The sequence below is a fragment of the Mesoplodon bidens genome (genome assembly GCF_964165515.1).
Source record: "Mesoplodon bidens genome assembly, chromosome: 5".
Taxonomy (NCBI): Eukaryota; Metazoa; Chordata; class Mammalia; order Artiodactyla; family Ziphiidae; genus Mesoplodon; species Mesoplodon bidens.
In genome coordinates this window covers 56,098,350-56,358,766 of record NC_138161.1, presented here as the reverse complement: position 1 = coordinate 56,358,766, position 260,417 = coordinate 56,098,350, and the positions used below count along the sequence as shown (strand labels likewise).

The 260,417-nt window shown below is 37.0% G+C and overlaps 3 protein-coding genes across 10 annotated transcripts; 1 reads left to right on the top strand and 2 right to left on the bottom strand.

Annotated features, from left to right (window-relative positions):
- Positions 1–89,561: 89,561 nt before the first annotated feature.
- On the bottom strand, positions 89,562–210,983 carry DZIP3 (DAZ interacting zinc finger protein 3). Of its 7 annotated transcripts, none has more exons than XR_014015942.1 (34): positions 210,755–210,957; positions 197,759–197,860; positions 194,046–194,115; positions 190,489–190,644; positions 183,687–183,803; positions 180,120–180,200; positions 178,765–178,889; positions 176,008–176,122; positions 166,792–166,911; positions 163,752–163,853; positions 162,117–162,209; positions 161,272–161,324; positions 153,132–153,208; positions 150,863–151,480; positions 148,977–149,009; positions 147,510–147,679; positions 146,684–146,728; positions 130,858–130,883; positions 122,885–123,050; positions 121,291–121,386; positions 121,014–121,141; positions 114,328–114,396; positions 111,787–111,883; positions 109,782–109,885; positions 108,235–108,322; positions 106,780–106,881; positions 100,058–100,183; positions 97,895–98,034; positions 94,749–94,869; positions 94,114–94,260; positions 93,928–94,029; positions 92,013–92,379; positions 90,168–90,412; positions 89,562–89,805 (listed from the first exon to the last, which is right to left on the bottom strand). XR_014015942.1 is itself a non-coding variant. In XM_081235241.1 (32 exons), exons 2-32 carry the CDS (start codon positions 197,788–197,790, stop codon positions 92,269–92,271), a joined length of 3,627 nt encoding a protein of 1,208 aa, XP_081091367.1. In that variant the 5' UTR covers positions 197,791–197,860; positions 210,755–210,981; the 3' UTR covers positions 90,678–92,268. The 7 variants fall into 7 exon arrangements, 4 of the variants coding, with proteins under 4 accessions (XP_081091367.1, XP_081091365.1, XP_081091368.1 ...); XR_014015943.1 differs by having other exon boundaries at positions 90,340–90,412; XM_081235241.1 differs by lacking the exons at positions 89,562–89,805; positions 90,168–90,412 and having other exon boundaries at positions 90,678–92,379; positions 146,684–146,731; positions 147,516–147,679; positions 210,755–210,981.
- Positions 172,987–174,667, bottom strand: LOC308617601 (SWI/SNF-related matrix-associated actin-dependent regulator of chromatin subfamily D member 1-like; the record flags this gene model as incomplete). Its single annotated transcript, XM_081234821.1, has 1 exon — positions 172,987–174,667. One exon carries the CDS (start codon positions 174,665–174,667, stop codon positions 173,135–173,137), a length of 1,533 nt encoding a protein of 510 aa, XP_081090947.1. The 3' UTR covers positions 172,987–173,134.
- Positions 210,984–211,174: 191 nt separating the features above from the next.
- On the top strand, positions 211,175–250,389 carry CIP2A (cellular inhibitor of PP2A). Of its 2 annotated transcripts, none has more exons than XM_081235244.1 (21): positions 211,175–211,375; positions 215,927–216,074; positions 216,882–216,994; positions 217,849–217,943; positions 218,470–218,566; positions 219,773–219,895; positions 220,047–220,192; positions 220,570–220,645; positions 222,937–223,155; positions 224,464–224,623; positions 225,919–226,060; positions 227,314–227,413; positions 228,915–229,033; positions 231,167–231,362; positions 231,827–231,901; positions 231,996–232,106; positions 233,427–233,623; positions 235,655–235,768; positions 236,016–236,098; positions 236,840–236,979; positions 250,224–250,389. In XM_081235244.1, exons 1-21 carry the CDS (start codon positions 211,274–211,276, stop codon positions 250,263–250,265), a joined length of 2,598 nt encoding a protein of 865 aa, XP_081091370.1. In that variant the 5' UTR covers positions 211,175–211,273; the 3' UTR covers positions 250,266–250,389. The 2 variants fall into 2 exon arrangements, with proteins under 2 accessions (XP_081091370.1, XP_081091369.1); XM_081235243.1 differs by lacking the exon at positions 250,224–250,389 and adding an exon at positions 238,034–238,421.
- The last annotated feature ends 10,028 nt before the right edge of the window (positions 250,390–260,417 follow it).

The window sequence follows — 260,417 nt, the reverse complement described above, 5'->3', positions numbered from 1 at the left end:
CCATCATTAACAGTCCAGTGTCTAGAATAATGCCTGGCACATTGTGAGTCTCAATAAATATTCTCACAATGATTGAATAAATAAAAGAATGTTAGTTTTATTCTTTCTCCCTGCTCCATCATAGAAAACAACTCCCTAGGAAATAAAATACAGTGCTGCTCTATTCCTTGGACAGAGTTAAACTAAACACTAACAGATTTTTCCACTTTGATCACTTTCCCCCAAAATAGTTCTTGTGAGTCATTGAATCAGAATCTATAAAACTGAAAGAGACCATGGGATTCCCTAGTCTAATCTTCTAAAAAAGCAATTTCAAAATATGGTTCCTAGAACACATTTTGTTCTAGGTCTTTAAGAAACTCTTGGAAAAAAATACTCCTTCAGCAAATATATTTGGAAAAGTTGTATATTATTTTCACCTCTATGGATGCATATTAGTATATTAAAGGCTTAGATAAAGTCCTACAAAAGAGGAAACCCGAGAAGCTTTCTTACCAGAGCTTTTTCTAAACCTGTTTGTTCAGAGAACTTTTTGTTCAGCTTCCATCCGTTAGCAGGGTCGCAGGTTGTATGAAGCAGGCCTGGATGCCCACAGACCAAGAGCTCAAGGGAACAGAAATCTCAGGTTCATTTAGAGACCAGAACACAACAGAGAATCAAAAGGATCCATCCAAGAATTAGATAGAACTCAAGAATGGAGACTGACAAAGAGCTGACTCCCAAACTTCCAGGGAGGTTTGGACACTTGACACATCAGTTCAAGAGGAGAGGGACCAGCTGTGTGGTAGCCATGAGGGGTTACCCTTTGGCCCTAAAACAGGATGATTGGCAAGAAGGGTAGAAGTCCCAAGCTCAAAACGGAACTGCATAGATTACCCAAGCAGGACCTTAGCACAGGGGCAAAGTAGATTCCCATGTTTATCAACTGGGGCATGCGGAGGACATGGGAGAGAGAAAGAGTCTCAAGACCGGAAACTGAGGTGCAGGCATCCCCTTGTTAGAATAACAGTGCAGAGGATGGGAAAGAAAGGTATGAGGATGCCCTCATCTTGGCTGATTCATAAAGCACAATTCTAGAAACAATAAGGGTGTTCAGTAGTTGGCTTTGGATGCAGAGAAGGTCAGACTCAGCAATAATGACTCAGGTAAAAATGTAGGAATTCTGTGTTTTAGCTCAAGAAGTGTAACTCTCAGGACAGCCCAACAGGGAGAGAGACAAACAAAACCCACTAGTGGGACAATGCCTGAGGATGGCTAAGGTTTGCCTGTCTCAAGTCTGCAGCCTCACACACACAAGTCTGCAGAGATCTGGGGAACACAAGAGCAGAGGAGACAGGCAGGGACCGAGGAAGGGTATAACCCCCCACTTTGGGTCAATAAGGCAGTCCGTGGTACATGTTGAGTAATTACCTAATGGCTTAGAAGGGTTAATGTACATGATTACACATAATGTGCATGATTGGTATTTCTAAAACAGTCAAACTTAGGTTGATAAATCTGAACCTCTTCACAATTTCTAATTATTATAATGTTCTTGAAAAGTGATCTGCATCACAATGTTCCCCATGCCATAGATCTATACCCTCAGGAGATAGAACAAGATTGTCCAAGGTCACAGAGAAAGTTCATGTCTGTGCATTAGATAGCTCCACAGATGTTTGAAATTTGCCAGGGGGGGAAAGTGATAGCTTTTCATTAAATATAGATGGCTGAACACATGAAGATGTTATCAGAATATAAAAACACCTACGGATATATGTTCGTTATGGAATATATTAGTGAGTGCATTCAGAGATTTGAATGATGCCTTCATGAGTCATGTTCAAATAATAAGTAAACATGAGGCTTCTATAGTGCTTTTTCATGAGAGGGGTCATAGTAATGAAGTTTAGAAGATAGTTAGACTAAACAGAAACGTCCTGAGAAGACTGAAGAAATTAGAAATGTTGTAGGAAATTTGAGGGAAAGTTATGTGGTTTTGATGGGCACCTGTCAAGAAATGAGGATATTAAGGCCAACAAAATTGACGTTTTGTTGCCAAAAGAAACAAGAAAGCATATCAAAATGGCAGCTACCATTCAGAGCTTCCACACTCAGAAAAATGGGTCACAGAGTATAAAAAGAGGCCTGGTTTCCAACCTCTTTTTTATGGTTATCTATTAGCTTTATAATTAATCTTTATCACCATAGTGTATTTATTTATATCTGTATATACACACAGATATATTATACAGACACACACACATATTTTTTAAGTCCAAGGAATTCCAAAGTAGTAAGAGTAGGTATTAGCAGGGGATTATCTGGGACTTTGACATTACATTTTATATATTTATCTATTGTTTAAACTTATTTATGGTAACTTGTACTACTTTTATAGTTGGAATAAAAAATGCTTCCTTATTTTAAAGACTCTTGAAAATACCTTTATTTTATAGAAACAGAATTTATCGCTCTGGGTGACTTTTTTCTTTATTCTGGTAAATCATTCTTTGTTAAGACTGAAGCTAGTACAAAGTAAGCAAACAACTTTATGAAAGACAAGAGGGAAGGGGCCCCTGTGCTTCTAATTATGCTGTTTTAAAATGTGAAATTATTCAGAATTAATTATAGTGTTACAGTTGCATCTAATCAGACTATATTGATGATTTGTATTTTCATCGAGTTTACACTATAAGATCCTCCAGAAAACGTAATTATTCAGACAGAAAAGAAAAAAGTTAAAAGCAATAGAACACTGCATGGATTTGGCATGAGATTCTCAGATCTTTTTATTACTTTTATTATAGCCATATAGAACCAGAATTATTAGAAAATCAAACACTGAAATAAAAGAGTGGATAACAAAAATTCAGAAATAAGAGAGAAATAGCTAATAGCAGATATAGTCTATTTTCGTATGTGTAAAATGCTTAAGCATCCAAATTTTATGGAAGAAAACAATTTGCTCTATTACACAGATTTCTATGTGATGCCCTAGAGGCAGTGTTATTAGCAAAGTTAAAGCATTCTGAGAAATTTTGTTCTTATTTGAAACACAACTGGCTCAAACAAAGTAAAACCAGTTTATTTATCATAAGACTTCTCATAGTTTTAGTGAGCTAATATGCAATTTCTCTTCTCAAGAGGAAGATTTATTATGCAGCATTTCCAAAAATTATCACATAAAAGAATAATTCCCTTATTTTTTTCAAAGCATTTTGTAGAACTACTGTTCTGAGGTATGTATTTTAGCAACTTTTTCTTCTTGTTGAACAGGCTCTTACCTTCTGGCCTCCTTCCACACTTGGGGCCTGGCTTACTTGAGGGGCACCACAGAGAATATCAACTTTACCACCTTTATAAGAATTTCCATCTTGAGATGTTTTGCTTGAGATTATAAAGGAATTAGCCCTTAAAATTCAAATGCCCCAGGACAGGTAACAAAATTAGCATCCTTAGAATATCTTATACAGTGATACTCGTTCTAGTGGATCCTCCTTCAGGTGAGACATGCGTTAGATTAAATTTTGAACAAAATAAGATATTTGGGGCTAGAACCTTTCTAGGAGAAGGTAAGCTCTAGTTGGAGACCCTAGGATGAGGGACATAGAGTAGAAGTAGAAACAGGAACACCAAGAAGTGATGCACAGTCAGGATCCTGGCTAGAAACAGGTGCACCTGTCAAAAGGAGGAGTTGAATGAGGTGCAGGCAGGGCTAATGGAAAGAACAGGAGATGGTGAAGCACTTGCCACGTAACAACAGAGGGAGCCCATGACAACTCCTAGGCTTAAAGGTATTAGAGAAGTATCAGTTACTGGAACCCAGTGAACTATATATAGCTGTAAGAAAGGACTGCCTGGCAGGAACTATGGCTTTCAGTTAAAACCCCCCTCACCCCCCCAAAAACCCAGCCATTTCCAGTTATGACCAGGCAAAGAGAGATCAGTGGGAAAACATCCCAATTTTGTTCTCTGCCCTCCAATCTCAATCTCCCACTCATTTTCCTCATTGGTCAAACCCAGTCAAGTCAAAGGGAAAGGCAGCCCTCAGGATATGGTCTGTAGAAGTCAGCCTCACATGATCTAAGCAAGATGAAGAACAGAGAATGGGCCTGGAGAGAGAAATATGTGAGTAAGGGGTGCTGAGAATGAACTTAATTTTAAGTAGATACTATCTGTCCTGCCAGACATGGACTTTATAATTTTGTAAGTAGACATTCTCCAGAGCACAGAAGAGTAAATAAGAGCAATCAATTTTGAAATTTTTAACTAGATTCATCAAGACAATTTCATTGACCCTATAATAATATCTGAGATGTCCTAAGTGATAAGTTGGTTCTGCCACAGGAAAACTAAGGATAAACTTTATCCAGAGATTGTATTAAAATGATGGAAGGAGTATATAATAAAGGAAACTATGTGTGAAAAGTTCTCAGAGTTTAAGAAAAATAAAAAATTTTAAAGTGAAAAGACTCAAAGGTGGCCAGAGGGGAGAAAGAACAGTAAAGCCAATGTGGCAAGGGGTTCACATTTGAGAAGTTTAAAGGAAAAGTATATGAGACTAGCCTGTATTATTCTTGCAGTTGTTTTGTGAAGTCTGAAATAATGCCAAATGTAAAAAGGAATAAATATATGTAAATTACTTAGAACAGTGTCTGCTATATGTGAAATAGTAAGTATAGATGTTGATGCTGTCAGTATAACCTGATAACAAAATAAGGTAAAGACACTACACGAAAAGAAAATGACAGAAAAGTCATTCCTCATAAACATACACGGGAAAACTCTTAACAAAATTTTAGCAAGACTAATCCAGCAACATATTAAAAGGATAATATATCATGACTGAGTGGGATTTACACCAGGAACAAAAGGTGGTTTAACCTTAGAAAATCAATCAATATAAATCATCAGGTTAATGACTAAAAAACCTCAAAAAACAAAAACAACCATGTGATCATTTCAGTAGAGGCAGAAAAGCTATTTGACAAAATCTCAACATGCATTCCTGTCTAAAAATATAAAACTCTCAGGAAACTAAAAATAGAAGGGAACTTCCTCAACATAATTAAGAGTACTTGAAAAAAGCCTACAACTTACATCATCCTTAATCATTAAGGATGTTATCCTTGTCAATTACTGAAGGTTTTCCCTCTAATATAGACATAAGGCAAGGACATATACTCTCACCACTTTAATTCAACATTGTACTAGAAGTTCTAGCCCAAGCAATAAGCAAAAGAAATCAAATGCATCTGGACTGGAAAGCAAGAAGTAAAGGAAGAGGTCTCACAGATGACATGATTCTATGGAAGCTACAAAAAACAATCCGCTAGGATTAATTAGCAAGTGTAGCAGGGTTTCATAATATAAGATTAATATATAAAATTTTATATTAGCAACAAAAAATCAGAAATTAATATTAAAATAGGAACAGAAATGAGATCAGTAGGTTTGGGGGGCTAGAGGTTGGAAGAGAGATTGGCTGAAAAAGGACAAAAGGGAACTCTCTTGGGAAAAATTAAAAACAGTCTATTTTTACTCTGTGTAAAATTATACTTTGGTAAGACTAACTTTAAAAATTTGGAGGGCTTCCCTGGTGGCACAGTGGTTGGGAGTCCGCCTGCCGATGCGGGGGACATGGGTTCGTGCCCCGGTCCGGGAGGATCCCACGTGCCGCGGAGCGGCTGGGCCCGTGAGCCATGGCCGCTGAGCCTGCGCGTCCGGAGCCTGTGCTCTGCAGCAGGAGAGGCCACAACAGTGAGAGGCCCGCATACCGCAAAAAAAAAAAAAAAAAAAAACCCAAACCAAAAATTTGGAGATAGGAAAGAGAAAAAAAAGAATCTGTGTGTCCATGTTGATAAGTAAATAAAGAAATGGATGAATAAATAAAAAGGGAAAATTGTTTCTTGGAATAGAGTGGAAGGAATAATGGAGTTAGAACATCCACCATCTATCAACTTAATAACTGATTCAGAAAAAATAGTCAGTAGGTGCTAAGCTAGTAAGTAAATGGTCAATGAGCAAAGTGATATTTACCTATTTTAAAATTACAAACTTTGACCAAAAAGTCTACAAATTATTTATTAATTTAAAAGGAAAATATTAATCTCTTGGTAGAGAAACTTAGCAGATATAATCTTAACTAAGTATCAGTGTTAATGTTATCAGTAATGAAACAACTAAAGTCATGTATCTCCTGATATGGTATACCAAGATAGACTTGAGAACTGGCTGCAACTTTGAAGGTGTTCTCCACACACATACCTCAATTGGCAACATCTGAGGAAGCCTTAGATAATTAAGGTGTCTGCCCAAATCACTGGCTGACCACTAAACCATGCAGACAGAGGGGTCCCCAAAAAAGAAATACTTAAAAAAAAGACCAGATACATTGTCAGCTTCAGAAGAAGATATCCTGTGGTTTAAGTCCAGGCAAGTTACTAAAACAAAGAAACAAACAATAGAAAACCACAAAACACTGAGACTTAGAAAAATAAAACAGAATGCACAGGTGCTACAATTTTATCTAAAATTCACACAATCATTACAAGACATGCTAAGAAACAGAAGAGTGTGACCCATATTCAGGGAAAACAAAGTAGTCAGTAAAAATTGACTCTTGAAAACCCAGATGAAATAACCAAATGGAAATTCTAAATTGGAAAAGTATAGTAAATGAAATAAAAAATTCACTAGGGAGACTCAACAGCAGATTTGAAATAGCAAAAGTCAGTGAATTAGAAGATAGATCAATAGTAATTGTCTAATCCAAAGAACAAAAATAAAAGAGATTAAAAGAAATAGTCTCAAAGATCTGTAGAACAATTTCAAGAATATATCTATTGGGAGTCATGAAAGGAGGGGCGATATGGAAGTAGAAAATTATTTTAAAATATAACGGCTATAAACGTCCCATTTTAGTGAAAAACATTTATTTCCAGACCCAATGAACACCAAGAAGCTCAATGAACACCAGGCTGATACACAAACAAAAGAAAACACAACTAGACACATTATATTCAAATTCTTGAAATCCAAAGAAAAGAGAAAATCTTGAATGCAGCAAGAGAAACACAACTCGTATAAAAGGGGGACTACAATGTGATTAATAGTTAACTTCTCCTAAGAAACAATAGAGCCCACAAGAAGGAAAAATGACAAAGTGCTGAAAGAAAGAAAAAAAAAGCAGAATAAAGATATTTCTAGATAAACAAAAATTGATAGAATTCACTGCTAGGAGACCTGACAAAAAAAGGGAAGTCGTTCAGGCTGAAGGAAATGACACCAGACAATAATTCAGATCCACAGGAAAAAATGGAGGTCGCCAGAAATATGTGAGTAAATAAGAACTATATGCATGTATGTATAATTTTTTTCTTTTCCTTCCTTAATTTCTTTAAAATTAGAAGATTGTTTAAAGTCATAATTCTAACAGTATTATTAGATTTACAATATATATGAAGGTTTTATACATATGTCAATAACACAGAAGAATAAGGAGAAATGACATAGGGCTTTACTAGTATGCTATATTTTAATGAAATTATGTCAGTGCTAACTTGAATTGTGAAAGTTAAAAATGAACATTTTAAACCCTAGAGCAACTAAAAACAACACAAAATCTCAAAGAATACAGCTAAAATGATCAATGAGGGAATTAAAATGGTATCAGAAAAGTTTTTGTTTAACACAAAAGACAGTAATGGAGCAATAGAAGAACAAAAAAATGAGATATGAAGAAAACAAGCAAAATAGTGGATATAAATCCAACTATATCAATAATTACATTAAATATGAGTGAGCTGAACACTCCACTCAAAGGCAGAGGTAAAGGGATTTAAAAAACACCCCAAAACACCAAGATCTTACTCTGTGTTTACAAAAGAAATATGTAAAATTCAAAGATACAAATAGGTGAGGGTAAAATGATGGGGAAAAATGCATGTATACAGTAATGATAACAGAGTTAGAGTGGCTACATTAATATGAGGTGAAATAGACCTCAAGACAAAGAATATTACTAGAGATGATTTTGTTGGTAACATTTCATAATGATAAAAGGGTCAGTACATCAGAAAGATATAATTTCAAATGTATATGCTCGTAACAACAGAGCCCTAAAAATAAATGAAGCAAAAACTGACAGAATTTAAGAAGAAATAGAAAATACAATAGCCAGAGTTGGGGACTTAGCAACTCCTGTCTCCGTAATTGATAGAAATGGAAAGAAAATTAGTGAGGACATAGAAGCCTTGAACATTGTAAAAAGGATCCAACTGACATTTTATTTTATATCTTTAAGTTTTATTTATTTACTTAAATTTTTATTGGAGTATAGTTGCTTTACAATGTCATGTTAGCTTCTACTACACAGCAAAATGAATCAGCCATACATATACGTATAGCCCCTCCCTTTTGGATTTCCCTCCATTTAGGATACCACAGTGCATTAAGTAAAGTTCCCTGTGCTATACAGTATGTTCCCCTCAGTTGTCTATTTTATACATAGTATCAATGATTGACATTTAAGGAGTATTTGCCACATAGCAATGGCAAAATACACATTATTTATAAGCACAGATGGAACAATCTTCAGGATAAACTCTATGCTAGTCCATAAAGCAAGTCTCAAAAAAATTAAAAGGATTGAAATAATACAAAATACTTTTCATTATTACATAATTAAATCAGAAATCAATAATAGAAGGATATTTGGGAAATCCCCAAATTTTTGAAAAATAATGATGGACTTCTAAATAACTGATGGTCAAAGAAGAACTCATAAGAGAAATTGCAAAATACTTTAAACTAAATGAAAATAAAGGCCCAACATATCAAAATTTATAGGCTGTAGCTAAAGCAAAGCTTAGGAGGAAATATTGATCATAAAATGCTTACATAATTAAAGAAGAAATGTCTAAATCAATAATCTTGTCTTCTACTTTGACAAGCAAGAGGGAAGAAATCAAACTTAAAGTAGAAAGAAGAAAATAAAGATCAGAGCAGAAATCAATGGGCTAGCAACAGAAAAATAATAAAGAATATCAATGGAATCAAAAGCTTGTTCTTTGTAAAGATTAATAAAATTGATAAGCATAACTATAGATCCTATAGGAACTAAAAGAATTATAAGGAAACATGAAGGACTTTAAGCCTATAAATTTAACACTTAGATGAAATGGATAAATTTCTAGAAAGACACAAAGTACCAAAAACTGACTTGAGAAATAATAGAAAATCTGGATAGACCTATGCAAAATAAGTAAATTAAATTAATAATTAAAAATGATGGAAGAGGGAGAATGCAGGGAAGGAGAGTTTACTTTATGAAATTCTATAGTATTTGAATCTTCTACAATGAGAATGGAGTTCTGAATTATCTGTGTGATAATAGAAATGTCTGTTTCAGGACTTCCCTGGAAGTCCAGTGGTTGAGACTTCATCTTCCAATGCAGGGGGTGCAGGTTCAATCCCTGGTCAGGGAGCTAAAAGCCCACATGCCTCGGGGCCAAAACACCAAAACATAAAAACAGAAGCAATATTGTAACAAATTCAATAAAGACTTTAAAAATGGTCCACATCAAAAAACAAAAAATTTTTTAAAAATGTCTGTTTCTGCCAGTTGTAGTTATTTAGAGTTCAGCTTAACAATTAAACTCATAGGACACATTAGAATTCACCCAGCACCAGTTGTTACTTAGTTTTAAGAACGCAAACAGGAAATAGCACACACAACAATAAAGCTGTGGTCTTGGACCTCACAGGCATAGCTTGCAATGTGCCTGCCATGCTGTTTATAGAACACACATGGTCACAGAAATGAAAACATGCAGCTCTCATAGCTCAGGGAATCATCAGCTCTGGGGACCCTTAAGCTTTTAGTCCTTGTCACGTTGTTCTCTCAGGTGTATATGATTAGCCCCAAGTCTCTGCAGCTGCATCTCATACATAGCAGTTAATCATCACTCAGTCTCAATGATGAGGTATGTTTTGGTCCTTTAGTCCTTGTCCAGATCCTCTTTTAGTATAGAACTGCTCTACTTCTGTTCCTAAAAATTCTTTCAGTTAATATTACAAGGAAGAATGAACATGGATCAAATCCTCAGACTTTCCTAAGACTAAAAAAAAGGTCAGAGAAACAGCTGTTAACTCCCTTTAAAAGTCTGGACAGACATCACTCAAAGATTAATAACAGATATGTGTTAAGATTACAGGTAATTTTGTCTTTCTTAGTTAAACTTTCACCTGTTTCTGTAATTTTACAATGAGTACTAATTAATTAATTCAGAAAAATAAAGGTGTTTTCCAAAATTTATAAACAAAATCAAGTGTTTGCTCAATTGGGAAAATGAATAGTTGGTACAGATGGCAAAAATTCTCACACTTGCCAGTGTTGGAGCGACAAAGAATTTCAGTGCCATGTGGCAGCCTTAAAAATTACATTTTAACTTTAATAGCTCTAATTAAAAAAGAAATTACTTCGAGCTTCCAAACAAACTTCAAGACTGAAATAGAGAAAGGAACATGTTTTGAGTATATCTGATTTCTATTTTTGTAGCAGGTTGGGTTCTCGGGAAGGAGACTCCGAGATAGACATTAGCTTGTAGGTTTACTAGGAGTGCAATTGGAATCAGGTGAACCTGTGGAAGACAAGCGTGTAAAGCAGGACTGGGCAGAGGGAAGAGTCAAGCTGCAATGCAGTCTCAACAGAAGCTTCAGCAAAGCCCCCAGCTCTGAAAATAGGATGACCTTTCAGAGCTGTTCCGAGTGTGGCACGGCCGGGAGAGGTAAATGAAGGAAAAGAGGAGGGGTGGGGCCCTTGCAGGCCCATGTTGATAAAGACCGCCTGGGGGCTGGGCTTCCCTGGTGGCGCAGTGGTTTGAGAGTCCGCCTGCCGATGCAGGGCACACGGGTTCGTGACCCAGTCCGGGAAGATCCCACATGCCGCGGAGTGGCTGGGCCCGTGAGCCATGGCCGCTGGGCCTGCGCGTCCGGAGCCTGTGCTCTGCAAGGGGAGAGGCCGCAACAGTGAGAAGCCCGCGTACCGCAGAAAAAAAAAAAAAAGACCGCCTTAAAGGGGGTAAGTCCTTGGTAAGGTGACTCTTCACTTGCAGGGATACCTAAAGGGAGCTGATAGCTTGAGGCCTGTTTTCCTTCTGACAACCCTACCAGCAGGTAATCAGTCCTTTATTCCTGAAGGGGAATCTGGGCAGTACATTACAATGTTCACCACAATTAACGAATGACAAATGAATTATGCTAAATTTGTCTGGTAATACAGTCTGTGTAGCAGACACTATTAGTTGCCTAGGCAAGATCCAGCTTCTCCTTGTGTCTAATTTGTTTGAAGCATGACGTGCCCAAGCCAGGTGAAATAACATGAATGTCTAAACCAATTATGAGAATCCTGTTCTGGGCTTCCCAGAGCCTCCACCTACCCTCCCACCCTCTGCAGCAGTTATATGTGGTCAAGGAGCCTGATGGTAATAAGATAATGAGACTCAAGGAAATATCTGCTATAGGAATTCTGAAAAATATTTTGTTTTCTTTGTTAAAGAGGAACAGATGAAGCTGATCCTACCTCTTCCTAATTCCCTCTTCCTTTTCTTGTACACAGCTGTGGTACTTGCAGCTGCAGAAGTTATTTTGCAACTGAGAGGAAAAGAAAGGTCGAGAGAATTTTTAAGAGTTTGTTTTGACTTCGTGAGCCACTGAACAGAGCCACAAACCTACCTCTTGGTTTCTTGCTCTTTAAGGAAAATAACCCCTAATTATTTAAGCAGCTAAAATTGGATATTCGGCCACTGACAGAAAGCGTATTGCAAACTGACCCTAGTTATAAGATAGGATGATGATTCCATTGAAAATATATACTCGATAGATGTAATGTGTGTATGCGTGTGTGTTTATCAAGTTGTGATATGTTTTCAATAAGATATGTTTTCAATAAGTTTGAAAAGACCAAATACTGTATCACCCTTCCGGGATTTCACACTGCATATTAGCATGAATGATATTATTTACATTAAGATGTTCTACCAAAGATAAACCTACCTCAGCAAAGTTATGCTTCTTAAACATATTTGACCAAAAAGTACCTTTTGAAACTTCACCTACTAACATGGAATGGATTGGGAAACATTATTTTTGTGTGTTCTGATCTATGGTTCATTAACTTGTTCCCTATTTCTGTGATTATTTTCTGCAGCAGTATTACTAGGAGCATCCAGTTGAAGTTGAATTAAGTAAAAGCAATAAAATGTGGTTACATTTTTTCTTATGCTTATGACTTGATTACTCAAGCAAGCAAACTTAGCTCTGAAAAATTGACATGATGAACTGTGTTTTAGGATGTGGTTAAAGTCCCAAAGAGAAACATGTGTAGCAGCACATTTACAGGTCACAACTAATCTGCAAACTTTGTTTGCTGGTCACAATTAGCATCCTGTGTCTCTACAATTATTTTTATCTGCCTGCAATCAGCCCCCTTTCACTGCTGTGCCGGCTTACTCATTGATGGTGCAGAAACAGAGACACGAAGTGGAGGCATGCAGCTTCCTATGCTGGAGAGGGAGTTCGCCCTGTATTTTGAGACAGGAAGTAATGATTGTCGCCACTTTAACAAAAGTCCTGAGTTGAGTGTATATATATACATATATATATATATACACACACACATATATATATGTATATATATGTATATTACACACATACATATGTGTATGTATATCTCATGATTTACAGAAGAAGGGCTTTGGTACACTCCCTCCAAAGCCATTCTAGTGTGAATGACTGGATACTGGCCTTGGTTCTCTCTTTGACCTGATTCAGAAATGGTCCATTTTCCCTTGTAGTTTTTCAGGCATTCTGAAGAATGACTCAGTGTCTCACAGACAGGTCAAACTAAAACTTTCTGAAACTGAACTTTTGATTCCTTCTCCATCTTCCACGTTTTGATAACAGCACTATCATCACCCAGAAATGTAATTCAACTCAGAAACCTAGAACTCATCCTTGCTGCCTTGATATGTCTCTCACTCTCACATCCAATCCATTTTCATGTCCTGATTTGACTATTAATTCATGCACACCATCTCTTTGCTGCCCCCTGGAGGCCAGGCATCTCCATCTCTTGCCCAGACTACCGCAAAGCGCCTCCCTACTTCTACACTGATGGCTTTTATGATATATTTCCTACACAGCATCTAGAATAATATTTTAAAAACTAAATTAGACCAAGTCACTCCCTTGCTTAGTGGGAGCTTTCAATGGCTTTACATTGCACTACGAATAAAATTCCAACTTCTTACTATGCCCTCAGCCCAATGGTTTGGATCCTGCAGTTTTCCAATTTCAACATGTAACACTATTTTGCTCTATAGTCTAGAGCACGGCAAACTATAGCCCATGGGCCAAATCCACCCATAACCTGTTTTTGCAAATAACGTTTTACTGGAACACAGCTATTCTCACATCCACAGCTACTTTTGAGCTGTAAAGCAGAGTTGACTTTTAACAGAGAGCATATGGCCCGAAAAGCCTAAAATATTTACTGTCAGACCCTTTAGAGAAAAAGTGTGCCAGCTCTTCCTCTAGAGCCTCACTAGCTTCCTTTCCCCCCTTGATCAAGATAAACTTTTCATTACCTCCAGTCTTTGTACTCATCCCCCCTTCTGCTTGGAGAGGGTAAAATGTTTCTTTACAAAGCTTCCGTCTTCTCCTCAGTGACTTACCTCAAACTTAAATATTCAGTACAGCCTTCCTTTATAACTCTCACTAAAGTAGGGCACCTATCTCCCCAGGTGCACTCTACACTATCATATCCTGTTTCCTGCATTACACATTAAAAGAGAAATTATTTTGCTTGTTTTTGTTTATGGTCTACTTTGCTCCCCAAGGCTCTAAGCTCCAGGAAGTCAGGTCCTGTGTCTGTCTTCCTCAGCATTGCTTCCCCACTACCTAGAAAGTGACTGCATGAGATAAGTGCTCAGCAAATATTTGTTGATTTTTAAAAAGTAACTACTGTAGCTAACTTTCCTAAATGGCATTCAGTCATTTAATTTCACATCTAATATGAATTTCCCACAAAGAATACAGTGCTTTTCCTCTCCCTTCAAATGCATGAGAGGATAACAACAAACCCTGTGACCGCAGCTCCTAGAGGTCATCTAGTTGCTCTTTGTATTTATTCATGCATTTATTCATTCAACAAATATAGATTGATACCATCTCTGGGACGTGTGGGGCAAGACACGATTCGATAGACTTGTCCATTGAGCAGAAGCATGACTTTCGTTATCTTAATATGACTAAGAAATTTTGAAAATCAAAGGGACACCTTCTGAGATTTCCCCAATGCACTACCTTACTCATCCAGAACCAGTGCTTCAGAGACTCAGCAAGAATTTTTCTGTTAACCCCAGGACAAGAACAGTCAGCACTGATCTTAAAAGCTCCAGTAGAAACTGCTCTGTAGAACTCAGCATGGTTAGATGTGGCTAAAGCATTCTATAAGTGGGTGTAAAGTTACTGGTGTTTCTTCCAGTGGTTGTGAGTCTGGTGAGCTAGGGAGAGGGGGGAGCAGGTTGGGATGGAGGACTCTTTTGGAGCTCAGTGATATTGGGCTCAGATCTGGCTCTGTATAGGAGGGCTTTGGACAGTGCCGTCACTGGGTATTTGTGGACTTATCCTAGCTGACAGCTAAGAGTAGGGTGGAGAAAAGTATAATTTTCCTACCTTGCACCTATGACAGTTGTTCCATCTACTACTGCAAATCATTTAATCGCTTCTCTTCGGCCATGGCCACATCTTGCAGGGTCTTACCTTATTTATCTTTGCAACTCTCAAAGTGTCCAACTCAGAGACTTTCACATAGAATTCTCTTAAATATTTGCTAAATTAAATAGCAAGCACACTTTGAGAGAAGGGATTTTCCCTATGATTTCATCTGCAATGAATGCACCAAAAGCACTTGCAAGGTTTTTTTTTTTTTTTTTTTTTACTACAGTAAGGTTGGTGTTCTATGCTACTAAACCCACAGCTGGCTACTATAATCAGTTTCTGAACCTTTCTGTCAACTGTACATACAGATAAATGTGCAATGGCAGTGTTAAAAGATACTAAGGCTTTCTGGTGTTACAAGATAAAGCTGCCTGGCAATTGTCATCTTGTTTGGAAATGGCAAAGGATGCCTTTCAGAATGATTAGCAAGCTGTGATCTCATTAACCTTCCCTTGAAGTCAGTTTTACTATGAGCTGCAAGATGGATTGATTTCCTGTGGGAAACCACCACTCTGCTCCTAACCCTCCCCTTCCCACCACTAAGTCTTAACTGGCATCATTTTATCATTTTCAAGGAATCTCTGCAGAGTTACTAAATAATAATAATAAAGTGATTATTATTATTTTTTTTTTTTTTTTTTTTGCGGTATGCGGGCCTCTCACTGTTGCGGCCTCTCCCATTGCGGAGCACAGGCTCCGGACACGCAGGCCCAGCGGCCATGGCCCATGGGCCCAGCTGCCCCGCGGCACATGGGATCCCCCCAGACCAGGGCACGAACCCGTATCCCCTGCATCGGCAGGCGGACTCTCAACCACTGCGCCACCAGGGAGGCCCTAAAGTGATTATTTTTAAGCATCTACATTTCTAGACAAAAAGGGGAGAAAGAGCATATAAGTGTTATATATACAGTTGCTATTTGTTTAGTCTTATTGAAGTATTTTGCATACATTGGTACAAACCCTTTCAATTTTAGCCTCTTCTCACTATGGAGAGAATTAAGTTTTTAAAAAAGGCTCTTTTGCCTATTTTCATTTTCATACCTGAGAGCCTCCCCTTGCTCAGTTATTCCAGTAAATATTCATATATATTTTTCCTATGTGCCACGATCCTTCTTATATCAGTGAGACTTTGTATTAGAAATATCAAAACAAATTACTAGCAATCCATGTTTATACAAAAAGCTCAATATTGCCCTGTTGTTAATAAAAGCAAAACTGTTTGGGTGGAAGAGATCACAGCACAGGGATATCACTTTGCTCAGGAATCCAGGTCCTCATGTGATACCAAAAAGCTGCCAGATTAAAGTCCTTAAAACCATCCAGACAAAACAAAAGGCTAATCAATCATTTTGAGAATTGTGGCCAAGGATAAATATTGGAATTTCACAGCTCTTTCAGGAACTTCCATGTATTTAAACAACACTGAATTAATTATGACCGAAAGAAAAATGAAAAAATAATTTTAGTCAGGTAAGGAAATACATTTAATGTTTTATAATAAAAGAATAATACTATTAGCTCAATGTAAAACGAACTATCCTGTGGTTGAGAAGAAATCAACAGTTTCCCCCTACAGGTGAAACACACAAACTCATTGTCCAGCAAAACCTGATGAGGCAAAGATCCAATTTATTTACTGAGTCTACTGGTATTTTAAAAATCTGGATTTGTAGGAAAGGGTAAATATAGAAGTTGTTTTTAAAGGACTACAAGCTATATTATGCAACTTCTTAAGGCAGAGACTATTTCTTATGCGTTTTTGTGATTCTCCATGATGCCTAAACCAGTTACACAAACGTAGGAGGTGCTCAGTGTTCATTTACCAACAGAATGGAATTAGTGCTAAATCAAACTGGTAAACCTAAACAGTCCTAAACTATAGAATGACTTATCCACACTGTACTTAAATATTGTGAAAAACTTCATTTTGTCATGTATTTAAATATTTTTTCTCTCTTCTGAAATTCAAATGCATATAAATGGATAAATTAGTAGCAGTTCTTAATGAACAATAAGCAGATTTTATAGAAGACTAGTTTTTATTTTTATAAATTCATTCATTTATTTATTTATTTTTGGCTGTGTTGCATCTTCATTGCTGTGTGCGGGCTTTCTCTAGTTGCGGCGAGCTGGGGCTACTCTTTATTATGGTGCACGGGCTTCTCATTGCTGTGGCTTCTCTTTGTCGCGGAGCACAGGCTCTAGGTGCTTGGGCTTCAGTAGTTGTGGCACGTGGGCTCTGGAGCACAGGCTCAGTAGTTGTGGCACACGGGCTTAGTTGCTCCGTGGCATGTGGGATCTTCCTGGACCAGGGCTCGAACCTGTGTCCCCTGCATTGGCAGGCGGATTCTTAACCACTGCACCACCAGGGAAGTCCTGAAGACTAGTTTTTGAATTATTTATTCTATTAGCCTAACGCATGGTTACCGTTTATCATTTAGAGTAAGCTAAAGAGATGCTGTGATCTTTAAGATGCACTTTTCAGAGCAGCTTCTTTTTTTAATTCAAAGATATTTTATATTTAACTGTTCTGCTTTGTTTTTCATTCAAATAATTTATTATCCACCTTTTTAATAAATTTTTAATTTTTTTTTTTTTTGCGGAACGCGGGCCTCTCACCGCTGTGGCCTCTCCCGTTGCGGAGCACAGGCTCCGGACATGCAGGCTCAGCGGCCATAGCTCACGGGCCCAGCCGCTCCGCGGCATGTGGGTTCCTCACGGACTGGGGCACGAACCCGTGTCCCCTGCATCGGCAGGCGGACTCTCAACCACTGCGCCACCAGGGAAGCCCCAAATTTTTAATTTTAGAACACTTCTAGATTTGCAGATTTAGAATGAAGATAGCACAGAGAGTTCCCATATGCCCCATACTCAGTTTCCCCTATTAACAGCATACATTACACTGGGTACATTTATCACAATTAATGATGGTGTATCTTTCTCTATCCTTTGACTTTTAACCTATCAGTGTCTTTATATTTAAAATGATTTCTTGTAAACCACAAATAGTTGGGTATTTTTAATCTACCCTGACAGTCTCTGTCTTTTAATTAATGAATTTAAACCATTCAAATTTAGAACGATTATTGATATATTTGGATTAATAACCAGTTTTGGAACTGTTTTCTATTAATTGCCAGAGGCTTCTATTTCTGTCTTTTCTGCTTTGATCTTTTATAAGATTCTAGTTTCTCTCCTCTCCTGGCATGACAATTATACTTTATAAAAACAAATTTACTGTTTGTCCTAGAGTTTGCAATATTTATTTTTAACTAAGTCTACCTTCAATAAGACTATTCCACTTCATGTGTAGTGCAGGAAATTTCTAACAGAATATTCCTTCTCATCCCTTGTGACATTGCTGTCATTCATTCATTTATCTATAATGTTATAATCACCCAATACATCATTACTATTATTGCTCTAAATAGTTATTTTTTAGATCAATTAAAATTTTTTTAAATTTTATTTTACTTACATTTATTCCTTCTCTAAAATATGTTCTTTCTTTATGTAGATCCAAGTTTCTGACCTATATTATTTTCCTTTCGACTGAAAAAAGTCTTAGCATTCCTTGCACAGTAGGTCTGCTGGTGATGGATTCGCCCCATTTTAATTTGTCTGAGAAAGTCTTCATTCCTCCTTCACTTTTGAAGGATAATTTCACTACATATAGAATTCCAGGTTGATGATTTTTTTGCTTTCAACACTTTAAATATTTCATTACACTTTCTTCTGGCTTTCCTCTTTTCCGACAACAAGTCTGCTGTAATTCTCAGCCTTGTTCTTCTATAGGTAGGGTTTTTTTGTTTGTTTTTTTCCTCTTGGATTCTTTCAAGATTTTCCCATTGTCTATGGTTCTATGCAGTTTGACAATGATCTATCTAGGTGTACTTTTTTGATATATATTATGCTTTGTATTCTCTGGGTTTCTTGGATTTGTGGCTTGTATTGTCATACTTTTTGAAAGTTCTCAGTGACATTTTTTCAAATATTTCTATTATTCTTTTCTCTCCTTCTTCTCCTTCAGGTATTTCAATTACATATATGTTACACTTTAAAAAAAATTGTCTTAGAGTTCTTCAACATTCTGTTCCATTTTCTTTATTCTCTATTCTCTTTGCATTTCAGTTTGGGGATTTTCTATTGCACTATATTCAGGCACACTGATTTTTCAGCTATGTCTAATCTTTTTAGCATTTCTTGATTCTTTCTTAGAATTTCTGTCTCTCTGCTTATATTGTCCATCTGTTCTTGCATGTTGTCTACTCTTTCCATTAGAAACTTTAATGCATGCATCATAGTTATTTTATAATTTTCTGCCTGATAATTCCAATGTCTGTGTCCTGTCTGAGTCAGGTTCTGATGATTTGTCTCTTCAGACTCTTTTTCCTTGCCTTTGCCATGCCTTGTTGAAAGCCGTATATGTTGTATTTGGAAATAGGAACTCAGCTGAATAGGTGTCTGGTGTGAGGATTTACATTAACAGGGCTAGGAGTTGGGCTTTGTTTCATGTTTGTTGTAGCTATAGGGACAGAGGCTGCAAATTTCTCTAGTGTCCTCATTTTTTGCCTCCCATCTTGACTTTGGTCTTCCCTAAGTATTCCTCTTCAGAGAGAATCAGTGTCTTGTAGTCTTTAAGCTGTAATCTATTGTGATTATACTAGAACCCTGTTGCTGTGATGGTAAGGGGTGTATGTGTGTTTGGGGAGGGCGGGTTGAGGCAATCTATAATCTTCCCATTAAATCTCAGCCTTTTAGTGGACCTGTGTCTCTGGCTGATGACTTCCACAAGTGTTTCTTCTTTCATAGCTCTCCCCACCTCCTTTAGGTGAAGCAGGATGGCTAGATGGGGCCAGAGTGAGAGGAATGCCTTTCTGCTATAACTCTGGAGCAAGACTCTGATAAAGTCTTTCCCCGTGAGAGGTAGGCCTTTCTTCATTCTCAATTTTCATCCTTTCTCAAGGATTCCAAAGATGTTTTGCCTTTCAAGTCACCTCCTGGGCGCTCCTTGGTTCTAAAGAAATGAGTAATGCGGAGGGAACAGTGAGAAAGACAGGGAATTCACCATTGGTGTGTCTAATATGGAACTAAAATGACACTAGGGTTGTGTGCATTTGCTCCAAGAGTTGGGGGCGGGTGAGAAGTTTGGGAGAGTTGAGCATGGGAAAAATAGAATTGAAGGGAACAGACACTTTTTGGGTGGAGGATACAGAGTGGAGGATGATGGTAAAAGAAGATTTTTGAAGATGTTTGCCTTTGCTTTAAAATAGACTTTCCCCTTACATGGACCATTGAGAGACTGATTAGACTATCAAATCTTTTAAATTACCTTTTGGCTGTCAAAGCTGGACAATGTGGGCTCCAGGATTGGATTGAGTTATACTGGACGTCACTTCAGGGCTTTTTAACACAAGAATCACAACAAAGAAGAATGACAAAGAACAAACTCCTCCCAAGGATATGATTTGGCTATGGCCTGATACTTCACCAGCAGGCTCACCTGTAAATGTACCAAACCACCAAACACATTTCTGTTCCAATAAGCAGTTCCACTGGGCTTTTTCTGAAAAGCCTCCCCAGAGAAACTTAGGAAGAGTTCATCTCAAGTAGGCCCTCCATAATTACCTCTGAAACGAATCAATTAATTTCAATTTGTAGTCTGGTTTTGCTATTATGCTCTCCTGTTTATTTTTCTCTTGTTTTGGATCAGTTTCTTCATGAAAATTCCCATCAGTCACTACCATGATTGAGTAGGGAGCTCAGCAGGCAAGTGGGGTGCTCACACCTGGGAGCTGAATAAGACCTGGCACAGCACAAGCAGAGGAGTGTCTTCCCTTCTGCTCAGAGTGACAAGTTGCTTCTCAGAAGCTTTTCCAAACCCAGGGTGCTAGTTGTGACGAGTAAGAGTTCAGGAGACATCTCCCCAACGCCACTCCAGTGCCCCAGTGCTCTGATGGAGAGCAGGATCTAAGCCCAGCAAATGCACAGACAGGCCAGTCTCTGCCCCATTTCCTCGGGGAGGAGGAGTGCTGTTGGACTAATTCATTCTCAGCTGCACAGAATGCCTCCTGGGATGGGGTGTGGATGGCACACCTCAAACCACACTGGCACACGAAGCAGCACTGTCTGTGCCTACAGTCTGGAGTGGCTTTTCTAGATGCTGTGCTTTAGTCAGGAGGGGGATGACAGTTTGCTTTGTGGTTGGGCCTATATATATCCTCTCCTTGTCAACCCCAATCTTGAAATATCTTCAACCTACTACATTCTCCACTCCGTTGCTTTTAACTTTGCTCTCTGATGCCATTTACCTCACAGGTGGGAAATGATAGAGCACTTCAGGTAAGTGTACTCTTCTGAGAAGGAATTAAACCATCTCAGTGTAATGAGCTGCTGTGGCCTCAAAGGGATAACCACTGAGCTGACCGTGGTTCCCCCCAGCTCTGCTTCACCTCCATTAATGGGCTTTCACAGATGGGAAAGAATGTTCTCATTGCTGCCCCCACTTTATACTGATAAAGTGGGCTGTACCTGCATTGCATTACTACCTTTTCTTTCAACACAGCCACCAGGTATTGTGCTAAGTACTGGGGATACAGAGATGAGATTACTGCTGCCTTTGTAATCTGGCAGAACCCAGACTTGAAAATAACCAGTTATACTAGAAAGCACAGTGAAATAACTGTAGGACAAAGGAATTTATAAGATGCTATGCTTAATCCTGGTGACAAGAAGACATCACTGAGAAACTGGCATTTCAGAAAGGACTTAAAATGAATAGATGGGGCTTCCCTGGTGGCGCAGTGGTTGAGAGTCCGCCTGCCAATGCAGGGGACGTGGGTTTGTGCCCCGGTCCGGGAGGATCCCACATACCACGGAGCACCTGGGCTCGTGAGCCATGGCCGCTGAGCCTGAGCGTCCGGAGCCTGTGTTCCGCAACGGGAGAGGCCACAACAGTGAGAAGCCCGCGCACCGCAAAAGAAAAATAAATAAATAAATAAAGAATAGGTGGAGAAGGCAGGAAGAGGCTTTGCAAACAAATGGAACAGTATGACTTAAAGCCAAGAGGCATCAGAGAGCATGGCATCTAAATTCTATACACATGGCTGTTAAATCACTTGGGTTAACTATTTTTCAAATCCTTTATATCCTTGTTATTATTATTATTATTATTTATCATTTGAAATGTCAACCTCTGATAGAGAAGTGTCTTCTATTCTCTTTTTCCCAATTTTACTTTTATTTCTAATTTTTAAATTTCATGTATTTTATGCTCTGTTAATCAGTATCTAAATTTTTGTCACTATTTTATCTTCCTTCTTGATTACATTTTTATAGATAGAAATTAAATTGTCATCTGTGTCTAGTTTAGTGTTTGGGGCTTAAAATTCTACTTTTTTCTAATTTATTAAATTAGTTTCATTAAATAAAGTAGTTAAGTCTGTAATGATGGGACCCCAGTCTTCTGTGTGGACCTTGAGAAGGAATAAAGCAATGAGAGATGATCCTAATCTTTGATATTGCAGCCTTGAGGGCAGTGATCAGGAAGACATGATTTTGGAGTGTAAGAACTTGGAAAATAGCAGAAGAAGGAAAATTTGTAAAAGTTCTGAGTCCTGGTCACACGCCAGAGCCAATACAGTTAATGTGACATTTATTTCTTTTTGGAAACCCAAACTTACTCCTCCAACTCTTCAAAAGTTAGGAGATATGAGGCCCTGTAGAGTTGAGCTGTTGTCTGGGATAAATCATTAACCCTTCCTGGATGCCCAGTAAGCTACATGTTCTCTCAAGGGAAAGAATGTTCCTTCAGTGAAACCATTCTACCATGGGACTAGAGTCGGACAAATGGGAGGGAAGATAATTGGTTACACTTTATCTTCGTTCATAAATAAATAAGCCAATTTATCATTTTGGTTGAATTATCTGAGCTGAGGAGAAGTGATTTTCAATTCAACTAGGCCAGAAGGTACTCCTCATTTTAACTTCTGCTCAAGGGACCTGGCTAGGAGGCCAATGAGGTACCAGCAATTTGAGTCTGTGAGGAGTGGACAGCCCAGACACAAGAGCTGAAGTTCGAGGAGCCCAGTACGGGAGACTGAAGGCCCCCACCAAGTACACACAGAGAAGGAGGCAGCATTAAACATCTGCCAGTGGGCTTCCCTGGTGGTGCAGTGGTTAAGAATCCACCTGCCAATGTAGGGGACACGGGTTCAAGCCCTGGTCCGGGAAGATCCCACATGCCGTGGAGCAACTAAGCCCGTGTGCCACAACTACTGAGCCCACGTGCCACAACTACTGAAGTCCATGTGCCTAGAGCCCATGCTCCACAACAAGAGAAGCCATTGCAATGAGAAGCCCATTCACTGCAACTAAGAGTAGCCCCTGCTTGCCACAACTAGAGAAAGCCTGTGCAGCAATGAGGACCCAATGCAGCCAAAAATAAATTAATCAAACAAACAAACAAACAAACAAAAAACATCCGCCAGGCCCGGAGAAGACAAAATGTTCTTAGGACAGTAGTAGATGTAAACAGTCTTCCCTCCTTTGCCTTTCTTCCCTACCTACACTGCCACTCCAAAGGGCTTAGGTAAGCTGTGGGTGGAGGGTAGAGTTGGGTGGAGGATAAGATACAGAAATTAGAAAAGAAGAACTGTTCCCAAGGAGTTGTACTTAAAGAACGGGGCTCAGAGCTAAGGAGACATCCTCCCCTGCACTTGATATCAATGGCAAGATCTGGATTTGGGACTGATGAGACTTTGGGAGTAATTATATGTTGCATGTAAGAGGATGTGAATTGTCATGTCTGGATAGAAGACTGCGACAAATTGTCTTTTCCTAAAATGGATGTAATAAGATCTGCCTTCTTACTAGGCACCTCTTGTTTGCTCTGTCCAGTTGCATGCTCTTCTGTAATGTGACCTTGTCACTCCCCATCAGTTTCCCTCTGCTCGAATCTGGTTTGACCTTAGTGACTTATTTGACTAATAGAACATGATAGAAGTGATGTTATATGTTTTCAAGGCCATGTCATAAGAAGCCTTGCAGTTTCCTCCTGGGTCTCTTAGAATACTTGCTCTTATGAAACCCTTTTTGTAAATCCAGCCACCACACTGAAGGAAGCGCAAGCTCATGAAGAAGAGCATGTAGTGCTGCAATTAACAGCCCTATTTAAACTCCCAGCAAATGGCCAGCAATGTGAGCAAGCCCTCCTGACCAGCCAGCCCAGCTGAGCCTTTGGATGCCAACATCTGGCCACAACTGCTTGAGCAACCCCAAGTGAGAACCATCCAGCTGAATATGAAAGATAATAAGTGTAGCTAGTATTCTTAGATTGTCATAATACTGAGTTTGTGACCCCACAGATGATGAAACAGACAATCTGCCTTTCCTCTTCCTTTTCTGAATATTACAGGTGCTCAAAATAGAAATGTTTATTCTTGTTCCATCTCTTTTCCTCCCACCTTCCTTTCTTAGAAACTTGAGTTCTGCCATTCAAAGATTGTTTTCAGTATCTGTGGTTTCTATTTACCTTTAGATTCTTGCTTAATTTCCCTCTGTTTCTAGGAACTCATTGAAGAAAGATATCTGTTTTTTTGTGGTACGTGGGCCTCTCACTGTTGTGGCCTCTCTGGTTGTGGAGCACAGGCTCCGGACGCGCAGGCTGAGTGGCCATAGCTCACGGGCCCAGCCGCTCCGCGGCATGTGGGATCTTCCCAGAGCGGGGCATGAACCCGTGTCCCCTGCATCAGCAGGCAGACTCTCAACCACTGCGCTACCAGGGAAGCCCAAGATATCTGTTTTAATAATTTTTTTCATCATAAAGCTTTGCAAAGCTCAAGAATCGAGCCCTGCAAACTCACTTACTTGTCAGTAGTACAATTAGGAAGGAACAGAAGATAGGTGGAATTACTTAACTTGAAGTACTGTTTGCTAACCAAGTTTATAATGTCCACTAATTTTTGATAGGATAACAACAAACAAAATTTAACCAACTATAAATAATATGTCTAAGCATATACCATTAACTAACTGATCATTCATGTGTTTAACTTAACAGAATACTGCAGTAGTTGCCTCACTCTTCTTACCTTATTTGAAAATCCCTTTTTTAAATTTTTATAGCAACAGGCAGAAGTTGGGTGATTTGGAAAATCTTCTTTGAAGAAATGTTGATTGACATTTTTAGAAAGCATATGAATTTTGCATCGAAATCTATTTGGCTGAGTAGATTTCACATGGGCTTGGGTAAATGACAGAGCCCTTTGAGACTGTTTCCTCATTCTAAAAATGGGGATGAGGTCATGTCTACCGTGAATAATTCATCGAAATACAAAGCGTGCTCCAAGTTGTGAATCCCAACCCCCTCACCTAGCTGGGTTAGGTGTCTCTCTGTGTCCTTCCTCAGCCCCCTCCATAACCAACTATAGTCTGTTATTCCAATTGTCTTATGAGTTATTAGCTCACATGTCCCTTAGAGGTAGGAGCTGTATCTTGTTCATCATTGTACACCCAGTGCCCAGCCACATTACCCAGGCCAAACTAGACTCTCAGCCAATGTTTGATAAATGAATGAATGAATGAGACATTCAGGGCTTGCTCACTTCTCTGAATTTGTGTATTAGACAGTAAGGATACTATAGGACATTTCCATCATCACAGAAAGGTCTGTTGGGCAGTGCTGCAACAGATGCAATATTAAACAGTAACCAGACATAGTTTTGGATGAAGAAGAGATTTTTACAGAAACAGTGCAAGAATTACATGTTCTATTTATTTAAATATTTGACAATTATCTTCTGGGAATGCTGCAAACCCATCTTAATGTGACTTACTTAAATTCAATTGCATAATATGCAAATCATACCTATTTAACATAAGTAACAGTAGACCACCTTTATCATGAGTGTTAAAGAGGCTTTTTAGGTTTATACAGGGCAATGTGATCAGACCAGGATATTCCAGAACAAGTTGAATTGTAGTACAAACACAATGGTAAATGTGACTAGGTGCTGAGAGAGTTCCATCTGATCTTTTAAAAACTCTACTTGTGAATAATTTAAATCCAGGAGAGGATTGGCCTAAATCTTCAATATCCTTCCTTTTTTAAAAAAGATTCTGTGATTTTATGAATTAAATGTTTTAATAACAATCCTCAAGAGGACTGTATGATACTCGGTCAAATGAGAGATGCAAAGTTGATGATATCCCAGTCAGGGAAAGAGATACCAAAATGTTTTTCTAGGCAAGGAGGCAAACATTGAACTTAACATTCTGAGGTCTTGCTAATGTTTATTCCTTTTAGGCAGTCAGAAAAGTCTTTCCCACAGATGAAAGGATGTGAGATCATTTGAAACTGATTTGGAATCTTTTTCAGTTTTTGAGGATACCACTTGCAGCAGAGGGCTCCCTAACACCCTATCTCTTTGTCAGTATCCCTGTATCCCTTTCAAGTGCTACCTGGGTTGAAATTTAAAGGACACTACTTATTCAGCATAAATAGTTCATTATTTTATCCTCTAAGACTTGAAATGGCAGTGAAAGAATGTTTATGTCAGCAAATAAAAGTTTTCTAATTCTTCCATCCCAAGCAACGTTGTACCCCCTTTGGAAAGCCAGCTTTTCTGCTATTTTTGCTGTCCTCCTTCTGCATTCAAAACGAACCTTTATATATTTTTATTAAAGCATCTCATTAAACTTTTATCACAGTGCAGTATGAAAAAAAGATGCTTCATTCATCTGTCGATGGAGTATGTTACATACTCCATCGACAGATGAATGGATAAAGACGATGTGGCACATATATACCATGGAATATTACTCAGCCATAAAAAGAAATGAAATTGAACTATTTGTAGTGAGGTGGATGGACCTAGAGTCGTTCATACAGAGTGAAATAAGTCAGAAAGAGGAAAACAAATACCGGATGCTAACACATATATATGGAATCTTAAAAAAAAAAAAAAAAGGTTCTGATGAACCTAGGGTCAGGACAGGAATAAAGATGCAGACGTAGAGAACAGACTTGAGGACATGGGCAGGGGGAAGGGTAAGCTGGGACAAAGTGAGAGAGTAGCATTGACATATATACACTACCCAATGTCAAATAGATAGCTGGTGGGAAGCAGCTGCATAGCACAGGGAGATCAGCCTGGTGCTTTGTGACCACCTAGAGGGGTGGGATAGGGAGGGTGGGAGGGAGACGCAAGAGGGAGGAGATATGGGGATATATGTATGCATATAGCTGATTCACTTTGTTATACAGCAGAAACTAACACACCATTGTAGAGCAATTATACTCCAATAAGGATGTTAAAAAAATAGCAACTATGAATTTTTAATAAAAACACATTTCCTCCTGCTTTCCTCCAATAGGTATCATGGGCTGAATTCATATGTTGAAGTCCTAACCCCCAGGACCTCAGAATGTGACTATTTTGGAGATAGCGCCTTGAAAGAGGAAATTAAGGTAAAATTAGTTTATATGGATGGGCCCTAAGCCAGTATGGCTGGTGTCCTTATAAGAAGAGGAGATCAGGACACAGACATATCCAGAGGGAAGAGCATGTGAAGACAGAAGGAGAAGACGGCCATCTACAAGTCAAGGAGAGAAACCTCAGAAGAAACAACCTTTCCGACTCCTTCATCGCAGACATCTGGCCTTCAAAACTGTGAGAAATCATTTTTGTTGTTTAAGTACTTTGTTATAGCAGCCTGAGCAAACTAATAAAGGCATCAATCAACAAAAACACGTTATTGCTGAAGGCAGAGCTGAGACCTAGAATGGAACTAAACAGGTGAGCTCGAATTTAAAACTCAAATTCAAACCCAGGAATTAGACTGAGAAGGGGAGTGAATGACCTTATCAATATTTTCCCTTTCCCTGTATGTGTTTGCTGCTCTTTCCTCATGACAATGTGAAAGCTATAAATAGAAGAAAAATGTGTCTCAGAGAAGCATGGAAGAATAAGACCAAATGAGAAGAGTTTGGTTTTAATTAGGGAGTCTCATCCATAAGACAAAAAGCTAATTTTTAAGGTGACTAGAGCAACAGCTGAAAAACTGAAGTAGGAATCAGCTTAATGGTTGTCATTTCCAACACTGAATAATGAAGTTTGTTTTTTAAAAACCCAAAGTAAACAATATGTGAGCATAGAGGAAAGCTGAAAGTTAAATATGCGACTAGACTCTCCTCCTGTTTACACCACATGAATGTAAAGACCAGAAACATTTCACTTTAGCCATAATTTCTGGAAAGAGAGACTGTCTTTGGGTATGAGGTTATTATTTCGGTATGCGTTTGGGTGTGATTTATTAATGATATCAGTCTTAGAGACATACTAGAATGAGAAAACATTGTGAAGCTTCACCTTCCAAACCAAACTAAGCACGGTGACAATGCAAAGAGTTTGTTTCTCCATCTTCAAAATAAATCCACTCAGGCCCAACAGCCTATTAACCAGTACTTGGCTTACTGCAATGTGATTCAGAAGAGGAACATAATGCAATCATATAATTTATTAATAGATGTAATAATAACTAACAAACTGCCATAATTTTGCACAAATAGCCCACTTGATCCTCATCACAGCCCTTGAACCATTATTTCCCCATTATGGTGATGAGGAAACTAAGATGCTGAGAAGTTAAGTACCCCTTGTCTCACAGCAAGGAGAGTAGGAAGTGATGTCAGCTCCTGAGGTAGAATCGAAGGTTATGTGGGGATTTGAGGAGACTTCAGGGAATTTAGGGCAGTCTTGAGGGACATGCCATAACGTATCAAGAAGAAACGACTAAAGAGCTCCAGGAAGGTCAATAGAAGTCATTCACCTTCACTATTTAGTAGATGGAGGTTTTTTTGTTTGTCTGTTTAATGTTATCCAACAATTTCAGCAGCCAGGGAGAGAGACTGAGAGATACGAGACTACACACTGGCAAGGCAGAGAGGAAGGGTCGGGGTGGGAGGAGAGTGATGAGAAAGTATGCTGGAGAATGGAAAACTAGGAAAAACTTTTTCGTACAAAGAGGAAGTTTTTGTGAATTTGATATACTAGAAGTGAGAGGGATTTATAGGACAAGAGGAGAATGTGTAGAGATGTTAAGTGAAGAGAAACCTGGGAAAGACAAATGTGAGAAACCATGAGATGTACCTACTCTGCTTCCGTATCTCCCACCTGTGAGTCTCTGAGTTACTGCATTAGGAGAGACGTCAGAGCTACTGTAGAGATAGATCCTGGTTTCCTAAGAACCTCAGGGTCTATCTGTAGCCTGAATGAGTAAAATGCACCTATTTAAGGGTGTGGCAGCCGCAAGAATGCCCTCATAGACCTACTCCACCAAGGAGTGGAATGGAGGGAGAACCCCATTCGCTAATGGAAATTCATCAGTGCCTGGGGTTCAGGCTGAGCCTCCCACGGGCTCCTCCCAGCAGACTGAGCGCAGTGGGGAGATGAAGGCAGACCCAGTCCTGGGAGACCCGGCTCCTTGCTGGGCCAGCTTCGGTTCAAAGACCCCTTGATACCTACCCTGCCTGTGAGGATGCTGCCTGTCTCTCTCTCTCTCTGTCTCTGTCTCTCTCTCTGTCTCTGTCTCTCTGTCTCTGTCTCTCTGTCTCTGTCTCTCTCTCTCTCTCTGTCTCTCTCTCTCTCCCTCCTTCACCCCGGGTCAGAGATACACTGCAAGTCACAGCCCCCGCCCCCCAACCCCGTTCCTGGCTGCCTCCCTACTTTCTTTCCCGGGGCCTTTCCCCTACTAAAATCCTGGTGAGTTTAATCCCATATTGGCAGCTGCAGCTCAGAGGACTCAAAATACCACAAAGTGTTTTACTGTTTTTCAAATATGTAAGGATAACGATAGAATAAACACAAACTCTTAAAGGTATCACTAAATTCCTAAGCAGTTTTTGTTACTATGTATTACTGTTTACATCTCACATGTCTGCACTTCTTTCAACCCTCCTGCTGTCACCCTCCTCCAGACTTCAACAACTTTCCCCAAGGTTACTCATCCTCCTAAGGGTCTCCCTGAAAGTACCCTTGTTCCCCTGTAAGCCGTTCTTCACGTGGTACCCAGGGAATGCTTCCTAAATGCAGATATTTAACAAACAGAATCTTGCCTAATTCTTTTAGTGAATGAGCAGGACCTGACAGGCTAAAATCATCATGCAATTCTATTCTTTCTCCCATGGACTTTCAGACCTGCATTTCTGTGCCTACTTTCTCCATGTCAGGATGAAATCTCAAGCAGATCCTGTACCTTTTCTGAGTACTCTAGAAAGAACCAAATAGGCCCTTTGCTGTGGCATGTAAAATCCAGTTCCATCAAATGGTTTTCTAACCAGTTGAGTTACATCTGAGTGAGTTTTCCCTCCTACCCCAGTTTGGCCTGTACCAGTTTGGAAACCTCTCTGTGGCAGGGGCTGCTGCTTTGCATTTAGCTTTCCACCCCAGGCTAAGTTCTGCTCATCTTCAAGTCACATAAATGTCATTTCCACAGGGGAGATTCCTCTCTTCTTTTTCATCCTAACCCTTAACAAGTGGTGAAAATACAGTTATTTCTGTGAATCACTGTTTAATAGTTAATGTTTTTTTGGGTTTTTGTTGTTGTTGTTGTTGTTTTGCAGTACGTGGGCCTCTCACTGTTGTGGCCTCTCCCGTTGCGGAGCACAGGCTCCGGACGCACAGGCTCAGCGGCCATGGCTCACGGGCCCAGCCGCTCCGCGGCATGTGGGATCCTCCCGGACTGGGGCATGAACCTGTGTCCCCTGCATCGGCAGGTGGACTCTCAACCACTGCGCCACCAGGGAAGCCCCAAAATAAAAATCTTTGTACCTATCTCTGATTTTTTTTTAAGTTAAGCCCATAGAGTGAAATTTCTTGGTCAAAAAAAGGTACATACTTTGAAATATTTTGCCAAATGAACTCCCATAAAAATGTATAAATAATTTTATGTTCTCAGCAGAAGAATACTATGAGGAATTCCTGTTTTCCCCTTTTTCTTAACCCTGGAGAATCTGAGAGGTACATATTGATGTTTACAGCAATTTCATTTGCATATCATTGTGAATTAATAATGTTAAACATTTTCTTCATTTTCATTAGCCATTTGCATTCCCTCACCAACTCAGTCTACTGCTTGTCCCTCCCTCTAGAAATATCAAGGAGAGAAAATGGAGAAGAAATCTTAATGGAAAGCCCTGTCCTTAATGGAAAGCCCTGTCTTTTTCCTATAGACAAGTAGTTAGCTATAAATATGACTGTTTAAAAGTGATAACAAGAACTATGGCTCATTAATCAAAGATACCAGGTCTTGTCAGGCAGAGAAGAAGGAAGAAGGAAAGAAAAAAAAAGGAAGGAAGAAATGAAGGATAGAAGGAAAGAAAGAAAATGAAAGTGGAGGGAGGGAGGGAAAGAGAAAGAAAAAGTTATTTGCTCAAGAGAAAAGGCAGAGAGACGCAGGAAAAAAAGCTAGAATTTATGAACAGAGATGTATCAGGGAGCTTTAAAAAGTTACTGTTGGCTGGATGTCTCTGTAGCGCTAGATGAGAAGAACATGCTGTATGAGAACCAAGGAGACTGGACCACCCATTTCTGCATCTGGGGAATGGCAGGTTTGACACTTTTCAACCCAAACTTAGTGATTGTCCTTAAAAATATGACAAAAGGTATGTTGTCATACATCTTGGCAGGGAAGAGGCACCTGCTGGTGTCTAATTATTTAGACTATGGACCTACTATGTGTCTACAGTGAGATCCTTATACTTTAACTGGTTTGTGACATTAAGCTTGTCTCACTACTAAGAATAAACAAGTCAAAAACATGACTTTGTTTCGAAGCATATCTTAAACTTCAGCACCCCCAATCAAGAATCTCCCAAGTTGTTGGTTATCATATCACAACCAGTGAATACCAAAGAGGATTCCAGGATCAGCCACAGGCTTTTCCAGAACCAGTTTCTAATGTGAGCCTCTAATCTCTGGTTTGGAGCCCAGGTCACCTGGTCCAGACTCCTTCCTCTTTCCTAGTGGGCTCTCATTTGGGATCTTGGTGTCTTTTTGTGTTAGCAGAATTCAATCACATCCATCTCAATCCTTAAACTTTGAGTCAAAAGAATCATCTTAGTCCTAAAAGGATGATTCTAGACATAACATTCTAGAGGTTGAACTTCAAAGTGAATTGTAGGAGACCCTATACCTTTCCTCCCAGTAACCTTTTTGGCCCCTTTATAAATTTGATTCCCCTCTACCAGTGAGCCAGCTCAGCATTCCAGGAATCTCAAGAGTAGAGTGAGTCAGAAACTCTTCAGATGTTTCTCCATCCCATGTTCTATTCCTGGGTACATGAAGATGATTTACCAGTTAGATTTAATCCAATGATTATGGTAGGAATCAGACAGAACCTGGTATTAGAAAATGCAGTCAACATGGTTGTTTATTATAGGTGGCCAAATATGTAGAAAGCAAAACCAGAAACCTGATTAGGCTCTGGAAAGCCATATTTATTAATCAACTATGTCAGCTGCTTATCATATATGACCAGTTACCATGCAGCACAATAATAATTATGTCATTAAAATGCATATGAATCAATTTTGTGGTAGATTTTGTCTATCTCTATGTACATATCACTAGAAATAGAGAGATAGAGATACATGGACATGCTCAGGCCTCTCAGTTTGTCCCTGATCAGTACTGATCTCCTTTTACAACTTTAAAGAATTAAAGGGCACATGGCTCCTAAACTGCCTGAGTTATGGTGAATCTCCCCTCACCCTAACCCCCATTTTACTGGCAGACAATCAGAGGCTCTATCAGAAAAGCATCAGTTGGAGAGTCAAATGGGTAGGCATCCAATCCTAGGAAGATGGCAGCAGTGATTCTACGAAATACCTTTTGACAGCCCACTACCTTCTACTGGCTCCTCTCTGGCAGGTAGCAGTTTCCACAGGTCTCTCATCTTTTATGAGAGCTCTTGTCCATCTCCCCCGGGACACATCCCCTTCCTGAATCAGAGCCCTGGAGTCCTCCATTGCTTCTCCTTTGGCAGCACACATAGACAGAAAGACAGAAAAACAAGTAAGGAAGAGAGCACTGAGCTAGGATGGATGCCACAGCACATGGTCCCAGAGTGAATCTGACCATGCAGACTTGACCTACATCACCTTTAAATGACTCCAAGAAATGCTGTCTACTTCCAGGAAATCCACGTGCCTGTACCTCCTCTAGCCTCCACCATGCTCACCATCCTTCTTTTGATATCCTCTTCTCTAGACCCTCTTCTTTCATTATTCCCACCCCAGTGACCCTCTCTGTAATTCTCCACTCAGTATCTCTATCTCTGGCCACAGCTGAATCTGTTAGCCAAGCATTACTGCAACAAACTTGACAATAGATAATGCCAAGAACATACTGTTGTCTTTATTAGACGTTTCCGGAATCCAAAGGGACAACAGCTTTGGACAAATCAGTTCATCCAACCATTTTAGGATACTGTTTTTGGCCACCAGAATGCAAATTCCCTTCTTAGAGCCAACTTGCCCCTGATTGAAACCTTGATGAGTAGAGAGGCTTTATGGTTTCACAGCTAATTGAAAGCATCAACTCATCAAGTTTCACAGAACCAATTTTTCTCCCTGTTTAATGATACAGAATTCTGCAGTCTTAATCAGGTACTTCTGCAATCATTGAGCAGATTCCAGGACCATTTTTGAGGGACATTTTGCCCTATCTCCAAGCAATTCCATGACTAATCTCTATTCACTGTGGGTCAGCCTCTCAGTTTTTATCTGCATCTAAGTTTTTACCTCTAATATAGACTTGACTGATTTCTCATGTAGTATCTAAAGTATATGAATTCACAAGATAAAATAGCACTTAAAGCCTCATCAGAGAGCTCTCCAACTGTAGCCAAAAACAGAGCTGAAACTTGGGCTTGAGAGACCTGCAAACTTCCTGTGGCTCTTGGTTTTCTTGGTCTCCTATTATTTTTTCAGATACATGAGTTTTTTAAAATTAAGCACACATTTAAATGCAATTTAAAAACTATAAACATGTAGCAAGATATTATGTTTACTCTGAAACATACAAAACAGAAAATGTTAAAGAATGAGAATAAATAAATAAATATAGAAGCTCTGTTATTTACTTCTTATAACACAATGAATTATTTTGTGTCCCTTTAGGGTTCTACATTCCACACTTCCCTGCTCCCTTGTGCAAGGGAATTCATAGGAAATCAGTGCTGTGCCTTAGCTTAACCTGTAACAAATGACCCTGTCCCAGCCCCATCTTTCCTACCTTTCTTTACTTTTCCCAATTGCCCAGTTACTTTTACCCAGATTTATGCCCCCACTCTTTGCAACCTCTGTCCTATGCTACAACTATTCAAACTTTACTTTGCATTTCATTTTATTTTATTTTATGTAAATAATCAGTGGAAATTAAATGGGGAGAGGAGATAAGACATATTAAAAATATACCTCCACCTTTGGGTCATTGGGAAAGGAGTGCACTCTTAGGAAGAGGGTAGCTCTAAGGAGAGAAAAATATTAAAAGACTCCACTTAGTTTGTCTATGGATTTTGAAGGAACAAAAACTTTCTTCTACCTTCTCTGTGTAGGACCTTGTGAATATTTTCCAGAAATGCTGAGGTGGAATCTCTACTTGCAGTGACTGATTGCAGGCAATGTCTTTATACTACATGCAGTGACTACCAAAGGTAGAGGTGCAGGCAAGAAGCAGGATGTATTGTCCATAGAGAATTTAAAAGCAATAATAAATCTGAGTAAAAGTCAATTCAATTTCTATTATCACCATATACAGGCAATTCTAAATAATGTCAATGATAAAACACTCCTCCTCCAAAACATTATTTGTTAGTCTTGTTGAGTTTTAATAAGCTCAAAAAAGTTTTATGTAAGTTTCAAATTAGTACATTTTTATTACTTATCTTTTAACAAGCATTGTATTCTACATGGAAGTTAATTCAGACTACTTCTAGTTATACAGTTGGGCCCCCTGTACTTGGCCTCAGCTATATGCCTTCGTTTTTAAAGTCAGTTTGTAACAATTAAAAAAAACATTCAAGTTTGCATGTGTGTCTACAATTCCTATCCTGCTATGCATTCCTGCAGTTAAACAGTAGGATCAAAATAAGTAATGATAGCCTGGTGATTGTTAAGACAAATTAACAGAACTTGAATTATATCAATTTGGTCATTCTATATGATTATGTTGAGTTTAATTGAATTTAAAATAAATTCAGAGAGTACAAACTGAGAGGTATAATATTTTTGTGTGGTAAGTGCAAATTTTAGTTCACACAAAAATATACTGAATTTAAACAGTACCTTTAAAACTGACATTTGGTCTTTTTAATAGGGTTTTTTGTTGTTGTTGTTTTAAACTATAGAATGGATCAAGAAATAATGATTATTACTGATGCTTACATAATTATTACCGGAAATAATTTTGTCATATAAAGGATGGGAGTGTTAAAGAATGATCCCCTCTGGGGAAGGATGATGGGGGGAGGGGAAATGGGTGAAGGGGTCAACTATACATTGACGAATGAAAACTAGACTTTCGGTAGTGATCATGCTGTAGTGTGTTCAGAAGTCGAATTATAATGTTGTATACATGAAACTTACATAATGTTATAGACCAATATTACTTCAAGAAAAAAAAAATCTAGACTAGGTAATAAATTTCATCCAATTACTGTTAAGCCTTAAAAAAAAAGTTCTGTAGAGGAAGGGAATGGAAATATAAATTCAGGAAACTAGTAATAATGTAAAAATTTTGACTATTAAATACAAGCTTCACTTATTAAAATCTATTTTTAATTTTAAAAAATTTGTGGTAAAATACATGTAACATAAAATTTACCACCTTAACCATTTTCAAGTGTACAGTTCAGTAGTGTTAAGTACATTCACACCGCCATGCAACCAATCTCCAGGACTCTTTATTTTACAAAACTGAAACTCTATACCCATTAAACAATTCCTAATCTCCCCCTACTGCCAGCCCCTGTCCACTACCCTTCTACTTTCTGTCTCTGTGAATTTGACCACTCTACTTAGCCTGCATAAGTGGAATCATACTGTATTAATACAAGCTTCACTTTTGCATTTTTAAAAATGGGTGGTAGATATCAAGTTGCTATGATATACAGATTTCATTGCATAAATTTAATAAGTGTTTTATTTTAAACTGGTAATATGTCAGAAATCAAACATTTTGCTACTACCTAAACTTATGAATTAGAGTTCTGAATGTCAATTCAAAAGGTATAAGGTGATACATAATTTTCCAAATTTCATTTAGAGTATGTGAATAGAAAAGAAGCCCAGTGATCCTAATTCAGTCTTTTCTTTATACATAAGCGATTAAATGATTTGCATACAAAGACCTAGTTGACTGTAGCGCATCAGAAGGAATTTAAGACACCTGACACCTAAGAGCTCTTTCCAAGCTCAGATTCTGTTGTCCATAAATTTTATACATTTGTTTCCATTTTAAGGGCACTATTCATGTATAGTCTTACATGTGAATACCTTGAATAGCCAAGAATCTTTTGTAATGAAAAGTACCCTATATCTCTAATATCTTTGATTTTTATATAAAAAACATAAATAGATGACCCTGTATTTGGTAATATGGTTAGTATTTTGTTTTAAGTAATATTAAGTATATTACCCTATCTATGATTAGTATACAAATATGGACTTATAGATGTTGGCAAGGACCCAGAGGTCAGAAAAATACAGAAGAATAAACTAAGGCACAGTGAAGTAAAATTGCCCCAAATAGTCTTCAGGAAATTCTGACCCATATTTGAATGTTAAAGACATGAATTCTGTGACTATCCATAAATATTTCTTAACCTTTTAAAAGAGATTCTTTAAGAAACTTCAAAATAAATGAATAGAATAAAAAATTACTAATTCCCTCTGGGTGTCAAATGCACTAGGCATGCCAATGACCGCAAGCGTTGCCCAGAGGGGGTGGGCAACAACTCTCCCTGTTGTTAAGGCTCATCTTAACAACATCTTAACCCAAGGGCACTCTCGTGATCCTAGGTTCTCTTTTCTTTTCCTGTCATTCCCAACAAACTCACTAGTCAATGCAATTCAATTCATACCTTTAAACCAATGTTCTGGGCATCTGCTTCTCAGTCTATCGCTTTCTTTACCAATTCTCTCAAAAAAATTCTGATTTCTCTTCTTTTATTAGATTATCTATGCTATTATGTCACCTGTGGACTGATTACTGTCAAATTTGCCACTTGCTTACCTGTAAGTCCATCCCATCTGTCCTCTGGCTCCTCATCGCCCCCTTCTTACAATGATACTTTCTGAACTCCCAAAGGTAGAGAAAGGATAATCATAGGGTGATGAAGCGTGAGCAAGAGTGAAGTAGGGTAGGCCGAGGTAAGAATTCCTCCCTTCACAAATTTAAGGGCTCTGTCATCTCTGTCCCATGTGCCTTGCAGGGTACCGCATCACTGGTTACATTTGTGGCTATAGCTGTGGTTCCTGAATGTCCTATGGAAAACCATCTGTCACTACCAGTGTGCTACCATAGACTGGACCACTGCCTGCTGCTGCCATCTGCTCTAAAAGAAGAGACCTAAATGTTGCACTTATCATTCCTAAGGAAGCCTCAACCCCAATCAGGAAACATCACTGAGTAACCTGGGGTATGTCTTCTCTAGCCCAATCCCCTCTGCTTGTGACATCTGTCCCAAGGTAATAATGGTCTCTGCATTTCTCTGCCTCTGTGTCTAGCATTCCCCTAGGGAATAGTGGTTAAAATATGAGATAGGTACTTCTATTTATTTTCCCCTCTCCCTTCATTTCAAGCTGGTGGCCAGATTTTACCAATCCTTGCTTCAAGGTCTCTGGGTGGACAAAAGTAGTGTCAAGCACATGGCTCATCCTGAATGAACCCATTGGAGTGGCAATGTGTCATCGATGGGCAGGAGACAAAGACATTTTCTGAGAGGAAGGATAGGGAGGAGACAGTCCCCTGGGCTGGCAATTGGAGAGAAGCCTAAGGACTCTTCTAGTAGCAGGGTTGTTCACACCTCTCCTTCATTACTCCATCTGAATGAGGTGAAAACACCTTAGAAGATAAAAGATAAAAACTCCATTTCTTACCAGGGAGACAATATTCCAGCATCCAGACAGCTCTGCACCCTGAACCTAGTGAGAAAGCAGTGGAATTGGTGTCCCCAAAGGGGCCATGGAGTTGGGAGAACATGAGTCTCTGGTAAATGACTGATGATCAAAGAGGACTTCCCCATTCCTTGGCTTTGTACAAGACGTTCACTCTACTCGAAGGTGGGTAGCCTGCCAAAAGGATATGAAGTTGAATTTCCTAAAAGCCTGGAAGAATGAGGACTATGAGTCAAAATTAAGTTGACTTAGAACATAAAAACATGGAACTTCTTGCACAACCCAGTTGGTGATCATGTAGGATGCCCTCAGCCATACCTACTGAATTCCAAGTGTTCTCATCTCATCTCAAGGGGAGTTGTGCTCTAGGAACCAGTATAAATACCCCATAATCCCCATCCCCTCATCTTCCCAAAAGCCTTTACTGAACTTCATTCTGAGCACTATCTAGGCTTCAGAGGCATGAACAGGCACATGAACCAGCTGTGCCCATGAGGTTCCTGAGGCTCCTGAGGCTCAGGGCACCAGGGCTGGTTTTATCCCAGCTCACAGCCTCACGGTTTTGTTTGTTGTGGTCACATCTGCTGCCTTACCATCACCTGTTTCTCTTTTTCAGATGGACTCCTGGCCATAGCCTGGCTCATATTCTTCAAGGGAAGTCATTAGCCGGTCACCAGCTCAGGGAGCCCTTAGGAAGGCCCATATTTCTAATACTGGGAGGATCTGAAAATGCAGACAACACACAACAGCGACTCAGCTAGCTCAGCCTCAGGGATCGGAGCCCATCCCATAGGTAGGAGGGACAAAAACAATGAGGGGACAATCCAGAAGAGGATTGGTAGTATTTCTATATTCTAGACAAAGGAAAGATTGACCCAAAACAGAGATTATTTTCTAAACTTTACTTTTTCCTTTGTGGGGAATAATTGAAAGTTCAACCCAGAAAGCCATCATGAATTTTTAAAGTATTTTTTGATTAAAATATTCTTTAACAAAAGTTTATTTAGCAACTATGGTGTATTAGTCAATTTGGCAAGTTCTAGGCATACAATGATGACGAAGAAATTGCTTCTGCTCTTGGTATTCATCAAAGAGTCAGGGAAGGGCTTCCCTGGTGGCGCAGTGGTTGGGAGTCCGCCTGTCGATGCAGGGGACGCGGGTTCGTGCCCCGGTCCGGTAGGATCCCACATGCCGCAGAGTGGCTGGGCCCGTGAGCCATGACTGCTGGGCCTGCGCGTCCAGAGCCTGTGCTCCGCAACGGGAGAGGCCACAACAGTGAGAGGCCCGCATACCGCAAAAAAAAAAAAAAAAAAAAAAGTCAGGGAGACATCAATACAGTTTCAAAATAATGCAGTAAATGCTGGGTGGAAGGGGTGCCCCAGGTACAATGGCGGCCCCATTAGCAACATCTAACTCAGCATGATTTAACCACCTGAAAGGTGTTGTGAAGATGAGAAACAATTTAAGTAAAGTGACTGGTATAAAGACTCTCACCTAGTAGGTAGGCTCTCAATTAGCAGGAGCACTATTTTTTCTCATCAGTTGTGTGGACTTGGGGCGGGGACATGGGCCCAGGTCTCAGATGATGATTGAAGATGGAACTTATGCTTCCACTTTCAGTGCCTCTATTACTCTTTTAAAATGGTTTTCAAAATATTTGTAAAAGATTTTCCATTTATTGATGAAAACTTAGATTCTGTGACTCTTGTTTCAAAAAAATGAGAGCCTTTGCCTCTTCTTGGACATTTTTGTTTTTGTTCTTTTTTTTTTTTTTTTTTTTTTTTTTTGCGGTACGCAGGCCTCTCGCTGCTGTGGCCTCTCCCATTGCAGAGCACAGGCTCCGGATGTGCAGGCTCAGCGGCCATGGCTCACGGGCCCAGCCGCTCTGCAGCATGTGGGATCTTCCCGGACCGGGGCACGAACCCGTTTTCCCTGCATCGGCAGGCGGACTCTCAACCACTGCGCCACCAGGGAAGCCCTGTTTTTGTTTTCTTGCCATGAGATTATAGACAGGCAAATGAGAAGAAACCACCATTTGCCTTAGTGACCTAGAACTAACCATTTTTCTTTATTTTTTCTTATGTTTCTCTGCTCAGAATCACTACCCAAAACTGCTCTACAGCCAATGTGAGGATTAAAAAGTGAACACCTAAATGGTAAGAAAAAGCATGAACATGAGATAGTTGCATAATCTATGTCTGTCTCCTCATCTGTAAAATGGGCATAATAATAATACACACCTCATAAGGATATTGAAAGAGTTAAATAGATACTATATATAAAACTTTACATAACTATTAGCTTTCACTGTCTATGTAATCAAATACATTTAAAATGTAATTTTCCAAAATACTGATTTAGGACCTCGTATATATTAAATGCTCTAGAGTATTATTTATCTTGCCAAAGGTATCATTTCTCCTCTGCTATTGACATTAATCTTTTCTTTCTTGTCTGCACCAAATCATCCCTTTTTCTACTACAAACAGTAGTGAATCTGGCAGAATAAGGCCTTCATCAAAAGCAAGGAGACTAAACAAGGAGATGAGGAATTGTACCAGGGATCTGTCCATTTATCATTCTGGAAAAGATAAAGAAGACATTTCTGAAGCATTAACTTATGAGCCTAGAATTCTGAATTACATCATCTATAAATCTAAGCTCCCCTTAAGTGATACTTATACCTGAGTTTGAGAGCTGAAGAATAATGGTGTTTATCTGCTAGGGCTCTGTAGATGGCAGAGATCCCAGAATTAACATTGATAATCAAGACTGCTGAAGCACTGACCGCTCTAAATCAATTCCAGGTGTTTTATCTGGTGACAATCTCTGTCTTATAATTCAAACAGACAGTGAGAGTGCCATCGATGGGTAATTCTCTGGTCATAGTTTGTTTTGCTGGCTTTGGGTGGTTTTAAGGGGGTGGGGGGCGGTATTTCTTTTTCTCCCCTCAGGAAAAGCAATTGTGATTAGCAGGAGTGACTACAGAATGGAAAAATACCTGCCTTGACGATAGGCTTCTGGCCTCTAGTAATTAAAAGCAAATTAAAAATAACATTTTCATTTATCAGATTGACCAAGATGAAAAGAATAAGGTTATCTGGTGTTAATGTGGATGTGTAAGGAAATAGGAGCTCTCACATACTGCTATTAGGAGTGGAACTGATTTTGCTGTTTCCAGAATAACAATTTGGCAATTTTAAAACGTTCTTTAAAAGGGAAATATTCTTTAAACCATCAGTCTCATTTCTAGAAATCTCTCCTGAGGAAACAATTGGACAAGAGCCCCCCAAAATATGACATCCTTCTGTAACACTATCTAAAATAGTGGAAAATATAAACCTAAATAGCCATTAATAGATTAAATGAATTAAAACCATACAAAAATGGAATACCACACAGAAACTAAAAATAAAGATCAATATTAAATTATTTAAAAACCAATCTGGGTGTCTCTGAATGATGAAATTTGGGGTGATTATAGATTCGTTTTCTTTATCCATTTTTGAAATTTTCTAGCAATCAACTGTGATCAATCATTGATCTAACCCCTGAAAGAGCCATTGTGAGGATGAGAAGCAATTTAAGTCAGGTGACTGGTATAAAGCCTCCCTCATGGTAGGCTCTCAATTAGCAGGAGCTATCATTATCTTCTCATCAATTAGGTAGACTTGTGGGCACACAGGCCCAGGTCTCAAGAGATGACTGAAGATGGAAATTATGCTTCCACTTTCAGTGCCTCTATTTCTCTTTTAAAACATTTTTCAAAATATTTGTAGAAGATATTCCATTTATTGATGAAAACTTAAATGGCCTTAAATATGACTCTTGTTTCAAAGGAAATGAGAGCGTTTGCCTCTTCTTGAACTTTTTTTTTTCTACAGTGGGGTTATAGACAGGCAAATAAGAGGAAACGACCAAATGGTAGTTTAGTGACCTAGAACTAATCATTTCCCTTTGTGTTTTTTCTTATGTTTCTCTGCTCAGAATCACTATCAAAAAGTCCTGTATAGTCAATGTGAGGATTACAAAACAAACATCTAAATGTTAGGAAGAAGCATGGTATTTGAAACGTATTTCCCTTCATCTTAGAATGTTTATTAAGAAAGTTAAGAAACCACACGTTTCTATGTGATGTGTGAATCACATTCTAGAACCGTGTAATCTTTCGATAAAAATGGATTCTAGTGATATTTAACAAGGCCGATAGGTCACAGGACACCAATTTCCTGAGCTGAGCTTATTCAATAATGTAAAGGCAAATTAAACAGGAGTATTATCTTGGTAGTCATTAAGAATCATTATGAAGGGTTGACTCTGTCTCTTGATCACTTAAGTTTTCAAAGAATTGGATTCCTCCCTACATTGCTGACTCTTTCCTTCTTTGATTCTGTTACCTCCCTTGCTTTCTCCCAGCTCCTTCTAGCCTCCTGCTAACCTGCCCTGCACTTGAGCCTGCTTCTTTCTCTGTGATTCACATGCGCCGGCTTCAGGTAAGGACTGCAGTGGGAGTTAACCATCAGTCATTCTTCTCACCTGCAGCAGGCTCAGGCCTTCTCTCTGGAGTCTAAAAATAGTCTACTATTGATATTTTCTTTCTACATAAGTAAAACGTTGATCATTACAAAAAAGAACTACAGTCAAGCAAAAAAACTGAAAATGAAAAGCATCTGTAATCTACCACCCAGAAAACCACTGTTATAGTTCAGAACATATCTTTCCAGTGTTTTGCTATGCATCCAAAAGAAATGTTTTACAAAAATTGGATCATAGTCTTATACAGTTTTCTAACCCGATTGCCTTTTCACTTAATCATTATACAAATCTCTCCATGTCATCCAAAATTCTAGGTCACCTTTTCCATTTCAATTTAACAAACATTTCTTTAAAACCATATACAACCCTGTTACCTGATAGGGATCAGAGGCGAATCAGACAAAGACAGCTTTGCTTGCAAACACAAAATAAGCACAAACCAGGTGAGTGTAGGGAGGGGGTGGACAGGGTGTTATAGAAATAAATACCAGGAGATTAAAGTTTGACCAGAGGCTGGGGAAGGGCTCCTGAAAAAGTGCCCTTACCTCATAATCTGAATGCAGGTGTTCCAGTTTATAGATGGACCTATAGACATTATCTGCTCATATTTGAGGCCTCTTCTTCTGGCTAGGTCTACCAGGTATCCATATCTATTTTAAAATAATGCTTCATAAATCCTGTTAGCCATCTGTGTGTAGATAGACTTGCTTCTTTGCCTCTATCAATCAAGACGGTATATGCTTATCTAACAGGTGTCTTCTAGGCCACCAGCCTATGATTAAAAAAGGAATAACAGAAAGAAAAGTAACTGAGGATTTCTTCAGTCTGGCCTTAACTTCGGAACTGCCTGCTGAATGCACTGCAGGCACACTGCCTAGGTTCAAACTCCAGCTCTACAAGAGGCACTGGGGAAAGTTTCTTTCCCTCTCTAGGCTTCTTTCCTCACCAGTAAAATGGGGGTAATTATTGTACTTCATAAATATGTCATGGGGATCAAGTTAGAAAATTCATGTGATATCTGGCTTAAATTTAGCATTATTATTATTATTATTAATTCATTCATTTAGCTGAAATGGCAGGAAGAGAGAGGAATGGAAGCCTGGTAACTCATAAATTCTACAAATTCCTAAGTGACTGGTGGTTTCCAGTCACCAAAGTGGTCTCCAGATTGCTCCTAGCATTGCTAGATCGTGATACCACCGACACCACCACCTGAGAGACATGGGGCCACTCTCCTGCCAGAATTCAGACCATTTCACCAGACCATCTGACAAGGAACACTCAGGATAAAAGCACCAAATATTCTTGACATTAAGGAAGCCCCACAGTCCCTTCCCAAACCAATTCTTTCACTATGTATCCTGTTTGTCCCCTCCCTCTTCTTCCAAAAGAATTCAGACCCACTATCTCTTTTTCCCATTTCTGCTGTGTTGGCGGTGGGGTGGGGGGCATCCTGTTTACATTATATATTTTCTCTGACAAACTTTAGAAGTCTAATGCCCCTGCTTTTTTCTGTCTACTAAATATCCACCTTTGATTTTATATTTAGAGAAAGGATGGAATGAGGGAAAGAGTGATTTGAAATATCTAATTCAGGATAACATTCTGGATATGAAATTACGTAGGAAGTCCCCAATCAAATATTTGAGCTGACAAATCTCTTACCTCTTTAAAAGGGAAAGAATATATTTGTAACTGTAATCATTGGAGTAAATGTTTTTCTGCTTTGATATGGAGACTTGGGAAAGCAGAAGAGTAGTTTTTAAAGAAAATATTTTCTTGAGCAGTGGACAGCATATGGAACTTAGAGCGTGGAGAACGGTCTCCTGATTACTGGCTGTGTGACCATTTTTGAGGCTAGGATCCCGATTTCTGGGTCTTGGAGACTTGGTCATCAAAAATGATCTCAAAATGCATCAAATAATACCTGCCAATATCATAGAAACGTCATGAGGCTCACATAATATTTGTAAAAGTCACTTACAAATGTTGAAAGTTTTGCAAAAGTTAATTATTATTATTATTCTTTAGATGAGCTGCCTCTTTCTTAGGTATAACATCTTAAGAAGTCCATGGAGGAAATGTTATAAGTGTTGGGGAGGGAAAACGTTTTCCTCTACCCTTTCTGGGTTCTTCTGGCTGGTCTAAGAATTAAATCGACATGAGACAGATTAACAGGAAGATATCAAATTTAGTTATGTATGTACAGGGGCCTTATAAGAAAAATGAGACCCTGAGACAAGTTAGGCAATTGAGGCTTAATATGCCATCTGAGAGAAGAAGGGGGTAGAGTATTGGGACTTCAAAGGGGAGGAAGGAAATTCACATGGGGATGGACAAACAAATGTTTGGTAACAAATGTTTGCTGGGCCATGCAGAGACAATGGGACACAGGGAGGACTTTGGGTTCCAGGCTCTGCTGAGCTCCGCATACCACATGTAGCCCGTATTCTTTGTAGGTATCTCTGGGGATAGTGCTCCTCCTGGACCAGGCTCTTTGTCTAAATTCTTTTAGGTAGTTAAACGGGGGGCGGGGGGGGCATAAAAGAAAGAAGTTCTCGAGTCTTCTGTTTCTTAAAAAATAATCAGCCTAAATTAATCTTCATGCCAAAGGGACATATTTTGAGATGGCAAATTTTGCTCCCCTATGTAAGCCTCCCTCCAACAAATTTCACAAATATTTAGGAAATAAAATGTATTCCTTTCAAATTCATTTCGGATATTTCTGTTGCCAATTATTTCTAGGAAGTTTATTTAGTTACAAGTTTATTTCACACAAGTAGCTAAGAAGATATTTGACTTCACCCATCAGTTAAAGAGATATTGCAGATATTTGACTTCACCCATCAGTTAAAGAGAGTTTTTGTGGGTTTTTTTTTTTGACCTTTCACATTTTAGCATTAGCACTTCTGATGTCATTTCCCTACAGATTCAAGGCTGGGCACAGGAAGCAGATGGCAGGTACAACTGCAGAGAGCTGAAGTCTGGTCTCATCAAAGCTGGTATCACGGTGACGATTCACTTCCACTGACCTGCAGGTGCTGCTCCTGCTTTGTGAAAACATTGTAGTGGAGCTGGAGGAATATGGGCTTTTGAGTTAGAGTGACCTGACTTCATGGTTCCTGTGAGTCTTTTAAATTTGGTTTCCTTATCTTTAAGATGTAGATAATAATTCCTACCTTGCAGCATGTTTGAGGACTAAATAAGGTGAAGAATATTAAGTTCTATAAGAATTCTAGAACTTAGCGATAAAAAAAAAATAAAAGAATGCTTCCTTTCTTCTTCCTCCTCCACCTCTGGCTGATGCTCTGGGGTCTCCAGCTGAGTCCCCGGCCACCTTGCTGCAGCACAGTGAGGGTCAAATTGGCACCAAGCTCAGTTTGCTGCATGTCCCCTCCTAGGAAGGACCCTGAATTACAAGACGATTTCCCAGTATGGTGCTAATTGCTTTGTCGTATGGTATATAGAAAAATGAATTCAAATCTGTGTCTTGATGAATGCCTGCTCATTGAACATGCACCTATTTATCACATGATGGCAGTGACAATTTTCCCCAGAAAGAAATGTTTCTGATTTACATATGTGTGGCTGATACATGAAGTGGGTTTTATAAATCACTATGTCATCACCGCCAAAAAATGCCCTCTAGCTATATTCAAAAGAGTCCATGACAAGGAGCCTACTATCAGCTTGAATGGAAAGGCCATAAAACCCTCAGTTCATTTGACATAAAGCTGATATATTACGTGATAATGCTTCAAGTAGAACCCAGGACCCCATTCATCATCCAGTCTACTCCTTGGCTAGGTTCTGAGCTGTGTGTTAATGAAATGGTCACACTCGACTCATGCTACAGATTGCAGTTCCCAATCAGCACTGGAAACCTACACACCAGGAAATGTTCCCATTGAAAATACATTTCATTCAGTAATGAACTTTCCTGGCAGAAATTTACATCAGGATAGAGGTCACACTGCCTCTTGGGGATACAGTGTCCTCAGGTGTAAAAGGTTGACTAGATCCATGGTTTTCAGTAAGAGAAGCACAGCTTTAAAAGATCTCTAGGTGATTCTGATGCTCAGCCAGAGTTAAGCCTTTTTTCTCAGTGTCGTTCGAGGACTAACAGCCTCAGCATCTGCTGACAGCTTATTAGAAATGCAGAATCTCAAACCTACAGTATAAGAATCTGAATTTGAACAAGATCTCCAGCGATTCAGCGGACATTAGAATTCGAGTAGCATTAGAATAGTGCTTCACAAACATAGCCCCATATTAACATTGCTTGGGAAGCTTTTAAATATCCCAATGCCCAGCTGCATGACAGGCTCAAATCAGAACCCCTAGGTAGAACCCAGGCATCATTTATTTTGCTGTTTTTTTTTTTAACCTCCCCAGGAGTTTCTAATATATAGCACACTTGAGACTCACTAGTGTTGAACCTCATTTACAGTTTACACGGGAGGCTTCAGCTGGAGTCACGAAAGCATGTGATAACGGGAATGCGCAGAATCACCGGCTTAGGAGGCGGTTTCAAACAACAGCAGAAAGGGGAGGTGTTCCTTATACGTTCGTCCTTTGGCCAGGAATCGTCTCATCCTTTCATCTATGACTTCAAGACAACCCTGTCAGGTAGGAATTGTTAAATATTTTTGAAATGAGAAAATTGCGGTTCAGAGAGGTAAAGTGATTTGCCCAAGGTTATGTAGTTAGAGAATAGTGTTCATTGCACTCTGAAGCTCATGTTGTTATATTACCTTCCCCATCCCAGGTACCACTGCCCCTCTCCTGCTGTGCCTCCCAGAGTAGATTAGATTTTTTAAGTGGGAGCATTTTCAGGAGTGATAGGTAGAAATAGGGTGATTGCCAATTCCAGAGTCATCAGAATGGAATGTGAGGAAAGATCCAAACTTAAAGCTTCCTGGGGATAAAATCAGCAGGAAACTAGAGGAGCTCAGATCTGCCCAGCTGGATGGTCTGGATTGAGACTTTGTCTTATTGTCTTTTCTCCAGTTGACTAAGGCAACCTCCTCAGGAAGTAATGACCATATTACTATGTGAAATTCAGTACTCATTTAAAAAAAAAAAAACAGCTTAATTGAGATATAATTGACATACAATAAACTGCACATATTTAAAGCATACAGTTTGATAAGTATTGGTATATACATGCACCCATGAAACTATCACCACTATAATGATCATATCTGCCATCCCCTAAATTTTTTGTGTGCTTCTTTGTAATACCTCCTTCTTGTTCCTCCATGCTCCCAGATAGCTAATGATCTGCTCTTTGTCAATATATATAAGTTTTATGGGGAGTTCCCTGGCGGTCCAGTGGTTAAGACCCCACACTTCCATTGCAGGGGGCACGGGTTTGATCCCTGGTTGGGGAACTAATATCCCTCATGCCACCTAGCGAGGCCAAAAACAATAGATGTTTTCGTTTTCTTTTTTTTAAATTTAATTTTATTTAATTTTTTATACAGCAGGTTATTATTAGTTATCCATTTTATACATATTAGTGTATATATGTCAATCCCAATCTTTCTAGAATTTTACACAAATGGAATCATATATATTACATTTTTGTCTGGCTTCTTTCAATAAGCAGAATTATTTTGAGATTATCCAAATGGTTGTATGCATCAAAGATTTGTTCTTTTTATTGTTGATCCATTTAGGTGGTAAGGGGTTGTGATATAATAAGAAATATGTATTTGGTCTTTGTCTCTAGGTCCTGACACAGAGCTCCTAAAACCCTTGGAATTGTCTGAGTGATAAGTTGCTCAGCATGCTAATGAGATGACTCTTGGCCGAGGGCTCCCTTGATAGCTTTAGGATGGGGGCTGGTCACCAGAAAGACTGAGACATGTTGGAACTTTCAGTGCCCCAACCCCATTCCTTCAGGGATGGGAGAGGGACTGGAGGTTGAAGTACTCACCAATAACCAGTGATTTAATCAATTATACCTACATTAAACCCCTTAAGTGACAGGTTCCTAGAGCTGCCCAGTTAGTGAACACACCAAGGTGCTAGGAGGGTACCACACATAGAGAGGGGCATAGGAGCTTCGTGCTCCTCCCCCATACCTTGTGGTATTCATCTCTTCCATCTAGCTGTTCCTGAGTTGTATTTCTTTTTTTTTCTTTTAAATTTATTTATTTTTATTTATTTTATTTTTGGCTGTGTTGGGTCTTCGTTTCTGTGTGAGGGCTTTCTCTAGTTGCGGCGAGCGGGGCCCACTCTTCATCGTGGTGCGCGGGCCTCTCACTGTCGCGGCCTCTCTTGTTGCGGAGCACAGGCTCCAGACACGCAGGTTCAGTAGTTGTGGCTCATGGGCCCAGTTGCTCCGCGGCATGTGAGATCTTCCTGGACCAGGGCTCGAACCCATGTCCCCTGCATTGGCAGGTGGATTCTTAACCACTGCGCCACCAGGGAAGCCCCCCTGAGTTGTATTTCTTATTATAAACGGGTAATAATTGTAAGGAAAGAGCTTTCCAGAGTCGTGTGAGCCATTCTAGCAAATTATTGACCCTGAAGAAGGGGTCATGGAAACCCTCAATTTACAGCCAGTCAGTCAGAAATATGGGAGTCCAGGGACTTGTGATTGGCATCTGAAGTTGGTGCAGTCTTGTGGGTCTGAGCCCTTAATCTGTGAGGTCTGTGCTGACTCTACGTAGTTAGTGTCAGAACCAAACTGAATTGGTAAGTCACCCAGTTGGTGTCCAGAGCACTGGAACACTGATTGTTGGTGTGGAAAAACCCCACGCATTTGGTGTCAGAAGTATTGTGAGTAAAACTAGCTCAGAGGGACATTTGGGTTATTTTCAGTTTAAGCTCTATTCACAAATAGAGCTTCTGTGAACATTAATGTACAAGCCTTTGTATGGACATATGCTTTCATTTCTCTTGGACAAATACCTAGGAGTGAAATGTCTGGGTCATGTAGAAGGTGTTTGTTAAACTTTGTATGAAAATTTCAAACTGTTTTCCAAAGTGACATTTTGAAAGCATCATATGAGAATTCCATATGTTCCACATACTTACCAACACTTGGTATATTCAATCTTTTTAATTTTAGATATTCTCATAAATGTATAGTGGCATGTCATTGTGGTTTTAATTTGCGTTTTCCTAATGACGAGTGATATTGAGCATCTTTTTGTATATTCATTTGAAGTGTGTGTGTATGTGTTCTATTTTCTTGCCCATTTTTATGGAATTGTTTGTTTTTCTATTATTGCACTTTGAAAGTTCTCTATATGTACTGGATAAATGTAACTTACGAGATTTGAAAATATTTTTCCCAGTCTATGGCTTGCCTTTCTATTCTCTTAACAGCATCTTTTGAAGAGTAGTTCTTACTTTCAGATGAAGTCTAATTTATCAGTTTCTCCTTTTGTGGATTGCCATTTTGGTGTTTATTTAAGAACTCTTTGCCTAAACCAAGGACACAAAAAATCTTTTCTATATTTTCTTCTATAATTTTTACAGTCTAAAATATTACACAGAGATCTATGATCCAATGCGGGGTGCAAGGTATGGTTCAATGCTTTTTTTTTTATTTGGGTATTTAATTATTCCAGTACCATTTGTCAAAAGCACTAGTGTTTTCCACTGAATTGCCTTTAACTTTTGGTAAAAACCAGTTGCCCATATATGTAAGGCTAGACTCTATTCTGTTCCCATTGATATATTTTTCTACTTTGACATACTACCTCACTGTCTTGATTACTATAGCTTTAAAATTAGTGTAGAATTCAGGTAGTGAAAGTTCTTCACCTTTGTTCTTCTTCAGTGTTGATTTGCCTATGCTAGGTCCTTTGAATTTCCAAATCAAATTTACAATCAGCTTGTAAATTTCTACCAAAAAAAAGTCAGTTGGGATTTTAATTGAGATTCTATTGAATTTATAGATCAACTTGGGGAGAATTGAGACCTTAACAATATTGAGTGTTCCAATCCATGAAGATGGTAGTTCTCTTCATATACTTAGGTCATCTGTGTACAAAAAGGGTTTTACTTCTACTTTCCAAGCTGAATGCCTTTCACATTTTTTTTTTTGCTTTATTTCACTGGCTAGAACATTCAATCCAATTTTGAATAGAAGTTGTGACAGCAGACATCCTTGCCTTTTCCAGAACATAATGGAAAAGCATTTAGTCTTTCACTACTCAGTGTTAACTGTAGGGTTTTATAATTGATGGTCTTCATCCGATTCAGTAAATTTTCTTCTACTCCTAATTGTTGAATATTTTTATCAAGAATGAATGTTGGCTTATGTCAAATGCTTTTTCTGCATTAAGATGATCATATGGCTTTTCTTCTTATCTATTAATATGATGAATTACACTGATTTAAAAATGATAACTCATCATTGCATTCCTGGGGGAAACCCCATTTGGTCATGATGCATTATTCTTTTTATATACTGTTACATTACATTTTTTAAATGCTGTTAATTTTCTATCCATGTTCATGAGGGACATTGGTCTATAATTTTCTTTTCTTGAAGTGTATTTATTGGGTTTGGTATCAGAATAATTCTGGCCTCATAGGATAGATTCAGAAGGATTCATTCTTTAATTTTCTGAAAGAGTTTGTGTATAGGTGATATTATTCTTCCTTAAATATTTGATAGAATTCCCAGGTGAAATCACATGGGCCTGAAGTTCTCTTGGTGGAAAAAAGTATAACTATAAATTTGATTTTTAAAAATAAATATAGGGCTATTTAGGTTATTTTTTTCCTTAAGTTTTGGTTGTTTGTGTCATTCAAACAATGTGTCCATTTCATCTAAGTTGTTGAATTTATTAGCATAAACTTGTTCCTAGTATTCTCTTATTATTGGTTAATATCTGTAGAAACTATAGTGATATTAGCTCTTTCATTCCTGATATTGTCAATCTATGTCTTCTTGCTTTATTTTTCTGATCACTCTTTTAGAGGTTTATCAATTTTATTGGTCTCTCAAAGAAATAAATTCTAGTTTTATTGATTTACTCTATTGTTTGTGTTTTCCTTATCATTAATTTCCATTGTAATCTTTTTAAATTTGAAGTATAGTTGATTTACAATATTGTGTTAGTTTAAGGTATACAGCATATTGATTCAGTATTTTTGCAGATTATACTCCATTATAGATTATTAAAAGATAATGGGTATAATTCCCTGTGCTATACAGTACACCTTGTTGCCTACTTTTTTTTTTTTAACATCTTTATTGGAGTATAATTGCTTTACAATGGTGGTGTTAGTTTCTGCTTTATAACAAAATGAATCAGTTATACATATACATATGTTCCTATATCTCTTCCCTCTTGTGTCTCCCCCGCCCACATCCCACCCCTCTAGATGGTCACAAAGCACCGAGCTGATCTCCCTGTGCTATGCAGCTGCTTCCCACTAGCTATCTATTTTACATTTGGTAGTGTATATATGTCCATGCCACTCTCTCACTTTGTCACAGCTTACACTTCCCCCTCCCCATATGCTCAAATCCATTCTATAGTAGGTCTGTGTCTTTATTCCTATCTTGCCCCTAGGTTCTTCATGACATTTTTTTCCTTAGATTCCATATATATGTGTTAGCATACAGTATTTGTTTTTCTCTTTCTGACTTACTTCACTCTGTATGACAGACTATAGGTCCATCCACCTCACTACAAATAACTCACTTTTGTTTCTTTTTATGGCTGAGTAATATTCCATTGTATATATGTGCCACATGTTCTTTATCCATTCATCTGTCGATGGACACTTAGGTTCCTTCCATGTCCTGCCTACTGTAAATAGAGCTGCAGTGAACATTGTGGTACATGACTCTTTTTGAATTATGGTTTTCTCAGGGTATATGCCCAGTAGTGGGATTGCTGGGTCATATGGTAGTTCTATTTTTAGTTTTTTAAGTAACCTCCATACTGTTCTCCACAGTGGCTGTATCACTTTACATTCCCACCAACAGTGCAAGAGTGATCCCTTTTCTCCACACCCTCTCCAGCATTTATTGTTTCTAGATTTTATGATGATGGCCATTCTGACTGGTGTGAGATGATATCTCATTGTAGTTTTGATTTGCATTTCTCTAATGATTAATGATGTTGAGCATTCTTTCATGTGTTTGTTGGCAATCTGTATATCTTCTTTGGAGAAATGTTTATTTAGGTCTTCTGCCCATTTTTGGATTAGGTTGTTTGTTTTTTTGATATTGAGCTGCATGAGCAGCTTGTAAATTTTGGAGATTAATCCTTTGTCAGTTGCTTCATTTACAAATATTTTGTCCCATTCTGAGGGGTGTCTTTTGGTCTTATTTATGGATTCCTTTGTTGTACAAAAGCTTTTAAGTTTCATTCAGTCCCATTTGTTTATTTTTGTTTTTATTTCCATTTCTTAAGGAGGTGGGTCAAAAAGGATCTTGCTGTGATTTATGTCATAGAGTGTTCTGCCTATGTTTTCCTCTAGGAGTTTGAAAGTATCTGGTCTTACATTTAGGTCTTTAATCCATTTTGAATTTATTTCTGTGTATGGTGTTAGGGAGTGTTCTAATTTCATACTTTTACATGTACCTGTCCAGTTTTCCCAGCACTACTTATTGAAGAGGCGGTCTTTTCTCCACTGTATAGTCTTGCCTCCTTTATCAAAGATAAGGTGACCATATGTGTGTGGGTTTATCTCTGGGCTTTCTATCCTCTTCCATTGATCTCTATTTCTGTTTTTATGCCAGTACCATACTGTCTTGATTACTGTAGCTTTGTAGTATAGTCTGAAGTCAGGGAGCCTGATTCCTCCAGCTCCATTTTTCATTCTCAAGATTGCTTTGGCTATTCGGGGTCTTTTGTGTTTCCATACAAATTGTGAAATTTTTTGTTCTATTTTTCTGAAAAATGCCAGTGGTAGTTTGACAGGGATTGCATTGAATCTGTAGATTGCTTTGGGTAGTAGAGTCATTTTCACAATGTTGATTCTTCCAACCCAAGAACATGGTATATCTCTCCATCTATTTGTATCATCTTTAATTTCTTTCATCAGTGTCTTATAATTTTCTGCATACAGGTCTTTTGTCTCCTTAGGTAGGTTTATTCCTAGATATTTTATTCTTTTTGTTGCAATGGTAAATGGGAGTGTTTTCTTGATTTCACTTTCAGTTATTTCATCATTCGTATATAGGAATGCCAGAGATTTCTGTGCATTGATTTTGTATCCTGCTACTTTACCAAATTCATTGATTAGCTCTAGTAGTTTTCTGGTAGCATCTTTAGGATTCTCTGTGTATAGTATCATGTCATCTGCAAACAGTGACAGCTTTACTTCTTCTTTTCCGACTTGGATTCCTTTTATTTCCTTTTCTTCTCTGATTGCTGTGGCTAAAACTTCCAAAACTATGTTGAATAAGAGTGGTGAGAGTGGGCAACCTTGTCTTGTTCCTGATCTTAGTGGAAATGCTTTCAGTTTTTCACCATTGAGGACGATGTTGGCTGTGGGTTTGTCATATATGGCCTTTATTATGTTGAGGAGAGTTCCCTCTACGCCTACTTTCTGCAGGGTTTTTATCATAAATGGGTGTTGAATTTTGTCAGAAGCTTTCTCTGCATCTATTGAGATGCTCATATGGTTTTTCTCCTTCAATTTGTTAATATGGTGTATCACGTTGATTGATTTGTGTATATTGAAGAATCCTTGCATTCCTGGAATAAACCCCACTTGATCATGGTGTATGATCCTTTTAATGTGCTGTTGGATTCTGTTTGCTAGTATTTTGTTGAGGATTTTTGCATCTATGTTCATCAGTGATATTGGCCTGTAGTTTTCTTTCTTTGTGACATCCTTGTCTGGTTTTGGTATCAAGGTGATGGTGGCCTCGTAGAATGAGTTTGGGAGTGTTCCTCCCTCTGCTGTATTTTGGAAGAGTTTGAGAAGGATAGGTGTTAGCTCTTCTCTAAATGTTTGATAGAATTCGCCTGTGAAGCCATCTGGTTGTGAGCTTTTGTTTGTTGGAAGATTTTTAATCATGGTTTCAATTTCAGTACTTGTGATTGGTCTGTTCATATTTTCTATTTCTTCCTCATTCAGTCTTGGCAGGTTGTGCATTTCTAAGAATTTTTCCATTTCTTCCAGGTTGTCCATTTTATTGGCATAGAGTTGCTTGTAGTAATCTCTCATGATCCTTTGTATTTCTGCAGTGTCAGTTGTTACTTCTCCTTTTTCATTTCTAATTCTATTGATTTGGGTCTTCTCCCTTTTTTTTTTGATGAGTCTGGCTAATGGCTTATCAATTTTGTTTATCTTCTCAAAGAACCAGCTTTTAGTTTTATTGATCTTTGCTATCGTTTCCTTCATTTCTTTTTCATTTATTTCCGATCTAATCTTTATGATTTCTTTCCTTCTGCTAACTTTGGAGTTTTTTTGTTCTTCTTCCTCTAATTGCTTTAGGTGCAAGGTTAGGTTGTTTATTCGAGATGTTTCCTGTTTCTTAAGGTAGGATTGTATTGCTATAAACTTCCCTCTTAGAACTGCTTTTGCTGCATCCTGTAGGTTTTGGGTCATCGTGTCTCCATTGTCATTTGTTTCTAGGTATTTTTTAATTTCCTCTTTGATTTCTTCAGTGATCACTTCGTTATTAAGTAGTGTATTGTTTAGCCTCCATGTGTTTGTAATTTTTTACAGCTCTTTTCCTGTAATTGATATCTAGTCTCATAGCATTGTGGTCAGAAAAGATACTTGATACCATTTCAATTTTCTTAAATTTACCAAGGCTTGATTTGTGACCCAAGATATGATCTATCCTGGAGAATGTTCCATGAGCACTTGAGAAGAACGTGTGTTCTGTTGTTTTTGGGTGGAATGTCCTATAAATATCAATTAAGTTCATCTTGTTTAATGTATCATTTAAAGCTTGTGTTTCCTATTTATTTTCTTTTTGGATGGTCTGTCCATTGGTGAAAGTGGGGTGTTAAAGTCCCCTACTATGAATGTGTTACTGTTGATTTCCCCTTTTATGGCTGTTAGTATTTGCCTTATGTATTGAGGGGCTCCTATGTTGGGTGCATAAATATTTACAATTGTTGTATCTTCTTGGTTTGATCCCTTGATCATTATGTAGTGTCCTTGTTTGTCTCTTCTAATAGTCTTTATTTTAAACTCTGTTTTGTCTGATATGAGAATTGCTACTCCAGCTTTATTTTGATTTCCATTTGCATGGAATATCTTTTTGCATCCCCTCACTTTCACTGTGTATGTGTCCCTAGGTCTGGGCGTCTTGTAGACAGCCTGTATACGGCTCTTGTTTTTGTATACATTCAGCCAGTCTATGTCTTTTGGTTGGAGCATCTAATCATTTACATTTAAGGTAATTATCAATATGTATGTTCCTATTACCATTTTCTTAATTGTTTTGGGTTTGTTTTTGGAGTTCTTTTCCTTCTCTTGTGCTTCCTGCCTAGAGAAGTTCCTTTAGGATTTGTTGTAAATCTGGTTTGGTGGTGCTGAATTCTCTTAACATTTTTTTTTTGAATTCTCTTAACTTTTGCTTGTCTGTAAAGGTTTTAATTTCTCCGTCAAATCTGAATGAGATGCTTGCTGGGTAGAGTAATCTTGGTTGTAGGTTTTTCTCGTTCATCACTTTAAATATGTTCTGCCACTCCCTTCTGGCTTGCAGATTTTCTGCTGAAAGATCAGCTGTTAACCTTATGGGGATTCCCTTGTGTGTTATTTGTTGTTTTTCCCTTGCTGCTTTTAATATGTTTTCTTTGTATTTAATTTTTGACAGCTTGGTTATGAAGTGTCTTGGCATGTTTCTCCTTGGATTTATCCTCTATGAGACTCTCTGTGCTTCCTGGACTTAATTAACTATTTCCTTTCCCATATTAGGGAAGTTTTCAACTATAATCTCTTCAAATATTTTCTCAGTCCCTTTCTTTTTCTCTTCTTCTTCTGGGACCCCTGTAATTTGAATGTTGGTGTGTTTAATGTTGTCCCAGATTTCTCTTGAGACTGTCCTCAGTTGTTTTCATTCTTTTTTCTTTATTCTGCTTTGCAGTAGTTATTTCCACTATTTTATCTTCCAGCTCACTTATCCATTCTTCTGCCTCAGTTATTCTGCTATTGATCCCTTCTAGAGAATTTTTCATTTCACTTATTGTGTTGTTCATCATTGTTTAATTGCTCTTTAGTTCTTCCAGGTCCTTGTTAAACATTTCTTGTATTTTCTCTATTCTATTTCCAAGATTTTGGGTCATCTTTACTATCATTATTTTCGGGTAGACTGCCTGTTTCCTCTTCATTTATTAGGTCTAGTGGGTTTTTACCTTGCTCCTTCATCTGCTATGTGTTTTTCTGTCTTCTCATTTTGCTTAACTTACTGTGTTTGGGGTCTCCTTTTCTCAGGCTGCAGGTTCGTAGTTCCCGTTGTTTTTGGTGTCTGTCCCCAGTGGCTAAGGTTGCTTCAGTGGGTTGTGTAGGCTTCCTGGTGGTGGGGAATAGTGCCTGTGTTCTGGTGGATGAAGCTGGATCTTGTCTTTCTGGTGGGCAGGTCCACGTCTGGTGGTGTGTTTTGGGGTGTCTGTGGCCTTATGATTTTAGGCAACCTCTCTGCTAATGGATGGGGCTGTGCTCCTGTCTTGCTAGTTGTTTGACATAGAGTGTCCAGCACTGTAGCTTGCTGGTCATTGAGTGAAGCTGGGTCTTGGCGTTGAGATGGAGATCTCTAGGAGACTTTTGCCATTTTATATTACGTGGAGCTGGGAGGTCTCTTGTGGACCAGTGTCCTGAAGTTTGCTCTCCCACCTCAGAGGCACAGCGCTGACTCCTGGCTGGAGCACCAAGAGCCTGTCATCCGCACGGCTCAGAATAAAAGGGAGAAAAGAGAAAGAAAGGAAGAGAAAGAAAAGGAAAGAGAGAGAGAGAAAGAAAGAAAGAAAGAGAAAAAATAAAATAAAGTAAAATAAAATAAAGTTATTAAAATAAAAAATAATTATTAAGAAAAAATTTTAAAAAGTAAAACAAAAATCAAAAAAAATGGATGGACAGAACCCTAGCACAAATGGTGAAAGCAAAGCTATACAGACAAAATCACACACAGAAGCATACACATACACACTCACAAAAAGAGGAAAATGGGAAATAATATATCTTTGCTCCCCAAGTCCACCTCCTCAGTTTGGGATGATTCATTGTCTATTCAGGTATTCCACAGTTGCAGGGTACATCAATTTGATTGTGGAGCTTTAATCCGCTGCTCCTGAGGCTGCTGGGAGAGACTTCCCTTTCTCTTCTTTCTTCGCACAGCTCCCGGGGTTCAGCTTTGGATTTGGCCCCGCCTCTGCATGTAGGTTGCCTGAAGGCTTCTGTTCTTTGCTCAGACAGGACGGGGTTAAAGGAGCAGCTGATTCAGGGGCTCTGGCTCACTCAGACCGGGGGGAGGGAGGGGTACGGATGCGGGGCGAGCCTGCGGTGGCAGAGGTCAGCGTGACGTTGCACCAGCCTGAGGCACGCCATGCGTTCTCCCTGGGAAGTTGTCCCTGGATCATGGGACCCTGACAGTGGCGGGCTACACAGGCTCGTGGGAGGGGCAGTGTGGATAGTGACCTGTGCTTGAACACAGGCTTCTTGGTGGTGGCTGCAGCAGCCTTAGTGTCTCATGCCCATCTCTGGGGTCTGTGCTGATAGCCGTAGCTCATGCCCATCTCTGGAGCTCCTTTAAGCGGCGCTCTTATTCCCCTCTCCGCCCGCAGCAGGAAATAAAGAGGCACGAAAAAGTCTGTTGCCTCTTCCGCAGCTCCAGACTTTTTCCTGGACTCCCTCCCGGCTAGCTGTGGCGCACTAACCCCCTTCAGGCTGTGTTCACGCAACCAACCCCAGTCCTCTCCCTGGGATCTGAACTCCAAAGCCCGAGCCTCAGCTCCCAGCCCCCGCCCGCCCTGGCAGGTGAGCAGACAAGCCTCTCGGGCTGGTGAGTGCTGGTCAGCACCAATCCTCTGTGCGGGAATCTCTCCGCTTTGCCCTCCACACCCCTGTTGCTGCGCTCTCCTCCGTGGCTCCGAAGCTTCCCCCCTCCGCCACTATCAGTCTCTGCCCGCAAAGGGGCTTCCAAGTGTGTGGAAACCCTTCCTCCTTCACAGCTCCCTCCACTGGTGCAGGTCCCGTCCCTATTCTTTTGTCTCTGTTTTTCCTTTTTTCTTTTGCACTACCCAGGAACGTGGGGAGTTTCTTGCCTTTTGGGAAGTCTGAGGTCTTCTGCCCGCGTTCAGTAAGTGTTCTATAGGAGCAGTTCCACATGTAGATGTATTTCTCATGTATTTGTGGGGAGGAAGGTGATCTCTGCGTCTTATTCCTCCACCATCTTGAAGCTCCACCACCTACTTATTTTATACATAGTAATTTGTATCTGTTAATCCCATACTCTTAATTTGTCCCTTCCACATTTTCTCTCACCTTTGGTAACCACAAGTTTATTTTTTGTATCTGTGAGTCTGTTTCTGTTTTGCAGATAATTCATTTGTATTATTTTTTAGATTCCAAATGTAAGTTACATAGTATTTGCCTTTCTCTGACTTCTTTCACTAAGCATAATATTCTCTAGGTCCATCAACATTGCTGCAAATGGCAGTATTTTATTGTTTTATGGCTGAATAATATTCCATTGTTTGTGTGTGTGTGGGCGTGTATGCATGTATACACACGTATACCACATCATATTAATTCAGTCATCTATTGATGGGCACTTGGCTTGCTTCCATGTCTTGCCCACTGTAAACAGTGCTGCTATGAACACTGGGGTGCATGTATCTTTTCAAATTAGTGTTTTCATTTTTTCCAAATATATACATAGCAGTGGAATTGCTAGATTATATGGTAGTTCTATTTTTAGTTTTTAAGGAATCTCCATACTGTTTTCTATAGTGGCTACACCAATTTACATTCCCATCAACAGTGTATGAGGGTTCCCATTTCTCCACATCCTCCACAACATTTGTTATTTGTAGACTTTTTGATGGTAGCCATTCTGGCAAGGGTGAGGTGAGATACCTCATTGTGGTTTTGATTTGCATTTCTCCAGTTATTAGTGATGCTGAGCATCTTTTCATGTGCCTGTTAGCCATCTGTATGTCTTCTTTGTAAAAGTGTCTATTCATATCTTCTGCCCACTTTTTTTTTTTTTTTTTTTTTTTTGTGGTACGCGGGCCTCTCACTGTTGTGGCCTCTCCCGTTGCAGAGCACAGACTCCGGACGCGCAGGCTCAGCGGCCATGGCTCATGGGCCCAGCTGCTCCGCAGCATGTGGGATCCTCCTGGACTGGGGCACGAACCCGTGTCCCCTGCACTGGCAGGCGGACTCTCAACCACTGCGCCACCAGGGAAGCCCTTCTGCCCACTTTTTAAGTGGACTTTTTTTTTCTTTTTGATATTGAGTTGCACAAGCTATTTATATTTTGGATATTAACCCGTTGTCTGTTGTATCATTTGCAAATATTTTCTCCCATTCTCTAGGTTGTCTTTTTGTTTTGTTGATGGTTTCCTTTGCTGTACAAAAGCTCTTAAGTTTAATTAGGTCCCTTGTGTTTATTTTTGCTTTTGGTTCTTTTGCCTTGGTGATCCAAGAAAATATTGGTGCAATTATGTCAGAGAGTGTTCTGCCTATGTTCTCTTCTAGGAGTTTTATGTTTTCAGGTCTTACATTTAGGACTTTAAACTATTTTGACTTTATTTTTCTATATGGTGTTAGGGATTGTTCTAATCTCATTGTTTTACATGTGGCTGTCCAGTTTTCCCAGCACCACTTGTTAAAGGAGTGTTTTTTCTCCATTGTATATTTTTGCCTCCTTTGTCATAGTTGAATTGACTGTAGGTGCATGGGTTTATTTCTGGGCTCTCTATTCTGTTCCATTGATCTATGTGTCTGTTTTGTGCCAGTACCATACTGTTTTGACTACTGAAGCTTTGTAGTATAATCTGAAGTCTGGGAGGGTTATGCCTCCAGCTTTGTTCTTTTTTTCCTCACGATTGCCTTGGAAATTCAGACACTTCTGTGGTTCCATATAAATTTTAGAATTATTTTTTCTAGTTCTGTGAAAAATGTCCTGGTTATTTTGATAGGGATTGCATTAAATCTGTAGTTGCTTTGGGTAATATGGCCATTTTAATAATATTCTTCCAATCCAACAGCACAGGATATCTTTCCATTGCTTTGACTCATCTTCAATTTCCTTCATCAGTGTTTCAGAGTTTTCAGAGTGTAGGTCTTTCATCTCCTTGGTTAAGTTTATTCCTAGGTATTTTTTGATATGATTTTAAACCAGATTTTTTTTACTTTATTTTTCTGATATTTCAGTATTAGTGTATAGAAATGCAACAGATTTCTGTATATTAATCTTGTATCCTGCAATATTGCTGAATTCATTTATTAGTTCCAATAATTTTGGGGTGGAAACTTTAGGTTATTTAATAGAGTATCGTGTCATCTGAAAATAGTTACAGTTTTACCTCTTCCCTTCCAATCTGGATGGCTTTATTTCTTTTTATTTTCTGATTGTTGTGGCTAGCACTTCCAATACTGTGTTAAATAGAATCAGTGAGAGTAGGCATCCTTGTCTTGTTCCTGAGTTTGGTGAAAAGGCTTTTCAGCTTTTCACCATTGAGTATTATGTTGGCTGTGGGCTTGTCATAAATGACCTTTATTATGTTGAGATATGTTTCCTCTATATCCACTTTGATGAGAGTTTTTATCATGAGTGAATGATGAATTTTGTCAGGTTTTCTCGGCATCTACTGAGATAATCATGTGATTTTTGTCTTTCTTTTTGTTAATGTGGTGTATTACATTGATTAATTTGTGTGTGTTGAACCATCCTTGTGATCTCGGAATAAATCTAACTTGATCATGGTGTATGATTCTTTTTACATATTGTTGGATTTGGCTTGCTAATATTTTGTTGCTTGTTTTTGCATCTGTATTCATCAAAGATATTGGCCTGTAATTTTTTTTTTGTAGTATCTTTGTCTGATTTTGGAATCAGGGTAATGGTGGTCTCGTAGAATGAATCTGAGAGTGTTCCGTCCTCTTCAGTTTTTTGGAATAGTTTAGAAGGATAGGTATAAGTTCTCCTTTATATGTTTGGTAGAATTCCCCTGTGAAACTATCCAGTCCTGGACTTTTGTTTGCAGGAAGTTTTTTAAATTACAGATTCAGTTTCTCTTCTAGTGATCAGTATGTTCAAGTTGTATCTTCTTGACTCAGTCCTGGTAGGCTGTGTTTCTAGAAATTTGTCTCTTTCTTCTAGGTTGTCCAGTTTGTTGGCATATAAATGTTTATAGTACTCTCTTATGGTTTTTTTTGTGTCTCTGTGGGTATTGGTTGTTATTTCTCCTCTTTCATTTCTTATTTTGTTTACTTAGGTTCACTCTCTTTTCTTCTGGTGAGCCTGGCTAAAGGTCTATCAATTTTGTTTACCTTTTCAAAAAACCAGCTCTTGGTTTCATTGATCTTTTCTATTGTTTTATTGATCTGTATTTTATTTATTTCCTCTGATCTTTATTATTTCTTTCCTCCTGCTGACTTTGGGCTTTGTTCTTTTTCTAATCCTTTTAGGTGGTAGATTAGTTTATTTGCGATTTTTCTTTGTTCTTGAAGAAGGCCTGTATCCCTATGAACTTTGCTCTAAGAACTGCTTTTGCTGCATCCCATAGATTTTAGAGTGTTGTGCTTCCATTTTCATTTGTCTTGAGGTATTTTCTGACTTCCTTTCTGATTTCATTGTTGACTACTGGTTATTTTAGTAGCATGTTGTTTAGTCTCCATTTGTTTGTACTTTTCTCATTTTTCTATATGTAGGTGATTTCTAGTTTCATATTGTTGTGGTCAGAAAATATGCTTGAAATAATTTCTATCCTAGAGAATGTTCTATGCACACTTGAAAAGAATGTGTATTCTGCTTCTTTTGGATGTAGTGTCCTGTAGATATCAGTTAAGTCCAACTGGTCCACTGTGTCATTTAGGACCTCTGTTGCCTTATTGATTTTCTGTCTGGATGATCTCTCCATTGATATAAGTGGGGTGTTTAAGGCCCCTACCCTTATTGTATTATTGTCAAGTTCTCCCTTCATGTCTGTTAGTAGTTGCTTTACATTTTAGGTGCTCCTGTATTGGGTGTGATATGCTAACAAGTATAAAATCCTCCTCTTGTATTGATCCCTTTATCATTACATAATGCCCTTCTTTGTCTTTCATTATAGACCTTGTTTTAAAGATTACTGTTGCTACTCCAGGTTTGTCAATACCATTTACATGATATCATTTTTCATCCCCTCACTTTCAGTCTGTGCACTTTTCACCCTGAAGTGAGTCTATCATAGACAGTATATTGAAGGTTGTTTTTTTAATCCAATTAGTCACCCTATGTCTTTTGATTGGAGCATTTAGTCCATTGATATTTAGAGCAACTATCAACAGATATATACTTACTGCCATTTTATTCCTTGTTTTCCAGTTGTTTTTGTAGTTCTTCTTTGCTCATTTCTTCTTCTTTTTTTCTTTTCCCATTGTGGCTTGATGATTTTCTTTTGTAGTATTCTGAGTTCCTATCTTTTTACTTCTGTGTATCTTTCATAGGCTTTTGATTTGTGGTTTCCATGGGATTCACATATGTTGACCCATAATTATATCTACTTGTTTTAAACTGATAATCATTAAGTTCAAAACCATTCTAAAAGATCTACATTTTTACTCCCCTCTCCCACGTTTTGTGTTTTCAATGTCATATATTACATTTTCATGCTTATCGCTTTACTGTTTACTGTAGTTATAGTTGCTTTTACATTTTTTTGTTTGTTTTTAATCTACATACTGGCTTATATAAGTCATCTTTAATTCTTACTATATATTTGCCTTTCCTATTGGGATTTTTTTTTTCCTATTAGGATTTTCCTTTTCCTATAGATTCTTACTTCTTTTCCATTTAGAGTAGAGCCTTCAACATTTCTTTTAGGGTAGTTTTAGTGTTGTTGAATTCTTTTAGTTTTTGTTGAGAAATTCTTTATCTCACCTATTCTAAATGATAACCTTGCTGGGTAGATCATCCTAGGTTGCAGGTTTTTCCCTTTCAGTACTTTGAATATATCATGCCACTCCCATCTGGCCTGCAAAGGTTCTGCAGAGAAATCAGCTGATAGCATTATGGGGGTTCCATTTTATATGACTATTTTTCTTTTGCTGCCTTTATAATTCTCTCTTTATTGTTAACTTTTACCATCTTAATTTTGATATTTCTTGGTGTTGGTCTGTTTGGATTCATCTTGTTTGGGAACTTTTGTGCTTCCTGTGCCTGAATATCTATTTCCTTCTTTAGGTTTGGGAAGTTTCCAGCCACAATTTCTTCAAATATACTTTGATCCCCTTGTCTCTCTCTTCTCCTTCTAGAACCCCTATAAAGATGATGTTGCCATGTTTTATATTATCACATAGATCTTGTATGTTGCTTTCATTTTTTTTCATGTCATTCTGTCTGCTGTTTTGATTGGATCATTTCCATTATTCTGTCTTCCAGATCACTTATGTGTTCTTCTGTGTCATTTAGTCTGCTTTCATTGCTTCTAGAGTGCTTTTTATCTCAGAAATTGGATTATCTATTTTGATTGGGTCCTCTTTATAGTTTCTAGTTCTGTGTTAAAATGACCTGTGCTTAGACTGATTTTCTTTCTTAATTAGGTTAGTGTTTTTATTACCAACCTATTGAAATCATTGTCTGATAGACAGATTATCTCTGTTTCATTATTTATTTTTTTATGGCTTTTCTTTTGCTCTTTCAACTGGGAGTAGTTCCTCTGCCTTTTCATTTTACTTAACTTCTTCTGTCTCTATGAATTTAGGTAAAACAGTTATCTATTGTGATCTTGAAAGAATGTTTTCCTGTGAGAGCATCCCTATGTAGACAGTGTATGCCCAGTGTATTTGGTGCTGGATTTGATGTGAATGCCAGCCCCATATGTTCTCACAGTGTGCTGGCCACTATCACCTCAATCAATAGTAGGTGTGGTTGGTGTTGGAGGATGTAGAGAATTCAAGGAGTGTGAGGTGAGACTTCTCCTCTACTCAGTGGCAGTTGCCGCCCTTTTATGGGTGGGGTCTTCTCCTAAGTTGTTGGAACAGATGCCCTAAGGGTTGGGCTTGAGCTGGCTATGTTCCCTTTAAGTGTGTGTTTTTACTTCTCTCCACACTGGGGCCTTTGCCTCAAAGGAGAAGAGTACTTAGTAAGTGTGGCTCATGTGCCTACAGAGGTCTGATGTGCTGCCTGTGTAGGCATCTGTGGCTCTGCTCAGACGAAGCCCAGGGTTGCATCTCTTTCCCTATTGTGGTTATCCTAGATCTAGTGCAAGGTCATGGTGTGGAGTGAGCAGGGCTGGAGTGTTTTCTTGCCTGACACTGGGGATCTTGGCATTGTGCTTGCAGGAATTGAAGCAGCTGGGCTGCCATCAAAAGTCTGGGCTATTTCTGGGGTGTTGTTTGAGTAAGCACCAAAAATGGCTGCCTCTGCCCCAGTTGAACCATAGTCCAGGCCCCTGGGTCACCTCTGTTTCCCTAGATTGAGTCTTTTCCCAGGAACTGTCTGCCCTAGATCCAGTGCCAAGCTATGACATGGAATGAGTGGGGCCAGGGTGTTCACTCAGCTCAGATTGGGGAACATGGCAAGGCAGTGACCTCTTGGGCAGACCTCTCTCTGCCCTGTCTGGTGTCAAGCCAGCACCTGTGTACCCCTCATGAGTGGAATCTAGGCTTCTCCAGCCTTTCTATCTGTCCCAGCAGTTCTCCAAGCAGCAAAGGGGGCTTATCTCCTCCTCACAGGAACCCAGGACTGGGATGTCCAGTCTGTGACTCAACTCATTCAATGCCCAGTGTGAATGTCCTCCCGTGTGATCTCCCTTTTCCTCTTAATCTCCTCCCAGGGGTGCAGGTCCTCACCTGATGCTTTTCTTTCCATCCTACTCAATTATGTGGAAATCTTCCTTGCAACCTTGGTTGTATAGTTCTTCTGCCAGTTTCCAGTTAGTTTTCCATGAAAATTTTTCCACATGTAGATGTATTTTTTCTGTGTTTGTGAGAGGGAGGTGACCTTCACCTCCTCTTACTGCCATCTTGATCCCCCTCTCCATTGTAATTATTATTTCCTTTTTCCTTATTATTTTAGATTTGTTTGCTCTTCTCTTTCTAATTTTTTAAGGTAGAGGCTGAGATCATTGACTGGATACCATTCTTCTATTATAAGCCTTTAGTGCTCTAAATTTCCCTCTGAGCACTGAATTAGTACTTAGCATCAGTATTTCAACATTTCACTAATTTTTATATGCTGTATTTTTATTTTTATTCAGTACAAACTACTATCTATTTTTTGTCTCCCTTTTTTGGTTGACCTATGGGTGACTAAACCCATTTAGTTTCTAAATATTTGAGGTTTTCCTGATATCTTTCTGTTATGGATTTCCAATTTAATTTCATTGTGATCATAAAGCATACTTTGTATAACTTGAATTCTCTTTGAGAACTTGTTTTATGGCCAAGAATATGGTCTGGTTTTGTAATTTAACACACTCCTGAGGTGAAACCATTCTGAGTAGTTTTACCCATGCCCTCTGAATTGTGTATTCCTCTACTCAAGATGGTGTGAAAAGGCACTATTCCAAGCCCTGTATTGGCCTTGCTGATTATTCCACTTAATTTTTTCAGTTTTTTTCCCTCTAGTTTTGGATTATTTCCTCAGATGCATAAATTGTTATTCAACTGAATTCTCAATAAGAACCCTCTGTAGACCTCTGGAATCCTCTCCCAGTGTATCTCTTACCTCTCCAGCATTCTAATCTGCAGGATCCAGCTGCCTATGCTGCAATGGACTCCCAGCTCTATGCCCTCAATCAGGGAGTTTGCCAGGCTGTATCTAGGCTTCCCTTCCCCAGAGCATAGAATTGAAACTCTTTCTAGGCAGTAAGATAGGGAAATTATAGAATTTACATTGTTTGTTGGCCATATTTCAGCAATCACTGTCTTTCATTGTTTGATGTCTTAAGTACTGTTGTTAAATATATATTTAGTTTTATTGGACAAGAGGATAAATCCAGTCTTCCATCTTGGCTGGAAGCAGATGTTCACTTTGCACAGTTTTTGAGAAAGTTTTCTCTTTCCTACTGTATTAGTCAGTGTTCTCCAGAGAAATAGACCCAATAGGGTGAGTGAGTGAGTGTCTGTATGTGCACACACGTGTGTGTGGGTTTGAGAGAGAGAGAGATTTTAAGAAATTGGCTCATGCCTCTCATGACTGTAAAGGCTGGGAGGTCCAAAATCTGCACAGTAGGCTGACAGGCTGGAGACCCAGGGAAAAGTTGATGTTTCAGTTCAAGTCCAAAGGAAGACTGCAAGCAGAATTTCCTCTTCCTCAAGAGAGTCAGTCTTTTTTCTAAGGGCTTCACTTGATTAGATTATGCTCACTCACTTGGGTTAATCTGCTTTAGTCAAAGTTTATTGACTTAAATATTAATCTCATCAAGGTACCTTCACACCAACATCTAGGCTAGTGTTTGACCAAATATCTGGGTACTGCATCCTAGCCAAGTTGACACATAAAATTAACCATTACACCTACTAATGAGACTACTTATTCTATATAAATTTCTTGTGTAAACTTCTATTTTCTCATGCTTAAATCTTAGCATTACTGGATAAAGAGTTAAAGGTCCTGTAAGCCTGGTTCCAGCTTCATAGTAAGGTCAAAATCTCCAGTTCTAGTCCTGCCCAATCCTATCTCTCTTCATCTTCTTAATTTGTCCATTTGTCACAAACTCAGAAAGCTTTGAGAATTAGCCCATCTCAATTATTGCATGCTATGTCCAAATATATAGAGTATTTTATATGTGATACAGTGGTCTTGGAGATTATCTATTCTTCTCTTATGACCCCAGCAGTTTAATATACCTCTTTTGGTGTGAGTAGAAAATTGATGGAGCAAGATCCTGGAGGCAATGACTGAATTAAAACACATTTAAAACATGCCCTAGGAATTGGAGTATCAGGATTAAATAACCTCAGAAATCCAAAATAATAAGTGTTCTAAAGAACTTAATGGAAGAAGTTATTGGTGTGGTGACTAAGAGTGGATGTCTCCAATTTGGTTATGAATGGGAGTAGGAAGCAAGTGATGAAGTATCACATTTTATTGGTACCAACAGGAGAACCAGGATTGTTAGGAGCCTTGAAATCATGTCATATATGGATGAGTAATAGAACTGAAGATCCTTATTATGTAGAAGAGAGGATGTAGAAAAGGGTTCATAATAGCTATCTTATCACAGTTGATAACAAAAAACTGTCCTGTGGAAGGAGTTGAAGTTCTCTTTTATATACTCTCATAAATAAGAAATAGGATAGTACCAACAATCTGTGAAAGTTACATGGCTGTCTTGGGCTTGAGATAAAGAAAGACTTTTCAACGATTAGAATTATACAACCATGGAGAATGCTGTCCTTTGAGGTAGAAAGTCCCCTTTTACTAGAAGTGCCTGAGTAGAGGCTAGATAACCTGTGTCAGAAGTATCAGAGTCTTTAATGAAAGAATTCTGTTGTATATTGATATCTGGAAATTGGAAGGTAAACTGTGTGGGCTTGTGAGCAGTATGTGCATGAGCTGGGATAGAAAACACCCTGGAAGAGGCATATCTCATTCAAAGAGATATGAATGAGATATGCCAGATAAATCATATTCCTTAGTTTAAAATAATTTTTAAGCACAAACTACTATAAATAAAAATGTTAACAGTCATGACTGGGTGAATTACGAATGTTTTTTTCCTTCTGTTTTTCTGTGTTGTAGCTTTATGCCATTCTCATTTTTTGCCTTAGTTTTTATTGAAATATGACATAAGTATTGCAAAGTACATGACATACAGTTCAAGATACATAGATCACTACATAAATTTCAGACTCTTTCTTAATGCCCATCCCCAGACATGCCCTTTCTATCAGATATAGTTTATCTTCTCTTTTGGATTTTGTTTAAAGGTAGTCATTCAGTATGTATTCATTTTTATCTGTATTTAATTTATTCAAAATTATGTCTACATGGTTTATCCCTATTGTTGTGGGAGGAAGTAGTTCTTTTTAATTGATTTATAGTACTCCACTGTAAGAATCTATGATTTATCCATCCTGTTGTTGATGGGTTATGTCCAGTTTATAGCTATTGTGAATAATATTGTTATGGACATACCTACACATGTATTTTGATGTACATTTGTACATATTTATATTGTGTCTATCTATTATAGAGTAGGTCATTTCTTAGCTTTGATAGATCTTGCAAATCAGTTTTACAAAGTGGTTATGTCGGGATATCAAGATGGCAGAGTAGGAGGATGCTGAGCTCACCTCCCTACACAAACACATCAAAAATACATCTACATGTGGAGCAACTCTCACTGAAAACAGACAGGAGACTGGCAGAGTCTTATACAACCAAGTCTGTAAAGAAAGATCCACATGGAGTAAGGGAAGAGAAGTGATCAGGTTGAGATCTGTGCCCCTGGGAGGGGACATATAAGAGGAGGGGGATTACACAAACCACATATTGGGCACGCCAGCCCTGAAGTGTGACACTGGAAGATGAGTCCCCTCAGCTGGTTTAAAAACCAGTGGGACTAACCAGAGGGCTGAGAGAAACCTAGACTCTGCTTGTGCTGAGCAGGCACACACTTGCCTACTACTCCTGGGAACAAGGCAGAGAAAGAAGATTGAAATTGCCCAGGACTCTGGCCAGTTTCCAATGACCACTCCAGTGAATGCCTGAGCCCATGCCAAGCACCTACTGTGGCACTTCTAGCTCCAGTGCAGCTCCACACTAAGGCAAAGACTATAGTTGCTGAAGAGGGTGCGTGATTGAGAGGGGGAGCCAACTAGGACCCAGCACTGCATCTGAAGAGGGAGAGGGCAGCCATTACTGGTTTCCATAGAGGCAGCAGATGGGGATCAGGCTGGAGCTCTCACTGGTATGCCAGGACTGTCCCAGTGTGTACCCTGACATGAGCCAAGTGCCCACTCTGGCCCCTCTGGCTCCAGCACAACTCCCTCCTAGGGTGAAGACTGTCATTGCCAAGGAGAGTGTGCAACTGTGGGGGACAGAGCTGGTTAGGACCTGACACTTCAACTGAATGGAGCAAGGGCAGGCATTACCAGTGCTGGCAGAGGCGTGGATTGGGAACTGTTTTGAGCTCTGAATTGTTTTCTGGGACCACACCAGTGCACATCCCAGCCCTCACTGGGAACCCGCTCTGGCCCCTCTTGCTCCAGTACTGCTCCCCTCTGGGGTGAAGGTATCATTGCTAGGAGTGAAGAGACCACACACTTAGAGGGAATGGAAAGAGCTTGGAGCCAATCATCAGGGTTTCTGCTCTAGCACCTTGGCACCTACTCCTGGCCCCAGTAGGGTGGTGACAGCCACTGAGCATGGAAGAAGCCCTGGCTCATACCTGGCTCTGGCTCTGGCCCCTCCATCTCCAGCCTCACTTCCCACCAAGGTAATAGCAGCTACCTGGGAGAAGAAATGACCCCTGCACACTTCAGATCAAGCTTTTCCACCAAAGTCACGGACACACACAGACTCCACAGGGATGCTCCCGCACAAGGTCACGCCTTTATGATTGGGATAGGTAACTATTTCACCCAATTTCATAGAGACAGAAAAAGTTAAGCAAAATGAGAAGACAGAGGAATTTGTTCCAAATGAAAGAACAAGAAAAGACCCCTTGAAACAGAGATAAACAATTTAATAGATAAAGAGGTCAAAGCATTAGTAATAATAATGCTAACTGAACTAGAGAAAAGAATAGATGAACACAGTGATAATTTTAACAAGGAACTAGAAAATATTAAAAAGAATGGAAGTCAGAGCTGAAGAATACAATAACAGAAATTTAAAAAAAAAACACTAGAAGGAATTAACAGCAGATGAAGCGATACAGAAGAAAGCATAAGTGATCTGGAAGAAGAATGCATAAGTGATCTGGAAGATAGAATAGTATCACTCATGCAGAACAGCAAAAAGAAAAACAACAAAAAAAGAGACAGTTTAAGGGAAATCTGGGAAAACATCAAGCATACTAACATTCTCATTATAGGGGTCCCAGAAGGAGAAAAGGGAGAGGGGTCAAAAACGTATATGATGAAATTATGGCTGAAAATTTCCCAAACCTGAAGAAGGAAACAGATATCCAGGTACAGGAATCACAGAGAGTCCCAAACAAGATGAACCCATAGAGACCAACACCAAGATGTATCATAATTAAAATGGTAAAAGTTAAAGAGAGAATTCTAAAGCAAGAGAAAAACAAAGAGTTACATACAAGAGAACCCCCATAAGGCTATCAGCTGATTTTTCTGTAGAAACTTTGCAGGCCAGAGGGAGTGGCATGATATATTTAAAATATTGAAAGGGAAAACCTACAACCTCAGATACTCAGTAAGATTATCATTCAGAATTGAAGGAGAGATAAAAAACTTCTCAGACAAGCAAAATCTAAGAGTTCATCAATACCAAACCAACCCTAAAAGGAAATGTTAAAATGTCTTCTCTAGGTGGAAGAGAAAAGACTACAAGCAGAAGAATTTATAGGAAAGGAAAAATCCCACTACTAAAGGTAAATACATAGTAAAGGCTAGTATGAAGATTTAAAAGACAAAAATTTTTAAATCAAGTATAACTAAAATAAACAGTAAAGAAATATATACGAAGATGTAAAATATAACACCAAAAACACAAAATGTGGGGGAGGGGAGTAAAATAAAAGTAGATATTTTAGAATGTGTTTCAACTTAAATAGCTTTCAGTTTAAAACAGGTAGATATAGTCAGGGGTCAACATATATGTACCTCATGGTAATCACAAATCAAAAACCTACAATAGATACACAAAAACTAGAAAGAAAGGAACCTAAGGATAGCACTAAAGAAAATCATCAAACCATAAGGGAAGAAACTAAAAGAAGAAAAACTAGAAGGATTACCAAAAGGTAACAAAATGATAATAACTACATTCCTATCAACAATCATTTTAAATGTCAGTGGACCAAATGCTCCAAAAAGAAGACACAAGGATGATTTGGATAAGAAACAAGACCCACTTATAAGCTGTTTAGAAGAGACTCATGTCAGTGCTAAAGGCATACAGACTCAAAGTAAAGGGGATGAAAAAAGATATTTCATGCAAATGGAATCAACAAGAAAGCTGTGGTAGCAATACTCCTATCAGAGAAAATAATCTTTAAAACAAAGTCTATAACAAAAAACAAGAATGGAATTATATAATGATGAAGGGATCAATACAAGAAGAAGATATAACATTCATTAATATATGTACCTAATATAGGAGCACCTAAATATATAAAGCAAATATTAACAGATAAAGAGATAAATTGACCATAATACAATTACAGTAGGAGACTTTAACACCCCACTTACATCAATGGACAGAGCATCCAGACAGAAAATCAATAAGGAAACAGTAGTCTTAAATGAAACCTTAGAACAGTTGGACTTAATAAATAGCTACAGGACATTCCATCCAAAAACAGCAGAATATACATTCTTTTCAAATGTGCATGGAACATTCTCCAGGATAGATCATATGCTAGGCCACAAAACAAGTCTCAACAAATTTAAGAGGATAGAAATTACATCAAGCATTTTTTCTGACCACAATGGTATGAAACTACAAATCAATTACAGGAAGAAAAATGAGAAAAACACAAACATGTGGAGACTAAACAACAAGCTATTTTAAAAAAGCAATGGGTCATAGGTCAATGAAGAAATAAAGAGGAAATCAGAAAATACCTCGAGACAAATGAAATGAAAAACAGAACTTTCTGTTCTATGGGATGCAGCAAAAGCAGTTCTAAGAGGGAATTTAATGGCAATACAGGCTTACTTCAAGAAACAAGAAAAATCTCAAATAAGCAACCTAACCTAACATCTAATGTTATTGGAAAATGAAAAACAAGCAAAGCCCAAAGTCAGCAGAAGGAAGGACATAATAAAAATCAGAGAGGAAATAATTAGAAACCAAAAAAAGAGAGAAAAATATAGAAAAGATGACTGAAAGCAAAAGCTAATTTTTTGAAAAGATAAGCAAAATTCATAAGCATTTAGTTAGGCTCATCAAGAAAAAAGGGACACAAATAAACAAAATAAGAAATGAAAGAGGAGAAATTATAACCAATTTGACAGATATAAAAAAAATCATAAGAGAATACTACAAACAGTTATATGCCAACAAATTGGACAACCTAGAAGAAATGGATAAATTTCTGGAAACATATAATCTCCCAAGACTGAATCAGGAAGAAATAGACAGTCTGAACAGACTGATCACTAGTAGTGAAACTGAATTAGGAATGCCAGTAAACAAAAGCCCAGCACTGGACAGCTTCACAGGGAAATTCTACCAAGTATATAAAGATGAGCTAATACCCATTCTTCTCAAGCTATTCTAAAAAATTGAAGAAGGAACACTTCCCAATTCATTCTGTGAGGCCCCCACTACCCTGATACTGAGCTAGAAAAAGACACTACAAAAAAGGAGAAAATTATAGACTAATATCTCTGATGAATATAGCTGCAAAAATCCTCAACAAAATATTAGCAAACCAAATTCAACAACACATCAAAAGGATCATACAGCACAGTCAAGTGGGATTTATTCCAGGGATGTAAGGGTGGTTCAGTATCCACAAATCAACTACAGTGATGCACCACATAACAAAAGTAAATATAAAAATCATATGATCATCTCAATACATGCAGAAAAAGCATTTGACAAAATTCAACATCCATTCATGATAAAAACTCTCATCAAAGTGGATATAGAGGGAACATATCTCAACATAATAGAGTCTATATATCACAAACCCAGAGCTAACATCATACTCAATGGTGAAAAGTTGAAAACTTTTCCTCTAAAATCAGGAACAAGACAAGATGCGCACTCTTGCCATTTTTATTTAGCATGGTATTGGAAATCCTAGCCACAGTAATCAGACAAGAAAAAGAAACTTTTATCCATCCAAATTGGAAAGGAAGAGGTAAAACTGTCACTCTTTGCAGATGACATGATACTCTATATAGAAAACCCTAAAGTCCTCACCAAAAATACTATTAGAACTAATAAATGAACTCAACAAAGTTGCAGGACACAAGATTAATATACAGAAATCTGTTGCTTTTCTATGCACTAATAATGAACTATTGGAAGGAGAAAGCAAGAAAACAATCCCATTTAAAATAGCATCAAAGAATAAAACACCTAGGAATAAATTTAACCAAGGAGGTGAAAGACCTATACTCTGAAAACTATAAAACACTGACGAAGGAAACTGAAGATTATTCATTTAAATGGAAAGATATCCCATGTTCATAGACTGGAAGAATTAATATTGTTAAAATGTCCATACTACCAAAAGCACTCTACAGATTTAATGCAATCCCTATGAAAATACTCATGACATTTTTCACAGAACTACAACAAACAATCCTAAACCACAAAAGACCCCTAATAGCCAAAGCAAACTTGAGAAAAAAGAACACAGCTGGAGGTATCACGCTCCCTGACTTCAGACGTGTGCTAGTAAGCAAAACAGCACAAAAATAGACACATAGCTCAGTGGAACAGAATAGAGAGCTATGTGAAATAAACCTATGCCTTTATGGTCAATTAATATGTAGCAAAGGAGGCAAGAATATACAATGGAGAAAATATATTCTCTCCAATAAGTGGTGCTGGGAAAACTGGACAGCTACATATAAAAGAATGCAATTATAATATTTTCTCACGTCATATACAAAAATAAACTCAAAATGGATTAAAGACATAAATGTAAGACTGGAAACCATAAACTCCTAGAAGAAAACATAGGCAGAACACTCTTTGACATAAATCATAGCAATATTTTTTTGGATCTATCTCCTAAGGCAAAGGAAACAAAAGCAAAAATAAACACATGGGACCTAATTAAATTTAAAAGCTTTTGCACAGCAAAGGAAACCATCAACAAAATGAAGACAATCTACTGAATGGGAGAAAATATTTGCAAATGATATGACCGATACAGGGTTAATATCCAAAATAAACAGCTCATACAACTCAATATCAAACAACAATAAAAACAACAACAAACAGCCCAATTAAAAAATGTACAGAAAAAAAATGTACAGAAGACCTGAATAGACATTTTACAAAGAAGACATACAGATGACCAACAGGCACATGAAAAGATGCTCAACATCGCTAGTCATCAGAGACATGCAAATCAACACCACAATAATCACTTTACACCTGTCAGAATGGCTATCATCAAAAAGACCACAAATGTTGGAGAAGATATGATGAAAAGGGAACCCTAGTACACTGCTGGTGGGAATGTAAATTTTTGCAACTGCCATGGAAAACAGTATGGAGGTTCCTCATGGAACTTAAAAATACAGCTACCATATGATTCAGCAATCCCACTCCTGGGCATATATCCAGAGAAAACCATAATTCTAAAATATACATGCACCCCAATGTTTATTGTAGCACTATTTACAATAGGCAAGATGTGGATGCAACCTAAATGTCCATCAACAGAGGAATGGATAAAGAAGATGTGGTATATATGCATACAATGAAATACTACTCAACAATAAAAAAAGAATGAAATTTTGCCTTTTGCAACAACATGGATGGACCTGGAGGGTATTATGTTTAGTGAAATAAGTCAGAGAAAGACAAATACTATATGTTACCACTTATGTGGAATCTAAAAAATAAAACGAATATAACAAAACAGAAACAGACTCACATATAAAGAAAACAAATTCGTGGTTACCAGTGGGGAGAGGGAAGAGGAGAGGGGCAAGATAGAGGTAGAGGTAAAATCTTAGTTGTAATGAAATATAGATTATTAATCCACTCTTTCATGGTTAGACCTTTTTGTGTCTTAAGAGGCACATGGGGATTTTTCTCTTATCTTCACACTGACAACCTGGTGGGGCTCTTGGAGGTAAAACTCACAAGACTGGGGTGAGGCCTTCCTTTAGGCTGAGTGCAGGGAGCTTATTCTCAAGCTAGTCCACACTCAGTCTCCAACAATTAGTCAATCGCCTTTTAAGTGTTTTTACTAGTTACTGGCTCCAGCAGAGTCTTCTATTCCCAGTAAGCTGTGATTCTCTGTATTCTCCTCCCCCCATTTTCAGAGCAGCTGTTTGCCCTTTGACTTCAATTCTTTGACAGATTCAAGAAGAGTTGTTGATTTTCAGTTTGTTCAGCTTTTTTCTTATTATCCAGTTGGGAGTGATGAATTCCAAGCTCTTCCCATGTTGGACTAGAAACTGGAAGTCCTTATGTTTACTTTTGATATTGATTTCTAGTTTAATTCTATGGTCAGAGAATATACCATGTGTTATTCCTACCCTTTGAAGGTTGTTGACAATTGCTTTGTGGCACAGCATATGGTCTGCTTTGGTCAGCCTTCCGAATGTAGCTGAAAAGAACATGTAATCTGCAGTTGCTGAAAGCAGTATTCTATTAATGTCAAGGTCTGCTTTTTCCATCACTTATTGAGACAGGTATATGAAATATCCCACAATGATTATGGATTCATCTCTTTCTCCTTTTACTTATTTCAGTTTTACAAAGGCTTTGTTACAAAATATCCCCAAATTGAGGATTTTTGTAAATATCTCCCTTGAAATGAGCCCTTTATCATTATCTCTCTCAGTAACCCTAGTAATAATTTTTGCCTTCATGTCTCTTTGATCTGATATTAATATAGCTATACCAAGTTTATTTGGCTTAGTGTTTGCATATTACTTTTTACATACTTTTAATTTCAACACTTCTGTGTTCTTACCTTTAAGGTGTTTCCCTTCAATATAAAAAATCATTGTTGTTTTTATTTATTCCTTTCATTTATTTTTTGTATCTGAGCTTGCAATTCTTGTCTTTCATGTAGAAAATTTCAGTCAGTTATGTAATGTAACTACTAATATATTTGCCATTTAAACCTACTGTATTTCTATGTTTTCATATTTGTCTTTTGTGCTGTTTCTCTTTTGTTTCTTTCTTGCCTTCTGGCTTAATCAACTATTTTTTTTTACTATTCCATTTTCCCTTCAATTGGCTTGATAGTAATATGTTTTCTTTTTATAATTTCAGGCAGTTACCCCAGAAAGGCTTTTTCTTACTATGACAAATGACAAAAATATTAAGAAACTGTACTGATGCTACAATTGTACCTCAGTAGCCATTTGCGTGTGTATCAGAAATAGAAAGAATTAAAGTTCAATAACAGTAGATTTATTAGAGCAAGGAATTGAGAGTGATATTTCCAATTTTTAAATTACTGTTAAAATGTTTATATAATGTTTATAACTGTTTATAATGTCCAAATGGAGATGAAATCTTCCCTACATACCTTCAAAACTTTCAGTCTTTTAGATCATTGTCAGTTACCAATCTTGCTAGGCAGTATTAGGGATTATTAAAGTTTATGTAGTTCAAGTGGATCAATCAAATGTTAGGGAGATGTGGTATTTTATGCAATAGATTTACTACTCAACATTATGGGGCCATGTAAAACTGGAAGTGGGACTAATGGTTCTATTCTTTCCTCCCTTCATTTTAATAAGGATAGTTGAAGATAAAAAAAAACTTTTAAGAATTTTTCATCAAGGAGTAAATTCAAACAGGTTGAGTGACTAATAGAAGGCTTGTTACTGTGAGAACAAAGACTAATACAGATATTTACCAACAATAACTCTGTCAGACAAGTAGTCTTTCCCCCATTTTACAGAGGATTTGGTTGAAAAAAATTTAAATAATTTGTTTATGATGACACAACATGCCAGATGGAATTCAAAAGTTCAAATCTAGATCTGCCTGAAAAAGCCACTTTTTTCTACACCAATGGTTTTCAATATTTTGTGTGCTTCAGAACAACTAGGTACTCATTCCAAACAGATTCCCAGGTGGCCTCTTGGAATATTCATTTTTATGAACACACCGGGTAAATGTGACATGGCCAAGATTCATATTTAAGATCAATAGTCCATTAGCTCTAAAAACTGCCTACTCAAGAAAATCAGAAACCATATAGTTTTATAATAAATTAGTATTCCTTTGTTATTTTTATCTGGCTATAAACCAGATATTCCTCAGCTACTGCAGTCCTAGAATTCTTACATGAGAGGCTATGTGATGAGGTATTCCAGAAGCATTTTATAAATGCAGAGGAGATTTGTTAAATTTTGTTGTTTTATTATTTTGTTAGTTCCTGATCACTTTTTTTAAATTTAATTTTTATTTTATATTATAGTTGACTTAAAATGTTGTATTAGTTTCAGGTATACAGCAAAGTGATTCAGTTATACACATACGTATATCCATTCTTTTTCAGATTCTTTTCCCATATACGTAATTACAGGTTACTGAGTAGAGTTCCCTGTGCTATACAGTAAATCCTTGTGGATTATTTATTTTATATATAGTAGTGTGTATATGTTAATCCCAAACTCCTAGTTTATCCCTCCCCACCCCCTTCCTCTTTGGTAACCATAAGTTTGTTTTTGAAGTCTTTCAGTCTGTTTCTGTTTTATAAATAAGTTCATTTGTATCACTTTTTTAGATTCTACATCTAAGTGATATCATATGATATTTATCTTTCTCTGTTTGACTTACTTTACCTAGTATGATAATCTCTAGGTCCAATCATGTTGCTGCAAATGGCATTATTTCATTCTTTTTTTATGGCTAAGTAAATGAATATTGGAGTGCATGTCTCTTCTTGAATTATGGTTTTCTCTGGATATATGCCCAAGAGTGGGATTGCTGGATCATATGGTAGTTCTATTTTTAGTTTTTTAAGAAAGCTCCACACTGTTCTCCATAAATGGTTGTACCAATTTACATTCCCAGCAACAGTGTAGGAAGGTTCCCTTTTCTCCACACCCCCTCCAGCATTTATTGTTTGTAGACATTTGATGATGGCTATTCTGACTGGTGTGAGGTGATACCTCATTGCAGTTTTGATTTCTCTATTAGCGATGTAGAGGATTTCTTCATGTGCTTTTTGGCCGTCTGTGTCTTCTTCAGAGAAATGTCTATTTAGATCTTCTGCCCATTATTTGATTGGGTTGTTTGTTTTTCGATATTGAGCTGCATGAGCTTTTTGTATATTTTGGAGATTAATCCCTTGTCAGTCACTTCATTTGTAAATATTTTCTCCCATTCTGTGGGTTGTCTTTTCATTTTGTTTATGGTTTCCTCTGCTGTGCAAAAGCTTTTGAGTTTAATTAGGTCCCATTTGTTTATTTTTGTCTTTATTTTCATTACTCTAGGTGGTAGATCCAAAAAGATCCTGCTGCAATTTATGTCAGAGTGTTTTGCCTATGTTTTCCTCTAAGAGTTTTATAATATCTGGTCTTACATGTAGGTCTTTAATCCATTTTGAGTTTATTTTTGTGTATGGTGTTAGAGAATGTTGTAGTTTCATTCTTTTACATGTAGCTGTCCAGTTTTCCCAGCACCACTTATTGAAGAGACTGTCTTTTCTTCATTGTATATTCTTGCCATCTTTTGTCCTAAGTTAATTCACCATAGGTGTGTGGGATTATTTCTGGGATTTCCATCCTGTTCCATTGATCTATATTTCTGTTTTTGTGCATTGATCTATATTTCTGTTTTTGTGCCAGTACCATATTGTTTTGATTACTGTAGCTTTCTGGTATAGTCTGAAGTCAGGGAGCCTGATTCCTCCAGCTCCATTTTTCTTTCGCAGGATTGCTTTGGCTATTAGAGGGCTTTTGTGTTTCCATAGAAATTAAAAATTTTTTAGTTCTAGTTCTTTGAAAAATGCCACTGGTAACTTAATAGGGATTGCATTGAATCTGTAGATTGCCTTGGGTAGTATAATCATTTTGACAATATCAATTTTCCAATTCAAGAACATGGTATATCTTTCCATCTGTTTGTGTCATCTTCAATTTCTTTCATAATCATCTCATAGTTTTCAGAGTACACAGCTTTTGCCTCCTTAGGTAGGTTTATTCCTTGGTATTTTATTCTTTTTGACGTGATGGTAAATGGGATTGTTTCCTTAATTACTTTCTGATTTTTCATTGTTAGTGTATAGAAATGCAAGAGGTTTCTGTATATTAATTTTGTATCCTGCAACTTAACCAGATTCATTGATGAGCTCTAGTAGTTTTCTGATAGCATCTTCAGGATTTTCTGTGTATAGTATCATGCCATCTGCAAACAGTGATAGTTTTACTTCTTTTCCAGTCTGGATTCCTTTCATTTCTTTTTCTTCTCTGATTGCTGTGGCTAGGACTCCTAAAACTATGCTGAATAAAAACAAACGAACAAAAAACAGGTGAGAGTGGACATCCTTGTCTTATTTCCAATCTTAGAGGAAATATTTTCAGCTTTTCACCATTGAGAATGATGTTAGCTGTGGGTTTGTCATATATGGGCTTTATTATGTTGAGGTAAGTTCCCTCTATGCCCACTTTCTGGAGAGTTTTTATCATAAATGGGTGTTGAACTTTGTCAAAAGTTCTTCTGCATCTATTGAAATGATCGTATGGCTTTTATTCTTCAGTTTGTTAATGTGGTGTATCACACCGTTTGATTTGCATATACTGAAGAATCCTTGCATTCCTGGGATAAATCCCACTTGATATGGTGTATGATCATTTTAATGTGCTGTTGTATTCTGTTTGCTAGTATTTTGTTGAGGATTTTTGCATCTATGTTCATCACTGATATTGGCCTGTAATTTTCTTTTTTGTGCTTTGTCTGGCTTTGGTATCAGTGTGATGGTGGCCTCATAGAATTAATTCAGGAGTGTTCCTTCCTCTGCAATTTTTTGGAATAGTTTAGAAGGCTAGGTGTTAACTCTTCTCTAAATGTTTGACAGAATTCGCCTGTGAAGCCATCTGGTCCTGGACTTTTGTTTGTTGTAAGTTTTTAAATCACAGTTGCAATTTCAGTACTTGTGTTTGGTCTGTTTATATTTTCTATTTCTTCCTGGTTCAGTCTTGGGAGGTTGTACCTTTCTAAGAATTTGTCCATTTCTTCTAGTTTGTCCCTTTTATTGGCATATAGTGGCTTGTAGTAGTCTCTTATGATCCTTTGTTAATTCTGTGGTGTCAGTTGTAAATTCTCCTTTTTTGTTTCTAATGTTATTGATTTGAGCCCTCTCCCTTTTTTTCTTGATGAGTTCGGCTAAAGGTTTATCAATTTTGTTTATCTTTTCAAAGAACCAGCTTTTAGTTTTATTGATCTTTGCTATTGTTTTCTTTGTTTCTATTTCATTTATTTCTGCTCAGATCATTATGATTTATTTCCTTTTACTAACTTTGGGTTTTGTTTGTTCTTCTTTCCCTAGTTGCTTTAGGTGTAATGTTGGGTTGAGATTTTTCTTGTTTCCTGAGGTAAGATGGTATTTCTATGAACTTATCTCTTAGAACTGCTTTTGCTGCATTCCATAGCTTTTGTTTTGTTTTGTTTTGTTTCTGTTTTTCATTTTTTCAGTACGCGGGCCTCTCCCACTGCAGAGCACAGGCTCCGGATGCGCAGGCTCAGCGGCCATGGCTCATGGGCCCAGCCCCTCTGCAGCATGTGGGATCCTCCTGGACCGGGGCATGAACCCGTGTCCCCTGCATTGGCAGGCGGACTCTCAACCACTGTGCCACCAGGGAAGCCCCTAGCTGCATTCCATAGGTTTTGGATCACTGTGTTTTTGTTGTCCTTTATCTCTAGGTATTTTTCGACTTCCTCTTTGATTTCTTCAGTGATCCATTGGTTGTTTAATAACATATTGTTTAGCCCCCACGTTTGCATTTTTTACAGTTTTTTCTTGTAGTTGATTTCTAATCTCAGTGTTGTGGTCAGAAAAGATGCTTGATATGATTACAATTTTCTTAAATTTACTGAGGCTCACTTTGTGATCAGTCCTAGAGAATGTTCTATGTGCACATGAGAAGAATTTGTATTCTGCTGCTTTTGGATGGAATGCTCTATAAATATCAGTTAACTCCATCTGGTCTAATATGTCATTTAAGGCTTGTGTTTCCATATTGATTTTATGCCTGGGTGATCTGTTCATTGATGAAAGTAGGGTGTTAAAAGTCCCTCACTATTATTTTGTGTTGATTTCTCTTTTATGGCTGTTAGCATTTGCCTTATATATTGAGGTGTTCCTATGTTGGGTGCATATATATTTACAATTGTTATGTCTTCCACTTGGATTGATCCCTTGATCATTATGTAGTGTCCTTCTTTGTCTCTTGTAACAGGCTTTATTTTAAAATCTATTTTGTCTGATATGAGTATTGCTACTCCAGCTTTCTTTGGATTTCCATTTGCATGGAATAGCTTTTACTATCCCCTCACTTTCAGTCTGTATGTGTCCCTAGATCTGAAGTGGGTCTCTTGTAGTAAGCATATATATGGGTCTTGTTTTTGTATCTATTCAGCCAGTCTGTGTCTTTTGGTTGGAACATTTAATCCATTTACATTTAAGGTAATGACAAATATGTATGTTCTTATTGCCATCTTGTTGTTTTGGATTTGTTTTTGTAGGATTTTTTTATTTCCTTCCTCTTTTGTTCTCTTATGATTTGATGACTATCTTTAGTGTTGTGCTTGGATTGCTTTTTCTTTTTTGTGTGTGTATCTATTGTAGATTTTTAGTTTGCAGTTACCATGAGGTTTTGATACAGCAGTGTGTGTATATATGTATGTGTATATATATATATATATATATATATATATAATGTGTGTGTATATATATATATATAATTGTTCTAAGTTGCTGTTCTCTTAATCTCTTTTTTTTTTCATCTTTATTGGAGTATAATTGCTTAACAATGGTGGTGTTAGTTTCTGCTTTATAACAAAATGAATCAGTTATACATATACATATGTTCCCATATCCCCTCCCTCTTGTGTCTCCCTCCCACCCTCCGTATCCCACCCCTCCAGGCGGTCATAAAGCACCGAGCTGATCTCCCTGTGTTATGCGGCTACTTCCCACTAGCTATCTACCTTACATTTGGTAGTGAATATATGTCCACGCCTCTCTTTCACTTTGTCACAGCTTACCCTTCCCTCTCCCCATATCCTCAAGTCCATTCTCTACTAGGTCTGTGCCTTTATTCCTGTCTTACCCCTAGGTTCTTCATATTTTTTTCTTCTTGAATTCCATATATATGTGTTAGCATATGGTATTTGTCTTTCTCTTTCTGACTAACTTCACTCTGTATGACAGACTCTAGGTCTATCCACCTCATTACAAATAGCTCTATTTTGTTTCTTTTTATGGCTGAGTAATATTCCATTGTATATATGTGCCACATCTTCTTTATCCATTCATCCGATGATGGACACTTAGGTTGTTTCCATCTCAGGGCTATTGTAAATAGGGCTGCTATGAACATTTTGGTACATGACTCTTTTTGAATTATGGATTTCTCAGGGTATATGCCCAGTAGTGGGATTGCTGGGTCATACGGTAGTTCTATTTTTAGTTTTTTAAGGAACCTCCATACTGTTCTCCATAGTGCTGTATCAATTTACATTCCCACCAACAGTGTAAGAGTGTTCCCTTTTCTCCACACCCTCTCCAGCATTTATTGTTCCTAGATTTTTTGATGATGGCCATTCTGACTGGTGTGAGATGATATCTCATTGTAGTTTTGATTTGCATTTCTCCAATGATTAAGGATGTTGAGCATTCTTTCATGTGTTTGTTGGCAGTCTGTATATCTTCTGTGGAGAGATGCCTATTTAGGTCTTCTGCCCATTTTTGGATTGGGTTGTTTTTTTTGTTCTTGAGCTGCATGAGCTGCTTATAAATTTTGGAGATAAATCCTTTGTCAGTTGCTTCATTTGCAAATATTTTCTCCCATTCTGAGGGTTGTCTTTTGGTCTTGTTTATGGTTTCCTTTGCTGTGCAAAAGCTTTTAAATTTCATTAGGTCCCATGTGTTTATTTTTGTCTTTATTTCCATTTCTCTAGGAGGTGGGTCAAAAAGGATCTTGCTGTGATTTATGTCATAGTGTTCTATGTTTTCCTCTAAGAGTTTGATAGTGTCTGGCCTTACATTTAGGTCCTTAATCCATTTTGAGCTTATTTTTGTGTATGGTGTTAGGGAGTGTTCTCATACTTTTACATGTCCCTGTCCAGTTTTCCCTGCACCACTTATTGAAGAGGCTGTCCTTTCTCCACTGTACATTCCTGCCTCCTTTATCAAAGATAAGGTGACCATATGTGTGTGGGTTTCTCTCTGGGCTTTCTATCAGTTCCATTGATCTTTCTGTTTTTGTGCCAGTACCATACTGTCTTGATTACTGTAGCTTTGTAGTATAGTCTGAAGTCAGGGAGCCTGGTTCCTCCAGCTCCATTTTTCGTTCTCAAGATTGCTTTGGCTATTCGGGGTCTTTTGTGTTTCCATACAAATTGTGAAATTTTTTGTTCTAGTTCTGTGAAAAATGCCAGTGGTAGTTTGATAGGGATTGCATTGAATCTGTAGATTGCTTTGGGTAGTAGAGTCATTTTCACAATGTTGATTCTTCCAATCCAAGAACATGGTATATCTCTCCATCTATTTGTATCATCTTTAATTTCTTTCATCAGTGTCTTATAACTTTCTGCATACAGGTCTTTTGTCTCCTTAGGTAGATTTTTTCCTACATAGTTTATTCCATTTGTTGCAATGGTAAATGGGAGCGTTTTCTTGATTTCACTTTCAGATTTTTCATCATTCGTATATAGGAATGCCAGAGATTTCTGTGTATTAATTTTGTATCCTGCTACTTTACCAAATTCATTGATTAGCTCTAGTAGTTTTCTGGTAGCATCTTTAGGATTCTCTATGTATAGTATCATGTCATCTGCAAACAGTGACAGCTTTACTTCTTCTTTTCCGACTTGGATTCCTTTTATTTCCTTTTCTTCTCTGATTGCTGTGGCTAAAACTTCCAAAACTATGTTGAATAAGAGTGGTGAGAGTGGGCAACCTTGTCTTGTTCCTGATCTTAGTGGAAATGGTTTCAGTTTTTCACCATTGAGGACGATGCTGGCTGTGGGTTTGTCATATATGGCCTTTATTATGTTGAGGAGAAATCCCTCTACGCCTACTTTCTGCAGGGTTTTTATCATAAATGGGTGTTGAATTTTGTCGAAAGCTTTCTCTGCATCTATTGAGATGATCATATGGTTTTTTTCCTTCAGTTTGTTAATATGGTGTATCACGTTGATTGATTTGTGTATATTGAAGAATCCTTGCATTCCTGGAATAAACCCCACTTGATCATGGTGTATGATCCTTTTAATGTGCTGTTGGATTCTGTTTGCTAGTATTTTGTTGAGGATTTTTGCATCTATATTCATCAGTGATATTGGCCTGTAGTTTTCTTTCTTTGTGACATCCTTGCCTGATTTTGGTATCAAGGTGATGGTGGCCTCGTAGAATGAGTTTGGGAGTGTTCCTCCCTCTGCTATGTTTTGGAAGAGTTTGAGAAGGATAGGTGTTAGGTCTTCTCTAAATGTTTGATAGAATTTGCCTGTGAAGACATCTGGTCCAGGGCTTTTGTTTGTTGGAAGATTTTTAACCACAGTTTCAATTTCAGTGCTTGTGATTGGTCTGTTCATATTTTCTATTTCTTCCTGATTCAGTCTTGGCAGGTTGTGCATTTCTAAGAATTTGTCCATTTCTTCCAGGTTGTCCATTTTATTGGCATAGAGTTGCTTGTAGTAATCTCTCATGATCTTTTGTATTTCTGCAGTGTCAGTTGTTACTTCTCCTTTTTCATTTCTAATTCTGTTGATTTGAGTCTTCTCCCTGTTTTTCTTGATGAGTCTTGCTAATGGTTTATCAATTTTGTTTATCTTCTCAAAGAACCAGCTTTTAGTTTTATTGATCTTTGCTATCGTTTCCTTCATTTCTTTTTCATTTATTTCTGATCTGATTTTTATGATTTCTTTCCTTCTGCTAACTTTGGGGTGTTTTTGTTCTTCTTTGTCTAATTGCTTTAGGTGCAAGGTTAGGTTGTTTATTCGAGATGTTTCCTCTTTCTTAAGGTCGGATTGTATTGCTATAAATTTCCCTCTTTGAACTGCTTTTGCTGCATCCCATAGGTTTTGGGTCATCGTGTCTCCATTGTCATTTGTTTCTAGGTATTTTTTTATTTCCTCTTTGATTTCTTCAGTGATCACTTCGTTATTAAGTACTGTATTGTTTAGCCTCCATATGTTTGTATTTTTTACAGATCTTTTCCTGTAATTGATATCTAGTCTCATAGAGTTGTGGTTGGAAAAGATACTTGATACAATTTCAATTTTCTTAAATTTACCAAGGCTTGATTTGTGATCCAGGATATGATCTATCCTGGAGAATGTTCCATGAGCACTTGAGAAAAATGTGTATTCTCGTTTTTGGATGGAATGTCCTATAAATATCAATTAAGTCCATCTTGTTTAATGTATCATTTAAAGCTTGTGTTTCCTTATTTATTTTCATTTTGGATGATTGTCCATTGGTGAACGTGGGGTGTTAAAATCCCCTACTATGAATGTGTTACTGTCGATTTCCCCTTTTATGGCTGTTAGTATTTGCCTTATGTATTGAGGTGCTCCTATGTTGGGTGCATAAATATTTACAATTGTTATATTTTCTTGTTGGATCGATCCCTTGATCATTATGTAGTGTCCTTGTCTCTTCTAGTAGTCTTTATTTCAAAGTCTATTTTGTTTGATATGAGAATTGCTACTCCAGCTTTCTTTTGGTTTCCATTTGCATGGAATATCTTTTTCCATCCCCTTTCAGTCTGTATGTGTCTCTAGGTCTGAAGTGGGTCTCTTGTAGACAGCATATATATGGGTCTTGTTTTTGTATCCATTCAGCAATCTGTGTCTTTTGGTGGGAGCATTTAGTCCATTTACATTTAAGGTAATTATCGATATATATGTTCCTATTCCCATTTACTTAATTGTTCTGGGTTCGTTATTGTAGGTCTTTTCCTTCTGTTGTGTTTCTTGCCTAGAGAAGTTCCTTTAGCATTTGTTGTAAAGCTGGTTTGATGGTGCTGAACTCTCTCAGCTTTTGCTTGTCTGTAAAGGTTTTAATTTCTCCATCAAATCTGAATGAGATCCTTGCTGGGTAGAGTAATCTTGGTTGCAGGTTTTTTTCTCCTTCATCATTTTAAATATGTTCTGCCAGTCTCTTCTGGCTTGCAGAGTTTCTGCTGAAAGATAAGTTGTTAACCTTATGGGGATTCCCTTGTTTGTTATTTGTTGTTTTTCCCTTGCTGCTTTTAATATGTTTTGTTTGTGTGTAATTTTTGACAGTTTGATTAATATGTGTCTTGGCGTATTTCTCCTTGGATTTATCCTGTATGGGATGCTCTGTGCCTCCTGGACTTGATTAACTATTTCCTTCCCCATATTAGGGAAGTTTTCAACTATAATCTCTTCAAATCTTTTCTCAGTCCCTTTTTCTCTTCTTCTGGAACCCCTATAATTCGAATGTTGGTGCATTTAATGTTGTCCCAGAGGTCTCTGAGACTGTCCTCAGTTCTTTTCATTTTTTTTTTCTTTCTTCTGCTCTGCAGCAGTTATTTCCACTATTTTATCTTCCAGGTCACTTATCCGTTCTTCTGCCTCAGTTATTCTGCTATTGATCCCATCTAGAGTATTTTTAATTTCATTTATTGTGTTTCTAATTGTTGCTTGATTCATCTTTAGTTCTTCTAGGTCCTTGTTAACTGTTTCTTGCATTTTTCTATTTCCAAGTTTTTTGATCATCTTTACTATAATTATTCTGAATTCTTTTTCAGGTAGACTGTCCATTTCCTCTTCATTTGTTAGGTCTGGTGGGTTTTTATCTTGCTCCTTCTCCTGCTGTGTGTTTTTCTGTCTTCTCATTTTGCTTATCTTACTGTGTTTGGGGTCTCCCTTTCTCAGGCTGCAGGTTCATAGTTCCCGTTGTTTTTGGTGTCTGTCCCCAATGGCTAAGGTTGGTTCAGTGGGTTGTGTAGGCTTCCTGGTGGAGGGGACTAGTACCTGTGTTCTGGTGGATGAGGTTGGATCTTGTCTTTCTGGTGGGCAGGTCCACGTCTGGTGGTGTGTTTTGGGGTGTCTGTGGACTTTTTATGATTTTAGGCAGCCTCTCTGCTAATGGGTGGCATTGTGTTCCTGTCTTGCTAGTTGTTTGGCATAGGGTGTCCAGCACTGTAGCTTGCTGGTCGTTGAGTGAAGCTGGGTGCTGGTGTTGAGATGGAGATCTCTGGAAGATTTTCGCTGTTTGATATTATGTGGAGCTGGGACGTCTCTTGTGGACCAGTGTCCTGAAGTTGGCCCTCCCACCTCAGAGGCACAGCACTGACTCCTGGCCGCAGCACCAAGAGCTTTTCATCCACATGGCTCCTCAATTTGAGGTGATTCATTGTCTATTCATGTATTCCACAGATGCAGGGTACATCAAGTTGATTGTGGAGCTTTAATCCACTGCTTCTGAGGCTGCTGGGAGAGATTTCCCTTTCTCTTGTTTTCACAGCTCCTGGGTCTCGGCTATGGATTTGGCCCCGCCTCTGTGTGTAGGTCGCCGGAGGGCGTCTGTTCTTCGCTCAGAAAGGACAGGGTTAAAGGAGCAGCCACTTCAGGGACTCTGGCTCACTCAGGCCTGGGGGGAGGGAGGGGCACAGAGTGCGGGGCGAGCCTGAGGCGGCAGAGGCCAGTGTGATGTTGCACCAGCCCGAGGCACACCATGCGCTCTCCCGCGGAAGCCGTCCCTGGATCTCAGGACCCCGGCAGTGACGGGCTTCACAGGCTCCCTGGAAGGGGGGCGTGGACAGTGATCTGAGCTCGCACACAGGCCTCTTGGCGGCAGCAGCAGCAGCCCCAGCGTCCCACGCCTGTTTCTGGGGTCCGCGCTTTCAGCCGCGGCTCGCACCTGTCTCTGGAGCTCCTTTAAGCAGTGCTCTTAATCCCCTCTCCTCGCACCAGGAAACAAAGAGGGAAGAAAAAGTCTCTTGCCTCTTCGGCAGGTCCAGACTTTTTCCCGGACTCCCTCCCGGCTAGCTGTGGCGCGTTAGCTCCTTCAGGCTGTGTTCATGCCGCCAGACCCAGTCCTCTCCCTGCGCTCCGACCAAAGCCTGAGCCTCAGCTCCCAGCCCCGCCCGCCCCGGCGGGGGAGCAGACAAGCCTCTCAGGCTGATGAGTGCCGGTTGGCACTGATCTTCTGTGTGGAAATCTCTCCGCTTTGCCCTCTGCCCCCGTTGCTGTGCTCTCCTCCGCGGCTCTGAAGCTTCCCCCTCTGCCACCCACAGTCTCCGCCCGTGAAGGGGCTTCCTAGTGTGTGGAAACCTTTCCTCCTTCATGGCTCCCTCCCACTGGTGCAGGTCCCGTCCCTATCCTTTTGTCTCTGTTTCTTCTTTTTTCTTTTGCCCTACCCAGGTACGTGGGGAGTTTCTTGCCTTTTGGGAGGTCTGAGGTCTTCTGCCAGCGTTCAGTATGTGTTCTGTAGGAGTTGTTCCACATGTAGCTGTATTTCTCGCATATCTGTGGGGAGGAAGGTGATCTCCACTTCTTACACTTCTGCCATCTTCCCCGGAAGTCTCTTAATTTCAAATGCATTTCCAATATCCTGCATTTGTACTCTCCTCACGATTGCTGGTTTTGATATCATCTCTGTGTGTGGATGATTTCCTACCTGAGAGGCTATGTGTGTGCATGAGTCTTACCTGACAGGCTACATGATAAGGTATTCCAGGAGCATTTTATAAATGCAGAGGAGTTTTGCTAAATTTTGAATCTTGTAAAAAAATTAACGATGAAATATAATTCATCATCCATATTAGGACACTGTTGAGAGTAAAAGGGAGCGCTATTAATAATATAATATGTCAAGACAATGGGCATTAACTGGAACCAACCCAAGCAAACCAAGACATCTGAGGGAAAAGTCAAACTTTTCTTACCATGTTGTATCATTATTATATATTTTATTATATACTCAATACCATGTTCGTAGTCCAAAACAATCAGTAGGTTTACCATTCATTTCATTTTCTTATCTTGAAGAATATTATTTAAAATAATATTTGTGCGTGCATTCAATCTGAAATTGGGATGCAGCAATAAAGTACTGAAAGAGAAAACCAGCTAAGGCACAGAAGATCTTCATTCAGGTCCCAGAATGCCACTTCATATCTATGACCTGAGACAAATTATTTCCCTCTTATTTGAGCCTCAGTTTCATCATCTGTAAAATAAAAAGGAGAGTATCCACATTAAAGTTATTAGTGGATCAAATAAAATAACATTTGATCAAGGAAAGGGTCCCATAAAAGCTAGAAAATATTATTATACACATGGACAATAAATATGAAGGAAAACATTACAAGACATATTATCTGACGGCAGCTGCAGTGATAGTACAGGATGTTTACAGATTGTTCTTGATGTAAATATTGCTACTTCTCTCACTGAATTTCTGTGTGGTATGGTGTTCTGGATCCTTCAGCAGCTACAGGCATGAGAGTGATCACTGTTTATAGAAGAAAGGCCACTACAGTTGTCTTTATTGTTAAATTATACTTCAAAAAGAAAAAAAAATCCCATTACCTTCAGCATCTGCAGAATTGGATATGACTTTCAAGAGCATGGTCCTACTATACTCTCACTGTATATCAGCTATCCTGTTAAGTCTTCTGGCCCCCTCCTTGGAGCCAAGAACAGCAGTTCAGCACCAATACAGCCTAGCAGCCTGAATTTGTGGAGGAAGCATGTGACTTACTGAGGATCAGGTCTCTCAAGTATCAGGACTGGCTCAGCCACTATTTAGCCACATGACCTAGGGCAAGATGTTCCTGTAAAATGAGGGAATAGATTAGAGGATCATTAAGGACCCTATAAGCTCTGACATTCTGTGATTCTAAGGTATACTTGGTACTTTACAAGTCTAGATGACTGCCTTCCTTTTGGATATTTTCCCACCCTTTCTCACAATAGAAGAAGAAGTTTAAGCACAATGAAACAGAAATAGATGTTTTAAATAGAGATTTCAAGTAGCTTTAGGACACAGTTAAAGTAATATACACAGATAAAATAGTTATTCAATTAAGAAACATTTATTCTTTCCCACATGAAAGTGAAATTACAGTTGTAAACATACACTAAAAAATATGTTTTAAAGGTAATTTGCTATATGACCATGACCTTGAGGTGTTAGACAAGATAATTATTAAAGGCCCTTTAAGTTCTGAATTGTACAATTCTAAGACATTCTTGGCACTTTACATGTCTAGATGACTGCCTTCATTTGGGGTATTTTCCTCCACATTTTCCAGTCTATTCTCATTAGAGAAGAAAACCTTTAGCATACAATTATAGAAATAATTTTAAATAGAGATTTAAAGTAAATTCAAGATATAGTTACACTGAAATATACAGGTAAAATAGTTGCTGAGTCAGGAAACACTTATTCACAGTATGAATTTCATTAATTTATGGAAAATAATATGAACCGTGTAACAAGGTCACTGAATTCTTTTAATTTTGTAGCTAGAGACATGTACAACACTTATAGAATTTACACAGTACTAATTTCAAAATAGGTTTTTGACCTCTAAGAATGAAAGTTCTCAGTGACAAGCTCTAGATGTGCAGCTTTAGCTCAGTGGGTGTCAACTCTGTCATAAGAAGCAACTATACACAAACAGTAACCCCCCAGCATGAGAAAGTAAAATTAGAAACTTTTAAGGCAGAAAAAAAATCTCTCCAAAGTATAAATGATGAGGGTCCAAAGAGCATGTTTACAAATGACCAAAGTTATTCAATTGAGCAAATGACTTAATTTGCACAGTAACTTTTCTTACTGCTTCCTGATTTCTAATTCTGGGGACTATTTATGTTGCACCTACTGTGCAAGACATTGAGAACAGTAAGAATCATCAGACGTGGTCCCAGAGGTATACTGGTAAATGTTTAATAACCAGCTCTTGAGGGGAAAATAAGCCCTTACTTACAGCATTTACCAATTTCTATGGTGTAAAATACTCCCACTATGGCAGATTTCAAGCTACCAACAAGTTGAATAACTGGCTCACAAAATTCCTGAAACTAACAGTTGTCTCTCATAAACCAATATAAGCCAGCTTGAAAACACCACTGTTTGGACCCCACCCTCAAGTAGCTCATAATCTATTCATAGGTACGTATTTTAGAGAATAGAAAAGAATAGGGAAGATAGAGATAAAATGTAAATAAATAATATATATTTTTATAATCAATTTTAAAAGTTAAAAGGAACACTAAAATCTGTGCAATTTTCCTACTCTTGTTTACATTTATTTCAGGAAATTAAAGTTTAGTATATTTGGGAGAAAGTAAAGGATGAGTGGAATAAGGACAAAAAAAGATCCTAGTATACATGCTAACAGTAATCATCTTTATGTTGGAAGAAAATACCTGCTAAGGTAAGGGCAAATATAATGTAACTTTTAAAATTCTATCTTCTTTAAACCTGTTCAATTCAGTTCACAGTCCTGAAGATGTGTCCTCTCCTCTTTGGCTGCAGCTTTGATGAGTTTAGCTAGCTTATTTTGCATAATACTGAAGAGCGTACTGCTTCACATCACTCACACTATCATCAGCCCAAATAAAAGGCAAAACTAAATGCTGCAGTCTGAAAATTGAACTTCCCTGGCACAGTCACCCCGTTGTATCAGATCTTGGGCAAGTGCCGGCTGGGGTGATCAGGAAATTCTTCTGGTAGCAAAACGTGGAGTCTGCAGGTTGGGCATGTCCCCTGTTGCATCAACCAAGGTCTAATGCACTAAGGAGAAAAAAGGTTCATGTCAGTCTCTCAGATTTAGCCTAGCAGAGGCAGCTGTTACTCCATACATCGGCGTTGCCAACCAACATATCTTCCGGTGGATCTCAGAGCCTTATTTGGTGGATTGCCATGAAAATTACTGCAATCATGGAACTTTGTCTGTGTTTTGCTGAGCAATATAGTTGGTAACAGGAGAACACCTTTCAGCCAGTTTATTCTGTTAAGATCCTTCCCCCCAACCCCAATCTTCAGGAAGACTAGTTCTTCCTAATAAGGAGGCTGAGGAAACCTATTACATTTTTTCTTTAGTTTATTATATATTATTCTAATTTATAATCTAGAAAAAGTCATACCTAAACATACAAATGTCACAAATACCTTGTGTCAAGTGATTATGGTATTTTGAAGTTAAAATCCCTAGATAATGGATATACTTTTCAGATTGGTCTTTCTTTGGTCATAATGGTAGTACTCTTTGGCTATGAACTATCTATTAAGTTATTTGCTTGAATACTGACTCTCCAAAAACAAATCATTTTTACATGAATGAATAATGGAGACCCAAGTCAGATGAGAGAGGATTAAGAATAGGCAATAGATATGAGGCCCATTAACTCTAGAGAGTAACCTGAATGAATTACCTGCTTTCTATTCAATGAGCAATGGCAAAGAATAAAATAAGCTTTGTGAAACATTTATTTTCTAAATGGATCTTTAGGACTTTTAAAACTTCAAATGGGAAAACCAGATGGCTAAGTATCTATCCTGGAGGTCTTTTGGGATTAGCCATTCTGTGTATATCTCTTCTTATCAGAGCAGATACAAAACATAATTCTGTACCAGGTATCACATATCTTTGAAATTATGTTTTACAGATACGGCTTGAATGAGCTGGCTACTGTTCACTTCCCTGAGAAGCCTTTCTTGTGTAAGATTATCTTTTCCTGTGTCAAATTACACCTCTGCATCAGAAGACTTGGATCATAAATTGTATATCAATAGCATTTGCACAGCAACAACACCAGAAGTTAATCTATATAAATGCCAAGAATTAACAAAAGATATGCCAGCCTCACATTTTTATAACATCAAAACTCAGGCCTCAGCATCTTCAAAAGCAAATACAGGAGCCTGGACAGACTGTTAAGTCTTATGTGTTATAACAGCAGTTGGCTATCATTAGGCGTGGACAAAGGACACTATTTATAACAAGCCAAGGTGAAGTGGCACTGTTGCTAAAACTGCCAACTGCCAAGTCAATCAACATTCCTTCCCGTTCTGTTCAAAGGAACTGCCACTCTGTCCCATTAAATCTCATCATTGTCCCCTTCTCCTGCTAGGTGTATTGCGATCTGAGAAAACACAATGCAATCCATGGCTAGGTATGGGAAAACATATAAATGCTTCTGTGTGGTACCCAAAAGCCCAGAGTTATATCCAGTGAAATTCATGACACAGCAGTGGATGATACATGTATACAATTTCAAGGAATACGGTATGAATTTCACTTAATTGATTAATGGCAAAATATTAAAAAGATAAGTTCACCTGAGAGTGGAATTTGTGCGCACAGGGCAAAACTGAGAGGTTTTCTGGAGAGAGATTCTCATGACAGATCACACAAGGTTCCTCTTCCTCTTCCTCATCATCCTAGGGAGAATACACATAAGGTTAAATTCAGCTCATTTCTCTCCTCTAACTTTAAATGTATTCAGAATCAAGTCTCAGTCTCACCAAATTATTGGCTCCTTCCCACATGGCAGGACCTTGTGAACCGAGGGGCCTCCGGGCTGGTTTTGAGGGCTGGGCAGCATTAGCCTGAGGTGGAGGAGTATGGCTGGGTGAAGCACTATTACCATTTGGCACTGATTTTCCTTGACTCTGAAAATTAGAATATTATACTTATTATTTTTTTTAGAATTGAACTAAAACAGGAAGAACTGATAAATACCATAGAATAGGCTACTGTGAGAATTAGCAAAAGGGTAAAAGTTAATCAGGTTCAAGAGGAATCTTGAAATAAATGTTGGCAATATTACTTATATACTAAGGACCAGGTAAAACCAAAAATAACTCTAGGTGCTCTTTCAATTAAAACAAGTCTTTGCAGAAAATTAGAAAAAATGTCTCCTTTTAGAGCCATTCAAAATAACCTAGAGTAAATTTCAAGAGGGTCAGTTTTATTCTAGAATGATCAGGTGGTGTTTCCCATGCCATTTGTCAAGATGAATTGTTTGTTGTTAATAGATGATTTAATATGATTATAGACTGATTTCCTGATCATGTAATGGAGATAATTAATATGGCTAACTACTAAAGATAAGGGCCAGGAGATAAAGTTGTCTTTTCTTTTTTCTTTTTTTTTTTACCTGAGATCTCTTGGGGTCAATAAATTGGGAAATCTTGTGAACAATTTCATCAAATGTCAGTCTAGAAAAGGACTTCCCATGAGTATCCTTCAATTTCCGTAAGAAATCTGTAAGCTCCTTTCTGGAAGAGATCAAGGAAAGAGCACTGGTGATTTTCCTACTGCCTTGAGGATGTGCCCTCCAAAGGAGATATGAAATCCTATCATAGGATTGATATGTAGCATACAGATGTGACCCTTTAGATTTCTGATCTAAAAAAGTGATCACAGGTCCATCTGCATTTATTTTAAACCAAAATGAAAACTCCTAATGTATTGATTAATGATACTTAATGTGTTTGTGAGTGATAAAGTTTAGTATTTATTTTCTTTCCAAAAGAGATTTTAACTGTTTTTAAAAGCTCACTGTGTGAAAATTAAGTTTGTTATCTACTTATTTATGTGCTGAGCTCATTATATCATATCTCTCAATGCTCTCTTACTCAAGACTATAATATTCTCTATGACATAAATCACAGCAAGATCCTTCTTGATCCATCTCCTAGAATAATGGAAATAAAACCAAAAATAAACAAATGGGACCTAATGAAACTTAAAAGCTTTTACACAACAAAGGAAACCATAAACAAGACAACCCTCAGAATGGGAGAAAATATTTGCAAATGAAACAACTGACAAAGGATTAATCTCCAAAATATACAAGCAGCTCATGCAGCTCAATATCAAAAAAACAACCCAATCCAAAAATGAGTGGCAGACCTAAATAGGCATTTCTCCAAAGAAGACATACAGATTGCCAACAAACACATGAAAAGATGCTCAACATCACTAATCATTAGAGAAATGCAAATCAAAACCACAATGAGGGGGGCTTCCCTGGTGGCGCAGTGGTTAAGAATCCACCTGCCAATGCAGGGGACAGAGGTTTGAGCCCTGGTCTGGAAAAATCCCACATGCCACAGAGCAACTAAGCCCATGTACCACAACTACTGAACCTGTGCTCTAGACCCCATGAGCCACAACTACTGAGGCTGCATGCCACAACTACTGAAGCCCATGCACCTAGAGCCCATGCTCCACAATAAGAGAAGTCACTGCAATGAGAAGCCCGTGCGCCGCAATGAAGAGTAGCCCCCGCTGGCCGCAACTAGAGAAAGCCCACACGCAGCAATGAAGACCCAATGCAGGCAAAAATAAATAAAAAACAAAACAAAACAAAAAACCCACAATGAGGTATCACCTCACTCCAGTCAGAATGGCCATCGTCAAAAAAATCTAGAAACAACAAATGCTGGAGAGGTTGTGGAGAAAAGGGAACCCTCCTGCACTGCTCGTGGAAATGTAAATTGATACAGCCACTATGGAGAACAGCATGGAGGTTCCTTAAAAAACTAAAAATAGAACTACCATATGACCCAGCAACCCCACTACTGGGTATATACCTGAGAAAACCATAATTCAAAAAGATACATTTAGCACAATGTCCATTGCAGCACTATTTACAATAGCCAAGACATGGAAGTAACCTAAATGTCCATTGACAGATGAATGGATAAAGAAGATGTGGCACATATATACAATGGAATATTACTCAGTCATAAAAAGGAACAAAATTGAGTTATTTGTAACGAGGTAGATGGACCTGGAGTTGTCATGCAGAGTGAAGTAAGTTAAAAAGAGAAAAACAAATACCGTATGCTAATGCATATATATGGAATTTAAAAAAACGGTACTGATGAACCTAGTGGCAGGGCAGGAACAAAGACACAGACGTAGAGAACGGACTTGACACAGTGGGGGAAGGGGAAGCTGGAATGTAGTGAGAGAGTGGCATTTACATATATACACTACCAAACGTAAAATAGACAGTGGGAAGCAGCTGCATAGCACAAGGAGATCAGCTCAATGCTCTGTGATGACCTAGAGGGGTAGGATCAGGAGGGTGGGAGGGAGGCTCAAGAGGGAGGGGATATGGAGATATGTGTGTGTGTGTGTGTGTATATATATATATATATCTGATTCACTTTGTTGTACAGCAACTAATACAACATTGTAAAGCAATTATACTCTAATAAAGGTGTAAAAAAAAAGACAAATATTCCTTTTTAACTATGTTACTATCAGTCTCTTTCTGTCATTGTTAATAGTTCTACTTTTGTAAAATTCAGAAACAGAAAACAAAGATTTAACAGAAAATGAAAGCAAAGGCTGAAAGACACATTAATTATGTGATAAAGAAACCTAGGAATATTTTAACTGATATGTTCTTTTTCCATTCCCATAGCCATTGACCCAAAGCCTGCATATACATTTTTGGTAGGATAGAGTAGGATGATAAAAGTATTTTTCTTTCTCAAATGAAATGTCATGTCATCAGCCTTATAAAACTACCTTTGATTTACTATTTATTTTCTATATATATTTATAACAACTATATTACAGTTCTGTTTTCATTTTCTATTCACTATTATATTTATAAAACCATAATCTAATCCTGAAACATAATGGTACATATGTTAAATAAAAGCATTGGTCTTCAAATGAAAATGCTGGTGAAAACTAGAATTATTTCATTTGATACAAGATTAAAGACACTTCATTTCTGGAGGAGTAGAATTAAATAGCTTTCTGTTGAAGTCAGAACTGTGAAAAGCACACTAAAATAATGATTTCTTGCATTTAACTATATCCCCTTTCTTTGTCCCCTAACAAAGAAACTACAAGAACCCTCAATAAAATTAAGGAAATAGGAAAGTAAAACCTGATTATGTTTGGGCTTATATGGCATACAATTAACTTAAAATTCACTTTGGAAATAGGTTATTAAGATAATTATTGCAGCTAGTGGCATAAAATTGGGTAGGTTTACAACTGGTTGTACTTTCAGTAAATGAGCAAACCTAAATTTAAAAGTTTACTCTCATGACTTTAATAATTTTAGTGAAGAGGTTTAGCATTTATACTGAAAACTGTCCCTTCTTAATAAATTTCATTTTCCCTACCAAGGCCATGGTTAGGAAATACCTGTATTTTGTGTGTGTGTGTGGGGGGGGTGTTATATTTCTCTGAAATGTTTCATTGGCATAATTATGGCTGTGGAAACTATAGAGTATGATCTGTACTCAACACTAAAAGAGACTAAGGTACCTGGTCTGTTGTGGAAAGGCAGTTTTCAGCCTGTCTGTAATCTTCTCCCAATTCATCATGGGGGGATCACTTCCCAGACCTGCACTGGGAGGCACAGCTTCTCCCATAGGCACTGGCACCGTCCAGGCTATGCTAGTCATCTGTAAGGAGCACAGAGTTACAACTCTTCACCTTCAATTATTAGGAAGCAAAGTTCCATGCCAACATTACATTTCCATACTTCAGAAAATGGGTAGAATGAAGAGGAATACTGACATACATGTTCCCTTTTTAGAATTTTTTTTCCTTACAGCACCATATTTCTAACTGTTTGTATATGTTTACCTTTATTTTAAAAATGGCACATGCTAGTCTCAGTAATTGCAAACATATACAGAAATATATACAGAGTGTGCATTTCTGAAAGCAACCTAAAGTTTGTTAATAGGGGAATAAGTCAATAAATTGTAGCATATCTAATCAAGTCCTTAAAAATAGATTTGTATGTCTGAGCATGTGAGATGTCCACAATGTATGTCTCATTTTTAAAAAAAAGTCTACAGCACAGCATTTATGGTAGAACTCATTTTATATTAAAACATTTTTTAAATGTGTATGCACAGAAAAAGGTCTGTAAAATACAGAATAATATGTAAACAGTGATTGTTTTCTAGGATTCAACAGCAGGATAATTTTGCTTTCTACTTTATATAATTATTTTATACTTTGTATATGCTTTATGTATTTCTACATTATTTGCTTTTTTATAATTAACATATACTATTTTTATAATTAGAAAAATAATGAAGTTTAATTTTCAAACAAATAAACATGAGAATACTACTAGAATATCTGCCCAGTGTCATGAATGTTACAAAGGTGGTATGGAAGTAGTAGCAACAACTTTGAGCCATGAAACCATCAAACAAAGTTTTCCTCATATTTTATGATGGTTCCTTCTTAGAACCATCAAGTTTCTAATTAGTTAATATCAGTAATTGAATATTTTTGAAGTGCTTATCTGATTACTAGGATAATTATAAACATGCATCCTTTACCTAAGACTACAGACTATTTTCAAATATAAGGTTATTATGTATGAAAAATTACTAACAGCCACTAAAATTACTCACACAAAGCCTAGTAAGTCAGAGAAAGAGCAGAATATCACCAGAAATCTGGGTCTGCCTCAGTGTCAAGCTTTTTCAGAGGAATCAGGAAGTAATCTTATTAGAAGGTTGAGGTACTTTAATGTTTTCAATAAAATTTTATAGTTCCTTATAGAATGGTGCAGGAGCAAACCACATGAGCAACACTGTAATATCATGGTGATAAAAAAGATGTGGTACTTAGTAAACATGTTAAGGCCTAGATACATATTTATTCATAGAGAGGCAGCCTCTACACAAATGAGTAATTCCATTTGACTATATGTTTCAAAGGGAGGCTGTCAGCAATACATAGGTACAAAATAAACCCCAACTGACTAGAATGTAGTTATGGGAAAGTCAAGATTATATTAAACATCAATCATCTGGGAGAAGATTTTCCTTGTAATAAAAAGTTTACCTTGACCAAGATTACAACTAATAATCCTAATCATTTTAAATTTCTTTGTTGCTTCTTCAGGTGTGGATAAAGCTTATATAGCTCTTTGTAGCTAGAAAGATTTATAACTTTATAGTATAATACATTGCAAGGTGAAATTTATATTACCTGTTTATAGATAAACAATGTCCTACTATACACACATATATGTGTGTGTGTATATAAAATTTTTCTTTAGCTTTGTGGTATAATGTTGTGACTTCGGTAGGTTGAAAAGCAAAGAAGCCAACAATCATGCTAAATATAAATTATCTATTAAAAATATCAATCTACTCTGCATTAGTGCCTGTTATAGAAGCAAAACTATAAGAATTCTCTACTATATTATATTTATCTTTGTATCTAAAAACTAAGTTATAATCACTTAATGAAATAGTTAAATAATATATATAATGCATTTAACACAGTGCCTCACATGGAACTATTCATTCAATCATCATCATGATCATCACTACCACCATCACCTTCATCATTATTTATCAAGTATATGAACAAAAAGAAGACATTCATTCTGGAAGTCCACTGTAAGTGACAACAAGCTAGTTAATGTATATTCTACCAAGAAGGGATCTGTACCAGTGGGGGTCTAGGTTGACCAGTTGCAGAGATGACTCCAGAACAAATGGCAGGCATTTGAGGAACAGTGAGTACAGGTCTAAAGAAAGATTCTTTCACAATGGGTCTTCCCAAGAACTGCTGTATCTAAAATAGAAAAGATAGAAAATAAAAGCAAAACCCCCAAGTATTTATATAGTCAATAATCTAAACTCATAAAGCAATGTTTTTATCGGTGGGGGGGGACTGATTTGAAATCTAGATACAAAGCATATTAGAAACAATGTTGTCATAATGTTAGTTAAATATATGAATATTTGAAAAAGCAAAGGGCAGTAAAATATACTAAAGAGCATGGAGACAGAAGAGAACTGGGTTCTAGTCCTACTTTCTCTCCACCTAGCTGGGTAATCTTGGATACCAAGTTATTAATCTATAAAATAAGAGGGTTGGGTTAGGTGATATTTAAAGTTCTCTGACAAATGGAATAATATAGGACTATGGAAAGGAGCTCCTCAATGAGTACTGTCCATGCTGATAAACAATACTGATACTCAGAAATTCTGCTAAAGAACCAAAGTTGTCTATAGAAAATATTACTTTTGCTATTATGTATTGAAGGGACCTTGTACCACCTGGTGGAGTTCTGACCTTATGTTTAGTTCCAAGGACAGTTGAAAGCTGAAGTGGGGTGGGCCAGGGGAATAAACCCTCCTACAGTGACTTGTAGACATGCCTGTGAATGTTACTGAACTTCCCAGGGGGCTGTAGAAAGCTAGCCCTTCTTAGCATCTGCCAATGGGATGGATACCTTATTGGCTGGATGACAAAAGAGGACAGGTTTATGGAGCATATACTATGTGCCAGGTCTAGCACTGGCAAAAAGCAGAAATTCACCTATTTGTTGAATTTAAAAAATGAGCACCAAGATAGCTCTTAAGTAACGATACTGAAACCAGCAGGGTGAAAGTTAATGGGGAACTTTATAATGGAGAGATAAGGATGACATGTGATTCTTAACATCACTAAATGAGAGACACTGTGTGTCTTCTAATGTGTGTATACATCATCACCTATAAAGTACTCTTGCCAAAAATACTGAACCTGATTCTAACCAACCCTCTATATCTAATGATCAGGTTATAGGAAATAGAAGAATATGTATAATGGCATCACAAGGATGTAATCAGTTACATCAATAATGTAGGAAGTTAGTTTTTTAACAGATAAATGATACGAATAAAAGGGAGGGAGTTAGGTAGCTGTTATATTTTAAAGAAAAATAATCAGCCAAATGAAAAGTATAAACCTCGTTTGGATTGTTTTTTTAAAAATAAGGGGTTTTAAAGTAATGGTAATTATAACCACATTGGAAGTACTGTCAATCTAGTTAAGAAAAAGACATTTCTGAGACAATTGGGAAAATATAAATTTCAATATTAGACATTAAAAATTATAATTTTCTTAGGTACAAAATGGTGGTGTGATTATAGCCAATAAGAGTAAGAGTCCTGAGGCATAAACCTGAGGGTAGGGAACAAGACTAAGGACTGAGTTTTATGATCACAAAGGTCAGCAGCAGCTTTATACTAAGGAAGTAACTGAGTTCACCGTGTGGCTGACAGGGTCTTGGTGCTCTGGCCTGTGTCAGGCCTGAGCCTCTGAGGTGGGAGAGCTGAGTTCAGGACATTGGTCCACCAGAGACCTCCCGGCCCCACGTAATATCAATTGACGAGAGCTCTCCCAGAGATCTCCATATCAACGCTAAGACCCAGCTCCACCCAACCACCAGGAAGCTCCAGTGCTGGACGTCCCATGCCAAACAACTAGCAAGACAGGAATGCAACCCCACCCATTAGTAGAGACGCTGCCTAAAATCATAATAAGTTCACAGACACCCCAAAACACACCACCGGAGGCAGCCCTGTCCACCAGAAAGACAAGATCCAGCCCCACCCACCAGAACACAGGCACCAGTCCCCTCCACCAGGAAGCCTACAAAAGCCACTGAATCAACCTCACCCACTGGGGGCAGACACCAAAAACAAGAGGAACTATGAACCTGCAGCCTGAGAAAAGGAGACCCCAAATGCAGTAAGTTAAACAAAATGAGAAGACAGAGAAATATGAAGCAGAAGAAGAAGCAAGGTCAAAACCCACTAGACCAAATAAGTGAAGAGGAAACAGGCAGTCTACCTGAAAACGAATTCTAAGTAACGATAATAAAGATGATCCAAAATCTTGGAAATAGAATGGAGAAAATACAAGAAACGTTTAACAAGGACCTAGAAGAACTAAAGAGCAAACAAACAATGATGAACAGCACAATAAATGAAATTAAAAACTCTCTAGAAGGAATCAATAGCAGAATAACTGAGGCAGAAGAACGGAAAAGTGACCTGAAAGATAAAATAGTGGAAATAACTACCGCAGAGTAGAATAAAGAAAAAAGAATGAAAAGAATTGAGGACAGTCTCAGAGACCTCAGGGACAACATTAAATGCACAACTTTCGAATTATAGGGGTCCCAGAAGAAGAAGAGAAAAAGAAAGGTCTGAGAGAATATGTGAAGAGATTATAGTTGAAAACTTCCCTAATATGGGAAAGGAAATAGTCAAATCCAGGAAGCACAGAGAGTCCCATACAGGATAAATCCAAGGAGAAACTCGCCAAGGCACATATTAATCAAACTATCAAAAATTAAATACAAAGAAAAAATATTAAAAGCAGCAAGGGAATCCCCATAAGGTTAACAGCTGATCTTTCAGCAGAAAATCTGCAAGCCAGAAGGGAGTGGCAGGACATATTTAAGCGATGAAAGGGAAAAACCTACAACCAAGATTACTCTACCCAGTGAGGATCTCATTCAAATTTGACAGAGAAATTAAAACCTTTACAGACAAGCAAAAGTTAAGACAATTCAAAAACAATAAAAAGTTAAGAGAATTCAGCACCACCAAACCAGCTTTACAACAAATGCTAAAGGAACTTCTCTAGGCAGGAAACACAAGAGAAGGAAAAGACCTACAAAAACAAACCCAAAACAATTAAGAAAATGGTAATAGGAACATGCATATCGATAATTACCTTAAATGTAAATGGATTAAATGCTCCAACCAAAAGACATAGACTGGCTGAATTGATACAAAGACAAGATCCGTATATAGGCTGTCTACAAGAGACCCACTTCAGACCTAGGGACACATACAGACTGAAAGTGAGGGGATGGAAAAAGATATTCCATGCAAATGGAAATCAAAAGAAAGCTGGAGTAGCAATTCTCATATCAGACAAAATAGACTTTAAAATAAAGACTATTACAAGAGACAAAGAAGGACACTACATAATGATCAAGGGATCAATCCAAGAAGAAGATATAACACTTGTAAATATTTATGCACCCAACATAGGAGCACCTCAATACATAAGGCAAATGCTAACAGCCATAAAAGGGGAAATCGACAGTAACACAATCATAGTAGGGGACTTTAACACCCCACTTCCACCAATGGACAGATCATCCAAAATGAAAATAAATAAGGAAATGCAAGGTTTAAATGACACATTAGACAAGAAGGACTTAATTGATATTTTATAAGACATTTCATCCAAAAACAACAGAATACACTTTCTTCTCAGTGCTCATGGAACATTCTCCAGGATAGATCATATCTTGGGTCACAAATCAAGCCTTGGTAAATTTTAGAAAACTGAAATCATATCAAGTATCTTTTTTGACCACATGAAACTAGATATGAAACTAGATATCAATTACAGGAAAAAAAAACTGTAAAAAATACAAATTCATGGAGGCTAAGCAATACACTACTGAATAACCAAGAGATCACTGAAGAAATCAAAAAGGAAATCAAAAAATACCTAGAAACAGGGCTTCCCTGGTGGCGCAGTGGTTGAGAGTCTGCCTGCCAATGCAAGGGACACGGGTTCGTGGCCTGGTCCGGGAAGATCCCACATGCCGCGGAGTGGCTGGACCCGTGAGCCATGGCTGCTGAGCCTGCGCGTCCGGAGCCTGTGCTCCGCAACGGGAGAGGCCACAATGGTGAGAGGCCCGCATACCGCAAAAACAAACAAACAAACAAAAACCTAGAAACAAATGACAATGAAAACACAATGACCCAAAACCTATGGGATGAAGCAAGAGCAGTTCTAAGAGGGAAGTTTATAGCAATACAATCCTACCTCAAGAAACAAGAAAAATCTCAAGAATAAGAGTCCTCATCTTTTTGGAATGCATACTAAAGTATAAATGGATGAGATGTAGGGTTTACTTTAAAATGTTCCAGTGGGGAGGAAGAAGGGGATGACATGGCACAAGACTGACAAAATGTTGATAATGATGTTGAAGTTGGCTCTTGGGTTCACAGAGGTCCATCATTCTGTTTTTATGTATGTTTCAAATTTTTCATAATATAATGTCCTTAAATAATGAATGATGGGTACTGAGTTAGTAGTCCTGCTCTTTTTGAGGACAACAATTACCTAACACTACTTTTAGGATTAGACAGCCAGGCTACAAAAATCAAAACATAATGAAACACATAAAAATACTGGGTTAAACTGGGAACAATACCCATTATTCCAGACTTCTCAGGTTAGACTACTATATATATTTAAAACCTGGTAACTATTCTTTACAATACTAGAATCTCAGAAAGAAAGACTTTAGTGATCAGATCATCTAGGACAATTTCCTGATTTGTAGATAGGAAAACCAAAGTCTGGGACAGCTGAGTTTCCCAAAACCAACACAGTTCTTCACAGAGTTAGGACCTGAACCCAGACCTCTAATGTATTTCCATTGTATAATACCACCTCAATTTATTGCAAAAAGAATGGTCACATTTCTAGCATCTGTGCTCTCAAACTGTTCTACTAATTCTCAGTGGTCACTGATGATTGTACTTTAACACAACTGTCAGCTTTGATCAAGCACAGCAGTGACTCTGGTTAGGAAGCACAAAAGATACACATGTACCTCTTAAGTGTTAGCAAGGGATGCTTATAAATTCCATTGAGCCTAACTGCCAGTGGGTTCTTTCCCTTGACTAAACCTGGGTAGCCACATCAGCCATAAGCAAGTCTCTGAAGGGATGAGGATGTAGAGGACAAGGTCTGATTATGTTTGTCAGTTATAGTGTCACTAGTATCAGATAGATTATGCCAGTCTGGTTCCAGAAAACTCCAAAGAACATCTCTGTTTCTAGCATCCAAGTCTCTAGAGCCATTTTATATTTAGAGTCATGGGAGAGTTTAACTACAACCTACAGGCAGTAGTTTGAATACAGGCAGAGGCAACAGGTTTCTAGAAATCCTACCAAGAATATGTGTTACTTCCCATAGAACTACAGGGAATCTGGGATTTCTGTCATCTATGCAACACATTCCTTATCAGGAGAGTTGGGTATGATGGTGTGTTCAAAGCCTAGAATAATAATATGCATAATATAATGCTCCTATAAAACCTGAATTAACCAAAAATATAAAAGGCAATACTGTCATTCTAAACTAAAGCCCATGGTGCATATCATAATGCTTTCAGCTCTGAAGTCTGCTTTTGAAACATAGTGTAACTCCACACAATTTACATAATTTTTAAGTTCTTTGAAATACTCAACTAGTATTTGTAGAACAAACATTTTCAAAGTTCTATTATAAGCAGAAATGCTAATGTCAAAAGTGATCTACCCCTAAATATATCACACCTTTCTTCTTTTCTTACCCTCAGATCTGTTATCATAATAAAGGTTATAATCTAGTGGTTCTGTTCTAAAAGGTCTTTTGGAAAGCTGTATGAGTTTATTGGGTTAAGGTGCTATGTTTCCCAGAAGGCTAACATAAATAGTATAGCATAGAGATTAGTTTGTCTGATGTAGACCCATTTATCCCTTACAGTAAGCAGGGAAGGGTCATAAATGAAAGCTGTCCTTACTGTTAAAGGTAGAATAGAAGATAAAAGTTAAGGAAAACAGAGTCTAAAGTGTAAGTGGGGGGGGTGAGGTCCAGCATGTTGGGGTATCATGCTGAGATGTTTTAGTCATCTAGCAGTAACTTGAGGGCATTGGGAATTCTAGGCATTCATCAGTTTTCTCTCATAATGTAAGTGTGATCGACAAAATGAATGAGCATATATTACCTCTTTAGATATCAAATGCATTACTAAAATCCAGTGATACAACCTACCTCTTGCCTCAGCTGAGTCAGCCAACTAGTCATATCATCTGTAGATGATACAGCAGGAATGGACATAATTACAAATGATACGCACTACATGTACCCTTTCCACTTTGAACACACAAACATAATGCATATTCAGTGTTTTAAAGCTGTTACCATTTTATCAAGATGAAGATGGTGATTTTTCAAAATGTTATACAGTTGACCCTTGAACAACACAGGTCTGAACTGTGTGGGTCCACTCATACACCGACTTTTTTCAATAAACACAATCCCTGTTTTTTCATTTTACAGATCTTTAAATTAACTAAATGTGGAGAAAGTTTGCATTTGATTAGAAATCACAATATGTGGAATCAAAAAACTAGGGTTTGAGTCCTGATTCTATCCAAACTGTTTCAGCTTCCTGCTCTTGGGTAGTCATTTATCAATTCCGTTGTTTGTGAGGCAGAGAGAGCAGTACCCAGATTTCTGACTGCATGGGGTTGGGGGGGGGGGTTTGGCACTCCCAACCCCTGCATTGTTCAAGAGTCAACTATATTTCTTACCAGTATCTCAGGACTGGGTGGTGGTGGAGGAAGCTGGATTGGAGGCAAGGTACTCAAGGCAAACCCTTGCTTCACCTTGTTAATTTGTTCATTGTACTGTGTCTAGTAGGAGAAACAATATTTTACAGCAAAATCAACTTCAAAGAAATAGCATATGGAAGTACTTGATGTAGTTTTGAATAGTACAACATAGATGAGTGATTTCCAATCTATTATGCCAGAAATAATATAAAAAGAATTTTTGACATAAAAACAACTCTATACACCACTATCCATAAATGTAAATAGCTGTATTTTTAGAAGTATCTATTAATTGACAAGATACAGAGACACATAATTCACAGATCTCTGTGATAACTCCTCAGTGTTTCCATAATTTTTAGCCCCCAAATGGGAACCACTGATATAAAGTAAACAGAGTCTAAAGATCAAGAAGATGTACATAATCTACTTGCTGATAGATATGGGTAAAAAAGTATTTGTAACAAAGAGTTGAACTACTTGCAAATGTTAATTTTAAAAACTGGGGGAGAAGTTTTAGGGAAAACTTTTGAATGTCCACATTTTTTTTAATCTTAAAAGTTATACCTGTAGCTGTCTCCAGTTCCACATATACCTTTTTTTTTTCTTCTTAGATTTTGCCAAAGGTAAGACTCCTATCCTTGAAGCTTAAAAACATACTTTCAACATTTTTGGCATTGTCCCCATTTTGCTTTATATGTTATTTTGTAAACAAACCACAAGAGCTGGAAGAGAAAGTCTTCAAACATTTAGAAACTTCCATATATAGGACACGTTCTTAGAAGAAAACAATGATAGAGAACAAGGGGCATCTCTTTTGAGGCCAGAACTTTGAATAAATCCAATAAATATGTTAAGCATCACTAAAGACTGAGTATGAATGAATCTGGGAAAGAAACAGGGAAGACCACCAAGGACAAAGCTAGACAAATATTCAGTGTGTTACCTCTTTAGATTACTGTTAGCACAGTCCTAATTCTATTACATGAAAAATTAAGAATTTATTATTTTGCATTAGGGAGTAATTACATAAAAAGTTAAGATTGAAAACTAATACAGATCTGCTTGATCTTCCTTTTAATTCTGTAAACACATAATTACTCAGATCAAGTTAAGACATTTATTTCTGACTGGAGCAGAGTTAGCTTTGGAATTCTAGGAAAATTAAGTGTGAGGCACAATTTTTGAGTTTACCATTTACTAGACTAAGGACCTAGAAGACCACATGTAAGAGCCTAGGATGTTATCTACAACCAACTACAATGGAAGTAATCAGTCTCAAACCTCAAAAAGGCATAAGTTTTAATAACTACAATGAAAAAACATGTTCTTCCTTAAATTTCTCTAGTAATTGTTTTTAATGTTAGACGTTTTCTTTAAGTATATATCACCTACACCATTCAGTCAATTTACTGTAAATACTTCATGACTTACCCTGAGGAATGCAATCTTGTTTCTAACATCTGTCACAATGGCATTCCAACTGTCTACCGCAGCCTTTAATTGAAGTGATTTTAGGTTGCTGGTATAGAAATGGAGACACAAGAGAAAGTTCTTTCTTTTTATATGCCACTTAGATTTCCAAAAATTTCTATTATGTTCTCTAGCATGTATATAGATAAAGTAAAACAACAACAAAGTTACCTCTATCACCAATTACCTCAAATGGGCAGAAAGTTGTATGGAAGGGCTTGTTATCAAAAATTTTTAAAAAGCCTAGTAAACAAAGCCATTCCTTTGTATAGGAATCCTCCATTGAAGAAGGGAGGCAAAGGAGGCCACCCAGGGAAACTGCCCTAGCCATCCAATGCAGGAGCATTTTCAAAGATGTTGACATCCTGAAAGCAGGTTTTGGACTATCTTCACATTAACCCTGACATCACAGGGCCACGGTTGGCCTATCAGGCTCTTTTGCAAATTAGAAAAAGATATTCCCTACAGAAAGGAAAGTTAGAAAGAAATACCTCTTCTGTGAGGATAAATTAGATTGTTGTCTCTATGATATGCTAAATTGCACAAACACAGCAGCTCTGCCCACCATGCCCATCAAACGACTTAAGTAAAACAGCTTTGAGGTGTTTAGGGTCTGGCATCTCAAGAAGAGAGATTTTACGTGGCCTTTCAAAAGGCTCTATCTGTTATAACATCCCCACCCCAGTATCACCTGGCACAAAAGAGCATAACAAGTTATCACTGAGATCATCTCATACAAAGAAGCTTGAAAATATTCTAATTTATAGAGCATCCTTTCTCCCTCTAGCAAGCAAAGATAGACTGATCACTTACAACAGTGCTTCCCTGACATGAATGCACATCAGTGTTTCCTGGGAATCTTGTTAAACGTCAGAGATTCTGATTCTTTAGAATTGAAGAATAATGATGATCATATTAAAATAATAATCATTAAAAGTAGTGATGCTTTGGTCCCAGAGATTTTAATCTAATTAATTCCTTAAGTTCAAAGGTGTACTCCATAAAATCATAAACTGAAGAATCCCATGCAACCTGCCTAAATTTGAAAACCACTCATTTGTAGCACAGCAGGAAACTGCCTTTAACACGGTTTTAGGTGTTAATACTGATTTTTCCCTCAATGTGTTTTTCCAAAGATATTTAAAATCAAGCGTTAAGAGAGAAAAGAATTAGAAAAAAGTTTTCCAATTAGAATCCACCTTGTTTTGTAAATATCTGGTCTTCATGCATGTCTGACTGAGACTTTTGATCTGTTTCATTGTAGAGGAAGGGAAAAATCTGCCATCAGCTACTACTGCACTTAGACTACTCAGTGCTACAGCAGGAGCAACAAAGTAAAAGCTCAAAGTGACTAAATGACATTTGAGGTTTAAAAAAACAATGGCTTCTTCACTCCAAAGACTCTGATGTCATATATATGTAAAACACATCACAGATTACGTTCAACCTTGGAGCCACCTGCGAATACCTCAGAGACCAAGACACATTAAGGAAGAGGGAGAGGTTACCTTGCTGCCATGTGAGTCGCCCTGGCAAGCTGACTGAGGCATTCCTTTTCAGTCTGCTCTAGATGAAGCAAACCAAAATCTCTACGACACTGTAAGAAATATACCTACAGATTTTTGAGAGAAAGAGAAAGAAGTTAAAGATGTCCTTGTAAATGAACACATTCTTGCCTCAAACATTTCAAGTAATTTAAAGTTATTTTTTTCAATCTCTTTCAATCTCTGAGCTTCTTTCCTGCATAACACATTTTAAAGCTCTTTGATCAATTCTGAAATTCTAATATTTTTATTCAAAAGTTACTGGGTTGGGAAACATTTTACAACATTAGTTTTTAAACTTGCATATGCACTGGAATCATCTCAGAAACTTAAAAAAATGATGTCTTGGTTTCAGAGATTCTAATTTAATTGATACTAGGTGTAGCCTGGGAAACGGGTTTTTTAAAAAATTTCTGAGTATCTTTCTTTTTATGTCATTGATTTTTTTTAATAAACATTTATTTATTTACTTTTGGCTGCGTTGGGTCTTCGTTGCTATGTGCAGGCTTTCTCTAGTTGCTGCGAGTGGGGGCTACTCTTCGTTGCGGTGCGCGGGCTTCTCATTGCAGTGGCTTTTCTTGTTGTGGAGCACGGGTTCTAGGAGTATTGGCTTCAGTAGTTGTGGCACATGAGCTCAGTAGTTATGGCTCACGGGCTCTAGAGTGAAGGCTCAGTAGTTGTGACACATGGGCTTAGCTGCTCTGGGGCATGCGGGATCTTCCTGGACCAGGGTTCGAACCCATATCCCCTGCATTGGCAGGTGGATTCTTAACCACTGCACCACCAGGGAAGCCCTGAAAAGGCGTTTTTAAAAGCTCTCAGATAACTCTATTATGCAGCAAGTGTGTTTAAGAACACTCAAAGGAAGTCCTGCTATTTGATTTTATTTTTAATTGAAGGAGTAAGAAAACAATCAGACCCTATAGGACTATGCTGTCTAAATGGGCCTTGGAGGTCAAGGCCGATGTCTCTCCAACAGTGGGAATCCCTTCCAACTATTATTGATGCATGGTCATTTGGCCTCTGTTTTTTCCTATTGATCACTCAATATTCGCTGAACATAGCTCATTATACTCTTAGATAGTGAAGATTATCTTAGATAGTGAAGATTATCTTAGTGATGATTATTACTCTTAGATTATTAATTCTAAAATTAATAATGGAAGTAGAAAGGAACTTTCTGATTAAAAGCAGTAAAAAACAAAGTCTACAAACTTGAACTCTTAAGGTAATCTGAGTTTTTTTTTTTTTCCAGTTAAATTTAATACTCCAATACTTTACTGTCCAGGGATTTTTGGTGCAGATATCACCCCTTGATTGTGGAGCTCTGGATTTCAGAGTACTCTGCCAAAAAATATACCTTACCATGACAAAGGTGAGGTTTGTAATGCTTTTAATGTCAACGAGTGCTCCAAAATTTGAATTTTATTGTATATCAAGTTTGGCTATCTATAAATAAAAATTACATACATACATACAATCAAATTTCTTTTGAGAGATCCTAGCTGTGGTGTTCTAACATAACTTAGAAGAAACTGAATGCCTTTCTGGGGTAAGAGGTAAGTTGGTTTCCGACACTGGAATGTATGGTGTGTATGTGTTTTTGGAAGATCTATGTAGTTAAATAGCAAAGAAAGGAGATATTATGGCAGCAGTGAAATGTTATTCTTAGAATTTTGGCTTAGCTGGATTAATGAGAATTTTCTAAGATGTCTATATTTGCTATACATACTGAAGCAAAACAATTTCTTGGAGTCATTTGGGGGAAAACAACATAAGATCATCAATCTTCAAGTAAAAATATACAAAAAAGCACAAGAGTTTGAGCTGTGTTTTTCTGGCTGGTCCTCAGATGTCTTAATTCTGTTTATTCAAAAAACAATCTTTTAAAAATTCTTTAGTATACCAGTACACAAGTAAAACTTCATTCCTCAACCCCATCTCTCTCTCCCTCTTTCTTTTCTTTTACCTCAGCTGTTAAAGCTCTGCTAGCTTCTGCATTCAGTTTGTTTAAGTATGTTTTAATTGTGCTTTCCAGATTATGCTTCTCCATTTCCCACTGAGATCTGAAATATATGATAAAGAGTCAGTAACACTGCAGCAAGGACAGACTTTTCAACCTTATTCAGGAGGCAGACAGATACAAGCTATTCAATGAATAGGAAGTGATTTCCTGGAAAGTACACAGCATATAAAAGCAACAGAAGACATTACTTAACTCTTACTGTTACCCTTTACTATCATGAATGTGGAGGGTTTAAAGTTGTCATTTAAACCTTGGTTCTGAAATCAAGTTGTCTGAAGATGAATCTGACCTCCACAACTTATTAAATGTGAAACCATGGGCAAGTTACTTCTCTATACCTCAGTTTCCTCACATATAAAAATGGAGAAAATTATATTACTTACCTCAAAGAGTTGTTGTGAAAATTCATTCAGATAATATACATAAAGCACTTTGTGTTTGGCACATACTAAGTACTAAGTAAATGTTAGCTATTATTATTAATAAATTTTACAAAAAATAAAGTTTCTACAAGCCTTTTTGTGTCCTAACAATAGCAACCACAAAAGTTTTTATTATCCCTGTCATAAAGCTAAGTCACCGTATTAAAATATTTTACTGTATATCTCAGTGCTCACATTCAGTACCTTAGAATGAAGACAATTCCCATAGCTTGAGAAGGAGAGAAGGAGATGATGATAAGGATATTATTTATGAAGGACATTATGGAAAATGGCTACCTATGAAGTTTCTTTTTCCTATTCCATTTCAGCTTCCTACACTTGAGCCCCAGAACGCTAGAGCATACAAACCAAATTATGTTTCTAATGAAAGCAATTAATTGGACGTATAACATTTTTGTAATAAGGACTTTCACAAAGGCTTTCCTCAATGTTTTATTATTAGAAACAGCTGGATGCTTGAGTACCTGACAAACATTGATGAGAAGCCTGATAAGACAATATGTTGTTAATATCAATAAGGCCAGATTATTTTGAGGGAAAAAATTATAAAATATTCAAGGAGTCAACAAAAAGGAATTATGATGCCACTGAATACTGTGCAAAACTTGCCTACAAGAGAAAAATAGATAAATTGGACTTCATCAAAATCACCTGTGCTTCTAAGGACATGATCAAGGAAGTGAAAAGATAACCCACAGAATGGAAGAAAATATTCGAAAATCATGTATCTGACAAGGAACTTGTAATCCAGAATATACAAAAAACTCTTAAAGCTCAATAGTTAATAGAGAAACAACCCAATATTAAAAATAGTCAAAGGAAGTAAATGGACATTTCTCCAAGTAGATACACAAATAGCCAATAAGCATATGAAAAGATACTCAACGTAATTAATTATTAGGAAAATGCAAATCAAAACCAAAAAGACATACCACTTTACAAACACTACAATGGGTGAAATAAAGACAGATAAAATAATAAGTCTTTGTGAGAATGTGGAGAATTGGAACACTCATCCATTCCTGCTGGGATTATAAAATGGTGCAGTCACTTGGAAAACAGTTTGGCAGTTCCTCCAAAAGTTAACAGAGTTTACTGCATGTCTCAGCAATTCTACTCTTAGGTATATACCCAAGAGAATTGAAAACATATGTCCACACAAAAATTTGTAGACAAATGTTCATACCAGCCTTATTCATAACAGCTAAAAAATGGACACAAACCAAATGTCCATCAACTGAGGAAAAGGTAAGCAAAGTGTGGTATATCCATACAATGGAATATTACTTGTCCATAAAAAGGAAGGTGCTTTTTATGGACAAATACATGCTAAAACATGATGAACTTTGAAAACATTATGTTAAGTGAAAGAAGTTAATCAAAAGAGGCCACATATGATTCCTTTTATATGACATGTCCAGAATAAGTAAATCCACAGAGACAAAAAAATAGACTAGTGGTTCCCAGAAGCTGGGGGACAAGAGAATGGGGAGTGACTTCTAATGGACCCAGGGTTTCTTTTTAGGGTGAAAAAAATGTTCTGGAATTAGATAGTGATGATGGTCGTACACCTCTGTACATATACTACAAACCAAGGAATAGTATGCTTTAACAGGGTGAATTTTATTCTATGTGAATTAGATCTCAAAACAGCTATTATAAAAAATATGTAAATCAGAACAAAACTTACCCAGTTTCATAAAGCAGTCACACCTAGTAGTACTGATTACAGTAAAGAAAAAAGAATTCATAAGCCCTAGTTCCTGACAGTAGTTTGTTGTGGCACCACAACTTTGTTGATTTAATCACTCTCAGCAGTTTTCCAGGGCCAGAGGCAAGGTGAACATTCCTCCCTATTTGCCTAGGACACTTCCAGCTTTTATCTGTTGTCCCAGTGTAATTATTAATACTTCTCAGTATCATGCTCAAAAGTGCCCTAGTTTGGATGACAAGTTATATGGCTACCTTAGCCAGAATATGCTGAGTGTAATCCACAGTTTCAGAGAGGGTGCACTCAACCAAAGCAACAGCTGTTTGTTACCTTTTCATAGAAAGTTGCTCTTTAAGGTTCTTGATTTCATTATCTTTAGCATGGCTCTGACGCTGTAATCTAAGAAGAGAAGAAAGAATGCCATAAAATGTTAGAATTTATTTATCATTAACAGTCAGAACAGCCCTACTTGTAGCTGAGGAGGGACTAAGTATATCCATTTGGGGCCATAAATCTTGAGCCTGATAATAACTGGACTCCTCTACCTTATTCTTCTAAGATTTATTTTTCTTACGTCTGATGTCCGATTTACTGACTTTACAAAGAAAGAACTAAGTTCTAACCCTGAAAATTAGAAAGCCAAACTGAGGAGTTATATCGTATCCCCAGCTCAATGACTCAGAAAAATGACTTTAGCTCTTTATTCTTTAGTTTACTCACTAGAAAACAGAGATGGCATCTTGTGATGTTCTAGGCCTATGGTGGGATTGAGAACTTCAAATTCCTTAAAGAGATAGTATATCAAGTCATGCAAACTATTAAAGACTTAAGTTCTGAAAGAAATCAGATCTTAAATACAGAAGCAATGAGGATGTGTACAAATAAGAATTTTAATTAAAACTATACATTATGGGGCTTCCCTGGTGGTGCAGTGGTTGAGAATCTGCCTGCCAATGCAGGGGACACGGGTTCTAGCCCTGGTCTGGGAAGATCCCACATGCCGCAGAGCAACTAGGCCCGTGAGCCACAACTACTGAGCCTGCGCGTCTGGAACCTGTGCTCTGCAACAAGAGAGGCCACGACAGTGAGTGGCCCCTGCTTGCCGCAACTAGAGAAAGCCCTCGCACAGAAATGAAGACACAACACACCCAAAAATGAATAAATAAATAAATAAATTTATTTTAAAAAACCCAAAAAAACTATAAATTATAACAGGGGAGTCACTCACATGACCTAATCAACAGAAGATTGGGTAAAAATTTTGTATACATCAGAAAACATAACCCATGATTAGCTTAATAACTGACATGCCAAAAACTATTAAAAGAAATGCAAAGTAATACTTTTGGGGTTGACATATATTCACATACCATTTTTTTTTTTTTTTTTTTTTTTTTTTTTTTTTCTTTTTGCGGTATGCGGGCCTCTCACTGTTGTGGCCTCTCCCGTTGCGGAGCACAGGCTCCGGATGCGCAGGCCCAGCGGCCATGGCTCACGGGCCCAGCCGCTCCGCGGCATATGGGATCCTCCCAGACCGGGGCACGAACCCGTATCCCCTGCATCGGCAGGCGGACTCTCAACCACTGCGCCACCAGGGAGGCCCCACATACCATTTTTGATGTTCCTCCCTTGTGCTGCATTTTTCTTTATCACCTGTTAATCTGCTTCAATATGAAGAGATTTATAGCAAAAGCACATTTCTCTTTAAGTCTCTGATATGTTCAGACACTTGGGATACACACGAGTTTTGGTTTATATAAACTATGGAATGATAAAGCCTTAAAACAGTAACATTACATGTTGGCTGGATTGCTCACCACTAGATTTCAGAGACCACCTACTTACGTTTAAGCTTCTTGGAAGCTGTAGAGACTTACAATGAATGTTGTATTGGACTGATAAATGCAATGAAAAGAAAACAGGTCTCTTTAGATACAAAAGAGATCATGTTCTTGAGTAAAGAATAAGAAATACAAGCTTTGTTTCTGTATACTCTACAGGAGTATGTAGAGAGAATTGAAAAGTAAGTTGTAAGATTTCTAAGACTGACATCTTTCTTTCCCATGTACACTTCCATTACTTCATTATTTTACCCAGCTCTAGTTTAGAGTGGGAGATAAGAACTGACAAAGCTGATCGGGAATTCAGAAGACTTGGATTCTTAAGTAACAAGAGGATAAGGTAGGCATATCATCCTGCTCATATATGAACCAGCTATATATGTTCAGGTATTCATTACCAGTTAGTCCTATTTTTCTCATGAAAACCATGACAGGGTGGGATTAGATTTTGTTCTCTAAAATGTCTAAAGTTCTCAAGCTTACTCTGGCTGGCTATGAAGTTTACTATATAAATTTTATGGACAGCAGTTTCTTAACATTTATTAAGTATTATAATTTGTGCAAAATATGTCATTTTTGTATGTCTTCTTTATTAACACTGCAATTATCATCAATATATTGACCAAACATTTACTGTAGTATTGGCATTGAATTAGGCCAAAAAAGATGTTTTTGCTTCCAAATAAACAAGATGTTCTAAGATGAAAGAAATCAACATTTTACAATGAAAGAATATTTATATTTTTATCACATGCTCTTGGGACATGACCAGGTGAATTAAACAAAGAAAGGCTCAAAAGCTTATATGAGAATACACACAACATTCATGCTTTCCTCTCTGGTCTGAATGCCCTCTGCCTTTTCTCCCATCTCACCCTATGTACTACCTAGCTTAGGTACAACACTATGTCTTCAATGAAGTTCTTCCTTATCTCAACATCAAAACTACTCTTTTTACCCCGCAATATCCCTATTAAATACAGCTCCATTTGACAGTTATTTATATGCACTTTTTCAAAAAGTTAAGCTTTTTCAGATAAACACAGATTCACATGCAGGTGTAAGAAATGATACAGACAGATCCCATGTACCCTTTATCCACATTCCCCCAATGCAACATCTTGCAAAACGACAGTATAATAACCCAGGATGTTGTCAGTGATACAGTTAAAGATAGCGAACAATTTTATCACCACAAGGACCCCTTATTTTGCCCTTTTATAGCCACAGCCACTTCCCTCCCTCTTCCATCTCCTCCTTAAAACCTTGGGACCACTAATCTAATCTATTTTTCATTTTTATCGCTTTGTCATTTTTGAACTATTTGAAATTTTGTCATTTCAAGAATGTTACAGAAATGGAATAATATAGTATATAAGCTTTGGGGATTGGTTTTTTCACTCAGCACAATTCTCTGATGTTGGCACGGTCTGTAGTGATATCACCATTTCATTCCTGAGGGTGGTAACTTGTGTCTTCTCTTTTTTTGTCAGGTTTGCTAGAGGTTTGTCAGTTGCATGGATATTTTCAAAGAAACAGCTCTTTGTTTCATGGATTTTCTCTACTGCTTTTTCTGTTTCCAATTTCAATATTTCCAATCTTTATTATTTCCATCCTTCTGCTTGTTTTGGGTCATTCTGCTTTTCTTCTTCTGGGTTCTTGAGGTGGGAGCTTGTATTGTATTATACATTTGAGACTTCTCCCCTTTTCTAATGTGTACATTTAGTGCTATAAATCTCAGAACTGCTTTAGCTGTGTCCCACAAACTTTGACATATTGTATTTTCATGTTAATTCAATTCAACATATTTTTATTTCCCTTGAGACCTCTTCTTTGACTCATGAATTAATTAGAAGTATATTGTGTAGTTTCCACGTGTTTGCAGATTTTCCTGTTATATTTCTGTTAGTGATTTCTAGTTTGTTTCCACTGTGATCTGAGACATGCTTTTCATGATTTCAATTCTTTTAAATTTGTTGAGGTTTGTTTTATGGCCCAGAATATGGTTTATCTCGGTATATTTCCTGTGGGTACTTGAAAGCATATGTATTCTGTTATTGTCTGGTGAAATGTTCTATAAATATCAATCAGATCCTGTTGCTTGATGGTGTTGTAGAGGTCTTCTATTTCTTCTTTCAGTTCTGTCCGATTTTGCTTCATATATTTTGAGGCTCTGTTGTTTGGTATGTACACCTTTAGGTTCTTATGTCTTCCCAGGGGACTGATCCTTTTATCATTATGTAATGTCCCTCTTTGTCTCTAGTTTTCTTTGCTCTGAAGTCCATTTTATCTGATATTAATATAGCCACTCCTTTTTTGATTAATGTTTACATGGTATATATTTTATCATCCTTTTATTTTCAACCTACTTATGTTGTTGAAACTGAAATGTATTTCCTGTAAACAGCATATTGTTAGATCACACTTTTTTTTGTTTTGTTTTTAAAATCTATTCTTCCAGTCTCTGTCTTTTAATTGATATATTTAGACCATTTATACTTAAGGTAATTATTGATATGTTAGGGCTTAAGTCTGCCATTTTATTATTTGTTTTCTGTTTGTTTCCTCTGTTTCTCTTTTCTTACTTTCTTGTGGGTTACCTGAACATTTTTTAGGATTCCATCTTAGTTTATTTATAGTGTTTTTGAGTATATCTCTTTGTGCAGCTTTCTTAGTGGTTGCACTAGGTATTACAATATGCATACATAGTCTACTGGTATTGATCTTTTCTTACTTCAGGTGAAGTGTAGAAGGGCTGACTCACACTGCTTTGCTGCTGTACAGTAGAGAGAGGCAGGAGCTCCCTGTTGGGTGCCTCTGGCACCAGCTGGGGAAAGCAGGGGAAATGGAGTACCTCCTGACCCCAGGGTGGAGATTCAGCTCCCCATGAGAGCAGGAATAAAACCTAGTATTGACTAGTCCTACCTTGGATCACTTTGTTAAGTCTTGTTGATGCTAGGCAGAGGTAGAGGCTTAGCTCGCAGCTGGACCATATTGATGCTATCCTGGCAGAGAAACTGGAGCACCCCTTTCTTCCACTTGGTGAGGAATGGAAGATTAGCTACCTGCTCAGTATTGCTACCCCAGCAAGGGAATCTGATTTCTGCCATCTTTTGTCAGAGTGCAGTACCTGTGTCCAGGGGATGGTGTGGGTCTAGTGGTGTTTGGCTGGAGTAGGTGGGTAGTGCCAAAAAGGTTTCATGTTATTATATCTTCCTTTCCCTGATCCTCTGGCTAAAGGGAACAGACTTTTCTTGACACTTTAGTGCCCCCCTACCTTGTGCTTACTGACAGTTGCATGTTGGAGGTTTCTGCAGTGCCCTGTCTAGGATACATGGGAGGCAATTTTAAAAAAATCACTGTCACAGGGCTTCCCTGGTGGCACAGTGGTTGAGAATCTGCCTGCTAATGCAGGGGACACGGGTTCAAGCCCTGGTCTGGGAGGATCCCACATGCCGTGGAGCAACTAGGCCCGTGAGCCACAACTACTGAGCCTGCGCGTCTGGAGCCTGTGCTCCGCAACCAGAGAAGGACGCGACAGTGAGAGGCCCGCGCACCGCGATGAAGAGTGGCCCCCGCTTGCCACAACTAGAGAAAGCCCTCGCACAGACACAAAGACCCAACACAGCAAAAAAAAAAAAAAAAAAAAAAATCACTATCACATCATTCTTTCAAGTTCCAAGGTTTCTAGACAGTCTGCTTCCTTCTACCTTTCAGAGTCTTCCTATGTTTGTTGTGTTCTATCCAGGGTGTTTAAGTTGTAAGAAGGAAGACTTGCAAGTAACAGAGCTACTACATTTTGGTGGAACTGGAGGTCCCTCTGTTATATGTAATTTTAATCCTCTCATATTACTCTATACTTTCCACTAGCTCACAGTTAATGTCTGATATGTCTTGGTATCCTTTACTTGTGCCTTACGTAATTCTTTGCATACTGTGGGAACTTGATAAAAGTTTGATGAATGTTCAGCACTGAATGTTCCTTGTGTGAAGACATATGTATTCCCTAAAGTGGTCTGTTTGTAGTCTCACACATACAAGGGAGTCTGGGTAAGGTATCAGAGTTGAAGAGAGATATCTCAGATAGCAAAGGAGAGAGGCAGGTCATCTGCATGGATGGCATTACTTTTCTGATCTCTGATACTATATAACATATTTATGGAATGGTCATTGTCTTTCAGGCTAAAAGACAAAATTTTGAATCCTGAAGTGTGGGTTCTTAAGTGATTTCAGTCAGTTTAATTTGTCCAAGCTATTTTAGGTCCACAAACCTGAAAGTGTTTGCAACTGATACCATGTTGCCAGAGCTATAGCATCCTATTCTTCCTAAAAACCTGTTCAGGTTGGATGAAATGTTATGTGGGAGAAAATTTAAGACCAAAATCTCTGCCTAATATTTCTCCAATTTAACTATTGACATCTTGGACTCCTTACACTAAGATATTCCCTAGAATCTGTCTATTTTCCCTATTAGCAGTCTAGGAACTGCAGTGGATTTCAAATTAGAATCATGGATGACTGGTATTTAGTGGTATTACTGTTTATTAAAATAATGTGTCACAAATTATATTACTATTTCACTTCAAAACGGTTTGAGGCAGTGGTTATTATAAACAGAATGGAGCAGGATACTCATTTTTCCTTATTAAATCAGAAATTTTAGTCTCAGGCATTTTTAATACTTGAGGTTATAAGAGAAATGAGATTGATGGGGTGAAAAGATTCTCCAGGAATTTGATTTGTTTTCAACCTCTTGTGCTTAGGACACAAATACTCTCAGAAACCAACATTAAAAGGTATGAAAGTGAGTCAGTGATGTCTTTGAGGAATGTACTTACCATATGCTATAAAGAAACAGCCAATCATTAGTCACATTTTTACAAATTAGAGTCATGACCTGAAAGCTAATTATCATTCTCATGTAATTCTATTATCTTCACACTTATTCAGCCAATACATGAAAAGCTTGATATTTAGAGTGAGCAGTTGCTTATTTCTCAATCCAGCTGGCAAGGCAAAATATAGTGGGTTTTTAAGCAATTGCAGTCCTGTGGTTGGCAGTTCCTAATGTGCAGTCACAATGCCACCTAGTGGCTACATAGATTATCTTTTAAAGGATACTGTTCATTATGGAGCAAACCCAGAATTTTCGTCTATCAACAGATTTGCACTTACTTGGACACCTTATTGATTCCAAAAGCCACTTGTTGGTTAAGAGATGAGATGATTTTATCTTTCTTTTTAATCTGCATTTGGTTTTCTTGCCACCGAAAAGCCACTGTTTTCAATTGTCTTTTGAAATCCTGATCAATGAAAAATATTATTTCAGTTAATTCGGTTCAAGCCACCAGAAATTTAAAGAAAAAACTGGACTCTTTAAAAATATATACCATTAAATTGAACATGTGAAGTACCTCTAACTTGCCTCAGATATAATGGCAAAAATACTTACTTCACACTGATAGTGCAATTTACAAAGCTGCTGTTGTCGAGCAAGCTTTTGCTTCTCAGTTTCTCCATATTCTGTAGTTACCTTGTTGGTTGAGCCCTATTGAGCAAATGGAATATTCATGCTTTATTTTCTTCTTTAAAAAAGCACTACTATTATAGAAATTTAAAGGAAAAACACTACTATTATTGTTATTTAAAGGGGATTTAAGTTGCTGTCTAACTCATACTCATGCATGATAGGTTTCAATGCAAATACCACTTCTCTGATTAGTTTAAATAAACCTACCTCTCTCCAATTACAGCATTCACTAAACAATACCATAGTTACTTGTCTACTGCTGCTACTACTGAATAATGTTATCTGTATGCTTACGATTTTTAAAGCATTTTTTGTAATGCTTTTATTGTCATAAGAACCATATGAGGTAGGCACTCACTACTACTTTAGAGATGATAAAACTGAGTAACTTGCCCAAGGTCACACAGTAAGTGAAGGAGCCAGAATTCTAAACTCAGGCAATCTTAACTGCTAAACTACTTAATTATTACCTTAGTAATTATCACCTTAGGTTAATGTTCAACTTCTCCACTGGATTATAAACACTGTGATCACAGGGACCATGTCTTAGCATAGCTCTTGACACAAAGTGTCAAGAGTTTTTTGAATAAATGAATGAATAAACATTTTTCAAAAGCTGTGTGACATTTTCGTTCTATTTTTTGAGTTCTTATAGCTGTTGGATGAAAACCAAAGGCCCCACATTTAAACTTTAGTGTGACATCCAAAGCTTAGAATATGTCATTTCAGTTAAAATATATGTATATATTTTAATTAGAAAGGAGACAGAAAGGCATGACAATTATACTAATGTACTATCAGCCAGGGAATTGTTTGTACTAACTGTATCCTTAGATATCAACATTACTATATATTATATATTATTATACTTAAACCATGGAACAGGTTATCATATATTACCTCAGTACAGAATTCTCATGGGTAGGTTAAGCAAGTGATTTTAAAAAAAAAAAAAAAAACAGCTTTCTATATGTTTTGTCTCATTAAGTGCTCTGCTGAGCACTTAAATCATGTTCATATGCACCTTCATATATAAGTACATCATTCCCAGCACTGACTACCACCAGGAAAGGAACCAAAAAATTGTTGTTCGTTAACATTTTTTGTAGATATTTCATGGTAACAAAAAGGTTTAACTTTTTGAAAAATGAAAGTAGATTTGTTTTATAAAACTATTTTTTTCATGAAATTTAATCCAATGGGATTATGCCAGGGTATTTTTTTCTTCCTTGTGGTATTTGAAAACTCTTTATAAGGAATGCATGTGTAATCAACTCTGCCCAATACTTAAAACCAGGAAATGGTCTGAGGACTGAGGTGAAAAGTTTCAGTTCCTAGGGTTCTTTTTTATGTCAGCCATCCCTCTGTCCCTCCTTTCCTGTTTTTTTTTTTTTCCTCAGAAACACAACATAAATCACTAGGTTAACATGCTGTTCAAAGAGTCATGGGGAAAAAATGGTTAACAATTGTTCTGGAAGAAGGAAGGCAGGGCTGTATCCTCTCAAATCAGGCTTACCTTCTCTATCATGTCCAGCATATGCAGTTCATCCAGGCTATAGAACTTGTCTTCAGTTGCAGAATCTTCTTGAACATCACTTGCATCATCTTTCATAAATCCACTGATTGAGTATAGATTTGCTTGTTCTTTCTTCAACTGCTCTTCCTTACCTATCATATTTGGACTATAGTGGTGACATAATCAATGTGATCTTTTATAATTGTATAGTGCTTTTCATCTAAGCCATTATTTCCCAAATTAATATTGTACTGGTCTCATGAGATGCTCAGATCAGAAGGGCTCATAGTCAAAGAAAGTTTGGACAGTGGTCATACTGTGTATTTCTTTTGAAGATCCACAATGAATTTTAGCATATTTCAGGTAGCACTCAACTGAGATACCTATTCTGTTCATAGCAGTGTTTTTAAGAACTATCAGAACATGGAGTTCACTTTTCAAATTTTAACTATTAACATCAGCTACTTTGAGAAAGAATACTTTGGGAAATATTGACAAGCATGTCTACATCTTCTATATTATTTAATCATCACATCATTCTTGACAAGTAGGTTGGTTTAATCAACTTCAGTGCTTAGGTCCCATGTACATTTAAATAAAGGGCTGCAAACAGCAATATAAAGTAAATTAAAATGGAGGTTTCTTTTCTAACAGGACTTTTTAAAAAAACTGTAGTGATAACGAATTTCAGTAACTAGGAACCACTGAGAAAACAATGAAAATATTACATGTACAATGGCAATTAACTCATTTTTATACCTATGTCTAAAATTTAAATGCATGCTACTATCATTTCAGTTGGCCCACTATTTAGCAGCTATGAATTTCCTTCCTAATCTCATTGAACAATAACAAGAAATAGCACTTTTATTTATAGCATGATATGTATTACTTAATTTTATAAGTGAAAGAAAATTATTTTTATTTTATTATTAGAAAGAAAATAGATAACTCCAGGATGCATTAGTACTTATTTTAGGCCACTGAGACCTAGAAAAACAATGATATCTAATGCTTATAGAATAACTTGTAAAACACTATAAAACAGTCATTAGGTATCACTGAAGTATTCTAGACTGACTCAAATATTTTGGAAAGTTCAATGAAATAAACTGCTTGTGTAGACCACAGTTCCAAAACCCAATCAGTTTTCCATATTGCTTAAAAAGCTGTTAAAAAATTATATTTTTCTGACACCCCAACACTGTAAAAATAAGAATCTGTAGTTTTGAAAAGCTCCAAAAGACTATTCCTAAATTTTTAAAGTATGATAATAGCATTGTGATAATATAGAAAAATATTCATCTCTTATTAAAGAGATGCAAACTGAATCATGTAGAGGTAAAATTATATGATGTTTGGGACTGAAAACATTCAAAAAACAACAAAATGTTAAGGGAAAAATGAAGCAAATATGGAAAAACAGTGATAACTGTTGAATCAGGATGATAGGTATACATACAAATGTAGATATATTATTCTCTTTACTTTTGTGTGTATTTGAAAATTCTCATTTAAAAACAAAGCTCGCTGCATGATTTGATGATCATCCAGGTTTGGCTCTATGCTGTAAGTCAAAATGAACAAAATGACTGATAATACTGTTTCATTCTTTAGTTAGTTATTTTTATGGTATCTAGACATAGCATGAAAAAACACAAACACAAAAAAAACTATCGGAGAGGGCAGACAGCATAAGCAAGAGGAACTACAATCCTGAAGCCTGTGGAACAAAAACCACATTCACAGAAAGACAGACAAGGTGAAAAGGCAGAGGGCTATGTACCAGATGAAGGAACAAGATAAAACACCAGAAAAACAACTAAATGAAGTGGAGATAGGTAACCTTCCAGAAAAAGTATTCAGAGTAATGATAATGAAGATGATCCAGGACCTCTGAAAAAGAATGGAGGCAAACATCGAGAAGATGCAAGAAATGTTTAACAAAGATATAGAAGAATTAAAGAACAAACAAACACAGATGAACAATACAATAACTGAAATGAAAAATACACTAGAAGGAATAAATAGCAGAATAACTGGGGCAGAAGAACGGAAAAGTGACCTGGAAGACAGAATGGTGGAATTCATTGCTGTGGAAAAGAGTAAAGACAAAAGAATGAAAAGAAATGAAGACAGCTTGAGAGACCTCTGGGACAACATTAAACACAACAACATTCGCATTATAGAGGTCCCAGATGGAGCAGAGAGAGAGAAAGGACCCAAGAAAATATTTGAAGAGATTATAGTCAAAAACTCCCCTAACATGGAAAAGGAAATAGCCACAAGTGCAGGAAGCGCATAGAATCCCATACAGGATAAACCCAAGGAGAAACATGCCTAGACACACAGTACTCAAATTGGCAAAAATTAAAGACAAAGAAAAATTATTGAAAGCAGCAAGGGAAAAATGACAAATAACATACAAGGGAACTCCCATAAGGTTAACAGCTGATTTCTCAGCAGAAACTCTACAAGCCAGAAGGCAGCAGCATGATATATTTAAAGTGATGAAAGGGAAGAACCCACAATGAAGATTACTCTAGCCAGCAAGGATCTCATTCAGATTTGACAGAGAAATCAAAAGCTTTACAGACAAGCAAAAGCTAAGGGAATTCAGCACCACCAAACCAGCTCTACAACAAATGCTAAAGGAACTTCTCTAAGTGGGAAACACAGGAGAAGAAAAGGACCTATACAAAAAAACCCAAAACAATTAAGAAAATGGTAATAGAAACATAAATATCGATAATTAACTTAAATGTAAATGGAATAAATGCTCCAACCAAAAGACACAGGCTCACTGAATGGATACAAAAACAAGACTCATATATATGCTGTCTACAAGAGACCCACTTCAGACCTAGGGACACATACAGACTAAAAGTGAGGGGATGGAAAAAGGTATTGCATGCAAATGGAAATTTAAAAAAAGCTGGAGTAGCAATATTCATATCAGATAAAATAGACTTTAAAATAAAGAATGTTACAAGAGACATGGAAGGACACTACATATGATCAAGGGATCAATCCAAGAAGAAGATATAACAATTATAAATATATATGCACCCAACATAGGAGCACCTCAATACATAAATCAACTGCTAACAAGTATAAAATAAGAAATCAACAGTAACACAATAATAGTGGGTGACTTTAACACGTCACTTACACCAATGGACAGATCATCCAAACAGAAAATTAACAGGGAAACACAAGCTTTAAATGACACAATAGACCAGATAGATTTAATTGATATTTATAGGACATTCCACCCAAAAACAGCAGATTAATTTCTTCTCAAGTGCGCACGGAACATTCTCCTGGATGATCACATCTTGGGTCCCAAATCAAGCCTCAGTAAATTTAAGAAAATTGAAATCATATGAAGTATCTTTTATGACCACAATGCTATGAGATTATAAATCAATTACAGGCAAAAAAATGTAAAAAACACAAACACATGGAGGCTAAACAATACATTACTAAATAACCAAGAGATCACTGAAGAAATCAAAGAGGAAATCAAAAAATACCTACAGAAAGTGACAATGAAAACAGGATGATCCAAAACGTATAGGATGCAGCAAAAGCAGTTCTAAGAGAGAAGTTTATAGCTATACAAGCCTACTTCAAGAAACAAGAAAAATCTCAAACAACCTAACGTTACACCTAAAGGAAAGAGAGAAAGAAGAACAAAGAAAACCCAAAGTTAGCAGAAAGAAAGAAAGAAAGATCAGAGCAGAAATAAATGAAATAGAAACAAAGAAATAGCAAAGATCATTAAAACTAAAAGCTGGTTCTTCGAGATGATAAACAAAATTGATAAACTATTAGACAGACTGATCAAGAAAAAGAGGGAGTGGACTCAATTCAATAAAATTAGAAATGAAAAAGGAGAAGTTACAACAGACATGGCAGAAACACAAAGCATCCTAAGAGACTACTATAAGCAACCTATGAAAATAAAATGGACAACCTGGAAGAAATGGACAAATTCTTAGAAAGGTATAACCTTCCAAGACGAAACCAGGAAGAAATAGAAAATATGACAGACCAATCACAAGGAATGAAATTGAAACTGTGATTAAAAATCTTAAAAAGGGGCTTCTCTGTGGCGCAGTGGTTAGGAGTCCGCCTACCGATGCAGGGGACATGGGTTTGTGCCCCAGTCCGGGAAGATCCCACATGCCGCAGAGTGGCTGGGCCTGTGAGCCATGGCCGCTGAGCCTGCATGTCCGGAGGCTGTGCTCCGCAATGGGAGAGGCCACAACAGTGAGAGGCCCGCGTACCACAAAAAAAAAAAAAAAAAAAATCTTCCAAAACACAGAAGTCCAGGACCAGATGGCTTCACACGTGAATTCTACCAAACACTTAGAGAAGAGCTAACACCCATCCTTCTCAAACTCTTCCAAAAAATTGCACAGGAAGGAACACTCCCAAACTCATTCTATGAGGCCACCATCACCTTGATACCAAAACCAGACAAAATTACTACAAAAAAAGAAAATCACATATCACTGATGAATATAGATGCGAAAATCCTCAACAAAATACTAGCAAACAGAATCCAACAACACATTAAAAGGATCATACACCATGATCAAGTGGGATTTATCGCAGGGATGCAAGGATTCTTCAATATAAGCAAATCAATTAATATGATACACCATATTAACAAATTGAAGAAGAAAAACCATATGATCATCTCAATAGATGCAGAAAAAGCTTCTGACAAAATTCAACACCCATTTGTGATAAAAACTCTCCAGAAAGTCAGCATAGAGGGAACCTACCTCAACATAATAAAGGCCATATATGACAAACCCAGAGCAAACATCATTCTCAATGGTGAAAAACGGAAAGTATTTCCTCTAAGATCAGGAATAAGACAAGGATGTCTACTCTTACCACTATTATTCAACATAGTTTTGGAAGTCCTAGCCACGGCAATCAGAGAAGAAAAAGAAATAAAAGGAATACAAATTTGAAAAGAAGTAAAACTGTCACTGTTTGCAGATGACATGATACTATACATAAAGAATCCTAAAGATGGCACCAGAAAACTACTAGAGCTAATCAATGAATTTGGTAAAGTTGCAGGATACAAAATTTATGCACAGAAATCTCTCGCATTCCTATACACTAATGATGAAAAACCTGAAAAAGAAATTAAGGAAACACTCCCATTTACCATTGCAACAAAAAGAATAAAATACCTAGGAATAAACCTACCTAGGGAGACAAAAGACCTGTAGGCAGAAAACTATAAGACACTGATGAAAAAAATTAAAGATGATACAACAGATGGAGAGATATACCATGTTCTTCGACTGGTTGGAAGAATCAACATTGTGAAAATGACTATACTACCCAAAGCAATCTATAGATTCAGTGCACTCCCTATCAATCTCCCAGTGGCATTTTTCACAGAACTAGAACAAAAAAATCTTAAAAGTTGTATGGAGACACAAAAGACCCCGAATAGCCAAAGCAGTCTTGAGGGAAAAAAACGGAGCTGGAGGAATCAGGCTCCCGAATTTCAGACTATACTACAAAGCTACAGTAATCAAAACAATATGGTACTGGCACAAAAACAGAAATATAGATCAATGGAATAGGATAGAAAGCCCAGAGATAAACCCATGCACCTATGGTCAACTAATCTATGACAAAGGAGGCAAGGATATACAATTGAGAAAAGACAGTCTCCTCAATAAGTGGTGCTGGGAAAACTGGGCAGCTACATGTAAAAGAATGAAATTAGAACACTCCCTAACACCATACACAAAAATAAACTCAAAATGGATTAGAGACCTAAATGTAAGACCAGACACTATAAAACTCTTAGAGGAAAATGTAGGAAGAATACTCTTTGACATAAATCACAGCAAGATCTTTTTTGATCCACCTCCTAGAGTAATGGAAATATAACCAAAAATAAACACATGGGACCTAATGAAACTTAAAAGATTTTGCACAGCAAAGGAAACTACAAACAAGACAAAAAGGCAACCCTCAGAATGGGAGAAAATAGTTGCAAATGAATCAACGGACAAAGGATTAATCTCCAAAATATATAAACAGCTCATGCAGCTCAATATTAAAAAAACAAACAACCCAATCCAAAAATGGGCAGGAGACCTAAATAGACATTTCTCCAAAGAAGACATACAGATGGCCAGGAAGCACATGAAAAGCTCAACATCACTAATTATTAGAGAAGTGCAAATCAAAACTACAATGAGGTATCACCTCACACCAGTTAGAATGGGCATCATCAGAAAATCTACAAACAAATGCTGGAGAGGTTGTGGAGAAAAGGGAACCCTCTTGCACTGTTGGTGGGAATGTAAATTGATACAACCACTATGGAGAACAATATGGAGGTTCCTTAAAAAACCAGAAATAGAATTACCATATGACCCAGCAATCCCACTACTGGGCATACACCCAGATGAAACCATAATTCAAAAAGACACAAGCACTCCAATGTTCACTGCAGCACTATTTACAATAGCCAGGATATGGAAGCAACATAAATGCCCATTGACAGATGAATGAATAAAGAAGATGTGGTACATATATACAATGGGATATTACTCAGCCGTAAAAAAGGAATGAAATTGGATCATTTGTAGAGACGTGGATGGACCTAGAGACTGTCATACAGAGTGAAGTCAGAAAAACAAATATCATGTATGAACGCATATACATGGAACCTAGAAAAATGGTACAGATGAACCCGTTTGCAGGGCAGAAATTGAGACACAGATGCAGAGAACTAACGTATGGACATCAAGGGGGGAAAGTGGCAGGGGTGGTGGTGGTGGGATGAATTGGGAGATTGGGATTGACATAGATACACTAATATGTATAAAATGGATAACTAATAAGCTGCTCTATTAAAAAAAAGGGGGGGGGCTTCCCTGGTGGTGCAGTGGTTGAGAGTCCGCCTGCTGATGCAGGGGACATGGGTTCGTGCCCCGGTCTGGGAAGATCCCACATGCTGCAGAGCGGCTGGGCCCATGAGCCATGCCCGCTGAGCCTGCACATCCGGAGCCTGTGCTCCGCAACGGGAGAGGCCACAACAGTGAGAGGCCCATGTACCGCAAAAAAAAAAAAACCAAAAAAGCCCTATTGCATTAGTGGCTCAACTTGTTGACAAAGAAAGTGAAAACCCATCTTGGATGATGAACTATTAACTTACCGAGTGGATCATGTCCATTAATCAATGAGAAAATATCAACTAAAATTGATGGCTTTAAAGTTACCAAAATATGTTCTTGTTACCATTTTTAAGTTATCTTAATTATGTCCTCACAGGGAGTTCTCTAAAGTAACTAATTTTCAGCTAACAACTTTTTGGTGGGTATAATGATCTCTTTATGGAATGTCTCCCCCACTTCCTTCCTCTACTACACTGTCATTAATCATATGGTTGTAGAATATAGCTCTCAATGTTCTTTAGACATTAAAAGGTTTCCAGTAAAGGTTCAAAATTCACCGTTAACAACTGGGGTTAAAAAAATAATAAAAACATCTCAGGTTAATTAAACAAACCAAACTCTTTTATAAAAGGGGTCACTGGGACAAACAATAATCTGCCTTTAAGGTTAACTTTAACTTAGTCTATATTTGGCTAACTACAATCTAGACTGTATTTTTTAATTTTATGCTGGATTTTATGCTGGAACCAAATTTAGTCCTTGAAGAAAGCAGTTAGCATTGGATGACTCTTGAGTAGCCAAACATTGATAGGAAAATGGCAAGAGATTCTATTCTCCCAAAATAAATGATAATTTAACTTTTTGTCACTTTCAGTAAAATAAACCTGACAACTTATTAAGACAAAAAAACTGTCTATTCTTCTCTTAGTGAGAACACGTTCTAAAGCAAGGCTGTGTCATTCTGGCAAAGAACACTTGGACAGTACTAAGACAGATTTAAAAATTAAATAAACTAATACTTACACTTGCTCTTCTTTAGATTCCTTATTCTGAAAAATAACATCAAGAATTAGTATTATGTATCAACTATGTTGATACAGCATAGTGATCTAACTGCATTTAGGTCAGCATTTCTCAAGCTTTTTGACCACAACCAAAATAAGAAATATAATTTACATTATAACTCAAATGTACTTACATATATATTTTTATACATAAGCATAAAACTGAAATATAAGTCCCATGAAATAAACCTTACTCATATTATGTGTGTTATGGACTGCATGTTTGTGTGCCTCCAAAATTCTTAGGTTGAAACCCTAACCCCCAATGTGATGGTAATTGGAGGTATGGCCATTGGGAGGTAATTAGGTTTACAGGATATGGAGTCCTCATGATGGGATTAGCACCCTTATGAGAAGAGACCAGAGAGCTAGCTTGCTTGCTTGTGCATGTTTGATCACTTTCTCCAACGTGTGATGATACAGTGAAAAGGTAGCTGTCTGCAAATTAAGAAGACAGCCTTCACCAGACACTGAATCTGCTGGCATCTTGATCTTGAATTTCCCAGCCTCCAGAACCATGAGAAATGTTGTTTTTGCCAACCATTTTATGGTAGTTTGGTATAGTGGCCCGAACTAAGACAATGCATGATGAACTCTGAAATTCTTTTTATTCATACTAATTCTATTTCTTTTTTTAAAATGATAGTTGTGACGCACTAAATTGATTTTATAATCTACCACTGAGTCATGAAACACAACTTGAAAATCACTGATTCAGATATTGGAAGTGAGTGTTGCGGCGGAGTTTGTATCTTTTGCAATATCTTGGGACAGATACTGCAATTGTGTACGTAATTTTCATTTACAGAATCCGATACTAATTACAAGAGTTCCTGAAAATCTACATGTAAAGAGAAAGCAGATTGATATATTAAGAATCTTATAGGGAAAAAGTGTTAGGGAGATCAGAATTGGGAGGAAATATTAAACAGCCCTATATTTTATTTTCATTAAAAATTAAATTATAGGGGCTTCCCTGGTGGCGCAGTGGTTGAGAGTTCGCCTGCCAGTGCAGGGGACACGGGTTCGTGCCCCAGTCCGGGAGGATCCCACATGCTGCGGAGCAGCTGGGCCCATGAGCCATGGCCGCTGAGCCTGCGCGTCCGGAGCCTGTGCTCCACAACGGGAGAGGCCACAACAGTGAGAGGCCCACGTACCGCAAAAATAAATAAATAAATAAATAAAATTAAATTATAAAGGCAACCTATTAAATAGAGGTAATATCAATGACAGTCAACATACTAAAGAGTATTAATTACTCTTATATATCACCTTTCTATTGAGTATCAATTACTGTCATATAAGTTACAGTATTAATTTCTACTACCGCCTCGTTTACAAGAAACTTCAGGCCTCTTTCCCCACAGATTCCATGATATACTTACTAATTTGTTTTGCTTTATTGTCTGTATACTAAGAAGATTTTTGCATTTCATTGTCTGATCAATGGCCAGTGCCAATTTGATATTACAATTTAGAATGATCAACTCCTGCCTTGGTTCTAGTGTACTTGAATAACTAAGTTGAAAAGACCTTTGATTGTTCATAATGAACATAATTAGTATAGTTAAGTATAGGTTCCCCTGCTATCCCAAAGTAGAGCATTCCTTTGGAACCTTTCATAAACTGAAATGGCATAAAGTGAAGAAGCAATTACAGGCATACCTTAGAGGTAATGAAGGTTCGGTTCCAGACAACCCCAATACGGTGAATATTGCAATATAGCAAGTCACATGAATTTTTTGGTTTCCCAGTTCATATAAGTTTATACTATACTGCAGGCTATTAAGTGTGCAATATAGCCTTATGGCTTAAAAAATGTGTACACTTAATTTAAAAATACTTTATTGCTAAAAAATGCTAACCATCATCTAAGCCTTCAGCAAACTGTAGTCTTTTCTTTGGTAGATGGTCTTGCCTTGATGTTGATGGCTGCTGACTAATCAGGGTGATGGTTGCTGAAAGTTTCAATGGCTGTGGCAATTTCTTAAAATACGACAACAGTGAAGTTTGTCACATTAATTGCCTCTTCCTTTTACGAATGATTTCTCTGTTTGACAGCGTTTTACCCACAGTAGAACTTCTTTCAAAATTGGAGTCAATTCTGTCAAAACCTGCCCTTGCTTTACCAACTAAGTTTCGGTCATATTTTAATCCTTTGTTTTCATTTCAACAGTTGTTACAGCACTGTCACCAGGAGTAAACTCCATCTCAAGAAACTATTTTCATTGCTCATCTATAAGAAGCAGCACCTTATCCATTAAAGTTTTATCATGAGATTGCAGCAATTCAGTCACATCTTCAGGCTCCACTTCTATTTCCAGTTCTCTTGCTATTTTCACCACATCTGCAATTACTTCCTCTACTGAAATCTTAAATCCTTCAGTTTCATCCATTAGGGCTGGAATCAACTTCTTCCAAACTCCTGTTAATGTCGATATTTTGACCTCTTCCCATGAATTATGAATATTTTTAATGGCACCTAGAAAGATGAATCCTTTCCAGAATGTTTTCAATTGACTTTGCCCAAATCCATCAGTGGATTCACTATCTATGGTAACTGCAGCCTCACAAAATGTATTCTTAAATAATAAGACTAGAAAGTCCAAGTGACTCCTTCATCCACAGGCGGCAGAACGGATGCTGTGTTAGCAGGCATGAAAAAAACATTAATCTTACTGTACATTTTCATCAGAGTTCCTCGGTGGCCAGGTGCATTATCAATGAGCAGTAATATTTTGAAAGAAATCTTTGTCTTTTATTTCTTTTTACTTTATTATTTTTTTGAATTTATTTTATTTTTTAAACAGTAGGTTCTTATTAGTTACCTATTTTATACATATTAGTGTATATATGTCAATCCCAATCTCCCAATTCATCTCACCACCACCCACCTCCCACTTTCCCCCGTCAGGTGTCCATACGTTTGTTCTCTACATTTGTGTCTCTATTCTGCCTTGCAAACCGGTTCATCTGCACCAGCTTTCTAGATTCCACATATATGCCCTAATATACGATATTTGTTTTTCTCCTTCTGACTTACTTCACTCTGTATGACACTCTCTAGGTCCATCCACATCTCTACAAATGACCCAACTTCATTCCTTTTTTATGGCTGAATAATATTCCATTGTATATATGTATGACATCTTCTTTATCCATTTGTCTGTCAATGGGCATTCAGGTTGCTTCCATGTCCTGGCTATTGGAAATAGTGCTGCAATGAACACTGGGGTGCATGTGTCTTTCTGAATTATGGTTTTCTCAGGGTATATGCCCAGTAGTGGGATTGCTGGGTTATATGGTAATTCCATTTTTAGTTTTTTAAGGAACCTCCATACTGTTCTCCATAGCGGCTGCATCAATTTACATTCCCACCAACAGTGCAAGAGGGTTCCCTTTTCTCCACAACCTCTCCAACATTTGTTGTTTGTAGATTTTCTGATGATGCCCATTCTAAGTGGTGTGAGGTGATACCTCATTGTAGTTTTGATTTGCATTTCTCTAATAACTATTGATGTTGAGCAGCTTTTCATGTGCTTCTTGACCATCTGTAGGTCTTCTTTGGAGAAATGTCTATTTATGTCCTCTGCCCATTTTTGGATTGTTTTTTTTCTTTTTTTAATATTGAGCTACATGAGCTGTTTATATATTTCAGAGATTAATCCTTTGTCTGTTGATTCATTGGCAAATATTTTCTCCCATTCTGAGGTTATCCTGTTTATGGTTTCCATTGCTGTGCAAAAGCTTTTAAGTTTCATTAGGTCCCATTTGTTTTTGTTTTTATTTCCATTTCTCTAGGAGGTGGGTCAAAAAGGATCTTGCTGTGATTTATGTCATAGAGTGCTCTGCCTATGTTTTCCTCTAAGAGTTTTATAGTGTCTGGCCTTACATTTAGGTCTTTAATCAATTTTGAGTTTATTTTTGTGTACAGTGTTAGGAAGTGTTCTAATTTCATCCTTTTACATGTAGCTGTCCAGTTTTCCCAGCACCATTTATTGAAGAGGCTCTCTTTTCTCCACTGTATATTCTTGCCTCCTTTATCAAAGATAAGGTAACCATATGTGTGTGGGTTTATCTCTGGGCTTTCTATCCTGTTCCATTGATCTATATTTCTGTTTTTGTGCCAGTACCATACCGTCTTGATTACTGTAGCTTTGTAGTATAGTTTGAAGTTAGGGAGCCTGATTCCTCCAGCTCCATTTTTCGTTCTCAAGATTGCTTTGGCTATTCAGGATTTTTTGTGTTTCCATACAAATTTTAAGATTTTTTTGTTCTAGTTCTGTGAAAAATGCCACTGGGAGATTGATAGGGAATGTATTGAATCTGTAGATTGCTTTGGGTAGTATAGTCATTTTCACAATGTTGATTCTTCTAATCCAAGAACATGGTGTATCTCTCCATCTGTTGGTATCATCTTTAATTTCTTTCATCAGTGTCTTATAGTTTTCTGCATACAGTTCTTTTGTCTCCTTAGGTAGGTTTATTCCTAGGTATTTTATTCTTTTTGTTGCAATGGTAAATGGGAGTGTTTCCTTAATTTCTCTTTCAGATTTTTCATCATTAGCGTATAGGAGTGCAAGAGATTTCTATGCATTAATTTTGTATCCTGCTACTTTACCAAATTCATTGATTAACTCTAATAGTTTTCTGGTGACATCTTTAGGATTCTGTATGTATAGTATCATGTCATCTGCAAATAGTGACAGCTTTACTTCTTCTTTTCCGATTTGGATTCTTTTTATTTCTTTTTTATCTCCGATTGCTGTGGCTAAAACTTCCAAAACTATGTTGAATAATACTGGTGAGAGTGGCAACCTTGTCTTGTTCCTGATTTTAGTGGAAATGGTTTCAGTTTTTCACCATGAGAACTGTGGCTATGGGTTGGCTGTGATGTTGGCTGTGGGTTTGTTATATATGGCCTTAATTATGTTGAGGTAAGGTCCCTCTATGCCTACTTTCTGGAGGGTTTTTATCATAAATGGATGCTAAATTTTGTCAAAAGGTTTTTCTACATCTCGAGATGACCGTATGGTTTTTATCCTTCAGTATGTTAATATGGTGTATCACATTGATTGATTTGCGAATATTGAAGAATCCTTGCTTTCCTGGGATAAACCCCACTTGATTATGGTGTATGAAACTTTTAATGAGCTGCTGGACTCTGTTTGCTAGTATTTTGTTGAGGATTTTTGTGTCTATGTTCATCAGTGATATTGGCCTGTAGTTTTCTTTCTTTGTGACATCTTTATCTGGTTTGGTATCAGGGTGATGGTGGCCTCATAGAATGAGTTTGGGAGTGTTCCTCCCTCTGCTATAGTTTGGAAGAGTTTGAGAAGGATAGGTGTTAGCTCTTCTCTAAATGTTTGATAGAATTCGCCTGTGAAGCCATATGGTCCTGGGCTTTTGCTTGTTGTAAGATTTTTAATCACAGTTTCAATTTCAGTGCTTGTGATTGGTCTGTTTATATTTTCTATTTCTTCCTGGTTCAGTCTCAGAAGGTTGTGCTTTTTTAAGAATTTGTCCATTTCTTCCAGGTTATCCATTTTGTTGGCATATAGTTGCTTGTAGTATTCTCTCATGATGCTTTGTATTTCTGCAGTGTCCACTGTTACTTCTCCCTTTTCATTTCTAATTCTGTTGATTTAAGTCTTCCTTTTTTTCTTGATGAGTCTGGCTAATGGTTTATCAATTGTGTTTACCTTCTCAAAGAAGCAGCTTTTAGTTTTATTGATCTTTGCTATCATTTCCATCATTTCTTTTTCATTTATTTCTGATCTGATCTTTATGATTTCTTTCCTTCTGCTAACTTTGGAAGTTTTTGCTTCTTCTTTCTCTAATTGCTTTAGATGTAAGGTTAGGTTGTTTATTTGAGATTTTTCTTGTTTCTTGAGGTAGGACTGTATTGCTATAAACTTCCCTCTTAGAACTGCTTTTGCTTTATCCCAGAGGTTTTGGGCCACGTGTTTTCATTGTCATTTGTTTCTAGGTATTTTTTAATTTCCTCTTTGATTTCTTCAGTGATCTGTTGGTTATTTCTTAATGGATTGTTTCCCCTCCATGTGCTTGTGCTTTTCTACGTTTTTCCCCCTGTAATTTATTTCTAATCTCATAGTGTTGTGGTCAGAAAAGATGCTTTGATATGATTTCAATTTTCTTAAATTTACCAAGGCTTGATTTGTTACCCAAAATGTGACCTATCCTGGAGTATGTTCATGTGCAGTTGTGAAGAAAGCGTAATCTGCTGTTTTCGGAAGGAATGTCCTATAAATATCAATTAAGTCCATCTTGTTTAATGTATCATTTAAAGCTTGTGTTTCCTTATTTATTTTCATTGTGGATGATCAGTCCATTGGTGAAAGTGGGGTGTTAAAGTCCCCTACTATGAATGTGTTACTGTCGATTTCCCCTTTTATAGCTGTATTTGCCTTATGTATTGAGGTGCTCCTAAGTTGGGTGCATATATATTTATAATTGTTATATATTCTTCTTGGATTGATCCCTTGATCATTATGTAGTGTCCTTCCTTCCTTGTCTCTTATAACATTCTTTATTTTAAAGTCTATTTTATCTGATACGAGTGTTGCTACTCCAGCTTTGTTTTGATTTCCATTTGCATGGAATATCTTTTTCCATCCCCTCACCTTCAGTCTGTATGTGTCCTAGGTCTGAAGTGGGTCTCTTGTAGACAGCACATATATGGGTCTTGTTTTTGTATCCATTCAGCAAGCCTGTGTCTTTTGGTTGGAGCATTTAATCCATTCAAGTTTAAGGTAATTATCTATATGTATGTTCCTATTACCACTTTCCTAATTGTTTTGGGTTTGTTTTTGTAGGTCCTTTTCTTCCCTTTGTCTCCCACTTAGAGAAGTTCCTTTAGCATTTGTTGTAGAGCTGGTTTGGTGGTGCTGAATTCTCTTAGCTTTTGCTTGTCTGTGAAGCTGTTGATTTCTCTGTCAAATCTGAATGAGATCCTTGCTGAACAGAGTAATCTTGGTTGCAGCTTCTTCCCTTTCATCACTTTAAATATATCGTGCCCCTCCCTTCTGGCTTGTAGTTTCTGCTGAGAAAACAGCTGTTAACCTTACGGGAGTTCCCTTGTATGTTATTTTTCATTTTTCCCTTGTTGCCTTTAATAATTTTTCTTTGTCTTTAATTTTGGTCAATCTGATTACTATGTGTCTCGGCATGTTTCTCCTTGGGTTTATCCTGCCTGGGACTCTCTGCGTTTCCTGGACTTGGGTGGCTATTTTGTTTCCCATGTTAGGGAAGTTTTTGACTATAATCTCTTCAGATATTTTCTCGGGTCCTTTCTCTCTCACTTCTCCTTCTGGGACCCCTATAATGGAAATGTTGATGGGTTTAATGTTGTCCCAGAGGTCTCTTAGGCTGTCTTCATTTCTTTTCATTCATTTTTCTTTATTCTCTTCTGTGGCAGTGAATTCCTCCATTCTGTCTTCCAGGTCACTTATCTGTTCTTCTGCCTCAGTTATTCTGCTACTGATTCATTCTAGTGTATTTTTTCATTTCAGTTATTGTATTGTTCATGTCTGTTTGTTTGTTCTTTAATTCTTCTAGGTGTATTTTTGTTAATTCTTGTAGGTCTTTGTTAAACATTTCTTGCATCTTCTCAATCTTTGCCTCCATTCTTTTTCCGAGTTCCTGGATCAACTTCACTATCATTATTGTGAATGCTTTTTCTGGAAGGTTGCCTATCTCCATTTCATTTAATTGTTTTTCTGGGGTTTTATCTGGTTCCTTCATCTGGTACATAGCCCTCTACCTTTTCATTTTGTCTTTCTGTGAATGTGGTTTTCGTTCCACAGGATGCAGGACTGTAGTTCTTCTTGCTTCTGCTGTCTGCCCTCTGCTGGATGTCGCTATCTAAGAGGCTTGTGCAAGCTTCCTGATGGGAGGGACTGGTGGTGGGTAGAGCTGGGTGTTGCTGTGGTGGGCTGAGCTCAGTAAAACTTTAATCTGCTTGTCTGCTGCTGGGTGGGGCTGAATTCCCTCCCTGTTGGTTGTTTGGCCTGAGGCAACGCAGCACTGCAGGCTACAGGCTCTTTGTTGGGGCTAATCGTGGACTCCGGGAAGGCTCATGCCAAGGAGTACTTTTCAGAACTTCTGCTACCAGTGTTCTTGTCTCCGTGGTGAGTCACAGCCATCCCCCGCCTTTGCAGGAGTCCCTCCAACAGTAGCAGGTAGGTCTGGTTCAGCCTCCTATGGGGTCACTGCTCCTGCCCCCTGGGTCCTTATGCACACACTACTTTGTGTGTGCCCTTCAAGAGTGGAGTCTCTGTTTCCCCTAGTTCTGTCAAAATCCTGCAGTCAAATCCCGCTAGCCTTCAAAGTCTGATTCTCTGCAAGTTTCTCCTCCCATTGCTGGACTCCCAGGTTGGGAAGCCTGACGTGGCACTCGGAACCTTCACTCCAGTGGGTGGACTTCTGTGGTACAATTGTTCTCCAGTTTGTGAGTCACCTACCCAGTGGTTATGGGATTTAATTTTATTGTGATTGCGCCCTTCCTACTGTCTCACTGCAGCTTCTCCTTTGTCTTTGGATGTTGGGTATCTTTTTTGGTGAGTTCTAGTTCTTCCTGTCAATGATTGTTCAGCAGTTAGTTGTGATTCCGGTGCTCTCGAAAGAGGGAGTGAGCACACGTGCTTGTAGTCCGTCATCTTGAACCGACATCCAGAAATCTTTCTTTCTGAGCAGTAGGTCTCAACAGTAGGCTTAACATATTTAGTAAACCATGTTGTAAACAGATGTGTTGTCATCCAGGCATTGTTGTTCCATTTCGGGAGTACAGACAGAGTTGATTTAGCATAATTCTAAAGGACCCTAGGATTTGCAGAATGGCAAATGAGCACTGGCTTCAACTTAAAATCACTAGCTGCATTATTCCCTAACAAGAGAGTCAGCCTGTGTGTTGGAGTTTTGAAGCCAGGTATTACTTCTCCTCTTTAGCTATGAAAGCCCTAGATGGCATCTTCTTCCAATAGAAAGCTGTTTTGTCTACATTGAAAAATCTGTTGTTTAGTATAGTCACCTTCGTTAATTATCTTAGCTAGATCTTCTGGATAACTTGCTGCAGCTTCTGCATCAGCACTTGTTGCTTCACCTTGTACTTTGAAGTTATGGAGATAGCTTCTTTCCTTAAACCTCATGAACCAACCTCTGCTGGCTTCAAACATTTCTTCTGCAGCTTCCTCACCTCTCTGAGCCTTTACAGAATTGAAGAGAGTTACGGCCTTTTTCTAGATTAGGCTTTGGTTGAAGGCAATGTTGTGGCTTGTTTAATCTTCTATCCAGAATACTGAAATTTTCTCCTTATCAGCAATAAGGCTGTTTCACTTCCTTACCATTCCTGTGTTCACTGGAGTAGCTCTTTAATTTACTTCAAGAACTTTTCCTTTGCATTCACAACTTGGCTAACTGTCTGGCACAACAGGCCTAGCTTTTGGCCTATCCCAGCTTTCAACATAACTTCCTCTCTAAGGTTAATCATTTCTAGCTTTTGATTCAAAGTGAGAGACCTGCAACTCTTCCTTTCATCTGAACACTTAGAGGCCTTTGTAGGGTTATTAATTGGTCTTTTTCAATATTGTTGCATCTCAGGGAATAAGAAAACCCAAGGAGAGGGAGAGAGATGAGGGAACGGCTGGTCGTGGAGCAGTCAGAATACACACATTTATCTTTCAAGGTGGCCATCTTGTATGGGCATGGTTTGTGGCAACCCAAAATATATAAATTACAATAGTAATACCAAAGATCACTGATCACTTCAAGTGGGATTTATCCCAGGGATGCAAAGATGGTTCACTATCCAAAAATCAATCAATGTGATATACTACATTAATAAACTGAAGAATAAAAATCATATGATCATCCCAATAGATGTAAAGAAAGCTTCTGATAAAACTCAACATCCGTTTATGATAAAATTTCTCCACAAAGTAGGTACAGAGGGAATATACCTCAACAAAATAAAGGCCATATATGATAAGTCCACAGATAACATCATACTCAGTGGTGAAAAGCTGAAAGCATCAGGAACAAGACAATGATGCCCACCCTTGCTAGTTCTATTCAACACAATTTTGGAAGTCCTAGCCACAAACAAGAAAAAGAAAGAAAAATAATCCAAATTGGAAGGGAAGTAGTAAAACTGTTACTGTTTGCAGATGACATGATATTATACGTAGAAAACCCTAAAAACACCACTAGAAAACTACTAGAGCTCATCAATGAATTCAGTAAAGTCACGGGGTACAAAATTAATATACAGAAATCTGTTGCATTTCTGTACACTAACAAAGAAATATCAGAGAGAGAAATTGAGAAAACAATCCCATTTACCATTGCATCAAAAAGAATGAAATACCTAGGAATAAATACATGGAGGTAAAAGGCCTGTACTTGGAAAACTAAAGATACTGATGAAAGAAATTGAAGATAACACAAAGTGATGGGTAGATATACCATGTTCACAGATTGGAAGAATTAATATTGTTAAAATGACTGTACTACCCAAAGCAGTTCACAAATTCAGTGCAATCCCTATCAAAATACCAATGGCATTTTTCACGGAACTAAAACAAATAATTCTAAAATTTGTATGAAAATTCAAAGACCCTGAATAGCCAAAGCAATCCTGAGAAAGAAAAACATTGCTGGAGGTGTCATGCTCCCCGACTTCAGACTATACTACAAAGCTACAGTAATCAAAACAGTATGGTACCGGCACAGAAACAGACACATGGATCAAAGAAATAGAATAGAGAGGCATCCAGGAATAAACCCACACACTTATGGTCAAGTAATCTATGACAAAGGAGGCAAGAATATGCAATGGGGAAAAGACATTCTCTTCTCTTCAATAAGCAGTGCTGGAACAACTGAACAGGTACATGTAAAAGACTGAAATAAGAACATTTTCTCACCTCATATACAAAAATAAACTCAAAATGGATTAAAGACTTAAATTTAGAATCAGAAACTATAAAACCCCTAGAAAAACACATAGGCAGAGCACTCTTTGACAAAAATTGTAGCAATATATTTTTTGGATCTGTCTCCTAAGGCAAAGGGAAGAAAAGCAAAAATTAACAAATGGGACCTAATTAAATTTAAAAGCTTTTGCACAGCAAAAGAAACCATCAACAAAATGAAAAGATAACCTACTGAATGGGAGAAAATATTTGCAAATGATATGACCAAAACCGGTTTAATATCCAAAACAGACAGTTCATACAACTCAATATTAAAAAAACAAAAAACAAAAAACCCAAACAACCTGATTAAATAATGAACAGAAGACCAGAATAGACATTTTTCTTCAGAAGACATACAGATGGCCAACAGGCACATGAAAAGATGCTCAACACTGCAAATCATCAGAAAAATGCAAATCAAAACCACAATGAGATATCACCTCACATGTGTCAAAATGGTTATAATCAAAAAGACCACAAATAACAAATGTCAGCAAGTATGTCAAGAAAAAGAACACTGTACACCTTTGGTAGGAATGGAAATTGGTGCAGCCACTATGGAAAACAGTATGGAGGTTCCTCAAGAAACCAAAAATACAACTACCACATGATCCAGCAATTCCACTCCTGAGTGTACAGCCAAAGAAAATAAAAACATTAATTTGAAAAGATACATGCACCACAATGTTCATATCAGCATTATTTATGATAGCCAAGATACGGAAGCAACCTAAGCGTCCATCAACAGATGAATGGGTAAAGAAAATATGGTATATATACACAATGGAATACTACTCAGCCATAAAAAAGAATGAAATTTTACCATTTGCAACAACATGGATGGACCTAGAGAGTATTATGATTAGTGAAATAAGTCAGACAGAGAAAGCCAAATGCTATATGGTATCATTTATATTTGGAATCTAAAAAATAAAACAAATGAATAAATATAACAAAACAGAAACAGACTCAAAGATATAGAGGACAAACTAGTGGTTACCAATGGGGAGAGGGAAGTGGGGAGGGACATTATAGCGGTAGAGGATTAAGATGTACAAACTACTATGTATAAAATAAATAAACTAAAAGGATATATTGTACAGCACAGGGAATATAGTCAATATTTTATAATAACTTTGAATGGAGTATAATCAATAAAAATTTTGAATCACTATGTTGTATACTCAAAACTAATATAATATTGTAAATCAACTATACCTAAAAAAAATCACTGATCACAGATCACCATAATAAAATAATAATAATGAAAAAGTTTGAAATGTGAGAATTACCAAAATGCGACACAGAAACACAAAGTGAGCAAATGCTGTTGGGAAAATGGTGCCAATAGACTTGCTTGATGCAGAGTTGCCACAAACCTTCAATTTTTAAAAAATACAGTATCTGCAAAGTGCAATAAAATGAGTTAGTCTGTACCTTTTTTTTGTAAAAGCAAAAATCCTCTTCAGATTTCTTTTGGTTAGCACAAACATATATTAATGCAGGTCTTTCATAAAAAATGAAGTGGCGTAAAGTGAATTTTGAAAAGCGCTCCCGCTTTTCCTGTACCTGTATTTCTAAAACTCCTTTTAAGCTCTTTCCAGGACAACTTCATGCCTGTCTTTCATGCATCTCAGCAACTTCCCTTTAGAGGTGACATCCACTTTGAAGAGCTTGATTTATTTCCTGCCATATTTCTTTTTTCCCCAAGGCTTCAATCACAAAGCATTCTATACTTCTGCTATCTGCTTTACCTTCCTTTTCTATTCCTAACCCTCAGTCCCTCTGAGTAGGGAATGGAATTGGGAAGAAAGAACTAATGAACTCTCAAAAGAGTTATTTACGCCTCTATACATACTAGTTAGAAGAGGTAGAAGTTATCTTATTGTCCCCTCTATTTGCTACACAAATTTTACTTTTTCATTATCTTCATCCAGAGAAACCCTGATAGGTGTTTTTAGGACCTCAACTATTGTTAGGTAGACATGCTGAAAATCAAATAATTAAGAGAGGACATAATTTCACACATAAGGACTTTACAGTCACTCTATATAACACAAATTTCTATATGCTAGAATTTTTCATGAGGAGAACTCTTGATAAGAGAATTTGATTGACCCAGCTTTTTATAATTGGTTGCTTACATTATACTAGACAATTCTTTGCTTCTATAACAGTAATTGAGTATATGACTAGGACTATTGTATATGAAAGAGTCATATGAAAAATTTCAGCATTTTTTACGTTTATACTTCAAATGTCGATAAAAGATATAAGATCTCTCTTCTGATGCTGAAATTTTATCTAGATAAAATTAGTTTATTTTCAAAGTATCTCAATTTTCTTTTTTTTTGCGGTGTGTAGGCCTCTCACTGTTGTGGCCTCTCCCATTGCGGAGCACAGGCTCCGGACGCGCAGGCTCAGTGGCCATGGCTCGCGGGCCTAGCTGCTCCGCGGCACGTGGGATCCTCCCGGACTGGGGCACGAACCCGTGTCCCCTGCATTGGCAGGCGGACTCCCAACCACTGCGCCACCAGGGAAGCCCTCAATTTTTTTAATAAAATAAATTGGAAGTAAACTTAGGATGTTTAAAAAAAACAAAAAAAATCCTAGATAGTTGCTGACTTTAATAAGAAATATTTAATATTACTAGTGTATAAATTTTAAGTAGCATTTACATTATTTCTGCTTATGTTTATTCCCTGTTTAATTTCAATTTGACATAGAAGTGGGGCTTTCCATTTAGCTAAAATTGAGAATCCAAGTATTACCATATTTTAATCTTTTGGAAGTAAGGAAGAGACACACTGTAACCCTTCGAGCTTAGATTTGTGGTGTAGATTTACTTGGTCAGCCTTATGCAGTATTAGACCTGGGACTTACTAATGCTTTGGCAAAAATAAAAAATAGCAGCTAAACTAATGAATCAGGTTGTGTTTTATTATATATGAATGGTCTAAAAGTAAGAAAAAATATTGGTATTTGTGTCTTTTAAAAACAAAATTTATTTAAAAAAATTAGTTTTCAAAATAACTTTTGATAAATATGATAATTATACTAACATTTTACTGATCAGAGTATAAAATAATCTTTATTTTGTTCTGTACCTCAGTATTTTGTAAATTTACTTTCATTGTGTAAAATTTCATTTATCACTAAAGTTTGTGTATACTTCCAAATGACTAATAACATGAACTTATCAGATTGTAGTTGGGCAAATATTCTCACTCAGTTTATAATATAATCTAGACTTTAAATATATGTTTCAAGCCAGAAAATAACATATTTTTCACAGTAAAGTTTACATAGCATAGCGGTTAGCTATATGCTTAATAAAAAAATTATCTTGAGTCCAAATCCATAGGAATGTACAACAAGAGTGAACCAAAATGTAAAGTATGGACTTTGGATAATTATGATATATCAATTTAGGTCCCTCAATTGTAACAAATGTACCACTCTGCTGGGGAGTGTTGGTTGAAGAGGCTGTGCATGTGTGGGGGCAGGAGGTATATGGGAAATCTCTGTATCTTCCCCTCAATTTTACTCTAAACCAAAAAAAATTGCTCTAAAATAATAAAGTCTTAACTTTAAAGAATTAAGCCAATTAAAAAAATACTCCTGACTTTCTCTTGTATTTTTTCAAGCTATTAAGAGACTTCTTGCTAAAACTGCACTACAGATCATAACTTGTTCATTTTACAACCCTCAAATAACAGGAAGAGGCATAAAGAAGCTTTGTGGATTTGTACCATTTTTGTACATTACTGTATTGTGGGCAGAGTCTTAGACACAAAGGAAAAAATCAAGATTTCTTAGGTTTTGAAAAATGCTTCTGAACTTTTCTGTAAAAATATGAAAAGAAGCTGTGTTTAAAACAGAGTAGGCAACCTAAGTGTCCATCATCGGATGAATGGATAAAGAAGATGTGGCACATATATACAATGGAATATTACTCAGCCATAAAAAGAAACAAAATTGAGCTATTTGTAATGAGGTGGATGGACCCAGAGTCTGTCATACAGAGTGAAGTCAGAAAGAGAAAGACAAATACCGTATGCTAACACATATATATGGAATTTAAGAAAAAAAATGTCATGAAGAACCTAGGGGTAAGACAGGAATAAAGACACAGACCTACTAGAGAATGGACTTGAGGATATGGGGAGGAGGAAGGGTAAGCTGTGACAAAGTGAGAGAGTGGCATGGACATATATACACTACCAAACGTAAAATAGATAGCTAGTGGGAAGCAGCCGCATAGCACAGGGAGATCAGCTCGGTGCTTTGTGACCAACTAGAGGGGTGGGATAGGGAGGGTGGGAGGGAGGGAGACGCAAGAGGGAAGAGATATGGGAACATATGTATATGTATAACTGATTCACTTTGTTATAAAGCAGAAACTAACACACCATTGTAAAGCAATTATACTCCAATAAAGATGCAAAAAAAAAACCAGAGTAGGCATTTTTTTAAATGAGAGTCGTACACAGAAATTAGTGAAATTTCCAAGTGACTAATTCAGTTTCTTTACTTATATATTTAAATGTATATATTATGATTTAGGGAAGTAAAGTAGGGCATACCGTAAGTTTAAATTATTTTCAGAATCTAACATACATAGACTTCTCTATAATCATATATTCAATAAGCTATGAACATTTATAAGTTATTTGTGCTACATGTCTACTTGGACTAATTTTAAGTTCTAACTAATAGTAAAACCATGTATTAAACCTAAGTGTTCATAATCAGACATTCCTCTATTATAACGCTAATATAGCCTCTTACCTTTTTATTCTTGGTCTTTTTCTTTTTCTTTGGTTTACTCTTAACCTGATAGATAAGAAATAAATCATTTATTTAATACGCAATTCAAACTGCACAATGGATTATTTTACAAAATGCATTTCCTCTAACCACTGGGATCTTTTATCTTCTAATATAGATCATACTTTCCTTCTAGATTCTATGGAAAATTATTTTCATCTTAATTTTAATCTCAGTTTTCTGCTTGAGAAATCACTGATGTATAAAGGAACAATATATAATGTCAATAAGTAGGCTACTGAAAAGAGCTCAGAGGTCCTCACTTGCACACGTGCATGCATGACTAACAGAGGAGGAAGGCACCTTAAAAAAAATCAACATATTCAGGTCCATTAGATGAAAAATTAAGCCTAGGAAGAATTTAGTGACTACATAGTATCTGTTACCACTTATCTGCAAAGAAATACATCCTGGATGGTTTTAATTCTACCTCTGTGTACATAGCATTGAAATATCCCTGTTTTCTCTTCCTTTCTCTCTCCTTCTATTCCCCACTATGCTTTTTTCTACTTTCTGTTAACCTCCCACATCCATTCTACCACTCAGGATGAAGAAACGTGCCAAACACATAATAAGCGTTCAATAGACGCTGCCAAAATATATGGCTAAGGCAGGAAAGATTATGGAAGAAAGTATTGGGAAAAGAACCATTCCAATTCAAGCTCTGTGTAAACACTAATGATAAATATAAACTAAGATTGTCTGGGAGGCTTTAAGAATAGCACATGCAACAAACTAAAAGCCTTGATTAAGTTCTTCTAATTCAAATATTAATGAGCACTTATACTTCCTGGAGATCTTTAATAGATTCTGTTGAAGATTCACTGGGTATCGATGCCCCATCTTTATTCATTTCTGCTAACTGTATTTCAGAGATTGATTTCACATTTATATTGTACTCCATAAGAGGTGGACTTAGTTCTTCTTCTTCATTTTGTAACTCTTCTATTTCAATACCTAAATATTAAAACCAAAACACTCAAAGTCTGGATGCATATAATTTTAGCCTCTTATCACTATTTTAAATATATTTACTCCCCCCATAACACCACCCCAGAAATAGAAGACATCTTACTCTGTTCAAATACTAAATGAAAATAAAATGCCCATTTATCAATGACCAAATAACAGGTACATATACTAGCCTGAAACCAATCAATATAAACTCAAATGCTAAGATACTTGGCTGTTATCTTAAGCAGACTATAGATATAGATAATGTAGAACTTAAGTCAGTTCTAAATACTAAGTTTTTGAGTATCCTGACATTGACCTTATTAAATATTGCAACTAGTATTATTTTAGGGCATAAGTCTAAAACATAAAGAGAAGGAAAAGCTAGATGTATTTTTCCCTTTTTTCTTCTTTTTTATAATCAAAGGTTATTAAAGGGTATCAGCCCCCAATTATGTGACTTCTTTGATACCATGATCCTTGACACTGCTCCAGAGATTCAATATGTAAACTTGTGGACTTCATCTGACTGATCACAGATGGTCCAAACAAAACCCACTGTGTTACTTTCTTAAGTATAATTTTACTCCAAACAAAACCCACGGTGTGGCTTCCCTGGTGGCGCAGTGGTTGAGAGTCCGCCTGCTGATGCAGGGGACACGGGTTCGTGCCCCGGTCAGGGAAGATCCCACATGCCGCGGAGCGGCTGGGCCCGTGAGCCACGGCTGCTGAGCCTGCGCGTCCAGAGCCTGTGCTCCGCAACGGGAGAGGCCACAACAGTGAGAGGCCCGTGTACCGCAAAAAAAAAAAAAAAAAAAAAAAAAAACACATGGTGTTACTTTCTTACGTATAATTTTAATTGCAGAATTTGAATTCCATTTTTAAAAAACCAACAGTACATAAATGGAAATAAAAAAATTAGCAACTCACCACCTGCCAGAAAAGTATATAGCTTAACAATGGATAGTTAACCAGATAAAAGTTACATAAGCTAAACAGTAGCATATATGAGCAGGTAGAGCAAGCAGGTAGGCATTTTTGCCTGTTGAAGTGCCCTGTGTGTCAAAAGTTAAAATACTCTGTTAGGGTAAACCCTAGGGCATGTGCACTAAGACAAAGGAAGAATAAAGGCTCATACTAGATTCAGCTGACCAGTAGTAATCTGACCATATAATTTTCCAAGCTTATAACAATTACAGTTTATCATACAGTTTATCCGACCGAGTAAAAATCTACAGGTGCCCCCTAGCTACCATGGGTTGAAAGGTCACTTAGGCATTTGGTTTTTAAACATACTTACGTTGACTGCCCGTTATTGACTGTAGAGCAATTCCTATGATACATAAAGAAAAAATTTAGATATATAATTGCAAATGTAACCAACAAATATCAGACTGAGACTAAGAAAAACGAGAAGATTTTTTACACTGCACCAATAAATATTATAAGTAAAAATAACCAGCTTCACTCACGAATGCAGTTTAAACAAGAAATAATTAGATTATAACATAAAGGTTATAAACCCATGTTTAGAGAAAGAAAGGTTTAAAAAAATGATAGTTCATAATAGATAATGCCTAGAACACAAGCACTTTAAATCAAGAAGCAAATTTTTACAGTTTACAGTCTAAGGTCATGAAGTAATAGTCAATTATGCAGCAAACCTCCATTGAAAGTTTGAGCCTCTTTTTTAGCAAAATCCTGATGAGCACTCTCTCTCCTTGCCCATTAATATTTATTAAGCACCTATGATATATCAGGCTGTGTTAGGCTCTAGAGTTTGAATGGTGAGAAAAAAGATAACCGTCATAGAGATTTAGTGGGGACAATGGATATTAATCAAATAATCAGATACACAAATGAAAACCAAACTGTAATAACTACTAGGGAAGACATATAAGATATTAGGAAAGCCTCTATTAAAGGGACTTGAGCAATAAGCTCGTCAGACTTTCAGAGTGAAAACTGTTTGAAATACCTTGGATTTATTGCTCAACTCACTTTCCCAAATATTTTTATTCTCATAAGTTTTTGTCATTCAAAATCTTAATAGAGTAAATGTAAAAAAGAAAAGCCTCTAATTTATAACCCAATTTACAAGTCAAGGGTGCTCGCCTGACTTTCTTATAGCATCAAACTCAGCATTCTCTTCTTTTATGTTCAAAGAAAGCTTTCTTAAAGGTTAAGTAGGAAAACACAATGGAATCCCAGAGCCTTAGCAAAAGGAGTGGGATTGGGGCCTAGCAATTATAGCTGAAGAAAATCTGGACCAGGTCAACAATTACTAGAAACTTGGAAAGTTATATATTTAAATAGCATCAGTGTGATCATCAGTTGCTCACCAGATAGTATGACTAATAACTTGGGACCAGGAAAATTCACCTAGAATAACACAGCAAGGGTTTCAGTGATGCTGACATGGCTTCAACTCCACTTTCCACCATGACAGCTGAGAAGCTATCCTGGAATGTGGGGAGGAGGTCTGAAGTCTTCCCCATAACAACAAATAATGTTTGGGAATGGCCACCGCCAACCTTAGACCTTGCATAAATGTTATCTGATTTTTAAAATTACTTATGACCAAACTTTTAAACAAAAGTCAAGGTTCTGATAGAAAGGAGAAACATACACTCATGGTATCTAAAAGGGCATTCTTGAAATACTCAGTACCTGTATTTCATGGTTTTAGGCATCCTTAATTTTGTAGAAGTGATAAAACTCCTCTACTTAAAAATATTCAACAATTCCTTTTTGAAAACACAAATTCCTCAACAAGGCAAGAGAAATCCTCTTGAATGTATTCTATGAACTCTCCCCTACTTTAATCTCAGTATTGCCAAACTTTTTAGTTCCTTGCACTATAATATATTTTTATGTTTCTATACCTTTGCTCTTGTTTCCTTCTGAAACATCCTTCTCCATCTTCTTCACTTGGCTAACTTTTACATGTCATTTAACAACTCCTTAGATATTCTATCTCCAGAAAGCCTTTTTGGATTCTCTTAGGCTAGAATTTCCCATGGTATTCTGGAAACATCTCTAGCACTGTAATTTCTACTGGCTTCTTGATGAGGATATTCTCTCAAGAATGTGAGCTCACTGAATCTCCTACCCTTAGCACTGTACCTGGCACATAGCAGACACTCAGTGAAGGTTTACTGGCTTAAGTAAATAATTATTTTGTACCTTGTTGATAGCAGGATAACATCCTCTGAATGATTTCTGGTACTGGTATGCCTAGGTAGATGGACAGCTGATGGTAATCAAGGGAGATATTCTCAATGGGATTCTCCTTCACTTTGTCAATATCTTCTTGCTTCATCCCAAGGCGCAGAAGAATATCTGAAACTTTTTTCCAAATTGAATTGAATTGTGACTCAGTGAGACCATTCATCAAAATCTCACTAAGGAGGATATCCCTGTATTTGCACAGCCTCAGGATGTCTGCAGACTTAGAGAGATCAGAAGATGGTGGTTCCATATTCCAGCCTTTTTTGGGTGCGGGGAACACATTCAAATGTTTTATGAGAGCTAATAGGAGGTATAAGTCAAACTGTTTGGACTGTGGCAGCTCCTTGTTTGGGGGATAAAGCAGATGCCATGCTCCACCCAAAGGGTGATTGGTCCAAAGATGGTTGTAGTAGGGTTCCAGTACATTCTTGTGTATAAGAAGCTCTTTTTTCAAAAGAGGGGGTGGCATAGCCTCATCAAATATTTGCCGAACAATGTCAGTACCAGAAACAATAATTATATGAAGCAGATGATAGAAATAATTATAATCAAGCTTGAAGATAGGCATTTCATCTGAAAATGAATTTTGAGAAGTCAAAAGATTCCACATTAATGCTCTTTTTCTATGTGATTTCTTGCATTACATCCTAAGCTCCTGTAGGACAGGCACTATTCCAAAAGAATGAAGTACAGTACAGTGCTTTGTCACAGTCAGTGCTCAAGAAGCATGCTGCTATCTGTCTAGCCGTCAAAAAATCAAAACAAAAACAGTATGTTCCAAGCAAAAGTAATCACAAAAACTAATCACTATAGAAGGCTTTCAACCATCCAGGGTTTTTTTCAAATAAATGAGCTTTGGCCACGAAATGGGATAAAAGTATTAAGTCTTTGAAAATTCTGAAGACTCTCAAGAATGGTAACTGCCAGTGTTTAGTTATACTTTACTTAGGCAATTATATTCTATCTTAATCATCATTGTACAGTAAAACTTTTTGTGATGAAAATATTTTAGATTTTCACTGTCCACTAGCCACTGAACAGTGGAAATGCTGCTTGTCTGACAAAGGAACTGAGCTTGAAACTTTATCTAATTTTAATGAGTTTAAATTTAAACAGCCACATATGGCTAGTGACTACTGTATTAGACAATGCAGAACTATAGCAAGAAACATAAAGTGATTTAGTGCCTTGCTTCTCAAAGTACAGTCCACTGGCCAGCAGCAGCAGCCACATGGGAGCCTGCTAGAAATACAGAATCTCAGGTCTCACCCCAGAGATACTGAATTGGCACCAATATTTTAACAAAATCACAGATGATTCAAATATATATTAAAGTTTGAGACTCACTGATCTTATGAACCTCTTGTTCTTATCCTTTCAAAAAATAAATTAATGATTAAGTAGGTATTTCATCAATGAAATGGAATAAGGCATGAGACTGAACTATTTAATATTTTTCTGGTTTAGTAGCACTTCCCAAAGAGGAAGGTAGACTGAAGTGAATTAGAAATAAGAATTTGGTATATGATGGTATATTTTTTAAAATTACAAAATATGTGTTTATTATAAAGTGCAACTTTATTATTTTATCCTTCATGATTCTGTGTTTCAAAAGATTTTTAAAGTAATATTCTTGTTTGATATACTTGACATAAACTGTGGAGGCAAACAAGGTTACAAAGCAAATGACTCAAGGAGCTTTCTCTGGGCTGCCAAAGAAGCTGGCTAGGATCAGGGACATCCATTCTCCCTAGCAAGAAGGAATGCCACCAGACTACTCTTCCATGGGTCCAGGAGCCCGCTCTCCAAGTGCTGAGCAGCTGGCATTGCCTAGCACACTCCTAAGGAGCTGACACCTAAGTTTAGACTACTTGGCCTTGAGCCCCAAATGTTCATTCTTTCCATTTCACCCTTTTAACAGGGAATGCAACAAGTGAGGAGTTGGTAGGGAACATCAGCTGAAGCTCAATCTGTGTAGTCACAGCTATGCACCAAACCCAGCAAACCTCTCTATAGATGCAAGGTAATGTGATACCCATACACCTGCTGATCTTTCTGTCCATGAATTCCAGCCTACACCAAGTGATGTTTGTTAGTGTAAACCCAAGTGAAGAGAATGACAAACTCAAAGAAACACACGGTTGTTAATGGCATGATTCTTTACAGAGCAAGTCAAAATTTTTAACACACTTTTCAACAGGAGACATATGAAAGTAAAATATACCTTTTGTACCAAATTTTAAACTGATCTTCGGTCTTATATCGCTATCATCTATTTTCAGAGACATCAACTTTTTATAACTGCAAATGCAAAAAAAATTAGGTTAAAAAAGTCAGTCAAGATTTCTAGTATCAGCATGGCTAAGTCAGTGAGCATTTTCTTCTCCTCCTTCTGGCAATAATTTAAAAGCAAAGGAGAAAAATAAAAGAACAAATAAAAAACACCAACAGTAACAACCCTACATTGCCATTTTCATTAGAATTCGGAGGCAAGTAGAATTGCTAGATTTCACACAAAAAGAATCACATGACTAGCTTATTTGCAAGAAGACTATTTGGTAGTAGGAAAAAAGAAATCTTTGCACTGTAAAAAGGCAGCAAATCTGGAACTCCTCCCAGACCCTCCTCCACCACAGTACCTTCTTACCAATAACTATTCCAAGAAAACTCAACTCATTTAATGACTAGTGATTAAAAAAGAGAGAAAGAAACTGGCATAGCATCAATACAAATAATTAGAAAAAAATTGAGGGAAAAAGTAGCAAAATTTATTAAATAGACTAAACACTAAGTAAATGCTGCTATGAAACAGATGAAAAAACTTGTGGCTTGGCTTTGAAATGAACTCTCCCACAGAAAACAATACAAAAAAAAAAAAAAAGGGACAGAGATGTTGGTTTTGTGGTGGTGGTTGTTAACTGATTTTATGTCCAGCACCAGCATAACACGGCTAATCAGCTACTACATTGAAAACACTTTAAACTCTAACAATATAAAGTACTGGCAAAGATACTGAGTAAAAGGAATTCTCCTACACTGAAAGGGGGAGTGTAAATTGATAAAAGCACTGCGGGAAACCAACCATGGAGCACATCCTACAGCTTGCATGGGCAAAGGAGCAAATTTCGCACTTCTGCCTAACTCTTAAGCACAGTCTCCAGTCCCACTTCTCTGAGAAATATGGTTATAGATGGCCAGTCGGTACAGAGCACATACTATGGCCCACTCAGACAAGGGAGCAAATTCGAGCTCTCACCCCTCTGAGAAGCATGCCCACATATACCTAGCAACCACGAAGCACATCCTACAGCCCGCCTGGGCAGGGAGTCAAGCCAGGTGCCATACCTAACTATTGAGCATAGCCTCTGGCCCTGGATAATCAGGAAGCCAGAACAGTGACCCTGAGCAGCCTCAGAGCCCAACCTAAGGTACTTTCCAGTTGCAGAACCCAGCCTAACACCTAATGCAGCAGCAGAGCCTAGATATAGCCCTGCTGAATGCTACCTATGTAATCACTCAAGCAGGGAGCCCAGCCAGTAACCTGCCTAGCATCAGAGGACAGCGTCTGGTCCCATTACACCAAGGGATCCAGACAGCAACCCTGACATTTTCTGCCCCACCAAAATGTGGGGTACAACTGAAGGCCACACCTCACCCAAGAGCAGAGCACAACGAACAACCTATCTGATTGTAAAGCCCATCCTGTGGTCCTGCCCAACTTTGGGGCACAGCCTGTGGCCCTGCCTGATTGCAAAGTACAGCCTGACATCTCATCTGACCATGAAGCCTGGCCTGTGGCCCCACCTGAATGTAGAATCCAGCCACTGTTTCCATCTGCTCAGGAAGCACACCTTGAAGCCCCACCTGACCAGGAACAATTGCAGAGCAAGGCCTGCAACCCTGCCCAATCACAGAATCCAACCGGTGACAACACCCAGTCAGGGAACAAAGACTGTGAATGTGCCCAACCAGAGGTGATTACAGAACACAGCTAGTAACCCCACCTGACCACAACATAGCCATCAGCCCGACTTGACCTGGGAGCCCATCTAGCAGCCCCAGTTGAACATGGAAACCAGCAACCAGCCCCACCCAACAGCACCCCACCTCCAACCTCAGAGCACAGACTGTGGCTTCACAGAAGTAGAAAACCCTATGGGAAGTTCTATTTACCTGTAGATGCTACCAGCTGACTGGTGAAGGTCCTTCCTTGCCATAACAAACCTGTAAACTCTGCAAGTGGAGACCATGTACTCAAATGTGCAGATACCAATGCAAGTATACAAAGATCATGAAGAATCAGTTATGATGCCACCACAAGAAACTAATAAACTTCCAATAAGTGACCCTAAAGAAATGGAGATCTATAGACAGTGCAAAGAATTCAGAATAATCCTATTAAAGAAGTTCAGTGAACTACAAGAACACACAAACAACTAACTGAAATTAGGAAAACAATGCATGAACAAAATTAAAAGGTCAACAAAGAAATAGAAACCATAAAGAAAAAAATAACTCACAAGTCCTAGAGTTGAAGAATACACTGACTGAACTGAAAAATATAATAGAGAGCTTCAACAACAGACTTGATCAAGCAAAAGAAAGAATCAGTGAGCTCAAAGACAGATCATTTGAAATTACCCAATCAGAGGTGGAAAAAGAACAAAGAATGAAACTAGTAAAGAAAGATTACGGGATGTATGGGACAACAATAATAGAAACAATATACTAGTATGGTAATCCCAGAAGGAGAAGAGAAAGAGAAAGGGATGGAAAGAGTATTTAAAGAAATAATGTCCCTTTCCCAAACTTAAGGTGAGAAATGGACATCCAGATTCACAAGGCTCAAAGGACCATAAATGGGTTGAGCCTGAAAAAGACTACATTGAAATGCATTGTAATTAAACTGACAAAAGTAAAAGACAAAGAGAGACCTTTGAAAGTAGAGAGAAAAGCAACATTGCCTTGAAATCAGTCCTGGCAATGATTTTTTTTTAATTTGACATCAAAAGCACATGCAAAAATAAATAAGTGGGACTACATCAAACTAAAAAGCTTCTGCACAGTGAAAGAAACAGTCAACACAATGAAAAGGCAACCTACAGAACAGGAGAAAATATCTGCAAATCATACATCTGATTAGGGGTTAATATCTAAAACATATAAGTAAGCCATACAATTCAACAGCAAATAAATAAATAATCCGATTTAAAAAGGCAAAGAACCTGAATTAACATTTTTCCAAAGAAGATATAAAATGGCCAACATGTACAGGAAAAGATGTTCAACATCACCAATCATCAGAAAAATGTAAATCAAAACTACAATGAGATATTACCTCACACCTGTCGATAGAGCCACTAGGGGAAACAGTATAGAAGTTCCTCAAAAAATTAAAAATAGAATTGATCCAGCAATCCCACTTCTGGGTATATATTATATGTCCAAAGGAAATACAATCTCTGTCTCAAAGAGATACCTACACCCCCATGTTCATTGAAGCATTATTTACAATAGCCAAAACGTGGAAAATGACTTAAGTGTCTGTTAATGGATGAATAGATAAAGAAAATGTGGCCTATATATACCATGGAATACTATTCAGCCATAAAAAGGAAATCCTGCCATATGTGATAACATGGATGAACTTGGAAGGCATTATGCTAAGTGAAATAAGCCAAACAGAGAAAGACAAATACTGTATGATCTCATTTATATGTGAGAGCTAAAAAACCCTGAACTCAGAAACACAGAGTAGACTGGTGGTTGCCAGGGGTGGGGGTGGGGTGTGGGAAATGGGTAAAGGGGTCAAAAGGTACAAACCAGGGGTCCAAAGTACAGCATGTGACTATAGTTAATAATGCTATATTGTATACTTGAAAGTTGTTAAGAAAGTAGATCTTAAAAGTTCCCATCAGGGCTTCCCTGGTGGTGCAGTGGTTGAGAGTCTGCCTGCCGATGCAGGGGACATGGGTTCGTGCCCTGGTCTGGGAAGATCCTACATGCCACGGAGCGGCTAGGCCCGTGAGCCATGGCCACTGAGCCTGCTCGTCTGGAGCCTGTGCTCTGCAACGGGAGACGTCACAACAGTGAGAGGCCCACGTACCGCAAAAAAAAAAAAAAAAAGTTCCCATCACACAAAAAAATCTATGTGAGGTGATGGATGTGTTAACTAAACTTATGGTGGTAGCTGTTTCATATATACATATATATAAAATCATCATGTTGTACACCTTAAACCTACACAATGTTATATACTAGTTATAGCTCAATAAAGCTAGAAATTAAAAGACCAGCAGCAATATGGAAAAAATAAATAGATCATGACCAATTGCTATTTATTCTTGGAAAGCAAAGTTGATTCAACATTTGAAAATAAATTGATGTAATTCAACATATTAACAGATTAAAGAAGAAGAAAACCATATGATCATCTCAATGCATGCAGAAAAGCATTAGTTCACTATCCGTTCATGATAAAAATTTTCAGAGAAGTAGGATGAAAAAAGAATCTCTTCAATCTAAAAAAGGGTATCTGTAAAAATTCTACAGCTAACAGCATACTAAATGGTGAAAAACTGAAGACTTCTTCCTAAGATCTAGAAAAGGCAAAGACGTCTGTTCTCACAAGTGTATTCAACATTGTACTAGAGGACCAAGACCATGCAATAAGTAAGGGAAAATAAACAAAAAGCATATAGATTGCAAAAAAATAAATAAAGTTGTCTTTATGTATAGATGACATGATCTTTTGTAGAAAACCTCAAAGAATCTATAAACGATATTAAAATTATTAATTATCAAGTCACAGGATACAAGATCGACACAAATCAATTCTGTATAACACAAATAACTAGAAATTGAAATTTTTAAATTATCATTTGCAGTAACATTAAAAGTCAAATATACATGGATAATCTAACAAAATATTTATAAGATTGTACAAATAAGACTATATACACAGAAGACTACAAAACATTCCTAAGAGGCATCAAAGAAGACCCAATTAAGTGAAATTAATTATACACCATCTTCATGGATGGGAAGTCTCAATATTGTTAAGATGTAAATCATCCCCAAATTGACCTACAAATTCAATGCAATCAAAATCTCAGCAAGAAGTCTGGAGAAATTTATAAGGTGTTTTTCTAAGATTTATCATGTAATAGCAAAGGATCTAAAATTAAAAAATAGCTTTGAAAATTTAAGCGAATGCAAATTAAAACCACAATAAGACACCATTACACATCTTTTAACATGGCTGAAATGTTTAAAATTGATAATACCAAGTGCTGGAGAGAATGCAGAGAAACTAGAATTCTCTTATTATGGTGGTGAGAATGACAAAATGTACAGCTACTTTGAAAACAGTTTGGCAGTTTCTTATAACATTAAACACATACCATATGACTCAGCAATCCTGCTCCTAGGAATTTATCCAAGAGAAATGAAAGCATACATCTATACAAAGAGTAACACATGAATATTTATAGCAGCTTTATTTATAACAGCCTAAAACCAGAAACAATTCAAATGTCATCAACTGTTAAATGAATAAATAAGTTATAGTACATCTATACAAAGGAAGACTACTCAACAACAAACAAAAATGAACTACTGATATATGCAATAACAAGGATGAATCTCAAAAGCATTATGCTAAGTTAAAAAAAATCCAGATGCAAAAGGCTTTCCTACTAGAGGATAGTCAGAAAAAAGCAATATTAATCAGAACAGGAATTATATCAGTGGTTACCACGGTTTGGAAGTTGGAGGGGGGAATGACTATGTAAGAGATTTTAGAGAAACTTGGGATGATGGAAATACTCTTGATCATGGTAGTGGTTACTCGGCTGTATAAAAATAAAATCATTTAAAACGTATATTTTTAAAAAGTGAACTTTACTATATATGAGCTATAGCCTGAAAAACTGACCTATAAAAAAATTCAGTGTTTAGAAATGCATTTATAATTAGTACATTTATCAAGAAAGCAAGGAGATGATTACTGTGAAGGTCAGGATAACAGTTACCTAGAAGAGGATGAGCTGGGGGAGAGGGGAACAGTGAGTGCTTCTGGGGTGCTGATAAAATTCTATATGGGTGGAGCCACAAGACTGTCTGCTTCATAATTCGTTTTTAAACTCTGCATTTATATTTTGTGAGCTTTTATTTATGCATATTTTAATAACAATAAAGCATTTTAATGTTAAAAAAACAACCAAACTTTTTTGTCATTCATTCACAAAACCTCATGAGGTAGCTCTTCCACTTTTGGTAATAAGGTCCAATTATCAGAGGGTTTCCCACAGAAAATAACTATAAAACTTAGGCAAATTACAAAAAGCAACTACTTGAAGGCACAGAGAGCAGAGAAACAAACCAACTCTGCTGTAGGGGGTATATGCTCGAGGAGAAGAGAAGAGGAATGTATGAAATTAAGTTCACCAATTTTAGAGCTTTGAGCCTGAGGCTAAGTATACCATGGTAGAAAACAAAGGTCTCCTTGGCTGAAGGAACCAGAAAATTGAAGCCACGGAACCATGGCTGCTGAAGAGTGTGGGGGAATCCCAGAAAGGAAAGTCAGAGAAGAGATCCCCCAAGTTTTTCCGGCCACATCTCTGACTGACTGCTGGACCATATGTGTGGAACAGACTCAAAGTAGCTCAGCTAAAGGCTGAAGTTCTGAATTGAGACTGGAACCACCATCCAAGGAAAACAGGTTCGCAGTTCATCTCCAAATAAGTTAATTCGCCTGTCAAACAAAAGTAACATACTAATTGTAGAATAATGGAAGTTAGAATCTCTACATCTGTCATGTATTTATTGGGTACCAGCTATATGCCAGGCATTAGGTTATGTACTGGGAATATAGCAGTAAGCAAGTTAAAGTTCTTGCCCTCAAGGAGGCTATAGTCAAATGGAGAAGAGAGCCTAGAAAGTGTAACAGAACTTAGTAAATGTTTTAATAGGAGAAGTGAAGGGAATATGTGATTGAAACACCTAATGCAAAGTAAAAATGATTTTCTGGAAGTTTTAACCAGGCAAAGCCAAAGGAGTGGCATTTTCTAGGGAAGTCCTAGAGGTAAAACAGATGGCACACTTAAGAACTAAAAGAAGCTCAGTATAGTTGGTGTATATATAGTAAAAAAAAGAATGACAAGAGATGACACTAGTGAGTACAGCAGGGATCAAGGTGACTAAAGAGCCAAGCTAACGAGCCTGAACTTAACTGAGAGCAATGAGAAGCCTCTGAAAGATTTTCAAGCAGAGAAGTGAAATATTTCCATTTTTTTTTAGAAAAGTGATTTTGATGGCTGAACAGACTGTTCAATAGACTTGAACAGTCAGACTGAAGAAAGGTAAGACTGGAGACAAAAAGATGGGTTTAGAAGCTGTTTCAGAATTCCAAATAAAAGAAGGAGGAGATATGGGGATATATGTATACATATAGCTGATTCACTTTGTTATACAGTAGCAACTAACAACACTGTAAAGCAATTATGCTCCAATAAAGATGTTTAAAAAAATCAAAGAAATAACTTTAGCTTAGTGGAAGCACAGGGACAGAAGTAAGGAGGCATGTACAGTATATTTAAGAAGTTTAATTGATTGGACCTAAAAAAAGTTACAGAGCAACTGTAACTGGGAAGAAATATTGTGAGTCTAGCTGTGGGCATACTGAACTATAGATCTTTTTGAAAAATAAAAATGGAAATCTTTGGCATGCAGGTAGACAGACTTAGATTTTTAAGAGTGAGATCTACAGCAGAGATAAAGATTTGGGTTTCATTAGCTCATAGGGAAAACTTAGATATCAATGTAATAACCCTGGTAGATTTAAAAATGGTAGACATTTTAAACAGAAGAAAAGAGAATCAATGGATTAGGATAAGTTTTATATTGAAATTTCTAATTTCAATAGCAACAGTCTACACCTCTATGAATTCCAACTTATATATTCCTCTGCAATACAGCTTTCTCATCTAAGAAACAGGATGATTCTAATTGTCAGACAAGCCTGGAGGCTTGAATGAGTTTTGAAAGCTAGGAGAAAGTTTTTATATCATAACAATCTAATTTAAATAACTTTAAGAAAAATACGTTTGGTTTTCAGGGAAGGATTCTTTTCATACATAAGGGGAAAGTATTCACATTTCTACTTTCCTGCTTTAGAATTTAAAAGTCTACAAAGTGGGGGGCAAAGGGGTAGAAAAATGTCAATTAAATACAATTTTTTCACACAACTGATGCTGTCTTTAAGTTTAATGGGGCTCCAGAAAGTAACAGAAAACAGAAGAAAGAAGCTACTGAAAAATACATACATGCTCAAAAAAAAGCAGAATATTTAATTTCAAGCTTACCTTGCTCCTAAATTTTCAATGGTTATATATTCATCCTTTCTCACAACTTCAAACTGCAAGTGATGAAAAAAAATAGCCCTAAAGTAGTTCAATTTTCAAAATTCTTTAATGTTACTTTTTAGCCTTAATATTTGAAAGAAAACAATGAGAACGAAGCTATAGTGAATATAAAACAAATAAAACAGAAGAAACAAGCTATAAACAATCTTAATCAAATAACAAACTAGAGTTGGTCTTAAAAACTAGTTCTACTTTATATCACTATAGGATTTAAATGTCAAATCTAAAATACAAGACGACCATACTAAACATTAAAATATATATATATATATATTCCTATTTATAATTTTGGTCTGTTTACTAATTAAATGAAAATTCAACAAGATATTTCATTAATTAAAAAAATAAAATGGATACCATTTAAGTGCATTTTATGTAACAGCAACTCTATGAGATGTTCTATAGGTATTTTTATAGGAAGATGCTTAGAGACTAAAAAAGGGTTCAGAAAATCTAATATTATTTTTAACCATAGGTGGAACAGAATTAGATTATCATCCTTTGTTCATGATAATGACTTTCCTCATTGCTACAGCCATGGTCTGCTTTGTCTGTTTCTGTTTCTGTGTATGTATGTGTGAGTGTCTTTATTTTTAAAATTTTCTTATTCTTAAGTACCACTTAAATACTACTTTGGAGAAATCAATGCAATAAAAAGATTAGAGAGCTTAGTCCCATCAAAGAGAATATAGCTAGAATACTATCACTACAATTCCCAAATCTGTTTGAAGTCAAAAACATCATTCCAGTGAAGGAAAGCAAAAAAATAAGAGAAAGATACTCACCAAAATTTTGACAATTCCAGGTACCTCACATTGCAGCATCCTTACCATGTCACCTGTACATCCTTCCTTCAAACACTTTTTCCCACTAAAACTCTAAAGTTATCAATAGAAAAAAAACAATAAGTTATCAATAGAAAAAATAATACAAACAATAAAAATAGAAAAAAACCGCTGATGTGCAAGACTGATTATATTTAAATAAAGTTAGAGGCAGATGTTGCTAGACAGTAAAAAAGATGTGAATAAACATTTGAGAGTTAGCTGTTCAAAGATAGTCCATTTCTTATACCAATGGATTTCCTATTTAAAATTTATGACTACACTTTTCTCTCTCATCAATCTTCAAATAGTTATATTACAAACTAAAATGTATTTGCTGCCCCCAATAAAAGCAACTTCAAGTAAAATATACTAATTAAGTAAGTGCAAAAAGGAATACTGAATTTCTATTAGATATATGAGGATTCCAGGGAAAACGAATTTGAGTCCTTTTTCTGATTCTGACCTTGTTATTTCCTCTGGTTAAGTTACTTAGTTTTCTTTTACATCTTTCTAAAGTTGAGCAAAATGGATTGCCCTAATAATCAAAGAAAGTGAAAAGCATTTACACACTGCTTAAAAAATGAAGAATAATGCTTTATATAATGATTTTTACAATGTACAATGCAAGTTTATCTGTTTTACCTGTTAATCCTCATAAACTTATAAAGTAGGTATTTACTATCCTCACTCTATGGCTTAGAAAAATGAGTTTCAGCCTAGTGCAAAGAAAACTAGTAAGTGGCTCAATCTGGACTTGAACTCGGAACTCTCAACTTCATATACAGTGCTCTTTCTATTCCACCACAATTCCTTTATAAGTGTTTTCTGCTGTTTGCACAGTGTAAACACTCTAGAACCAAACATTATAGACCCAACTTATGGCCATTACCTCATTAAAGAGTAATTAATATAGAACTGGGCTTTCGATTTCTACTTTAATTTTAGAGGCAAAGAATTCAATTTAGTTATATGACTTTAGGCAAATATAAATAATACAAATATATTTTGGGTTGTTTTGTTTTTTGCTGTTTTGTTTGTTTGTTTGTTTGGCCGTGCTGCATGGCTTGAGGGATCTTAGTTCCCTGATCAGGGATTTAATGCTGGCCCCGGCAGTGAAAGTGCCAAGCCCTAACCACTGGACTGCCAGGGAATTCCCAATTCTACAAGTATAGTTTTGAAGACTATAAATTTATCACTGTTCTCTACCCTTAAAATAGCAACTATCCTTAAAATTATATAGTTGTCCTTTTTTTTTATTAAGTGATTCTATTTATGTCCTTTATGTGAATATACGTAACAATATTTCTATTCTTAAGAGTATAAACTTCTAAAGGGCAAGGAACAAATTAATAGAAATCAATAAGCAAAGCAACTAGCAGAGTATTTCCTACAAAGACCTGTTTAATAAATGGTGATGATGAACAAATAGTGAGGAGAAAAGCATCAGAGAGAATAGGAAAAAAAAATGAAGGGAGAAAAAAAGAGGAGGAAGGATGTGATCAGGAAGAAATGAAGAGGAAAGAGGGAAAATAGAGGAAAGAGTAGAGGAGGATATGCTGTAGTAAAGTTTTTAAGGAAGAATAAACATAATACCTGATCATTTTCACCTGGATATTTTAAATTCTTGAACTTTTTCCAACAAATTTTATGGAAGTAAACACAACAGCTTTTACTGCACATTAACTGAAAAAATCCCTGGAAAAGAATAAAAGTTGCTGATAAGAAATAATAATCCATGTAGATATAGAAAATACCACCTTAAGTCATTTTTTAAATTATTCTATAACTAGATGAGCTTTAGATGGCATTGAAAATTTATCAACAGATCACTGGTAATCAAAGAACTATACAAGTCATTTTTACATCACTAAAGACAAAAAAATAGGCAATAAGTTGAGTAAGTTAACGTAATATTTTCCACATGCTGTATAAAACAAAATATCAGAAACTTGGTGAGTGATCTTTGTAGATGAACATGTTGTCTGCCCCACTTCACCTCAACTTTTACATTTCTCTTTTCTTTCAGCCCCAATTCCATACCATTATTCCCCAAAACTTCTTTGTCATCAATCACCAGACCTTAGATTGCTATCTTAGTGAGAAATGGCTCCTGAGCTACTGCATTATCCCAAGGTATAGATTTCTTGTCTTTCCTAGTGTGCCCTCCCTGGGAACCACACTCCTGCTTCCTTTAAATAGGTACACTGCTTAAATGACAAAAATCTAAATTTTGTGGCCAAGACTTCCTGCTGCTACATGCTATCCATTTGACTAGAACCCTGATGCCTCCCTGGGAACCACAGGACCATATCACCATGTCACTGAAACCAGGACTGACCCTGACCTGCCCCGAGCACTGCACTTCACCAGGCCTACACTTCCCAATACCCATCTTACCCTAATGAATAGATCTTGGCTTTCTCCTCCTTCCCATCTATGCCATTTGCTCTATACATCATGCTTTTCAACTCAGATTTCCAATCTTGTAGAAGTAGTCAGATTTACACTGATGATCACATCTCAGCCTATCTTGTGATTTTCCACAGTCTTATTCTGATAGATCCAGGGAGAACTAGACTTCAAGTACTTTGATTGTTGAATTTCTTCAAATCAAGGCTGGTTATGTGTGTGTGTGTCCCACCCAAGGCCCATAGAAGAAATAATGATCCTTACTTAGTAACTTAATTCTTGAGGAGTGACAACCTTTCTCCTTAGTAAAATGCTAATATTCTCAACCTGTAACATTTCTAACTATAAAGAATATTTTAGATAATTTCCATTATATGATTGCAAGAATATTTATTATAACTTCAGAAACTTGTGAATGTTACAAAAACCCTAGCAAAGCCAATTCATTCTTTTACTGACTCAAAGGATATAAATATTTCCTGATCACAATGAATCTAAGCTCTGAGACATTCAAACAACTTCTCAACTGCATTATCACTGTAATTAAACTAAGTGCTTTTTAAACAATATTTTGGAGGAATCAGGCTCCCTGACTTCAGACTATACTACAAAGCTACAGTAATCAAGACAGTGTGGTACTGGCACAAAAACAGAAAGATAGATCAATGGAACAGGATAGAAAGCCCAGAGATAAACCCACGCACATATGGTCAACTTATCTTTGATAAAGGAGGCAGGAATGTACAGTGGAGAAAGGACAGCCTCTTCAATAAGTGGTGCGGGGAAAACTGGACAGGGACATGTAAAAGTATGAGATTAGATCATTCCCTAACACCATACACAAAAATAAGCTCAAAATGGATTAAAGACCTAAATGTAAGGCCATACACTATCAAACTCTTAGAGGAAAACATAGGTAGAACACTCTATGACATAAATCACAGCAAGATCCTTTTGGACCCACCACCTAGAGAAATGGAAATAAAAACAAAGATAAACAAATGGGACCTAATGAAACTTAAAAGCTTTTGCACAGCAAAGGAAACCATAAACAAGACCAAAAGACAACCCTCAGAATGGGAGAAAATATTTGCAAATGAAGCAACTGACAAAGGATTAATCTCCAAAATTTATAAGCAGCTCATGCAGCTCAATAGCAAAAAAACAAACAACCCAATCCAAAAATGGGCAGAAGACTTAAATAGGCATTTCTCCAAAGAAGATATACAGACTGCTAACAAACACATGAAAGAATGCTCAACATCATTAATCATTAGAGAAATGCACATCAAAACTACAATGAGATATCATCTCACACCAGTCAGAATGGCCATCATCAAGAAATCTAGAAACAATAAATGCTGGCGAGGGTGTGGAGAAAAGGGAACACTCTTGCACTGCTGGTGGGAATGTGAATTGGTACAGCCGCTATGGAGAACAGTATGGAGGTTCCTTAAAAAACTAAAAATAGAACTACCATATGACCCAGCAATCCCACTACTAGGCATATACCCTGAGAAAACCATAATTCAAAAAGAGACATGTACCAAAATGTTCATTGCAGCTCTATTCACAATAGCCCGGAGATGGAAACAACCTAAGTGTCCATCATCGGATGAATGGATAAAGAAGATGTGGCACATATATACAATGGAATATTACTCAGCCATAAAAAGAAACAAAATTGAGCTATTTGTAATGAGGTGGATAGACCTAGAGTCTGTCATACAGAGTGAAGTAAGTCAGAAAGAGAAAGACAAATACCGTATGCTAACACATATATATGGAATTTAAGAAAAAAAAAATGTCATGAAGAACCTAGGGGTAAAACAGGAATAAAGACACAGACCTACTGAGAATGGACTTGAGGATATGTGGAGGGGGAAGGGTAAGCTGTGACAAAGCGAAAGAGAGGCACGGACATATATACACTACCAAACGTAAGGTAGTAGATAGTGGGAAGCAGCTGCATAGCACAGGGAGATCAGCTCGGTGCTTTGTGACCGCCTGGAGGGGTGGGATAGGGAGGGTGGGAGGGAGGGAGACGCAAGAGGGAAGGGATGTGGGAACAGATGTATATGTATGACTGATTCACTTTGTTATAAAGAAGAAACTAAAAAAAAAATAACCAATATTTTGATGCATGATAATATAATAATTTTTATCTAAGTTTAACTTTATAATCACATTTTTTAAATACTCAGTTAATTGGTAATTATAGTACCTTATAATTGGTGTTCTTTAAAATGTCAGCTTCACAAGATCGCTCACAATCTAGATAACTGCAAATGGTCTGCTTCATTATATTACCCTCAGTTGTCTTGATGAAATTGTTAAGAAGGTCCTAAATTTTTAAAATAAAAATAAATCTCATGAATCAGTAATAAAAAGACTACAACACTTATCTTACCTTAAGTTATATGTCCATTTCATATCCTTTTTTGAAGGTGTTGTATATATTTTTTTAAAATAGTCATAGAACCTATTTCCCTCATTCAAAGTAAACAATACATAAAAAGGCCCTAAATAAGAAATACTACACTTCTTATTGAATACAAACATGGAGAAAGGACAAAAGTCTATGTTCAAAGCTGTATGTCTACTCTTCATTCTAACTCATAACACCTAGCATGTTCCTAACAAGAATTACTTGCTCTGATATAAATACAGAGAGACCACAAATCATTGGAAACCCAAGAGAGTCCTTGCTAGAACTGGCCCCCAAGACACCATGTTGGCAGTGGAACTACTGTAGTGGTGCAACAGGCTGCTCAGCCAGAAGGGGCAGAGGCAGGGTACAGAAGTATGTTTCCAGTGTTCAGAGTTACAACTTGGAATGCAATTTCCCTATTTTAAAATGCTAGTTAAAGGTTTGTGAAACACGTTATCAAGTCTAAGTTAAACAGGTCCTTAATGCTGTCCCTTAGAGGGACATACCCATATATATTGAGGGTATAAGACATGATAAAATAAACCTCTACAGACTATTTTACAAATCAAGTCATCATTCATAACATTTGTTTAATGGCATTCAGAATTTTATGAGAAATAAAAATGTTTTGACCAAGTTGACTAGAAAATTTTAAGTATTAAGAGAGAAATAAAGAAGCAGCATTCAAGGACCTATCAATATGAAAGTAGTATATCCTGTGAGGATAACCAATAGTCAAGTGGAGATGCTGAAAACAAAGGGATAGGACTCATAGTAGGTATATAACTACTGTGGTTTCACAAATCTGACACTTAATAGTTCAATATTGATCTGTTGAGTCTCCTACCAAAATCTGTTCCTTGTTCCTTACTCCTCATCTTCTGCCTCAGTCACTGATATTCACTCATTCAATAAATATTTACTGAGTGCCTGTTATGGGCCAGGTTGTTATGAATGTTAAGGGATGTTAAGGATACAGCGGTGAACTTAGCAGGTTAATACTTAGTCCTCATGGGACTTACATCAATTTCATCTACCACAATCTATTTAGGTTCAAGCCAGTAGTCTTGAAGTCATCCATTGTATAATTATTCCATCACCCTTTACATGCAATATATTAGCAAGTACTGTTGAGTCTTCTCCCAGAATATGCTGCAAATTTTTCTAATTCTCTATCCATTGCTACCACTCTATGTCTCACCTACATTACTGACTATAACAACTGCCTAACTGGTCCACCTCTTCCTTGCCTACTGTGTTCAAAGCACTCTCTGCAAAAAAAAAAAAAACCGAAAGATCATTGTCAGTTCCTTGCTTAAAACTCTTCAATGGCTTCCCACTACCTAAAACAAAATCCAGAACCCTTACCAAGACTGACTGCAAGGTCCTACAGAACCTGCAGAATCTGAACCCAGTACACCTAGCCATCTCTGGTCCATCTCTTCACATTCATCTCTAGCCTCACTCACTATAAAATTCACGATTTTATATTTTCAGTTCCTCAAATTTGCCCTTCAAGGCCTGAGGGGCTTTCCACATTCAATTCTGCTTACCTAGAATGCTCTTATGCAACTCTTTACAGAGCTAGTTCCATCCTCAACCTTCTGCTTCCGACTTAAAATATCATCTCCCAGATAGGCCTTTCCTAACCACTACACATAGATACACATACACATTTATGCATATATACATATAGACAAATATGGATATATGCAGGTATACAAGTGTATGTCTGTGTGTTCTCTATCTTCTCTGTCCCAGTCCCTTGTTTTGCTTTAGAACACTAACTACAATTTGTAACTATTTTATTAATATTTTTTTTTACTTTCTGAACTCCTCCTTTACCGTAAATACAGAAACTCTTCAAAGTCCTAAATTCTATAAGTCATATTTTACTATAATTTGATTATAGCACCCCACTGTTTAAAAGTTTTGAGGGGTTTCACATGACCCTCAAGATACAGTCTGAGCTCCTTACTTGGTTTATAAAGACTTACATGATCTAGCTAACATTACCTTTAACATTTACCTCTAAAATTCATGATAAAAGGACAGGATATTATTTTTTTTGAAAAAAAGTAACATTCATAACAACAAGAAAACTCTTGGTAGATGATAGCTGAAATAATCATTGAAATCAAAAATTCAATAGAAGGATTGAAACAAGGGTAATGCTGAAAATAGTAACAATATGAAGGGACACTCCCCTGCTAGGGTGCCAGCAACTCTAGGAGTACAGTCTTCCCCCCAACAGGGTGAGTTCATCTAAGGAGACACATGAGGACAGGAGCAACTGGGGCAGCGCAGGCCTCTGGTGGTACTCACCTGAAACTCCTCAGTGCCAGATAAAGGGGTACAGGCCAGCCCTCTAAGTTTTCTTAAAGAAAAACTAATCACAGTGTTTGGGAAGTAGGACTTTTGGTGGGCTGACAGGCATAGGCACCACTTATAACAGATTAAGAACATGCTGGCCTAGAGCCAGAGCACAACAATGGAAGCCCTCTGCTCTATTGGACATTAAACCTTTAGCTATTGGATTTTAACTTAAGAAGTATGGAGAGAGAGGGCTGGAGAAGAGTCCAGGGCATCTGGAATGGTGGCTGGTTACCCAACTAGTTTTGAAGCAGCCACTATTTTCCAAGCAGTATGGAAATATTTTAACATTATAAGAACTAATATGGGGCTTCCCTGGTGGCACAGTGGTTGAGTCCACCTGCCAATGCAGGGGACACGGGTTCGTGCCCCGGTCCAGGAAGATCCCACATGCCATGGAGTGGCTAGGCCCATGAGCCATGGCCGCTGAGCCTGCGTGTCCGGAGCCTGTGCTCCGCAACGGGAGAGGCCACAACAGTGAGAGGCCCGCGTACCGCAAAAAAAAAAAAAAAAAAGAACTAATATGATAGCACTAGTGTATACTGGCTGAATATTAGCTCTATGCAAAAAAAGATGAAGTTAAGAAAATATCCTATAAAGTAGAACAAAAAGACAAAAAATTGGGGACTTCCATGGTGGTTCAGTGGTTAAGACTCCATGCTCCCAATGCAGGGGGCCCTGGTTTGATCCCTGGTCTGGGAACTAGATCCCACATGCCGCAACTAAAGATCCCACATGCCGTGGAAGACCAGGCACAGCCAAATAAATAAATAAATATTTAAAAAAGAAAAGACAAAAAATAAAAATTAGCAAAGAAATAAGAAAACCAGAAATTCAGTCCAGGATGTCAAGTATGTGAATAAAAGACATTTCAAAAAGAAAAGAGAAAATGAAGAAGAAATCATCAAATAAATAAAAAAAGAAAATGTCCCAGAACCAAAAAACATAAGTTCAGAACACTAGGAATATACAGAATATCCTAAAAATTCCCAGAAAAAAAAAGGTTATAACAAAAGATTGATAATCAGAACATCAAATTTCTCAAAAATACTACTGTTGGAAGTTAGAAGATAACAGAAACACAATTTTTAAAATTTAAGGAAAATGATTTTCAACCTACAATTTTATGTCCAGGTAATATATAAGTAAAGTGTACAAAGAATAAATTATTTTGAGACTTGAAAGAGCTCAAAAAATTTATCTCCCAAGCAAGTACCCTTTTCCAGGAAGCTGCTGGATGAGTTGCACCACCAAAACAAGGGATTATACCTAGAAAGAGGAAAACTTGAGATCCAAGAAATAGAGGATCTACAAAGGAAAGGGGTGAGGGTATTCCCAGTAATAGAGTAAAGGGAAGCCCTAAGGCCAATTTAATAAAAACTTATAACTATTAGTAGGATGGGGAAGTGAAGTGTGTTATGTGAAGGAGATGTATAAGGAAGCTACTAAACCCTCCTCTTCCACAGTGGGAAGTCAAAAGATAATATCTAAGATGGAGAAATTTTTAAAATAGCAGTATAGCTTTTAAAAATACAGGTAAAGGGCTTCCCTGGTGGCGCAGTGGTCGAGAGTCCGCCTGCCGATGCAGGGGACACGGGTTCATGCCCCGGTCCGGGAGGATCCCACATGCCGCGGAGTGGCTGGGCCCGTGAGCCATGGCCGCTGAGCCTGCGCGTCTGGAGCCTGTGCTCCACAATGGGAGAGGCCGCAACAGTGAGAGGCCCGTGTACCGCAAAAAAAAAATAAAATAAAATAAAAAATAAAAATAATAAAAATACAGGTAAATATCAAAGGAAAATACCTAGAGGGTTAGAAGAAGTTACCCATAGTCCGGAACTACAATTAGAGATGATAAACCACAGACCGTTAATTTTTAAGCCTTTTAATATTACTTGACAAACTGCATACATGTATTACTTTGCATAAAATAAAAATAAGAAAGTTTGGATAAGAAATAAAAATATTTTAAAAGGAGAAGGAAAAGAAGAAAAACAACCAAGACCAGGTAGGGGCTGCTCCAGGTAAACACAGAAATTCAATATTTTTCAAAAATGTATAAAATTACTACTTTATTAGGTCAAAGTTAAAAGTCATATGATTATCCTGGCCAACACCAAAGACTGCCTGCTTATTCTATTGATTACTGAGAGAGGTACACTAAAATATTCCACTCTGACTGGGAAGTCTTCTATTTCTCCTTTTAGATCTACCAGTTTTGTTGTTGTTTTTTTTTTCAGAAGATTCTTTTATTAAAACTGGGTGACATCGATAAGGGGACAGTACAAAAAAAATTTTGGTCCATGAAAAAAACATAAGAATTCAGTTAATAAAAACAGTTATCTTCAGGGACACTGTGTAAGAGTGCTGAGCTTCCTTCTCATGGTTCCAGCCCCAGGGACAGAGGTTGTCTGTCCAGTGTCACTCTGGGGAGAACCTTTCAAGGGAGGAGTGGGATAATGACAGGAAGGGGAAGACAGGGAGAAAGTTCTGCTGTCCCCAGTGTGGGACAGTCAGGGATACAGGGCTGGGGGATGTGCTCGCAGAAGCCTGAGGAGGGGGTGGGGAAGCAGGGGCTTTGTCAGTTCTGCTGGTTTAGAGCCCATGCTGAATGGGATTCCCCCTCTGTGCCCAGGTGTCTCCCACCCTGCTGTGTTGAGTCTGCGAGCCTGGGATATGCTAACTCAGGGATGATACAACCTGGAAGAATTTGAGGCTCTCCTGGAAAGATGCAAAACCATCTCAGTTGCAAGGGGCCAAGATCACAAGGTCCTGCTGCTACCTGAGGGGTCTGAAGCTTTTGAGGGCAGGGGCTGGGGAGTCACAATCCTGTGAGGCAGGGAGAGGGAAGAGTCACAAACCCAACTCAGAGCTATTCTCCAGCCCTAGGCGCTTTCACTCCTCAGTGCCCTAGAAGTCACCAGTGGGTGTCAACTGGGAAGACAAGGGACAGGAAGACAGGGATGGCCCAGGGCTTTTACCCGTTTGATTTTAGGCCTGTTTCTCCATGAAAGGATGGGGGAGGCAGGGTGGAATGAATGAATGAGTCACACCTCCAAGCAACAGAAGGAAGGAACAGCCTCTGCTGGCAATGACAGTACCCTAGGTGAGGGCCCTTGGGGCTCTGACAGGGAAAGGCAAGATTCCCCCACTCAAATGCCCTGGGTTAGGACAAATAGGAGGGAATCCTAAAAAGCAGCTACAGGCAGTGTGGTGAGAGGGAGCAATACTAAGAGAACAAACTCCAATAATGATGTGGACCCCCTATGAGGGAGTAAGTGAAGCACTGAGATAGCAGGCCAATCCAGAGGGCTGCAGACTGACCTGGGGCTCAGTGGAGCCCAAGAACCAGGATTCCTTTAGTGCTAGAGGGCAACAAGTGAAGGGACAGTTTGCTCCAAACCTGTGGAGGGAGGGAAGGAAACTGGATTCTGTTATCAGGAAAGCCAAGATCAACTAGCGTATAGAGTGCCCCCAGGCCTGAGTCTCAGAGAAGGGGCTAAAGCTCCCAACTCCTGGGTCTCTGAAGGGCAGGATCAGTGTAGCTGGTCCCCTTGAAGACCACTTGGCCTTAGGCCCAATCCATTCAATGCACTGATTACCACTACGGGTTCTCTAATACTATCTAGAGGTCCTATGCAGACCAGAGGAGGGTACAGGCACATGGGAACTTTGTGGGGCAAAGGGAAGCTGGGGGTAGGAAGGGATGGGGTGGGAGAAGAGGGTAACAGGTATCAAGTGAGACCCTCTTCATCCTGGTGTTGTCCTAGAACCAACGGGCTTGCTCTAATTCTTGTCGTCTCTGCTGCACCTTGGAGAAGTATCGGCACACGGCCTCCTGTGCCCAAGGCTGGAAGTAGAACTCAGCTCGGCGCTCTTCCTCTGGGTTACCCACCACATCAGTCATGGTCTTGAGGTCCCGGCACTGGGACTGAAGCCAGTCATTGATGAAACCCTGAGGGTCTCTGGCAAAGCTCAGCATGGACTCTCGCTGGGTCTTCAGCTGATTGATAGTTTCTATGGTCTCATGGATCTTGTTGTCTAGAGTAGCAATCTCCTGCTGGCTGGCAGTAGACAGCAGAAAAGAATTCATCTGGGTCTTCAAGGTATCATCCACTTCCACATCAATGTCATAACAAGCTGTCTTTTTCTGATCATTCGGGTCAACACTGATGACATAATTAATGATGATGGGCTCTGGTGGCATAAGCAAGGCGTGGAGCCGTTGGGGGATCTCTGAAAACTTCAAACGTTGAGACTCAAAGATCTGCTGGAGGTACTTGTCACAGATGACAAACTCCCGCTCATGTGGGTCCTGGAGCTTATGTGTCTTAATATATTGCCACAGTGCTTTAATGATCACTGGACGGGTCTGGGTGTGGATGCCCAGCAGCCGAGCCAGACGAGGGTCTAATTTAAACTGAGGAGGCTGGTAATCCAGCATCAGCAGGACAGTACACCGTATATTCACGTCTCCTGGCCGCTTCACCTGGAAGCCATCTGTCTCCTGGGTAGTGGCGGTCCTGTGCCATTCCACCAGATGGTTATCTGGCCCATACAGGTCTTTGTCCAGTTCGATCACCAAGGACTTAAAAAAAGAAGAGAACTTCCTCTTTTGTTTGGTGGCATATTTAGACAAGGCTGAATCCTTCAGGAGCCGTCCTTCTATCCGAAGCTCCCAGGAAGCCCCCGTCCCTTCCCCATCTGACTTAGCCGGATTGAAAGTGTTAGAAATGAAAATTCGCAGCTTCCGTTTTTGCTTGATGGGACGTTTCACGGCCTCCTGGATATCTAGCCATTTCCTCATGATAGTCTGGTCCAGTTTCCTTTCAAAAGCCAAGAGATCCATATAGGCCTGGGATTCTGGTACCAGTTCACGAATCCTTTGAGGTAGAATTTTGTCAGCCATCTTCTTTTTCTTTGCATTGTAGTTCCGATTTTGGACCGCCTGCTGCTGGACCTGCTGGATCTGCTGAGGCGCAGGTCTCTTGCGGGACTGGTCCATCACTGACTGGGCCAGGCCAGGTCGGACTGAAGGGTTCCCCCCATAGCCAGGGGGTCCCATGGAAGGTCCCTGAGGTGTCATTCGGCTGCCTGGTAGCATACCTGGTCTCAGATAGGCCACTCCGGGCATTGTGGAGCGGTACAGCCCTTGACCCGGCGCCGGGCCCATTCGCACCAGAGGCCCCAGAGGCCCCAGAGTCCCGCCCGGACCCAGGGCAGCTACCGCGCCCCACCCTCCTGAGGCTCCGGCGCCGCCGCTCTGAGTCACAGACTGGAAACCCGCTCGGGCCGCCATCTTTCCCAGAGCCGCTGCTGCAACCGCACAAAGAACCGGAACTGTAACTCCCCCCGCCCCCGGCGTGTCCCCCGCGCCCCCCGCGCGCCCCCCGCGCGCCCGCCCATCCGCCCGGCCGGCCCGCCGGCACAGGAGGCCTAGTTCTACCAGTTTTTGTCCCAGGTATTTTGAGGCTGTATTATTAGGTATATACAAACTTTGAGTTGTTATAGCTTCCTAGAAAACTGAATTTTTTATTTTTATTAAACATCCCTCTTTATTTTGAGGAATGCATTTGGCCTTAAAGTCAGCTAAAATATAAGGATCCAGAAAGGTTTAAAGTAAAAGTTTGGAAGAAGGTATGTCATTCAAACGCTAACCAAAAGAAGCCGAGTGTAGCTATTTTCATATTAAACAAATAAAAAGTGACCAACATGGCTTATCAGATGAGTAAAAATTACCCAAAAGGTAAAAAATATCCAGAGGGTGTGGGGAAATGGAAACTCTCATAGTCTGTCTTAAGAATATAAACTGGTTACACACTTTCTGGGAGGAAATGTGGAAACGTACATGAATAACTGTATAAGTGTATAAACACTTCACAATTACACCTTTAGAAATTTATACTAAGGGAATGATGTGAGAAATACAAAAAGATCACTTTCCATAATAGTGAAAAACTAGAATGTTTAGGATAAACTAAATCTTCAATAGCAGGGAATTGGTTAAGCAAATTAAAAGCACAGTTTAAGATGGACTATGAAAAAATTATACTATATAATGATCTACTTGACGGGAAATTCACAATAATATATATTTTCATACTATAAATCAATGTGTATAACATCACACCAATTTACTGAAAATAAAAGGTAAAGAGTGTTTATACATGTGTGTATGGAAAGATATAAATGAAAATACTAACAATGGTTTCTCCATTTGAAGAAACATATGGATGAATTTTACTTTTATCGTTGATATTTTTATATTTTTCAAGTTTTTTGATGTAAGCATTTAGTACTTTTAAAATTTAAATCCACAGCAAAATAATGGTAAATATAGTTAGAAAAAAGAAGTTAACTATTACATTTAGCTGTAGCCATGTGAAGTACTGAACTAGTACAGCTTTTAATCTTGTTATTTGGAAATGCTAACACATCTACCTCATTTCTCTCTACTTGTTGAATCATACTAACATTCTGCACTAGATAATGGAATCAAGGTTGTTTCTCATACAAAAAGCTAATGCCCAACAAAAGAATGTGTTTGCTGTAGAATGACATAGTTAACATAAACTGCAGTTTATCAAAGATGATTCTGATTAGCCACAGATGAAACGTTATTCTTAAATAATTTCTTACTTTAAAAGTTGTAGGTAAATCTTCATCTTCCATAGGATCTATGTCAAACCAATCATCATCTGTATCTCCTGTTTCTTGTAAGCTTTTATGAAATTCTAGCAGTCCTGCATTATATCTGCAAGGCATTTTAAAATAGGGTTAGTTTGAACAGGACTCTGTAAGTAGACAGTTACCAATTAGACAACAAGCAACTCTTTTTTGTGTGTGTGTGGTAAGTAGGATGGTGATAACCTCTGGCATGCTATAGAAATACAAACACTAGGACTCTCACCTGTGGTAGATTGGGATGAAATACATGTGGAAGGGGAGGCAATTGATTATATAGTAGCTCAAGCTTGAGCATTATGGGGGCCATGATAATTAAAGGGACTGTAGAGTTGGTTAGCTTTTTTTTTTACTGTCTTGGAAGCCTTGAAGAAAGAAAATGGCACAGGTCAGCCAACTTGTCTCCGGACACAATGAAAGACAGAGGCCTCTGAGGGCACCATTTAAAGAGACCCTCATCTCCTACAGACATAAAGATAAACTGTGCTGAAAATCAGGCCCAGATTTAATCACAAAGTGGAACAAACTGCAAAAGAAACCAAATACACAGCCTCAACAGGACTACTACTAATCAACTAAGGATACTCTGTGAAAGTTAAAAGGCCACTTTGGTAACATTTCAAAAACCTTGACCAACTCTAAACATAAAGGCAGACCATGCTGAAGATGAGGCCCAGTATTTAATCACAAGAGTAGAACAACAGCAAAAACCGAAAGCATAGCCTCAACAGAACTACTGTACTATCAGGACTCTAATAGGGAACAAGCAGACCATGCAAAAATATGATCTGAGGTACATGTCTCAAAAGATGATACTCTTCCTCCTCAAAATCCTCTCTTGTATCTACTCATTGCCTACAGACAAAAAAAATCTAGGATCAAGTATAAGCAAAGCCCAAGTGGGAAAACAGAGGAAGAAAAAGCTTATTCACCATAAGCATTGGAGAACTTGACTACTATGTACTGGCAGGAACATGTCTGGGAGTGGATCTTAAGAGTGCTGAACCAATGGTCAAATATATACCTTGATAGGGAAATATATATTGATATGGGGCAACTCTTCCATAATTCAGCATTTACTTTCCTAGCAAGGACACCTGAAGCCAGTCCTAACATGCTGCTGAGAAGGCTACTTGAAGCTTGGAAACCACAATGGCCTCTAGTAATTGAGGTGGAAATGTTGAAAATTTCTTGGCAGAGTATTAAAGAAAGCTCAGGGAGGTAAAGATGTTAGAATGGACTTACTGCATAAGACCATAGAATCCATCACTAGACAATGTTCCCCAGAAAGGCCCAGAAGACATTCCATCCATTAATGTAATAAGAAATACAGAGTGAGAAGGACATCAGTGTCTTTGAGCAGCTCAGTGGTGGCTGTTCTCTATAGGCCAGGGATGAAAGTAAATGATGCTGCCAGGCGACTGGGCTTTCTAGTGTCAATTATTTGGGAAATTGATTTCTTTCCAATGCCCATCAATAAGGAAAATAAAGAGTAGTTCACATATCTGAGGAAAGGACAGCAGTACAGATTCTCTGTCTTGTCTTAGAGCTATGTTAATTCTCTCCACAATATAGACTAAGGGGATTCTGATCATCCTGACATTCTGCAAAACATCACACTGGCCAACTACATTGATGACATCATGCTAACAAACAGGAAGTGGGACATCTTCTGGACAGTAAAACGAAGGCATGCCAGAGGATAGAAGACCAACCTTACAAAGAATCAAGGAACTACCATATAAGTGATGCTTTTAGGCATTCAATGGTTGGGCCCAGCAGTAATCCTTCATAAGGATTTGCATAAGTCAGTTTTGCCTAATTCACCCTTCAGATCCCAGCCAAACATTATTTCCTCAAGGAGACTTCTGAATCCCAGAAAGACATTGGGATTCCAATAAAGACTAATTTTTCATTATATTTTCCTTCATAGCACTTTATCACATTTCATAATTGATTATTTATATAACTGATTATTTGATTAAGGTCTATAACGTTCACTATACTGTCAGTTACACTAGGACAGGAACTATCTACTTTGTAAACCATTTTATCCCCAACACCTATAGCAGTCTCTAAAATAGGATAAATGTTTAGCAAATAAAATGAATGAATGATGCTACAACTGCCTAGGGATCTACATATGGGAAGTGAACAGATGGTCTATAAACATTCTCCTGTCCAATTTCACTAAGTGTGTAATACCCAATACTTCCAGACTCAGAATTTGGACCCTTTCAATGAGTTATAAGCTCATTTATAACTTAAATACCTATTCCAAGTGGTGATAACATTAATAACTACAATCATTAATTATCTATTAAGAATAGCATTTTTGTGTCCTGGGCACTGTTAATCACTTTATGAGGTGGGCACTATTATTAGTTCCAAAGATAAGGCTTAGCAACATTAAATTTCCTAGAGTCATATATTAGATAAGTGGTAGAAAATGTATTTGAACCCAGGCCTATCAGACTCCAAAGCCTATGCTCCTAATGCCTATGCTGTACCACCTTTCATTGCCATGGCCTGTTAAGTTTGATACTTAATATTCTCAAGTACATTAAAGAAATTATCTATAGAATCAGTGATGGAGAAAAGAATCAGTAGAGCACAAATGTCACGATCCCTGGTATATTGTACAAACTTTATTCCCATTACATAATGCTAAAAGTTGATAGGCAAGATCTACCCATTAATTAAAATCCTTACCTCTTCTGAGCACATCGAAGTAAACCACGTCCAAAATAAACTAAAGACATAAAGTTTTCACAAATTTCATTTTCTTGGATCACCATCTTCATCACCAGAAATTTATTCTCAGCTTCTATACAATCCTGTAGCAACATAAAGCTAGGTTTGGCTGATGTAAAAATCATTTTTTTCCTTTTACAATAAACAGTTATTTCCCAAACTGGAGAAGTTAGGGCAGCTTTAATATTGATCCAGTCATTTATTCTTATCTCTAATACATCTCTGTATATAATCCCATAAATAATGTACTCAGTGCTTTATTTATTTACAAAAGAACTAAAGATCTTTAACCAGTGTTTCAAAGTGAATATTAAAACAACCTTTATATCTAAAACTGACAAATATTACTAGCCAAAATAAGGGCTCTTCTGATGACTATGGGAACATAGTTCTTTATAATTCTTCCTAATTTTTCATTCTAATTAGAGCACAAATCTTCCTAGTTTTTCAAATAGGAAATAAGTGACTTTTTGACCACACATATAGTCTCTTTTGAGGAATGACCACCTTGATCATAAGCAATATGGGTTTAGAAGTAAACTACAGAATCAGTTCTAATAAATGTTTTAGTTATCATTATTAAAACAGGCACAGTAGCCCTGGTCTCCCTGGGAAAAAAAATGCTGCATGGCCTCATTTTAAAATATTCTCTAGCACATCACACTAAATAATTAGCATTATGTGAAATTATTTAAAGTGGAAATGTTTTCAGTTTGGTGCTTATAAATTCTACTTCACCTAATTAACAAGTCAGATTTATTTATTTATGAAACCAAGTAGAGAGTACAAATTTAGGAATACAAAAAGGAAAAGAGATATCAAGGCTGCAATTGAGAAATCATTAAAAATAAGAAAAAGAGAATTTAAATTTGTAAGCACCCTTAGAAATCACCTACTTACCTCCTAGATTTTTACTTTTGCACTTCACTTTATTTGATAAAGAATTTGAGGTAAAATTCATATTTTACAAAGAGGGTAAGATAAAGACCAGAGAGACTAAACTATACTAAAAAATGGATTAAAATTTATTATATAAGTGAAAGAAGCTAAACAATTTTCTGTTTTATATAAGTGATAAGTATTTCAAAGATAAATAAAATAAAGTTATAAGCTAACATTAAGTTTCCCCTACCAATATTTTTAGTTTCACAATATAGTCTCTAGCATAATTACTTTACATTTTCAATATACAACAGAAAAGTCAGAGTGGTTTCAATTTTTAGAGAATGTCAAAAATCAACACTTTAATTTGTTAAAATGAAGTCAGTGTATGTGAAGAGATTTATAATGTGCAAATAACACATGCTACATACCTCTTTCTTTCCTCTTTCAGTGACTGCTACTCCATACAAAAATAGTAATGTCAAATAATAACCAATATTAATCTGATGTGCCTAAAAAGATAAAATATACTTTAGTTGATTATTTAGACTATGCTACTTTTTAGTGTAGAAAGCTTAATTAAATATCCTAGGCCTATTTAATAACTATTAAAAATAGTTTAAATTATCATTATATTGTCAATCATCTAATAATCACTACAGAGAATTCATTTTAGATGTATTTAATAGTTTGCCCCGAAGACAGTCAATAATCTCAAAATAAAACATCAGAGTTTGATAAAAGAAAATGAAAGCAAATGCCATCAAGATTTGTTATACTAAAACTTTCCAAAAAATTCTCTTTCTCTCATGATATTTTTGTATAGGAACACTTTAGATAATAACAAATACTACCATCCAGCTTAAAAAATACAATGATCTCTTAAATCAAAGTCTTTTATTGTCCACATGTGGGTTTTGTTATAACAGTATGAACATAAAGCTTATCACTTATTTAATGAAAAATTAAAACACAAATATTTCCTTCATTTGAAAATGGTCTATGCCAAATTAGAGATGGAGAATAGATTAGGGGTTAGGGAGAGTGAGGAGGGTAAAGGGTGCATGTGACTATAAAGGGGTAGCATAAGAGATTTTCATGGTGATGAAATAGTTCTTTTATCCTGATTCCAGTAGTGGTTACAAACATATACACTTACAATAAAATGGGACAGAACTATACACACCTGTGCATAAAAAATTTATCACAGCTGACCTGAGAATGCTATCCTTAGAAAGGTCTGCTTGCAAGGCCGACCCTCGGCTGGTATCTGTAAATCTGGATTTCAAGAGTGTTCCCACTGTTCTCTGACAGGGGTGTCTCACTGTTCCTAGACTGTTTGTGCCAACTATGTGATTTATGCTGAACACCAGGAAGTTTCTTCTGGGAATTTTTGATACATGTTAGGCAGAGGGTGCCTACATGACCAATGCCCAATAAAAATCTTGAGCACTGATTCTCTAATGGACTTCCCTGGGCAGAAATATAACTAACTAACTAAACACACACACACACACACACACACACACACCCCTGCATTTTTGTTGGAGGGAGAGAAGGAAGGAATGTACTCTGTGTAACCCCTCACGGAAGGGAGAAAACATAGGGAAGCCTGAAGATGGATTCCTCTAGACTCTGCCTACGTTATGTTTTGACCATTATAGTCTGGGTGTGTATCTTTACTATATAATTGCAATAAATCTCAGCATGAGTACAACTATATACTGAGTTCCATGAGTCCTGAACATGGGGGTTGGAGACCCCTGACACAACACCCACTGTACCAATGTCAACTTCCTGGTTTTGATAATATATTGTTATGTAGATGTAACTATTGAGGGAAACTGCCTGAAGGGTACACCAGGACCTCTCTGTACTTTTGTATTGTACAAAGTTGTATTTTTGCAGCCTCTCTGCATCTAAAATTATCTCAAAATAAAAAGTTAAATGTCTATGGAGAAAAATATTGTTCATTCTTTTCATAAGCTCTATACTGACTAAAAGTATAATGGCCAACAGTATATATTTATAACTGGCTGGGGTTAGGAGTTTAGCTTCAAACTAATTTCAGTGGAAATACACATGTATGTTTATTATCAATGGGCCAAGTGAGTTTATAAACAAACTCCCCTGTAACATCTAATTGGTTTCCATCTTAAACTCCCTATCTCTGCAGAGGCTCTGAAGCCAACACTACATGGGTTTGTATCTTGACTCCACTACTTACTACTAGATGAATTAAGCAAATTAGTTAACCTCCGTGCCCTAGTTTCTAATCTGTAAAATGGGAATAATGAGATGGGTTGCTTGTGAAGACTAAATAAGCTAATCCTTACAAAGTGCTTAGAACAGTGTCTGCTTTATAGCAAACACTAATAGGTGTGAACTATTATTTTGTAACTTCTAAAAAACTAGCTTCATTTAAACTACAAGGAAGTCCTTGTCTCATATAATTCTAAACAAAAAGAGCATTTGAGAACAAGATAAGATGCAGAATTGTGGTAATGCTATCATTAGATGTAGAATGTAAAGAATTTAAAGATGCAAATGGTACATTTCTAACCTAAAGGCCCTGCCCTTTCCTTCCTACCTTCCCCCAATTAACAGAGAGTATCCCAGGTACTGGAACTAAATGGATATAGAGATGTTACTGGCAGCTGTCCCCCACCCCCACCCTACTGCCACTTCCTAAAAGGTTGCCTCGCCTCTCCTCGGTGGCCTGGAGGAACAGAGAGAGACATTTGGATATAGCAGTAGGCTGCTGTGATTGTGACAATTCTGATTCTGCTCACAAGTGCCAACAACAGAGGAAACTTTTCCATTCTTAGTGTAAGACTCATCTTTGAAGTAATGCCTAAGTAGAGAAGGCTAAGCAATCAGCATCTGTTAATGCTGAGTTTATAGTGATTTATTTCACTGCTTAGCAACCTGGTGACTGGGAGAAATAGCAGGTCTGCAGCATCCCAGAAGTTCTTAGGATTACATGTTGATGCAAATTACTTTTCTTTGTTCCCTCTTTTAACTCCATCTAGAATTCCTTTAGGGTGGTACATATACCTCTTAGAACCTGTCCTGAGAATCCTAAAAAAGGCTGATTTTTCCATCTCTTTGTATACTATTATAATATGGGATGTGGTGTCTTAGGCTACTTTGTTTGATGCCTGGGTAGTCCATTCTTGAAGACAACTCTAATCCATCTTCTACATGTGTGCAAAACTTAGCTTATTTTACTGATCCAGATTATTCAAAGGACTGATTTTTCCTTTTATGTCCTTACTATTGGTTCTTATTTTTGATGCAATGTTTACTTTTCCTCAGATTTTTCTCTATTTCTGAAGTATCATTTGACCTTGAACATATAAGTATGTCTTGTCAATTTTATCTCACATGATTACTCAATAATAGATGACAGAAGTTCCAATTTTTACAAATACAGAAATATCAGTAGAATTACATATAGAATGGATAAACAAGGTCCTACTGTATAGCACAAAGAACCATATTCAATATCCTGAGATAAACCGTAATGGAAAAGAATATAAAAAAGAACGTATATATATGTATAACTGAATCACTTTGCTGTACAGCAGAAATTAACACAAAATTATAAATCAACTATACTTCAATTAAAAAAACAGAAATATCAGTAAAAAGAGGAGCTGATTATCAATTAGGAGGAAAGGAAGGAGTAGTTTTTAAAGTTCATGACTCTCCATTTCTAATTGGGAAAGCCCATTTTTACTAGTTCAAGTTTCTCTATTTAAGATGAACAATGTTATGGTAGGAAAGGAAACTAGAATCGGCTCATTAAAGAGAAGCAGTCATGAGAAAGTACAAGACATGTGAAAGAAATCAATCTATGTATACCTTTCTCTAGAGGTAAATGAGGAAAATACAAATTGGCCTACACCTTAAAATAAGCATACACTGACTGCTCTCTCATTGAAAAAATGTTGTCCAAGTCCATTATTTCAAACATGCCAAAAGAAAACACTTACAGTATAATTAGTAGCTTGAATGTTCCTAAGTGCTGCTTCCAGTTGTGTTATTAAGAAACGTAAAGTCAAAGCAGGAACAATTTCCTCCCCATTTTGGCTGTTGGCTGCAACTTCTCTCTGTGGAAAATAATTTGGTTGAAAATTTCCTTAAGTTAGAGCAAATATCAACATTTATTTTTATTATACAAATAACACATGCTCATTGTAGAAAATTTGGAGAATAAAGATGATTTTTTTAAAAAATCCACATGACCTAGATAAAATTGTTCTCATATTGGTTTGTTTTTAAGTAGTTCGACAAATCATCTTTGTAACTACTTCCTCAAGATACTAAAAAGCATTCCTATGCCTGCTGAAGGGTTGGCAGTGTCCACTCCTACTTCAGAGGAAAGTCATAATCCCACTTCATTCTCATAGCTTCTATTCTCTAACATGGCTAAAAATCTTCATTCCAGCCCTGAATCTCTGGTAAATAGGAATGCTGGCTTTAAAAATACCAACACCAAGGCAAACCATCTTATGCTGTCATCTAATTGGAACCAAGCTAATATATGATTTATTATGTACCATAGTTTATTTACATAGATGAAATGAAAGGAATTAACTATGTCTTATCTTTGTGTCCATTCCCCAATGCCTTGTACCCACAAATGCTTGGCTTAAATTACGTTAGTTGTTTAATGATGTATTATCTATGTGGGAAATTTAATCTACATTTTCTTAACTTGATTTCCAGTATACAATAAATACTTCCCTGTTTTTCTCCTAGCCTAACTAGATATTTTACTTCAGTCTCCATAACACTCTATTTAATGAACCTCTTCTCTATCAACACACATTCCCTAGATAAAGTAATCCACTGTCATCTTTTTAAATAGCGTCTACACACTGACAGTTTTCCAAATTTATATTTCGAGCTCAGAACTATCACCTGAATTCCAGACTCATGTATCCAACCATATACTCAACAATATCTCTTGAATTTGGATAGGTATATAAAATATAACACTGAAGTGTTTGCCAAACAGTTTAGGTAGTTAACTTTGCCAAATAGTTTAGGTAGTTTCAAAGCAATATTCTCAACGAGAACTAAAAAAGCTGGATAAAATATTAAAAAAACACCTTTTTTTGTTTGGAAAGCTACCAAGGCACTGAAAATCTCTGGGGCCAACATGCAATAGAGGAGGAAGGCCCAGAGATAGCAGACTGACTTTTGGAGTCACTTATCTCCTTAAGGCAATTGCTGTATTCAGTTATGGCTGAGAGGCTGAAATGCTAGACAGAGCTTTCCACAAAGCTGCAGAGCTAGAGGGAAAATTGGAGTGTATGACCTATCAAGGAAGAGGGGCCCTGGTAAACACCTTATTCTTTTGGTTGGGACCCTAAAGAAATTTACCCTTAGAGTCAAAGTGTCTGTTTTGGTTCCAGTTGGAAGCAGACCCTAACACAAGGATTTGAATGCAAGTAGTTTATTTGAGAGGTGCAGAGAACAATGGTAGTGGAGTGGAGAAGGGTATCAGGGAAGAGAAAGCAGGCTTTAAACTAAAAGGTGTGTTATTAAGCTAGTTACGCACAGTGGATGACTAGGGTTAATACAACAGAAAAACACTGAAAAATTCAAGCCTCAGTATTATCCAACTTAAGGGGAGAGAGAACTGGGATATTTATATAATAACTCCCAAGGTTTATTGACTGAGTGCTTTCTGAGGTAAGGGGGGAGTATTAATTCCTTGGGATCTCTAAACTGCCATGAGAATTACAGCCTTCTGCAGTTCCAGAAAAAAAAAAAAAAGAAAGAAAGAAAGGCCTGAAGCATAGAGATGTAGATACTGAAAACTGGAAACTGTCCAGAGTATACTGAAATGATAGAGTTCAAGGGGTCAAGGGGTATGGGCAGGGCACTGACAGTATCTGCTACAAAGGGTAAACCACAAATAGACTCTTCTTCACAGAACAGAAGTAAAGCTTGGAGTCATCTCAGCCCCTAGTTGAATTAAGTGATCTGCAAGAAAAGCACAAATAAGCAAAAGATTCTGCCCTGTTTTCCTAGTTCTTCTCAAAAGAAGGTTGCTCTAAACCAACCCAGGCAGCCACTGCAAGTAGCAGAATTCTGTATTATCCTTTAGATGACTATGGAATTTAAAAATAATTTTATTGAGTTATAATTAACATATTATATTTCAAGGTGTACAACATAGTGATTTGACATTTTTCTTATGACATCATCATGAAATGATCACTGCAATAAGACCAGTTAACATCCATCATTATATGAACTTTTTATAATATTACTGACTATGTTCCCTAGGTATATATTATATCCACTTGACTTATTTATCTTATAGCTGTAGGTTTGCACCTCTTAACCCCCTTCAGACAAAATAGATAACTATGGAATTTGTACTGATGTTTTTACATTCATTCATGATTTTGGTTCTTTTTGCCTTCTTTTTTTTTGAACATTCTTACCAGGCATTTATCAATTTTCTTGGTCTTTTCAAAAAATCTAGTTTTGGTTTAACTGACCTTTTCTAGTTTGTTTTATTCTATTTCATTAGTTTTAGCTATCTTTATTCTTTTTTGACTCTGTTTTTAATTTGCTGTTCTTTCCCTAGCCTCTTGAATTTTATGTTTAGATGACTGATATTCAACCTTGCTTCTTTTTCTATTATATACATTTCAAGCTATAAATAATCCTTGCAGCACAGCTTTTATCTAATAACACAAATTCTGATATATGTTTTTCATTCAGTTCCAAAATTTATCTAATGTCCAGTGTGCTTTCTTCTTTGATCGCTGGTTTAACTAGATTAGACGTATATATCTTAACTTAGGAACAATGGTTTTCTAGTTTATCTATCTGTAACTAATTTCTAAATTAATTGTACAGTTGTTTGAGAACATGCTCTGCGTGTTCTGATGTTTTGAAATTTGATGAGATTTGCTTAGTATACGGTCAATTTTTGTAAATGTTATATGCATTTAAGAAGAATATAGGGCTTCCCTGGTGGCGCAGTGGTTGAGAATCTGCCTGCCAATGGAGGGGACACAGGTTCGAGCCCTGGTCTGGGAAGATCCCACATGCCACGGAGCAACTAGGCCCGTGAGCCACAACTACTGAGCCTGCACATCTGGAGCTTGTGCTCCACAACAAGAGAGGCCGCGACAGTGAGAGGCCCGTGCACTGCGATGAAGAGTGGCCCCCGCTCACCACAACTAGAGAAAGCCCATGCATAGAAATGAAGACCCAACACAGCCAAAATAAATAAATAAAAATTTAAAAGAATATACATTTTGTCACTGTTACACATATATAAGTCAATTACATCAAGTTTGCTACAGCCTTACTAATTTTGTGTTCATGTTCTATTACTTATTAAGAAAGCTATGTTAAAATCTTCCACTGGGGGGCTTCCCTGGTGGTACAGTGGTTGAGAGTTCGCCTGCTGATTCAGGGCACACGGGTTTGTGCCCCGGTCCGGGAAGATCCCACATGCCGCAGAGCGGCTAGGCCCGTGAGCCATGGCCACTGAGCCTGCGCTTCAGGAGCCTGTGCTCTGCAATGGGAGAGGCCACAACGGTGAGAGGCCCGTGTACCGCAAAAAAAAAAAAAAAAAAAAATCTTCCACTGGGATTGCTGATTGGTCCACTTCCCCTTTAGTATTACCAACTTTTGTTATTACACATAACATTTCTGAATGTATTTGGGTCTACTACTGGAATTTCTCTTGTATTTTCTACACTTGTCTGTAGAGTCAAGAGCAAGTAACACAATCTTTTAATTATTAGAGCTTCATAGTAAGCTTTTTTTCAATTTATTTATTTAATTTATTTATTTTGGGCTGCATTGGGTCTTCCTTGCTGCACATGGGCTTTCTCTAGTTGTGGTGAGCAGGGGCTACTCTTTGTTGCACTTCATGGGCTTCTCATTGCGGTGGCTTCTCGTGTTGAGGAGCATGGGCTCTAGGCATGCAGGCTTCAGTAGTTGCAGCACACGGGCTCAGTAGTCATGGCTCATGGGCTCTAGAGCACAGGCTCAGTAGTTGTGGCGCACGGGCTTAGTTGCTCCGTGGCATGTGGGATCTTCCAGAACCAGGGCTCAAACCCGTGTCCCCTGCATTGGCAGGTGAATTCTTAACCACTGCTCCACCAGGGAAGTCCCCATAGTAAGTTTTAATACCAAAGTGGGCAAATTCCCAGCCCTTCTCTCCCACACTTCTCTTTCGTAATTTTCCTGGCTATTGTTCCCTTAATTTACCTTTAGAACTAGCTTTTAGTAACAAAAACAAAAACAAACAAAAAAAACCCTTTTGTTATTTTTATTGGAATTATATGATATTTGTAAATTTTAATTTCAGGAAAATTGACTTCTCTATCACATTGTGTCTTCCTACATGTATTGCTTCCCATACAGGTCTTCGTATCTTACCTTTAATAGAGTTTTAGAAATTTTTATTTATTGTTTTAATATAAAGTATTGATTTCTAAACTTAGTGTAAAAAAGATCAGTGTGTGGGGGTACCTGCTAAAATGCAGATTCCCAGACCTCTCCCCAGAGATTTTGATTCTTTAGGACTAGTATGGGGGTCAGATAGGCTCACATAAGTGGCTTAGGAAAAACTGTGAGGAACACTAGTTTATATCTTGTACATTTCTTAAGTGTTTTCCTGGGTATTTTATCTTTTCTGTTACTATTAAAAATATTTTTCTTTCATGTTTACCTTCTAACTGGTATTGTTTATATATATAAAGGCTACTGATTTCTATTTCCTATTGTGGTTTCTGGGTGATTTCCAAAAGATAAGAGGGAAATAGTGGCATTATTCCATCAATTTCAAACCAGAATTCATACTTGTGGTAAATTACCTCACTTAAGATTATAGCTGTATATAAAGTCTTTGGATATTTTTAGAGTTGTCTAAATTTTTAATCATAATAGTATTAATTTGTTTCATGGAAATAATTAATGATATATTCTTTCACAGAAAAGGTAAATGTGGCCTTTTCAGGACACCTATGGTGTCTGTCTCGGCCCCCCAATTAACTGTCACAAAGAAGAGAAGATCATTTTCTTTAACTTTGGGAAATTCCATTAATTTACAAACTGATACCCATCTTGTGTTGAAAGTTTCACAACTTATTATCTAGAAAAACTATTTCTAAGATGCAAATTGACAATATATTCTCTAAAATATTTATCTCATTTAAAAATCCAGGTCTTAGGGCCTCCCTGGTGGCGCAGTGGTTGAGAGTCCGCCTGCCGATGCAGGGGATACGGGTTCGTGCCCCGGTCTGGGAGGATCCCATATGCCGCGGAGCGGCTGGGCCCGTGAGCCATGGCCGCTGGGCCTGCGCATCCGGAGCCTGTGCTCCGCAACGGGAGAGGCCACAAGAGTGAGAGGCCCGCATACCGCAAAAAGAAAAAAAAAAAAAAAAAAAAAAAGAAAAAATCCAGGTCTTATTATTTTTCTTTATATTTTACATTTTTGAAAAATCTGTCAGTACTTTACAAATTAGGAAAACTGAAAGCAGTTTCCTCTCCCAGAGTGGCATGTTGTGAGTTATTAGAATTAGAATAAACACTAGACCTTATAGTCAACAGCTTATAAGCTACTAACCCACATTCCTATCATTATCCTTGAAAGGCTAGCATCAGCTTTATTTAATTAATAAAAGTCTAGAGTCAAAGCTGAAACCAAAGCCCTTCACAAGATATAAGATGGAGATGTCAAGACCTTAGTGGCACTGTTATGGTAAAGAAAGAAAGGAAAGAAAGGAAAAAAGGAAGAAAGGAAGGAAGGAAGGAAGGAAAAGGAAGGAAGGAAGGAAGGGAGGGAGGGAGGGAAAAAAAGAAAGAGAGAAAGAAAGAATGAAAGAAAGAAAAGGAAAGAAAAGAAAAAAAGAAAAGAAAAGAGTCATTGTAAAATAATAGGGAATACATATATAATAAGAAATACATACATTGATCTGTCCCCAGTTCCTGCCAATATTTGGTCTTTGACTCTGGTTCCAGACACAGAGCTCCTAAAACCCTTGGAATTTCCTGGATGATAGGAGAGTCTTTTGTTCTAATGAGGTGACTCTCAGTGGGCTTCTGGATGGAGGCTTGGTCACCAGAAAGACCAAGCCATGATTAGAAGCTTGGAAATTTCAGCACCATACCCTAAAGAGGGAAGAGAGGCTGGAAACTGAATTAATAATTAATCATGCCTACATGATAAAATCTCCATAAAAATTCTAAAAGTATGGGCTTTGGAAAACTTCCAGTTTGCACATGCACATGCCAGGAGAGTGGTGTACCCCAACTCCAAAAGAAGAGAAGCTCCTGCACTTGAGACATTCCCTTGCCCTATGTATATCTTCCTGTGATTGTTCAGCTGTACCCTTTATCAATCATATCATTTATCATGTAATAAACGGGTCAACGTGTTTCCCTGAGTTCCATGAGCTGTTCTGGCACATTACTGCACTCATGAGGGGTCATGGGAACCCCAATGTATAGCCAGTCAGTCAGAAGTACTGGGGCAACCTAGGACTGGTGATTGGCATCCGAAGTGGGAGCAGTCTTGGAATGGGCCCTTAACTTGTGGAATCAGATGCTAACTCCAGGTAGACAGTGTCAGAATTGAATTGATTTGTAGGACACCCAGGTAACGTTGGAGAATTCACTGTTGTGGGACTAAACCCACACATCTAGTGTCAGAAGTGCTGTGAATATAGCAGTAGTGTGAGAGTAAAGGAACACAGTGTATCATATACACAGACCTACACTTCTGCCCCAAATATCAAATTATGATCTTACCTGCATAGTTTGGAAGGAAAAATCTTCTTGTAAGAACTTCTTGATGTGAGGAACCACACCTTTTGGTAGAGTATTAATTGCATTTAATAACTTCTTCACTTCTAATAACAGGTTAACAGGGACAAGATCAGTAGGTATGTTCTTTTCCTGTTTGTCCTAGAAGACATTATTAAAAATTTACACAATTATACATGTTCTAATTTACTCTAATATTAAAACCAGCTAAAGTATTTTTTTAAAAGTTCCTTTACATGCTATATGTAGATCACTCTGACAGATTACAATAAGAATAAGACATTCTCTCTGCTCTCAAGGAACTTACAACATAGCTGAAAGTTTAGGACTAAAACTCAAGAAGCTTTAATCTAAGGAAGGCCATCATAAATGAATTTAAAAGTTATAAACAAAGCATAGATTCTAAGATGGGAATAATTATGTCTTTTTTTATGGTGGTGGGATGGAAAACATGAATGATTTTAGGCTTAAATATGAGTTAAGCCTTAAAAAATGGTTGCCCTTGAGAAAAACAAAACATGTACTGAATTGGTCCATTTAAGGCATTAAAAAATGCTAAGTTTAAAATATTAAATAGATTATTCTACAAAATAATATGAAAACTATATCCAACAGTGCTTTTTACGTTATGTGACTAATGCTTCAGCTACTAAACACGGCAATTTGAAAATGAATAGTTATAATACTTTAAATTATAAATAAATTAGTATAATATAATGATTCTACGTATAATCTCAATTCAGTCAGAGCCGAATAAATAGTAATAATCTTGGGACTTCAGGAACTGATCCTACAGACTTAATAAAGCTGTAGTTAATGGTTAACTGATAGCTATATAGTCAAGTCTTGCTGGATTTTCTATTAACATTAATTGTGAGGAACGAATGGGCAATAGAAATGAGTAACGATCCTGGAACAGATGGATGATGGCCTTCCTTCAAACCTTAACAAGATACCACAGTCCTTATACCCTGCTGAAACTTTGGGAATATGAATATGTAGCCACTGACCTCTGTATATGAGAACAGACAGGTTATTACTGCAGAGGCCATGTAGAGTCACTGAAAACGCAAAATAGTCACTGGTGTGTGGTAACTGTCACTTCCTGGTTTCTAACAGACCTGGAACTACCCAGGAAAGTAACTAGGAACCAATAAGGTCCACAGCAGGACTACTACTCTTCCTCTGCCTCCTCCTCTCCCCTTCTGGTTTTGAGTCTTAAATTGAGATTCCTTCATTCCCAACAACACCCAACAAACACATCTTACATTTTATGGTACTTCATTGTATTTACATCCAAAAATGTAGGAAATGTTAACAGTTTGCTAAATCTCAGTAAAGAGTATATAAGTGTTCAATGTACTAGTCTTGCAACTTTTCTGTAGGTTTTAAATTTTTCAAAAAGTTAAAAAAAAAAGCTTCTAAAAAATAACCAAACAATCCTTTATGAAGAATGACCATTGTCACACTGTTGGTGGGAATGTAAATTGATACAGCCACTATGGAGAACAGTATGGAGTTTCCTTAGAAAACTAAAAATAGAACTACCATACAACCCAGCAATCCCACTACTGGGCATATACCCTGAGAAAACCATAATTCAAAAAGAGTCATGTACCAAAATGTTAATTGTAGCTCTATTTACAATAGCCAGGACATGGAAACAACCTAAGTGTCCATCAACAGATGAATGGATAAAGAAGATGTGGCACATATATACAATGGAATATTACTCAGCCATAAAAATAAATGAAACTGAGTTATTTGTAGTGAGGTGGATGGACCTAGAGACTGTCACACAGAGTGAAGTAAGTCAGAAAGAGAAAAACAAATACCATATGCTAACACATATATATGGAATCTAAAAGAAAAAAAAAAAAGGTTCTGAAGGCCCTAGGGGCAGGACAGGTATAAAGATACAGGCATAGATAATGGACTTGAGGACACCGGGAGGGGGAAGGGTAAGCTGTGGCAAAGTGAGAGAGTGACATGGACACATATACACTACCAAATGTAAAATAGATAGCTAGTGGGAAGCAGTTGCATAGCACAGGGAGATCAGCTCGGTGCTTTCTGACCACCTAGCGGTGTGGGATAGGGAAGATGGGAGGGAGACACAAGAGGGCGGGGATATGGGGATATATGTATACGTATAGCTGATTCACTTTGTTATAAAGCAGAAACTAACACACCATAGTAAAGTAATTATACTCCAATAAAGATGTTTAAAAAAAAAAAGAATGACCATTGTCAATAGTGCATATATTTCAAACTAAAGGTCAATTCTGTAATCAAAAGTCATTGCAGAATCATCCAACACTAATTACCAAATTGATACACAAGTAAGATTATGGCATGAATAAAATTTTTTCAACAGGAACTACTATAAGCTTCATGTTTGTTAAATAATCTTATTATAAATACAATTTTAATTTTTAAGTTAGTTGTCAAAATATTTGATGCTCAATCCATTTTTGCAAAATAGATTTAGCATCTAAGCCAAATTCAGGTTAAAGTTTCCACCTCCTTTCCCTCTGTATTCCGAAATCTGTATCTAGGAATGGCTTTTCTGGATCCAATCCCCCTTGTCAAAGTGTACATATTGAACATATTGTATTTCATCTGCAAAATTTTTTACAGTGATAACCTCATGCAGGTGAATACTAAGGTTATTTTACGTTTATATTTTTCTCCTCCTAAGTTACTGGATAAACTTTATTAACAAATGGACATCAATCATTATATAAAACTATGTGGAAAGTAAAAATTACACTAACAAGAACCTAACAAATACCTCTCATCCATCCTTCACTAAACATAAATACATGTGACATTCACAAACATGTGTCTGTATTTTTTTTTTTTTTCAGTACGCAGGGCTCTCACTGTTGCGGCCTCTCCATTGTGGAACACAGGCTCCGGACGCGCAGGCTCAGCGGCCATGGCTCACGGGCCCAGCCGCTCCGCGGCATGTGGGATCTTCCCGGACCGGGGCACAAACCCGTGTCCCTTGCATTGGCAGGCAGACTGCCAACCACTGCGCCACCAGGGAAGCCCTCTGTATTTTTTAATCTACCATAAAGTATATTGTCACTGGCAATAAAAGCTTTATATTAGAGTATAATTCAGTTATTCATTTAGAACTGGAGGTTCTGACAGTAAAGATGATAAAAACAGGAGAAGAATTAACTTCAGAAACTACTCAATGAAATGTCTTACTAAATAAAATTCTCTGTGTAGGTTTTATTTCTATGTGTATAGTATTCATTTTGTTTGAATTTTGCTTTTAAAAGGCAAATAAGAGGTTTCTTACAGTTGATTGTGGGATGTTTCTGGGCAAGTCAATTCAATTATCTACTAATTTTAACTTACAGTTAGGATTGGTGTTTGGAATGATAACTTTGAGACACAAATATCAATTATCAAAGAAAGATTTAGTGATGACCACTAAGGTAGGAAAATTTTTAGCAGATAATTAAATTGATTAGATTTAGCATTCTATTCTCATACAGCATTAGTTAACTGACTAAATTGTCTCTTACCAGTTGATCAGTTGATTTTTCTACCTTATTCTTGGTTTCCTCCTTAGCCTGCTCCTCCACAGGAAGATCCCTATTTTAAATGAAGAAGCATTATATTCAGAGCATCTCCTTACAAAGAACACAATTAAATTGTAATAGTAAAGAATCTGACATGTGAATTTTTGCCTGAAAGTTTCAGAAGTATAAACAATATGTACCAAAGACTGGTAATAGTGGTAGATGCCATATCTCTTTAGGAGCTCAAGTTAAAGAAAAGAAATTATGCCATGTCCTTACTGGACACTGGCAGAGAGAATAAAAAGCTGATGTAAAAAATTTTTCATCTTTAACAAACACACAATAGACCAAAATAATGGGAGGAAATAACTTTATAGCACTGTTTCTCAATGTAAAGAAAAAAAAGGTTGATGTTTTGATTTGTGTGTGTACATCTGTGTGTGTGTGTGTGTGTGTGTGTTTATGAAAATAATTGAGGTCTGGAAAGGATCTATCTTACAAAGATCTTTTTTTTTTTTTCAGTTTCCTGGCATTGCAATTGTCCAGTTTTTCAAAATGGCTTTTTAAATTGAGGCAGAATATCATATTTAGAAATTATTAACTATTTTTATAAAAAGGAATAACGACAAGTTTTGCTTTTGACATGGTCTTGAAATGTGAATATATGCAGTATTATTTACTGAATTGAAAAAGTTATTTATAAAATTGCTTTTGCCTATATACAGCACCATGACAAAGGATTCATAATATAAGAACCATAACATAGGGTCATATATGATTTATATAATTTTCTTAATCCTATACATTAGCAGAGATAAAACTGAGGTGAGAAACTTATGTCAATTGATTGACTTATTCACAACTGTACTTTGTAGATATTATCCTATTTTACTTCATATTTATGTACTCATTTGACAGAAAATCATTTATCATTTACTATGTGAAGATTGTGTCAGGGGAAACTGAGACAGATAAACAATACAGTATTGTCCATACAGTGAAAGTTTCAACAAAAGATGATTTATACACACAAACAATATTCCACAGTATGAGTCTCAGTGCTCTTTAAAATGTCATGGTAAAGAGAAACCTGTTAACTGTTTTTTCCTACACTTCTAAGCCCCACTCCAAAAAGGAACACAAGGAACTGTGTTATCAAGGAATGAAAAATACTGCAGCAGTATTCTGAAGCCTCTCCATGTTTGAGTACAAAAGGTACTCAAAATGGATACTCTACTTGCTAACTCCATTTCATGATAATTCACTCCTTAACCCAGTAGTTCTCAGTCCCAGATGCATATTAAAATCACCTGTGAAGCTTTGGAAACATCCAGATGTCCAAACTCTACTTCAGAGCTTCTTAATCAAACGTGTGGAACATGAGCTTCTATATTTTCCATAGGTTCCATAACAAATTTTGATATGAAAACTTAACTCATCTGTACTGCCTCCCCAACACTGAAATTGCTCTAGTAAAAGTTGCTAATGAAATCGTATTTGCTACTACAATAGCTTTGTCTTAGCTCTTCATTCTACCTAGCTTTTCTGCATTACTTAACATTATCCATCATATACTCCACCCCTCCTTGAAAACCTCCACATCCTTTGCTGCTATTTGTTCTTCTCCTAGCCCCTCCAGCTGTCCACTTCTCAGTTTGTACCACTGGCTATCTCTCTTCCTTTCATTCACCTTATTCATCTATTATTTTAATAATATTTAATATAGAACTGCTTACATTAACACTATCAAACCATGCTCCCCATGTATTAGAACAGGAAGGTACATCAGTGGTCATATATGGCAGCTACTTTATTCTGTAGATGGGTAAATTAATGTCCAGAGAGGTCATACACTAGAAAGAAGCAAAGCTAAAACTAAGTGCAAGACTAGTATTTTTCTTTTGCTATTCTGCTACTTTTACCACCTGTGTACTTTCTTCTTCTGCTGGGAGAAGCTGAAATTTTGGTATAACAATATACCTGAAATATTGAATATATGTAGTATACAGTAATGTTCCATTTTTAGCCCTCTTTTTTCTTAGTACATTTTCTACTTAAATCAATCTTATTTATGCCCATGAGTAAACACTCCCAGATAGGATTCAGGTCCTTCTTATTGAACTACCTTACCTTCAAGTCTCTAGCTCAATATCTGACATAAAGTAGGCACTCAAATAGTTATTGAATGAATAAATATAAAAACAAATAAATGAGCAAACTTCCATGAACTCAAATAGCACCCCATTCTAATGATTCACAAATCTATTTCTGCAGACTTAATCATTCTTTGATGCTACAGCTACACATTTCCTTCCACCTACTCGACAATCTCCATAAGAATATCTTAGTGACACCTCAGTCTGGCTCATGTCCAAAGCTGAACTCATTATCTGTGCTCTCTTACTTTCTCAACACACATTAAACCTGTCTCCTTTTGTGATCTTCATATTAGCTAATGTTACATATTTCCTTCCGGTCATTAGAAATTTTCAAACCAACTCTACTACTCTTTTGCCCCTTTTTCTCATATTTAAGTAGTCAAAGAATTCTGTTGATTCTAGTTCTATAAACCCTTCCTCTCTTACTATTTACTATTCCTATCATACAAGCCTTCATTAACTACTTCCTGAGCTATTACAATTGTCATATCTTGTCATCCTTCCCACTATCAACAGAGGTAGTCTTCCTAAAATACAGTGTAAAATTTCATTTCTCTTCTTCAAATGTCAATGGCTCTGCACAAAATAAAGCTAAACTCCTTACCAGGAGTCAAAATCCTCCCCAAGAATTTATCTTAAATACTTTTTCTTGCTGTTTCCTCAGCCAAATGACCTCCCATCTGCTCTGTTTCTACACCCATCAAAAGCCACCTTTATCCTTTTAAGTTCAGTTCAAATGTCACCTTGTGGAAACCCACTGAACCCCACTCAATAATTATTGTTCCTTTCTATATATAGCCACAGTATTTCTACTATAACGCTTATGCATGCATTTTGCCTAAAGATAAAATAACTTTTTATATATCTTCCTACTATATTATAATTCTCTCTCAGTACATACATTTTGTCTTAGTCTTTATTCCCTAAGTACCATGGAGGTAAGTAAATACTTGTAAAACAACACATTGCTTATTATATGAGACAGTGAAAGGTGGCAAGGAGATCTCCAATACTAACCTGCTCTTTAGTATTATATGGGAGAGGTACAAGCAAGCTGAACTTTCCCTAATTTGAGGGGACAGATTGACATTTAGCCTAGGCCCAGTTGAACCACTCAGTAGAGTCTTCTGTGTTGCACTTAGGTTACCTTCTATAAAATGGGAATAATAATAGTACCCACCTCACTGAGTTGTTATGAAGTTTATATAAGTTAATGTTTGTAAACGCATTTAAAACAATGCCTGGCAAAAGGTAAGTCTATGTAAGTGCTTGTTAAATGATAAATAAAACATTACTTTGTTGAGAATGGCCCAGGTGTAGCAAACTATGGTACATCTTTCAATTCTTAGCTATTTAGCCAGGGTGTGGTCCTTAGAGAAATTTTCTAAAATTAGATTTTACCCAGTTTACATCTCCCACTAATCAAAATTGCTAAATTGTCTTGAAACATAAAGGTATCTCATTCACACTAGCTTCCCAAAGTTATGTGAAAAAGACCAATGTTATGTCTTCAAAATGCAACAACTGCAGTTGGTTTTTTGTCAACCCATCCCTTACCTCACAAAAAATTCTTCTGGTAGAGAATCCATGCTGCACAATATTCTCTTGCAAGTCTTATTCCAAAGCTTGCAGACTGACTTTTACGACTGCTGTTTAAAGCTGTAAGGAAAGTAATACTTTTAGTGGGAAGGTAGAAGGATTTCATTCTTTCTTCCCACTATCTAAATAGTACATAATCATTACAGAAAATTTTGAAACTGCTACAAAACAAAAATCACAGTTTCATCATCCAAACATAAATCACTGCCTATATTTTAATATGCTTAATTTTTTCCAAGCATAGGTATATCTTACCAATTTGTAATCATATTGAATAGGGAATACTCTACATTACCTTTTTCACCACTGAACACTATATCAAAAGCATCTTTCATGTTATTTTATACTCCTAGTAAACATTCTCAATGGCTACATAACAATTGGTTGACTGGGGTTTCCTTGCCCATTTCCTTACAGTTGGACATTAAGATTGTTTCCCATTTTTTCATTATAAATTAGTATTGTGATAAACTCCACTGCCTATGAAGGCTTTTCTATATTTATGATTAATTCCTTACAGTAAATTATCAGGAAATAGAATTCCTAGGTCAAAAGACACAAATATTTTAGGCCTCTAGGTGCATATTGCTAAATGGCTTCCCAAATGGTTTGTAATAATGTATTTCCCAGAGGCATAAGAAGTTTCTCTTTAACATAATCTTGATAGCACTCATTGTTTTCTTTTAGTCTAAAAATAACATTTAGCTACTTTTCCCCAAAATCGTATGATTCTCTCTCCTCTTAATGAGAGGTGGGATGTAAAGAACTCTTGCATATTTTCTAGTTCAGGTATCAATGGATGTTGTGGATATTTCCTGAAGGAAAAAAAATACTGAGGCAAAATAAATGAAAACAAAGAGGAATAGTGTATTATTAGCATATCCACTTATTTATATTGCTCTCTATTTAACTACCCTAAGACCAATTCTTCTAAAATTAGTTCCATTTGATCTCTTTTGCTGAGAGTTCAAGCCTCCAAACTCCACTGCCCTCTGTTAGGCTGACTTCCCTTTCTGATCCCACTGTACATAAGCCCAGGAAGTGTTAGAGTGAAAGCAGGTAAAACTATTGCTTGGTGCTATGGGACAAAGAAAGAAATGATGAGGAAAAAAGAAAAGAAAGTGGCAGCAATAGCATAAATAAAACAGACCTAGAGTGTCTTGCTGCCAAGCACAAGACTGGATAAAGTTTCTCATTTGTTGCCTCTAGACTGCTTATTTCAGTAACTGGGTAGCCAGTTTCTCTAACAGCATATTAATATACACCCATAAATTAGATTGATAGAGCTTTTGGAGACCCATTACTAAAAGGCAATTCAGCAGAGGTAATTCTTAAATCAAGAAAATATATTCCACAAGATCATTTGTAAGTCACCTGTTAAGAATTCAGATTGTATTTACTCAAAGGAACATTGTTTTAAATGAGGCCGAGTCTCCCAAAAAGTCAGAAAAAGCTAACAACACATAGAGGGGAAGAAAGAACTGTAGGACCTGAACCATCCTAAGCCTTGAGGGTTGAGAATCCTATCATTAACAAACTTATGGAGAGGGGACAACTCAGTTTCTGGTGTAAGGGCTAAAAGAAGTCCTGAGGGGATCATCTGAAAAACAAGTATTCCTAATCATGATACCAGCTATTTTCTGTATTTGACTCACATCAGCTCTCAGTTACACAGAAAGGCTGGAGAAACAAGGGTAATTCTCCAACAATTCAATGTTAGCTGATACTTCTTAATCAAAACACAAGTGCAAAGATTCACACACACAAACTCACACTAAATTCCCTCATTTAAAATGGAGCTTTCTAACACCTCTTAGTTTCTTGCCCATCCCTAATAAAACACTTCTTGCTGTATGAATATAATTCACCTATTCAGAATCTAGTTCTGTACATTATTTTGTACTTTTAGTCTTATTTTAAAAACTCAGTATACAAAGTCATATGCCTATTAAAATTTGCATTCTCTATCCAAATACGGTTGAAATATACAACCTAGAGCCCATAATGAAGCAGAGAGAGGTTGGACAAACCTTGTTATCCTTTCACACTAAATCAGATCTGCTTCATTTCTTTAATAAAGCTGTATAGAAAAGGACATGGCTTTGAGAATTGTAGGATTGTGATCAAACTTTTTCTTTTATGGTTTCCTTAACCTCCCTGGTTATTTTAATAAAAAGTAACAGGCATTATTTCATAGCCAGAGTATACAAACGTGTGCCTTTTCCAGACAAAACAATCCTCTCATTTTCAGAATTTAAAAGCTCAGACATGGATAATTCCCCTTCTAATAAGCTCTCCTTCACTTAGTAGCTGTTTGCACAGATCACAGTGAGGCTGAAGAGAAAGGAGGAAAATCCTCTGGCAACAAGGCAGAGAGGATGGAAGGCCTCTGCTAAGCTATTCAGTGTTCAGCTTGAAAAAGAAAAAGATATAAAATTAATTAATCAATAAATCAGAAGCTATTTGGATACTGAATTAAGAGGTAAGAAAGGCTAATGGCTTTCTTTTTCAGCCTGCTTTAAAATACAACCTGATGTGAATCTCTGTGATGAAAGGTTTTCCAGAGGAGGATCATCAATCCCATCATTTCCCAGAAGCTGAGCTAATATGTGTAGCAAGCCCTACAGGCAACAGCTGCAGCAGTAGCACTTTACAGCCTCTGCTGGGAACGAAGGTGTAAGTGCCTAGCAACAGAAAGGAAGTAGCCAGCCTGAAACGTTACCACTGTACTTCTGAAATAATCTGAAGCCCTTACCATTCTAGAAGAGGCTGAAGGAAACCTGTAAAATCAGTGTTAACATGGGAGAAATGGTGAATCCAGTTTCCCCTGGTGTATTCATTTCAATAGACTTTCCCTGTCAGCAGGAAATGTAACGTTTACTCTGCCTTCCTGGAATTGAGAAACAGCTCTTCCGCAGGAACTATTCAGGTTCTGGCTGGTTGATCATAGGGCAAGTTAAAGTTCAGTGTCAATTTACAGCACACCTTTATCCACCAACCAAAATGATTTTATCTGCAGGCTGTTTTACTGGTTGAAAAATAAGGTATTGCCATCCATTTCTTGAAACAGTAAAATACCTTTCTTACTGCTCCCTCTATCTGAACTTCCAGTTACTACTTTTCCTCTTACCTACTGAAATTATAACAAGTTTTTAAATTGTAAAGGCTTTTCTTTCACTACTTTTAAAGCTGTGCAAATTCACATCAAAGTAGGCACAGCTCATCTATAATTTTTCAATCATTCATTTAAACATTTACATTGTAGCACTCCTGTCACCTCCCTAAACTGTATATTATATAAGTACATTGCCTTTAAATCCACTCAAATGATCATCTTAAGTCACCTGACCAAGTTAGAGGCTCTAATTGGCCAAAAAGGTTACATTTCAATGTGTGGGTGATGTTCCATGGTCCCATGAATTTGCTACCCTTGTCAGCTCTGGCACTTACAGATCACACAATGCCAGGTGGGAAAAGTGAAAAATACCAGTGTAAAAAACAGTAAAAATAAAGTTTGCTTTTCTCAATGCTACTAGCTTGAAAACAAAATAATATACTTGGTATTTTTCAGGACAGGAGTCCAATTATTGAGAACTTTCCTTATGCCAACTAAATCAGGGTTTCTTGGCACTACTGACATTTGGGCTGGATAAATCTTGGTTATGCGAAGTTATCCTATGCATTTTTAGGATGTTTAGCAACATCCCTAGCTATCCAGTATATGTCAGTAGCAACTATATCCCATCTCTCAGCCCCACTGTGACAACCAAAAATGTCTCCAAACGCTGCCAAATGTCCTCTACGGGACAAAATTCCCCACAGTTGAGAACTACCTAACTAAATGAATGAGTTAAAATGAAAGGTTAATTAAATGAACATATAACAGATTGTTTTCAGCAATAAAAATAGGACCATCCTGTTATTAGGTATCATGTATTATATAAACACAGCAAATCATTTGTCTACAAGAAAGAAAAATGACAAAGTATCTCATTTAGTTTCCATCAATGTCAAAAGTAAGTTGAGAGGATGCATAGAATTGGTAGTTAAGAGCACAGAGACATTGGAGCCAGTCTGCAAGGGTATGTAAGTCAGCTTCGACACATACTAGCTATGCAACCTTGTGTGGAATTAACATCTCAGTTTCCTCATCTGAAAAATGTGGAGGTAAAGATGATCCATGCTTCACAGGGTTGTTGTGAAGAGTACATGTTTAAAACATGTAATTGAACAGTACCTGGCACATAGTAAGGACTATGTAAGTGTTCCTATCATCATCTTCATTTAATTTTGTTTAAATTTGTGGCGGAATTAGTTCACTTTTCTTACAATTCTCTACCTTAGAGAAAAGCTATTATATGAAAAGGAATGGTAATAATGAGACTTTAAGAATTGGGACAGAAAATTTTTTCAAATATATCCCATATGGTATAAATGGCAGTTTAGTTTGCATATGTTCGGCACTTTGCATTTTCCACATCAGCACATATTCATCTGCCATATTCTTTAAACTGCATAATATGCCGTTGTTAAAAATTTATCATTTTACCAGACCACTATTGATAAATACATCGTGTCCAGTTTGTATTTGTTTGTGGGTTTGCTTCTTTTTTTTGCTATGATAAACAATGCTGCAATAAACAATCTCGAACATGCAACTTGGTAAAATTTTTAAAGTTATTTTAAAAGCTGAATTTACTATTTCAGCACTGAATTAAATGTACTCCAAAAGTTCATGGGTCTGTTAATAAAGCACACCCTGATAATGCTACTTATCATTTCTGCTAGATTTTACCAAAAGAATTCCAAAACACTCCTTAAAGTTGAGATGTGAGATGTTTTAGCCACATATGAGAAGTACAGTAACCAGTTCAAGGCTGAAAAAACTATGAAGAGGACATTTTCTAGGAATAACTCAAGACATTTTGATGGGAGTTCCTTAAAACCAAACTTTTAACCATTACTGATCTGACTATATCTGCTAGCCAAGCAGCAACAGCCATTCTCGGTGGCTTTGAAAGGAGTAAAGCAGGTGTTCTATGGCTCTAGCACTCTCAAAGTCTATTTCTCACGTTAGATAGATGCAGGTAAAGAAGAAGGGCTAGGGCCATCAGGTTAAACTCAAAGAATAACATGTTGAGGTTGTACCATTAGTTTATCAGCTGTGTGAAGAATAGGTGAAATATACTGATTATTTCATTCTCTAATTTTCCATTAATTTCTTCCATTTTGTATTTGTTTAGGTTCTTGGCAAGGCCTCAAAATGAACATACCTAGGCAAGGAAGGCCAAAACACTATTTTCCCACAAGGAAAAAATACATAGTTTGCTTAAGTAGACTCCAGGACTGAGAGACAATGGTTGGAAAATCTTTGCAAAAGTTATCAGAAACCAAACATACTTTCTGCCCCAAAATATCAGGGTACTCACTGTCCATCTCAGCTCTTGTCATTTAGCAAAGATCATTGTTAGCATTATCTGGGAGTTTACACCAGGAAGCAAGAAACTTGTAATGCATACCCAATGCCCCATATTTATAAATCTGCCAATATAGGGAACATCCTTGCCAAAATTAGCATCTTGTCTGAAGCAGGTATTTGATTCTCTTCAGATCTATTCAGTCACTATTCCTGGACTTACAAAAGCAAACCTACAGAATATATACATTAATTTGTTACAAATATATGGAATGTATTGTACCTACAAAAATACGCACAGGTTAGAATTCACCTGAAAAAAAATCCAAATATTAAACTACCCATCAGTTTCACATTAATTACAGATAGCACTGCCAAAACCATGCTGTTCAAAAATGTAGCCTGGACTGTTAGAAGGACCATGTTACCCCTAAGCAAATTCTCCAAAAGTGGAATATTTTCAGCAATTTAAAAGTATTATGTTGTCATAACAGTTGTTAGACAATAATGAAAAAAAAGAAACAAGACAGAATGTAAAGATATGACACGTGGAGATGATAATCAAGAATGGAATGGAGAATACAATATGTACTTGACTCTCCCACCAACAATGACCCTACCCAAATCCAACTTGATTCTCTGTCAAGGTTAAAGATTTTGGAGAAGTCCCCAATTTTTTGGATCACATACTTCTAAAGGAGTAAATTCTGAAGATATGTGAATACACTGAAAATATATGAATAGCAATTCATTTATGCTAGTCATGCTATTGTAGGTACTACTATAATATAAAATAAAAAAGAATGAGATTAAAATAAGCAAAAAGGGGCTTCCCTGGTGGCACAGTGGTTGAGAGTCCGCCTGCCGATGCAGGGAACACGGGTTCGTGCTCTGGTCCGGGAAGATCCCACATGCTGCGGAGCGGCTGGGCCCGTGAGCCATGGCCGCTGAGCCTGCACGTCTGGAGCCTGTGCTCCGCAATGGGAGAGGCCACAACAGTGAGAGGCCCGCATACCGCAAAAATAAATAAATAAATAATAAGCAAAAAGAAAATTTCTAATATTTGTTCCCACACCCTAATAGTCAGTTTCACATATCTCAGGTGTGCATATTCTACTTTGGACAGCCCTGTCTTGGAAAATGACTTCACATTTTAATTCAGGAAACAGATATATACCCATTTCATGAACTTGATAATATCTATTTCCTAAAAGACTAGAAATTTTTAAATGAGATATGCAAAGGGCCCTGCTCTGCACAAAGGAGGCTTTCAACAAATACTAGTTATAATTAAAAATGATTACCATACCTTACCTTAAAATAAAAGGACGTCATTTTCATCGTTACTTATCTGAAAAATGAGATTCAGAAACAATGGATAGTACCTTTTTTTTTTTAAGGAAAACTTCTGATTTGGGGATATGAAATTAGATGTGAAAATGCGGGATAAAACATTTACCCAAATTATCCAAACCTTGTATTCTTAATCTAGAGTTGAAGTCTGTGAAATGTACTTAAAAAAATCAGGGCTTCCCTGGTGGCGCAGTGGTTGAGAGTCCGCCTGCCGATGCAGGGGACACGGGTTCGTGCCCTGGTCCGGGAGGATCCCACATGCCACGGAGTGGCTAGGCCCATGAGCCATGGCCGCTGAGCCTGCGCGTCCAGAGCCCGTGCTCCGCAACAGGAGAGGCCACGACAATGAGAGGCCCGCGTACCGCAAAAAAAAAAAAAAAAAAAAAAATCAGGAACTGTCTGAAAAGTAAGAAAGTTAATTTCATGGTTTGGCAAATTAGCTTAATCATAATACTTGATAGTTGGGAGAGAAAACAGGAAGAAGAATAATTACAAAGGGAGAATAATTTTGGTTTATTTAGGTTTTCTGGCTTTGTGATGAAGGTTAACATTTCTGAAAATTAAGAGTTGACATAAACTGTACTGACTGTTTTCTAGCTCTGTGTAAAGGGTAAAATCAATTTAATATTAGTACATATTTGAATTGTTTTAACCATAGCGGGGACACAGTATCCAAATGACCCCATGCCTAGACCTCTGCCAATTTTCTACCACTGATTTCTTTGCCTTGAATCTTTGGAACCTGGGCCAATGGAATTTCCGTTCTGCTGTTTATGCCTATTGAATAAGCTCTTAGTTTTAGATTTGGCCCCATGCCCTCACTAGCATGGAATTCTCAGAGTCAGGAAAATTTTTTTTCTTTTTCTAAATCCCTTGCTACATCCCCAGTGCCTAGTACCTGGCGCACTTTAAGCATGCCATATTAATTTAAAGAATGAAGCCACCCATCCTTCTGCATAGTTCAAGGTCTCTGAAGGCAGAAGTAAAGAGTGAACCTGTATGTAGATTAAGACTTCCTTCTTTGTCGACCTAGAGTCTTCTTTTAGAAGTCAAAAGCAGCCCAGATGCTGCAGCTAAGATGGATCGCTATAGACAACCATGGGGTCAAGATACGTCGCCTGTCCTCTGGCAACTACTTCTCAGTGTTTTTTGTTGGTTCTTCACATCTCTCCAACCTCTAAATACTTAAGTACTTTGGGGTTCAGTCTTTTCTATCCTACTCACCCTATAACATTTAGTCTCCAGGCTTTAAATTTTTATATCTGGCCTTGACCTCTCCCTTAACTACAAATAATATATTCAACAGCCCAATGAATAGCTCCCAGATGTCTAGTAGACACCTTGTCATAACTGAAATTGAGCTCAAGATATCTCCCCTACCCCACAAAACAGCTAAAGCAGAGCTACCCAGCCAAGTCATGCCTTGATCAGACTAACTGCACTCAACCCACAGACCAAGAAATAAATGTTCATGGTTTTAACCACTGAGTTTTGAGGTGATTTGTTATGCAGCAAATACTGATCAATACTCCACCCTAACTAAAATTGCAATTCTCCATCCTGACTCTGATATTTCCTATCCCCCTTCCCTGTTTTTTCCTATACTGCACTTATTACTAATGTTAATATATTTTACTTATGTCTCTTTTTTTTTTTTTGCTATATCTCCCATTAAAATAAAAGCTCTACTTGGGTAGACTTTTTTTGTCCATTTGATTCACTGCTGTACCCCCAGAACCTAGAAATGTACATGCCACTCAAGCTAGCATTAAATATATAGTGGGTAAATGAATTAACAATCAGCTCTGGGTTCACACCTCTGATACAATTCCCTTAGTACAATATTCAGTATTCTACAAACTCTGCACATTCATCAAAAATACAGTTCATGACACATACAGTTCATGATACATACAGTTCATGAATCATACAGTATGATTCATCTAATATGACTTAAACCCCGGTCATGAGACATTAAAAAATTCCATTTTACTATTCAGCATTGAAGATATGCTCTTTTTAAGTTCTTCCAGAAGAAATAAAGGAGCTTCCCAGCCCTTGAGTTGTAAGCTCCTAAGCAAATTTTGCTTAACTCCCTTAAATGTGTTTCCTGAACTATAAATTAGGAAAAATACCTACATCAAATACAAAGAACAGACAGGAATAAAAATGTACAAAGAAGAGGGATTTCATGCCACTCCTTGATGAAGGAATTGCATACTTAATATTTTGCCTTAAAAAAATATTATGTGTTCCTACAGCATTCTATTTCTCTTGAAAAGCACTTATTCTGGTTTGCTACTTTCCCAACAGACTCTAAAATCTTTGAAAAATAACTAGCATTCAGTGAATATTTGATAAATGAATGAATATTAGCATTTAAAAAATATTTACCAGAATGATTAAAATAATTAAACATTTTTTAACTACAAAATGCGGATGCTCACTTTAGCTACTGTCTTTTTAAATTTTTCTGGCATGAATAATCTTTAATAAAAATATAGTATGGAAATATACTAAGTCTTCAACTTCTAAAAAATTATAAAAAGAACAAAAGAAAAATATATTTATATGGATGAAAATTTTAAAGATAAAAGTAAAATTAGTGATTCTGAAGAAAAAAAAATTTAATAAAACCAAAGTTGCTTCTTCAAAACTGAATAAAACAGACAAACCCCTGGAAAGCCCCACTAAGAAAACAGATAACATTATAATGAAAATGGAAATTCAAATCTACAAAGAAGAGATTAAGAGAATTATTGTATACTGATGGAACTTTACATCAATAAATTTTCAAATTTAGAGAAATAGTTGGTATGCTAAAAATTTTTATTTCCAAAGCTAACACAAGAAAAGATAGAAAAAATTATCAGATCAATAACCATATTACAAAGTCAAATATTTTCTAAAGATCTACCACTAAATAAGCTATCAAGCTTGATTTTATAGGCCAGTTGTACATAATCTACAAGGATCAAATGATTCTACTTGATTCTCATTATTCTACAGCATAGAAAAAAAGATGGAAAATTTCCAATTCATTTTTCATAAGTAACATACAATCCAAATTCCAAAAGAGAGAATAAAGAAAAATTATTTTAAATTCTCCCAAACATAAATATAAAATCCTGAATAAAATATCTGCAGCATAGCAAATATAAGGTTTGCTACTACTTCTTGTGTGACCTTGGGCAAATTACTTCACCTCGCTCTCAGTTTTTTCCATCTGTAAAATGAAGATCATAATAGTACCTAAAGCATGACATTATAAAGATTAAACAGTTAAGTTCTTAGAACAGTGCTTGGCACATGGCAAATGCTCAATATGTGTTAGCTATTATTATCCTAAAAATAAAATCAATATAATCCACTTCATTATTATTTTAAAGGGAAAAATAAGATATATAAACATTTAATATTTTTTTAGCAGACATTTCGGCAAATCTTTCAATGAAACTGGTATAAAAGGCAATCGCCAAAACATTTTAAAGAATAGTTATCTCACGACAATAGCATAAATTATACTAAGTGTTAAAATACTGGTCATTCCCATTCAATTAAGTAATAAGACTACAATGTTCAATATCATTATGATTATTCCATACTTTAAAGATTACACTAATGAAATAAAGTATGACAACAAATATTGGAAGGGATGAAATTATTATTTGAAGATGATATATAGCTAGAAAATCTAAGAGAGGAAGCAAAACTGAATCAATAAGGAATGTTAGTCAGTAGGCTGGATAAAAGACATACCCAAAATCAGTTTCTCTTTTAACAGTAGCAATAACAAATAAAAAATTTATAGGAGAAAAAGAGAACCCACTCACAGTAACAAAAATTACATAATACCCAGGAATAAATTTAATGAGAATGGTACAAGACTATATAAGCTATATTAAATTCCACTGAACATAAAATACAACCTGAATACTTAATATTGACTACCTCAGCAGTTTCTATATCTTCTCTATCACCCAATCTAGAAACTTGGAATCCCTTCTAGTTTCATCCCTCTCCTCACTCTTCACATTTGAAATCATTCACTAAGTCCTGCCTATTTCACCTCATATATATTTCTCAAATTTGTCATCTTTTTGCTATCTCCACCTCAATTATCTCGGCTATCCTTTGGAAAGATTCCGGTATATTAAATATTCTCCCTACTTCTGGTTTTATCCTCCTCAGAATCATAGCCTGTCTAGCTACCAGGGTAATCAATCTAAAACACAAACCTAACTAGATTAGGCCCCAGTTTAAAACCAGAGATCACCACTGAATTCAGGATGGAGTCCAAGCTCAAGGTTAATAAAGCCTTCAGTCATTTGGACCCAGCTTCATCTCCTCCTCCTCCTTTCCCATCTTTTTGGGTCTTAAAACATGGCTCTGTTTCTCATATTAGGATACGCAAGTATCTCCGACAAAAGATACTTCTGCTCACAGCTACCACAAGTGGTATACCCTACTAAATTTACATCAATTTTTGGTGAAGATTTTTTGAGAAAGACGTTATTTTACACTAAAATAAATACGGAAGAGATGTAAAATTTGTGACTGCTCAAGTTAAAACGCAAGATTTCGAAGAAAGATGGCACTTACAGCAAACAGCTTTGACCCTTTCCCTCAGGTCAAAATGGGGATAATCATGATGTATTTGTCATTAGTAGTGAAAAATCTGACACTGCCAAACTGCTATCACTGTATTTGCCAAGGAGCTAAGATGTAACTAATACTTGCTGAGAACATAACTATGCCAGGCAACTGTTCTAAATTCTTCGTTGGTTAACTCATTTTATAATAACTTGACATGATTTCATCTCTACTACTCTCACACTTGCTCTCTACTCCAGCCATAGTGGTGTCCTTGCTGTTCCTTACACACATTCTCAGGCTCCCATTTCAAGGCCTTTGCCCTTGCTATTCTACCTAGAAATCTTTCCCCTTAGAGAGCATAGGTCTCTTTTTCAACTCCTTGTAGTACTGATATTTCCTCCAATGTTGTTTTCTCTATCCTGACCTCCCATTTCCCTTCCTTTTAACCATAACTCTAGAAGAATAATTCTCTTTTTTCTCCATTTCGCTTTCTTTACTGTGCTTGTTATTTTTCTTTCCCCTATCAGAAGGTAATGGTGGGATTTTTGTTTTATGACAATAGGATTTTTACGTTATTCACTGAATCTAGTGCCTAGACCACTGCCTAGCACATTCTAGGCTCTAATTATTTACTGAAGGAACAACTTTATGAAACAGATACTACTGTTAGTCAAATTTTACTTTATGAAGAGACTGAAGCAGTGAGAATTTGCCTGTGATCCCACAGTAAAAGGTACAGCTAGGATTTGTAAGCAGACAGCCTGGCTTCACTCTTCACCACAACTGCATGATGCCTCTAATTTGTGCGATGAATTCCACATGTACGATCTACTTAGTACATTTCCTTGATTAGACAGTTCCTTCCCAGCCGGTTCCCTGACTGGCAGGTTTAGCGCATTTTATACAGTCAATTGTTTACAGAATGAATAAATGCATAAATACATTAATTACCCAATGATTTACGCCTCAATTATTATTTTAAGCTTTCAGACTTAATTTTTAACTTAATATAAAAATAATTCCTGCCTTTAAAAATACAGTGACGTAGAATACTTTCTTTGAATTGACAAAACATGATTTCTGACAAATGGTTTAATTAAAAGGACGTGTACCCTATTCTTAAAATTTTATCCAAACTGGCTTTTAAAGCTTCATTCAACACTAGCATACATTAAGCAAAAAGCTCCAGAACCAACCTGACTCATTTCATTATATATACATGCATAATATTATCTCTGATGAAAAACCGCAAACAGTGCCATTTCCTTAGACACCAAGATTAATAAAACAATCAACTACGCCAGATAAAAACAGCACCTTCACTTACAAAAACTGACGCTAATCAGAACACCCTCCGGAGCAACACTTGGCCCAGGAGTCACCTGGACCAGCTTTCTCAAATAAATCTGACAACCACTATCATAAGGGCATGACTAACTTGCCACCGAATCCGAATGGCCATAGGTTTACTATAAGAAACAAACATTCCAGAGTAGAAGGGGTGGACAAATGAGCGGTTTTAAAAAGAGGCCCCTCCCAGGCCGCCTCAAATTCTAGAGCCCAAGATTCTCCTCCTCAGAGCTCCTCACCGTGTCTAGACTAAGGGGAAGCGACCATTTCTCAAGTAGAGGATGATGCACAAAGGAAAAACTGGCCATCCAGCGTGAAGGCCGAGGAAGCAAACGCAAACACAGCGCACTGGTTAACAGAGACCCCCCGGGTGCCCACCGGCCCACCGCCCCTTCACAGGTGGAGCCGCAATTGCACTTCTCGCGAGACGTCTCATCTTCACGGGATCTCGAACTGAAACCTCGCGGCTTTTCGGATCAGGGGGTCTAAAAGGACAACTCCCAGCCCGCCTCACGGACTCACAAAGGGCCTCGATCCCCACCTCACTCTCCCTCCACCACCACGCCCCTCCCCTCCCTTCCCTTCCTAGAAGGTTCCCTTCCCCAGGTTGCCCAGGGACTTCCGGAGCTCGACCGGAACCGGAAGCTTCTGGGAGCGAGTGGGTGGGGGCGGAAAATTTTTTAAAAAGCGCGGGGCAAGCTGGAGGACCGAGCCGGCACGGTGGTGGTAGCTCCGAAGCGGGATTGTGGCGGGTCCCGATGGACAGCACTGCCTGCTTGAAGTCCTTGCTTCTGACCATTAGTCAGTATAAAGCAGTTAAGTCGGAAGCGAACGCCACCCAGCTTTTGCGGCACTTGGAGGTGAGGGCCTTCGGGGTGGCGGACGAGACGGGCTTCCTCGTAGCCTTCGTTCACTTGGTGGCCGGGATGTAGTGGTCTCAGCCTAGAAAACAAAGGACAGCTCGCTCCCTCCGCTGCCTTTTTGTATTCGTAAAGAAGATTGTCAGCTTTGAATTCCCACCCTCCTCTATCCCGCCCCAAGCCCCTCCGCGTTCATCTGACTGCAGCAAGGGATGAGTAACTACTGATAGCCCTAGAAAGAGGGAGGTTGAGACAAAAGGTTGGGGAATTTAGGCCGTATTTGGAGTTGGTAGAGGAAAGAGCTAGAGCTGTTATCTTTTCCTTAGCTTCTTACGTTGGTTTTTCCATTGTAACAGAGCCTTCTCAAAATGTACAGCAATTCTCGGAAATGGAGGTCATGGGGAGTAACGATTAAAGCTTGATTTACCCCTGTCACTAGGCAGTTTACAATCTGAACCTGTTGCTTACTGCGTTTATTTGAACTCATGTTGAACTCGGGCTTGAAAATTATTATTTAAACCTTCTCTGGATTAGAAAGCAATCTCCCTTACTAGTAATCACAGTTTTTCTTTACCAAAATTTATTGCTCAGTTTTTCAGTCCTAAAATGCTGAATTGTCACTTTTTCTGTTAGTTCCCAGTGATTTGCATCTAGAGTGTACTTATCTTATGCTAAAAGTTATAATCACAGCTTTCTGTGATCCTATTTGTTTTTAGGCTCTTAAACTCCTGCTGTCATTTGTTATGCATTCAGGGAATTCCAACTAATAATGACCTCAGTTTAATAAAAAGTAATTAAACTCAATCAAAGCTTATTTTAATTCTCTGTCGCAGCTTCTGTTAACATAAAATTGAACATAATTTTTAAATATATTATTTGTTTTATTAACCTTATGATAAAAGGCTAAATTACCAAAGGTTTGCAAAATACTACAGAGAAGGCAACAGTGAATGGCACAGCAACATCAGCCTTTGTTGTGACTGTAGTGCACTAACTGTGAATTTTCTCAAGCTTCACTGGTGCTTCTTTTCTTACCACTTCAGGAGCTTATCTCTTAACACTTTTCTTTTTTCATTCATTACCTCAACAAATCTCTACAAACCTCTAACAATGAAGGTGTTAGCTGTTAAATGCTAGGGCTTTGCTTCTCAATGAGAATAGAACAGTGCACTAGTGGACTCCAGAAGCCACAGAATAATCAGAGCTGTCAGTTTTAGTTAAGAATTTGGAGTTAAGAAATTTAGATTCTAATCTGAAACATTACCTCTCTTTGAGAGTAAACAGTTGTGTTGTGAATCTGAACAGGGTGTTATCATGAATTGAAAGAGATTTCAAAGAAATTTGTGGCTTGGAGCTTGGCTTCTTGGTACTGTGTTCCCAAAGTTTTCAAGAGGTTTACCAAAAATTCTTCTGCCATTTAATTGAGAGATAACATACATACATTACATAAAGTGCATTAATCTTAAGTGAAGAGCTTGATAGTTTTTTTTTAAACATAAGTGTACAATCAAGTAGCTACCACCTGTCGTATGAGAACATTTCCAACACCTTATAAGTTTTTCAACTATCCCTAAAGTTTCAGATAAGTGGATTAATATGTACGTTTGTGTCTGGCTTCTTCCTCTCAATATAATCTGTAAAAGTTATTCATGTGGCCCATGCGCCAGTATTTCATTCTTTTTTATTGCTATTTAGAATTCCATTGTACAGAGGTACCACAGTATATATATATCCTGTTCATGAGCATCTGGGTTGTTTCTAGTTCTGGGTGGAATTATGAGTAACTCTGTTATAAACATTTTTACACATTTTTTTGTGGATGTTTATATTCATTTCTCTTATATACCTCGTAGTGTAATTGCTGGGTCTTAGGGTAAGTTTATGTTCAGTTCTGGTTGAAACACCAGTTTTCCTCAAGTTATACTGATGTATCCTCCCACCAGCAATATGTGAATTTTGCTGTCATTCATCCACACCACTCCTTGGTGCTCTCAGATTTTTAAATTTTAACTCTTGGTTGACAGTATTAATGGTGAATGTTTTTCATGATACTTCATGAGAGCAACCTCATGAGAGCAACATCTGAGGATACAAAGGGTGATAGATGGTTATCATGTGAACGATCATTCACTCTGCTATCCTGCTGTGCTTCTGCTGCACCATTTTTGTCTTCTTGCAGAACCTTAGCTTTGGATTTTTTTAATGATCAGCAGAGCTGAGCTGGTCTCGTTTTTTTTTTTAATATATAAATTTATTTATTTATTTATGGCTGTGTTGGGTCTTTGTTGCTGCATGCGGGCTTGGGCTACTCTTCATTGCAGTGTGTGGGCTTCTCATTGCGGTGGCTTCTCTTGTTGTGGAGCACGGACTCTAGGCGCACGGGCTGCAGTAGTTGTGGCACGCGAGCTCAGTAGTTGTGGCTTGCGGGCTCTAGAGCGCAGGCTCAGTAGTTGTGGCACACAGGCTTAGTTGCTCTGTGGCATGTGGGATCTTCCTAGACCAGGGCTCGAACCTGTGTCCCCTGCATTGGCAGGCAGATTCCCAACCACTGCGCCACCAGGGAAGCCCTGGTCTCATTCTTGACGGTGTTTCACAGCAGTAATCTTATGTAATGATTATGGAGCAGGGATTCAGGAACAGTGAATCCCATTTATACCGCTGTCTATTATGTGTGCCTCAGTTTACTCATCTGTAAAACAATTAGTACAGGTTTATTATGAGGCTGAAAGGAATTAACATATATAATGTACCTAGAACAATAGCCAGGCCAGAGTAAGTGCCAGAGTATTAGTTATTACTGAAATAAGTCCTATTTGCATTAAAACATTGCATTCAGTGTGTATGAGTAAAGAGGAAAATATGCAAAGTGATTTTTTAAAATTTTACCTTATAATAAATAATTATTATATCTTAGAATACTTATGTTGTTGAAATACAGGTCCAGTCCTTAGGGAAATTGTTTTAAAGCAGATGTCTTAATATTTTAGAGAGCTAACTGTATAAGCAGGCAAAAGGGCAATGCTCAGAAGGTTCCTTACCTCAAAATATTTACTATCAGTATCTAATTTCACCTTTGGACCTGTTTTTTCAGTCTGATAGACTTTTACTTTAACGTTAAAATACATACTCTGTGGGAACAGATATTCTGAAGATCTCTTATCAGCAAAGCTTTACAAGAAAAACTGACATCTGCGCAAGGGTATAAAAGGGATATAGAAAAGAAAGATAGAGGGATGTTAAAACAATTCTGATTATAGTCTTTTTTTTAAAAGTCTTTTAAGAATAAAAACGTTTAGAACAGATATAATCTAATCCTAAAGTAAATGATGGTTTTCTTATCTTTATAGAAAAGATTTGCTTAATAATGAATAATATTCATAAAGCATTTTGAAAGTAAGTGGCTGTCTGACAACTGTTCCCAGCCCTCATCCCAGCTTACCCTTTTGGGAGGTGGTGCTAGTAGGTGGTACGTTTATAGCGTTATGAGAGGAGTAAATAGTGAAATAACAAATAATAAATTTTTTTAATTCCTGACCTGCCTACTCAAAAAAATTTTTTTAACTTCCTTCTTTGTGATCTCTAACTTCTGGGCTTAGGTACTGTCTGGTAGGGAGCAGAAGGAATACTCACATAGTTAATCCCATGAATAAGCCTTTGGATTTAGCTGCTTTCCACTTTCCATTTGCCTCCCTCAAAGAAGATGGAATTCATTTATTTGGTAAATATATTGGTAGTAGAATGTTGATTTGTAGTCTATGCCTTCATGGAGTGATCAGTGTAGTGGGGAGGATAAATATTGCTAAGTTGGCAAAAGCTTGCTGACTTAGCAAGTAAAAGTGTAATGCACTATAGGATAGTATAACAGGCAAACCTAACCTAGTTAGTGGAAGAGGATTAGAGAAAGCTCAGTGGAAGAAACAAAATTGAGACTGGAATGATTACATTAGTTAGTGAGTGAAGGGATAGGTGATCTTCCATGCAGAGGGAACAACATGTATGAATTTTCTAAATTGGGAAAGAGTGTGGCAATGGCACTTTGGAAGAACTGGATTTTTATTTGAAATGGAGAAGTGAAAATTGCCAATTCTTAACTAACACATTTTTTCTTTTTTTAATATTTTCTTTTTAAAAAAATTATTTTGTGTCCCTCATGACTTTTAAAGAGGGCTCTTTTTTGTTTTGTTTTGTTAATTTATTTTTGGCTGCATTGGGTCTTTGTTGCTGCGCGTGGGCTTTCTCTAGTTGCAGTCGCAGGAGCTACTCTTGGTTGCAGTACGCGGGCTTCTCATTGCAGTGGCTTCTCTTGTTGTGGAGCATGGGCTCTAGGCGCGCAGGCTTCAGTAGTTGTGGCACATGGGCTCAGTAGTTGTGGCTTGCGGGCTCTAGAGTGCAGGCTCAGTAGTTGTGGCACACGGGCTTAGTTGCTCTGCGTCATGTGGGGTCTTCCCAGACCAGGGCTCGAACCCATGTCCCCTGCCTTGGCAGGCAGATTCTTAACCACTGCGCCACCAGGGAAGCCCTAACTAACACATTTTAATGACTCTTTTCTAGGTAATTTCTGGACAGAAGCTCACCCGATTGTTTACATCAAATCAGATACTACCAAGTGAATGCTTAAGTTGCCTTGTAGAGCTACTTGAAGACCCAAACATAAGTGCTTCACTGATCTTAAGTATCATCAGTTTGCTATCTCAACTAGGTAATGTATTAGTTTCTCTTTTTTATTTTTTAGAAGATGTATGAATTTAGTATTTTTTTAAAGGGCAGATTTAGTTATAGACTCTTTTGGAGAATGATTCACATTCTAAAGATTTCTTCATTGCAGGACCTCTCAGAACTATTTTGTATTGTGGATCTCTTGAAAAGGGAAAATTATATGCCGGCTTTCTTAAGATTATTGGAACAGAGAATCTGAAGCATATCAAGGGTTCAGTGGTCTACAGAAAAGAATGTACCTTGGGAAATGCGGGCCTATTTTTGAATTTTTTAAAAAAATGCATGTACATAATGTCAGTGTGAACTACAGCACTCTGGAAAGTCGTAGCTAGTGATCAAAACATCATCCTTTTTTGATAGCCTACACTGAACTTAGAGCTAAGGCTAAAAATGCAAGTGTTACTTTTTCTATTTTTCCCTACCTTACCTTTAGTTTTACAATTTTCATTCATTTGTTACTTTTTTCTAGATTTGTGTTTGGGGGTGGAGGGGAGATATTTCTCTGTGTGATTATAAAATTAATACATGCTTATTTAAAAAAAAAAAAACCCAGTGATACAGAAGTGATAACATAGAGCAGCATGTCCAGTAGATGATGAAAATGTTCTATATCTGTGTTGTCCAATATAATAGCCACCATGGTTAAATTTCTGAATTGGAAGGTGTTTGTAAACAAAATAGCCATATCATATTTGATATTTTTATATAATGGTAAATTTAATATGAAATAAATTTTAAATTATTATTTTTAAAAATGATCTATCTGGTGTCATTTTGTTTTAACTTACAGCTGTAGACAATGAAACCAGAGACTGTCTTCAGAATACGTACAGCCTGAATAGTGTGCTAGCAGGAGTGGTTTGTCGGAGCAGTACTTGCCACAATGATTCAGTGTTTTTGCAGGTATGCACACCCACACAGTACTTTCCACTTAATGCTTATTCTTCCTTCCTTATTTTCAGATCAAAATTGATAGTATCTATTGTAAACTGCTGGCTTACAGTGTACTATATGCTGGTATAATACCGCATGATTAGGCACAATTCTCACCATTAATAAATTTAAAAGCTGGTTGATCACACATGTGCTACTATTTAAGAGTTTCTAAAGAAGAGAATTTTATTCACATCTAGCACTATAATTTAAGAAATATCCAGATTCTGACTATTTTGACAGGCTTATAAATACAGATGTCAGCATTTTGAGATGTAAGCTATTCATATTAAAATTGTAATTTGAGTTGGCACCTAGTCTCAATCTATTGAGGAAACATTCTACAAAAACTAAAGCTACAGATTTGGTATTATTTAGCATAGACTCAAAGCTCTTATACCCATAATATTTCTCAACCTAATATGCCATCAGTTGTAAGAAAAACATTGCAAGTTAAGCTGATATGCAATTTTAAAGATGGTAAAATAAGAAAAATATCTATCTTAGAATCGATAGAATATGTGTTTCAACTTGCATATAGGTTTAAGATGATTAAGTGAGCCAGGGTGATGACAAGATGCTGTTTGAGAGAGAATATATAGAAATGTGTGAATCAGGAGATGAACTCTAAGGTCTCATTACTTGTGTATGTTTAAGATCTCATCACTTGTATGTGAAGATAGAACCTTTTTAAGATATGGAAAAGTTCTTGCTCTCAACGCCTCCTAAAATGGTTACATGCTCAGAATATGCACAGTTCATTCTTGTGAGCTCACAAATGTGTTTTTATATGTTTCTATTCACTGCTATTTTCTTATTCTCAGTGCATTCAGCTTCTGCAGAGGTTAACATATAACGTCAAAATTTTGCATTCTGGTGCCAATATAGATGAATTAATTACATTCCTGATTGATCATATGTGAGTATGCAACCACACGGGTAACCAAATAATCTACTGGTTTAACTAAAACCGTGTAATAGTTCTGTTTTTCTTAAATAAGTTTTTCCAACTTTTTAAACTGAGTGAGGCTGATTCTTATTTATTCCTCTTAGATGATTTCAAGGATCAAATGGTGTAAAGCAGCTTTAATTTTTATAACAAAAATTTATGAAATGAACTGATTGAGAGAGAAAAACTTATTGAAACTGAAAATTATGTTTATATTTAATCTTATTGACCGAAGAATATACCGATGAGATAGCACATGGTTACTCTGACAATTATTTCTACTATTTGTATGCTGCAATTGAGTAGGATCATTTAGTTTCGAAACATGAAATAAATGATCAGTACTATTCAAAGCTTGGCAGTCTTCACACGTTAATCAGATTTTTCTTTGCTTAGAAAAAGGAAGGAATTTAAATGTGTAAATGACTATTTAATTTTGAGTAATTTAGAAGGAACCTAATGTTTTTCTCTTTTACTGTTTTTCTTAAAACAACAGTCAGTCTTCTGAAAATGAGTTGACAATGCCTTGTCTAGGATTATTGGCAAACCTTTGTCGGCACAATCTTTCTGTTCAAACGCACATAAAGACTTTGGTAAGTTTATAAAATGTTTCTCTCTAGTTTTGTGGTGGCCTCTATGCTTAAAGAAAATTTTTTCCACCTTTTTCTTTAAAAAAATTTGACAAGAATTCTCCTGTGTTATCCAGCTGACCCATCAAAGTTAACAAAGAATCATATTGACATATAAATAACTTGACGTATTCCAGCCTTCATACATGTTTAATTAAGACAAGTTAAGAGTTAATAAAAATTAAATACCAAAAGTTTTTCTTCTCCGTAGCATCCCATTATTTGTCATATAGAATAATACAAGAAATGCTAAATTATTTTGTGCTGATAGAAGGGAGACATGGCGCTTCCCTGTTGGCACAGTGGTTGAGACTCCGCCTGCCAATTCAGGGGACACAGGTTCGAGCCCTGGTCTGGGAAGATCCCACATGCTGCGGAGCAACTAAGCTCGTGCGCCACAACTACTGAGCCTGCACTCTAGAGCCCGTGAGCCACAACTACTGAAGCCCACGTGCCTAGAGCCTGTGCACTGCAATGAAGAGTAGCCCCTGCTCACAGCAACTAGAGAAAAAGCCCGTGCGCGGCAACGAAGACCCAGTGCAGCCAAAAATAAGTAAATAAATAGCTAGATAAATAAATTTATTTTAAAAAAAGGGAGATACACCAATGGCAGTTGCATTTACCTCTTGTATTTCCACAAAAGCAATTACAGCTCTCCCAGAAAGATTTATGAGTAAGTGCCTAACATCACTACTAGTACTCATGATAAGTGAAGGCACTCAAGTGAGGTTAACTGAACCACTGTTAGAATATATTAAATCAGGAAAGTTCATTGATTCTTTAAGGTGCTTTGTGAACAGGTCCCTTGCTATGCAATATTCAGTATTACTTGTTGTAAATTAAATAATATCTCATTTGCTCATGTGCTGGATTTTTCTGACCTGGTCTTATTTTGTTGGTGGAGGTTATTCTGAGCCATGGAACTGTTTGAGGAAGGTAAACATTTGCTCATAAACCCATGACTACACACTGCTCTTCACTTAGATTGTACCTGTCTATACTACTGTAAGCAATATGTGAAAGTATCATCTTACTCCTTGAATGATCTCTTAAGTTGATAATGTTTAATAAAAGTTTACCTACTCTGTGTAAGATATACTTTCTAAAACAAAATGTAAGACTCATAATTTTTTAAATTCTAATTTATTTAAAAATTTTTTTCTTCCTCAGAATAATGTGAAATCTTTTTATCGAACTCTTATAAGCTTCCTGGCCCATAGTAGTTTAACTGTGGTTGTGTTTGCACTTTCAATATTATCCAGTTTGACATTAAACGAAGAGGTTGGGGAAAAGGTAAATTTTTTTCTTTTTTTGCAATTTACGAAAGTAATTCTGAAGTTTATATTCTCTGATACTTTAAAAGTCATTGAGACTCTTTGTTGAGTTTTAGGATTGTCAACTTAAATTTTTTTGTATAATATACTTTTCCTGATTTGTTTTTAAGCTGTTCCATGCTCGAAACATTCATCAGACTTTTCAACTAATATTTAATATTCTCATAAATGGTGATGGCACACTAACTAGAAAGTATTCAGTTGATCTACTGATGGATCTTCTTAAGAATCCTAAAATTGCTGATTATCTTATCAGGTATGGTTCTCTGACAAATTTTAGGACTTTTTTTTTTAACCAAGATGTATTTGTAATAAACAAAACTGCCTTTTTAGATTTAGTAAACTTGGACTCTACTGATTCACAATAGACTAAAATCAGAATGTTTTCATGTGCTTTATTCCCATTCTTTTTGCTCTCCTGACTTGAAATGTAAAAGTATAACAAGGGTGTGTGTGTATGTTTCAGTCTTTGTCTTAGGTAAATAAGGTTGTGTCATTCTCCAAAATATACATATCTTGATTAATCGGCTTCAAAACCAGTTTTACATGTGAACAGTGTGATTTACATAGAAATCATTTTAATGTATCAATTTCATAATTATCACTTGATGTATATTTTTATTTTGAACCTAGGTATGAACACTTTTCTTCATGTCTTAATCAAGTATTAGGTCTTCTTAATGGAAAGGATCCTGATTCTTCTTCAAAGGTATATAAAAACACAGCTTTTTGTTTTAAGGTTTTTAAAAACTATAATGTGCAGAAAAATCTAAGTGCATAGATCTCTGAACCTTTACAAAATGAACACAGCCGTATAACCAGTATCTAGAGCAAGAAACAGAACATTACTGATACTTTGGAACCCTCCTTGTATCTTCATAAACTGGCATAATCCCTTTGGAAAACTGTTTCACGGTGCCTGTTAAACACATGTACAACCTGTGACACAGAGATTCCGCTCCTAGCTATATAGCCAGTAGAGACATTTCACCAAAAGACATGTAGAAAATGTTAAATAGAAAATGAAAGTTTAAAACTGGTACTATTTACAGAGCGGGAAAAGATATCTACAATACATATATTGAACAAAGGACTCTTATCTAAAGTATATCATTTAAAAATTTGTACCTATAAGTGAGAAAAAACACTGAACCCAATAGATAACCTGAGCAAAAAAAAAAAACTTGAATTGGCCAATAAATATGAAATGGTTGCTCAACTTTATTAATCTTCAGGGAAATGCAAATTTAAATGGTAATACAATACCAGTACATACCCACCAGATGGTTAAACTTAAAAATGTGGATAATATCAAGCATAGATGAGAATGTAAAAAATATAAAGAGGGTGTCACTGTACTCATGGGCCGAAAATTGGTACAGCCATTTATGGAAACGTATTATCTACTAACATAGGACATATACAACAATGACCCAGCAATTCCACTCTTAAATATTTACCCCAAAGAATTGAATAGTTGTGTTCACCAAAAGACATGTACAAAACATAGCAGTACTGTTACCAATACCCAAGATTTGTAAACAACCTAAATGCCATCAACAGTGGAAGTAAACTGTGGTATATTTATACATTGGAATACTATAAGCAATGAGAATGTGTGAAATGCAGCTGCATGCGAAAATGTGAATGAATCTCACTAAGATAATGCTAAGCTAAAGAGGCCAGATATGAGTATAAACTATAAGATTCTATTTATATATAAAGTTCCATGTGAGTTTTTAATATAAACTGGCAAGCCGATTGAAAAATTTATACAGAAATGCAAAGATCCAAGAATAATTAAGATAAAATTAATCTCTGGTGTCAGAAATCTGATGTGGAGTAGTGGTTGGGGCATTGTCTGGGAGGGGACACAAGGGGATTCTGGAGTTTTAGTGGAATTCTCTTTCTTGACCTAATTGCTAGTTATACAGGTGTATTCACTTTGAGGAAAACATCTAGCTTTGCAGTAGCAATTGATATGTTTACTTCCCTGTATGTTATACTTACAGAGAAAGTGTAAATGAGGAAGTATTTGCTTGTATGTGCAGAACGTATCTCTGGTAAGATAAGTAAGAAACTGGTAATATTGTCTGTTGCTTCCAGATAGTGTAGTTAAAGGTCAGGCTAGTACCTTTGACTTTGGAACCAAAAGAATGTATTATCTATTCAAAAACAAGTACTACAATTTATATTTAAAAGAGAATAAGTCAAAGAGTTTATCATATGTAACACAGTAAATGTTAATGGGCTGCATTCTGTTAAAAGCAGATACTATCAGGTTGATTAAAACACAAATCCCAATTATATGCCATTTACAAGAAACAGATGAAGAAAGGTAGAAAATAAGTGAGTAGGCAGAGAGGTACCAATAATTTTTTTTAATGATAAGTTGGTAGTAAATGAAATATGGTAGAATTTAACTTAACAGCTAGTAAACAAGTTGATGTGGGATGCTATGTAATGGAATAAGGTTCAGTTATGAAGCAAGGAAGAAATGAAGTAGAATAGGGAGGCAGGCTAAGGGGCTGATTGCCACACTGTGTAAACAATATGGAAGTAGCCATCCTTAAGCTTTTAAAGCTATGGGATGCCACTTTTAAATATTATCCTAAAGTATGCTTTATAGCAGTTCTTAAATCTTAGCATGATAGCAGGTATTCTTAATTACTAATTTTATTTTTTCATTTTTGAAGCAACATGTTTGTGCTGAAAAAGAATTAAGTACTGTAGAAGGTATATAAGATTAGTTGAAGTTGCCCTTTCTTCTTTGGCTCTCACAATCCTGTTATTAGAAGTAACTACCATTAACAAATTTATTTGTAACCTGGAACCTAGTGACACGTTTTGAAAAATAATACTCGGAAAAATTGGAAGCAACTTTTAATTTTTATTTTATTTTATTTAAAAATGTATATCATTTCCAACTTCATTTTTTGGTTGCTTTGTGCATTCAAGTCTAATGAAATTGACATTTAATGAAGGCTTTATATTGCACAGGTTTTAGAATTACTTCTTGCATTCTGTTCAGTGACTCAGCTGCGCCACGTGCTTACACAGATGATATTTGAACAACCTCCATCTGGCAGTACCATTCTGGGAAGCCGTTCTAAGTGTTTAGAACCTCCTGTAGCTCTACTTCGTTGGTCAAGCCAACCTTTGGATGGATCAGAAAACTGTTCTATTTTAGCACTGGAGTTGTTCAAGGAAATATTTGAGGTACTAGAGTGATTAACAAATTGACTTTTCCACTTTTATGATTCTCAGTGAACAGTTTGTTTTGTAAAATGTTCATAATAAACTTCCAGTTGTTCATACACTTCAGGAAAGCTTCTCAATCACTAAACTCCCTACCATTCAGCTACTGAATTTCTTTTTTCTGGCAAGGTCACAAATATTAGCGAGAATTTTGTTTGTTTTCTCACTAAATAGCATATATACTCCTTTCAGTATAATAAGTAAAGGTATTGACTAAGATTTGTATGGGTTGTTGGTGAATGACTGTGCTTCTTTCAGTAGTCACATTGTCTCTCCATCTCAGTAGATACTGTCTACTGTCTTTATGGAATGGATATATAGAACATTGGATTAAGTCAGTCAAATAGAGTGGAGCATGCCAGGTACTTAGGATATAGACAGAAATCCTTTCCATAGAGGCCTTTACATTCTGGTAGATTCTACTCTCTGGGTCATTTAGTATTCTGTACTATTCTCCCTGTTTTTATACCCATTCTGTCTACCCCAGTATCTTACTAGAATGTTTACCCTCTCATGACTGGATCCTGTGCACAAACCAAAATGTTTATGAGTGATTAAATATATTTGTTAAGGATTATGCACAAATTATTCTGTTTCATGTTGATCTTGACTGTTAACAGTTAGTTTTTGCATTTAAAAAGTGCTTTGAGGTTCTTGATGGGAGTTATTTGTGGTTGTAAAGTATTAAGACCAGTGTCTGTTATTTAGTTATTGTAATTACATTTAGCAAATTCAGGATATTTGTTTTCAGTACATACTTTTAATTTAGAATAATTTTTAAATCACAGATACAGTCCACTTTAAAAAGTCTTGTTTGCATTCGATTAACCCAAAACCTTACTGTCCCATTTGAGAAAAAAGTCATCATAGCCCTCAAAACTGGATAAAAGGGTAGATTTTAAATAGGAGACACAGGTCAAAGAATTTTTGAAGTAATTACAGTTGACCCTTGAACAACATAGGTTTGAACTGCTTGGGTCCACTTATATGTGGATTTTTTTTTCAATAGTAAGTACTACAGTACTACACAATCCATGAGGTTGGTTGAATCCGTGGATGCAGAACCACAGATACAGAAGGCCAGGGCCAACTAAGTTGTACTGAGACTTTCAACTGCATGGTGGGGTCAGCGTCCCTAACCCTTACATTGTTCAAGGATCACCTGTATAAGAAATGTAAAGAGTGTTGCAGTTCAGTGATGACCGTTTATGCATTCTGTATTCCATCTCTGTTTTTATTTTTAATCATTGGTGGTGGTTAATTCTCCAGGATGTCATAGATACTGCTAACTGTTCCTCAGCTGACCGTTTTGTGACCCTTCTGCTGCCTACACTCCTTGATCAGCTTCAGTTCACAGAACAAGATCTAGATGAGGCCTTAATAAGGAAAAAATGTGAAAGGATGGTCAAGGCCATTGAAGTTTTGTTAAATATCCTTCAGTGTAAACATGGAAACTAACTACTTATTTTTTTAGAATTGTATTTACTACATTTTTGTCTTTATAATTTTGTCATTTCTCATGCTTGAATCTGTTCAGAATTACTGAACTCAAGTTTAAACTTACAGACCTGATATTCAAGGATGAGTCTCTTAAAAAGTTACCTAGACTTTTTCCCCCTTGTTTTTCTGTGTAAAACTTTTAAGCTAAAGAACATTTCCAGAAATGCTCTTTAAACTTGATCTGTACATTTTTATCATAATTTGAGATTAGGAGATATATTCTAAAATAACTACCCTGATACTCTCTTGTGATGCAAATTGTTGCCCCTGGATGATGTGTGGTGCCATTCTTTGATGGAGTGTATCAGAGAAGAAAGAAAGATTGGTAGTTATGATTTTAGCTTAGTTTTTTAGCTTGTGTTTTAAAAATTAACACCTCTATAAATGTTTCAATAAAGATGACATTAACACTTGGTTATAAAAAAGATAACCTTGTGTTTCAGAGCAACAAGAATTTGCTCAACTTTTTCCTGCCCTAGAGCAAACTCCGCATCTCTTTAATCTCTTCTCTGAGCTGCTGCTTCTTAATTTTTCTTTCTTGATGGCGGTGATTCTCAACTCTGGCTATGTATTAGAATAATCTGGAGAACATTTGAAAATACTCTTGAACATTACTTCCAGTGATTCTGATTTAATTAAAGTAATGTGAAACCCTGGGGTGGAGGAGTGTTTGTGATTGACTGTTTAAACTACCCAGGTGATTCTAACATACAGCCAAAGTTGAAAGCCACTGCTGTAAAAACACATGATTATTTTGCTTGACCTTAGAGATACTATCTAAAATATTCAGGCCTTCTCTCATTGAATGGTACCAAACTTAACCCTTTTTAAATGATAGATATTCAGATTAACTACAGTACAAGAAGAGAAAGTGAGGAATAACAAATGAGAAAATAACTTCCCTTATTTCAACAAGTATTTATTGAACTGTTGTGACACCTGTTAATAAAAAGCTAACATCCAGTAGAAAAGCAGATCCTTCCTCTGTTTTACCTTTGAGTCAGAAACTTTTGATGTCAGTCCCATCTCTTGCCACTTGTCAGTCACTTAAATGCTCTGAGCTCTAGTTTCCTAATCTGTCATTGAGCTAATGTAACAATAATTACCCCAAGTTGCAGGAACAAGAATAATTTGTATGAAATCATCCTAAAAGCTGTAAAGAGCTATAAAAATATAAGGGGTTTTTTTGAGAATTTTTTGTTTGTGTTCCTTAACAAAACTTACCTCTGTGTGGAGATGATGCTCTAAAAATGCATATTGCAAAAATTCTGACGACTATGAAATGTACCACTCTGATAGAGCAACAATTTACATATGGCAAGATTGATCTGGGGTTTGGAACAAAGGTAGCAGATTCTGAACTGTGGTAAGTTTATGAAATACAAATGGCAAAACGGTAATAAAAATCAAAAGATGTGGGCTTCCCTGGTGGCGCAGTGGTTGAGAGTCCGCCTGCCGATGCAGGGGACACGGGTTTGTGCCCCGGTCCGGGAGGATCCCGCGTGCCACGGGGTGCCTGGGCCCGTGGGCCATGGCCGCCGGGCCTGCGCATCTGGAGCCTGTGCCCCGCAACGGGAGAGGCCACCGCAGTGAGAGGCCCGTGTACCGCAAAAAAAAAAAAAAAAAGATGTAATGATTCTCATTCCTTTTGGAGGGTCATCCTTGGGTATGTTCTGTTAAGCCAAGGTATAACAGAGAATTAACAAAAATATTTTCATGATGATTTTTTTTAAATTCGTTTAATTCATAGATAACATGCTTCTGAACAGAGGTATTAATATCTGTGATTTATTTTTCATTGTTTAGGTTTGTCTTATTTTAATTTGTTGTGATTCTCCTTTTTGACATTGCCTGAGTATTTTTATATTCATTTAACTTTATATTTTGAAGTGAAAAAGCATGAAAACACAGGGATTGTTTTTATTTCAAAGAAAGATCCATCACTGCTGAAGGTTTCTAATAACAAAGACAACTCTTCTTCTTTAGCATGTAAAGGCTTATGGTTAAATGTGGATTTTCACTGATAGTAATGAGATTATTTTATCCCTCTTCTCCCCCATAAATTAAGTCCATCTAACAAGTCTTTGTTGAGGACCTGCTAAATGCTGAACGCTGATTTGTTCCAATTTCCATAAATGTCAAAACTGTCAATAATTACATTCCTCAAGAACAAGAATTATCTCTTTACTTTTTTGTACTCCTTTTCAATTACAAGGCTGAGAAAAACAGCTTAGTATAATTCATTCAGTAAATATTAGATATTCTGTATTGCCTAAGGTTGCTCTCTCTTGTTAATATATTAGTGACAAGGCTAAGAATTAAATGAGTCATGTTGCCATTGCTGCTAGTAATTTCAAGCAGAAAGTTGAAGCTTGCTGGTATTTGAGATTAGAAAAAGAAACACTCTCTAAACTTAAACTGTTAATGCCAGTTTGTTCTCTTTGGATCTTGGGTTATAAGGATGTTTGTCTCTGATATTTTTTCTTCTCTTAAACAATGCTTAATCTTCTTGAGGTTTAAGAACAAAGGTTTTGGGTTTTTATTTTCTTTAGATGTATGGACAGAAATAAGCTAAGCAATTTTTGAGTTATCTAAGTTAAATATGACTTATTTTTAAAGCAAACTTGCTGCTGATGTAATTTTGAAAACTCTTGATTTGATGAACAAACTTAAACAGTTGGTTCCTGGTATGGAAGTAAGCTTCTACAAAATCCTTCAGGTGAGTTTAAACTCTTCAAATATTGAAGTTGATTTATATATAAATGTTTCCTATTATATGTTTCTGTTGTAATATTCTTAATCTTTAGAAGATTAATGTTTTTCTTAGAACTGGCCATTGGAAGGAAGTTTAAAAATTGTTAATTGTCTTACATAACTATAATATTCTCACTACACAGTTATTTTACGTAATTTCACAGGAATTGAACATAAGTGCTCCTGACTCTAAAGTATGGGATGTTCACGATAGCGGTGCTTCCACAGCCTTTTCCTTTTTGGTGTCATGTTTCCGTTTTCTTCATTTGTTTCTATTGGCATTGTGGTAGGGGGGAGTGGTATTTGTTCTGGGGTGTTTGTTTTTGTTTGGGGTTGATGAGGTACAGTTTTAAGACAAGAGGGAGACTCCTGGAAGAAATGGACTTGATTGTGAGTGATAATAAAATTAGAGAGGTGTGCAGAAAATAGTTAACTTACAGATTTCAATAATAGTAGCTGAATAAGAGCTCTAGATGTTTACCTTGATATCCACAAAACTTGGCTTATAACAGATATTTAACAAACATGTGAATTAAGTTACTGTAATAACACAGATGTCTCCAGTGCCTGTATAGACAGGGTAGAATCCAAAACTGGATCCTTAGGCAGGGTCTACTTATACACTTTGAGAGCACAGTGCTTAGGAGATGGGGGTTCAGATGCTGACTCCACCATTTCTTAGTCAGTGCAGACTTGAGCAAGTTACTTCTCCTCTCTGAGCTCCAGTTTTCTGACTACAAAGTAGAAATAATGATCCCTGTTGATGGGAGGAGTTATGAAGGGTTACCATGAGGGTTTTGGAGATAAAATCCATCTCTTATAGTTCTGTGGCATTAGATTATACTTGAGTACCTGTAAAACACTTAGCATTCTAAAATGTTGATAATTATAAAGGATTTATATTTTAGTATTTTTCTCTGATTTTATGTCAATAAAAATTTTTTTCAGAATAGATGATTTGAGGCTTAGTACTAATGTAAAATTTACTGGCATGAAGGACTTACACTTTAAAGTATAATTGTTACATTCACTAAATTAAAATTTTTTATTGAGTTAATTTGAATTTTACTTTTATTTTTTACTTTAATTTGGAAATGATTAGCCATTTGTTCTTCTAGCTAGTTTTTCTTTTAAATGGTAGCTAGAAAAATAAAACAATAACTGAAAACATCAGTCAGTTGTAGGTGATATTTAAATTACTCAAAGTATTTAAGACATGATTTTCATAGGCACAATAAAGCATTCAAAACCTTTGCCAGATTTTTTTAAGCCAACCTTACTATTGATTGTATAGACAGTTATAACAAGTTAAAGACTAATTAAATACATTCAAACATCAGGTAGAAACACTTTCAAATTTGCCTGGAATTATTTTATGATTTAGGTCTATTTATTCACCTTACTCTTAAAGACCTGACATTATTTATTCTTTCTGCCTTTTATTTTCTGGTTTCTGATTTACTTAGGATCCTCGCCTGATTACTCCCTTGGCTTTTGCTTTAACATCAGACAGTAGAGAACAAGTACAGTCTGGATTGGGAATATTATTGGAAGCTGCTCCACTGCCAGATTTTCCTGCGTTAGTGTGAGTTATAATCATTTGCAGTGTATCTCTTGTGCTGGAATACCCTGCCATGTTTTTTTAGTAGTCCTGAATATAGATAGATTGGAAAATTCGTGAATTGACGACTTCATTGTAATAGTAATTTTTCAAGTGAAAAAAGTTTTTCAATTAAAAAAAATTTGATTCCCACAATTCAAAAGGCCAGATGTATACCCACTTAGGGAATAGCTAGATCCATCCAGGTGATTAAATGTATTATCCAGATGCTACGCCTCTCTGTCTCAATACCTCTTTTTAACATATTAGCTTCTGTACTAAGCTTACATCCTACCAGTTTAGTTTCTCCATATAAAGAGTTTTCCTTTCCCAACCGTTTGAGTGATAAGTCTAAGCATCGCTTTCATTGACCAGATCTGGGTCGTTTACCAAGAAAGGGATTCCTAAAGAAAAAAACCTGTTACTATCAGAAGGTGGGATAATGGCCAGGCAGAATTATCTACTATGTTCATCTATTTTAAACATTAAGAGAATATTTGCAATTAGGTTTGAAAAAAATTCAGATTTTCGGTGCTGTCTGTAAACTAAGTGGTTGACAAAATGTCTAGTAGGGTTCTACTTTAATTTTAATAAGTTTAGGTAGTTTATATGAATGAATTTGCAAAAGTGGTTTGAATGAACTGAGACAGTTGTTAAGTGGTAAGACATTCTTGTATGCCAGGGGTCAGCAAACTCTAGACAGCAGGCAGGAGCTTATTTTTATAAATAAAATTTTATTGGAACAAAGCCACACCCATTCATTTTCATACTATCTGTATTGTCTACATCTACATTTATGCTACGACTTTAGGGTTGGGTAGTTGTAACAAAGACTGTGGATCCTCAAACCTAAAATACTTAACTACCTTGTCCTTTAAGAAAAAGTTTGCCAACCTCTGCTATTTCTGTTAACTGACTGAGCAAACTCATTTTTCAGAATTAATAATTTAATTCTGTGGAAAACACGACCTAGAGACCATGTAATTGAAATTCCTTTCATTTTATCATTTTTTAACAACTAAATGGATAAATAGCTTCTCAAGTTACAAGGTAGACGTCTATGAGGCTGCTTTATTTTGTGGTAGCTTGCGTCTTCAACTGTGGTAATCTGACATGAAGCAAAATCCCCCATGCTTCAGAGTAGAAAGCTTCAGCTTCACTGAAAGGTGGAGTTTCACCCTGTGTCTCTGTATGTGCAGCCTTCCTGTCATTTCACTGTATCTTTGCCATCCCTCCCTGTCTTGTGTCGTGTAATTTTCTCTTTGGACACTATCTCAGATGTCCACTTATGCTGTTTTATTTATGTCCATTTATGCCTATGTTTACATTATCTTAGTTTAATAAGGTGCATTTATATACTCGATGGGTGGGTAGGTAGGTGTGTAGGTTGGTTTTTTGGAGTGTGTTTGTTTAATTTAAACATTTAACAAATGTTTAAATAAGGTGAGGGCCAGCTTGTGCCAGGCCTTCTTCTAGGCATTTTGAATATTGCAGTAAATTAGGGGACCTTCTGTCATGAGGTTTACAAAATGTTTCATAATGAGCATGTCACTATGGGTGGAGGGCCCGAGGAAGTGAGTCAGAACTGAGATCTGATGATAAGAAGGAGCCAGTGCTATGCAGATCTAGTGGGAAGAGTGTTCTAGGTAAAGGAACAACTTGTACAAAGGCCCCGAGGCAGGAACAAGATGGGATAAATGGCAGGGGCAGAATGGAAGTCAGGTTGGTGAGAACGTACTGACTGAGAAAGGGGAAGGGCAAAGGAAAAAGTAAAGGCTAGGTGATGTTGCCCATGGTTAGAAGGATGTTCTTACCAATACCAGTAACTTTGTATTTAATTTTTACAAACAATCCACACTCAGAAACTAGTTCTAATGCCTCCAAACCAGAGGTGGAGTTGTCATTATAAAGAGCTGTGTGTAGAAAAGAGTTTCCTCTGGTAAATTTAGGATATTTACCCAAATCCTGTTTCATCATAGATTCCAAGATTATTTCAGAGATATTGGAAGACTTGCACTCCCCAAAAGACCCATTCTCATTGAGTCCCTAATTCTGTACCAACTCTGCCTTTTGCTATATTTTTATATAATTATTTCTCTTTTTTTGATTCCCATTCAGACTTGGAGAAAGTATAGCAGCAAACAACACCTATAGACAACAGGAAACAGAACATATGCCCAGAAGAATGCCTTTGCAATCATTAAATCATGGTTTTCCAACATCAATAAAATGTATAACTCCTCCACTTTTGAAAGACAGAGTTCCTGGATTGAACATTGAGGAATTAATAGAGAAGCTTCAGTCTGGAGTTGTGGTGAGTGATAAATAGCCATTTTAAGTAGGATTCTGCCTGGAACATACCAACTAAATATCAGCCCTTCTTATAACATTTATCTAAACAACTTTAGATGCAGATTTGATCATTGAAACCTTATCTTTTACTATAAAAAGTGGCAGTGTTCTGGAAAGTTGGAAAGAGGAAAAAATCAGTCATAAAATTCCCACATTTTAACATGGCTGTCATCTTCCCTTAGTCCCCCCATAACCAGCTCAGCCTGCCGCCACCCCATGCCACCCCCGACTTGAATGTACTTTAAATTTCCACGAGAGTATCAGATATTACCCAGATTTTCTTTTGCAATAGCCAGGTTAGTGAAATGGTTGTGACCTGCCTGATATGACATTAAGTTTCAGTGATTTAGTCTCACGTTAGGCATTTATTTTTTTATTTTGTTGAGCGTTAACAATTTCTGATTTTTTAACTCTATTAAAATCCAGGTAAAGGATCAGATTAATGATGTGAGAATATCTAACATAATGGATGTATATGAGATGAAACTATGCACATTAGCTGTGAGTACAAGCTTATTTTAATTATGTGTAACAGTTAAGCTTTAAGAGATGTTTTCCAGTAAATGATGAAGATTAATGGTATGTTTTCTTACAGTCCAAAGAAAGCAGGCTACAAGATCTCTTGGAAGCAAAAGCTCTGGCCCTTGCACAAGCTGATAGACTGATTGCTCAATATCGCTGTCAAAGAACTCAAGCTGAGACAGAAGTGTGTACAATATAAAGATACATCTGATTAGTAGAAAAATAAATGTAGTAAATAAAACGTACAAAATATTAGTTTTATTTTCATTACTCTGAAGTAAATTGTCCTTAGCATTTAACTAGTACTCCCTCTGTCTCGAAACTGTCTCCCCTTTAATTTTGGTTACACAATTATCTTCTGATTCTTTTTTTCCTACCCTAATGGATACTTTTCCTATATCCTTTTTTTCTACTCACTCCTTAAATGTTGAGTTTTCCAGGATTATGTTCTAATCCCTTTTCCCTTATTTAGGTGATTCATGGTTTCCAGTCATTACCAGAATGTTAATGCCCCCAATTTTATATGCTGAGCCCAGATCCTTTTTCTCAGGCACTAAATGTCTCCTGTGTAGCTCCATTTAAATATACATCAAATACTTCAAACTCAGCAGAACCAATACTGAACTCATCACCCTCCCTTTTTAAAAATGTATTGTTTCTTATGTATTCCCTCTAATGTTCTTAAGAGTTTTCCAGACAAGAAACCTGGAAATCACACAGTTTACCTTCTACAATTAGTCATTCACCAAGTTCAGTTGAATTCTACCTTCTAAATAGCTACTTTTTTTTTCATTGTCTCTATTCTTACCACTGTTTGCTACAGATCAAATTCTTTTCATTTTTCACATGAATCACAGCAGAGCCTCTGATTAGTCCTCCTACCTTTCCTTCCTCTCAGCCACCCTCAACATACAAAGGCATCTTTCTTCTGTATTTAGATCTACCCTCCCTTCTTCCTCCACAGTCATCCCTGAGGCAGTACTCTGGTTCCATTGCCCCTGTGCTGAATATCCTTCAGTGTCTCACCGTTTAGCTCAGAAGAGAGTTTAAATTCCTTAGAACTTACTGCATTCTCTGCAGTCAGACATATTAGATTGCTTTGCAGTTTCTGAAACTTGACGTACTCTTCTGTTTTCTGTCCTCGCACTTGCTCTTCTGTGTCTGGAATACCTTTTCCTCTCTTTCTCTAACTTTTAATAATCCTTCAGATGTTAGTTTTAATACCTCCATTTCCCAGGAAGCTTTCTCTGGTCTTCTCCTTCCCACACTTCTGGTGATCCTCCCTCCCTGTGCTGGCTGCCCTCTTTATAGTACTTCTTATGTGAAAATTGTATGACCCCACTTCCACCCTTGATGTTGGGGAGCAGAACTTGTCCTCTACCCCTCTAGACTGGCCTAATGATTAAATTGACAATAAGATTTATTTGGCAAATCTTTTAAATTGTAGAAACTGAGCATATTATGTAAATGATAGTGGAAGAGTCTCTATTCCATTTTCTTTTAGGCACGGACACTTGCTAATATGTTGAGAGAAGTTGAGAGAAAAAATGAAGAGCTTGGTGTGTTGCTGAAGTCACAGCAGGTTGAATCAGAAAGAGCCCAGAGTGATATTGAGCATCTCTTTCAACATAATAGGAAGTTAGAGTCTGTGGCTAAAGAACACGAAGTACTGACAAAATCCTACATGGAACTTCTTCAGAGGTAAATTAATAAAGTAAAAGTTTCTGTGTAAGGTTAGAATCTAGAATGAACACATGGCATTTCTCTTCTGTGTCCCTAAAATCCAATTCTGAGCATTCATATATTCTGATGATACTATAAGGTAAGTAGTTAGCAAGGAACTTATGTCATAGTGCAATGAAATATTGCTTACTCAAACTCAGTATCATGGCTGGAAACAATACAGGTGTCTCTCTTTCTTTCCAGTTGACTCTACTTCTTTCCCTTATTCATAGAGTCATCAGTCATCTGGGATGTTAGCACCTCAAGGATAAGTTTTGTCCATTTTGTTCACTGAGAAATCCCTAGGGCCTAGAACAGTGCTTGATACATGGTTAGACACTCCATAAATAATTGTTGAATGAGCTTAGTTGTCACCATTCATATCAGGTTGAACCATATAAATTGGCCATTTCTGCAGATCAAATGTGGTTGAATATTAACAGTTGTCATATAATTCAGCCCAGTAGCATAGAAATTTGGGTGTTCGTGTTTAACTCACCTCTTAATTTGTCGTCAGTATTTCTCTTTGATGTCCTTGAATGTAGTTTACTTATATGTATGACTGTATCTGCAGAATAAATTCTTATAGCTGAACTGCTGGTTTAAAGGGTGAGTGCTTTTAAATTTTTGATTGATTGCCAAATTTCCCTCCAAAAAGGCTCTGCCAATTTATATGCCCACCCACTAACAAAGTATGAGATTGATCGTTTTTCCCTCTCTCGACACTTTTTATCTTTTAAGCCAGTTTTAAAACTTATGAATTATAAGGAAGACCAGGAACAGTTATGTACTTTCTACCAAACAATAAAAATAAAAACACTCTAGTTAACTTGTTTCTTGTTTTTCTTTATACTTTAAGACTGGTTAAGATTTGAAAAAATGTTCTTCTTTCTGTGGTATTAATGTAGAGATGTAGAAATTTTTACCTTTGCAAGGTCCGTGTGCTTATTTTATTTGCCCATCAATAAAAATGAAGGGTGGAAAATGTACAGCATCTAGAAAATTTGTGAGGACAAGGTGATTTTTAAACAGGATATTTTCCCCCAACAACTTTTTCTGAAGTCTGATTGTTAGAGGCAGCCCCGATAAAGTGGACTATTTGTGTTAAGTCAGGGTATAAGAGAAAGTAGGCAGTGGTCCAAGAGAAAATGGGCTTTCTAGGACCTGCTTATGTTCCAGACAGTGATTGAGGGGTGGGCCCAGAAGTAAAACTCCAGCCTTGAGGGGCCAGGTGAGTAACAAATAAATGAAGCTGGCTGGGGAAGGTCATTTGTAATGGTAGGAATATCTAAAGGCATTCAAATTCAGAATTTTAAAAACTCTGTGTGGGGCAAGTAAAACACTTTACTGGCCACATTTGGCCAGTGCCACCAGTTTGTTTGTCTTTGTAGTTAGAGGCATGAAGAGAACATTTTATGCTTAAGATAGTTAGGTGTCAAAGTATTACTTTGGAAAGGATTCTTTTATGTGGTTACCTTGCAGGTAAAAATAAGCAGGACTATAAGATGCAGAGCTATAGAGGCAAGAGAAATTTAGAATCCTCAACTACTTAATTCATTAATTTGACATTTTTACTTAAACATATATTATGCCCAAGAGGCCAGTGATGAAAGGTGCAAGTTTAATTTTTTTTGAAGACGTCATCCTTTTATAGAAGTTGTTTCAGTTTCTGGACTTAACTATAAAGATAGAGGCATGTATTTTATAGCAAATTATGTAATCCAACGTTGTCTGTAAATGAAGCACTTTATCCGTAAATATGAAGTTAAAGCCCCACATGTTTCCACTTCATAGTAATTTTTACCTCCTCAGTCAGCCAAAACATATCTTTATTATCTTTTAGAGTTAAACTAACTCTGTTTATGTCCCGTTTGTTCATGCAACATTCCTCCTCTTCCCTGCAGTATATGCAATTTGATCAGAAGAAATGGTAAGGAAGACCCTGAGTTTCTTTTCTCCATTATATGTGTTCCTCCATAAAAATATCACCTCATCTCCTTGTCTTTTCAGGAATGAAACTGCTGAGAAGAAGAACAAAGATTTACAGGTCACGTGTGATTCTCTAAATAAACAAATTGAGAGTGTGAAAAAGCTGAATGAGTCACTCAAGCAACAAAATGAAAAGTAAAATCTCTAGTTCTTTATTCTAATTATTTTGGATTTTTCAAAAACAAAATGATTCCCTGTATATAGAACATTGCTTTTTATAGATAAAATTAATGGAATTATTACTTATTGTAGATATAAAGTGCATATTTGGCAGAAGTTAAGGGTGATTACCATTCTTTGGAATTTCCTCTTAAAATACTTGTTGGGGAGAAAAATGATATGATTCACTGATGTTTTCTTCTGTATTGTTTTATAACTTCAGAACTATTGCCCATCTAATAGAGAAAGAAGAACAGAGAAAAGAAGTACAGAACCAACTGGTAGACAGAGAATGTAAGCTAGCAAGTAAGTAGCTTATTTAACAAATTGTCTATATTTTAACATATCTTGTGTTGGAAGAAAATCAAAGCATAAGTGGTTTTTTGTTTGCTGTTTCATTATTTTCTACTTCTCTCATTTTTTTAAACCTTAAATCACATCTTAAACAGCTCTCCTTTTCTTGCCATAACATTTTACAAAGTAGTTTAGTTAGATTGATCAAATTGAAAAAGCAATACATTTTTTTGAAATCTAGAAGTTAAAGGAAATGATTGCCCTTTTTAAAAATAAAAATGTTTTAAAGAATGTAACAGCAGGTGGCAGTGCTAGGTAACTTTTAGTTACTAGCTTCTTAATGGTAGTAGTTCTGAAATGATCCACAAAAACATTTTTGTTCTAACTCACTTGACTTAGAGCACCGACATCTACCTATATAATTTTTCGTAGTTTTCTCTTGCCCTTTCTTTTCTAACCCTTAACTCTGAGGATTGTCCTTCCTCTCATTACTATATATTGTGTTTAGAACAGAGGAAGAGGGAAAGACATGGAGATTTGGCATTTTCTGTAGAATACTGGCATAGGAGAAGAGTTTCATGGTGTTTTTTTATTCATCAAGTACTGTATAACTTTTATTTCTAGCAAGATGTTCTTTCTAGTTGTCTCTTTTTTGTTCTTATATAACATAATGGCTTCTAAACCTTTTCAGGGTAATGTCAGTATAGGACTTTTGAGTACAAAGCTGACTGTTTGTTTGTTTGTTTTTTTAAGACCTGGCACAAAAAATAAAAGTACAAGAAGAAAAGATTGAAGTCTTACAAAGAGAAACGGAAGATAAAGAAGAAGCCATTGGTGTCCTTAGAAAAGAATTAAATAGAACAGATCAAATAAGAAAAGAATTGAGCATTAAGGTAAGAATCTGTTGCATTCTCATTTGCAGTAAAATGAAAAAGTCTTATTTTGTGAAAAAGGTGAATTTGGATAAATTAATGTTCTGTTTCTTTAGTAATTTTGCTTAGAAGATAATATTAGAATCTCAAAGTGATTTGACAATTGTTTGTTATGAGGGCTCTCACAGTGTGAAAACTTGTATTTCCTAAAATTATTACACATTAATTAAATGTATACTGTGTTACAGCACTTGCTGCTTTAAAGGGGGCAAAGGATACAGAAAGGGGTTCCCAGTTCTTAATGTCACATACAGGTAGCTACCTGTATATATGTATATAGCTGCATCTCTACTTGTAGGTATGGTGATAATAATAATCGTAGTTCGTATTTGTTTAGAACTTAATAGTTTACAAAGGACTCTTTGAAATGTTTTTCTTAATCTTCCTCCCTTTAACAAATATATTAATATACAAGTATTAATAAATATTTTCATCCTACAAATGAAACGGAATCTTGGGTTAAGTTACTTGCTCAGGGTTAGTCACATAGCTAAGTGAAACACTAGACTTATATATTCTAAGGTCATTGCTCTTTCTACATTATCATGATTGCTTGAGTGTGGTAGCCATGAATAGTGCTTTCTGGACCATCTACCATCAGGAAGATGAGAACAGACCAAGAATAAAAAGACTGAACAACTACAGAAAATAAGTGACAGAAGAGGCATAAAATTTAATGCCACATTTACAGATATCCTGGTTCTGCCTTAATGTGTTTATCTTAATAGTAATTCTAAATAATAATATGTAGTATTTTCTGCAAAAGCCCAACTGCGAGCATTGACTTAAAAAGACAAATTGAACGTGTCTCCCCAATTTGTATTATATTGTTTATCAACTATTGACCTTAAACTTACCATATAATTGTTAACTAAAATATAATACATATCGTAATGTATCTTTTGATATGGTTGTCTTACAAATAAAAACTAAGGACATCTTAAAGCATGTTTCTGTGAAAACATGCTAAGTTTTTTGTTTCCTTCAATTTCTCTCCCCCATGCCCCTTTTTTAGGCTTCCTCCCTAGAAGTTCAGAAGGCTCAGTTAGAAGGTCGTTTGGAAGAGAAAGAGTCCCTGGTGAAACTTCAGCAAGAGGAGTTGAACAAACACTCTCATATGATAGCAATGATCCACAGTTTAAGTGGTGGGAAAATAAGTCCAGAAACTGTGAATCTCAGTATATAGATATTATGTATTTATCTACTGGGAAGGTGGGGTAAGAAAGGTAATTTGTGACTCCAAAACAAGAGCAAATTATTATCTAATTATTAATTTAGTAAAGAACCTGATCTGATACATGTTTTTATTTGGTCTTAAAGTTTTACTTCTTGTTTCTGGATTTTATTGCTTAAAGCTTTCTTTGGTTTTTACTTCAGAATATTCTTCTTAGCCTCCATTATTGTTTTTTCTAAGGTGTTTTCTTTTTCCTTAGTTGCTTTCCACTCTCTTCTGCTTGTTTAATTTATTCTCATTTGTGATTAGATTTTTAAAATCAGATGTCAGTGAATTTATTTTTCCTTCTACTTTTATTGAGATATGATTGACACACAGTACTGTATGAGTTTAAGGTATACAACATAATAATCTGACTTATATACATTGTGGAATGGTGACCACAGTAGGTTTAGTGAACATCCATCATCTGATAGAAACAACATCAAAGAAATAGAAAAAAAGTTTTTTTCCCTTGTGATGAGAACTCTTAGGATTTATTCCCTTAACAACTTTCATATATGAGGTAAAGAAAGCAGTGTTAATTATCTTTATCATGTTGTACATCTCTAGTACTTTGTCTTGTAACTGGAAATGTGTACCTTTTGATCACTTTCATCTGATTCCCCCTTCATCCCCACTCAATGAATCTAAAATAACTTTATTACTGCATTGAAAATGTAGTAAGATACATGGTATAAGTTCTAAATTTTTTAAACATGCAGTGAATATTTGCAGAAATAATGTATAAAAGTTAGAAAATAGCTGATATATTGTGACTATATTGTTTATCACATAAAAAACTAGTAACTTACACAATTATCAATATTTATGAATTTCTTATGATTTACATACAGATAACTTGGATTCTACCTTTGCCATGTATTCAGAAATTTATTATTTGTTGTTAATTCTGATGTGAATTTCATTTGATATATTGTCTTTCATTTACATAGTTTTTAATTAGGCTGTTTAATTTTAAAGCATGACTTAAATGTCCTTATTTATGTATTTCTTTGATACAAAGGAATTTTTCAGTACTGTTCATTTGAATCAGATGTTCTAAGAAGAGTTTAAGAAGAGTTTTTATATTAAAATTTTTGGTTGATTTTATTGCTATGCTATTACAACCACTGATTTTACTTGGTATTTTCTTCACTATTTTTATCTCTGTTTGACTTAGGTAACTTAGATTTACTTCTATTTTTCAACCATAGTATATCTGAATTTATATTTAGAAAATATATTTTTATAATTCACTAATTACATTAAATAATATCAGACTAATAGTTCTGTATATTTGTATACATTTCGTACAGTTCTGCAAATTTTTTAAAAAGCATTGTGTTGTGTAACACATTTTAAATTGCTACTCTTTCCATAAGGGGTACATTCTGTTTCTTTTGAAACTGCATGCATTTTCAATTTAATATGAAAAAAAATGTTGAAATGGATAGATATGACTGAAGAACAAAAGGCCCTGTAAGATAAAAACCAAAAAATTCTATAAAATAAATACATAAATGAACCAAAGAGTTCTAGGGAAAATCAAGCTAACTTTACAGTTTAGACATCTCAAGACACTGAGCCTAGCCAAGGGCTGCCCAGTTGAACTTTTCGTGGTAATGGAAATGTTCTGTATCTACACTGTCCAGTACCATAGCCTTTAGCCACATGCGGCTGCTGAGCACTTAAAATGTGTCTAGTGCAGTGGAATAATTGAATTTTTAATTTTATTTAATTTTAACTTTAATTGCCATCCTACTGGACAGTGCAGATCTAGCCATTCTTGCAAGTATGCATTTGCTTAAGCCACTCAGTTTGCCTATTCTTAAAGACCAATATAGGCAGAGACTCCATATGTTTTTCAGCCTTTCTTTAATACAGCAGTTTTAACCTGTTACTCTCTTCTCCCTGAAGAAGAAAAGCCATATTTCAAAGGTGAGTACTAATTGTCATCCGTCTTCACTTCTCTTTTTCCATAGTCTTTCTGTCTCTCATAGCATCTTTCATATTGTTCCTGTTGTGTTGTTTTTCTTAACCTTAGTATGTTGGCTACATTTTTTTTTTTTTTTTTTGCTTTTTGGTCCTGTGTACCTCAGATCAGAAAAACAAGTGTGCATGTGTAAATGTGTGTATTTTTTCTTCCTTTGTAAAAAATTTTATTTTAAGCAAGTTTGAGTCACTACCATTGTCAGAGTTTTACAAATGAATTCTATAAAGAGTTTGAATCCAAGTGTACATTAACACACTTCCTTATACTGTTTAAACTTGCTACTTGAACAAATAGAGTTTCCATGGCTGATTGGAGTTATACTAAACTGTCATCTATTTAATGTCAGGGCAGAAAAAAAATGCTCATTAAAACTTAATGCTGTGTTTTGGGGGAAAATTGTCAGATTAGTGCCCTTTTAGTTTTCTTTATTATATGTTGCAAAAACTAGTTATTTATGTAAAGGATATAGTGAGGTTCTATCTTGAGTTAGGACTGTTACTTAAATGAAAATGTAACTGAATTTCAACTTCTACTTGAGCCTCATTCTTATATGTTATAGGTACCTCTAATCAAGGTATAGTCACTGAAATACATAACCCTATTTTACTTTGATATTTTTCTTTTCCTCTTTTCAAATAGTTATGAATCGTATTTACTGCTTTGCTTTTGACTTGCCTACTGTTGTATAAAACACATGTCCTGTGTATGACTTAATTCCTTTGCAGAAATCAGCACACATTTTCTGTAAAGGGCCAAGTAGTAAATATTTTAGGTTTCGTGAGACATACGGTCTCTCTTACAACTACTTAACTCTGCAATTGTAGCATGAAAGTAGCCGTCCACAGTATGTAAATAAATGGGCGTGGCTGTGTTCTGATAAAATTTTATTTATAAAAGCAGTTGAAACTTTGCTATTAAATGTTATATCTTACTGATTAATTTGACCCTTTTATCATTAAGAAATGTATCACTTTATCTTTAGTAATCTTTGTCTTCACATCTATTTTATTTGATATTAATATAGCCTTTTTATGTTTTCTGTTGGCCTGGTATATCTTTTTTTTTATCAACTTTTAATCTGTGTCTTATAAAATGCATGACTTGTAGACAGTATATAGTTGGGTCTTGCTTTTTTACCTGTTTTGACAAGTAAGTCCTTAACTTTCACAGTCCACTTGGAGTTAATATTGTACTACTTAACATAAAATGTAGAGACCTGACCACTATGTGGATTCTCTTATCCTCATCCTTTATTTCTGTGGTTGACATGTATAAGTATATACATTATTGACCCCCAAAACAGTGTTGTGGTTTTTGCTTTAAACAAGTATATAGAAATACTCTGGCTTTCAACATCATAATATATTTACCTACCTGCACACAATAAGACACACAAAGTAGTGCCTTCAATGTAGCATTACTGTTTTTCCTTCTGGAAATAATAAGTAACTTGTGGGAAGATACTGCAAATATCCTGTTTCTTCCAACTTTTGCCTACTAGTTTTAGTGTCCGTTGATGATTCTCGCTTGAATCAGTTATTACTCAGATGGTTGCCAAGTGGTTATTTTCTTTTACTTTTTTAATAGGAGACTATTGAACATTTTGTTAATACTATGATATACTGGGCATAACAGTCTAAACTGCATTATCTGTTGCATCATTGACAAAATACAGTGCTTACAGTTTTACAATTAATAGAGTATGTACTTTTTTGTTTGCATATTCTCATAAGCCAAGAATTTTGAGGTTTGCTTTCTGTAATTTGAGAAAATAAATAATATGTATGTTAAGCATATTGAATACTTTTTTAAACCATAGAGCCCTTTTGATATTATCTTCCTTCCCAAGCTCCCTAATTTGACAATTGCTCATTTAGTTTGTAAGATTCTGTTTGTTTCAGTCACTTGGCCTTGGCTCTCTCAGTGATCTCCAAAAAATATTAAATGCATGTTACCTGTAATGATAAATATTTTGAGTTAAGAAACTGATTGTATATTTTTAGCATTCACTGAGTTTACACTCAAAATAATAAATTTTAAAGAAATAATTAAGATGAACAAAAAAATATGACCTATGCCTTTAAAAGGTAGATGGTTTATTTTATTTTTATAATACCGATAATGAGCCTGATAAGTACTTGAAATCGCATGCCTCTGTAATCCATAAGTTGAGAGGAAGCATTGTAAAAATTTAAAATGCATGGGTTCTTTGAGATGCACATGTCCTATCTGGTCTTCTCAGGAACACTTATCTCTGCCGTCTTTTTAAAGGCAAATTTTAAAAAGATGGTAAAGTAATTTAGAACTTGACTTGTCAAGGATAAATAGAAATCTTAAGTGTCTTCTGTAAACACTAGTAAAAAGGGTTTAGCCATCCAGGTAGGTGACCTTGATTTGTTCCATCTGCTAGAAGCCCAATTTGAATCCAACCCCTTGTAACTGATGGCTTTTATGTTGTACCTGACTGAGGGCTGAAATTTTGAATGGGAACTATGAGGCCTCTGTGTTTGTTGTGTGTTCATATGTATCTATATGTGTGTTGTAGGTGTATGATATTGCCAAAAATGAATTCATAAGAGAGCTCTACTTAATTGGCATTAAAAAAAATTAAATGCTTATATAAATACTCAGAAATAAAAAACAATCTGGCCAGAATGAATTTTCAGGTTCATGTCATCTGGAAACTGATATCTGGCATTGAAGGTGGCTTAAGCTTGTTGGTTTGATTAATATAGACATGTTTCTAGAGTCATCAACGTTAAACATAATACTTCTGTTGTACCTAGGTTTATTAGAGGTCAAATAAGACCTTATTCTATCTGTTACAAATTTGTCAACAGGAAAGGTAACTCAATGTGAAAAAACTTAAGAAAAGTAAGATGCGTGTTTTTAGTAAAAGAAGTTGTGAAGGATGAAAAACACTGAAAAGAGTTATGCATGATCAGGATTTTGTAAGGTTGGATTTGACTTTAGTTGGTAAATGGATTTTGTTAGGAATGGGCTAGAACAAGACTGGATTTGGTTTCTCCCTCCTTCAAGTATTCTTGAAATGCTTCTTTTGACAACAGATTATGTGAGTTTCTTTGACTTTAAGTGACTTGTATTTGCTTTTGAGCTCTTTTGTAACTTTGGTTAAGAAATAAGTATTGTCTCACAGTGACCTATGATCCTATTTGACTAAGTGTTTTAAAACTTTTTGAAAAACTTCCCAAATACCAAATTTTAATTGTTTCTTTTGATTTCCAGCTAACTTTGGGGTACTTTAGAGGGCCCCTGAGGTATGTTAAGGAGAAATATTTAACTAGGATTATTTGGTATGTTAAATGTAATCAGTCATAATTCTGGTTATTGTAACCAAGTTTCTTTATCGATTACACTGTAATCAGATGTTTTACCATGCCTTTTAAGTCTTTTGTCATTCATAGATATTTTTGTACTCTGAAGCTGTTACAAAAAGTGCTTCATCATCAAGAAGATTCATAGAAAGGCTACAGAAACAGTTTTTCCACACCAAGATGATAGCTATGCGAGGATTCCAGACTATACCAACTTAAAACAAGGAGGTTTCCTGCCCCTGGGGCCCCTAGATCAGGCATCCAGAGATTTTTACTCCCTGACAGGCAGGGTCAATGCTCCTACTCAGCCTTGAAGCAGTTACAGAAGACAGACCATCGCCCTTCTGCTTCCCATAAGAATATGGGAGTAAAATCTCTGAGGGGGGAATGAAACAGGAGGGGAGGAAGCAGGGCACAACTTTTGAAAGAATGACACAGCCTAAGGATACAACATAAACTGATTAGAACCAAATGGATCCAAGATGGCAGACAAGTAGATTTCCACTAGACCTTGAACCTCAGTATACACTCACATCAGCAAGCTAAATGACACACCCACAGGCGCCATGACAGTTCCAAGACTGACCATAAGGATCAAAAAGTGGGTGGCGGCCCAATTCCTGGAAATCCCTGCCCCTTCCTAAAATAGAATACTCCCACTCATTAGCCTATGAAATTACCCGCTCCTATAAAAACTGACAACCCCATACCCTGGTGCCTCTCACCTGAGAGGGTCCACACTCTGTGGAGTGTGTTTCTAAATAAATCCACTTCTTAACTAAAAAAAAAGGGTTCCTTTGAATCTGCAATTTACTTTGAAGTCTTATACAGTCTTACTCTGCTTAGCATTTTGTAGCTAATTGACTTTCCTCCTGTCATACAAAGGCCTATTTTGTTTATGCTTGTGTTTATCTAAGCATTTCAAAAATACCCTAGAGAAAACAATTATCATCATGAATGAAAAAGTACCTTAATTCTCAGAACCCAGCTTTTTTGCACATTGAGCCACAAATAGCCCTTCATAAAGAAACTAAATGTGAAAAGAAGTATCTTTCCTCCCAACTAAACACTTTTTTCGTTATCTAATTCCCCAAGGATCCAGCATTTATATGCTTTTTTTTTTTGGTTTTTTAAAAAATTTATATTCTTGAAGTATAGTTGATTTACAATGTTGTATTAGTTTCTGGTGTACAGCAAAATGATTTAGTTATATATATTCTTTTTCAGATTCTTTTGCATTATAGGTTATTACAAGATACTGAATATAGTTCCCTATGTTATATAGTAGGACCTTGTTTATCTAGTTTATATATAGTGGTTTGTATCTGTTAATCCCAAACTCCTAATTTATCCCTCCCCACCTTCCCCTTTGGTAACCATAAGTTTTTCTATGTCTGTAAGTCTGTTACTGTTTTGTAAATAAGTCCGTTTGTATCATATTTTAGATTCCATATATGATATCATATATTTGTCTTTCTCATACTGACTTCACTTAGTATGATAATCTCTAGGCCATCCATGTTGCTGTAAATGGCATTATTTATTTACTTTTTATGGCTGAGTAGTATTCCATTGTGTGTATATGTGTGTGTACCACATTTTCTTTATCCATTCATCTGTCAAAGGACATTTAGGTTGCTTGGCTATTGTAAAACATTGGGATGCATGTATCTTTTCAAATTAGAGTTTTCTCTGGATATATGTCCAGGGGGAGATTGCTAGATCATAGGGTAACTATTTTTAGTTCTTTAAGGAACCTCCATACTGTTCTCTATAGTGGCTGCACCAATTTACATTCCCACCAACAGTGTAGGAGGGTTCCTTTTTCTTCAAACCCTCTCCGGCATTTATTATTTGTGGACTTTTTTTTTTTTTTTTTTTTTTTTTTTTTTTGCTGTACGTGGGCCTCTCACTGCTGTGGCCTCTCCCGTTGCGGAGCACAGGCTCCGGACACACAGGCTCCGCGGCCATGGCTCGCGGGCCCAGCCGCTCCGCGGCATGTGGGATCTTCCGGGATAGGGGCACGAACCCGTGTCCCCTGCATCGGCAGGCGGACTCTCAACCACTGCGCCACCAGGGAAGCCCTATTTGTGGACTTTTTAATGATGGCCATTCTGACCAGTGTGAGGTGATGGCTTGTAGTTTTGATTTGCATTTCTCTGATAATTAGTGATGTTGAGCATCTTTTCATGTGCCTGTTAGCTATCTTTATGTCAACTTTAGAGAAATGCCCATTTAGCTCTTCTGCCTATTTTTTGATTGGATTGTTTGGTTTTTTTGTTATTGAGTTGTATGAGCTGTTTGTATAGTTTGGAAATTAAGCCCTTGTTTGGTCACATCATTTGCAAATATTTTCTCCCATTCTGTGAGTTGTTTTTTTTTTTGTTCATGGTTTCCTTTGCTGTGCAAAGCTTATAAGTTTTACTAGGTCCCATTTGTTTATTTTCGGTTTTATTTCTTTTGCCTTACAAGACTGAGCTAAGAAAACATTGCTACAATTTATGTCAGAGAATGTTTTGCCTATGTTCTCTTCTAGGAGTTTTGTGGTGTCCTATCTTATATTTAAGCCTTTAAGCCATTATGAGTTTATTTTTGTGTATGGTGTGAGGGTGTGTTCTAACTTTATTGATTTACATGCAGCTGTCCAATTTTCCCAACACCACTTACTGAAGAGACTTGTATATTCTTGCCTCCTCTTTCAAAAGATTAATTGACCATAGGTGTGTGGGTTTATTTCTGGACTTTCTATTCTGTTGCACTGATCCGTGTCTGTGTTTGTGCCAATACCACACTTCTGATTATTGTAACTTTGTAGTGTTGTTTGAAGGCTGGGAGGGTTATGCCTCCAGCTTTATTCTTTTTCCTCAGGTTTACTTTGGCAATTCTGGGTCTTTTGTGATTCCATATAAATTTTAGGGTTATTTGTTCTAGTTCTGTGAAAAACGTTATAGGTAGTTTGATAGGGATTTCATTAAATCTAGATTGCTTTGGGTAGTATAGCCATTTTAAAGATACTAATTCTTCCAATCCAAGAGCATGGGATATCTTTCCATTTCTTTAAATCATCTTCAGTTTCCTTTATCAATGTATAGTTCTCAGCATATAAGTCTTTCACCTCCTTGGCCAGACTTCTTTAGTGCAAAGAAACGCAACAGATTTATGTATGTTAATCTTGTATCCTGTTACCTTGCTGAATATGTTTATCAGTTCTAGTTTTTGTGTGGAAAAAACTAGAAAACTTGAGGGTTTTCTGTATATAGTATCATGTCATCTGCATATAATGACAATTTTATCTCTTCCCTTCTAATTTGGATACCACAGAGGGTTTTTTATGTAAAGTCTAGCCAGTGCTGAATGAGAGAATGACATTTTCAAAGTCAAAGTAGGTTGAGTTACAGTTTCATTATGTTATTAGAAACTAATTTTTCACTAAGTGGCTGAGCATTTGGCAGGGATTTAGTAGTGAAAATGATTCTGCCTCTCTGTTAACATAATCTACACTCTTATTCCAAGAGTTATATTTCACCTCATTTATTTCAAAGAGCCAAAAGATAACAACATATTAGAGTAACCTTATTCTTTTCACAAACTTCAAATAAAAAGGCTTATGATCAGCCCTTAGAAAAGACAACACTGTTCATGTTCAGTTAAGCAGGGTTTTTCTTTACCCAAAAGTAAAGACTAGTATTAACTACTACAAACTAATTTATATAAAGCACACAGTTAATCAGCATGTTAGAGCTCTGGATTCTTAAAGAACAGTGAGCCCAGGCCTCATGTGTTTCACAAAGATATTTAAACTTCATATTGCATTTTCAGAAAAAAGACCCCATGATTCAAACACAAACTGATATGTGATTAAAAAAACATGTATTATGGGCAATTTCACTTCTGGGAATTTATCTTAAGGAAATAAGGCTGTGCACTAAGATTTAGGTACAGTAATATTCATTACAGCACTGTTTATTGTGGCACAAAATTGGAAGCAATCCATGTATACAGTTAGAGGAGTAAAGTACATTCATTCAATAGAATAATGTGTTGCCTTTCAAAAAAAAAGATTGAAATGTATAAGTACATGGAAAGAGATTCCTGTTGTGTTAAGTGCAAAAAGCAGGAAACCGAACTATTTGTAAACAAGGATTCATTTATCTGCCTATCTTTAGGATATAAATATATGTATATCTTTAGGTGCATATAAATATGTGTACATATACATATTATAAATGATGAAGTGGTTGCCTCTGACTAATGAAATTGTTTGAATTTGTTTATTTACATTCTAAAATTTTAAAATATATTTAACTTTTTAAAACCACGTTTCAACACATGAGTTTTATAACCGCATCTAAATTTAACTTTTGGCTCTATGTAAAGAAAGTTTCATCAATAAAATGAGGATAATACATACTTCATAGTATTGTTATATTTTCTAAAAAACAAAAATAAAGGGCGTGGCTTTTAGTAGTTTCTCAATGAGTGTTTATCTAAACCCTTTTGGAAGAATGGAATAGAAACCTTTATTTCCTTTGTCCATGGTTTCTTTATTTCTCTGCAAACCTATAGCCAATTATAGAAAGTAAAATTAATGGTAGAGATTCTGCATTTTCAAAAGTAGTGCAGGGTGGTGAGGTTAGTACTAGGAGTTAAATCAATTCAAAGTATTCTTGTCTACGCCTAGGGGTAACATTTTATTGACTAAAGTTAGTCTACTTGCTTTCCTAATTAATTTACTTCTAGGAGCAGTGTTAAGTAAGCATTTTTCTCTTAGAAAGAATTATCCTTCATACTTTAAATCAGCCTTCTCTTGGGTGTCATAGCCTTCTCCAACTGATGAACATATTTACAAAATTTATTATGAAGTTGCACATTGTTATTTTATTTCCTGGAAGAGAGTATGAGGGAAAGACACAGTTGAGAAAAGTTTGCCAAACTTTAATCACAAAACAATATGTCTAGGATTTGGATCCTGTTATATTCCTAGCTCTTTTGGTAGATTTATGGACGCTAAAAGCAAACAACTTTAAAAAGATACTTGGCTACTTAAGGCACATATTTGTAACAGCCTCATTGATTTTCCACTTAATATAGAGTTTGCTTATTCTCTGTTAATATTTCTATTTAGAAATGTCATTTTCATGTTCTCCTCTTTCAAAAAGTCCAAAAATGTTTAGGGCCATATATTCCAAAGTAAAGATTTATACATTTGTGTTTACAGAGATAATGAAAATATAAAACTTTAGTTGTAATATCAAGGAAGGGTTAAAGAATATTGGAAATCTATATAGAATCAAGAGGAGAGATACTGTAACGTGGTAAGAGATGTTTGAAACTGGCTGTGTAAAAATACCAAGAGAATAAGCAAGGTCACCCTGAACCATTTAGTCTGAGTGGCATTTCACGCAAATACCCTTGAGGTTAGACTGATTGAAGCCATGACTTGAATTGCTGCTATCTTTGAGCTGCTGATCTCAGAGACTCGAGGTATTGATGTTGTGGATGGATCCAAGTAGTCAAATGTCTCATTTGCTATGATGCCTGCGTGGGTACTTAACTTCTGATCATTCTGCTAATATTTCCAGGGGCTGTGTTTCTTTGTAAGGTTAGTTCAGTGATTACATATTAATCAAATGTATTTATGTTCTTTTTGGATCTGTTCCATTCTGTGGACAATAGTAGCACCTTAATTTTAACAACTGTGAGATTCTCTATTTGGGGAAGGGGTGGGGGATAGAAATAGATTATATAAACACATGGTGCAAAATTCAAATTTTAAGACAAGATACATGAGCTTTTCAGTTTCAGCTTCGACATGTAAAGCTTGGAAGCTGTCTCTTCTACAGTCACAACAAGAAAAAACTGAACAAACTGAAAAATCAATGGCTTTTTTAGATCCTTTGGAGAATTGAGGTCACAGGACTAACCACCACCTCAAAAACAGGAGAGACAAATGAATACAGAAAATATAGATCAACCTACCTGCAGCAAAAGCATGGTGGGAAGCCTTAAATAATAACTTTGGTAATTGCGAGCGGCTGTGTGAACTAGCTTGAGAGTTATAAACTTCTGGGAACCATCATGCTTTTACACTTTACTGAGTTTTACCTCTGGGAGCCCCACCAGGTTCTCACAGAGGAAACTTCCCCATGTTTGGCCTGGAGGAGAGGGAAAATAACCCTTTTGAAATAAGCCCAGAACATTCTCCATAACAAAGTCCTATCAGACAAGGAAAAAACTGAAGCCTTATCAGGCTTGGAGGAAAGGTAATTACCTAACTCCTGTCCATTTTAGCCTTCAAGTCTCATCTAAGGGAGAAAAAATGCTGAGAAGCACTTGTAAAGGTTACAGCCCAGGGACACAGGACCACTCAATGAGAGTGGTCATTGCTACTGATCTCATTAATATGAAAAGGATAGTAAAGGAATATTATGAGCATCTATCTGTCTACAAATTTAATGACTTAGATGAAATGGACCAATTTTGTGAGAGACAGAAGCTACTAAAATACACACAAGAAGAAATGGATACTCTGAATAGGACTGTATCTATTAAATCAATAATTACTAACCTCCCAAAACAGCATCAGGCCAAGATGGTTTCACTGGTGAATTCTACCAAATATTTGAGAGAAATGATACAATTTTTCTACAATCTCTTCCAGAAAATAGAAGCATATCATTCTGTGAAGCCATCATTACCCTAATACCAAAACCAGACAAACATTACAAGACCAATATCTCATGAACCAAAGATATAGTCATGCCTTGGATATATTGCAGATTCAATTCCAGACCACTGCTAATAAAGAAAAGATCTCAATAAAGTGAGTCACAAATTTTTTGGCTTCACAGTGCATGTAAAAGTTATGGCATATGTCTTAAAAAAATGTACATCATTTAAAAATACAAAACAGAAAAACAATTACAATAGTAACATCAAACATCACCAAAACAAATATAATAATGGAAAAGTTTGAAAGACTGAGAATTATCAAGATATGATACAGACACGAAGTGAACAAATGCTGTTGGAAAAATAACTGATACACTTGCTCAACACAGGGTTGCCACGAACCTTCAATTTGTAAAACATGCAGCATGTGGGAAGCGCAGTAAAGTGAAACACAAGAAAATGAGGTATGCCTATACAAAAATTCTCAAAAAATTTAGCAAATTGAATCCAACGTTTGCAAAGAATTATAAGCCACAACCAAGATGATTTAATAGGTAAACTGTTACATCCATACCATGGAGTATTATTCAGCAATAGAAAGGAGCTATCATGCCATGAAAAGACATGGAGGAAACTTAAATGCATATTGCTAAGTGAAAGGAGCCAGTCTGAAAAGCCTACAAACTGTATCATTCTGTAAAAATTAATAAACAGGAATCTCAATTAAAATAGATTCAGGAGGCCAGGAGGGGGAGCTCTTACACCCTACAACAATAGCAGAGCCAACAGGAAAAAGAAAGACTTCCTCTTATTTCCTGGCAACAACTCAACCAATGAAAAGCCATGGACTCTGTTTACTACAGCCCTCCCAAGTCCCTTTTCCCCTCTCTAAAAGAGTTCTTCCCTTACTGTGTGAGGACTTGGCACTTGGCTCACTAATGTTGCAAACCCTAAATTGCAATTCTTTGTTGATCCCGAATCAAGTTTTGCTGGAGAAACAACTATCAGTTTGTTTTAGATCAACAATTCTAACCACATGACATTCTGGAAAAGTAAAACCTAGCAACAGTAAAAACGGGTTGCCAGAGGTGGGGGTGAGAATAGCAGGAAGGATGGCTAAGTAGGTGGAGCTTAGGGTTTTTTTAGGGCAAAGAAACTATTTTGTATGATACTGTAATAGTGGATACATGACATTCATTTGTCAAAATCCATGGAACTCTGCAACACAAAGAGTGAACCTTAATGTAAACTGTAAACTATGGTTAATATTTCAGTATTGGTGCATCAGTTGTAATAAGTATATCAGACTAATGCAAGGTGTAAATAATAGGGGTCCCAAGAAGTGGGTAAGTAATAAAATTATATTATTTTAAAATATTAAAAAAAAAGATACATGATGATAATTATTCCCTTTTACTCCTCTCTCTTAGCCATCTAGTTCTCCACAGAATCATTCACTAGTTACTGGTTTCTTTATATAGTCTTAAATAGAGGTACAATATATATGAACATGTATATGCATATACATGTTTTTGGTGGGTTACAGAAATGAAAACATTCTATACATATTGTTCTATACCTTCCCTTTCTCAACACACAATATGTAGGAAAATGTTCCAGGGTATCAGCATGCATAGAACTTCTTGATCATTTTTGACAAATTCATAATATTCCACTGATAGATATGCCATCATTATTCAACTCATATTAACGAATACAAATTATTTTTCATCTTTTGCTATAATGAAGACTCTGCAATTAATATCTTTGTGTGAATGTCATTTGAAGTAGGATTACTTAGTCTAAATATATGTGCATTTCAGAATATCCCACCAGCAATGTTTGTTTCCCCACATCCTCATCATTTTATTGTAAGCAAACAGTATCACTTATTATGGTGTTAAACTTTTCATGGCTCTTGTACATGTAAAAATTACTTTTCTTCTGTTTCCTTTTCTGTAAATTGCTTAACCCCTTTCCAGTTTTTTCCTCTTGGGTCATCCATTATTTTCTTATTGGATTGCAGACAGTCTTTAGTAAGTAAATTTTCTAATTACCTATGATAAAAGTTGCAAATATTTTTCCCAGTTAGTTAACTGACTTTTGACTTTATGATGTATTTTTCTATGAAGACTTAAAAAAAATTTTAATCTTGTCTAATTTTTCTATTGCAGCTTGATAATGTTTTAATATTTTATAGAACTGATCTCATTTTTTAAGAATTTTCCTTAATATACTTGTTCATTTATTTTTTCCACATTATTTTAGAATTATCTTGTCTAGTTAAAAAAAAGTCTGACGTTTGTATTTGAATGATGTTAGATTCATAGATTATTTAGAATTAACATCTCTATAATGTTAAATCAACTTTTTTAACATGATATGCCTTTCCATGGATTCAAGTCTTTTATGACCTTCAATATTTTATATGTATATAGTTTTTGTAGGTTGTTAAATTTTGACTTTTTGCCATCTTTTTATCTACTATATTTTCTGATTTAATATATATGTGTACACATATATACATGAAAGCTATTGATTTCTATAAGCAGTTTCATATTTTGTACCCAAACTATTACTGAATTTACCTGAAAGAATCCAAGAGAACCACCTACAGTATGATGTTAACATTTCACCATTAAGTATGATTGATTTCTTTTTTTAGAAATGCTTTATGGGATTTTAAAGCTTTCTATTTTTAGTTTAAAAGAATTTAAAATTTTTAACAAATGCTTTCTCTGCAAAGGATGTAAGTAGGATGGGCTCCTCTATGCCCATTGATGCAGCAGAATTGGAGCTTCCTGCTCCATCAAGCTTAGACTCTGCTAGATTTGAGTTTTTGTTTCCCAGAGTAAAATTCGTTCATCAAGGGGTACAACAAATGTTCTTTTTTTTTTGCTTATGTAAATTATTTTTATTATAATGTTTGGTAAAAATATATCAATATAATCTTGGTATAAATGCCTTATGCTTATATAGCTATAAAACCAAAACATATAAACCAATTCAATATAAATAAAGTCAAATAAGGTTCACTTGAACAATATTTGATGTGACACTTGATGTCGTTTTGTTGAAATTAAGACCCTACCCGAAATGTGAATCGGCATGATATAGATTCTTTGGAGTTCAGTGATCCATCTCACAACTCTTGACTGCCCATTGGGGAATATGTCTGACCTTGGGGAGGGGGGACAACAAATGTTCTATTAAACTGGAGTTTGAGACCAGCACCTGGCTCTTTGAGTTTCTAATGCCAGTGAACCACCAGGAAAAGAAGGGGTTACTGTACTGGCTGAGATGAATGATCCTGCACAATATACAATGGAGGCAGGGACGACAAGGTCTGGAACACAGGAGAGTCTCTGAGGGGCCTCTTAGTACTCCTATGTCTGTGAGAAAATTAATAGAAAACTGCATCAATTACTAATGATTCCAGACTTTTAGGAATGACAGTTTGCATCACCCCAGTAGGCAACAATCTAAGACCAGCTAAAGTGTTTGCTAAGAGCAAAGAGATATGGAATGGATAGTGCTAGAAGGAAGATAGAAATACCAGCAGTAACCACATGTTCAGTTATAAAAACAGGGCCTGTAGTAGTTATGAGTATTTCATCCCAACTTTGAAATGAATGTGTGTATTCTTTTCTTTCCATTTCAGTTCTTTTTCTTTGCTCTCCCCCCACCTCTTCCCCTGTTATCTAACCTAAGATGTGTTAACAATGGTTAACCTTATAGCCTGGTATTTAGGTTACAGGATATCAGAGGGGTAGTGTGATGCAGCCCAATGAGGAATGGACATCTCCAGTGACTGAGGTGACGTGGAACTCTATGTCCTGTGGGGAGAGGGTAAGTTTTGATTTGTACAGGGATAAATGAATCATTTTAAGTGGAAGCATAATTTTTCTACTGTCTTTATTTATAAGTTAAGTATGGCTGGAAGTAAATATATCAGAACCCGTTTTTAAGGTTTATGATTAGAGTGAGTCAATAGAGAAAACTGCATAAGATTTGGAAGACAGAGACAAAGCAGCTGCCATTACTTTCTGAAGGTTTCCATGGTTAGGTGTGGTGAACAAAAGACGCAGAGACAGCAAGAGATCCAGGTTACCTTCACACTCTCTACTCTGGATGCAACTCTTCCTCCCACCTGCCAGTCCTACTGAGCCACAGCACCCCAGGCTGACCACCATCCATGGGGGCAGCAGCATTCTGTAGACATCACCAGCTTTCCTTCACAGTCTCCCCTGGCAGCTGCCTAGATTCTCTTTCAAGCTCCCAACTTGCTTCAGTGCTTCAGGAGGCTGGCTAGGAGCTTGTCTCTGATCCATCAGTTTCCCTTGAGAGGAGGGCCATCTTCTTCCACAATTGTTCCTCTTATTCCTACAATAACCCTTTATTCCATAATATCCATAGTAGTTCTGCTCTCCTGACGGAACCCTGACTATCACACTCATATTCCTTTCTACCTTCAGAAATTACTATCTCTGATCCTTCCAACATTTACATTTGATTTTATTAGATATTATTAATGTATTCCTCGTAGGTTGTAGGTTTCAGAACTAAGCAAGCCAGCCTCCTATCCCAATTGAAATTTTCCCATTCAGTCACCAGGGACAAAGCAGTAACCCTCTCCCCACTCTGAGGAGGGCTGTCCAGTTTGTACTACAACAGAGAAGTCACTGAAGAGGAGAATACACTTCACTTATGGACAGAAAGTCCCAAGAGAAAGAGGTGGACCTGCATTGTCTGTGTTTCTCCAGAATGATGTAGTCATGGATGTCATGCTCTCCCAAGTTTCACCAGGCAGATAAGTTACTTCTCCCAGGAAGAGCAAGTGATGATCTCTGAGGAACCCCACACGTGTAGATTCTAATGTGGTCCAGTCTTTTGGTGTAGGGGACAGCACCTCACTGGAAATTTGGGGACCTGAGACTTGGGGTTCCACCTTGACAGATTTCACTTGCCCTTGTGTCACTGCAGCTTGAAGATCCTTCTTGTAAATATTTACTTTAATTACGGCTACCTGGACTGACATTTCCTATTTATAATTCTATAGACTGACTGACTCATTACTCATGTCAACCCCTTCTTGCCTGTATGAGTTCTTTCTTAAAGAACCATAAATTCTACCATATGGGAAAACATAATTCTATACTTGCTTTCCCAGCATCCCGTGATGCTAGGGATTGTCCTGAATCGCTGTTCTGGCCAGTGAGCCATAGAAATCTGCAAAGTGGAGTGTTGTTCTTGAAAAGCTTCTGTTTTCCTAATAAAAGGGGATAGACACAGGTATCACCAACCCTCTCTCCTTCCCGTCTTGCACATGCAAGTATCTTCTAATGCTATTTGTTGAGACAACAGAAACAACAAAGGAAACATCATTATGCATATAAATAACCCTCACCAATTATTCTGAACTAGTAAGGGGAGGGTCTTGGCTAGAGGATACTTATGTCAGATTTGGATGCTTTCTGCCTGTCTGTCATTAATTATAAGGCTATCAAATAATAAGTCTGATCATTAATATTTTTTTCTCAACATGGTTACCTTAGTTACAAAAAAAAAAAATTTAGTACCTTTTTCCTGGGCTCTCACATTGTTAGTACCTTAGCGGTTCTCAAATGTGAGTGTACATCAAGATCACCTGAAGGGTTTGTTAAAATACAGATTTCTGGGACCCATGAAACCCATCCCCAGTTTCTGATTCAGTAGGTCTAGAATGGGTCTAAGAGTTTCATTTTCTAACATGTTTCCAGGTGATGGTAATGGTACTGATCTGGGGACCACGCTTTGAAATTTGCTCTTTTACAGTATCAATGCTGTGTTGTCTTTTTCCACACTAACTTGGGATAATAGATCCCAGATGATGTCAGATGCTGTGAGCAGTAATATTATGTTAAATTTTGATAAAGTAGAAGTGCTGAAGTGACTCAAATGCAAGAAGTACATTATCAAAAGTTGCCTTCTCAAAAAGAAAATAGTTTTCTTTCATTAAATCATCTCTTTAATGATTTCTTGTACAAATCTCTTTAAATTTTAGGAACAATATGTAAAAAGAATAATTAATAATCAGTATTTCTTAACACATGAATTTTTAACAAAAATTAAGTGAGAAAATTAAACCACTTTCTGGTTTGATAATAACTGAATACTTTTTTGGGGGGGGAGCTAATGGAAGACCAAATGATTTTAATTTAGTTTTGGATGTCATTGGTTTAATAGCACTTTTATCAGGCATCCTTCTAAGGATAAGCCTATTGGAAGATAATGTATTATCAAATAGACTGGTCTAATTTTCTATTTGCAAGTTAAATGAATTAATACACCTGACATTTGCTTTATCTTCATATGCAACTGGAATTTTCTGATGTATGCTTTGATGATTACTATCATTCAGCTTTCTTAAAGAACCTAGGCATCTCGTTAGTATTCTCTTACTGAGCAGTGTGATCATTTGTGCAGCAGCTGGAGAAGGATCATATATTTCACTGGACTCCTTGGATTAATGGCAAGAAATGCTCTGGTAGTAACCCATGAATAAAAAACAGGAACCTTTCAAAAAGCTTTTCATATTAATGAGCTTATCTTTTTCAGAGTAAGTGATTTTTTTTTAATGCTTATAATAAAGACCTACTTGGCTCTCTATCTAGTATCTCTGTACCACCAAATCTAGGAAGGCATGGTCTCTCTCCATCTATAGTTTCAGCCCCACCCAACAATTTGAGGTCAGTTCTGGCTTTGATCGAGAACCATTTTTAAAACCCTGCAGGATGAAGCTCTAGCTCTAATCAGATGTCTAGATTCCACTACGCAGGCTTTAGTCTTTTAATTAAATCCTACGTTAAAACAAAGTTCTAATAAATGGATTCCTAACGTGCCACCTGTATTCTGGTTTCCTATACAGAACCCTAACTCCTTCATGACTGGGGCCTTGTGTACTCTCCAGGTCTTCCAAGAAGTACAACCTGACTCTCTCCCATAATCTGACTCCCTGCCCTATGCTGTAAGGAATCAAGTGTATCTGCCACTGGACGATCAGATCATCATAACCAACACCTGTGTAGGGCCTTACCGTTGACAAACCACTCTTATTTTTTATACATTCTCTTCTTTGATCATCAGAAATGTTCAGGTGAGCCTGGTGATAGTACTTCAGTTTAATTTAATTACAGAGAATCTAAGGCTCAGAAGGATTAAATAAATTGCCCTGGGTTCCCAGGCTAGTAAGTAATCAACAATGATATGCAGCTGGGTTCTCTGAACATAAATTCAGTACTGTTTTGAAACCGGCAGAATGCATCTCAGGACTTGGTAGAGTGTAGGTTCTTCTGACTCGACACAGAAAGAATTCAGCGAGAGGCAGAGTGACAGGTAAGGAAAGAGTTTATTAGTATAAGACGCTTGTGAGAGATGCAAGCGGGAGGGTAAGGGAGTGCCACCCCCAGAACTTAGTGGGCTACAGTTTTATAATCAAAGGAAAAGTGGAGGGGGTAGAAGACCACCTTCTTCCTCATTCTTGAGTAGATGTCAAGCTTTCTTCAGCTTCTCCTCCTCCTCCATGTCGGGCAGGGGAGTTTTCTTGTCCCTACATTGTCAAACTGGGACTGTCATGGCACAGTGGAAATGAGCAAAAAGGTGGTAACATACTAAAATATAGTAAGTCATCTCAGGTTTCAGTATAATACCTTTTCCTTAGATTTTTGTTTTTAGTGCACACAGAGAAGCATGTCCTAGGAATCACTAAGTTACTGACCTCACTGGGCAGGATGTGGATCTCATTTCACCATTGTTTTACTGTTTTGAGACGTCTCATGCTTCTGTTGCACGGTTTTGTTGCTAAGCAAGCTTGCTAGGTTTTGTGGTTAAGCAAACCTGCTTTCTTGAGTAACCATTAACATACAGGGGTTTCCCAAACTTTTTTATACTTACAATCCCCTAGTGGGATTAACTATTTAATCACCTACTTTGGCCTTTACTCTGTCTCTATCAGTTTTTCTTAACCCTCCTCATGGACCAGACTTCTCTGAAATTCTGGCCCTTACTTCTGCCTGAACTTCTTTCTCATGCCTGCCGTTGGGACCTTCTCTAGGGTATCCTGTTCTCCAGATCAAACAGTCTTGCCCATTTTGCCTGTCCTACTCAAAACTCATGAGAAGGAAAAAAAAAAAAGGACTCTGAAATGTTTTATTGTTTTGCTACACCTGAGTTGAATTAAAGCACAGTTGCAAAAGATATATAGAGACTAGGAAGAACAAATTAGCCGAAACAAAAATTTATCTCATACATAAGTTTCCCTTCCTTTTGATTGCTCCCCTGAAATTGCTTATTCTAAGGTGAGGGAGGAGGTCCCTATCAAATCGGAGTTATTTTTCAGTTTTCATGTCTTCGCCTCTATGGCATCTGGAATTTCTTCTCTGTGATACAGTCTTTTTATTTCTTTCATCACATCTCAAGTCCACATCCTTGGGGAAGGAGTGTAGAAGAGTCGGGAGGAGGGGGGTGAGGACTGGGAAGCAGAATATCTAAATGCAATTCCTGACACCAGCTTGTTGATTTAGGTAAATTGCCTAACTTCTCTGGGCAGGGTGGGAATGGCCAAGGGTGCTGGCATTTGGAGAGACTCGCTATCAGCCTAAGGCAGATCAGGCCCTGTGCAGTGTCCCACCACACCTTCCTCTCAGTAAAATGGAGGTAATATTTGCTTCCCTTACATTCCTTCCAACTGAGACTCAGTTAACTTTTTTTGTAAATAAAATGCCCTGTAATTGAGAAAATTAATATTACTACTTTGTTTTTACATCATTTTATATTTTCCAAGTGTTTTTGCATGTTTCTTTACACTTATAAATTTGAAACTTAGAGACGTTAAGTAATTATTCCAAGGGTGCAAACTTAGAGCAGAAAGCGGGTCCAAATTGCCTGTATTCTTATCCTCACTTTCCTCCACACACACGGTTATTATTGACCTTGACCCTGGATTACAATCACGTGGAGCTTTGCTCTATTCATTCCCTCCTTTATTTCTACAAGCAATAACTAGAGACCACTTCCACAAAAATACTTGTTATGGGTCTCTATTCTCCTATGCAGTGTGTCTGACTGTGCATGGTGCTTTGAGATACCAAAATCTACCTGAGTAAGGGAAGTCTTTTGCACTTAATATATGCTTGAAAGAATTAGAGGTGGAAAAAAAGAACTGGAGAAGAGAGAAATGCTGGCTGCCTGATGATCATGGGCTCCGCTGCTGAATATAAGAGCTACTAGGCACATGCAGCTACTAAGCACTTGAAATGTGACTCGTCTAAACTGAGTTGTGTTATAAGGGTGAAATACACACTAAATGTGTGTATCTTCATATTAAAACAATGTAAATTTTCTCATTAATCATTTTTAGATTTCCACATATTTTGGATATATGGATTTAAATAAAACATTACCTGTTTAATTAATAAAGTTAAATTCACCTGTTTATCTTCACCTTTTTTAATGTGACTACTAGAAAATTTAAAATTATTCACATGGCTTGAGTTCCATTGCTATTAGACAGCACTGCTTTTAGGCATTAATTCACCACCTTCCATTTCCTAAGTTGCTTCTTTCCTTCTCGGTGTCTTTTGTGCATAAAACTTCTGCTTAAATCCATGTCTCTTCCTTCATAACTTGGCTTGTCACAAAGTTTGACCCCAATCAAATTAACCAGCTTATACTTAAAACCAAGTACCATTACAATATTAACCTTCATACACCATATGAATTATTCTGTTTCTTATTTCTAAAAAGAAGACCCAGTTTTCATGAAATTTCAAAGATAATACCTTTTTTTTTTTGACTTTGTTCCAGGATACCTAGTGTAGCTCTAAGAGTTTATCAAAATGGACTTGAATGCTATCCTGCAGACTTCTAAAGTCATCAGCCTAAGAGACAGCCCCACTGATCCTTCCCTTCAAATGGACAAACTGCCAGGCACACTAGGTAGCCTTAATAACAAAATGTAAACTAAAAAACTAAAATAAAATAACAAACCATTCCCTACCTCTATTTTTACCTCTATTCTTTTAGGCCAAAATATCATTTACCTGCTATATTATTACAGTTATCTCCTGCCTAAATTCTTTGCCCCTAGTTTCCCCATCAATTCCATCCTGAATCTCACTATCCATTCAATCTTCCTAAAATATTT

What these genes read in the sequence shown, in the direction of transcription:
- DZIP3 (XM_081235239.1), bottom strand. Translation starts at nt 197,790, where the DNA reads ATGGATTCTCTACCAGAAGAATTTTTTGTGAG. An exon ending in GAATCTAAAGAAGAGCAAGT is followed by an intron (nt 123,051 to 130,857) that starts GTAAGTATTAGT and finishes TCACCACTATAG; the next exon opens with TCCAAATATGATAGGTAAGG. An exon ending in AATTGCACTATCAGTGTGAA is followed by an intron (nt 121,142 to 121,290) that starts GTAAGTATTTTT and finishes TTCATTGATCAG; the next exon opens with GATTTCAAAAGACAATTGAA.
- CIP2A (XM_081235243.1), top strand. Translation starts at nt 211,274, where the DNA reads ATGGACAGCACTGCCTGCTTGAAGTCCTTGCTTCTGACCATTAGTCAG. An exon ending in AAACGCACATAAAGACTTTG is followed by an intron (nt 218,567 to 219,772) that starts GTAAGTTTATAA and finishes TTTCTTCCTCAG; the next exon opens with AATAATGTGAAATCTTTTTA. An exon ending in ATTGCTGATTATCTTATCAG is followed by an intron (nt 220,193 to 220,569) that starts GTATGGTTCTCT and finishes TTTTGAACCTAG; the next exon opens with GTATGAACACTTTTCTTCAT.